Raw genomic sequence first — 211,931 nt, 5'->3', positions numbered from 1 at the left:
ATCCCTACACAATGGATATGGAAGGAAACAGAGAAGAGGATGCACAAGCAGTGCTGAAAAAAATCGCATTGGGCTGGATTTTCCATGTCACTATATACAAGCTCATGGCCCAAATGCTACTAGCTATTGTGGATTAAGTGCTGCTCCACAGTTTATAGCTATTGTTAATTTAACAACCAACTTACAAAATTCTTGAAAAATTGGTTTGTGTGAAACAGCTGCAGTGCACCACTGCCTGTATAGTAAGGAAGGTCCAAGCTGATGATGTGAGAGAAAGATAACTGAGGAGGTGAAAAGAAGTCCTGAAGAGCGCTTTTGCTACTTGGCAAGTAAAAGAAGGAATGACAACTTTAAAAACTATTGATGGTGGGGAAGTAACAAAAACAACCAGATAGTTGAATTACAGAGTGACCACTGCAAGGCTGTGCCATGTAAGTGGTAATAATGCGGTGCTGAATGTTACATTGATTGATGGGAAAACAGTGACTGAAGAATTGGAAGTGCTTAGAATGTTGCAGAACCTCAAATGTCAGTCCATGTATTATGACAATATGGAAAAGAACTGTCAGTTTTTGACCAAGCTGTTTAATTTAAGCCAGTAGGTATACCAATAAAGTGAAAACAGGACAAAACCAGCCTTCTGCATGAAGGAGAATCCAGAACAGAAGTAGCAAATTACAGGCCAGTCAGTATCTTAAGAGTGGTGGTTAAGGTAATGGAAAAATTGGTAAAAGAATTCAGTACTGGTGAATTAGAATATGCTACTTCATAAGTAGCAATTCTGTTCTGCCATAATAATTTGCTTACTTTTTATAATAAAGTGATGATAGAGTTGGATAAGGGAAACAGCTACTCAGCGACACTGCTGAATGTCGAAAAGCCATTTTGATAGGATTCCACATAGAATTGTTTCATAAAAAGGAGCAATTGGAGGTGGATGTGAATCTGGAGATTTGGGCTATAGGCTAGCTGATGGATAGATAGCAAAAAGTAGTTTATGGAGAAATTGAGCCCAGGAGAAGGAGGCAAGTTACTAGTAGTATCCCACGCAGCTCAGTAGTTGATCATCATTTGAGAAATATTCAGTTGTTTGCTGGTGATGCAAAACTGGGAAGAGTGATAATATGTGAATGTAATGTAGAGATCCTGCAGATGACTTAAATAGACTGGCAGCATTTCGACCCTGCAGCCTTTTGGCTGGGGACGAATCCCACTATGAGCATGGATGTTTGTGATTCTCTGTGAAAATACTAGTGGTGGTGGGCAGTAGATGGCATTGGTGTAGATGATGCAATTCGCTATAGTTGACAGAGAGTTGTAGAATAAGTGCCCTCCCTCAAATGAGTCTTTGGATTCCTTGGAGGTGTCACGTAATAATAATTTTTTTTTTTCTTCCCAGATTCTCATATTTTGGTCAGTTGTGACATTGTTTCTCTGTTCACTAACATATTCCCCATTTGCTTTGTCTGAATATTTTCTTCCAGATGAGGGGAAGATATTTGAATATGCAATATAAATCTCGACCATCTTAGGTCCATTATGTCACCATATCACCTCATTCAGAAAATGAATATGCCACCTTTCTATGTGAAATCAAAGTCCACATGTATTCAATTCATTATGGAAAAAGAGAGCACTTTTATTCTCTTGGACATTCTGCTTACATCACCTGATAACTTTGTTAACCAGTGTTTATCAGAAACCTACCTTCAGTGGCAGATATACATAAAGTTCTGTACATTATTCTTTCCAGAAAATCAGTTATCAAAACTTTAACAGAACATATAAAATTTGTTTTTCCCCTTCATCATCACAGCAAGAGCTTCTTACAATCAAAGCATTAATGGAATAAATCCTCATCATAATCAACAGATGAGCCTCTTACAATCCTATTGCAATTGAATGTAGAGTTCTAATCCCATACAAATGTTTGGGAAAGTATTACAGAATCTGTTGGCCAAATCTTGAAGCTTCATCTAATATCTGCCTATGTTCAAATCAGCAAAAGTGCTAAGCTTTTGCCAGCTACAAAAGATAAACATTTGCTTCTATCTTTGTCTGGTGTTTACCAGATTTTTTGTAAGTAATTGAACACACTTTGACAGATGCAAATCAGGGAGAAAAAAAAAAGAATTAGCAAATATCAATACCTTAAATCTAAAAAGTTGGGTCTCTCAATGCAGTATTGAGACAAAATATCTTCTGGAACAATGCTTGCCTTCTCCATAGAAGTAGTTTTAAATATGAATGCCTCTTCAGAGAAAGTTAAGAAAACTCTCATCCTATGTTAATCAAAAGTGATCCTTCCAGAATGTGGCATGTGCTGCTATGAGATAACCATTCCACACTGATTACCATTAATTTCAATATGAATTATTTATTGCTAATCTGATAAAAGTGTGTTTTCCATTTGATTCTTTTTATTTTTTAGGTTTAGCTTATGATTCAATTACTGGCCTTGAAAGTTGCTACATAAACAAAACACAAGTTTTGATTATATACGAAGGTGGTCTGAAATATTCTCGGCCTAACAATGAAAAAACGAATTTATAATTTCAAAATTATTTTTATTTTTCAACATAATCTCCCTTAAGACTAATACATTTATTGCAGTGATGCTCCAGCACCAGTATCCCGTCCCTGTAGTGGTTCTCAGTAAGATCTGCAAAATACCCCTCTACAGCTGTAATCACTTCTTGGTTCGAAGAAAAACCACTGACCAGCGAGGAAGTTTTAGTTCTGGGTAGAGATAGAAGTCAGAGGGAGCCAATGTTCCCACAATTCATGGTGCAGATCCCTTAATTTTCCCATTGGCAAAAACACCTTTGTGGGCAGGTACATTATCCTGATGAAAGATGATTTTTTTTCTTCTGCAAACCAGATATTTTTTGTCTAGCCTAGTTAAAAGATCAGAATAATATTCCCTGGTTATTGTTTTACTCTTTTCAAGATAATAAACAAAATGCCTTTAGCATCTCAAAACAGCGATGCCATGAACTTTCCTGCTGATGGAACAGACTTTGGCACTGAACAGGCGGCTTCTGTCCACTGTTTTGATTCTGGTGTGTAATGGTGAATATCCAAGTCTCATCCACAGTAATAAATCGACACACAAAATCAGTTTTATTTTTGTTAAAACACTCCAAGCACTGTTCGGATATTTTCATGCGAGTGCATTTTTAATCTGCTGTGAGCAAGTGCAGCACCCAGCTTATGCAAAGCCTTTTCATTTGCAATTCTTCATGCAAAATATATCCTATGCGTTCTTTTAAAATGCCTATAGTCTCAGCAATTTCACGCACTCTGACTCACCGGTCATCCAATACCATATCGTGTGCTTGATCAATGATTTCTGGTGGTGGTAAACATTTTGGATGTCCTTCAAGTGGATCATCTTGAAGGCTGGTATGGCCACATTTAAACTCGGCAGCCCATTTCCTAATTTTCGAAAACGAAGGAGAAGAGTGCCCATAAACTTTTATGAACTTCGAATGAATTTCTTTTGGTGTTAAACCTTGTTTTACAAAGAATTTTATAACTGCACGATACTCAATTTTATCCATTTGAAGGGATACAGACAATGCTTTTGTTTCAGACAGCTGTATAAAACAAACTACTTGATAGAATGACTTGCAATTTCACATAAATGCTCATAACAGAGGTACCAACATAGAAAAAAAAAAAATCTTGCCGATAGTGTTGCCATCTATGTTCGAGGTCGAGAAGTTTTCAGACCACCCTCGTATATATAAAGAAATATAATTTGTATTTTTCACAAGAGATGTGAAAACGTTTTTCCTTGATCTATCACATGGCTTTAGACTTTTCTTTTGTACCCCCCCCCCCTTGCCAACACAGCTAAAAAAAATATTAAAAGCCTAATAATGAGCTTCTTGGGAGGTTACATGAAACATTTGTAGAGCATTCTTTCTGGATTACCTTTCTTCTTGCTTTAGAAAAAAAAAAAAGAAAGAAAGAAACTCGTAAGGATATTAAGCAATTTCAAATGAGTAAGTTGTTAGTTATGACTGAACAAGGAAAGAGGTGTATAACACAGCACAGTCAAATCAGACATTGGATTTATTTTTCATTTTTATACATGAGATTTTTGCACAATTTTATTGTGGTAGTTCTAAAAAAAATATGAAGTTGATTTTTATTATTGCATAAAATTAGTTTATTTTACATCTAGAAAAATATATATTTTATACATGAAATTTGTGCACAATTTTATTGTGGGAATTTTAAAAAATATCAAGCTGATTTTTAATATTGCATAAAATTAGTTTATTTTACATCTAGAAAAATAAATATATATATATATATACACACACATCATTATTATGCAAGTTATCATAGCTACCTTTTTAGAAAGTTTTACACTCTTTGGTTTAAATAAATGCAAAGAGATCTCTCTGACTGGCCAAACCCTCACTTAACCAAGCACTGAATGGATTAGCTTGTTAACTGAATCCTGGAACAGTACTCGCTCTACACTGTTAACTAGAATTCTTATACATGATCACAGATTTTCTACTAGGACTTGATAACAGAGAGATCCCTGTATCTATTATTATAAACTTTATATGTTTGAACTTTAAAGGAATACTTTTAAATATTGTACATCAGATATTTACATATTCTGTTAATTTACTTAACTAAGCATTTACATCTATTAATCTATATCTGTGTCTGTGATATAATGCAGAAATTTCTTTGTATATTCATATGAAACAAACAAAGCTCCAGTCGATGGAAAAGTTCGAAGAACTGTTGGTCCCAATCCACTATAGAATGCTAAAATTCCTGTAAAATATTTCAAATAAATTTTATTTAACTTGAACAAATTCTCTTTATGTTTTCTCTCTCTCTCACACCCACACACAAATCTGGTTATTAAAAATAAAAACTTGCCAATTCATCCTCCCATTAGAAGCCTTATGAATCCTGCATATAAAGGAGCCCGTGTGTGCCCATTACAAGACAAAATTTGTATGAAGAGCAACCACAGGAAGATATCATTCGTACAGAAATTGGGCTTGGCAGTTACTCTTCTGGACTGCCCATCATTGAGTCAAACTGGCATTTTTTGAATTTCAGAAACAAAAAAGTAGTCTACTGTTACAAATCTCACACCTGTTTGAGCACTATGGATTTGGAAGTGAGACCGTTTCTCGTTTTCGCAATGTGCAGCAGCAAACTGTTTGTTCCGTACTGCTCTCCTCTCATGCACTGATTCAGACATTGTGTGATACAGAAATAGGAACTGACTTAACCTGGTCCTCCAGATCAAATTCCTTATGAACGTTGAAAACAATCAGCGTTGTTTTGACTCGAACCTTTTTGCCATCTTGAAGGTGTTGGTGCTCACCAGTCCATGCTGTGCCATTTTGTTTCCAAGTTGTACTGGTAGGACTATGATTCATCCATTCAGGATTCTATCTCTAAAACAATGTAACCGTGTTCAACTAAGATTGAATTTTTAACGAGGCACTAAAACCATTGGAAAGAACATGCTAGTGTTAAAATAATGATTATAGTATGTGCATTTTAAAAAAATAATTATTTATTGGGCACACTGTGCATTTATATACATGTAAATAATTCCAAATATACATTCCTGTATATTATAGTGTATAAAAAAAATAAGACTGTTTACTGAGTGAAAACTGTTATTCATTCTGTATAAGTTACACATGCAGTTAAAAAATATTTAAATTAAGATAGATTAACTACAGATATTTGAATTTACATATTGTGGATTGTTGTCATTGTAATATAGTTGGAAATCAAAAAATTAAACAGTGAAGGTATATGGAGAATGGAATCGCTTCTTATAAGCAGTTGTGAGACAGCCAGGTAATAAACCAATAGAAGAGTGCATAATTTAAATTAAAAAAAAAAAAAAAAGAAGCATAGCATATGCATGTAATATAACCTTAATTAAAAACTGTACTGTTTAATTCCATAAGTATGTGTGGATAGGCTTATGTGTTTGTCAGACATGCTGTAATAGATTTCACGGTATGATATGAACACAGATAAGAAAATAACTATTTATTAACTTAGAAGCTAATATTTCGCTGGTATTATATCCAGCATCTTCAGAGCACACAACACAAAGTTTGTTACAAAAACTAGACAACCACAACCCAGTGTAACAGTGGGGCTAGTATAAATAATTGCAGCATGTAACACACGACTAAAGTCCTAATATGGTGCCATCTAGGTGAAAAAGAAAAAAAAAAAGTTCAGAGTTTTGAAATAGTTGTCCAAATTTTTATTTTTTTAACCTAGATGGTGCCATATTAGGATTTTAGTCTTATGTTGCATGCTGCAATTACTTATACTCGCCCCACTGTTATTACACCGGATTGTGGTTGTCTTGCTTTTGTAACAAACTTTGTGTTGTGTGCTCTGAAGATGCTGGATATAATACCAGTGAAATATTAGCTTCTAAGTTAATAAATAGTTATTTTCTTATCCATCTGTGTTCATATCATACCGTGAAATCTATTACAACATAATTCTATAATTTTTTATTACATATACTTAATGTTTTTTAAAAAAAATCACATACACGCATATTTCAATTGATCCTAAATGCATCAGTTTTCTACCTGGCTATCTCATGACTGGATATAATGAGAAAGTCCATTCTCTGTATACCTTCATTGTTGTGCAATTTTTTTGGATTGCCAACCTTATTACACTGACGGCTATCTGCGATATGTGAATCGAAATATCTCTAGTTCATTAAATATTTTTTCAACTTTGTCTATGTGTTATTTATACAGAATATAAGATTATGATAAATAGTTCTGTGGATAACAGGGAGGGCAATGCCCAACATTTATATACCTGGTTGGCAATGGCAAGTACTCTGGATGAAAGAAGTTCAATCATAGACTACTGACATGCAATGTAGTTCACATAGGCATGGAAAGTGCCATACTAATTCAAAATGATATTCAATGAAAATAAAGTAACTTTTTTAAAGATTTTCCAGATATGTACTAAAATGTTAAAACTTTTTCAGTGTAATATGACTGCAAAGGATAATAAGAATGCTTTCATTAATCAAAAGTTCATACAAATACTTTGATTAATATTTGTATGAACAAATACAAATTTGTATTCATAAGAATACAAATGGCATGAGAGCGAGCTAACGACTTATTCTCCATGCAATTCCCATATAACTTGCTCAAAATTCAATTACTCTGTCATTAATCTCTCATGATGCCGAGTCCACGTCAAAAGAGGTGCTATCAAAAATGAAGTCAGAGTTTCCACTGTAACTTCATTTTTGATAGAATTTCATAAATTTACTAACAGGCTTTTAATTGTGAATTACTATTATTAGTGTAAGTAAAAAATATTAAAAATGTGTGTTGTGCTGAACATGCTGCTAATTCTACTTTTTTTTGGCATCAGTGCTTCAGTTAAAATGAAAAAGTTTTATTAATAAAAAGAATAACCCAAAACAGTTACACATTATTTGTAAATTTTCTGCAGCATGCATCCCTCCTTCCTTACTTTACACGTATTGAACAGACATGTAATGATGTGAGGGGTCCCACAAACAATTGACAATACCACTGTGTTGTCTATTCTAGTGTCTGCTGCTTACGTATTACTTGTTGATTAACCTTTTCACTGCTAAGCTCAAATTATTATGAGCATATTTTCACATTAAAAAAAATTTCTGCTAACAACTTTTAAACATGTTTGCATTTCATTAGCGTGTGCTGACATTTAATTCAGGTTGACATGATAATTAGACATGATAATTAGACATGATAATTAAACATAACACAGATTTTACTTACATATACATTTTATTGGCATAAAATTTCTGCCCCAGTAGCAAAAGCATCTTCAGCATGACTTGCAAATTAAACAACTAAAACAGAAACCAGTAGATGCAACAATGAAAATACGTAAACAGCATGTACGTGATAAGTTTCATAGTCTAAATGCATTAGGAACTTTTAAATCCTGAGGGACAATGTGGATTTTGTAAAGAGTAAATCTTGTATTAGTAATCTGCTTACTTTTTATAATAAAGTAACAATAGAAATGGCTATTTGGATTAGAGGGTGGCTGATGGAGAGATATCAAAGAGTGGTTTATGAAAGAGTTAAGTCCAGGAGAAAGCAAGTGAGCAGTTGTGTACCAGAGGGCTCAATACTTGGTCCTTTGTTATTTAATTTGTATACCAATGATATAGAAAATGATTTGACAAGAAATATTCAGTTGTTTACCTATGATGCTAAACTGGGAAAAGCAATGGTAAATGAAGATGGTGAAAGACAAATGGCTGCCAATTTAATGTGGCAAAGTGTAAGGTGAATGCACTGTGGGAAGAGATCACATGCTGTGTACTATATCGATAGAATCGAACTGCAGGAAACTGATGAAGACTTGGGGGTTGATTGTAGATAGGGAGTTGACGTTTAGAGGGCATATTGCAAAGGTAAACCAAAACAGCACATCAGATTAAATGATTGTTGAAGAACACACTAAAGGGATAGAGGTTATTGTTCCCCTATACAAACCATTAATAAGGCCACATTTGGACTACTGTGTACAGATCTGGACTCCCAGATTACATGGGGGATGAAGAAGTGGTGGACAGGATCCAGGGACAAGTGACAAATATTGTGGAAAGTTCATTAAATGCTCCCTATGAGAATAGCTTGATGGTCTGTGGGCTTCAAAAACTAGCTGATAAGTGAAAAAGAGGAGATATGATAGATGCATTTAAGTTATTAAAGGGGTTTTTATAGGATTGATATGGTAGGCTTTTTTTTAGTACACGGTAAGAAAAAAGAGTGGTCACCAGTGGAAGTTGTGTAAGAGCATAGTTAGAAAAGGTGTTAGGACTAGATTTTGTGCTGGGGGGAGAGTTAAATGGGTGAATGAGTTGCCTGAAGGTGGTTGTGAGTGCTTCATCAGTTAATAAGTATTGTGTGAATAATGGTTCTCCCTGGAGCTGTATATGTGTGTAGAGGCTTAAGTGTTGTGACAACATCATGTTGGAGGCTTAATGGATTGTATACAGCATTCAGAAAGGATTAAAATCAGAATTTAATTCTTCCTATATTGTCTCAGTCAATGAGACATCTTCAGGGATTACAAATAAACTAATGTAACATAAAAACAAATAACAAACAATACTAAGCCCAACCACATGGGAGACACTAAAGTCCTGTCTAGGTAGAGCGCCCTCTAAGGGTGGTTGTAGGTGGCCTGGAATGTAAAGTGAGGCCTCTGGTAATAAGCGTTTCCCAAATCTTAGGAAGCTTAATGCAACCATATTTGTTAAGATTTGGTTCATTCCTGAGAGCTGCTGCTGCTGAGTCTAAGAATAGTCTTTCTGTTTTGAATTTGCTATGGAGGAGCATGGTGGTTTTTTTCCATGAGATCCTGTGGGTTGTATCCAAGACATGGTCAGCCAGGCCTGACTGACCATAGTTGTGCTTGCAGATGTATGACTTATGTTCCTCCAGGCAGATAGTAGCTGATCTGCCTGTCTGTCCAAAGTACGCCAGCTTACAGGAACAGGGTACTTTATAGACTCCAGGCATTGAGAGAGGAGGGAGCTGATCTTTTGTAGAGCAGATGAGGTTAGCAAGTTTGGGGTGGGCTTAAATGCTGTGTGTTTAACAGGCAGAACAACAAATATCAGGATTTCAGAACACCAAGACTACATCCGGTTTCACCAGTACAGCCGCTCTGGGTTGGCAGACCATGCCTTAGATACCCACCATAAAATTCGTTGGAAGAAAACAAAAATAATCCATCGCAGCAAGTTTAAATACGAAAGATTGTTCAAAGAATCTTCAGCAGCTCTAAAAAACGTTCCTAACCTCAACAAATTTGGGTGCATGAAACTGCCCCAAATTTGGGAGACTTTCATTATGAGAACTTCAGCCCAACGGCCAAGACTACCAAATTAGCCCGCAAGAGGGCACCGTTAGGACTTTAGGAACAGAATTAGTTTATTACTTTCTTCCTCATTTGCTTTGTTAGTTCCTTAGTGCACATACCATATCTTTATGTTCCCGAAGATGGCAATGTGACATTGCCGAAATATAGAAGTGATTCATTAAAGTATCTTTAATTAATATACTTCATATGCGTTGTGAATTCCGTAAATTAATTACCAGTTATGTCTAACCAACGTATAAGTCTTACTACTAGAATCATGATCATCCACGGAGATGCAATCGCACGAAAGGCCCGTCAATACGGCAAATTGAGGTTGAAGATATCGAGGCAAATAAATCGTCTTACGTTCCTAAAACGCTAACGGGATAACAAAGTGATCCCCAATTGTGTGAAATTGAAGCACCGTTTCACTTCCGAGAAAGCTCTACGCATTTATAACCGCACTAGCTTCGCCCTGTTAAGAGAACAAATTACCGCGACGCGCATTCTCCTTGCCGACGAAAACAAAACCTTACGGGCATTAGAGGAAGAGCTTTCTAACACACTCAGCCTTGATCTATGGTCTATTCTTTATGACATCTCATGCACATCGGCAAGAAAGGAATTCGAAAAAGTTCGTAATCGGCACGTGAAGAAATACGAAAACCTGACAAAGACTTCTACTTCTGTACCCCAGCCACCACTTAACACAGTAGTCAACCTCTCGTCGGCAGTTTTAAAGCCTGAAGCACTCACTGCACTTTCACGTGGTCACAATTTCGCCCTAGCTCCAAAAAGGATACCTGCTGAAGAAATCATGATCCAAATAGAGCGTGGAATCCGCAACCTGCCTAACCATATCGCCAACAACGTGAGACTGGATGTAGTCGGTGTTCTCACTAAAGCCAAACCTCCAAAATCCAACTTATCCAAAAACGAATATACAGCCCTACAAGAATTAAAAAACAACAAAAAAATAGTAATCACCAAAGCTGATAAGGGAAGCGCCACTGTGGTACTCAATCAAAAAGACTACAAAGGTAAGCTAAATTCTTTAATACGAGACCGTACTACTTACCTCCCCATTGAATATAATCCGACCAACTCTCAGATTAGAACTATCCACAGACTCCTTAAGAAGGTCACTTCTTGGCCTGTGGAAGTCACCAACAAACTTAAACCTTATAACTCTAGACCCCCCCGATTATATGGACTCCCAAAAATACATAAACAAAATGTGCCATTGCGTCCCATAGTGGATGGCATTGATTCCCCCACATATAAATTAGCCAAACATTTAGCCAAAACGCTCACACACTACACTGGCAACACACCATCACACATAAAAAACTCAGCCCACTTTAAAGCCAGTATAGAAAACCTCACACTCCAACACACTGACATAATGGTCAGTTTTGACGTCTCCTCCCTATTCACTAATGTCCCACTCAAAGAAACCCTTGAGCTCATCCAAGCCAAGTTTCCTCCCGATATCTCAGCCCTATTTCAGTTCACAATGAACTCAGGCTATTTCGTTTGGCAAGGAAAATTCTACAAACAGATAGAGGGGACAGCCATGGGTTCACCACTTTCCCCACCCTTGGCCAATTTCTTTATGGAGACATTTGAAGAGAAAGCCTTAAACTCCGCCCCACAAAAACCCACTATTTGGCTTCGTTATGTGGATGATGTGTTTGCTATTTGGCCACATGGCTCAGACACACTCCACTCTTTCCGAACACACTTAAACAACCAACATCCCAGAATCCAGTTCACCTTAGAAAAAGAGGAAAACAACACCCTCCCCTTCCTAGACACTTCAATCACCCACCAGCTTGATGGATCTTTGGTTTTCTCTGTTTACAGAAAACCCACCCACACTGGCAGATACATTCACCAGCAATCCCCCCCCCCCTCACAACAATATGGGGTGATAAAAACACTATATAACAGGGCAAAATTAATCTGCTCAGATGACAAGGCCCTGACTATTGAACTAAACCAGATCCTCTCATTTCAACTTCCCAATTTTCCGTATTTGTCTCAAAAAAAAAAAAATAAAAAAATAAATATATATATTTGTTGCTTTTGTATTTGTTATATTTCAGTGACAATGAAAATCAGCCTCAAAAAGAAAGAATATACAAGCTAAAAACTTAAAATTGATGACGCCAGTAACTTTCAGTGAAGTATTTATCCCATTTCAAAATATTTACATAGGATGAGAGTTTAGTATTATTCAAGGGTCATCTCCCCTTCATTCAATTCGTCCCATTAAAAAGATTTAACATAAAAACTTTCATGTTATGTGATTATAAGACTGGATATATGGTTGATTTCATTGTATACACAAGTGCAAATAAAGACAAAGTTCCAGAAAGTGAATGTGGGGTTCACTGGCAGTAAGGCAAACAATGGTATCAAACTATTTATGAGAAAGTCAAAGCCACAGGATCACCCAGAAAAAATAAGAAATGCTCCACCACAGCAAATTCAAAAAAGAAAGACTATTTTTAAAATTTGCAGCAGCACTCAAAAATCAACTGAATCTAAATAAAGAACGTTGCATTAAACTTTCGAAAATTTGAGAAACATTAATTATCAGTAATCCCACCTTACATTCTAGGCCACCTACAATTGCCCATAGAGGGTGCACCACCTAAATAGGACTTTAGAGTCACCGGCCTGTTTGGCTTAGTATTGTGTTGTATTTGAGTGTGTGTGTGTTACATTAGTTTTTCATAATCCCTGAAGATGTCTCAGTGACTGAGGCGAAATATTGGAGGTATTAAAATCAGTTTTAATCCTTTCCGAGTGCTGTATATATTCCATTAAGTCTCCAACATGATGTCCTCACAGGACTTAAGCCTCAACACATGGATTCTTATCATTAATGGAAAAGAAATAGCATGCAAATCAAGACAATACAGTAAGTCGAAACTACGCTTATCTAGGCAAATAAATCGGCTGCCCTTTAAAAAGATGTCAGGATACAAGAGTGATACCTAACTGCGTTAAACTAAAAATCAAATTTCAGTAAAAAAAAAAAAAAAAGAGCCCTCCGCATATATAAACGCACCAGCTTTGCACTACTACAGGAACAGATTGTCGCAACACGAGCCACAATCAGAGTTCTCTGCAGTACTTAATCCTGAACTTTGGTCCATTCTCTCTAACATCTCAGAAGCTTCTGCACAGAAAGAATTCCACAAAATAAAAAAATGAGCACATCAAAAAGTTTAACAACCTGTGTAAATCGAAACCAGAACTGCAAATTCAACTGCTCCAGACAATAATTTTCAGCGAGCCCTTTTGAAGATAATCAGTCTATCTTCAAAAGGGGCTCACTGAAGATGCCATCAGTACCCTTAGCCTCAGCCACAATTTCACCATCACACCGAAGGAAGTGCCAGTGCTATATATATTGTATAACATCGAATGTGGAATCTGTCGCTTAGCACCAGAAATAACCAATAACATCAGACTTGACGTTGTCAATATCCTCGCCCAGTCGTCGGCATCACCAGAGCGGATAACAGTAATGCCACAGAATATAATCGAAAAATGGAGATTATTCTCTGAGATGCCGCTACCTACATCCCACAACAACAACACAACCTAAAAAATTAAAAAACTTACTTTAAAAAGTATCCTCCTGGCTTCCGGACATTACAAAAAAAAAACTCAAAACCTTTCTGTTCTTGTCCACTCCCACCCGAATATATGGTTTACCAAAAATCCCAAACGTAATTCCCCCTAAGACCTATAGTAGATGCCACTAACGCACCGTGCTACAAATGTCAAAGCTTACTGTTTGATCCCCCCCCAATGGACTTATCACATCCTTTATAAAAAAAACTCTACCCATTTTAAAACCCTAATAGAAAATCTAATTTTAAATAATACAGATATATTGGTAAACTTTGACATCACCTCACTATTTAATAATATTCCTTTAAATGACACCTTAACACATTTAAAGGAGTTCTTCCTTCTGACATCTTAGATCTCTTTTCCTTTGCCATTAATTCTGGTTATTATTCTTGGAAGAACAAAATTTACAAACAGACAGAGGGAACTGCCATGGCAGTTCCCCCCTGTCACCCCCTTGCCAATTTTTATATGGAAAATTTTGAAAAAAAAAAAAAAGCCAGACTCAGCCCCTCTCAACCCTTCTATCTGGTTAAGATATGTAGATGATGTGTTCTCTTTGGCGTCATAGCCCAGACACATCAGATGCCTTTCTCAGTCACCTTAACAGCCTACATCCAAGAATACAGTTTACGATAGAAAAGGAAAATAATAATAGTTTACCCTTCCTAGACATGTTAGTCACACGCCTTCCTAATGGTAACACTTTCCTTCATTATATGTAGAAAACCTACGCACAGGCAGATACATCATAAACTCTGCCCCCCCCCCCTCCCTGCCATGCTCAACTGGCATGATTAAAACTCTAACCAAGAGAGTCCATAATCTTTGTTCCAGTGGAACACCCTTTCAACCGAACTCAACCATATACACAACACCTTCCTCTCCAATGGCTACAGTGATCACAGTATTAAAAAAATAACCAGTTCCTCCCCCATTCACCGGGCATCTCTTCAGAAAGAGTTCAGAAATGCCATGACCATACCCTACATCCAAGGCACATCAGAAGGAATAGCCAAGTCCTTAAAAAACTACAACCTCCACACACCATTTAAGCCCCACCGGAAACTTGCTATCCTTATCCGTTCTACAAAAGATCAGCTTCCTCCTCTCTCAGTATCTGGAGTTTATAAAGTACCTTGTTTCTGCAAGCTGGCATACTTTGGGCAGAAAGGTAGATCAGCAACCATCCGCTTAGAACGCAAATCATACATCTCCAATCAAGACTACAGTCAGTCTGGTCTGGCAGACCATGTTTTGGATACAACCCACAAGATCACCTGGTAAAAAACCAGCATGCTCCACCACATCATCAAATTCCTACCATGTACCCTTAAGGGGTGTACAGGATATGATAGTACTACATGAAAAATTTACATCATTACTAACTTCCTATTTATAATTTTCCTCCAAATCAGTCTATTACCTTTCAAGACTCCAACATTATCAGATCTTATATTTCTATCTTCTAAGGCACTTTTTAACATATCAATCCACCTATGTCTTGGTTTTCCTCTGGGTCTTTTTCCTGCCAAACTTGCAGAGAACACTTGTTTTGCTAATCTTTCCTTTCCCATTCTGTTTAAGTGACCATACCACCTGAGAATAGCTTGTTAATGCATTCCTATATACTGACAATGTCAACTTCTTTCCTAATATCCTCATTTTTAATATGATATTGCCATTGATGACATCTGTTCATGCCCCTAATCTTTCTCAGGACTCTCATATATGCAGTCTCTAGTCTTTGGTCATGTGTTGTACTTTTAACTCAGCTATCAGATCCATAATTTAAAATTGGTTTAAACACTGTCTTGCATACAGCTAATTTTAGTGTTTTGATTTCCTACCATACTAGCTTTGTTGATTCTGTTGTCCATCAAAAAAAAAAAAAAAAATAGCTAATGTCTTTTTATTCCTGAATAGGGAGTAGGCAAGGCCATTTTAGCCCTATCTGACATTTGTAGAGTGAGGGGGGGCAGTTCAATCTCCATTGTTACCCAATCAGAGATAGCTGGCCCAAGGCTATCACTAATTAAGCGACACACAGTGAAAAGAGAGAGAGACGGCTCAGCAAGTGCTGCCATGTGTTGTCCCTAACCCTAACACAATATATATTTGAATGTCCGAAATAATGTGGGTTCTACAGTCAATTTTCTTCAATTTACAGGACGAAAAACCTGCTTGCCCATGCCAGAGATTGACTAACTCAGAAACTGGTCGAAAAAAAAAAAAAAAAGTGTACAAAAATTTCCTCTAGTTGCCGACTAGATTTGAAAGCAAGTCTTCCTTTGTGCAGTCAAGTGCTGTGGTGTGCAAACACTACATCCACCGAGCTACACAGGCTTCCATCTTCACTAAAAATCATCCATGAGTAGCTGAAATGTCTTACATGTTCTATAGGTTTTCCATTCATAATGCCGTTGATATTTTCAATGCTTCTGCCTATTTTCATTGTCTTTGTCTTGTTATTGCTGACCTTCATTACAACAGTTCTTTAATTAAGTCAGGGAATCTTGCAGACTTCTAGCAGATTTAAAAGTATAACATCATCTGCATAAAGCAAAGAGCTGACATCTCCAATTTTGATCTCTTGTTTAATAACACTTTCCTTCATAATGTGATCCATATACAAGGGTGGTCTGAAAAGTTCTTCGCCTAACAATGATAAAACGAATTTATAATTTCAAAATTATTTTTATTTTTTGGCATAATCTCCCTTAAGACTAATACATTTAGTCCAGCGATGCTCCAGTGCCATTATCCCGTCCCTGTAGTGGTTCTCAGTAAGATCTGCAAAATATCCCTCTACCGCTGCAATCACCTCATGATTCGAAGAAAAATGCTGACCAACAAGGAAGATTTTTAATTTTGGGAAGAGATAGAAGTTAGAGGGAGCCAAATCTGGGGAATAAGGTGGATGTTCCAACAATTGACAGTGCATTGACAACAATTGACTGCCGATGGAATGAACTGACTAATGTCTTCTTTGGCACTGAACAACCGGCTTCTGTCCACTGTTTTGACTGCTGTTTGAATTCTGGTGTGTAATGGTGAATCCAAGTCTCATCCATAGTAATAAATCGATGCACAATATCAGTTTTATTCTTGTTAAAACGCTCCAAGCACTGTTTGGAGATTTTCATGTGAGTGCATTTTTGATCTGATGTGAGCAAGCGCAGCAGCCACCTTATGCAAAGCTTTTTCATTTGCAATTCTTCATGCAAAATATATCCTACGCGTTCTTTTGAAATGCCTATAGTCTCAGCAATTTCACGCACTTTGACTCACTGGTCATCCAATATCATATCGTGCACTCGATCAATGATTTCGGGTGTTGTTACACGTTTTGGATGTCCTTCACATGGATCATCTTGAAGGCTAGTATGGCCACATTTAAACTTGGCAGCTCATTTCTTAGTTGTCAAAAATGAAGCAGAAGAGTGCCCATAAACTTTTATGAACTTCGAATGAATTTCTTTTGGCGTTAAACCTTCTTTTACAAAGAATTTTATAACCGCACGATACTCAATTTTATCCATTTCAAGAGATACAGACAACACTTTTGCTTCAGACAGCTGTATAAAACAAAGTAGTTGATAGAATGACTTGCAATTTTACATGGATGCTTATGACAGATGTGGATCATCTTGAAGTCTGGTACAGCCACGTTTAAACTCGGCAGCCCATTTTTTAATTGTTGAAAACGAAGGAGAAGTGTGCCCATAAATTTTGGAAAAAGGTAAAAGTCACATGGAGCTAAGTCCACAGTGAGTTGCTGAAGGTTGAGAAAACGAAGATGACGAGCGATTGGGTTGCCCTGTCATGGTAGGAACTGAACAAAACATTGCAAAAATTAATGAAATTTTCTGCAACAATCGCCGATTAAGCATTCCGTTCATTAACATTATTATCTTGAGGTTCTGGCCAAGCTGAGAGAACGAGTGAGGAAAAAGAGACCCGATCTTTTGAAGAAGAACAACAACACTTGGATTCTGCATCAGGACAATGCTACAGCCCACAGTGCACTGTCTGTAAAGCAGTATCTGGCTGATAAGAAGATCTCTGTGTTGGATCCTCCACCTTACTCTCCAGACTTAGCTCCATGCGACTTTTACCTATCAACTTATTTCTAAGGATAACTAAAGGAAAATTAAAGTGTGATTCGATACGTTCATTATCGTCTCCAGAATATGCAGGAATGACAGGTTAGGATTAACTGTTTTATAACATTCATCATTCTGAATTACAATCAAATTGTTTGCATCAACAAAAACTTCATCCTTATAATCAGAATCAGAATCTATTATGTACACTGGAAACTAGTGTACATAATAGAGACAAAGAGAAAAATCGCAATAACTTGGGGGGGGGGGGGGAAGAAAAGCTATATGAAAGTCAGGTACATGATGTAAAAAGTGACAATGAGCAAATGGCACAAATGAACCATGTCATAAAAGCAAGCATTTTGGAACAGTTTTCTATTTCGTGTCTGGAAAGAGAGAGAGAGAGAGAGAAAACACGATATTTTGTAATAGCAAAATTCTTGGATATGGCTGCAAAACATCATTTAACCAATGAATGCAAGTGATGAGCCATTGTAAGACTAGAGCTGGCAAAAATTGAGATAGAGATAGCCATATGGTTGCACACAAGTCATTCCATGATTCACAGACTGTGGAACCAATCCAAGAGTTATAAACAGCATCCAGTGAAGGAAGCTCAATGGTTACAACTGCAGCGAGTAGCCAATATCTCCAATTATCTGCTTGCTGAAACAGGAGTGCTATCCACAAAGCTACAGGAATGTTATCTGCTTCCATTGTGCACAGAAGACTTTACACCAAGGTTTTCTGTATATGCTAGGCAACTAGTAGTCTGTGCCCCTCTCACCCACACCACAGGAGAAAATATTTGAAATCTGCCATGTCAACTAGACCCAAAACCAATGGGATTGGTATTGTTTACAAATGGGACTGTATATGCTCTAAAACGGCAACAGGTGTGCTGTGATCTGGAACCAGAGACACATTATCATCTCTCTAATATCCTCTAGTATGATTTCGCTTGCATCTGCATGCAGGTGCAAGAGAAATCATTTATCCTACAAGGCTATAGTGCTTGTTTTCATTCAATGGAATTTGTAGACCAATATCTTCAAGAAGAGACTATCATATGCCAGACAGGTCTCCTGACCTTAATCTTGCTGAGCATATATCAGATGAACCAGATAGATGTGTTGCTACTCTCAAACTCCCACTCCAAAACCTTGAGAGACTTAGGAGAGCTTTGCAGGAGCAATGGTTGTTATTGCTGACTGAGCTCCTAGACACTATTATATACATTATGAAACACTTGGTGAGAAGTATATTGCTGGGAGGGGCGACCACATTCCTTATTAACAGACTTTGACAATCTCCTTTTGACCTCGTATTTGATTATTGTCTTTCCTGTATCCATTTGTTACTGAATTAAGCTATTTATTTCCAATTTTTGTAGGCGTTTCCTTTCTTTATGATATGATAGGTATTAACATATCATATCATACTGCTTTTCATCAAATTACATAATTCATCATATTGGTTTTGAGTTAGTGGGCTATTTCTTTCTCTTTGTTCCTTAATTTATGGAAACCAGTGTATATCAGAAAAGGATAAATGTAAACCTTAATACAATATATAGATATTTAAGTCAAAACCAATATCCTGATGAGTATGTCAATTATGTTAGTCCCCCTCTTGTTTGCATCCAACTTATTTTATATTAATAGTCAGTCATGAAGAGTAAGTTAACTATATAGACGTTAACTTACTTATTCTGGGGTGTCCCTGAATTCATGGCCCAAACATGAGTGGATGGTAGTACACACCGAAATCACCAATATTCATCATAGAACATGCGGCTGCATACGCAGTCCGGTGCCGGTAGGAGGCGCAGATGAGGCGGCATGGCTTAAAAGAGCTGGATCGGTCAAATCCCAGTATTCTCAGCATCGACCGGACACAAGATGGAGCAGTTTACGAATGCAGAGAAAGCCGATATGCACCTGATGTACGGTGTAGCCGAGGGCAATGGTAGAGAGGAGCAGAGACTGTACAGTGAGCGATATCCTATGTGCCGTGTGCCCGATCATAAAATGTTTGCGCGACTGCACTGTCAGCTGTGTAAAGCGTGCACTTTCCACGTCAGTCAACATGATGCCAGACAAGCACGGACGGTCGGAATGCCAGCTACGAGTGAGGACATCTTGTGCATGGTGACAGATAACCCAGGTACAAGAATGCGATCCGCGTCCGGAGCCTGGGTGTACACCGGAACAGTGTCTGGAGAATACTGCATGAAGAAGGACTACACCTCTATCACTTGCAGCGAGTGCAGGCATTGACAGCTGTTGATTATCCCCTCCGCATGGATTTCGCCCAGTGGTTCCTGCAGCAAAGTGTCGTACAGCCCGATTTCCCCGCACATGTGCTCTTTACGGATGAATCAACTTTCTCACGTGAAGGCGTAGTCAATATCCATAATGCGCATTTGTGGGCAGCCCAGAACCCCCCCCCCCCCCCGGTACACATCCACAGTCAAACCAGCAGCGGTTCGCCATCCAATGTCTGGGTGGGGATCGTGCATGACTACTTAATTGGACCCTACTTACTGCTGGACTGCCTTGATGGGCGAACGTACCGTATTTTTTTGCAACAGGTTTTGCTTCAGGATGTCCAAGTCGCCATCCACTCCCGTATGTGGTTCCAGCATGACGGGGCACCTGCCAATTTTAGCATGGACATGCGTCAGCAGCTTAATGCCACATTTGGGAACCGATGGATTGGGCGAGGTGGTCCCATCCCATGCCTCCCCCCCGATTGACCGATCTTTCTTGTCTTGATTTCTTTCTGTGGGGACATTTGAAGAGTGTCATGTATAAGATGTCCGTGCAGTCTGCGGAGGATCTAGTAGCCCGAACTGTCCATCGCAGCTGGCTATGTGCGTGACAAGCCCGGTGTTTACGAGCAGGTACACCAATCACTACTCTGCCATTGTATCGCATGTATCAACGTTGGTGGGCAGACACTTTAGCATTTGTTGTAATGATCTCCAATAAATGTCACTCTGGAAACCTGTGTCTGTCCTTCATTTCCGACTCCTCACTGTGTTTGCAGCCGCATATTCTATTACGAATATTGGTGGTTTCGGTGTGTACAACCATTCCCTCATGTTTGGGACATGAATATAGGTGTAATTTCACCCCTCCCCCCCGCCAGTGGTTAAAATGTTTTAGATTCATATCTGTAAAGGTGCACTGACTTCAAAATCAGCATGTTATGTATTCCAAAGAATGAAGCACAAGTATAAAAAAAATTATTTACTACTAATAAATATATATGTACAACAAATACAATTCTGTAGGTTGTTATTCTCTTATCTATTTAAGTGATCTGACAATCATCCTCTGCAGAATTGCAATTAGTAAAAATGAATTTCCAGTATTCTATGTCAAAAATAAAAATAAAAAAATAAAATAAAAAATAAGTCAGCTAATACCTTTTATTTCCTTATAGGGAGTAGATGATGCCATTTTAGCCCTATGCAACTTTTGGAGACTGAGGGCAGTTCAATCTTTATTGTAGCCAATCATAGATAGCTGGCCCAAGACTATCACTATTTATAATCAGCATCCAATGAAAAGACAATCAAGTACCACCATCTCATGGTCCCTAACCTTAACACAACATGTACTATCTGAAATAGTGTAGGTTCTACAGTTAATTTTCTTGAGTTTCCAGGAGAAAAAAATCTGCTCGCCCATGCCAAAGATCGACTAACTTGCAAACCAGAGAAAAGAGTCGAAAAAGTCGACTTGCAAAAGTCAAAGAAAGGCTTAGAAAAAGTTTCTCTAGTTGGCAACTAGAATTAAACTTAAGTCTTTCTTTGGGCAGTCTAGCCCAGAGAATGCAAATATCATTTCCACTGAGCTACATAAGCCTTCTATTCTATATGATGAACTTTTAAATTCTTATTAAATCCAAAAAATAACTATATGGCTATTCTAAGAATTACACAATATGAGTTCAAAGAAAATTGTCTTTTTTTTGACTTGCACAGGTAAATCTTTTCTGAAAGACAAGATCAAATCCCATACAAAGTGAATATAGCATTCATCTAAAAGTTCTATAGTTTCCTCTTGATTAAATGGGACTTAACTTCCTTTGAAGTATTTATCTTCCTTTATTTATATATTTATTATTTTTTACTTATATATATAAGTAGTATATAAAAATGGGTAGACAGACTAGCAGTGCTTTACAAGGAACAGAATAGGTTTAGAGATGGGAGATCATGTCTGAGCAGTTATCTAATATTTTATAATAATGTTGCAGCTGAGATGGATAAAGGGAATGGATACTATGATACTGTTTAACTTTCCTGATGTATTTGACAGGATACCACGTGAAAGGCTGTTGCATAAATTGGAGAATAAAGGATTAGAATATATGCTATTGATGAGGCTAGGAATCTTGGAGTTATGTTGGATAAGAGGTTCAAAGGTCACACAGCAAAAAATTGCAAGCACTGCAATTACTCAGAGTATAACTGCATTGCTGACATGTAAGGATAAAGACACCTGGACTACTGTGGGCAGATTTCATCTTCTGGTTTCAAAAGAGGATTAATAACTGTGTAGAAGATGCAAAAAAATAAATTATAGGTCAGCTTGGGAATATATGGAATGCAGATACTGGTAAACAAGAAAAAGTGGAGTGATATGATAGAGGCCCATAAATTCTGAAAAGCTGTTTTAGGACATACCAATTGATGAAAGTAGACAAGGAGGCAACCACAAAGATTAAGAAATTAAATAATTAAGTAAGTAATTAATAAAGGAGCAAGAGCTAAATTTTTCTCTTGCAGAGCAATGAGTGAATGAAACAGTTTGGCTATTGAAATGGTAAGAGAATTTAGTGTGAATGATAAAAAGAAAAAGTAACCCAGCTAGTATGGGTGGAACATGTAGATGGAATGAAACAAAAATGAAAACTGCTTCATAACTTTTAGTAAGGTTCCAAATATTGAGGACATAGTGTCCAAGTTTTTTATTATTATTATTTTTTTTTAAATTAAAACATTTGCATTTATTATCAAAAATCAGATTAACTTGTATGATATTTAATAGAATTATTGTTATTATGCATTTTATGAAATGCATGAATAACAATGGTTCACACAGAGTTTCATACTCTTTTTCTGAGTATGAACTACAGTATTATGGCTCATACTCTGGATTATACATACAGTATTTGCAGTGCTGAAAAATTTTATTCTACTATTCCTACATGAAGTAACAGAAATATTACTTACCCTCCTGTTGAAAAATTTGTTTCGCAACTGACAACATCGGCTCTTTAGATCCTGCTACTTGTATTCTGGATTTAATGACATCTGCTGGAAATATTGATACCCAAAGTGCTATTCCTCCAATTCCTCCACATATAATTGTGCGTATAGGTCCTGTAAATAGCATGTGTTCAATAAATTATCATTTAAACATGATTTGCACAGCTTCAGTTTCAAACTTAAGTAAACTGTTTTGAAATATGTTCTTAAGTAGTTCAAAATAATTACTATAATGATAATAGCAAAAAAATAAAAAAACTTGATTCATGCCCTCAAGCAATAGAGGCACAAATAAAATTTTTATACATGTGAGTGACAATAGCATATGAAAGATTTTTCTAAGGTGAAGTCTTTATTGCCTGAGGACATGGATCCAAGTTTGTCTTTTTTAATTAGTAACAAAAATTCAATACAATAAAAATGGGTAAAATAGCAGGCATAATTACCAATTTCTGTCTATTATATCAAAGAACTACTTTCAAGGAAAAGAGAGGTCCAAATTTCCTAACATAGTCACTGCATGCTACACACTAATGAATAATCTTGTTAGCAAATATCAAATAATGGATTAAGGAAATGCATCACCCCCCATATTTTTAAGATCATGCATTTTGAAAGGGTGTAATGTTGTCTCTTTCTATGCATGCAATCATGATGTAAAAAAGTCATCACTTTGTGTTCATCTTATGTAAGTAAGACCACTAAAGCTTAACATTAGAGTATAAGATCAATTAAAAGAGGCCTCAAACTGTAAGGAAAAGGACGTTATGATACTATACAAGTCTTGAGTCATGCCAATATTAGTTGACTACCAGCTTTACCTGTTGAGTTATTTTAATGGATGTGAAGAAAACTAAGGTTATTCAGAGAAGAAGAGTGTAAAGATCATATCATTTTAGTTTTAAAAATTAGTTGGTTTATTGTAATCTGATGAATTTATCAAATGGGAAGAGGTGAGGAGAGTTCATTGCAGTTTAATAGTTAGTTCAGAGTAGAGTTTCTAAATTCCCAAAATTTCTTAATCTTCAGGAATGGTTTATTGTTGGTTTTAGTCTTTCATCCAACCATATATTTGCTAGTTGTTGGTTGACCCCACATTCAAACATAAAGAAAATTTTTATTATACTGCGCCACTCTATGTTTGAAATCACACAATTATTGTGAAGGAGTCAAGCATCAAATATACAACAGCAACGTGAACTTACTACAGGCCAAAATTTACTTATACATAGGGTTTCCTGCAAGATTCGTATTTTAATGAGCGGTGCAATGAAACTGAAATTAGGCAAGCACAAGAATCAAGTTAAACAAGATATTTATTTCTCTCACAAAATTATTTTTACATAAGAAACAAGAACTCTATTAAGATCAATACAATTAGATAATAATTTATGCATTCTATAAAGTATTTAGATTCTACTCAGCTGAGTGCATCATTTACTGCTAGAACATGTATATAAGGCTTTCACAATTCATCCGTTAGGATTTCAACTTAGTTTCACCTTAAACAACAACAATATTCAGCAAAACACTTAAAAAGTAATTCTTTTTAGTCTCATAGAATAATCACAAACTTCAATTTTATCAAACACTTAGCTGGCATCATCAATATCTATCAGAGGATTAAAACAGTTCTTAAAAGGCTCAGTCTTGCATTTACATATACATTGTGAGATAACACATTCAAACACGAATTAATTCTTCAATGAAGTTTCTCACATTAGTTTCACAAGGAAAATGTTTTATAATATCACTCATTCAAGCTTGACTTGCTAGTTCCAGCAACATGAAATTTGACCAAGTTCTCCGGACACAAGCAACAGTATCACATGCTAGTTATAGAATAGATATTCTTACCGGTACGATCAGTGGCACACTCAGGATTTAATCTTGGAGGGGGCTGAGCGCTCAGGATTTAACCTTTGGGGGGGACTGAGTTGAGTAGCCGTTTTGCGAATACACACTACACATCGCATACGACCTATAACTGAGCATCTGCAGTGATCGCTAATTCATAAGTAGCACACAACATAAAAAAAATGAATTTTAATTAGGAAAAGATTTTTGGAAATTTTTCTAGTGTTTTTTCCCTTTTCTTTGGGGGGGTGCCCAGGCCTCTTCCCCCCACCCCCTCTGGGTGCGCCACTGGGTATGATCATCATAGCTTGCACATTATGGAAAACTCTTACAACACTTCTAGGCACTGAATAATCTTACTATAGACAACACAAAATTTATAGTATCCCTGAGTTCAATAACTTATTTGTTAAGACTGGAAAATGTATTTTCTTGCTCATAATAACTTATCTTACGATAAATTTCAATCATATTATTATCCTTTCACTCGGGTAAATTCCTTTACAAGGTGACAGGAAACTATAAATAAATATGAGTTTGAAGTAAGATTCATTAAAATCTTAACAAGTTTCCAAATCTTTGTTACGTCATACGATCCCAGGTTAGATCATATCTCATGACCTTCCCACACTCTCTCCAATTTCCTTCTTCCTATATCTCATAAATTCTCTCTCTCTCTTTCTCGCCCACACTTGTTTTTTTCCGCTCTTTTAGTTTACAATGAAATCCCCACATGATTGTTGTACAGTTCCCAACACTAAGGCACGTGCTATCTCAAAATAACTAAGTTTTCTGACAGCAGCCAATCAAATCACATTAGCAGAGTCCCTTAGAAATACTTTCACTTTCAGTAACAACAAATAAAATGCATATATTACAATTCGCTTAGGATACATTTACAAGTTAATATAAAGAATTTATATAAGATAAATAACTAAAAAAATTTACAATTATTATTTCAATGAACAAATAACAGTAAGTGTTTAAATTACAATTTACTTAGAAGCAAACTTAGCTCAGGAAATGCAATCCATGTTAAATCATGAATGAAGTATTAATAATCATAAAATTCTTCATTCAAAATTGAACAACATTGGGGTTAACTAGAATTCTTGAAATGTTTAATTATTAGTTTAATCTAGTCATAAAATGCTATAATAATGAAGTGCATATTTTTGAAAAATTGCTCAAAGTTTGGTGATTATAAATATATACATCTGTTAAAGATACCAAGCTATTTTAAACCTAGTTTTACTCCATTTCCCAAGTAAGCAAACAGACAAATATAAGTCAAATAACAGACAAATAAAAGTTTGCGCCTGCACGTAGTGTGAGTCTAACTGACCCACAAGGTAGTGCAAGTCTATGCAACTCGTATATTTGTCTGTTTGCTTACTTGGGAAATGGAGTAAAACCAGCTTGGTATCTTTAACGTATATTATACCCAAGGTAAAAAAACTTTCTACATCTATCTCTCATCCTGAGATTTTTATTTAATAAGGTCAGAGCACCTTTGGGTAACTTGTTTTCGTAAAATACTTATAAGCTCTGTATTACTTAACCTCTGTATTTCTAAGCCTGGCTCCCACTGATGAGACCTCAATAAAGGTCGAAACCGGTCTGTGTAGTGGCCCCTTGCCTTTAATGCATAGCATCATACATCTCAAGGAGATGGTGTTTGCATTAAGGGTAAATATCAAGACTAGTGATCAGAGCTCATTCCGTCTTTACCACGAGTTGCCTAGACATGCACTACCTTGTGGGTCAGTTAGACTTGCACTACGTGCAGGCACAAACTTGACCTATATTTGTCTGTTTGCTTACTTGGGAAATAGAGTAAAACCAGGTTTAAAATAGCTTGGTATCTTTAACATATATATTTTTTAAAGAATAAATTTTAAATGACTTTAAACCGAGATAAAATATTAAATCTTAATGATACAACTAGTTTCAGCCTTTTACAGCCTTCTTCAGGTATCTACTAAAGGTAGAACACAGTAATAAAACTGAACAGCAATTTGAGTTATAACATCCCTGATAGCCATACTGCAGTTGTTCTCGTGAGCACCAGTCAATACTGGTGCTCACGAGAACCTGCAAGCATGCATGCATGCAACAAACAATAGCACATTAGATAGAACGACTTGAAAAATACATCGTTTTTGTGTCAATCATGTATTGCATTTTTTGCCTGTAATTCTCAGTTTTTTGTGACTTCAATTTTTTATTACTGTGTTCTACTTTTAGTGGATACCTGAAGAAGGCTGAAACTAGTTGCATCATTATCATTAAAATTTAATATTTTATCTCGGTTTAAAGTCACTTAAAATTTATTCTTTAAAATGTATCATTACAACCGAGTAGAAGATCAAGAATACACACACACACACACACACATATATATATATATATTATATATTGGTAGATAGTACAAGGGGGCACCCAAAAATAACGGGAATCTGAATTTGCCACACACGTTTTCTGTGCTAGTCTGGCAAGTGGCGTCATCCTGTGTGAACTGGTTCATTGTTCTGGTTGCCTTTTTGTTAGGGATTACAAGCGCAAGTTTGGTGATTCTGTGATGGCTGACCACAAGGAACAGAGAGTGTGTGTGAAATTTTCTTTTTGAATAAAACTGCAGCTGAAATACAGGTCTATGAGTGGCTTCCCATTTCAAAAATAGGGACGTGTCAGTTGAAGACCAACCCAACCTTCAACAAGCAGAAATGATGAAAACATCGAAAAGGTATGCCAGGCAACCAATGAAGGGCATCAAAAGACTAATGAACAAGTTTCTGAAGAGACAAATTTATCATGGAGTTCGTGCCAGTGAATTTTAACAGAAGATTTACAAATGAAACGTGTGTCCACTAAATTTGTGCCTTGTTTGCTCACAGAGGATAAAAGAAAAAAAAAAACTGTGTGAATGCTTGTCGCGATTTGAGGAAGCAAGTTCTTAATAACCAGAACTTTCTTTAAAAAGTTGTGATTGGGAATAGTCTTGTTGCTACAGTTATGATCCAGAAACTAAACAACATCAAGCCAATGGAAGTATGAAAATTCACCGAGACCCAAGAAGGCACATCAAGTTTTATCAATTGCCAAGACAATGCTGATGTTTGTCTTTTATGTGAATGGAATTGTACACAAAGAATTTGTTCCTCCTGGACAGACAGTGAACCAACATTTTTATCTCAACGTTTTGAGAAAACTGCGTGATAGTGTGCGATGAAAATGGCCAGAAATTTGGAGTTGTACAGATTGGTTGCTGCACTGCGATGATGCCCCAGCCCACACAACCTTGTCTGTCTTGGTGAAAAACAACATGGCAGTTGTTTCCCCACCCTACCTAATTGCCTGATCTCTCTCCACATGACTTTTTTTTTATTCTCACGGATAAAGAAAACCATGAAAGGACAGCAATTTACTGATGTGGACAAAGTGAAAGAAAAATCACTGGAGTATTCCAGTTGAACAGTTCCAGAAATGTTTCCCAGACATGGAAAAAATGTTGGGCCAAGTGCATAGATTCACATGGAGAGTACTTTGAATGAGACTAGAATATGGTATTATAAACTTTAATAATTTTTTTAAAAAATAATTCTGGTTATTTTTGGGTATCCTCTTGTACATGAGTAATATTATATGTTTCTTGAAAAGTACTCAGTTGAGATTAACATAAGAAATTCAAAGTATGTACTAATTACCGCAAACCACAAAAATAAACTGCTAAAATAAAACTGAAAAAAAAAATACGCAAAATGGTAAATATTCAGTAGGAAAATCTCTATCCTTGTTTAGTTGCAAATAAGCCTGAAATAGAAAAAATTCTTTCATTTTGGGTTGACTTAAGAACAATTAGTTCACTTCTTAATGATAAAAACACTTTGCTTGATTCAACTGGCTTTGATTCTGCAGTCAAATACATCTCTTACTAGATCTGCTTTTAGATCCACTTGTAATTCTCCACGTTCATAATTTTAAATTTTTTTGTTCGTATTGTCTTCTACTCTTCTACTGAAGTACACTTTTCTTTGAAAATTTGTTCCATTATCAATTTCACAGATCACATAATTTCATTTTTATTTGTCATAACAAAAAATTCATCATCTAAACAATTTAGGTTATTCAGATATTTAATGAGTGATACTAATACTTTGCCTCTATGTTTAAAAACTTGCAGTTTAATGTCTTTCAAAAGCATATCACTCAAAACAGAATTTTGTTATTCAAATTAATACAGAAGAATCTAAAAATTTCCTCCCTTGCTAGTAGACGTTCATCTTCATTCAGCAGTGCTTCAATTTGATATATTTTCAATACAATTTTATATAATTTATAACATATTTTCAACAATATCTGAATAATTAAATAATTACTAATAATCATTCTAACCTCAGTTTCACACTGAACATAAACAGACATGCATGAAGGGACTGGGATCACAGTGAACTTCTCCGATTAACACAAGAATGCAGTTTGTTCGCCAAGATGGTCGCTGACCTTCGATAGAAGATAGCACCATAAGAAGAGAATTGTGAGATCAGACAAGATTTTTTTTTTTTTTAATAAACAGATAAGATTATTAAAATCTGAGTTTTGTGACGAGAGGAATCTTTATAAGGGCTTTTTCAACTGAAGGTTAGCCAATCACATAACAGGCAAAATCAGCAATGAGCACAGCCAATTCACAAACAAAATACACTTTGTTGTGTAGATGGTGGTCAGTAGATGGCATTGTCTGTAGTTGGAAAATTAAGTAGGGGATGTGCTCAAGCTGATGTACAGGAGTAGAGTGCCTTCCCATGATGAGTCCTTGGACTCCTTAGAGGTGTCATGTAATAATAATAATAATGTCTCAAATTTCTCAAGAAATAATTGTACTGTTCCTGGTCATCACGAATTTTAAAACTACAAATTTTCCCAGGAATCCTAAGGAAGAAAGCTTAGTTCAGAACAATAAAAAGACAAGAAAACCAGAAATACAACAAATATATGAAATTAATAAATGGCCTTCATTAACATGTTATAGGAATGGTAGCTAACGATAGTGTTGAACATGTCAGTACTGTTCCACAAAAGCCATAACATGTCATTTCCAACCCCTACCCTCCCATGATAAAGATTGTTTCTCTTGTCCCAGATTTTTTCCAGAATCCAAACCAGTCTTTACTTGCATTCCATTCTATTTTATTTCTAATTCTGCTTTGCATTATTTTGAGAAGTATTTTTGAAATATATGAATAGAGATGAAATGTACAATTTTTTTTTGCAATCTGTAGTATTAGCTTTCTTTGATATTGGGATTGTTACACTTTGAAAATATCGAGAGACTTTAAATACTTCTCTGAAACCTTAATAAATTCAAATAACATGATGTCCTCCCAGCACTTAAGACTTAGCACATGGATCAAACAACTTACATTTTATTATATCAACTGCTTCCTTTATCAGTTCTGCTACTATACAATGAAAAGCACCGTTCTGACTTGGTATCCTTTCAAACTCTTATCTTAGAATATCAGGTCCCTTAATATCAATTGCATCATTTTTTTTTTTAAAGAATCATATTCATTTGTGAATCATGTTCCTCCACATACTGTCTTCTCTTTTCCACATCTTTTAGATCTATCAACATATTATTTTGATCTCTTGTTGGGGTACTTCTGATTTTCCCTTATTAATCTGTAAGCAATATTTGTTTTTCCTTTTTTCAATCTCCTAACTTCTATTATCCACTTTTCCTCCAGTCTTGTACACTGAAAGCAACAAGTTCTTAATCTTACATATTCCTCTTATCATGATGTTTTCTCCTTTTATTTCACTAATCTATCACTGAGATCACTTCATTTGTTGACCAAGTTTTTCTAGGTTCACGTTCTCTTTTTGCTTTGACCACGCTTTTCTGTGTTTAGCGTTGTTTCTTTTATTTCTGGCCATATCCCCCACTTCTCACATGTTCATTTTTTTTTGTGGTTGTTTATATTTTGTTTTATTCATTACCAAACGTTTTGCTAACTATTAGTGTGATCCCATTGGCTGCATGAGTTACAGTAATCAACCCTCCTCCATTTTTGTCTATCCAATCTATTCTGTTGATAGTCAGTCATGAAGAGTAACTATATAATTATTTGTTTATTGGTTGGTTAATATTTTAGATTCATACTTATTATGGTGCACCGACTTCAAAAATCAACATGCAAATTCCAAAGAATGAAGCTGAAGTTAAAAAGAAATATTCACTGTGAACAAACATGTATGTATACAATGAATATAATTCAATATAATAAATTATTCCTTTATCCTTCTAAAAAAATTCTCTGCAATTAATGAATAATTTCTATTCTAATATATATGTAACCTTTAAATTCTTACTGAATATAAAGACAACTTATATGACCATTTTAGAAATTAAATATGAGCAAATACACACTGAGAGAGATGATATCAATCAATATACAAAAATAAGAAACATAGCATTCAGCTGAAAGTTCTATAGTTTCACTTAACTCTATGAGGAACTTATTTCCTTTGAAGTTATTATATTAATCACTATCCTCTTTATCTTCATTCACTTTCCCTCCCTCTAATTTCTACCTATTCATTTATTTAGTATGTCACACGTCTCAAATTCCTTAGCAATAAAAGAACAGAAAATCTCACTTGACTGTCAGCAAGAAAGTTGAAGTTTTTTTTTTTTTTAATTTTTTGAAGTAGCTACAAAGATAATTACCCTCGCAATAGAAATACAGGTAACTCTCATTATACACAGGGGTTACGTTCTCAAGAATCAGCACGTATATCAAAAACGCATAAAACAGGAAGCTTATAACATAGGATAGTAGAAGTTGCATTCCCAAATGAGCAAGATTGCCATCTTTCGAGATTAATTTAAATGAAAATGCACTTATTTTTTACACATATTAAGGCATATGAGTATTAAGTAAAATATTCATTACGTATAAAACAAATAACTATTAAAGTAGTTCTTGGTTTTCAAGATTAATACATCATGAAACTGTCCTGAAAAAACATTAGCTTAAAATCTGTGATGCATCCAGCTCTCCTTATTCCTCTCCAAACAAGCAGTCTTGCCTGTATCCTGTATTCTTGCCTGTATGTATCCTTTCAGTGACCACAGGTTTTCAAGAGTGGTACAAAGAACTTATTCTATATTCTTCTCTTCATTAGATAGGTACAACTGGACATACGCTTCCAAAACAGGCCAGTTTCATCTAGGTAAACCTGTTTTTCTGCTTTTTTAGTTTTGAAGAGCTCATGACAATTTTCAGCAGCAACATGAACTGCAGCTGCATCCTCACCAGTCATATTGAGATTGTAGAACACACAGCAATTCTTATAGCAGGTGAATGCACAACTTGAGACAAAAGGTTGCTTTTAATCTTTTGTTGGATCTTCATATTTACAGAAAAAGACAAGAATGAATATACCAAATAAGACACGAAGCTTATAAACCAATACCACGACCTTGGACAGCAAACAGCAGTAGTTCTTTTGTACCGAGATGAAACCGAAGATAATGAAAGTGCGTATAATGAGAGCTACCTACACGTTTAATTGAGCAGTTCCAAAGAAATGACTTTTACTGTAGATTTTGTTCTCCTTTACATAGCATATACTTTTTGCTTCCAATTACTTTGAGCATATACCATATTCACTGATATTCAAAGACCTAACACAATGTACATCCTTCAAAATTAATTGCACAATTCTTCCTTGATAAAGTAAATAAATATCCATATAAAAAATTCTTTTGAGATCACAGGATTCGACTCAGTAGTTTATTTTCTCTTTTCTGCTTCTCTATTAGCTTTCTAGACAGCTGTTCCAAGCCCACTGTGCATGCACATCACCATGATTCAAAGCAAAAACTCAAGGGAGTAGCCTTGAGTTTTGCTTTGTTGCCATGTTATCATAACATGGCTACTACTAGATGTGATATCATGTTAAAGTAACATATGATATAGGATATAATAAATTTAGTTTAATCCTTTATCCAAGTGTGTGCAAACAAAGTTTGCGCCTAAAAGTATCTTCAGGACTGGGGTAAAGTGGTACAGCACTGGGCAACTCCTTCCAAAAGGTGGATGGAGCAAGCTACCAACACTCCTATCTCAGTATCTCCCATAATGCAAAACACATCTCCTTGCAGATATGTATAATGTTATGCATTAAGGGAAGGGCCACTACCCAGACTAGTTTCAACCTTTATTGAGGTCTCTTCAGTGGGAGCCAGGCCCAAATGGAGATACAAAGGCAGAAGCATTAGCAAGGTCATCTCCTTCTATAGAAGCTGCCAAACGGTGTGCCACTTTTTTATTAAATTAATCTGGATTTAGAGAAAGATGTTGAAAGTTTATTTTTCACTTGGTCAGACTATCATAAATTTAGTTTAATCCTTTATCCAAGTGTGTGCAAACAAAGTTTGCGCCTGAAAGTATCTTCAGGACTGGGGTAAAGTGGTACAACACTATGTTGTATTGCATTATGGGAGATAGTGAGATAAGAGTGTTGGTAGCTTGCTCCACCTTTGCAAGGAGTTGCCCGGTGTTGTACCACTTTACCCCAGTCCTGAAGATACTTTCAGGTGCAAACTTTGTTTTCACACACTTGGATAAAGGATTAAACTAAATTTATTATAGTCTGACCAAGTGAAAAATAAACTTTCATATGATATAGGAAAACTACACTCCTTGGAAAGAAGTCAACAGACCCCCGTAGGCAAGGTGCGTTGTGCCATGTAACAAGTCACATGTTTGTAGCCGATATAAATTGGAGGAATATGCTATTCCCAAGTCAGTGCAACTGTTGTGTCCAGGTGAAATGGCTGAAGGGAACTGACTGAGTTTGAAAGAGACATTGTGATAGGATACAATGTTGCAGGCCTATTTGTTCGACAAATTAGGCCAACCCAGGTCAACAATCAGTGATACCATACTGAGATGGAAGTGCAGGAGTCAACTGCAAGTGCTGGTTGTCCTCAATGAACAGCCCATCACACTCACTGAACGTGATTGTAAAGTGGTATGAAGGATAATGTGTAAAAACCAACATTTGTCAGCCAACACATCAAATGCAGAGTTCCAGCCAGACTGGAACATGAATCTGCACAAAAACATTCAGAACTGAGGCTCACAACGTGGGTTTCCATGGAATGACCACAATATGCAAGGCCCCCAATACCTGAACCAACATACAGCATCATTTCAAATGGTGCAAAGAGCATATACAGTGGGATGTAGAAGCTTGGAAAGTGGTGTTATGGAACAACAAATCACACCATCCCTCTACTGAGTAGATGGAGATGGATGAGTTTGGGGATGCCTGCTGAATGTCTCTTACCAGAGTGCATCCCAACTATGAAATTCGGAGGTGACAGTGTAATGGTTAGCCTCGGACCTCTGTTCACGATACCACGAACACTGGACTCTGAGAAGTATCTGAAAATTCTGGACAATGTAATGCTTTCTATTTTATGGTTTCTATGGAAATGACCACTGTCTCTTTCAGCAAGACAATACACTGTCTCATAAAGCTGCTGTAACTGCATGGTTTGTGGACATGAACATCATCACAACTGATGCCTCCACAGAGCCATTATCTCAACCCTATTGAACATCTGTGGGATGAAGCCAAGAAACATCTTCCCCCCACCAACACACACACAACACTCCAAAACCTCATTACGTGCCAACAGGAATGGTCCAAAATTCTCATTGATCACTATTATATGCTTGTGGAAGCTATGCCCCATAGGACTGCTACAGCCATTACAGCAAAAGGAGATCCTACAATTTTTTAAGGTGGGTGCCATGGTGTCTGTTGGCTTTTTTCCAAGCAGTGCATATACACACTCAACATTTTACCAGGTGCACAGACACATGGAAATGGTATTTGCTTCCTTAATGCTAGCTACCCAAATGAAGACTTAAAATTAAATCAATTAATAATTACCAAATGGAGACTTATTGATCCATTATAGTTGCTGACTAGAGGAATGTTTTCTAGGCATTTCTTTGACTGGTTCTCAAGTTAGTTAACTTTTGGCATGAGCAAATTGTTTTTATCTCTTGAAAGCTGTCAGGTTTCTAATTCTACACCTTAAAAATTTACTATAAGACCTCTCTCTATTATAAACAACACTCTGTTTTTACAGTTTAGGGCCAAGAGTTGTTGCAAGTTTCTCTACTTGGTTATAAATTAAATTTAAGATGCCAAAAATTATATTCTTCTTTAATCCTTTATTGAAGTGTAAGCAAAAAAAAAAAAAAAAAGTTTGTGTGTGAAGTAATTTCACAACTAGGCTACTTGTATATAGAGGTTAATGACTTCACATTAATTACTTTAGTATCCCATAATACAACGTTTAGCATTTATAGGATACACATTCAGGTGTGTATAATGCAATGCAGCATGGGAAGGGCAACTACCCAGACTGCTTCTGACCTTTATTGATAGGTCTCATCAGTGGGAGCCAGATCCAGATAAGAGATATCAAAGTTCTGGGTAAAACAAGCAATTACATTCTTGTTTTAATCCTTAAACCAAGTGTAATAAGCAAAGTGCACACGAAGCATTTTCATGACTAATCTACTTGCATGAGGGTGGTTTGAAATGATCTCAGCCTGGATCATAGATGGCAACACTATCAGCAAGGTTCTTTTTTCTAAGTTGGTACATCTGTCATAAGCATCTATGTGAAATTCAAGTCATTCTATCAAGTAGTTTCTTTTATAAAGTTGTCTGAAGAAAAAGCGTTGTCTGTATCCCTTGAAATGGATAAAATTGATTATCGTGCGTTATAAAATTCTTTGTAAAAGAAGGTTTAAAGCCAAAAGAAATTCATCTGAAGTTCATAAAAGTTAATGGGCACTCTTCTCCTTCATTTTCGACAATTAAGAAATGGGCAGTTTAAACATGGCCGTACCAGCTTTCAAGATGATCCACGTGAAGGACGTCCAAAAAGTTAACACCACCAGAAAACATTAATCAAGTGTACGATCTGGTATTGGATGACCCGTGAATCAAAGTGCATGAAATTGCTGAGACCATAGGCATTTCAAAAGAACGTGTAGGATATATTTTGCATGAAGAATTGCTAATGAAAAAGCTTTGTGCAAGATAGACGGCGCACTTGCTCACAGCAGATCAAAAACGCACTCGCATGAAAATCTCTGAACAGTGCTTGGAGCGTTTTAACAAGAATAAAACTGTTTTGTGTGTCGATTTATTACTATGGATGAGACTTGGATATTCACCATTACACACCAGAATTCAAACAGCAGCCAAAACAGTGGACAGAAACCGGCTGTTCAGCACCAAAGAAGACATTAGTCAGTTCATTCCATCAGCAGGAAAGTTTATGGCATCGGTGTTTTGGGATGCTAAAGGCATTTTGTTTATTAATTATCTTGAAAAGAGTAAAGCGATAACCGGGGAATATTATTCCGATCTTTTAACCAGACTAGATGAAAAAATTCATGAGAAAAGACCCAGTTTGCAGAAGAAAAAAATCATCTTTCATCAGGACAATGCACCTGCCCACAAAGGTGTTTTGGCAATGGGAAAATTAAGGGATCTGCACTATGAATTGTTGGAACATCCACCGTATTCCCTAGATTTGGCTCCCTCTGACTTATATCTCTTCCCAAAACTAAAACTCTTCCTTACTGGTCAGCATTTTTCTTCAAATCAAGAGGTGATTGCTGTAGAGGGGTATTTTGCAGATCTCACTGAGAACCACTACAGGGCGGGATAATGGCGCTGAAGCATCGCTGAAATAAATATATTAGTCTTAAGGGAGATTATGTTTGAAAAATAAAAATAATTTGCAAATTATACATTCGTTTTTTCATTGTTAGGCAGGGAACTTTTCAGACCACCCTTGTGTATATATAGGCTGTTGAACTCGCATGAATTGCCTCAGTATCGCAATGCAAAAATATCATGAGAGGGGGGTCACTACCCTTTATCGAGTGCTCATCAATGGGAACTAAACCTAGCAATATACCAAAGTTAAACCAATACAGAAATTATATATTTTCTATATACAAGTAGTAAAATGGTGTATCACTATATTATTAAATACTCGGAATCAGAGATAGTTGCAGAGTTGTTTCCCCCCCCCCCAACTTGGTTCAGTATTAATGTAAGCAAGTTGATTACTTAAAATAGAGTTTGTTTTTATTTCCATTATTCATTCATATGGCAATTTCTGTAATATTAAGGGGTATAACTGCATTCAGAAATGAGAACAAAATATTGTTTTATCGTCTAATTAAAACTTAATTTTAAACCCGATTTACGAAATTTACACTCTGTTCATAATTCTGTAAAAAAGAAACATGAGTAAACCACTATTATGTGAGAATGTTACAGATTTATATTCATTTTTTAGTTTATTCACATCATAAACTTTTCCATTTGAACGTTTGCTGCTTGAATTTGAGAGTACACTTAGCTATGACCAGAAGTTTGCTGTTAACATTTGCTCCTAGATAAGCTTTGCAAGATTTAAACTAGGTTTTGGAATCTTTGCTTTGTTATTATATAGCCAATTTGGTATCTTCTTAAATATCCTTGCATTCTCAATGTATATTTTCTTTTGTGAACTTGACTGACTGCATTACTAATGACTAAATTTCTTTGTGTAGAAATTCTAATTTTTCACCACTTTGTTTCTTGTACCAAAATTCCATGCTACAAGCAAACCCCAATTTATGAGCATAATGAGTTCTTGGAATCTGAAATGTTCGAATTTATTTTTCATTAAATATGTATTGTAAAATTTGTTGTGTTTTTCAAATAAATTATCTTTATAGAAAGATAGTGAAAATTAATTTTTAAAAACATTTATTGTAAAAATGCATCATTTGCAAACAATTTTTTTCATTTCTTCATACACTTGTTTGTAGGACATGAACTTTCTATAAATGCATTTGTACACTAAAGAAAAGCTAAGCACTTTTTAAAAAAAAAAAAAACTATTTCAAATAGGCAAGATGTTCCATTCACAGTTCTGTGACAGAAAAATCTAGCACTCATCCCTTTAACTGCACACAAACTTAACTTCCATGGATGACCCCTCATGTCATCTCCCCACCTTCCACATAATGAAAAATTTCAACAACTGATGTTCCTCCAAGAAGTTCTTATATCATATCACCCCTCTTATTCCTGTCTGTGTGTGTGTGTGTGTGCATACTCTCAATCTATCCTTGTAATCTACAATCCTGATATCATCTTTGTAACTCTTCTTTGCAGCCTTTCCACGCAAAAGGCTGGGTCTATACATGATCATCCTTTTCTAAATCCATTTTGTACTTCTGAAATAAAGCTTTCAGAATATTTTAATTAGTTTTTTTATTTAAATTCTGCTATATTCTGCATGAGCTGTAATTGACCAGTGTTACTGTATATAAGAGAATGATTTAATATATCAGTGAACCCCCTCCAAACCCTGAACTACTGTGTGCAGACCAAATCTGCACACAGTAGTTCAGGGGCAGTTATGTCAAAGCCTTGTAAAGAGGCAAATTGACCTCCCTATTCTTATACATTAGTGTTTATTTCAACATGATTATCCTCTGAGTTGTATTTGCAATTTTTGTTATGTGCTCATAACATAAAATGCTATATGTCAACAACATCTCTGATTACCCTGCCTATCTTTACATCATCAGCAAATAATTCAACTCCTATCAGATCCTATCTTTCCCAATATCATTAATATATATAGATTAAACAACAATAGGACTTCTCGTAGAAAGGCTTAAACGTTGCTTACTAAATAACTTAAGGAAATTACAACGTACAATAGAACATACATTAAATTAAACTTTAATATATTTCCAATATTTCAGCAACGTCACATTGCCATCTTCAAAGGAACTTACAATAAAGGCATGTGCACGCAGGTACTAAACACAGTAAATGAGAAATGAAGAGAGGAAGCTATGGTTTTCCTAAAAGTCCTGATGGTATCCCCCTAGCGGGCTATGTAGGTATTCTTGGCCGTTGGGCTGAAGGTCTCCTGATGTAAATCTCCCAAATTTGGGACAGTCTCATGCAACCAAATTTGTTGAGGTATGGCATGTTTCTCAGGGTTGAGGCTGATTCCATTAAGTCTTTCAAATTTGAACTTGCTACGGTGTATTATTCTGACTTTCTTCCACCGTATTCGTGGCGTGTATCCAGAGCATGGTCTGCAAGACTAGAGTGGCTGCACTGGTGAAACTGGATGTAGTCCTTGTGTTCTGAAATTCGCTGTCCTGCCTGTTTGGCCAAAGTAGGACAACTTACAGCTGCAAGGGACCTGATATACACCAAGTAGGTCTAGGGGGAGTGGTTGGTCTTTAGTGGAGCAGATAAGGGATGACAATTTTTTATATGGTCTGTAACAAGAGGTCAAGTCATGTTTTTTTAGGATTTTGGTAATTTTTTTCAAGGTGCTTCGGATGTAGGGAATGGTGATGAATTTAGAGTAATCCTTGTTGTGAGGGGGGGGGAAGGGGGTTGTGGTTTATTGGTTTCAATATTTTTTGGATTTTTTGGAGGAGGGAGGGAGAGAGGGTAGCCATTGGCTGAGAAAGTGTTGAGGATGTGATTTAGTTCATTAGTTACGGCATTGTCATTCGAACAGATTAGTTTAGCCCTGATGTATAGTGTCTTAACAACTCCGTATTGTTGTGAGGGGAGATGGTGGGATTGTTGGTGAATGTATCTGCCTGTATGGGTGGGTTTTCTATAAACTGAGAAAACCAAGGTTCCGTTAGATGCTGTTGGCACACTGTCCCTCGATGAGTCCTTGGACTCCCTGGAGGTGTCAAATAATAATAATCAGGCTGGTGGGTGACTAGTGTGTCTAGGAAAGTGAGGCTGTTGTTTTCCTCTTTTTCCAGGTTGAATTTGATTCTGGGGTGTTGGTTGTTTAAGTCTGTTAAGAAGGAGAGGAGTGTATCAGAGCCATGCAGCAAACAGTGAACACATCATCAACGTAGCGAAGCCATATGGTAGGTTTTTGTGGGGCAGAGTTTAAGGCTTTCTCTTCGAAGGTCTCCATAAAGAAATTGGCCAAGTGTGGGGAGAGTGCCAAGAATACCTACATAGTCCACTAAGGGGCACCATCAGGACTTTTAGGAAAACCATAGTGCCTGCATGCACGTCTTTATTATAAGTTCCTTTGAAGATGGCAACGTGACGTTGCCGAAATATTGGAAATATATTAAAGTTTAATTTTATTATATTCTATTGTACATTGTAATTTCCTTAAGTTATTTAGTAAGCAAACAATAGGACTTGTTGGAGGTTTATCCCCCCCTCCCCACCCCATCTACTATTTTCTGATACTTGCCAGTCAGCTATCCACTTATCCAAGTCCATAGTTTATATTCCAATCTCACATTCTCCAGTTTATACAACAGCCTTTCATGTGGTATCCTACAATGACTTAGCAAATCCAACAGTATCATAGTGTATCAATTACCTTTATCCAACTCAGTTGTAACATTATAAAATAAAAGCAAATTGCTTAGACGTAACTCACTTAAAAAGCAAGATGGAAAAACAAGTTATACTTTGCAAGGAACAGCAAGATACAGATTGTTTTCCCACCCATTTCTGTATGTGAGTTCTTACCTTTCCTCAACTAAGAATCAAATTATACAAAAACATCCAGGGCCTAGCCGATTTGGCTGAACATTCACATTCCTTCAACATACATGCTGATATCCCATCTGTCCCTGTTGCAGAGTTCTTATTCAGGTTAACATCCTTTTCATACACCTCGCATCTCTTCATCCAATGTAGCAGTAACACTGTGTATTATGGCTGTACCTTGTTCAGCCAATTTCTTTTTATTTCTGTACAATACTTGTAACTTTCCTGGCCTGTCCCTTATATATATCATTATATAACTCCTCTTGCTCTTATTCTCATAATATTCCTTCCACACCATCATCTTCTTCTGTTACTTAATAAGATTTGCACTTATTTAAGCATTTTTTCAAAACTTATCATGCATCGCTGATATCTTTCCCCCATACCACCAAAGATAATATTCTCTGAGTTTGTCATAATTTTCAGCATTGTAGTTTGGTTTATAACCCACCCTAATTGGAACATCCACATAGTTTGCTACTACCCAAGTCACTATGACATGATCACTGCTACCAACTAGTGGCAAAACTAACATTTTTAACTGAGACACCTTCTGATGGTATGATCAAATCTAATACTTTTTGACAAGAAAGTTGTCACGCAACCTTTCAATAAATTCTTCTTTCTTATGAGTTTTCTCAGCTACCCAATCAATATTTGGACAATTTAAGTCACACATAATAATTACTTCTTTAATACCCAAACATTACCTCAAATATTCTTTCTATTTCTACTGTATCAGATGTAGACATATATACTTTTAAATATAACAGGCTTGCCAGCTATTTATGATTATTCTATGTAAACCATGATTATTCTATTACCGATATGTAAAGTATTCACCATTCAATTGTCCAACATCTTTTTCTTATCCAGAATAAATAACACAGTATTCATCACACCCTAAAAATCTCCACTTCCTTCCCATTTTACTTTAGATACACACAATATCAATGTCTAATAAGCCATTATTATGCCATTTAATATGACTTGATAGTCTTCATATTTGACATTGACATTGTGTGTATCTGCAATTTTTGTTATGTGATCTGATGGTATGTATCGATGCCAGGGTTTTGCTTCATGATGAAAGTCTTGTTAATAACTTTTTTTACTGAAGTTCCATTTTTGTATTTCCATCTTTTTTTTTTTCATGACAAACGTATCTTGGGAAACATAATGCTGTAGTTTCTTGTTGCTTTCCTTCATTGCAACAACTTGAGCCAGAGCTTTTCTTGTCAAACAATAGGTACTGGTATGCATTCTTTTCTAGCAGGAAATGTTGAAAATTAAAATGATACCACATCTGTATGTCATGAGTCACTGTCAACACAGGTGCTGGTATGCTATACTACTACATATTTTTTATATTTTTTATGACTGTAAATATATATTTTTTAAATATTTTTTATGACTGTAAATACATGTGTGTTCACAGGACCGGTTTGCTTGAGTGATGAAAAAACTAGTTTCCAGGTGGAAAACCCAGAAAACCCTCTCTCTCCGTAAGAGACCAGCTAACTCACCTTTAGTCAAAATAGGCCAGATAAAGGTTCTGCACATAATAGATGGGAATCGAACCCATGTCTTTCTGACCAAAGGGCTTCATCTATACTGAATAAGCTACTGTTAAACTTTGATAAATTGAGATTCCTAGAATTCTAATTTTATCGTATAACAGGAAAAACCTTGTAGGGAATATGCTTGCTTCTAGGTATGTGCTGTATGAAACTGGTAAAATATAGATTGCATTATTATAAAGAAAAAAGATTGTGAATATTTCAAGGAAGGAATATTTACTTGATTGTATAATGCCAGTGATGCATTATAAATTAATAATATTTTGTTAGAATTGATAATACAATGTTGTGTAGTATGACTTGCATTAAGCTGCTGTGAACAAAAGTTCAAAGTGCATGGGCACGCTGACAGAAAGAAAGGTTGCTCTCAGGCAGTCGCATGCCCACGGCATGTATAGAAGCAAGTGGTCAGAAGAAAAAAAAAAAGATACAAAACGAGACCCACATGGGAGAAATTATACACGTTGTGTGAGCTATATGAGTAACGGTGATTGCCGATAGGGAAGATTATATAAAAGGGTTAGGAAACCCCCCCCCCCCCAATACACACACGGCTTTTTTTTTTCCTCTTCTCTCTTGGCTGGTAGTCTCCTGTATTCTGGTGGGTAGACGGTTGCACGGAGGAGCGTCTCTGTCCAGGGCGGTAATAGGATATGCCGCTTACGAGCTGGCAGGATCACGCACTCCTTATCATACGATGAAAGAACACATCCCCGTTTTCGACTGACAAGCAATTAATGGAAAGGGCTCAGCATCTAGGCAACAGGCCTCATGGAAGCAGAATCGCCTTACGCCATTGTTATATCTGGAGTCGGCTAGTTATGCTGGGATCGTGTGGACTTACCTTTGACCGGAGAAATCCATGCCATAGCACCGACTAAATGAATCTGTTGGTGCTATGGCATGGTTGATCAGAGAACGGCAGTCAGAAGTTGAACGAACAAGTATGAAGAACCAGTGTGTACGGTAACGTTGAAAATTCTTTGTCTATATAATGTGTATAAGAAAATTAAGATGTTATAAACGAAATTAAGGGAAATTGAGGATTTTCATATAATTAAGACAGGACTGTAGCACCTTAATATTAGAATGCATAGTGAGGTAACTCCTATAAGGTTAAACTAATGTGTATGTTTTTTTGAAAGTATTAAGAAGGTTTAGTCTGAGTAACGTGATATGAAGATTAATGTGAATATTGCAGTCAAGTTTTGTCAGTTTGTAAATTAACATATTGATGTTGCTTCTTGATGTCCTTGCTTAATAAGGACACCTATAATTTTCTCTGATTACCATTGAAGTTTTGGATTGAGTTTCTTTGTATTGTAAATTGTATTAATGTGTCAAATAAACCTTTGCTATCTTTAATCCGAGTGTCTGAGTATTAGAATCCGATGCACCACTTGCAAAAAAAAAAGATACAAATCTAAACGGGAGAAAATAGATTATGTTATAGGTCATGATTGCAAATCAGTAGTCATTATAGTACACCTTTGAGATCATTTCTTGATTACGATATGTTTAACTTAATCTAATAGCTTAGGTGGCGCAGCAAAAAAAATTTAAATATTCCTAATGCTTTAAGAGAAGTGAGATTTCAAAGACTTTTCCATGCTAGTTTTGGCTCGACCCTGAGGCAATTCCTTTTTCCTTTGTGTTTTAGAGGTACCACGTGAATCCTTAGGAAGGAACCAGCATATAGTACATATATTAATAGAATTTAAGAAAGGGGAACACAACACCACAGAGGCTCTACTGAAGGAACGATGTGGCCTTTGACATTTTGTCTCTAGAGTAGGGTTTCCAGTTTCTATCCTTTCCTTCCTTTCTTCCTACATGTAGTGCAGGTTTCCCTGCTCATGCTCTCCACACACACTGTAACTATTTAACATGGGAGTTGGTATCTCCTCCATGGAGGATACAATAAAGCAGGTTGGCTACCAGATAGTATATAAAACCAAATCTAACCGATAATGCATTTGGAGGTTTCCTGATCAGCTGGTGAATAATGCTGCCACTGCTTACTCTGCAGGTTGTACCTGAGGAAGGCTGAATAGAGTAGTGTGCATGGGGGCACTCCCACTGTGGGAGTGGACCATTAGTCATCCATCCTCATTGCATGTACCTACTCTTTAAATTTTCCTTTTACTTCTCACTTACAACCATGATAGACCGCACAAAAAATTCCTGAGCCATTGAAATTAAAAAAATTCTATGCAATAAAAAAACTTCAACTTTACCAACATTTGATATCTTAATTCTAACAATCAATGATTCTTATCACTTCCTACATCCAAATTCAACATGTTATTAACCACTAAATAACAACTAACATCCTTTGTAACCACAATTCACCTCAACTGTCCACACTGCATCTTCCATGCTGCTTTTTATAAGAATGGTGGGACTTGCACATTTGTCAAGTCTAATATCCATGCTAAAGGTTACTGGACCTGTAACCAATTTTATATCATCTGCTTTGGCTCAAGATTTCTTGCCTCACTTTGATGCTTTTATTTGGTGTTTCCACCATTATTCAAAGTCCAATGACCTCAACTAACTTATCTGACTATACTAGGGTGGTATGTAAAGTTCTCAGCCTTACAATGAAAAAACGAATTTATAATTTCAAGATTATTTACTACTTTGTGTAATGTATTCGATATTACCTGAGTAACTATAATGTTTAAAAAACAGAGGAAAGGGATTATGCCTTATTAGTATAGTGAGTCAGCAAAAAAATAAAAGAAAGGACATTAAGCTGGCCAGATTAAAGAAGAAATAAGATAAACACATTGAAAACATTAGCCACCTAAAACAAAGACTGCCAGCAAAAGAGAACACGAGTGACATCATCATGCCGGAGGATGATCACGGACACTTCGGAGTCGAAACAAAGAACAAGAGGGACTTTTAAGGGGCTGAGGAAATGGAAAAAAAAGAAAAGATGGGGAGGGAGAAGAGGAGATGATTGGGAGTTCTTTGCTGGGAGCTTGGTAGCTTATATCTCTTGACCCTGAGATTACACTCATGGTTTATCGTTGGAGCTTTGTCAACAGTCCTTCTCCCTGAAATTCTCCAGGTAGTTCCCAAGGCATGTCCACCAATGTATCCCGCAGTACAGAAGGGAGTGCAGCCTGCTATACTACGGGATATATTGGCATGTCCACCAATGTATCCCGCAGTATAGCAAGCTGCACTCCCTTCAATCTCAAACACGACTGACCGGGATCCAATGGATAAAAATCGAAGGTAAAATCAGTCTCTCCAGTTACTGAGTTTACTACTGTAAACAACAGGCAGCCACCAGCTGAGGGAAAAAAAAAAGATATCGTTTGCTACTCAGGCCAGGACAACTGCGACGGTATATAGCAGAGGTGGCCACAGAGTGGCTGTTGAGCTGCATGCAGCTTGTGTTCACACATCAGGTGGTTCTTCATGATCTATTGGAAAAAATAAACAAAAAGAGAAAAGAGAACAAAAAAGAGGAACAAAATAAAAAGAGAACAGAGAGAAAAACAGGGTTGATAAAAATTGCTGTAATAAAAAAGTTTAATTCGAAATACATTAAATGAAGTCTATTTTGAACAATTCGAATAATTTTAAAGTCGAAACAATAATTTTAGTTACTTATTTGCTAGTAGAGGCCTTCCTTGTATCCATTTTCTTAGTAAGCTCCTTAAAATTTTATGTGTAATTAGCCAAAAGCAGTTCTTACAAGCTTGTTACATCCTTGACATGCGCACGCTTACTTATTCTTGTACCATCATATCAGTCAAAGGTTGTGGCTCTTCTAAATCTCAACGGATTTATCGTGGCTCCAAAAGGACGCATAGTTGGCCACCCTTGGTATATAGCATACAGAAATGTCCAAGTTAAGGAAAGAAGTATCCAGATCAAGGCAAAGATACGAGATGTCCCAATGGAAACTTTGTTCATGGTAAAGGACTGTTTATAAAGAAAACACTGTGGTAAGCACATCATATCAGTGTTCTTGGATTGTAGACATGTATAATTGTATATATTTGTTAAGCAAGAGTCTGGGCTAAATTTGTATAATACTCAGTAGTGTATATGATATATTTGTGCAATGTAGTTACATGTCTAGTTTGTAATTACAATTTTTTATTTATAATAAATGCTTTGTTGGCCAACAATTTATCTGATCATTGCCAATGCATTATCCCGAAAAAATTACAAACCTGTGTGTTAATTAGATATTGCCACGACTTGCTATATGGTAAATAGAAATTTGAATAGATATCGTCTTTAATCCACTTCTTTGATTCCTAACTCTCTATTATTTGGCACGACTGGCAAGGTTGTAAATCAAATAAATTTGTCAGACTGAAGAGTGAATAAAAGTTGAGCAGCTCTCAGATGTGAACTGTAGACTAAAATACACAAATATTATTCAAGAAAAAATGAGAGTTTGAGAGCAGGGACCAAACCTTGGAGATTCAGTGGCAAGCAATGAATATCAAGAAGGCGGCAAGATATTCTGGAAGTTGTCGAAGACGCTCAGAAATGGAGGAAAGAGTGCTGTAAAAGGAATTAGAGATGATAAAGGTGAAATGAAAACAGGAGAAAAAAGATATCCTTGAAGTATGGAGTAATTACTTCGAAAAATTGCTAAATGAAACAAGCAGTGATGACAGCACAGTGGTGAAAAACACTCAACAGGCATACAGTCAGGAATACACATCCATACTTGAAGTAGAAAAAGCCATCAAAAGCCTGAAATGTAGAAAGGCAGAAGGAATAGATGATATTCGACCACAAATGCTCAAGTATGGAAGTATAAAAGTCTTACAGTGGTTGCACTGTATAGTTCAGAATGCCTGGACAAAGGGACGAATTCCAGATGACTGGAGTAGAGCTCTCATAGTACTCATATATAAAAAGGGAATTAAATTGAATGTGAGAATTACAGAGATATTTCCCTACTAAGTGTGCCAGGTAAGATATATGCAAGTATACTTGAGAAACGGTTGAGAAGGATTGTGGATGAGAAGCTTGGTGAAGAACAAGCTGGATTCAGGCCACATAGAGGCTTTCAGGATCAGATTTTAATCTTACAACAGATAGTTGAGATATCATGGGAATATAACCAAGATCTGTATCTAAGTTTTGTAGTTCTGGAAACGGCATATGACAGGGTGCTGAGAGAGAGAGAGAGAGAGAGAGAGAAGCTATTCAAAACGCTACAGTTATATGCTGTTAATGGGGCATTATATCAAGCAATACTTAGTCTTTATTTGAGTTAAGTCAGCAGTTAGAATTGAAGGAAGTACAGGAAGATGGTTTAATGTTAAATCTGGAGTGAGACAAGGATGTACATTATCCCCTCTGTTATTCATTATCTATATGGATCACATTATGAAGGAAAGTAGTATTAAACCTGATATCAAAATTGGAGATGTAAATCTCAGCTCTTTTCTTTAAGCAGATGATGTCATCATCAATTTCCTGACATGTACCCTCAAGGGTGTACAGGATATGATAGTACTACATGAAAAATTTACATCATTTACTAACTTCCTATCTACAATTTGCCTCCAAATCAGTCTGTTACTTGTTAAGACTCCAACATTATCAGATCTTATATTTCTATCATCTAAGGCACACTGTATCGTATCAATCCACCAATATCTTGGTCTTCCTCTGGGTCATTTTCCTGCCAACCTGGCAGAGAACACTTGTTTTTGCTAATCTTTCCTTGCCCATTCTGTTTAAGTGACCATACCATCTCAGGTTAGCTCTACTAACACATTCCTGGATGCTGACAATGTCAAGTTCTTAACTAATATCCTCGTATTTAATATGATATTACCATTGATGCCATCTGTTCATGCCTCTAATATTTCTCAGGACTCTTATATCTGCAGTCTCTACTCTTTGGTCATGTGTTTTACTTCTGGCCCAGCTCTCAGATCCATAAGTTAAAACTGGTTTGAATACTGTCTTGTATACCGCTAATTTAGTGTTCCAACTAATTTCTCTCTTATTCCATATGAATTTATTCAATTGACTTCCTACCATACCAGCTTTGTTGATTCTGTTGTCTATTTCCATATTTAATTTACCATCTTCACTAAAAATCGTTCCTAAGTAGCTGAAATGTTTTACTTGTTCCACAGGTTCTCCGTTCACAACGCAGTTTACGTTTTTAACGATACTACCTATTTTCATTGTCTTTGTCTTTTTATTGCTGACCTTCATATCATACCTATTACAACAATTATTAAATTAGTCAGGGAATCTTGCAAACTTGTAGCGGATTTATTTAGAAGTATAACATGGTCTGCATAAAGCAAGGAGCTGACATCAACATCTCCAATTCTGATATCATATTTAATACCACTATCATTCATAATGTGATCCACATAGATAATGAATAACCGAGGGGATAATGTACATCCTTGTCTTACACCAGATTTAACGTTAAACCATCTTCCTGTACTACCTTCAATTCTAACTGCTGACTTACAACTCAAATAAAGACAAAGTATTGATTGACATAATTTTCCATTGACACCATATAACTGTAACGTATTGAATAGCTTCTCTCTCTTGGCACTTTGTCATATGCCTTTCCAAATCGACAAAACTTAAATACAGATCTTTGTTATCTTCCCATGATTTCTCAACTGTTTGTCGTAAAGTGAAGATCTGATCCTGACAACCTTTATTTGGCCTGAATCCAGCTTGTTCTTCACCAAGCTTTTCTTTCACAATTCTTCTCAACCAATTCTCAAGTATACATAAATCTTACCAGGAACACTCAGTTGGGAAATACCTCTGTAATTCCCACATTCAGTTTTATTTCCCTTTTTATATATGGATACTATGAGAGTTCTACTCCAATCATCGGGAATTTGTACCTCTGTCCAGGCCTCTTGAACTATGCAGTGCAGCCACTGTAAGACTTTTATATCAACATACTTCAGCATTTCTGGTCGAATATCATCTACTCCTGCTGCCTTTCCACATTTCAAGCATTTTGATGGCTTTTTCTACTTCAAGTATGGATATGTATTCATGACTGTATGCCTGTTGAGTGTTTTTTACCACTGTGCTATCACTGCTTGTTTCATTTAGCAATTTTTCAAAGTAATTTCTCCATACTTCAAGGATATCTTTTTTCTCCTGTTTTCATGTCACCTTTATCATCTCTAACTCCTTTTATAGCACTCTTTCCTCCATTTCTAAGCTTCTTCAACAACCTCCAGAATATTTTGCCACCTTCTTGATATTTATTTTCTATGTTCTTGCCAAAGTCCTCCCATGACTTTTGTTTAGCTAGTTTTACACAGTGCTTAGTTTTCTCACATTTGTCTCTGTATTCTCTAAAAGCACAAGCTGACTTATTTGCCAGAAACTTTTGATATGCTTTCTTCTTTTCCTTCACTGCTTCTTTAACTTCCTGTATCCACCATGGAGTTCTGATTTTTCTATCCTTGCAGACAACCTAACCAAATGCCTCTCTGGCTGAATCAATCAGTTCTTCAAAGTTTGCCACTGAATCTCCATGGTTTGATTCCTGTTCTCAAACTCTTTCATTTTTTCTTCAATAAGCTTTGTGTATTTTAGTCTGCAGTTCACACCTGTTCAACTTTTATTCGCTTTAAAACTTTCTTACATGTTATTCTTTTCAATATGAAATTCAGTTTTATCATGCTGAAGACTAAATAGTGATCACTTCCAATTTCAAATCCTCTGTACACTCTCCAGCACCAGGGAGAAAACATCACTATCAACAATAACATAGTCAATGAGACTTTTCTTATTCTTTGCCTGTTCTCTCCATGTGAATTTGTGCACATTTCTATGTTGGAACATGGCGTTAGTAATAACCAGTCCATGTCCTGAGCAGAAATCCAACAGGTATTGCCATTATTATTAGCTTTGCTCTTTTCTCCAAATTTTCCCAAAATATTTTTGTATGTCTGACAATCATTTCCTACTCTGCTATTTAGATCCCCAACAATGACCAACTTTTCCTTTTTCACTGTGTCAGTTGCTTTTTCTAAAGCATCAAAAAATTCTTCCACTTCTACCTTGGTAGAACCTCCTGTGGGACCATAGGCACAAATAAGTCTCATTGTCGAATTCATCATTCTGATATTTGCCCACATCACTCTACTTGAGACTGCATGCAATTCAAGAAGATTAGCCTCGTATTTTGTTTTGAATACTATGGCTACTCCTTCTTTTCCTTGATTGTTATTGCCTGAATATAACATTTTGTATTTATTGCTCAGAAAGATCTCACCAGTTTTTGTCTTTTTTGTTTCGGTCACCCCTATTATGTCGATCTGGTACTTATCTCATTCCTCAGCTAGCTCCATTTCTTTGCCATTCAGGTTTCTTATGTTGATAGTACCGATCTTTAACTCTGGTGATGTTGAGTTTGGGTGTGCTTTCAGATTTGTTCCAGTAGCTGACTTTTCACTGTTCACCCTAGTTCCCCTGGTGTAAACAAAGGGGGCCTTGTGTAACCTGGCAACGCTCCAGCCGCTATGAAATTTTGTCATGTTGTACCATCATTTTGTATATTGGTTTAAGTCAATAAGAATACAATTTGGTCAGCTAAATCCCAAATTGCCAGCCCATCCTCGTTCGTTCTGTATCCAGGTAGATACCCAACAGGGTGCACCACGAGAAGGTGAGGATTGGACATTAGGTTAGAAGCCTTGGTCGGTTCTCCGTGTTCCTTTAAAGACTATGTGGAGGTCTCCTCTCAGTTATACAGCTTTGACCCTTAAGCAGATGATGTTATACTTCTAAATAAATCTGCTACAAGTCTGCAAAATTCCCTGATTAAATTGAATAACTGTTGTAATAGATATGGTATGAAAGTCAGCATTAAAAAGATAAAGACAATGAAAATAGGCAGAAGCATTGAAAATATCAACTGCATGGTGAATAGAGAACCTATAGAACAAGTAAAATATTTCAGCTACTTAGGCACGATTTTTTGTGAAGATGGTAAATTAAATATGGAAATAGACAACAGAATCAACAAAGCTGGTATGGTAGGAAGTCAACTGAATAAATTTATACATATAAGAGAGAAATTAGCCAAAACACTAAATTAGCTGTATACAAAACAGTGGTCAAATCAATTTTAACTTATGGATCTGAGAGTTGGGTTAGAAGTAATACACTCTAACAAAGACTAGAGATCGCAAATATGCAACTCATGAGAAAGATTAGGGGCATGTACAGATGGCATCAATGGTAATATCATATTAACGAGGATATTCGGAAAGAACTTGACATTGTCATCATCTAGGAATGCATTAACAGAATGGGAAAGGAAAGATTAGCAAAACAAGTGTTCTCTGCAAGTTTGGCAGGAAAAAGACCCAGAGGAAAACCAAGACATAGGTGGATTGATATGGTAAAAAGTGCCTTAGAAGAAGAAATATAAGACCTGATAATATTGGAGTCTTGATAGGTAACAGACTGATTTGGAGGAAAATTGTAGATAGAAAGTTAGTAATGATGTAAATTTTTCATGTAGTACTGTCATATCCTGTACACCACTCCTCTTGAGGGTATATCAGGAATTTGATGACTGAAGAGTGCGAGAAATTGAATATACTGCAATTGTATAACCAGCGATAACTATATTTAGGGTCTACTATACGTGCGGTAGGAACAAAGGGCAAGAGCAGGAAGATAGGAGGAGCTGAAAATTAAGATAGAGGGTAGCATTGTAGTGTAGATAAGCTTTGTGAGATAGTGCAATCAATTTGGTATAGAGGACTAAACTTAAGGTAGGCAAGAATGCCTTTAAATTAGTGCAGTCAAAGGAATGAAAATAATTAAATTATAAGAACAAACATACAAAAACATAAATAAATTACAGAACAAAAGAAACAATCAAAAATTTTACAGCATATCCTGTGGCACAACAACAACAACAGCACCAATTAGGATGACCTTTGGGATTTCTATGCCTCATTTCCATGGTCTGATTGTTGCATCCGTTTTTCTGATCTAAGAACAAAAATTATTCTCGCTGGGATGAGTGCTTTAATTCCCACTCTTCTCAAAACCTGCATGTAAATGAATATGCACATCCAAAGGAAACTGAGGCATGATCACCATTACTTCCATTGGCTTACATTTAGCAAAGCAGCAGCAAACCAAATTCAAAGTATGCACTATGAAATGGAAAGTGCCCTCCCCTCCCCTCCCCAAGAGGGCATATATGAACTGTGCACAAAAGTTACTGCTGGCACATTACCATATTTATCAATTTAATTTGTGCAACTGGCAAAAGTTTCTCAAAGAAGAATAATACAGGTAGTTCCTGCCTTTATGAATTAATTGGTTCCTTGCGACTGTTCATAATTCTTAAAGCGAGAGTTTATTTGCCTTAGAAATAATGCTATAAGCAAGAGTTACGTTCGTAAGAAAGAATATATAAAATATAAAATGAATATTAAATAATAAGGAAAGACTTTACTGGCCAAAGATTTACATATTTAAAAAATAGCATAAGAAAAATTTTAAATTAAAAAAAGATTCTTTGAAAAAAAAAAAAAAAATTAGCTCATTTCTATATCACCAGGTGAAATGGCAGCCGTTGAGGTAGTAGGAGATATATTAGGAAACTCTGGTGCATCTTTTTTTTCCAAAGAAGGCCTCAAGTATCATCTGCTTCATTGACTTTCGCTTTTTTTCATTTAAAATAGGTTAGGTTAGCATTATTCCTTTCACAGGAAAGTTTACTAAATCAAAGATTTGAACTGATTCAAAGATTGCTTGAGCTTTTTCAAGAAGTTTAACTGCTTCTTCTAGGCCTTTTAAAGTGAAAAACCAAGTTGGAGCTTCATATTCGTTATCTTCTTTGTTTCTTTCTTGTTCCTCTAACTCAAGGAGATCATTGGGTGAGAGTGTCACAGTGTGAGATTGAAGCAGCTCATTATCACCACCTTTTGCAACTGGTTAGCCATACTTAACACATTCATTGCCAATCGCCCGATATCGCGCGATGCGAGCTCTCACCTGACGGCTGATCACGCGTTATCGCGTGAACGTCGCTGTCAAGTTTCTGTGCGGGATAGTATAGTGGCCACAGCGAAACGGCACGTAATATTTATATTGGCCACTAGGGAAGGGATCGACCTTCGTGGAGTGGGGATGGCCGCCAGCCATTGTCTATTGTTTATGTTAGCCAGTGCGCACAGTGGCGGCGTTCGGACAAGGCGACGATTTTGTTTAGTTATTCGTTGATTTAGTGTGCTTGAAGTTTGGTTTTTATTTATTTTGAGTACTGTTTTTTTTTTTTTTAGTAAGTTCCCTATAAATGTTGATTTTTGATAATTATTTTTTTCTATTTGTACGTTATTTTTAAAAATTCTATGTGATTATAAAAGACTGATAATTAAAGTTATAATTGTTATATTTAAATGTTTTTTATTTGTAAAATATATAACTTATTTGACCGAATTACATATCACGCGATATCGCGTAATAGATATTTAGAGTACATAAATCCTATGTACATAATAATAAAAGCATATAAATAATATATTTAACTTATTTTGAGCACAATAAAAACTAAATAAAAAAATTTGGCCACCACCACACGAAATTCCAATTTTCAGCTTGGCAATGAACATGTTAAGATCACTTGAGTTTCAGAATTTAATCTTTGTTGGATCTTCAAAGCCTTCGAAATTATCATTAAACTGAGGACAAAGTTTATGCTATACTCCTTTCATAGTTTTTTCAGAAACATTATACCAGGCACTCTGCATTACCTAAATTGTGTCTAAAATGTTGAATCTCTTGCAAAACTGTTTGATAAAAAAGTTTCCATTTTTATCAGTTGCTTCTATTAACTTTTCAAAAGTCTCTTTGAGATAATGTGCTTTGTAATAAGATAGTGTGATTGTAATCAACATCACAATCACTCTCTGATCCATTGGTTGTAAAAGAGAAGTTGTATTTGGACATGAAAAGACTACTTTTACATTAGGGCAAATGTAAGCTACTGATGAGGGATGGCTGGGTGCATTGTCAATTATCAGAAGCACTTTAAATGGAATTTGTTTTTTTTCACAACAAAGTTTCACTGCAGGAACAAAGTGATGCATAAGCTAATCTTCAAATAGGGAATCCATGAGCCAAGCCTTCTTATTTACCTTCCATATTACTGGGAGAGTATCTTTATTAATTCCTAAAAAAAAAAAAAAAAATCAGGTGTAATTGAAGAAGACTGTGAATAACACACTCATGTTGCCAAGACTCGTGAGTGACTGAGGCTCGTTCTAACTGATCATTACGTCACATACTGCATAATTCTCCGTATATGTCCCTAATTGCCTTTGCTGCGCAAAATTTAAAATAAAAATTCCAATCCAAAAATTTGTAAAGTGGGAATTCATAACGTGAGAACTACCTGCATTTCTTAACCAAATATGAACATGAGGTTGCCATATAGAGTAAGATGGCAGCAATAACTATCACACTCTTGCTTGCAGAAAAATTTCACATTTTGTAATGCAAACTTTGGTTTGCTCTTACTTCACTAAATGGAAAATGGAGGTGATGTTTCTTTCTCCCCCCCCCCTCCATCTCAGTTTCTTTTGTGTATTTGATGTTGTAAGCATTCTGTATTAATTTAAAAAGAACTAATTTCATATTACAAATAAAAATATAGTTCAGGCTTCTTTTTCTTTCAGAATAAATAATTGTTTTTTTTGTATGAAAAAGAGTATAGTAATTTATAGTCATAAATTACTATACTCTTTTTCAGGTTATTTTGGAAGTAGTGGTATAAGCTACATTTCTGGCTTTTCTTACCATTTATACTATAGGCTTACGCTGCATAAAATAGTCCCTTAAATTTTTTATGTTATCACATCATGTGGTTTATTTTACTACTTCCTTACTTGCTGATGCTAGAATTATGTTTCATACCATTAAATTGTTACAGGGAACTTATTTTTGGAAAATGCAATTATCTATCACATGGGCTCCTACAACCTTGCCACAGTAACAGTGAACTAATATCCCACTACCTCCAGAAGCGGTACACATGTAGTATATTTCTTTACTGCCAAGATAACTTGAAGTGTATAGTTTGTTAATGCATTTGTGATGTGACCAAGAGCACTTGCATTGTGACAGCACAATTCACAAATCCAAAACATGATGGCACTGCTTCACTACATGCTTCTGCATCATGGGAAAGCATCGATCTAGAGGCCTCAAAATCCATATCTGAAGACATTTTCCTAAGCTATTTAGATAATACAGGGTTCACTGTATAAATAATAACAGATAAACCAATGTGATTTACACTAGGATATCTAACTTCAAATGGTTTACATTCTACTCCCCCCCCCCCTCCTGATGTGCTAGAGCCATAAAGATACCGTACTCCTCAGAGAATTTTTTAAAATTTGTCCTTTCCCCATCCCACTATATATATATATATATATATAGTGGGATGAAATATATATATATATATATATATATATATATATCTTTTAACAGCAGGGTATTCATTATATAATTCATTTGTTCCAACTTCTTACCTATTTCATCTTTAGTTTTGCCAGATGGAGTAAGAAGCATTCGCGATGTTTCATAACCGCCAAAAAAAAAGAAATAACCTGGCATTTCTCTGGCAAAAGTTGATGTCAAACCTCGAAACAGCCCTGCTAAACCTTCATCCTTTAAGATCTGTTTGGTAAGTTTCCATGGACCTCTAAATAAAAATATTCAAAAAACAAAATTTGTGAAATATGAACTTTAGTACACACATATGGAAAATCTAAAGCAAAATTTAAGTTATTCATGTTTTTAATTTTTGATTAAATAGTATTAGCTACACCACAACATGATTTACAAAGATCATTAAATGATATCTCAAAACAATATAATATGACAATATCTAAAGAAAAAACAAAAATAATGGCATTCAAAGAAGAAAACCCAATAAAAAGTAAAATAGTGATAGATAATAAAATATTAGAACAAGGAAATACTTTCAGATACTTAGGATGTGATTTATCATACGAAGAAGAAAAGGACATAGACACCAAAATATCAAACTTTGTCAAAGTAAATGGCATAATAAATAGTATATTTAAGCCATCCCTAGTACAAAAACACACTAGAATCAGACTATATAATGTCTTGTCAAGACTAACTCTACTATATGGAAGCAAAACATAGACCATAAAAAAGGAAAGATGAAAAACGAATTCAAACAGCAGAAATGAAGTTTCTCAGAAAAACAGCTGGATATACCAAGTGGGACCATAAAACAAATGAAGAAATCTTACAATCCCTGAAAATAAAATCAATTAACTACTACATAAGAAAGTATAAACAAAAATGGCTAGAACATTTAAATCGAATGGACAACAGCAGACTACCAAAAATATTATATAAATACAAAATAAGTGGAAAAAGAAGAATCGGAAGACCAAGAGATGGAATGAGACCGAAACTGGCCACTTGGCCTAAAATCCATGTTAGGAAGAAGAAGAATTTTTGATTAAATGTACTGTTTTTTTTTCCAATGTTTCCTGTATGAAATCATACAGGAAACACCAAAAAATTCAGAGAAATATAGATATCAAAATATTTTATACTTTTGGGAACAATGTGTGTGAATGTATATATTCAAAATGAATGAATATGGAAATAATCTATACTTAATCGTAATCTTATCTGTGACACTTAGAAAATTTGGACAAGGATAAGTAAAAAGATCCTCCTCATCAAGAAATAAGAACTTTTTTTTGAGGTGTTGAAGTTAACTAGGTTATCTGTCCTGCAATAAAGAGATGCCAAACAGAAGACAGCCTCAGATATGATATTCTCTCATAAATGAAGATTCTTTTTCTTTTCAGCAGTCTATGTTAGGATATGGATTCAGTTGAATTCAACTATATTGGATATAATTTTCAGTAACTCCTTATCTTTTTCTCAAGGAACCATCACCATCTCTTTTTGGCCTTCTTCTTGGATGCTACAATCATTATCAAATCCTTTTCTAATTAGCTTTTTTCTCTCTCTCTAAGATAACTTCTCTCTCTTTTTTGTAATCTTTCTTACAACCAAGCCTTTATATATTGATTTTGGATTTTATTATTATTATTTATTATTATTATTATTACGGGTATCTCCATGGAGTCAGTAGACTCATCGCGGGAGACCCAAACTAGCAAAACAATATCTGTCATATCTCTTCTTGAATTCATTTACAGATGAAGAGCTCACAACAAAGTCAGGCAATGAATTCCACTCATTCACCACCCTCCAGGCAAAAAACCTTGTTCTGACACCTTTGTTAACCACACTCTTCTTTAATTTCCAGAGATGACCTCTTGTTCTTCCATCACTATCACACAGCTGAAACATTTCCCCTGCATCAATCCTATAAAAACCTTTTAGTAATTTGAATGTTTCTATCATATCCCCTCTTCTTCGCCTATCAGCCAATCTCTGCAATCCACAAGCTCTCAATCTATCAATGTAGGGAGCATTTTTTATATCACTCACCAACTTGGTCACTCTTCTCTGAACCCTCTCCACAGCCTCCTCATCTCCAAGGAATCCAGGTGACCAGACCTGAGCACAGTAATCCAAATGTGGAAGTATCAATGCTTTATAAAGGGGAATAATAACCTCTTTATCTCTGGATGTCAGTGTGTTCCTCAACAACCAAGTAATCCTATGTGCAATCTTGGACACCTTAGCAATGTGTCCTCTGAACTTCATCTCCTTATCTACCAATACCCCTAAGTCCCTAGCCTCATCAATCTCTTGGAGTACCTTTCCATCTATGTAGTACACAGCTGGTAATCTTTTAATCCCAAAATGCAAGACTTTACACTTTTCCACATTAAACTGACATCCATTTTCTTTTGCCCATTTTACCAGCTTATTTAAATCCTCCTGCAAACTTTCAACATCAGCTTGATTTTTTATTGCACTACACAACTTTGCATCATCAGCAAACAACTGAATATCTCCCTTTAAGCCGTTTCCTATATCATTTATATACAAATTAAACAACATTGGCCCAAGCACAGAGCCCTGAGGCACACCACTGGTCACCTGCCTCATTCTGGACTCGGCTCCTCCATACACCACCTTATGGTATCTCTCCCTGAGCCATTCTCCTATCCATATCACCAATTTAATATCCATTCCCATCTGCTCCAATTTGCGTAACAGTGTTCTATGGGGTATCCTGTCAAAAGCCTTAGCAAAATCCAGAAGTACCACTGTGTAGCCAGTTCCTTTGTCCAACTCTGATGTTATTCTATTATGGATAGTTAATAGATTGCTAAGGCAGGATCTACCTTTAACAAAACCATGTTGGCCTCTATAGAGTATCATATCCTGATCCACCCATTCTTGAATTTTGTCTTTAACCAACTTTTCCAATACTTTTACCACTACTCCTGAGATGGTGATTGGTCTGTAATTCAATACTGCAGTTTTAGAGCCACCCTTATGCAAAGGAACCACTTTGCCTAACTTCCACTCCCTAGGGACCATACCAGAGTTCAAACTTAAATTAAATATCCAGGTAAGAGGGGTTGACAATTCATTTGCACATTCACGCAACACCCGAGCTGATATTCCATCTAAGCCTACCGCAGTGTTTGCATTTAAGTTTCGCAATATATTTAATACCTCTGATTCTTTAGCTTCAATTCTCACATTAGGTATTGCTATAGGTATAGAGATATCCTCACTTGGGTGATAGACTTTTGAGAAGTGATCACTCAGTAACTCGACTATTACATCTGATTTTGTCACCTCAATACCATCAGCACCCACTAAGGTTATCCTTCCGAAGTCATTCTTCCTCTTACTTGCCACATAGCGGAAGAACTCTTTGGGATTACCCTTGATCTCTTTGGCTAAGGTCTTCTCATAATCTGATTTAGCTTTTCTTACTATGCTGGTAACCTTCCTAGCTTGAGCCTTGTACTGCTCATGGGTGTCCTGATCGCCCTTCTCCTTGTAAATTCTCCATAACATTTTCTTTTTTTGTAGTTCAAGCTTGATACTACTGCTCATCCATCTAATGCCTGCCTTGTTTGACCTCCTGACCATGGGGACACAATCTGATATTGCTTTCCTCAGATACCCACTGATTTTATCCCAAGCACTGCTAACATCTTTCCCTTGCAATATGTTCTGCCATGGGATGGCTGCAAGCTCACTCCGAAGCTTGTTATAATTGCCTAACCTGTAGTTTCGTACATACCCCTTCTTAATAGAAAAATCCACAGATTTTGCAACCTCCCAAGTCAATACCACATGATCGCTTTCACCAACTGGAGGTAACGAGGTCACCTTACTTATGCACATAACCTCTGAACCAATAACCAGGTCCAACACTCTCACACCACGTGTCCCTTCAGTTACGTGCTGTTTCAAGTAATTATCTCGTAGCAGATGTATGAACTCCATTTCCTTTTTGCTACGTGATATTTCCTCCTTCCAATTGATATCACCATAATTAAAATCCCCCATAATAATCACTAAGCCTTCACTCATTGCACTAAGTTGCTGATGCATGAATTCAATATCTCCCCCTGTACTCCCTGGCCTATAGCAGCATCCAACTGTATATTTGGTTGCGTTGGTCACTATTTCGCACCAGACTGCCTCAAATGAACTCTCATTCACATGTCTATCATCATGATATACTACTTTCTTTGGCTGCAACACATCAGCTATCATCAACAGTACTCCTCCTCCTGTTCTATCTTCTCTATCCTCCCTGAAAATACTGTACCCATCACATTCAATTCCAGTGACCACATCTTCTGCTGACAGCCAAGTTTCACTAATGCCTACAACTTTTGGTGAGATTTCACTGACTAATGCCAAAAATTCTTCTCTCTTATTTCTAATGCTTCTAGCATTGGTATACAAAAATTGCAGATTCCCTCTAGATCTTGTACCGGCTTTAGAACTGATATATAAGTCACTAACTACCGTAGTCCTATGCCGATTTTTTCCCCCTCTCTTCTGCAATTTATTCTGCCTGTAAGGATCAATAAATACACAATCAGTGCTAAAGTTTCTCTCTCTTACACTCAACCTTTTCAATATTAGTTTCCCTGCCCAATAACTTCAACCTGTTCAGAAAACAATAACTTCTTCAATCTCTTATGTCCTTCCATGTTAAGATGCAGTCCATCTCTAGCATACAACTGCCTTTTTCCTTCAAACACACTCCAAACATCAACAAACTCCAGACCTCTTTTTCTGCACATTCTTGCAATCATATCATTCATTATCATTGCTCGTCTACTTAACTCGTAATTGTCAAAACGAGGCAGCACATACACTATTCTCCCATTGACACTTTTCCTCTTCACAATATCTAATAATGTTCTTAAATCTTTTCCTACCCGATTTATACTACCTCTCAGGTCATTCGTACCCACCATAACTATCATCTTGTCTGTTTCATGCCCTCTCTTTATTGCTAAAGCCACTCTTTCTATTGTACCATCAGCCAAGCACTCCTCATGCATACCACTCTCCATACCCTTAATCATAGAATCACCATATATTTTACCACTATTAACTTCATTCAAGTTCACACTCATGGACTCATTCTCTACACTATTCAGCATGACTCTCCCAGCTTCATTACTCAACTCTCTATTACTTACCCCCCCACTCTCACTACATCTCATTTCTTCTTGGCCACTTGTGGTTTTATTATGTTGACTCCCAATCACTCCCATACTATTTATTACTGAATCATTCACCAAAGACTCACCCATATGTAATCCTGTTCTAGTTACTTCAGCTAAAGTAATCTCTATAGTCCTAATTTCTCTGTTTAACACATTAAACTCAGCTTTAACTTCCAGTATCTCCTTACCGATCACTTCCACTTCCTCATGAAGAAGATGAAGGTCATTTTTCATTTTCATAAACTCCCGCCGAAGTTCTTCCGCTACGGTACCGATGTCAGCTTCCATTCCTAAACGCTCCAGCCTATCCCGACACTTCTCACATACGTCGACATTTTCTTTCTTTTCATTTTGCCAGACCGACCACAGATCCTTCACATTTTTCGGTGCATACATGTAGCAGTTTCCGCAACGCATCCATTGCGAAAAATCTAATGCTGAGCCAGCCTTTCGTGTAATAGTAGAAGTCCTGCGCGCCGCTGACGTACATTTCTTGTTGGACGCCATCTTTACACGTTGATATAGTGAAACAAACGGCAGTGAAAACACAATATATACAACACAGTTCTAAACAATAATACCACTGAAGGACACTTGTTTCTAACCGATGCACAATTTTAGCACAATTTGTGACAAAAAGCCACACTATATTTAACTTTAAAAACACGTTTTCTAGACTAGCTTAACTCGACCGCCACATTTACCAAGGACACTAGCGCCACCGGATACACTTTCTCCTTATAACTTTCTTTATCCATCTAATCATTTTCACCTCTATCCTGTCTAAGAGTATCTGTTTCTACTCCATATTACAGATTTGGTTATATCAGTTTTATAAATGTCTACTTTTAGCTTAAGAGGGATCTTTTTGTCACATATAACTAGACATTTTGTGTCAAGGCAGAGGTAGCTTTGTCCTTATCAAGAACATATCCTTTTCCTATTTCAGTTCTCTTAAATGATACTAAATACTTAATCTTAAATTAATTAATACATTAAATTAGAGGTTCACTGTGCCCTTAGCATCTCAGTAATTTTTTTTCACTGTATCCCCTAGGCCAAAAGAAATACCTAACAGTTCAGTTTATTAAGTAGTCAGGTCCATATTACTTACTAAGTATGTGTCCTAAAAACTTAGTAGCCATTTCAAAAATATGTTCCCAAACTGTGTGTCACAGTTGCATTGAGATGCACGGTTTTGAAATCGCTGCATTAGATGCTTCAAAGTCATGTGAATTAGACAATTTAAACAATTATTAAATTGTCTAATGAGACTTTCAAGCATACCTTTTGTTTATTAATACAGCTTTTATAGTGTACTAGTGACCACAGTGCAAAAAGAAATTCATTTAATAACTAAACTGTGTCAGTATCTTACCTACATTTCTCTATCAAGTTCCCAGTTTATGTAATTTGGCCAGGAGTCCAGGACTGTCTGGTTTAAAGAAGAGAACATCAAATAGTAGAACAACATAACCATATAGCTTGTTAAAATATATACATCTCGCCTTACACAACATTAAGTGGACACTAGTCATACAATCCTTGGTATATATATTCCTTTTGTGTAATGCTACACAGAAGCTTTATTACAGTCCAAATCTCATAACTCAATGATGAACTTCTTTGTACAAAATTTGGAAAACTATTAAATTATATGAAATAATTGATAAAAATCTACATTAATCTGATAAATTAACACAACTGTATAATTACATACACATAATGTATATGCCATTTGTGTGTGACACTGATAAACAACATACATTTCCAATATAACCAAGTTGGCGTCTTCATAACTACGTGGAACATACTGGAGGCAACAATTTAAAAGAATATATATAATGAAGAACCTCACAGTGCTTTCACAACTGATAAAGCTAGCACACCAGGGTAATTTTAGACATGAATGTTCATATGATCATAATGGAATATTTATTATAGGATGTCAATACCAGGATTTTGATGTTTATAAGCTAACTTGGGCCGAACACACACACACACACACACACACACACACACACACACACACACACACACACACACACAAAATAAAATCAATCTAATAAGTATTAAGGACCTCTGTAGCTGGTCCAAAAAAAAAATTAAAATCACGTTACTATGAGACATTTAAAGTTTACAAACTGCAAGTGCTATTTATGCACACAGGCAGTCGCCAGATTAGATCGTGCCCTGAGGCAAACAATTAAATATCGCCCTTGAATAAGACAAAAAAATATATACAGGTATCCCTTGATTAATACGGTTAATTAATCCCTCGATGTTACCGCATATATCAAAATCACGTTAATCAAATCTAATAATCAATGGTAAAAATTACAATTCGTCCATGATCGATTACTGTATTAATAATTCGTTTTATATGGTACTCTTTTAGGAAAGATAAAAAAAGAATGCAAAGTAAATGTTTAATAAATACTTGTGCCTACATTCTTTACCAATTTTTTTATCAAAAGAAGTTATCAAGAGTCGTTTGAACAGTTTTAGTTTTTTTTCTTATTGGCATAAATTCTACGATAACAAGCAAAATGACTCTCCAGACCTCGCCAAACAGGCAATAAAACATAAAGAAAAACTGCTGCAAATATAATACATGATGGTACAAATTAAGTGGATATTGAAGCCAACATTATTTCATAGTCGAATATAGAAACTACAAGAGTTTTGTGCCGAATACTGTATATAGAAACTAAAAGTTTTGGCAGATGCAAGCATAAGCAACCTTGTGGGCAACTTAGTATTTTCCATAATGTAAAGCACATCTCCTAGAGGACATATATGATAAATAAGCTTTTGGCTCTCTATTTCAGTAATACCTGATGGTTTATTTATTTTCAATTACAATCTAGAAATTATTGAACAAAGAATAAAAAAAAAAAAAACTAAACCATACTATACTGACATCGGAGGTCACGGTCTCTCAGATACAATTTACTGTCAAATACCACAAATCTTTACATAACATGTTAAACCAAACTGACAGCAAAAAATAATGCGGAATATCACTTGTAACATATGAATGCACAGCTACTCATGACTTCCAAGCTATACACTGAATTGTGTAAGAATATTTAAACATTTTGATTGTTAAATTGTGAATGAATACAATTCACTAAGGAATGTTTCATTCATAATTTGACAAGTTAAAACCCTTGAAAAGGATATGCTTGTATTTTAGTATAAGTTGTATATAGCCTAAAAAATATTGGATACTGTAATTAGTGTATAACTTGCGAATATTCCCATGTAAAATACCTACTAAATTGTATGTTAGACAATGAATTTGTTATATACATATTTTCTGTTAGAATTGATATAAAAGATTTACTGTGTAAATTGCATATAACCAACTGAGATTATAAGGTCAAAGTATGCAGGCAAGACACCAGATTAGTAAGTTGCCTTGAGTGGTAACGCGCGCATATAGCACGGGTCTCTCATTAAAGTTCTAATTTGCAGTCCATCAAATACACCGGCTTTAATTTTTTCATAACTAAGTCGTGGAAATTTTTCACATATGTATTGGAAACAGTCACCCTTGTAAATCTAAAGCTTTAACATAATGCTTCATAAGACCTCGTTTGATGTGTAGAGGTGGAAAAATTATTTTTTCTCTGTCGATTAAAGATTGATTTATAACATTCTGTTCTCCAACATTTAAGGATATTCTAAGAGGCCAATGTTTCTGACTCCAGTGTTGGTTTCTAGCTCGACTATCCCAGAAGCATAGAAAACACAGAAACTTTGTATATCCTCTTTGAAAGCCAAGTAAAAAGTTCACCATTTTAAGATCCACACAGATGATCCAGTTATGGTCTGTATTAATAACTTCAGAACCTTTTCAATGACCTCATATGTTTCCTTTAAGTGGACTGAATAGCCAATAGGAATTGAGCCATATACATTCCCATCGTGTAGTAAGACACACTTGAGACTTCTGCTTAAACTGTCGATAAATAAATGCCACTCATTTGGATGATATTGTACAACACTCATTTCAGTTAGTAAACCTGACACATTGTTACAGTAAACAAACCCACACTCGTGTTTAAAATATTGTACAAGATTACTTTCCCTGCTACGATAAAAAGTTATCTTCGTATCTTGCTCCAGTAAGTTTTTTTCATTTAATCTTGAAGCTAACAATTCCGATGATTCCTTTGATAGGTAGGTCCAAATCTCTTACTAAGTCATTCAATTCCGCTTGAGTAAAACATTGCGGTCCAGAACTAGAAATTAAATTTTCATTGTCTAAATTAACATCTGGATCTTGCTCCTCAAGAACATCTGGCATATCCCGATCATGCTCGTTCTCAAGTAAAGGAAGTCCTTTATAAATTGGCACGGCTATTTCACTGGAATGAGCAACGGGCCGAATTGCTGAGTCGAGATTTGGATACACAATTATTTTCTTATTCTTCTTATTATAACCAGAAGTCTGAACTAAACAAAAATAGCAATCATCTACATGATTTTTTGGTTCACGCCAAATCATTGGAATGCCAAAAGCTAATTTTTGGCATTTTCCCTTGCTCCACTGTTGTAAATTTTCTACATATGACTTACACACTTTATTTGGAGCCCATGACTTGTCCTGATCTGCAATTTTTACGTCAAGGTATGCAAAGTACACTTTCTTAACGAAATCAGTGATATTTGTCCTTTGACTGGGAACAGTAAAGCTGCCACAAATGTAGTGCAGAAGGAATCTACACTATTGACACATTTTCAAGTGGTAGACATGATGTATTTTCTTCACTGCCGACTAACATGCAATTAACAAGACAAAAAAAAAAACCAGAGACTTTATTGAAACGTTATAAGCGCTCATCATACTTTCACGATCGATTAACGATTGACTGATTTATCGTTCTTTGTCTGCTATGACGCATATAGCATTCGTTTGTTTTAGGCAGTTGTCATTTCCTACTTTTCATCACCTAAATGTATTAGGTCGGTTAACAGCCTCTCTCGCATTCAAAGCGCCAGTACGTGCCGTTGCAAGTTCTTACGCATTTATTTGTTTACTAACAAGCGAGAGCAGTGAGCGGTCTGATTCTGATCTGCGCACCGCTTTGAATAATAGGCTATATCTTCGGTAATTTTTTGAATTTCTTGATAAAAAGTTAGGAACAGATTTTTAAAAGTACATACTTTCAGAAAATAATATTAAAAAATCGATTTTTTGATCCTCTAAATAGTACTGCCTCCTTAAAACTATCAAAAACTTACAAATTAGCAAAAAGAAAATGCCATAGAGGGAAAACCTGATGTGATAGAGAAAAATGGGTTTGATATTTGAAATCAGCACACCCAAATTAGTAAAAAAAACAAGTGTCAGATCATAATCAGCAGAAAAATTTTTTTTTTTTGTTGGCCAGTGTAATTGATAACTTAGTATAGAAACAGATTAGATTAACCACGTGCATATCTGAAGGTTCACTTCTTGACTGAGAAGATTTTCCAATCTAAGGGTTCTAGGTGGCACAGCGGAACAAATAAATTTTCCCAGAACCTTAAGAGAAGTTAACTTCAGAAGTTGGCTTAACCTCTTTGTAGATTGTCTCAAGATACTCCTCAATTCTTCAGGAGTATCTCCTCAGATACTCCTGAAGAATTGAGATCTCTTCAAAATGAAAAAAAAAAAAAAAAATATATATATATATATATATATATATATATATACAGTAGAACTCGGTTATAACGATCACGGTTACAACGAATTCACGTTTATAACGAATAATTTTGAAGGTATATTTGAATTACATTTGATTTAATGCATGTATTTCATGTTTATTATGAATTTGTTTCACGGGAATAACGAACGAATAACACATGTTAGTCGTTCCTTTACTGACATTTCATACATACGCATTTTCTGGTTGTGGTAGAGATAAAAGAAAGCTTCTTGTAATTGGAAAATCAGCAAAGCCTAGATGCTTTAAAAACATAAAGAAACATCCCACTGATTATACAGCGAATAAGAAGGCCTGGATGACATCTTCCATTTTCAAAAATGAAATTCGCAAGTGGGATAAAAATTTTCACAGTGAAAACCGGAAAATTTTGTTATTGATAGACAACTGTCCTGCCCATCCTGTAGTGGCTAATTTAACAAACATAAAACTTGTTTTTTTGCTACCGAATGTGACATATGTCTTGCAACCACTTGATCAAGGCGTAATTAGATGTTTTAAATCCTATTTTCATCGTCTGTTAGTCTTGGTACTGATAGAACGCAGAGAAAAATCCGCGGAAAATGCTTATGCTTACGACTCGAAGATCAGTGTACTTCACGCAATACGTTTAATGAGTGATGCTTGGAATTTGGTGTCATCGTCTACGATACAAAACTGTTTTAAGAAAGCCGGTCTTGCAGAATACGAGTGCGAATCTGAAGAAGATGAAGAGGATAATTTACCGTTATCAGCGTGGTTAAAAGCGTGAAACTTGAACAATTTTGAAACGTGCGCAGAGATTGATAATTTTATAGACATTGATAATGGCGTTGCAACTTTGGGTATACCGACAGACGCTGACATCGTAAAACAAATCTCTCATACACCAGAAGAAGATAATAGTAGTAGTGACTCCGAGGAAGAAAATAGCAATGATGAGAAAATCGTTACCTGGCGTGAAGCAGAAAGTGCTTTACATATTTATGGAACAAGATTTATGGAATCGCGATCTGCAAGTTCAGACGACACATTCAAGCATCTTAGTAGGTATAAGGAACAATTTCAAACGTATGAAATATGCGTCTTGTGCAAAGCATGCTTGATGATTTTTTATGTAAAAATGTGAAGTTTTAAAAATAAAGTTTTTTTCTTTATATGTATGTATGCACATATGTATTTATGTTACCCAATATACCTATGCTGAGAAAAATCTGAAAACATTTTTAATTCGCTCAAATTATGACCTTCTTGGATATAACGGTTATTACGAACAAATATGCAGTCCCGTGGAATTCGTTATAACCGAGTTCTACTGTATGTGTGTGTGTGTGTGTGTGTATATAACTAAATATAAAATCTATAAAATTCAACGAGAAATACATTCTTCCAAGGTGACCACAATTTAGTTAGAGAAATATTTATATTTAAATTAGGACTAAGACCTACAAGAAAAACAAGAAACCTTACGTAACTCAAATCACATACTATTAGAGCTGGCTGTTTAAAACAAATTATTGCTTCCCTCTTTCCAAAATTCCTACTGATTCCCTTGACCCTGATGAATCTTATCAAAATTTTTCATGGACAATCATTGAAGTAGCTGCAAATATTTTAAGAAGAGAAACCTATATCAGAAATTGAGGACAATCTTCAAAGGAATAATCATTTTGTATACAAAAGTATACAAAATAATAAAGAAATTAGAGCTTTTTGCTCATATTGGCTGAATAACTGAGGATGAGGATAGAATAAATATTATAGATCATGGAAAAGATGTTGAAAAGATGGTATAAATATTCAAGTAAACCATTTAAATAAGATGTCAATTCCTGCTTAGTCTGTCTTTTATTGCTGATGTTTATGTCAAATTTGTTACAACCATCATTCAATTTACTTCAAGAATACTGGAAATTTGCAGTGGATTTGTTGTAGTACATCATCTGTATAAAGCAAATAACTAATTTTGATACCTCTGATTCTGATATTCTGTTTAATGCCACTTTCCTTGACAGCCTGATCAGTTTCTTCTAGCATAATCCCACAATATAATACAACACTGGATATCTAATCCCTCCAAAGTGCATGACTTTACATTTACTGACATCCATTTTCCAATGCCCACAATTCCATCCTATTTAAATCATTCTGCAAGTATTGCATATCAGCTGCATTCCTGATTATCCCACCTATTTTGGAATCGTCAACAAATAGCTGTATGTTACCTGTCAAATCGTTACCAATGTCATTAATGTGCAGATTGAATAACAGTGTACCAAGAACTGATTGTTGACCTGATTGGTTGAGTGGTTAGCATATCGGCTCTCCAGCCTAGATGTTTGACTCCCACCATCAGCATGGATGTTTGTGATTGTCTTTCTTACTCTGTGTGGAAAGGGCATCTGCAACCCTACCACTTTCTTCTAGCAGAAGGCATCACCCCCCCCCCGTCCCACCAAAAAAAAACTGGTGAGGTATGGGAGTGACCATACGATGTCTATGGATGTCAAATGTGAATTTATTTTTATTTTTTAAATAGTTTGTTGCCCTTCGTCAATATGTTGGTACCTCAGATTTTAGGCATTAGTGAGACCTGACAATCAGAATCAGACAAATTAACTGGTATTGAGTGACCAGGATACAGGTATTTTTAGGATGGCTAAACAGGATAGGAGAGGAGCATGCTGCTAATGATATCAAAAGACTAGAATCCAGTTAGAGTTGGAACCTATGATTGTAATACTAGTAACAGTTTTTCAGATACAAGTAAGTTTGAAGCTAACTAGTGTGAGATAAAATCTAATAAAATCAAAAACATAGTGGGTGTTATTATATACCTTGTGAATTAGTTGCTAGTGATGAAGAAATGCATCACCAAATAAAGATGATGGGCACAAAACAAGTATTCATAATAGGGGAATTTTAATAAACCAAACATTAGTTTAATCCTTTATCCAAGTGTGAGCAAACAAAGTTTACGCCTGAAAGTATCTTCAGGACTGGGGTAAGGTGGTATAACACCAGGGCAACTCATTGCAAAGGTGGAGCAAGCTACCAACACTCCTATCTCAGTATCTCCCATAATGCAAAACACACGTCCTTGCGGATATGTCTAATGTTATGCATTAAGGGAAGGGCCACTACCCAGACTAGTTTCGACCTTTATTGAGGTCTCTTCAGTGGGAGCCAGACCCAAATGGAGATACCAGGCAGAAGCATTAGCAGGTCATCTCTGCCAAATGGTGTGCCTCCCTTTTTTTAATAAATTACTCTGGATTTAGAGAAAGATGTTGAAAGTTTATTTTTCACTTGGTTAGAGTATAATAAAATTAGTTTAATCCTTTATCCAAGTGTGAGCAAACAAAGTTTGCACCTGAAAGTATCTTCAGGACTGGGGAAGGTGGTATAACACTAATTTTATTATACTCTAACCAAGTGAAAAATAAACTTTCAACATCTTTCTCTAAATCCAGAGTAATTTATTAAAAAAGGGTGGCACACCATTTGGCAACTCCTATAGGTAGAGATGACCTGCTAATGCTTCTGCCTGGTATCTCCACTTGGGCCTGGCTCCCACTGAAGAGACCTCAATAAAGGTCAAAACTAGTCTGGGTAGTGGCCCTTCCCTTAATGCATAAGATTAGACAAATCCGCAAGGAGATATGTTTTGCATTATGGGAGATACTGAGATAGGAGTGTTGGTAGCTTGCTCCACCTTTGCAACGAGTTGCCCTGGTGTTATACCACCTTACCCCAGTCCTGAAGATACTTTCAGGTGAAAACTTTGTTTGCTCACACTTGGATAAAGGATTAAACTAATTTTATTATACTCTAACCAAGTGAAAAATAAACTTTCAAAACCAAACATTGATTGTGTAGCACTAAAATTTCATAAGAATGAAACTGAATTTATTGAGCTGTTGCAGGACAACTTTCTCAAGCAGCATGTGACAGAAGAAATTCAAGGTTAAAGAGTGTTAGATTTGATTCTGCCTCCAGATGGTGACAGTGATCATGAGGTATTTGCTTGGGAAGTGGCAAGTTTATGAATATTCCATCCAGGAAAGGTTACATGCTGAATTACAAAGCAGGAAATTTGAAGAGTATACAGGGTTCAGCACTCAGCACTGGTATCAGTTGCTGGATGGAAAGAATATTGACAATATTCTAAAAGCTATCTTGCTTGAATGACATCAGAATCTCCTGAGAGTTCAAAGAATAAATAGATGGACATGTAATCTCATCAAGCAAGAGATTCTTAAGAAAAGGATGTTGTGGAAGGAACATAAAGGACATTCATAAGGATGATGTCCTTTATGAAAATTATAAGCAGCAGGCCAGACGAGTCAACTGTTGTATGGAAATATATGTCTGAGTATGAAAACAAACTTAGTCTGCATGCTAAAAAGACAATCACAAGAATTATATCATTATGGTTCAAGTAAAAGAAAGAATGAATACAAAAGAATAACTTTTGTATGCATTCATTATTACTGAATGCAGATGGTGTGAGGGTGACACTTGCAGAAGAGGTTGTTCAACTAATGAGTGCCTGGATGAAAAAAACTCATGTGTATGAGGAGGAGGTATTAGAGCTGTTGCACAAACTGAACAAGAATTCAGCAATAGAGACTGATGGGATATCAGCACAGGTGCTAAAAGAGTGCTCAGATGAACTGGCTATTCCTTTGACAATGTTATATAATTTGAGTCTCACAATAGTGACACTTGCAGAAGGGATGATTTTTCGACAGGAGTGGAAAGAATGCATGGTAATTCTATTACACCAGAGTGTTGCAAAGCCCGATATATCCAACTATCAACTAATCAGTATCTCAGGAGTGGTGGTGGAAAAGTTGGTTGGGGCTTGCATTCAGAAATGGTTTGACAGAGAATTTCTACTTTGCAATGAACACCATAGGTTTCTAAGGAAAAGTCATGTTTAGCAAATTACTCATATTCTATAATAATTCCATGGTACTTTTAGATTTTGCGAAGACATTGGGCAAAATACAGCATGGAAGACTGTTGGATAAATTGGAGAATATGGGTTTGGATCATAAAATATTGGCTTGGATAAGAGGATGGCTGACTGACATATCAAAAAGTTGTATACAGGGGATGTGAGTCTGCAAGATTTAAGGTAACCAGTGGTGTACCACAAGAATCAGCCCTTGGTCTACTGTTATTTTATCTGTACATTAATGACACCGAGAAGCATTTGATAGCTGTATATCATCTGATAATGCAAAGATATGTATTCCAATCAGATGCAGCTGATATGCAGTATTTGCAGAATGATTTGAATAGGCTGGAATTGTAGGCATGGGAAAATGGATGTCAGTAAATGTCAAGTCATGCACTTTGGTGTAATTACATATCCAATATAGTATTATATTGGTGGGATAATGCAAGAAACTCATCAGACTAGAGATCTAGGAGTGTTATTAGATACCAAGTTAAAGTTCAGGGACCATGCAGCAAAGATTGTAAATACAACTCAAAAGATGATTGCAATGCTGAAATGAACTTTAACATTTTGCCTCTTAACAAGGCCTTACTATTGTGAAGTCTACTGTGCTCAAGTCTGGTCTCCATTGTGATTTTGATATAGTGGAGAGAGAGTGTAAAGGTGAGTGTTAAAAATGATATCAGGATTGTAGAATACTGATTATGAAGACAGATTGAGAACATGTAGACTGCAGATGCTAGCAAACATAAGAAAGCAGGGTGACATGATTAAGACTTACAAACTTCTGAAAGAGTCAGAGGATTTCAATTGATGGAATTTTTCAATTTATGGAGGATGGGGAAAGGACAAGAGGACATTCTTGGAAGCTGAGAATGAATGCCACTAAGAAGAGAGTGAGGGCTAGATTATCTCTCATAGAGTGGTGCATGATTAGAATGGATTGCCAATGGATATTCTGTGCACAAGCAGTGTGAATGAATTCAAGAACAAGTACGATAGCTGGTGTGTATAGTATGTGGCCTCCCTCAATGAGTCTCTGACTTCCTGGAGGTCTCTCTTAATAATAATAATATATACATTTTTAGTGAAATTACATGTAAAACTGCCTTTCTAATCCTTGTAGATTAGCTTGTACATTGGTTACATACAGCTCACATATGTAATAAATACTCATAATTTTTCAGGAAATGACAACATATACTCCATGGAGTATCATCCATGGAGAATCCATTGCACGCAAGGCCCTGTCAATATGGCAAGTTGAAACTGAATATATCTAGACAACTCAATCGATTAGCCTTTTTGAAACAATGGAGGGATAAAAATGTAATCCTGAATTCTGTTAAAATAAAACATTGATTTACATCACAGAAGGCTCTGTGCATTTACAGATGTACTAGCTTCGCTCTTCTACAGGAGCAGATTGCTGCCACATTCTCCTGGCCAACACAAATGATGTTATCTGTGATGGTGACCTTTGGACAATCCTTTCTGGTGTCTTGAACACTTCAGCAGACAGCAAATTGCAAAGAATACAATGTTGGCACATCAAGAAATTTGGAAATCTACAAAAAAAACTCAGCTTCCAAACCTCGTCTGCTTCCTAACATGATAATAAACCTATCCTTTACCCTGAAGCAATTAGTGTACTTGCACGTGGCCATAACTTTGCAATAGAACCTAAGAAAATTCCTGCAGAGGAAATAATGGTACAATAAGAATGAGGTATCAGCGGCCTTCTCAATCACATTGCAGATAACATCAGGCTGATCTAGTCAGTGTTTGTATCCAAGCTAAACCACCAAAAGGCAACCTATCAGAAACAGAATTTGAAGCTCTGCAAGAGATTAAAACCATCAACAGAGTAATAATTACAAAAGCAGATAAGGGAAATGCCACAGTGGTTTTAAACCAGTTGGATTACTCGGGTAAGCTCACCTCTTTATTTCTAGATTGTTCTACCTCCCTCCCTCCCCATAGACTATGATCAACCAGCACACAAATCAGAACACTCCACAGGCCACTCTTCGTCTGTGGAAGTTACAGACTAAAACCTTATAACTCTAGACCCCACCTTCACCCCAGATATATGGACTACCAAAAATCCATAAACAAAATGTGTCATTATGTTCCATTGCAGATGACACTGATTCACACACAGTATGCTGCCAACATACCTTCACACACAGAAAAAACTCAGTCCACTTTTAAGCCAGTATAGAAAATCTAGCACTCCAACAGATTGACAGAATGGTCAGTTTTGATGTCTCCTCCTCATTCACCAATGTCCAACTCAAAGATAGCTTAGATCTCGTCCAAGTCATATTTCCTCCTGATATCTCAGCCCTATTTCAGTTCACTATGAAATCAGGCTATTCTGTTTGACAAGAAAAATTCTACAAACAGATATAGAGGACTGCCATAAGTTCTCCACTCTCTCTCTCTCCACCCATGGCCAACTTCTTTATGGAGACCTTTGAAGAAACAGTCTTAAACTCTGCCTCACATAAACCCACTGCCTGGTTACATTATGTGGATGATATGTTCTCCATTTGGCCGCATGGCCTGAATATACTCCACAATGTCTTAACACACCTAAACAATCAACACCCCAGGATCCAGTGTACCTTGGAAAAGGAAAACAACAAGTCTCCCATTCCTAAATACTCTGATTATGTGTCAGCCTAATGGATCCCTGGCATTCTCTGTTTACAGAAAAACCTACATATATAGGTAGATACATTCACCAGCAATCACCCACCCCCCAATATGGGATTATAAAAATCCTATATAACAGGACAAAATTAATCAGTTCAGATAACAGTGCCCTAACTAGTGAACTTTACCATATCCTTGACACTTTCTTAGCCAATGGCTACAACTCCCAAAAAATATTAAAACCATGTTAATGCACACACCCCCCGCCTCCTTCAAAGCAGAGATTACTCAAAAATCTATCACCATTCCATATATCTGGGGCAGATCCAAAAAATTAACAAAAATCCTAAGGAAAAATGAGCTTACAACCAGTTACAGACCACATAAAAAATTGGCATCTCTTTTCCACTGTACCAAAGACCAGTCACATCCCCTAGACCTACCAGGTCCCTTGCAGTTGCAAACTGTCCTACTACAGCCAAGCAGACAGGACAGCCAACATCAGAATATCCAAACACAAGGACTAATCCAGTTCCACTAATACAGCCACTCAGGAATTGCTGACCATGCTTTTGACACCCACCATGAGATACGATGGAAGAAGGCCACTCTATTATACCACAGCAAATACAAGTATGAAAGATTATTCATCGAATCTGCCTCGGCTCTGAAAAACTTTCCAAATCTCAACAAATTTGGGTGCATGACACTGCTCCAAATTTGGAAAGCATGCATTTTAAGATTGTCAGTCTAATGGCCAAGACAACTCAATTTAGCCCACTAGGGATCACCATTTAGGAATCTAGGTGGAACTTCTGTCCTTTATTCAGCCTCATTTGCTCAGTGTTAGTGCCTGCATGCATATATTGTTTTTTGTAATCCCTGATGATGGCAATGTAACATTGCCAAAATATAGGAAGGTATTAATTAAAGTTTTTTTATAACTAATATTCTAGTATATGTTGTCATTTCCTGAAAAATTAAAAGTTATGTCATTCTAATTCCCCCCCCCCCCCCCCCAAAAAAAAAAAAACTATGTAAATGTGCAATTAAACTGAATTTTGGGTGTGCATGTATTATGGAAAGAAAAATGCAACTCTTTCTGATTAATAGAAGATTATTAAAATTTCAAATAACATCTTTGTATCAAAATTTATACAAAACTGATTTACAGGAGTGCTGATGTTAAGCTTCTATTATCCTGCTTGTTATCTACTTAAAATACACTGCTCACGCCAGAATATTCTATTCACAATTATTAATAAAAGATGTTTAAGGAAGAAAATTTACACAGATATTGAATCTAATCAACATAGCATTAAGAGCGAAAATTTCTCACTAGCTAGTGGTGCATTTCATGGTATTTAACATGCATACGTACATTATAAATAGCCCCAATACACAGGAAAATTGTTATACTCTATCTGTTATTTTGGTTTGATTGCCTAGAAAACAGATTAACAAAAAATGTGAATAAATAAAATGTATAAATGAAATACTAAGCAAAGTGAAATACAAAAATATTCACAATATCAGTTCATGAGACAAGTGGCATATGCACTGCACACCATGATGAATAATAATAATTATTATTATTATTCACCATGGTGAATAATAAATAATGTTAAATCTTTATACAAAAAGATTTAATACTTTATAACTTTAATTTATAAATTTAAAATATTTATAACTTTAAACATATTAAAGGGAAAAAAAACAGCTCAAAGAATTCTGATAAATTTTTATAATAATTTCCCTCATGAAAAATTATAGTATTAGATTGTCATTTTGTGTTGAGGCGGAGTACAGTACTCCTCAATTATAATGCTGAATTGAGATAATCATATATTGCACCCACCCACCTGCTCATCCAACACTCAGCTGTAGCCATGGCAGATTCTTCCCAAGATATCCTTGTATATGTATTGTGCATGTATACACAAACACACTTTACGTGATAGATGCATTTCATTGTCCACTGGAAGATTATCACTCTACTTACTGGAGGCCTAAATAACTTGAAATATTTCATGTTTAGTCCCCAAAGAAGAGTTTCACGATTATAGTTTCATCCTTAGAACATCATATATAAACCTAGCATACACAGTATGCTAGGTTTATAACCTTAATCACGACACAATAGTATACACTAATGAACTGATGTTGTGTCCTGAATAAGCATTAAAAAGGTTTATATTAAAATATTCAGGTCACAACATTAATTCTACTCAGGCAGAGAACATGGAACGTTGGCAATAGAAAAAATAAGTTTGTGAATACAAGTCAAGATAAAGTTTAAGGAATTGTATAAAATTGTATGAAGAGTTTAAATATAATCTGTATTAAGTGTGGGCCTGATAATAGAAATCCATGTAAGCTGGCAAAATCCATTTGAAAAACCAGCCTCTTGCACTGAGATAGTAAAGCCTGTGAGTCAGGGTTCAAGGGTCACTTTTACCGTCCTGCATTATGAAAGTATTGGAAAGGGAAACCTAAGCGTCTTCCAAGAATAGGAGGCAGACACACGTGCAGAAAAAATAATAGAGGGAGCTAATGAGATTGACGTGGACACACGTGATCGAGTTGGCGCGTATCGCAAATATCGAGATTTACTGAGAGGAGAAAATTAAACAAAAAGGCCTTGCATGAAGATTCGAGATCTTTTTTTTTCTTCCTGGATTCCTGATCTCTCGTAGTGGTCCTGCTCGCCATAGGAGGGAAGTTCCTGGCCAGTCGCGGAAGGCACTTAGTTCGTCCATCGTAGCGTTCATATTGGGCCAAGCTATGTCCATGTTCTAGGATAGCTGTGATGTTGTCGTACGACGAAGGAACTAAATTGAGCCGTCCATTCAAGGCGACGTTACTGTGCCACCTCCCAAGTTTCCCTCGGAGATTCTACTCGCACAGATCTACGGAAGATATCCTCCAAAGCGATTGTATTTGAAGGCCTTGATGATTAGACAAGGCGGGAACAAGTTTTAAGGATTCAAGGACAGAAATGGTAATGTAGACTTTTGAAATACTAATTCCAGTTGTAAGAAGAGAGTGAATTTCCTGTGTGAACGTTTATATTGGACTGAACTTAAAGAACTGTAAGAGTAGCCTACAACTAGATACATGTCCGAAACGGTGTTAAGAATTGTTTGCCCACTGGGCCGAATAGATATAAGATTATGTTAAACTAAAAGTGTAATTGTACTGATGTGTTCACTGATGGCCACGTGTATCCAAATGGCTTAATGATGACCTATGAATTTTACTTTATGATTGTATTTAAGGTTATTGAGATTTAATATGTGTGATAAGTACAAGTTAACTAGAGCTTTTGATCTGAGTTGAGTGCAACCATATTATCCTGTTTTGAAATGTATTATAGTGTATCACCTTAAAGCTCATTAAATTGTTTCATTCATGTACTTGCCTGATCTGCCTATGTTATATGAATTCAAAACTACCGCTCATAAAAATAACAACGAACCAAGCGGGATAAACCCATCAGTACTAATGCAATAAGTAAGCCGCGACTGTAAGAAAGAAAAGGACAAGCGGGGGGAGATAAATTTATGCTTGATCATTAACTCTCTGAAAGGGTCACCCTGAACAAGAATCCTTTCTACCCAGGTATTAGCTGGTGCAGTATAAATGTAAATGTGTTAATACTTATAGGGTGAACTTCTTCAGATTGTTTGTTTAGGACATAGAGAGGCCAATAGGACTGCAAAACACTGAAGGAGAGAATATTTGATTGTAGAGTTTAAATTATAAGGGATAAATATGTATAAGTAAGGTACAGTGTTAGACGAGTTTTGAATTTAAGAAAGATAGAATACTGGATTAGTTAAGAAAGGGTAGAAAAGGGTAAACAACTAATTAAGTAAAGAAATAGCAAACAAGATAAGAAAAGGGCAATAACATAAATGGTGGAGTCGAGAGGATAGTAAAGATAAAAAACAAAGAGAATAGAAAGAGAACGTCACAACACTGATCTGTATAGCCTCTACAGCCAAACGAACTAGACCTTCTCAATATGGAACTGATAAATTCCATCAGTGCTGCTGTCATAAATGTATACATTCTCTAGATCAGTGGTTCCCAACCTTTTTGGCTTGCAGCGCCCTTTTTAGAATCAATTTCTATGGCGGAACCCCATAGGACTACAATATGCTGGCTGGTGGCAATGTGTGAAGTGTGCAATATACACAGGTGCCGCAGAAGAAAAGGCACCTAAAATATGTCAAAAAATATGAGATAAGAGTTTAAACTAATAACGAATGGTACATATAATTATGAATGTACGTCGTCTTCCGTTCGGGCCCCTTCAGATTTTCCTGGAAACGAATAAATAAATTCTGAAATTGTATCCTGGACCCAATTATATCATTGTAATTTTTGATTAAAATTTACGAAAATAAAACTAAAATAGTTCTTCTTTATTTTTTGATGCATCATAAATCAACTTATTGATTGTTGAGTTCCATGTAAAAAAAAATTGTATAAACAGGACTAATCTGTAGGTAACATTATACTGTAAAGCGGTTTTCATTTCCTGTTCGTTTTATTCACACTTTAAAATACAATTTTATTTAATGCTGACCATAAAAACAAACTTATATTATAGCCTACCAGTTTCGCCAACAGACTGTCTGGCTTTTTCAAGGCGTTTATGAAAAGACATAAAAACTAGTAAATGTAAATTGAAAGGAACATAAAAAACGTTGTAAACCTACTGGTAGCTAAGGTTACACGTTCGCGTGACAGAGAGGACTTATTATTCTTATTCATTATCACGCATGCGTGTTTGTTGTAAACGTGTAATGTGATTACTGGCTAGCTCTAGTTCAGCTTGATTAAGAGAGAAGATAAGGTTTTTCCACGAACTGTTTAGAATTACACCCTGATTTCTGTTGAGGTTTCTGCTGGTTATTGACACTATTGTGGCTTCCTTGAATAAATGATGTCTGTAGTCGTCATTGACATATGGCACGAAGCTGTTTTGCCACTCTATCGTGTGGTTAGACGTACAGAAATGATGTGCTAAGCCGGAAGAGATACTTCTGTTGTGGTTTACATCACCAACATGTTCTTTTTGTCTCATTTCTAAACTCCGTGAAGTTTGTCCTATGTAGGCAAGACCACAGGAGCAGGGAATATAATATACTCCTGGATATTTGTAGAAAGGAACCTTATCTTTTGGGGATCCTAAAACTTGTCTGATGCTGGTGGTTGGTTTGAAGACCACTCTGATGTTGTAGGCTCTTAGTATTCTTGCTATTTGATAAGAAATCGACTTGAAAAGGGTAACTTGATGAAAGGGTTCTTGATCACTACATCCCATGTGCTGGGAGTGCGATTCTTCTTGTCTGGGCTGTCACTGTATAGATATTTTTTTACGATGTTTTGAGGATATCCATTTTGTGATAATGTGTTGGCTATTAGTGAGAGTTCAGTCTGAGTATGCTTCTCATCTGATATAAACTTTCTGGCCCTATATTTCAACATGTGGATAATGCTCAGTTTGTGTGTCTTGTGATGGTTTGAAGTATAATGAAGATATCTTCCAGTATCTGTGGGCTTTCTGTAAATAGATAATTTGACACTGTTTGATTGTTTCTTTATCAAAATGTCTAAAAAAATGCAGTTGGTTGTTGTTTTCTGCTTCCAGAGTGAATTTTATCTTGTTATGTATTGAGTTGATTTAAGGTTTTCTAAGCTGTCTTGCCATATAATGAAGATATCGTCAACATATGTCAAGTTTTTCCATGAAAAGGTCTGCACAAGATGGTGATAGTGAGCTTCCCATTGCTAGGCCTTCTAATTGTTGGTATATGGTGTTGTTAACCTTGAAGAAATTAGATTGAAGGCAGTGTCTAAACATCTGTGTGATGTCTAGAGAAAAAAGATCTTGGATGATGTTTATTACCTCTTCTACTGGTACACTGGTGATTAAAAGCCAGACCATCTACATGGTGGAGATATGTTGACGATATCTTCATTATATGGCAAGACGGCTTAGAAAACCTAAAATTGTTTGTGGATAAAATCAACTCAATACATAACAAGATAAAATTCACTCTGTAAGTGGAAAACAACAACCAACTGCATTTTTTAGACATTTTGATAAAGAAACAATCAAAGTGTCAAATTATCTATTTACAGAAAGCCGACAGATACTGGAAGATATCTTCATTATACTTCAAACCATCACAAGACACACAAACTGAGCATTATCCACATGTTGAAATATAGGACCAGAAAGTTTATATCAGAAGAGGAGGATACTCAGACTGAACTCTCACTAATAGCCAACACATTATCACAAAATGGATATCCTCAAAACATCATAAAAAAATATCTCTACAGTGACAACCCAGACAAGAAGAATCACACTCCCAGCACATTTCTACTGTAGTGATCAAGAACCCTTTCATCAAGTCAATTTCTTATCAAATAGCAAGAATACTAAGAGCCTACAACATCAGAGTGGTCTTCAAACCAACCACCAGCATCAGACAAGTTTTAGGAGCCCCCAAAAGATAAGGTTCCTTTCTACAAATATCCAGGAGTATATTACATTCCCTGCTCCTGTGGTCTTGCCTACATAGGACAAACTTCACGAGTTTAGAAATCAGACAAAAAGAACATGTTGTTGATGTAAACCACAACAGAAGTATCTCTTCTGGCTTAGCACACATCATTTCTGTACGTCTAACCACACAATAGAGTGGCAAAACAGCTCCATGCCATATCTCAATGACGACTACAGACATCGTTTATTCAAGGAAGCCACAATAGTGTCAATAATCGGCGGAAACCTCAACAGAAATGATGTAATTCTAAACAGTTCGTGGAAAAACCTTATCCTCTTTCTTAATCAAGCTGAACTACAGCTAGCCAGTAATCACATTACACATTTACAACAAACATGCATCCGTGATAATGAATAAGAACGATAAGTCCTCTCTGTCATGCGAACGTGTAACCTTAGCTACTAGTAGGTTTACAATGTTTTTTATGTTCCTTTCAATTTGCATTTACTAGTTTTTATGTCTTTTCATAAACGCCTTGAAAAAGCCAGACAGTCTGTTGGCAAAACTGGTAGGCTATAATATAAATTTGTTTTTATGGTCAGCATTAAATAAAATTGTATTTTAATTATAAACGACCAAATATGTTTAGTTTATTCACACTTTATTCAAAAAAAAAACATTTTTGGAAAATACACCGAACATTAATCGCACACACAAGAAAAAGACTAGGTGCCGACAGTACTTACAATATCTTTATATTGTAAAGATATACCTACCCTATGTCTTACAATAAGATTCATACAATAAACCCAGTTCCTCCAATTTAATCATTACATCCAATTCAATTCAAATACATATTCGTTCATTACTTGTTATTCGAAATTTTTATTATTTATTATAAAAGACAATTCCTATTTAATTTTACTTTATTAATTTACAACACTTTATTAATGAACACTTACCAACTACACAACTAAATACTCACAAAGAGGTCAAACGCACAGAAAACTCGTGGAAGAATCGCTAAGAAATCGCAATGTTATCGCTATGAAAATTCACTGTGAAGTGATTGATTCTACTTTTTGTTTCTTATTCTTTAATTTCATTCAATTTTTATTTATTTTATTTTCCTGGAGCAGCAGCAGAGCCCCTGGGAAGTGCACATGGAACCCTTGGGGCTCCGCAGAGCACAGGCTGGGAACCACTGCTCAAGATAGAGGGACTGCCATCTAGAATTCTAGTAGGTAAGTGGCTTCCATCACCACTGAACCACATCAAATGCTAAAGGGGTCAAAGTTGCTGATGCCCTGTTTGGAATCAAAAGGAAGATGACTGGTTTCTTCCTCCAAACATCTAATATGCAACACTCATCACCTGGTTTTTGGTGGTGGGGGGGGAGCATTTACATTGAATGTCAACAATATTGCAACCCGGTAGAGTCCCAGAATCTCATTCATTTGAGGAAAAAGCAGTAACTTTTACTTACCAGATCCTAGCTAATACATGGAATGAATCTGACAATAACAAATCAGCAGACTTCCTGAATAGTTTGCAAAATAACCTTAGAACCATATACTCTGACAGATCATGCCAAGAAAAAGAAACTACAACAGATGCAGGAAGCCCTGGCAATGGACATTCTTACTTCTTTTTTTTTTTTAAATCCACAAATATAGTAGGTGACATGCTTTGTTAATCTTTCCTCTTCACACTGCATGCCATATCTTTTATTTAGCTCTCTCCCACCAAAGAATGAAAAAACTCACAAAATCTACACAAAAATCCAACCAATAAATGCTTTTCCATGCTTGTGAGTGTATGTTGCACAACAAAAATAATGCTGTCGGTAAGTTTTTGCTGTTAGCAATGACTTTACACAAACTGTTCACAATGTTCAGAACATCAGGCAATCATTACCTTCCTAATATTCTTGAACTTTTCTTAACCAGTTTAATATATTGTAAATGACAGCTCTCTTCTTGATAACCCAGACCATTCCAAAACTCAGCCAGTTTCAATTCTACTCCTGTGTCCATTTTGCCAAAGCCAAATGGGATGATCCTCCATAACATACTTCTTTCCAGAGTCTGATTGTTTCCACTCTTCTGATCCAAACACTCCAAACTCATTGACTACTACACTACCCAAGTATTGGGTATCCAAAAAAAGTTGGCATATCACAAGTGATTACCCCTGAAAGGAAAAGGCAGTGTGCAAAATGACTGACTAGACTTACCATAATTTTTTTTTTTTTTTTAAATCAAACCAGGACATTTTTGAGAGTTTGCTCAAAACAGAAAGTAACGCCTTCTACGCTAAGTACTTATGATTCAAAGGGCTAAATAACAGAGTGGTTGACAAAAAACAACATTTCATAGTAATAATTTTTAATTACTCTTAACTGAACATAACTTATTATTAAAAAGTTATTAATATTTATCACCAGAGTGAACTTTCTTTAAAAATTCTTTGTTATTTTTAATCACATTGAAAAATTCACTACAATTTAGTTCACTATTAAGTTTGCAGCGCAATACAGCTTTTACTGTTGATTCAGCCATTCTACCTCTTTCTTCAGACCATATGTTATTCATTATTGAGAATATCCTTTCAACAGGTGAAGATGTGCCTGGCAGGCTGAAAATGTATTCTATAATTTGGACAAGATTGGGCAACGAAATGTTCTTTTCTTTGAAATGACTGAATAGTTGTATCCATTTTTCTTCGCAACTTGTATTTTTCAAAATGTCATGTTTGCCGACCAAAAAGCTTTTGCAATCACCACTTCATCAAACAGTTCATCCATGTTTACTGCATTATTTGCAAGAATTTCAATTAATTTTTTCACCTGAAGCTTCAATTTCCGACCAAGTTAATTCATTGTTGTTTATCCAAGTAAAAGATTCTGCTCCGCCAAAACTGTTTTCCCAAAGCTCAACGTAAGAAAGACATCGGTCATAAAATTTTGTAAACTCTTATAGTATTGTATTAATATTTCCATTATTTTCCAGTATTCTAAAAAGCTTTTTTTGCTTCTTGAGGTATAAATTTATTATCACCTCTTTCCTCAAGATTTGTTTTTAATTTTCTAAGACAATGAGTTCAATGACAATATCTGTTGCACTTGCTTTTGTACTTTCTATAATCAAGATAGATTTGTCAAACAATTTGAGTTGCCCATGCACAAACCACAAATAAATTTCACCACAATTATCAAAGAACTGCTTTATCACCACCAGACAGTGTTCTTGTGAAATAAAATATGATTTCAGTCCCTCATAGATTTCAAGTATTCTGTCAATAGCTGGAAGTAGTGAAAGAAAATGGGCGTTGCCATGTTGAAGAACCTTTTTATACTCTACATCTACAAATTCACAGAACGCTTTTAGTTGAGTGACTCAAACCGTATAAATGTGGAAATATTTATAAATTTTGATTACTAAAGCTTCTATTTCAATAGATAGAACATCAACTGCAGTTTGAAAACAGTTGTGAACGATGTGAGAACTGCAACCAATGCCCACAATATTTCTTCCTAGTTCCTTCTTCAATCGACTGTAAATATTGTTTTCTCCTCTCTGTTTTACACCTCCAAAATTGGTATTGCAGTTATCTTCACAAAATCCAATAATTTTTTTTTGTTATATTATGAGTTTTCATAACTGACATTAAATGGTTTGTCAGTATTTCTGCAGTTTCACTGGGAAATGATTGAAAGTCTAAAAGTTTAACTTTTGCTCCACAATCTGGTGCAAAATACCGCACAACACATGGTACAGTTTTAATTTCTTTCCTGTTGGAAGAATCAATTGATATCGTCACAAAATTTGTTTTGTTTAAATCTTCAAAAAGTTGCTGAAACAACAGTGGCTCAATCACATTAACAATGACAACTTCACATTTTGTTCTACCCAGTCTAAACTTTGTTTCAAAAAGCTTTGATATCAATTTAGATGAACAATCAGCAGACTTAAAGCTGAGATTGTGAATAGCAACATGAAATGCAAAAGTTGTTTCTTTAGCAGCTATTAAAAATTCTTTGTCACTTGGATCAGCACCTTTAAAATATGACAATAACTTTGAGGAAGTTCCTGCCACTGCTAGACTAGCCTTATGTTTCGCACATGTCAAGTGATTTTTTATGTCCGAACACCCACCATGAGACACAGAAAATTCTGAAGAGCATTGTTCACATTTCACTTTGTCAATATGACCACAAACGTTTTTCAAAAACAGATAATCCTTTTTTAATTCATCCGTAAACACACAGTTTCTTTTTGGCATTTTGGGGTTAAATTAATTTAATGAAGTAAAAAAAATCACAAACAACATGCCGAAAAGAAACACCGACTCACAATCTAAACTCAACTAAGATTGTGCATGCTCAACAATGACTTGTGATGCAGCGTACAGGATAGAGTCAAAGTGGGGTATCTGTGTTGCCTAATTGCCATTTTCCGAGGCTGCACTTTTTGTACTGCATGTATATTCTGCACTTTTAAATTTTTACCAAATAACCGGGACAAAATGACAAACTGGCCAGGACCGTACCTTCAAACCGGGACGTATGGTAAGCCTAACTATGACCCAGAATCAAGCAAGAATAACTTCCTCTTTACAAAGCCCACATAGACTTAACTGCCACAATTTCAGGTTGATTCACAGATTATTGATCTCTGAATTCCATGACAACTGCCACTGAAATAAAAGTTTGTTTTATTATCTGTCTGAAATAAATATAGGGTACAGGCAGAGTTGGAAGCTTGAGAAATGACATATGAGAGAGAGAGCCCTGGCTTTCTCACTGCTTTTCACTGTTAAGATTTTATCCCATACTTCTTTGTTCTTGGTTGCTGTTGTAATAGAAAATGTATATTGGATCAAAATTCCTCTGATGATATCTGTGTCTTGCTCGGGCTCATGCATATTTTAAAGCAATGAAATTTTTTGTTGCCAGGTATCTAGGGAAGATACTCCATGCTTTCTTCTGTTGTGCAATGTCATTCCATCAATTCCTAAATGTTTTAGGAATTGATGTTTTCGCAGCTTGTGTAATACTCGATCACACAGTTATCCAGAAAAGGAGATCCTGATAGTCCTTTTAGCCTCTGCTTTGGCAAGATGGGACAGACCTGGATGTCCCAGCCAGGTTTAAGTAGTGAAGTTGGACAAGTCAGGTTGCTCAATTTTCCACTCATGAGCTACCCCAAATACCATACCAACAACACAAAAAGCCTTGGACCATATCTCCAGGCCATGGAGAAGTAGACTTATTGTGTCACTAGCTAATTAAACCTGGCTGGGACATCCAGGTCTGCCCATCTTGCCAAAGCAGAGGCAAAAAGGACTATCAGGATCTCCTTTTCTGGATATCCATAGATTGCAATGCATAGCAAGCACATCAACAAGTGGTTCAATCCCAGTAATGGTGCTCAGGGAAAAAAGGACAGTAATAGGGACACTGGAGATGTTGAGCAAAGAATACAAGAAGAAAATCATAGAAAAAGAATAAAAATAAAATGGACCATTACCATCACTAGGAATGAATACGCAGAAGATAATCTAGTTAGCAGATGATTCCTCTCTCTCACTAACTTGCTCAAACTGCTTTCTCACAGATGTCCGTATCTATCTTAAGCATTTTAAGGTATTTTATCTGTTGGCGTTTGAATGCCCCACTAGGAGGCACAGGAAAAAAGCTGTTATATCATTTCTCTATAAAAGATAAGTTGAAATCATGAAAGGACATATGTTTAGAGCAGTGTAGAAAGATAAGTAATTTTTAGAGACACTAGATATTGTTAGTATGGTGTATAAGAGAATAATAGAAGACAAATATCTTAGTTTTGGGGGGGGGGGGGTAATAATATGCAAGATTTTGCTCAGCGTAGCACGAGTGAGAAATATCTATTAAGAAAGTTGAAAGATTTGCAAAAGGAAAATGAGAATGGTGTGAGCACAAATGCCAAGTGTTTTGAGAGTGAGCATCGGTTATGTGAAGAGAGTAAAAGATGTGATAGCAAAGTAGCGAATACTGGCAAAAGTTGATAAAATGTTAGTGTTGGCAATATTGATGAAAATGCAGAATATGGAAGGTCAAAATGAAGAGAATCTTGTGAAAGAAACTGCATCCTTACATCAAATCCTTTCACAGTACAAAGCATGAGATCGAAAAATTTCAGAAATGTTAGGCAGCTCATATATGGAAGAGAAAGGGTAAAAAATAAGAAACAAGAACATATGACTAATTAAGAGAAAACAAAGAATATGTTTATGATGATCCTAGGATAACAAGTGCACTTAATGGGAACATGACTCAACCTTGTTCCCCTGGTGCAAAAATTAATGATTAAATGACTGCACACAAAATCATGCAAAAAAAACATGGGATTTATATAAACTACTAATATTTTGTGTTGGTATCTCATTGCAGCAAGAGAATGGATCACTACATGAAACAAGAAAAAAAAAAAAAAAAACAGCGGCTACAGATGCTTCTGTTCTGCCTCTCTATAGTCAATCACGTGATACTATTAGGAACCCATGAGAATTGAGAACACAGTCATTTAGTTATACTAGTTTCATTAAAATATCCTTCCATATTCCTTTTCTGCTATACTAAAACTCAAAACATTCATTCCCCATTTTAAATGAAATTCTAATTCCAGTCTCATTTCTCTAACAAGCGTGCCAAGGTTGTTCAAGGTAAATGCACATTTACTCAACTGATTTTCTGTCAAAACACCCACACTTTCCTTTCTGCCTATACTAAAGCTCAAAAAGAGTTGTAAGCAACTAACGAACCTGTGAAGTATTTCCAGAAAAGGCTCTGAGGAAATCAGCAAGTATTCTCACTTCAAAACTTTAAATTTTTTTCAGGAAATGACAACGTATACTAAAATATTAATTAAAAAACTTTCATCAATACCTTCCAATATTTCGGCAATGCTACATTGCCATCTTCTTGGAATAAAAAACTATGATATATGCATACAGGAACTAACAACAAGCAAATGAGGCTGAAGAAGGCAACTGGTGTTGGTCCTAGAGTTCTAAAGGTGACCCCTAGTGGGCTAAAGTGGGTTGTCTTGGCTCTTGGGCTGATACCCCAAAGCCTCCCAAATTTGCGGCCGTCTCATGCATCCAAATTTGTTGAGATTTGAGAAGTTCTTTAGAGCTCAGGAAGATTCCAGGAACAATCTTTGATATTTATATTTGCTATGGTGTAGTAAAGTGGCTTTCTTCCATTCGTGTATAGAGGCTTAAGTGCTGTGAAGACATAATGTTGGAGGTTTAATGGATTTTTTACAACAATACTTCTTATATTTCGTCCTAGTCACTAGGACATCTACAGGGATTACAAAAATAACTAATGTAACATAACACAAATATCATACAATACTAAGCCCAACCATGTGGGTGACATTAAAGTCCTATCTAGGTGGAGCGCCCTCTAAGGGCGGTTGTAGGTGGCCTGGAATATAAAGTAGGATCTCTGGTGATGAGTGTTTCCCAAATTTTCGGAAGCTTAATGCAACCGTATTTATTAAGATTTGGTTGATTTCTAAGAGCTGCTGCTGCTTCTAAGAATAGTCTCTCTTTCTTGAATTTAACAGATAGAGGGAACTGCCATGGGTTTCCCCCCTCTCTCCCCCCCCCCTCCCTTGCCAATTTCTATATGGAAGATTTTGAAAAACGAGCCATAGACTCAGTCCCACTCAAACCTTCTATCTGGCTAAGATATGTAGATGATGTGTTCTCTATTTGGCCTCATGGCCCAGACACATTAGACTCCTTCCTCAGTCATCTCAATAGCCTACATCTAAGAATCCAGTTTACTATGGAAAAGGAAAAGAACAATTGTTTACCCTTCCTAGACACCTTAGTCACATGCCTGCCTAATGATACACTTGCCTTCACTGTATACAGAAAACCCACACACACAGGTAGATACATTCACAAACTCTCACACCACCACCCCTCTCAACAATATGGCATTATAAACTCTTACCAAGAGAGCCCACAATCTTTGTTCCAGTGGAACCGCCCTCACTACTGAGCTTAACTACATACACAACACTTTCCTCTCCAATGGCTACAGCGATCACAGTATCAAAAAAATAATTAGTTCCTCCCCCATTCTGGGTCCTTCTCGTCAACAAGAATTTAAAAATGCCATCACCATACCCTACATCTGTGACACATCCGAAAAAATAGCCAAGATTCTAAAAAAGTACAACCTACACACAGCATATAAACCCCACTGCAAACTTGCTACCCTTATCCGTTCTACAAAAGATTAGCTCCCTCTTCTCTCTCTGCCTGGAGTTAACAAAGTACCCTGTTCCTGTAAGCTGGCGTACTTTGGACAAACAGGCAGATCAGCATCCATCCGCTTAGAGGAACACAAGTCTTACATCTGTAAACACAACTATGGTCATTCAGGCTTGGCTGACCATGTCTTGGACACCACCCTCAGAGTATCATGGAAGAAAACCACCATGCTCCATCATAGCAAATTCAAGAAAGAGAGACTATTCCTAGAAGCAGCAGCTCTTAGAAATCAACCAAATCTTAATAAATACGGTTGCATTAAGCTTCTGAAAATTTGGGAAATACTCATCACCAGAGATCCTACTTTATATTCCAGGCCACCTACACCCGCCCTTAGAGGGCACTCCACCTAGATAGGACTTTAGTGTCACCCATGTGGTTGGGCTTAGTATTGTATGATATTTGTGTTATGTTACATTAGTTATTTTTGTAATCCCCGTAGATGTCCTAGTGACTAGGACGAAATATAGAAAGTATTAAATTCTTTTTAATCCTGAAATTTGAGTGTTGTAAAAAATCCATTAAACCTCCAACATTATGGCTTTCTTCCAGTGAATTCTGTAGCGGGTATCTAGTGTATGGTCCGCAAGTCCTGAGTGGCTGTATTGGTGAAACTGGATGTAGTCTTTGTATTCAGATATCCTGATATTAGCTGTCCTGCCTGTTTGGCAGTTATAGAACAATTGCGCCACTTGATTTCTCTTTGCCAACAGAAACGAGGCTATTTGTGCGTTAGAGGAAGAGCTTGCCACTATGCTGAACCTTTGGATGTTTTTTATTATATAATAAAAAACTAAATAAAATATTTAATATCGACCTTTGGACGATATTAAAACCAGTTACCCTCCCCCTTCTTAACAGAGATTACACTAAATCTATCACCATTCCTTATATCCAGGGAATGTCTGAAGATCTCACAAAAATCCTGAAAAAATATGACCTGACTATGTGCTACAAACCACATAAGAAATTGGCATCTCTTATCTGCCAAACAGGCAGATAAGGGATGCCAATTTCCATCTGCCAAAGACCAGTCACTTCCCCTAGACCTACCTGGAGTCCCTTGCAGCTGTAAACTGTCCTACTATAGCCAAACAGGAAGGACAGCTAATATCAGGATATCTGAACACAAAGACTACATCCAGTTTCACTAATACAGCCATTCAGGACTTGCGGACCATGCACTAGATACCCACCACAGAATATGCTGGAAGAAAACCGCTTTACTACACCATAGCAAATATAAATATGAAAGATTGTTCCTGGAATCAGCCTCAGCTCTAAAGAACTTCCCAAATCTCAAACAAATTTGGGCATGAGACTGCCCCAAATTTGGGAAGCTTGCCTCCTTAGAATATCAGCCCAACAGCCAAGAAAACCCAATTTAGCCCACTAGGGGGCACTTTTGGAACTCTAGAATCAACACCAGTTGCCTTCTTCAGTCTCATTTGATTGTTGTTAGTGCCTGCATGCACATATCATAGTTTTATGTTCCTAGAAGATGGCAATGTAACATTGCCAAAATATTGGAAGATATCGATTCAAGTTTTTTAATTAATATTTTAGTATACGTTGTCTTTTCCTGAAAAAAATTTAAAGTCATGTGTAACAAACGTATAAGTTTATCTACAAGAATCACTTCAAAATAGATAACCTGCTAGCTGGAAGAAGTGACATGCTTAGTCATGTTTGGTTCTCCAGGGTAAGAGTTCCAATTTCTACTCTCCTCCCTTTCTTATACATGTAGTGTATAAGTATCCTTCAAGGGCATGCTAAACATACTGGAGGAGATTCAGAATCTCCTATATTTGAAGATATATCAATAAAGCAGTTCCATAAGTCAAATAGTATACAGGACCGAAGCTGATGGAAACACATCAAAAGGCCTCCCAATCAGCTAGTGCATAAGCCTACTGCCACCTGCAGACCATAAGGAAGGCTGGGTAGCAAGGGGCATGGTCAGGACCATGTTATGACCTTGCATTGGCATGTTATATGCTCTGCATTGGCAACATGTTTTATTACTGATGTGTTATAAAACTAATATATGAAGAATAATATAGGAGGAAAATTCGGACATACCTTTTTTGTTGTTGGCCGTCTCCTTTTCCCAGCAGGCAATATGCATTTATCTGCTGTTAAAGAGGGGGGGGGGGATTTGGGAAAGGTGGGGTAAAGCAATGTGGGGTAATTATTTGAAAAAATCTGGGTTTTTTTATATGTATAATATTATTGTTATTAAGGGTGGGTAGAGAGCGCTTTGGAAGGGGGTGAGAGGATCTAAAAATAGAAACTATTTTTTTGGGGAAGAGGAAGGATTGATGGGATAAGGTCAGGGGCAGGAGTAATGGGGTGTGAGCCATTTCGACAGTGCATCGTCTTCAGAACTCGTGGGGGAAGTGAAGGCTATGTCATGTCGGCTTGGTGTTTCTGTCTTTGGTGTGCTTGTGTTATCCCTTGTAAAAAAAAAAGGACACGCCTAAACGAAAGTAGGCTATATAGCCATAAAAAATAATAGTTTATTTAGAGGAGTAACATGGGAATTTTCCGAAATAACATCTTCTAAGAAATATTTTAAAAATGAAAATTCATTCAACCACAGCAGCACATCTTATCCTCCAAGAAAGAGGATCGCACAAAAACTCAAAATTGGCATCAAATTCACTAATTAAGTAGACTCTGTTCAAAATTCCAAATAAACATTCACGCATTGGCTTTTCAACAAGTGTGTTAAGAAAACAGCATATCACAATATGTTGCAATATGCTGTATAAATTTATATGGAGTATAAAGACAAAAACTCCAGTTTAATTCTCAACCTACACCAAAGCTTACAACTACAGAACAATAATCAAGAAATACAAGTGCAGAAAACTGACGTTTTTTGCACAAATGGCACTCATGCCTTCTGGTCTCTTGCATAGGTCACTGAGTGAATTTTGTTCATTTCTCACTCTTTCTCTCTCTATCATCCTGGTGGCAGTTTCAAGAAAGAGTTTTGTGAACCATAACTCATGTATTTTGCTTTGAATAAAAGTATGTTTTTGTTTAATAATAATACTTGAATATCAATATACAATACTATTAACATAATAATAAGATCTGAATTTACCAGTTCTTAATGGAAACACTAAACACAATTTCACCACCCTACTCAAAACTGACCAACAGGCAGCACCTGTGAATAAGTTACTCCAAACTTGTGTTCCCACATTTCATCGTATTGTAAGTGTTTTTCATTAAAATTAATCATTAAATCGAAATCCTAAAAGCGGGTACTAAGGAGTCGATTACTTCTGCACGATCTATAAGTACTTACAGTAGGGTTCCCATTCATCCTGTTTTTTATAAAAATGTCCTGAGTTAATTCCAAAAGTCCAGCTTTTTTAAGTATTCTTCAGGAAAAAATTGATAAATGGATTTTATATCAATTTTAGTACCAATTTCTATTACAATGTTGATAATAATAAATTTTATTTATTTATTATTTATAATAATAATCATTAGTATTATAAATAATATAACTAACTAATAATAACTAATGGCAATGTTCTTTTTTCCCTGTGCATCTGTTATAACAGTATCTTACTTGATCAATACTTTGCGTGTCATAATTTTTGTTTTCTACCCCTACAATGCCGAAACGCAAGTGCAGTATTAATGATAATATTAGAAGAGAATTTCCTTTCATTAAAGGTGTAGATGAAAATGTGGAATGTACTTTATGTAACAGTAAATTTTGCATTTCACATGGTGGTCGGTCAGACAGTCAACCACGTGAAAACGAAAAAAAATAAAGCTACTGTTCAAAGTAAGGCTTCCAACTGCAGTATAAGTAATTTTTTAATTGTGAAAACCAAGAGTGACAGGGAAAAAGCGTTATCACTGGCAGCGCAGGAAGCAACCTTCACGTATCACACAGCGGTGCATAACCACAGCTTCAACTCCACGGACTGCACAATAACCATCGTGAAAAAAATTTTCAACGATAAATTCAGGTGTTCGCAAACAAAGTGCAAGGCAATAATAACCAATGTTATTGCGGCATTAGCGACAAAGCAGACTGAGGAAGAGCTAAAAGAAGTTTGTTTTATATCAGTACTAATCGATTCATTAAACCACTTTGACATGAAATTAATGCCTCTGGTCATTAGATACTATCATCCAGAAAAAGGTGTGAAGGTGAATGTGTTAGAGTTAGTTAGGTGGTGAAACTTCAGAAATTTTATTTTCTTATGTGTTGGAAGTATTACAGAAGTTAGATATCCTGAAAAAGGTTATTGCTATATTAGCAGATAATACAAATACAAACTTTGGTGGAAAGAAGAGAAAGGGAAAGGATAATCTGTACTTCAAAAAGCAAGAAAACACTGTGAACAATTTAATTGGAATTGGTTGCCCTGCACATGTGATATATATTTTCACTATATTATTTCAGGAAATTACAACGTACTAGGATATACATTAAAATAAATTTTAATATATTTCTATATTTCGGCAACGTCACGCTGCCATTTTCAAGAACTTATGTACAAGATATGTGCATGCAGGCACAGCACAAACAATAAATGAGTAAGAAGAATGAAGCTATTATATCCCCTGAAGTCCTGATGGTGTCCTCTAGCGGGCTATTGGGCTGGAGGTCTTCTGATGTAAGTTTCCCAAATTTGAGGAAGTCTCATGCAGCCAAATTTGTTGAGGTTTGGTTCGTTTCTTAGGGCTGAAGCTGATTCTACGAAAAGCCTTTCGTATCTGTATTTGCTACGGTGTATTATCCTGGCTTTTTTCCACCGTATTCTATGGCAGGTATCCGGAGCATGGTCAGCAAGACCAGAGTGGCTGTATTGGTGAAACCGGATGTAGTCCTTGTGTTCTGAAATTCTGATATTTGCTGTCCTGCCTGTTTGGCCGAAGTAGGACAGCTTACAGCTGCAAGGGACCTGGTACACCCCAGGTAGGTCTGGGGGGGGGGGGAGGAGGTTGGTCTTTTGTTGAGCGGATAAGGGATGCCAATTTTTTATATGGTTTGTAACAAGAAGTTAAGTTATGTTTTTTTTAGGATTTTTGTGATTTTTTCTGAGGTGCCTCGGATGTAAGGTATGGTGATGGATTTAGAGTAATCCTTGTTGTGAGGGGGAGGGGGGGATTGTAATTTACTGGTTTTAATATTTTTTGGATTTTTTTGGGGGGTAGCCATTGGCTGAGAATGTGTTGAGGATGTGGTTTCGTTCTGTGGTTAGGGCATTGTCATTCGAGCAGATAAGTTTAGCCCTGTTGTGTAGTGTCTTAATGACTCCATATTGTTGTGAGGGGGGGGGGGGAATTGTTGGTGAATGTATCTGCCTGTATGGGTGGATTTTCTATATACTGAGAAAACCAAGGTTCCATCAGGCTGGCAGGTGACCAGTGTGTCTAAGAATGAAATGCAGTTGTTTTTTCTCTTCCAGGGTGAATTTGATTCTGGGGTGTTGGTTGTTTAAGTGTGTTAAGAAGGAGAGGAGTGCATCGGAGCCATGTGGCCAAATAGCGAATACATCATCTACATAGCGAAGCCAAATGGTTGGTTTTTGTGGGGCAGAGTTCAAGGCTTGCTCTTCAAAAGTCTCCATATAAAAGTTGGCCAAGGGTGGGGAGAGTGGAGAACCCATGGCTGTCCCCTCTATTTGTTTGTAGAATTTTCCTTGCCAAACAAAATAGCCTGAGTTCATTGTGAACTGAAATAGGGCTGAGATATCGGGAGAAAATTTAGCTTGGATTAGCTCTAAAGTTTCCTTGAGTGGGACATTGGTGAATAAGGAGGAGACATCAAAACTGACCATTATGTCAGTGTGTTTGAGTGTAAAGTTTTCTATGCTGGTTTTGAAGTGGGCTGAGTTTTTTTTATGTATGAAGGTGTGTTGCCAGTATAGTGTGAGAGAGCTTTGGCCAAATGTTTAGATATTTTGTATGTGGGGGAATCAATGCCATCCACTATGGGACGTAATGGCACATTTTCCTTGTGAATTTTTGGGAGTCCATAAATACAGGGGGGGGGGGGGGTATGGAGTTATATGGTTTTAGTTTGTTGGTGATTTCCACAGCCCAAGAAGTGACCTTCTTAAGGAGTCTGTGGAGTTTTCTAATTTGTGAGTTGGTGGGATTGTATTCGATAGGGAGGTAAGTGGCACGATCTAACAATAGAGATTTCAGCTTACCTGTGTAATCTTTTTGGTTCAGCAATACTGTGGCATTCCCTTTGTCAGCTTTGGTGATTATTATTTTCTTGTTTTTCTTTAATTCTAATAGAGATTTAATTTCTTTACTGGGCATGTTGGTTTTAGGTGGTTTGGCTTTAGTCAGAACACAAGCTACATCCAGTCTAATATCGTTGGCGACGTGGCTTGGGAGGTGTCAGATCCCGCGTTCAATCCGTATCATGATATCCTCAGCAGGTATTCTTTTGGGCGCAATGGCGAAGTTGTGGCCACGTGCGAGGGCGTCGAGTGCTTCGGGTTTCACACTTAGTGACGACAGATTCACTACCGTATTGGTAGGAAGTTGCGGTTTAGAGATCGCGACCTTTTTTAAATTTTAGAATTTTTTGATGTGTCGATCTCGGACTAATCTAAACTCTTTCTCCGCTGCAGTGCACGAGATGTCGCGTAAAATCGACCAAATTTCGTGGCTTAAGGTGCTTGAAAGGTCAACTTCGAGTGCCTGTATAGCTGAGTTAGCTTCACTCAGGAAACGGCGAGTGGCAGCAATTTGTTCTCTGAGTAAGGCTTTGCTGGCACGGTTATAGATACGAAGTGCCTTTTGTGAAGAGAAACGGTGCTTGAATTTCACACAGTTAGGGATTACCTGGTTATCCCGGCAGCGCTTCAGGAAGGCGAGACGATTCAGTTGTCTTGCTAGCTTCAACTTCAATTTACCGTAATGGCGTGCTTTACGTGCAGTAACATCTCCGTGGATTATAGTAATTCTCGTGGAATTAGACGTTGGTTATGCATTTTCACTATATTATTTCAGGAAATTACAACGTACTAGGATATACATTAAAATAAATTTTAATATATTTCTATATTTCGGCAACGTCACGCTGCCATTTTCAAGCTCTTATGTTCAAGATATGTGCATGCAGGCACAGCACAAACAATAAATGAGTAAGAAGAATGAAGCTATTATTTCTCCTAAAGTCCTGATGGTGTCCTCTAGCGGGCGATGTTGGTATTCTTGGGCGATTGGGCTGGAGGTCTTCTGATGTAAGTTTCCCAAATTTGAGGAAGTCTCATGCTGCCAAATTTGTTGAGGTTTGGTTCATTTCTTAGGGCTGAAGCTGATTCTATGAAAAGCCTTTCATATCTGTATTTGCTACGGTGTATTATCCTGGCTTTTTCCACCGTATTCTATGGCAGGTATCCAAAGCATGGTCAGCAAGACCAGAGTGGCTGTGTTGGTGAAACCGGATGTAGTCCTTGTGTTCTGAAACCAAACCTCAACAAATTTGGCTGCATGAGACTTCCTCAAATTTGGGAAACTTACATCAGAAGACCTCCAGCCCAATCGCCCAAGAATACCAACATCGCCTGCTAGAGGACACCATCAGGACTTTAGGAGAAATAATAGCTTCATTCTTCTTACTCATTTATTGTTTGTGCTGTGCCTGCGTGCACATATCTTGTACATAAGTTCTTGAAAATGGCAGCATGACGTTGCCGAAATATATTAAAATTTATTTTAATGTATATCCTAGTACGTTGTAATTTCCTGAAATAATATAGTGAAAATGCATAACCAACGTCTAAGCCTTTCCATGAGAATTACATGTGATATATAATGCTGTGCATACTGCTTACCTATCAATCTTCAGTTAATAATTAACAAGATTTACCAACATTTCCACATATATTGTGTATGAGTTGAGGATCTTAAATCATTTTGTGAATTCACAAACACGGAGTATAAAACTGTTTTGGGTAGAAGCAAGATAAGATGGCTCTCTCTTTTGCCTGCAATACAGAGTTCCCTTCATTGAAGTCATATTTTCTTTCTATTGACAAATGTCCTATCAGTCTCAAAAATTTCTTTGAAAATCCACTTTCAATTACACTCCTGCATTTCCTTTCCAGCCAGTTAAAAACCTTTTATGATACCATTAAATGTATTGAAAAGCAAGATATCACAGTAATTGAAGTGAAGGATGAAACAAACTGGTGGAAAGGTTAAATTGTAGGAAGGCAGAAAAGTTTCTTACAACTACTATGAGAAAACAGTTGTAAGAATTAGAAAAAGGAGGACATATAACAGTTGAAAAGTTTGAAAGCTATGCAGTAGATTTCTACTGCACCTGTATTTAATATATTCAGGAATGGTGTACACCATTTCTCACACCTCTTCAGTCTATGGATTGGATTAATTTGAAGAGAAAGGATCCTGTGACTTGGAAGAACATACAAGAAAGTTACATGTTCATGCAGACAGTGCCACCAAGTTTTACTGTGAATGAAGACTTATTTGATGAGTTTGTATGTGTGAAAAAATATTGTGAAAGCAAATTTGAAGCATGGAGTGAACAGAAGGATCAAAGTGTTGTCAGTGATAAATGGTGTGAAATGTTTGCTCATTTTACAAAGCAGGGTATAAATTTTGGGAGTATTAAATGCCTAGTTAGTTAGTTTTTGTTTAGCGCTGCCAGGAACTAATGAAGCTGTTGAACATGTTTTTTTTCATTAATAAATGCGCTCTGGACAGATGAAAAAAACAGACTTCAAATTGAGACAGTAAAAGCTTTAATCATTGTAAAGACATATTTTAAGAATTTCTCTTGTGTTGAGTTCTATGATCAAATATCAAAAGAAAAAAAAACAATTCTTGAACAGGTCCATAAATCTGATAAATATTTTTCTAATTGAATATGTTTGTGATTAATGATCCTTTTTTTAAAGTGGATTTAATGTTTATTATGTTTATAGCAGTATTTACTTTAAAGCACAACATATATAATAGTTTTATTTTTGGTTTTCTTAATTTTTAACATCCTGTTTTTTAACAAAATGTCCTGGGTTTTTTTAAGTAAAAATTTCAGAATGTCCCAGATTTTAGTAAAACGTTATGGGAACCCTAACTTGCAGTGCATTAAATCAGTTATCTTTCCAGTTAAAAATCAGATATGTGTAAGTGCCCACTATGCCTACTGTATGAAGCAAAGATTGCAGCAACAAAAGCCAATGACGAACGAGCACCTCATGTCTCATGGTGCTGCGGTGCTGCATCGTCAATAGCCGACAAACCTACAAAGTGGACAGCTGTAAAATTGATGTCACTGATTATAAAAGGATATATTGTGCAAGTTCTGTTGCTATTGGCTACACGCTTCCTGCACAAAAATAGACGTATCAGCGCGCAAGCTATTGGGATGGCAAATAAGTTTGTTCGGTTATGCGTTAGTACAAGTTTACGGCATTTCGCTTGTTGCTATTGTTGTACTACCATGTTATTGGTAGTACAACAAATTGGTACTACCAATGCTATTGTGCAGTTGAATGGCAACATTTAACATAACCTTTCAGTGAATTTTCATTCAGCCTACTTCACTTGCATGTAACATATTTTTAGAAATGGAAGGAAATGATGTCACATTACCGGCATATTTTGCTTTTTTATTTCAAAAAAGCAAACAAGCTGCAGAGGCCCATAAAAAATATGCAGCGTATATGGGGATGGTGCCTTAACAGAACGCATATGCCAAAAGTGGTTTGCCAAATCCCGTTCTGGAGATTTCAACGTCAGTGATGCGCCAGTCGCCTGACTGAGGTTGATTCAAGTGTTATGAAGGATATCGTCGACAAAAATCTACCACAAACAAAATTAAAAATTTGACAATTTAATCAAATACTGTAGTACATCTTTCATCTTATTTTTCCAACATCGTGAACCTTTAGGTAGATGTGCTGTAGTAATATAGTATTGGCTTTTATTCACAAAATGAATTAGAATAATGTAATTACATACTTGAACATTTTACATAAATGCAAAGGCATTTTTAATACTGTATTTAAAAAATACAATTATCTTGTAAAGACAAGTTTTAACCAGATCATTGTGACTGACTATACCAGGGGTCGCCAAACTTCTTTGGCCGTCGACCCCCCTCAAGAGTTTCTTGACTTTTTATCGACCCCCTCTATTTTACTATTAAGCAATTATAATAGGACAAGCAAAAAAGACGCTTATGTGAGTTTTTAGATTGTTTATTTTATAGTTACAGTGTTTATTGTATGTATAATATAGTATATATTATTATATTGGCTTAATGTCAAAAGGATACATTTTTGTTTTTGACATCCTTCTTAACATTACATATTTCATAGGAGGGATAAATAATATATAAAATATAAAATTTAATTTAGATAAAAAAATAACAATAATACAATCTTCCTTATATATATGAAAATAAGGCTTTTACTAACTTAGTATGCAATTTACTAACGTTGTCAATGTGAAGGGTGTGCTTCGTGACTCTTGACAAGATTAGCAATATTGGGTTCAAATTTAATAAGTTTCAAACAGTATTTGCAGATGATCTTTCATTTTTGCTGGTTTCATTGCATCGTTACTAAAAGTTTTTTCACACACATAGGTCTCGTTTCGTTTCTTAATAAGTAACGTAATACGATAAGTAATAAGTCTAAATAATATACCTACTCACGTATTTCTATAGGATGTACAAACTACCAGCCCTGTTCAACTCTTCAACATAGAGAAGTTTAGTTTGTGAATGAATAACGATTGAATTATAATATGTATGTTGATGAATTTTAAAACATTAACGCATAATTATATGTCGATCGCCAAAAATGAGACTGATACGTGTAAGTATAAAGAAATAAGCAACCGCGCACATGTTGCAATCTCGCTCCCGCCAGGCTGGACCCACCGACATTCGTTTATTGGTAAATACGTCATTTTGGCCTACTTGATTGGTCTCCGTAACTATTTTCATGACTTTGCTCCATCTTACAGGTCCTATTCGTGTCACTGTTCCCACGATTCACTCTTAATTGCTTTGTCATGCAGGATGGAGGCAATCCAAGTTAACTGAATTAAATATTACCCATACAATGATGTCTTATATAGTTCTATCGACCCCTAACAATGTTATATTGCCCCCTGGGGGTCGATATCGACCACTTAACTATACTGTGAAAAGTGAGCATCTCCACAGAAAGTGCTATCTACTTTCTTGTTGTTTTCATGAATTTTTGGATAATTTATATAAATCTATCTTTCATTATTTAAAACACAAACTACACTTAAGTTTTGCAAAATGGTGCAAAGCTAGGCAAACTACAAGGAACAGAAAGTATTAAAAACATCACAGAAAAATACTTCTGTTGTTCAAGTCAAAACAATTAAGGAAGACATGCTTTCCAAGACAAACGGCTCAAGGAATTCAATGCCTGTGCTAGGAAGACAAAATTGCATTTGTAATGTATACAGGAAAACATCCTGGGCTTCTGACAGACACCAGATTACTATGAGGTTTTTGAAGACCTTTCAAAGTAAAGACATTTAGAGGTTTCATGAAGCATCCAGTTCTCACAAAAAATACTGTGACATGGACTTGGTCAGAAATCACACCTCTAACTACTTACCAAGGAAAGGTGAATTCTGAAATGTTTGAACATTTTAAGTGCTTAATATACAGCCTATTATATACTTAAATTCAATAAACCATTTACTGACTTTAAAACTAGACAGCACTGTTAAAAAACCATGATACAAGTCGAGGCCTAGCAGTAGAACAGTACCAAAATGACAGGAAATGTAAAGAATCTGTGTCAGTTCTGCTAAATTTGATTTGATTTGTTTAACTAAAATTAGTTAAACAAATCAAAGATTCTAGAAGAGTGAGTCTTTGGAAACTCAAAGAGGCATTTGGTTCCATAATCCCTATCCAAAACTCAACAACTCCTGAGTACTTCAATACATTAAGAGAGCAAAATGATGAAGTTATTCTTGTTGTGAAAGACCAATGATTGGTTAATAGGTGCTAGAACAGATGAAATAAATAAAATGCTGAAAAGGGGATTTAAATTAAAGCGACATGCCAAATCTTATAACACATTGTCTTCTTCTTCCTCTTAAATCTAGGGCAGATGGCTGTTTCAGTCTCAGCTCAGTGTTTCATCAGGCTGACCCTGTTTCTATGACCTTTTGGTTTGTAGTTCATCATTTTCCTGGATATTCTATGTCATTTGTTATAGATGCTCTTTCCATTTCATTCTGTATTTTTCTATGGTTTCCAATATTAGTGTTTGGTTTAGTGTTTCCAGTATGTCTTCATTTCTCTTTCTTTCTTTTTTTTTTTTTTATCTAGTCTTGTATAATCTGCTGTTCTTCTCATATATTTCTGCTGTAATGATTCTTTTCTTACCTCTTTCTCTTATTGTCCATAATTATAATAATGATAGCTCTGATAAAATATTATACATTCTTAGTGTGCTCTTTTTGATAACTATTGTTGGCATAATTTTTTGTTTATTTATTTCATTTACTTTGAAATATTTGATTACATGCTGAACTGCAAAGTAGGAAATTAGGACAACAGTACGTGGGAAGTGTTTAAAAAATACTTCAACGATGCAATATCAGAAGGTGCCCTAGAGTTCAAAGAATAAATAGAGTAGGAGTGAAATTAATGTGTAATCTAATTAAGCAAGAGATTCCTAAGAAAAAGATGATCTGGAAGGCATACCATGTGCATAAGGAAGATATCAGTTATGATAATTATAAGAAGCAGGCAGGAAGAGTCACAAGTGTTGTGCAGAAAACTGTCAGAATATGAAAAGAAACCAGCTCTGCAAATCAAAGACAAACCAAGAGGATTTTATCGTTATGCTGCAAGTAAAAGAAAGAATGACTTTGAAAGAATAAATCTACTGAATGCAGATTGTATAAGTGACTGATGCAGAAGTGATTGTTCAACTAATGAGTAGCCATTCTGCTAAAAGCTATCAACCTGGTATATGGAACATTGAACTCAACACTACTCTTCACTGTATGAAAAAATTCATGTGTATGAGGAGGAAGTACTGGAGTTGATACACAAGCATAAGAATTGAATGAACTGAACTGAATAATTTGAGTCTCGGAACAGGGAAGATGCTGAAATAATAACTGCACATAGTGATATTTAAGAAGTGCATCTCATTTATGATTTTAAAATGTTAATCTGATTAAAAAGCATCAACTAAAAATAATTTACAGGTATTCTAATTAAAGCAAATTCTAATTAATAAATTAACTCCCATATTCATGTGGAAACTAGTTACACTAACAAAAGTTTCCTGAATTTGTCTTTTATTTAGAACAGATATACCAAAATTGAAAATTTTTTATTTCACAAATAGCTGAACCTGAGCATACTATAATTGAGTGAGCCCAAAATATCTACAAAGTGGAAGTTCTAAATGCTCTGAAGAAGAAGAAGAAAGTGAATGTGGACTGGTTCAAATTTTAAGCTTCAAATCTCTATTTTCCAAAGTTTATAATAGTAATCTATTCATTGGTCCTCATCTATCTCTCCAATATCTATTGTTTTTTTTATGTTAGAACTTTTTTTTTTTTTGTTTCACAGATTTTGGGTTGTGGTTTCTATATTTCTTCTCCTAATTTACTAATATAATTATGCCAAACTTTTTCTATAGTTTTCTTGTCTCTCTTTTTTGCTATTGCTCTTTTCCTATTGTATTTTACTTCATCTTCCAGCGAACTATTTAACATATACATTTAAAAAAAAATAATAATAATAATTAGGAGTCTTGTTTTCTTTGACTTTTTTCCTGATGCTTTTGTGTGTAACCAGTGCCAGATTTTTCCATTATATTTCTTTTAGGTATTTATGTTTTCTAGGTATGTTCTTGTTTTCAGTTTGTAGCAAGATCACCCTTTTTACTATGCGAGCTACTTCTCTATACAAAGTTATTCGGCAATCTACTCTCTTATCTAGATCATGTTCCCCCCAACCTGATATCTGATTACGTACAAATAAACAACTGAAAAAAATGCACAACTAAAAACTTTGTGTATTTAAAAATTTATTTATCACTTTTAATTATTTTAATACAAAAAAAAAATATATATATATATTGGGATAAAATATTTCTCCATTTTGGAAAACCAAAGTTAGAAAAAGCAACAGATTGATTACAAACTCACAAGTTACAGGAAATGCTGGTTGATTAAAAAAAAAAAAGTTAATGTGAAATTTGGCATTGTTTGGCCCTCGCAATATTTTCATAGTCAAGTTGATATGAAGAAGCGGCCAATCGCAGACAATCATCCAAATGATCATTTGTAATTTTTTTCGTAATTGATTTTTTATGACGTTCATCTTTGAAAAAGCACATTCTGACGAGTATGTCGATCCAAAACATGACAGAATTTTTCGCGCAATATCAGTTAATATTGGGAATTTTTCATGTGCATACTTCCAAATGACTTCATTGTTTATTGATTTTAAATGTAAACTATTCTGAATGTTTATTATCTCAAGTTCTATTTCAGCTTGGTTTATATCAAACAGCCCACTAATTTTATTTGAAATTTCTGTGATGTTCAAGTTTTCTTGAAATGAATTATTGGTAAACAATACAATCATTTCAGTTTTATTAAAATCTTTAAATCTTGAATTTATTTCTTCCTCACTAATTCTATTTCACGAATAAATTCTTTTAAATCATAGCGAAGCATTTCTTGATTTTGTTCAAAAAATTTTAATAAATATGGGAGATGTCTAAATTCGCGATCATTTATATTTTTCGTACAATACTTACTTACTTTTAACAATACTTACTTTTATTAAAGAAAAATATAAATGATCGCGAATTTAGACATCTCCCATATTTATTAAAATTTTTTGAACAAAATCAAGAAATGCTTCGCTATGATTTAAAAGAATTTATTCGTGAAATAGAATTAGTGAGGAAGAAATAAATTCAAGATTTAAAGATTTTAATAAAACTGAAATGATTGTATCGTTTACCAATAATTCATTTGAAGAAAACTTGAACATCACAGAAATTTCAAATAAAATTAGTGGGCTGTTTGATATAAACCAAGCTGAAATAGAACTTGAGATAATAAACATTCAGAATAGTTTACATTTAAAATCAATAAACAATGAAGTCATTTGGAAGTATGCACAAAAAAATTTTAATAAATATGGGAGATGTCTAAATTCGTGATCATTTATATTTTTCTTTAATAAAAGTAAGTATTGTTGGAAAGTTTTTATTGAACTTAACATGTCAATTAAATTTTTATCTCTACCTTGTAACTATAAATTTAAATTGCTTAATTTCGTACAGAAATCTACTAAAAATGATAAGTGTAACAACCATCTTTTATCACTCTATTGTGGATAAATATCTCCTTTTTCATCAAGAAAGATTTTATATTGTTAATTAATACAAGAAATCTTTCTAAAAACTGACTTCTGCTGAGCCAGCGAACATTATTGTACAACAGAAGTTCCCTATCATCATCTGCCTGTAATTTAAATAATCGCTGTTGCAGGGCTTTTCCTTGAACAGAATTTACAATTTTAAATGTAACATCCAAAACATCTTTTGCGTTTAATCTTTTACTACACAGTACTTGATGGTGAATAATACAGTGGTACGTTAAAAAATCTGGATATTTGTCATCGTTTTTACATAATGAAATGAAGCCTGATTTATTAACTATCATTTCAGAGCACCATCAGTAGTAATAGACACAAGTTTACAAAGCGGAAGTTTGTGTTGTTTCACAAATATCAAAAAAATGTCTTCTCCCCTAAGTCCTTCCCAATAATGGTATAATTTTCATTTCAAAAGTTCTTCTTTACTTGAATAATCTTGAAATAGCATGTGAATAAATACCATTAACTGAGCAATATATCAGTGAAGTCATTTGATTAATCAAATTGTAATGAAAACGCAACACACTGGTGAATGTCTGACATTAACCTGGCCTGGAAACTTTAATCCAGCAATTGGAATTCTTCCTTTCAGCAATTTGAAACCTTGTCTGCAGCCTAGAAGTAGTCTCTCTCTCTCTCTCTAGTGATGTCTCAAACCGAGAAGCTCCTTTCTGGAAGCGGGAAACTCCTCTCTCAAGCACCGTGGATCCGGGCAGTCTCTCTGACGGCAACTCTGGGCCGGGCAGCCTCCTCTCTGACAGCAATTCTGGAACCGGTACCCCTTCTGTTTGCTTCAGTCCCATTTTATTAGGCCTTCTCTGAGACCTCGCATGAAGTTTGGCAACCCCCAAAGAATCGGTATGAATCTTTCATCTTAAGTTTCAAATTCGGCACGCCTTTTGTTCTCCTCCACTTTCTTTTGATTGTAAGTTGCAGGCTTTTCAGCATAAAAACATGCATCACAAACATAATTTTATTTAGAAATTTACAAAAGTAAACATATAGTTGCAGATGGTAGCGACAATACTTTTGTTTTGAAAGACCCAAATTCAAATCATATCTAAAGATATGAGAAACCTCTCTGACAGCAATTCTGGAACCGGTACCCCTTCTGTTTGCTTCAGTCCCATTTTATTAGGCCCTCTCTGAGACCTCGCATGAAGTTTGGCAACCCCCAAAGAATCGGTATGAATCTTTCATCTTAAGTTTCAAATTCGGCACGCCTTTTGTTCTCCTCCACTTTCTTTTGATTGTAAGTTGCAGGCTTTTCAGCATAAAAACATGCATCACAAACATAATTTTATTTAGAAATTTACAAAAGTAAACATATAGTTGCAGATGGTAGCGACAATACTTTTGTTTTGAAAGACCCAAATTCAAATCATATCTAAAGATATGAGAAACCTCTCTGACAGCAATTCTGGAACCGGTACCCCTTCTGTTTGCTTCAGTCCCATTTTATTAGGCCTTCTCTGAGACCTCGCATGAAGTTTGGCAACCCCCAAAGAATCGGTATGAATCTTTCATCTTAAGTTTCAAATTCGGCACGCCTTTTGTTCTCCTCCACTTTCTTTTGATTGTAAGTTGCAGGCTTTTCAGCATAAAAACATGCATCACAAACATAATTTTATTTAGAAATTTACAAAAGTAAACATATAGTTGCAGATGGTAGCGACAATACTTTTGTTTTGAAAGACCCAAATTCAAATCATATCTAAAGATATGAGAAACATGTTGAAAGTTTATTTTTCACTTGGTTAGAGTATAATAAATTTAGTTTAATCCTTTATCCAAGTGTGAGCAAACAAAGTTTGCGCCTGAAAGTATCTTCAGGACTGGGGTAAGGTGGTACAACACCGGGAAACTCGTTGCAAAGGTGGAGCAAGCTAACATCACTCCTATCTCAGTATCTCCCATAATGCAAAACATATCTCCTTGCAGATATGTCTAATGTCGTGCATTAAGGGAAGGGCCACTACCCAGACTAGTTTCGACATTTATTGAGGTCTCTTCAGCGGGAGCCAGGCCCAAGTGGAGATACTAGGCAGAGACATTAGCAAGGTTATCTCTACCTATAGGAGTTGCCAAACGGTGTGCCACCTTTTTAATAAATTACTCTAGATTTAGAGAAAGATGCTGAAAGTTTATTTTTCACTTGGTTAGGCTATAATAAATTTAGTTTAATCCTTTATCTAAGTGTGAGCAAACAAAGTTTTCACCTGAAAGTATCTTCAGGACTCGGGTAAGGTGTTGTACCACCTTACCCCAGTCCTGAAATAAATAGAGATGACCTTGCTAATGTGTCTGCCTGGTATCTCCACTTGGGCCTGGCTCCCACTGAAGAGACTTCAATAAAGGTCGAAACTAGTCTGGGTAGTGGCCTTTCCCTTAATGCATAACATTAGACATATCTGCAAGGAGATGTGTTTTGCATTATGGGAGATACTGAGATAGGAGTGATGTTATCTTGCTCCACCTTTGCAACGAGTTGCCTGGTGTTGATGTTGTATCACCTTACAGTCCTGAAGATACTTTCAGGCGCAAACTTTGTTTGCTCACGCTTGGATAAAGGATTAAACTAAATTTATTATATGAGAAACATTATTAAGGGCTTTTCAGCTGAAGGTGTCTGTACGGTTAGCCTAGTGACTTTGCACTTCGCAACTATATGACTGGGGGAAGGAGTGTCCCAGGTTCGATTCCCATTGAATCGAATTTGAGGAATTTGAGGATCTTCCTCAGCCATAGCCAAGCTAACCGGTCTTGGGCGCGGGCAGTAGTTTTTTCCGCCAATTTATCTGGCGTTTTTCATCCCGCAAGCAGGCAAACTGGCCCGGTGAACACACACAGCTACAGCCATAGAATATACCAGGAGGCATAGGACTAGTCACCTTATCCTCAGGATGGGTATGACTTAGAAGGGCTTAAGATAGCTCTGAAACAGACCAGTAGGCCCAACAGTAGATAGAAGAAGATTAAAGTTTTTTTTGTTTTTAATTTATTTATTGAGGCAATACTTACATTTTCAGTGGTTCCATTTCTGATGTTAGAAGACTTTTCTCTCTCATTGCTTGTAATTGACACTTTACAAGTTCTGTTGGACAAAGAGCGAAAGATGAGAAAAAAGCTGCCAAAAATCCAGCTGTGGCATTTTCTAAGGGATTTAAGTCTTCGACTGTTTTCTTTTGCAATACAAACTGGACCACTTTCTGACAAATTCCATAACCACAAAAAAGGACAGAATTCTCAGATATATTTGCCATAAGTGCAGGTACTGTGCCTGCATAGAAGCCTCTCAGTTTTTCTTTCATCAAAGTCTGTTTAAAACAGTAAATACTGCTTCTGTACAAATGAGGAAATGTTTGCATCTTTACCTTTATTGTATCTAAAGGCTGCCCAACTAAGACATTTGCTGTACCACCTGAGAAGAAAAACATCCTTTTATAATATATAAAACATATATAACAGAAAATCAACAGAAAATATAATTCAGTGAAATTCTGAAACATGAATGATATTCATGTTTCAGAATTCACATGAATGATTTCTATCTAAACAGACTGAATTCACTGGTTTGAGTAATTAGAATTTCATGACAGAAATGTTAACAAGATTGAAATATTTCAAACTATATATATTATAACAATAAAATGGGACTAAAAAAGTTAAAAGAGCTTATACAGAAACTTCGGTATTATGATCCTCTGGGATAACTTAATATTTTTAAATCCTGTCTTTCTTTTACAATTGACCAGGGTCACTTGAAATTCTAATATTTATCACATGTTAGAAGCTTAATGAAGTAAATCAGCACTGGGAAAAGAGTGAAGATGTTGTTTAATTGATATTTCATCTCCATCACAGTACAATATAAACTTCTAATACACAGAACACACACACAATACAAAACTAAGTGCAACTAATGGGCAAAATATTAGTTCTAACTAGTGGCGAGATACCATCTGTGGATGGCTGCTAAAAGCTTCAGTTGTAATATGGGATCTTAACTGTTCCCATATTTTGGGAAGTTTTATGCAATTTTGTATTGCTTTCAAAAACCAACATATGTAAATAAATAAAGATGCATAAAACTTCCCAAAATATGAGAAACATTAATCCTCTAAGACCACAGATTACAACTGAAGCCTCCATATAAGGCACTCACAGAAGGGGTACCCACCTAGTTAGGAATCTAGTCTTCTCTTCCCAAGTTTCACTGAGTGTTGCCTTTGTGCATCTGTGTGTGTTACAAGTTTATATTGTACTCTCTGAAAATGTCACCGACTGAAATGATATATTGGAAGAATTAAGCAATGCTTTTAATTCTTTCCCAGTGCTATCAAGCCTCCAACATGACTGTCATATATACTCAACTTGAACATGCGACAACACTCCTACTTCTACCATGCTGACCTAATCATCATACAAAATCTGCAAAAATGAAGTTCCTTCTAGACTTAATAATGATAGTAGTTCATTAATATCAGCGTATGTGAAAAGAGCTGGTTGCTGGGCTGTCACGGTGCACCGATCATCCCCCATCCCTCATCCACCACTGAAGGGGTGGATGAGGAGAATGAACGGTGGCACTACTGTGTAGGCCTCCCAGCTAGGTCCATGGGACCCACTAACCAACGATAGTTGTGGTCCTCCATTCATATTGGGGATGTTGAAAGTTTATTTTTCACTTGGTTAGAGTATAATAAATTTAGTTTAATCCTTTATCCAAGTGTGAGCAAACAAAGTTTGTGCCTGAAAGTATCTTCAGGACTGGGGTAAGGTGGTACAACACCAGGGAACTCCTTGCAAAGGTGGAGCAAGCTACCAACAGTCCTATCTCAGTATCTCCCATAATGCAAAACACATCTCCTTGCAGATATGTCTAATGTTATGCATTAAGGGAAGGGCCACAACCCAGACTAGTTTCAACCTTTATTGGGGTCTCTTCAGTGGGAGCCAGGCCCAAGTGGAGATACTAGGCAGAAGCATTAGCAGGTCATCTCTACCTATAGGAGTGTTGGTAGCTTGCTCCACCTTTGCAAGGAGTGCCCTGGTGTTGTACCACCTTACCCCAGTCCTGAAGATACTTTCAGGTGCAAACTTTGTTTGCTCACACTTGGATAAAGGATTAAACTAAATTTATTATACTCTAACCAAGTGAAAAATAAACTTTCAACATCTTTCTCTAAATCCAGAGTAATTTATTAAAAAAGTCTGGCACACCATTTGGCAACTCCTATAAGTAGAGATGACCTGCTAATACTTCTGCCTGGTATCTCCACTTGGGCCTGGCTCCCACTGAAGAGACCTCAATAAAGGTCGAAACTAGTCTGGGTTGTGGCCATTCCCTTAATGCATAACATTAGACATATCCGCAAGGAGATGTGTTTTGCATTATGGGAGATACTGAGATAGGAGTGTTGGTAGCTTGCTCCACCTTTGCAAGGAGTGCCCTGGTGTTGTACCACCTTAACCCAGTCCTGAAGATACTTTGAGATGCAAACTTTGTTTGCTCACACTTGGATAAAGGATTAAACTAGATTTATTATTATTCATATTGGGGGTTGGGTGGTTCTGGTGGCCCAGTCCATAAACTCTGCCACTATTCTATAAAAACTGCCATCATGTCTAAACAGAAAAGAAATAAAGCCCAGGTAGTTTCAATATGCCCGGAACAGTGATGTCAGGGTGATGTAGCAAACCCTGCGTCATTGTCAGTCCATATCTGCTATAAAGAAACTCAGAGTGAAAAAAGATGGGGTGGGTGGGAATCAATATGAATAACAAATACTTGAGTTTTCCTAAATTTGTCCATAATTTTTTATTAATAAAATGAGCATAATAGAGTCAAGTGTCACTACAGTAAGGTCATAAGGGGCAAAAATATTTTTTTTTATAGGTGGATAGGTTTGCTATCCACCTCCATACCTGTTTAACTTGTACAGCGAATACATTTTACGAATGGCAGGGCTGGGGGGGGGGGGTCTTCAGTTGGAATCAAAATTGGTGGAAGAAATATTAATAATTTGAGGTATGCTGATAATACCACCTCTAGCAGAATGCAAAGATTTGGAAGAACTTATTATGAAAGTTAAAGAAGAAAATGCTAAATATGGTCTTAAACTGAACCTCAAAAAGACAAAAGTAATGGCAACATGTGAATTTAATGATTTTGAAGTAGATGGGGAGAAAATAGAAGCAGTTAACATTTTTGTGCTCCTAGGATCCCGAATTGATCAAGATGGTTACTGTACTGAAGAAGTTAGAAGATTATTACTCAGAAAGAAAGCAATGATAAATTTTAGCAAGATCTTTAAAGATATTAGCCTTGCAACAAAAATCAGAATCGCGAAAGCAATGGTATTCCCTGTGGATGTCAAAGTTGGACCCTGAGAAAGAGCGAAAGAAGGAAGATAGATGCATTGGAATTATGGGTTTGGAGATGCTTACTAAGAATACCATGAATTGTAAAGCAAACCAATAAATCAGTGATAGACAGAATAAAGCCAGATTGCCTCCTCGAAGCTATGATCATCAAGCATAAATTGTCATACTTCAGACATATTATGCGAGCAAATGACAGTCTGGAGAAGATGATGATGATTGCTAAAGTTGATGGAAGCAGGAGAAGAGGAAGACCAAGAATTAGGTGGAGTGGATAGAGTTAAAGAAGAATCTGGAATACACTTGGAAATTCTGAAAGATAAGGCCAGGGACAGATCTGAATGGAGAATGTATGTTTATAGAATCACCAGGAGTTGAAAACGACTTGATGGAAAATAACAACAACAAAGATTTGCTATAACGAATTTCTTTTAGCCCAGCACTGTACCTATGAAACAATGTTGACACTGATAGTTTGTCATAGTGAGAAGGTGTGTTATAATAGTGTTTACTACAGCAAGAGTTAATTTTTTTTTTTTTTTTTTAAATACTGAACCCATACATGAGAGGCTGAAGGACCTATAAGCACCTCAGTGCCATGGCTGAGATGTGGGTGAGAACTCAGATGTTCATTTCATCGACTTTTTTTTTTAAAAGTTGCATGTTGTAGTTGTTTGAAAATACTTCTTGCAGTAGGGCTGTTGCAAAGGATGGAGGTGGACAGAATAAAAAAGGAAGAGGAGAAGTAGGTTCAGTGTGTTTGCAGTTGCATGGTAAAAGGGTTCTGGACAGCTTTTGCTCTTGTACTAACAGGTGCAACAGAAAACTGAGGAATGGTAGGTGCCAGCTCAGAAGAGCAATGGCCATTGAGGTACCTGTAAAACTGACACAGTACTGCATGTATGAGATAAAGGTCGAAGTGAATCTGTAAGAGAGGGATCATCTAATGAGTCAAATTGCTCTCCTCTGGACAGCATAAAGAAAATACGGCTCACATGTTTGGTATAGAGAAGTTTTAGGTATTCTATGCCAAACATGAGAGCAGTATTTTATGCATGGGCAGATTTTGGATTTGTATATAATTAAAAGTGGGTTAGGTGTAAAAAAAAATTTTAAATGAAAGAGAATGTCTAGTTTTTTGGATGCTGAAGAAGCTATTGATGTGATCTATTTGTGACAGGAGAGAGAGATTGGAGATGAATGTTAGTCCGAGAAGGGAGATTTGATCTTTTCTGGTGATTTGTGTATTACTGAGAGTAAGGGAATGTGAGCTGAGATCTCTTTTGGAGAAAGAAGAGGCAAGACTATGTTTTGGTGGCAGTGAATGTGACCAGGGTCTCCTTGCAGCACTGAATAATAGTACTAGTACATAGATCAATGTTTAAAACACTAGTTGTAGAAGACTTTGATGTGATACTTGCGCACTACACGGGTTGTTAAATAAATAGGATGGAGAGTGCTATCATTTGCAAAGCTGTGGATAGGATTAATAGGGGTAGTTGAGAGGACAGAAACCTTAGGTACTGCTGCATTTGTGGTGAAGCTTGCATAGATGAAGCCATCAATCATGACCAGAGAAAACCAAACCAGAGGAAACCAGAGAAAAACTACAAACCCAATTGGAGAGGATGGTACATAGACCAAAGAATGACAATTGTTTAGAAGGTCTGATGTCAGACACAATCAAAAGCTCTGGAAATCAAGAGTAACAGCACAAGTTTCTCTGAACCTTTCCACTGGACATGTTGATTGTTTCCACACACTGGGATAAGTACCAGTTATGTATAATAGATTGTAGACATAATATAGGACCAATATTAGTTGTGGAGAACAATGTTCAAGAACAAGTGGAGAAATGTCATCAGGACCAGAAGACTTTTTAGTGTCCAAGTAATTTAGTAATTTTTGAATGTCCTTTCATCGAAAAACTACAGGCGGCATTCAGTGCTCAGATTCCAGTATGGTAGGAAGAAATTTCCCTTGATAATCATTGCAGGAGTTCAAGGAAAAGAGCAATGCTGGGAAAAAAAGGGTTCATCTTTAGGTGAGGTAACAGCAGCAGCATCATCTGGATGAGGGAGAGGTAAAGGTGCAGGAGAGCAGAAGTTGAATTCAAATTCTGCTCACCTGTGAAATATGTTTTAACAGATTTAGAGAACAGCAGGAGAATTATGAATGCTAATTCTTATGAGTAGTGACATAGAAATATTTGTAGAAAATGCAAGCAGCAGAAACCAAACATTTTGTGAAACAGAGTAGAGCAAACTAGTGAAGGATGTGCCACTAATCAACCTAAAAAATAGCTCTGTTCTTTTTTTTTTTTTTTTTTTTAATGTTGAGCCCATACACGAGAGGTTGGTTGATCAACCTATAGTACATTAATACCATGATGGGTAGTGGGTTGGGAAAGGAGGTGCTTGTTCACATTTGATTTAAATGACTGTATATTGTATTCCTTTGGGAACACAACAGGGGGAAGACTGTTCCACAGTATGGCAGTCGCAGGGATGGAGGAGGGAAAGAAACTTGTTCTGTGGGTCTCAAGGTGCACTATGAAGGAATGTTGAGTTCTACAGTGAGTCAAGTATTTTTAGGGAGCAGAAAATATTTTTTTCAGACACCACCCCAAATGTGAGATAGTATTACATATATATGTGAGCCTATCTCACATATATATGTGAGATAGGCTTGATCATCATAGAGTAATAGCTGTTCAAAAGTAAAGTAATGCCTTGAGCAAAAGAAAAAGCCTAATTCTTTGGTGACAATCTTTCTTAAGCTCACTATAATAGTAAAAGCTCAAAACCGTCATGAAATTAAACTGAATTTTCTAGCAAATGATTTCACATTCAGCCAACAAGAAAATGGAAATCATAACCACAGGTTATGATTTCAGACCATTTCAGACCACAGGTTATTGGCATTAGTGAAACATGGCTGACTGAAGATGATATAGTTAGTGGGATTGAATGTGAGGGGTATAGAGTGTTCAGGAGTGACAGGGAGAATAAAATGGGGGGAGGAGTATTATTGATGATAGCTGATGAGCTGCAGCCAAAGAGAATAGAAGTTGAATTGCAGGATAGAGAAAAGAGCACATTTGAGGTGTGAGATTTAGGCTAGTAGAACAAAATATACAATTGGGTGCTGCTATAAACCAGGTGATGGAATAGAAGGTGAAGATAGTATGCATAAGCAAATAGAAGAAATGAGTGGAAGGAGGGTAATTATTATGGGAGATTTCAACTATGGTAACATTGATTGGAAGGAGGAGAGGACACATGGGAGGAAGCAATTGGATTTTATGTGGTTATTAAGGGATAACTATCTGCGACAGCATGTAATGGAAAATACTAGAGGTCAGAGAGTGCTTGACCTAGTAAATGCATCTGAGGACTTGACTGTAATGAATATGGCCACATTGCCACCAATTGGTGAGAGTGATCATAAGGTCTTGACTTGGGAGGTGGCTAAAGGTGTGGAATTTACAATTAAGACAGGGTACATGTGGAATTATTGGGCTGGTAAGTATGACAAGCTTAGGAGTTTGATTGGTTCAGTGCTATGGCATGGCATGACATGTACAACTGCAAGGGCTAGATATTGATAGTGCATGGGAGGCAGTAAAAAAGTGTTTGCAGGAGGCAATGGCTGACTATACACCTACAGTCTGAATAATAAATCAAGTAGTGATTAAATGGATGAATAACATCATTAAGCTTGAGCTGCAAAAAAAGAAACTGTGGAGGGAATTTAAGGAGAAAGGTGACCTGCAGGCACATGAACGGTATAAAGCCCAGGCCAGAAGGGTAATAAGTGTGGTAAGAAAATCAAAAATGGATTATGAAAGAACATTAACCATGCAGGCTAAAGAGAATCCCAAAGAGAAACAGTTTTTTCGATATGTTGCAAGTAAAAGAAAAAATGTATATGGCAGATTGATTTTAAAGAATACCGATGGTAGAGAGGTAACCAAATCAGTTAATATAGTAGAATTACTGAGTGAGCACTTTGCAAGAGTATATCATCCAGGTGGTGACATTGCAGAAATGGAAGAACCAACAGCTTATACAGGAATTGTGGTGAATGAAGTGGAGGTGAATAGTCTATTACAAAACCTCAATGTCAATTCATCTGCGGGATTGGATGGTATACCAGCTCGTCGTACGAGAAGGCTAAAGAATTGTCAGTGCCTTTACCCATTTTGTTTCATTTGAGTCTCGGGTCTGGGTTAGTCCCAAGGGGGTAGAAAGAGGGGAAAATAGTTCCACTGCATAAAGGAGGTTCCAAGACTGCTGTTCAAAATTACCGGCCAATCAGCATATCAGGAATTGTTGTCAAGGTTTCGGAGAAAATAGTCAAGAGGAAAATACAAGATTGGATTGATGAAAATGGAATACTGCACGGGGGACAGCATGGTTTTGTGAAGGGTAGATAGATCATGCCTCAGTAACTTGCTCACGTTCCATAACACAGTGACGGCTGAACTGGATAAGGGTAACGGGTTTACAGTGATTCTACTGGACCTTGCTAAAGCTTTTGATAGGATACCACATGGAAAATTCTAATCAGTAAACTGCAGCATATGAGAATGGATATAGGGTTGGTGAGATGGATAGGAGGGTGGATGATGGAGAGATATCAGAGAGTGGACCATACTGTTTAATTTGTTCATTAACGATATAGAAAAGGATCTGAGAGGAACTGTGCATCTGTTTGTGGATGATGCAAAGTTGGGTAGAACAATAGTGAATGCTCAGGATGTCAAAATTTTGCGGGATGATTTGGATAGTTTGGAGGACTGGGCTAAGGAGAATGGATGTCAATTTAATGTGGAAAATGTAAGGTTTTGCATTTTGGGGTGAAAAGATTAGCAGCAGTATATCACATTGGTGGAACTGTACTACTCGAGGAGATTGACGAGGCCAGGGATTTGGGACTGTTGGTGGATAGGGAGCTGAAGTTTAGGGGACACAGAGCAAAAGTTGCAAAATCAGCTCATCAAATCACTTAGTTGCTGAAAAACACTTTAACGAGCAGAGACAAAGAGGTTATTGTTCCTCTGTATCGAGCCTTGATAAGACCCCATCTAGACTACTATGCCCAGATATGGGCGCCAGGGTTTCTTCTTGATGGGAAGGGGTGGAGAGGCTCCAGAGACAAGTGACTAAGATGGTGGCAGGTCTGTGGAATGAACCTTATGAGCACACATTGTGGGTTGCAAAAATTGGTTGACAGGCAGAAAAGGGATGATATGATTGAGACATTCAAATTATTATTATTTTGTGCTACTCCAGGGAGTCCTTAGACTCATCGAGGGAGGCCCTAAACATCATGTCCACACAACTATTCGACATTCTCACAGTATCTATCATACCTTGCCTTGAACTCGCTCACTGTCATAGCACCCACAACAGACTCTGGCAGCTTATTCCACTCATTTACCACTCTAAAAGTAAAGAACCCAGCACTAACACCCCTGCTAACCACACTCTTGCCCAGCTTCCATAGGTGTCCCCCTAGTTCTCCCACCACCAGTCCTGATCTCAAAAATATCCTCTGAATTAATCCTATAGAATCCTTTCAGCAATTTGAATGTCTCAATCATATCTCCCCTTTTAAGCCTATCAACCAGTTTCTGCAACCCACAAATCTTCAACCTGTTCTCATATGGTTCATTCCATAGACCTGCTATCATCTTAGTCACTCGCCTCTGGATCCTCTCCACTTCCTCCCCATCAAGAAGGAACCGAGATGACCAAATCTGGGCACAGTAGTCGAGATGAGGTCTTATCAGGGCTCGGTACAGAGGTACAATAACTTGCTTGTCTCTGCTTGTCAAGGTATTTTTCAACAACCAAGTGAGTTGATGAGCTGATTTAGCTACTTTTGCAATGTGCCCCCCCCCCCCAAAAAAAAAACTTCATCTCCCTATCCACCAACACTCCCAAGTCCCTGGCCTCATCAATCTCTTGGAGTACAGTTCACCAATGTGGTATACTGCTGCTAATTTTTTCACCCCAAAATGCATAACCTTACATTTTGTCACATTAAATTGACATCCATTCTCTTTAACTCCAATCTAAGTCATCCTGCAAGACTTTGACATCTTCTACATTCACTATCGCCCTACCCAACTTTGCATCATCAGCGAACAAATGAACTGTTCCACTTAGATCCTTCCCTATATCGTTAACGAACAGATTAAACAGCAGTGGTCCAAGAACAGAACCCTGCGGCACACCACTAGTCACAGGCCGTCTTTTGGACTCTACTCCTGAATAAACTACTCTTTGATATCTCTCCATCAACCACCCACCTATCATTCTCACCAACCCTATATCCATTACCATATGTTGTAGTTTACAGATTAGAATTCCATGTGGTATCCTGTCAAACGCCTTTGCCAGATCCAGAAGTATCACTGTAAATACATTTCCCTTATCCAGTTCAGCAGTCACCTTGTTATAAAACTTGAGCAAGTTACTGAGGCATGATCTACCCTTCACAAAGCCATGCTGTCCCCTGTACAGTATCTCATTTTCATCAATCCATTCCTGTATTTTTCCCTTGACTACTTTCTCCAAGACCTTGACAATGACTCCTGATATGCTGATCGGTCGGTAATTTGCCACCATAGTCTTGGATCCTCCTTTATGCAGTGAAACTATTTTCCCCTCTTCCCATGCCTCCGGGACTAAACCAGACCCGAGACTCAGATTAAACAACATGGTCAAGGGCACTGATAATTTCTTAGCTGCTTCACGTAAGACCCATGCCGGTATACCATCCAATCCCACAGGTGTATTCACATTAAGGTTCTGTAATAGACTATTCACCTCCACTTCATTCATCACAATTCCTGTATAAACTAATGGTTCCTTCATTTTTTCAATGTCACCACCTGGATGATATACTTTTGCAAAGTGCGCGCGCTCAGTAACTCCACTATATCGACTGGTTCAGTTACCTCCTTACCATCGTCATTCCTTAAAATCATTTTTTCATGTACAGTTTTTTTCTTGCTTGCAGCATATTGAAAGAACTGTTTGGGATTCTCTTTTGCTTGCATAGCTAGTTTCCTTTCATAATCGGCTTTTGCTGTTTTTACCACACTCGTTCGTGTGCCTGCAGATCACCCCTTTCTTTAAATTCCCTCCACAGTTGTTTCTTTTTTTGCAGCTCAAGCTTAATGGTGTTATTCATCCATTTAACCCCTACTTGTTCTACTATTCGGACCCTAGGTATACAATCAGCCATAACCTCCTGTAAATGCTCCTTGACCACTTCCCATGATCTATCGACGTCCAGCCCTTGCAGTTGTACATGCCATGGCACTGATCCAAGCAATCTCCTAAGTTTGTCAAACTTGCCAGCACGGTAAGTCCACATATACCCTGTCTTAATCAAAAATTCCACATCTTTAGTCACCTCCCAGGTCAAGACCTTATGATCACTCTCACCAATAGGTGGCAACATGGTCATATTCATTACAGTCAAATTGTGAGATGCTATTACCAGGTCAAGCACTCTCACACCCCTAGTATTTTCAATTACATGCTGTCTCAGATAGTTATCCCTTAATAATTGAATAAAATCCATTTCCTTCCTCACATGTGTCCTCTCCTCCTTCCAATCAATGTTACCATAGTTGAAATCCCACATAATAATTACCCTCCTTTCACTCATTTCATCAATTTGTTTATGCATACTATCTCCACCATCTATTCCATCACCTGGTCTATAGCAGCACCCAACTGTATATTTTATTCTGCCAGTCTCAATCTCACACCAAATAGCCTCAAATGAGCTCCTTTCACTATCCTGCAATACAACTTCAATTCTCCTTGGCTGCAGTTCATCAGCTATCATCAATAACACCCCTCCCCCATTTTATTCTCTCTGTCCCTCCTAAACACACTATAACCTACACATTCTATCCCACTAACTATATCATCTTCCGTCAGCCATGTTTCACTAATGCCAATAACCTGCAGCCAGGAAGAGCGAATCAAGGCCAAAAATTCTTCCTTCTTGTTCCTAATACTCCTGGCATTAGTATACACGAAATGAAGTGATCCCTTTGTCCCATCCCTATCTTGATGTGCTATTCTAAATGTCCCATTCCCATTTTTTGTCCTTAGTGCTGGCTCAGGTACATTATATACATTTTTACACTCAACTGTCTCACTGATGTTTGCATATCCACTCCCCCCCCCTCCTTGGTAGTTAGAGTTTCCCTGGTTCTGCACATCCATTTTCACTTCATTCAGCAACACTTTTTCCAGTCTCCGCACACCAAGTCCATTCAAATGCAGGCCCATCTTGTATAAGTCCTTTCACCCATCAAACTCATTCTACACGTCCACGAATTCCACACCACACCGTCTGCATAACCTGCGCATAATGTCATTTGCGATTATGGCCCTCCTTCTAAACTCCTCTCTGTCATACCACAGCAACAGACTCACCATTTTAACTCTGCCACTCTTTTCTTTCGCTACTTTAACAATACTTTCAAATCCTCTCTCATAAAAAATTTATCACCTTTCAATTCATTTGTACCTGCCACAATTATTAATTCTTTCAACCTCTGTTTTTGCACTCTAATACTCTCACATCCTTAAATTTCGCACCCGGTAAGTACGATTTAGTTACACTCCCATCTATCACTCCTCTTAATAAAGTCACCATACAACACTCTTTCCTTCATTTCAGAAACTCTCCCACTCTTACGCTGTTTATTTACGTTAGCCGAATCACTCTGGAAAGAGTTTTGCAGGTGCTCTAATTGCCGCTGCACATTTTGTATCACTGTGCGCAACCTAGTGATCTCACTTCCTATAAATAATTCCTCATTTTTTTATCATTCAAACCATTTTCTCTTTCTGTATAGTTGCTCTCACTCTTTCTTAGATCACCGCTCTCATTGCCATCTTGTACATCGCAATTCCCTATCAAACTACTATTTTCACTCTCATTCTGGCTTTCTTCAACCATAACTGTCTCACAACCTGACACATACTTCAACTCCTCACATTCTCCCTCCGCTATCACTTTCAATCCAAACTCCAGCCTCATTAGGGAATGCATACATTCCACACACATCACATTGGACAAATTCTCTCACATTATAGTTTTTGAACAATGGCGTCGTATTTTTGGACGCCATTATCTTACGTCGCATTGGCGCCATACTCAAATCTACGAAACGTATCGTTAAATACTGAATTAAATAACGGAATTCACACCAAAATCACACAGACACAACAAGCTACCAAAATTAGACAATATTACGTTTTGATTTTAACCTATATTCTAATTTTCATTCAAAATTATACTTAGCTTTCGGGAGCTCCATGAAAATACGACCATCTGGCCCTCTAGCGGCCAATCCTCCTTTACCGGCCAATTACTGAAGGGTTTCTATAAGATTAATCCAGAAGATATTTTTGAGAATAGGACTGGTGGTGGGAGGACTAGGGGCCATCCATGGAAGCTTGGTAAGAGTGTGGTTAGCAAGGATGTTAGAGCTAGGTTTTTTACTTGTTGAGTGGTAAATGAGTGGAATAAGCTGCCAGAGTCTGTTGTGGGTGACATGACTGTAAATGAGTTCAAGGGAAGTATGATAGATACTCTGTGAATGTTGAATAGTTGTTCTTGACATGATGTTGGGCCTCCCTCGATGAGTCTAAGGACTCCTTGGAGTTGCTCGTAATAATAATAAAATTGTGACAGAACAAAGGAAATGTGCAAGAAATAGAGCAAAACAGATCACTGGAAACAGAACAAGGGAAATCACAGAAAAATAAAATGAAAAGAAATCACAGGAAATAAAACAAAGAAAATCATGGAAAATAAAAGAGATCACGAGACAAAAGAAAGCCACAGGAAATAAAAATAAAATTGCGAGAAATAAAACAAAAGAAAATCACAAGAAACACAGTAAAAGACACATTGTGTGTTGTGTTATTAGCACTACTGAAAGACAAATCATTTTTTCATGCTTTAGTTAATAATATTAGGTTAATTCGTTGTAATTTTATACATGTGCGTGATTGACTGAGTAACGCCACCACATGGTAGAACAATGACAGCAAAGACATCACTGTTCGGTGATTTAAATTTACATGATTTTTGTGCAGTGTGTGCGAGATACACTAGTTGTGAAAATTAAAGGATTTATGGAAGGAGAGTGAAACTGGTGAACGAGTGTGAATTAAGTGTTTTGACAGTGAGTGCAACTTAGGTGGCAAGAACGAAATGAATGTTGGTGGATAGTATGGATGGTAGAATGGAAAATGTGAATGTCAAAATTAATATTAAATGTATGACAGTAGAAATACAGGAGAAAGAAACAGACTTAAATAAGTAAATAGCATGCTTGTATGCTACCCTTCTTTGCTTATCTTTCTTTGCTTCTTTCTTCTCTCCTTGCTCCTTCCCCCTGATGCTATTAGAGTATTCGAGGGCTAGGGGTGAGTCTTTCCTATCTTGCTAAGTCATTTCGTCTTATGCAGCCACCGAAGGAGGCAAGCTAATCTCAATAGGTGCTGGTCCCAAGCCCGGATAAATGGCGAGGGTTGATGTCAGGAAGGGCATCCGGTCGTAAAACTTCAGTGCCAACTCAAACTATGATTAAGAGTCAAAGAGAAAATGATATAAGGGCTAGGGCGTACCCCTTAAGCAATGCACAGCCACACTGCCCTACAGCTGCGAGAAGTGGATGAGGGCTACCGCATCAAGGGCGGGTGCGGTTAAGGAAGCAAGCCCAGCAGGTGGAGAAGATGTTGCGAGTGGGAACACTGAATGTTGAAAGCATGACTAGAAGGGGAAGAGAGGTGGCAGACATGATGAGGAAGAGGAAGTTGGACATTTTATGTGTGCAGGAGACAAGGTGGAAAGGGGGAAAAGTAAAGGAACTGGGAGATGGATATAAATTGTTCTACTCTGGAGCGAATAAAGAGGGAAGAAATGGTGTAGGAATTGTGGTGTGTGGCATAATGGTACTGGACGTGGGTAGAAGGAACGACAGGATCATGCGAATGAAATTGGGTCTTGGAGAAGAGCGGGTGGTCGTATTATGTGTAAATGCCCCGCAAGTTGGTTGTACAGCAGAGGAAAAAGATGAGTTCTGGAACGTGTTATATGAAGAAATGAGGGAATTGGAAGAAAATGAGATGGTGATTGTCGGAGGAGACTTGAACGGGCACATAGGAAGACAGAATAGAGACTGTGAAAGGGTGCATGGTGGCCATGGAGTGGGAATGATGAACCAGGAAGGAGAAAGGGTTGTGGACTTTGCAGTAGCGTTTGATCTGGCAATTGTGAACTCGTTTTTCTACAAGAGGGAAGAACATTTGATAACATTTAGGAGTGGTAACAATAGCTCACAAATTGACTACATTTTGACTAGAAGAAAACATCTTAAGGTTGTGACAAATTGTAAAGTAATTCCAACAGATCAAGTAGCACAACAACACCGAATGCTGTGCGCAGACTTTAAAATAAGATCGAAGATAAGAACTTCTGGATGCCATGGGATGAAGACAATTAAGTGGTTTCGCTTAAAAGAGGAGAGTGTGAGGAATCGTTTTAGGGAGAGGGTGTTAGAGAGGATTTCAGATGGACTGGAAAGTGTACAAGATTGGTGGAAACATAATTCAAAAGTAATCCTGAGCTGTGCAATCGAGGTGCTTGGTGAGACATCTGGAAAGATTAGAGAGCAGAAGGAGGGTTGGTGGTGGAATAATGATGTACAAGTGGCAGTTACAGCTAAGAGGAAGGCAAAGCAGAAGTGGGATGAGTCAAGAGTGGAAGAGGACAGAGAGGTGTACAAAGAGAGAAAGCAAGAAGTCAAGAGAGTTGTGGCACAGGCGAAGGCCATGGCATATCAAGATCTGTATGATCAATTAGAAACAAAGGAAGGACAGAGAAAAATTTACCAACTAGCAAAATGCAGAAATAAAGCAGCAAAGGACATCTTATATGTGAGGCAGATCAAAGATGCTGAAGGAAGAGTATTATGGAGGGATGTGGACATAAGAAACAGATGGAAAATATACTTTGAGGGACTTTTGAACGAGAAAAATGCAAGGACTCACAGAGGAGATGGGCAGCCTTCTGAGGGGATGGTGCAGAACATCAGTAGAATGTAAGTGACGGAGGCTATGAAGAGGATGAGGAATGGAAAAATCGGTGGGCCCCGACAGAATTCCAGTGGAGGCATGGAAGGCACTGGGGGAAGAGGGAATTGACCTGCTGTGGGACCTTTCATGAAAGTTTGCCATCAGGAAAATATACCCGAGGAATGGAGGGAGAGTACTCTTGTTCCCATCTACAAGGGTAAAGGGGGATGCACAAGACTGTAAAAATTACAGAGGAATAAAGTTGATGTCCCAGACAATGAAGATCCTAGAAAGGGTTCTTGATGGCAGATTGAGGAAGGAGGTGGAGATTGCAAAGGAATAATTTGGCTTCATGCCTGGTAGATCAACAACAGATGCTATCTTTGGGTTACGACAGATGATGGAAAAATATCGAGAGAAACAAAGGGAGCTACATCTGGTATTTATTGATCTGGAGAAAGCATACGATAGAGTGCCAAGGCAAGAAGTCTGGAGGTGTCTGAGGGAGAAGAAGGTGCCGGAGAAATATGTCAGGTTGGTGCGGGAAATGTACAGAAATGTGAAGACAAGTGTTCGGACCTGTTTGGGACAGACAGAAAGTTTTCAAGTAACAGTTGGCTTGCATCAAGGGTCAGCATTAAGTCCGTTTCTGTTTAATATTGTGATGGAGGTGGTAACAGAGGAGGTGAGAGAAGATGCGCCTTGGACAATGTTGTATGCAGATGACATCTTGCTGTGTGTAGATTCAAGAGAAGAAGCGGGAACTAAACTGGAAAAATGGAGAAAAGTACTGGAAGAGAGAGGTATGAGACTGAGCAGATGTAAGACAGAGTATATGTGTTGCGCAGTGGCAGCCAGGAGACAGATCTGGAGCTGGAAGGAAATGCCATCAGGAAGGTGAGAGACTTTAGATACTTAGGTTCAACAGTGGAAGAAGATGGAGGAGCTGAGAAGGAAGTGGGATGCAGGATACAAGCAGGTTGGAGGAACTGGAGGGAGATGGCTGGAGTGTTATGCGATAAGAGGGTGCCGATCAATCTGAAAGGCAAAATTTATAGGACAGTAGTGAGGCCAGCTATGACATATGCTATAGAAACTGTGGCCCTGAGGAAAAATAACATCAGCAGGATGGAAGTAGCAGAGATGAGAATGCTTAGGTGGATGTGCGGTGTGACCAGAAAGGATCGTCTGAGAAATGACTATGTCAGGGGAACAGTGAAAGTTACAAACTTAGGAGCAAAAATACAGGAGGCAAGGTTGAGATGGTTTGGTCATGTGATGAGGAGGGAGGACGAATATGTGGGAAGAAGGGTCATGCAGATGGATGTGCAAGGAAGGTGGAAGCGTGGGCGGCCAAAGAAGAGATGGAGGGAGCTGGTAGAAGAGGACTTGAAGATGAAGAACTTGGATGTGGTGACAGCCCAAGACAGGAAGGTGTGGAGGAGACTCATTACAAAGTGACCCCACTTAAGTGGGAGAAGCTGCAGAAGAAGTATGCTACCCTTCACAGGACAAATCACGAAATCAAAAAGTTGCAGCAGCAGCAAGAGATTAATTAGCAAGGCTGATAAGAGAAAGAAGCTGGTGGTCTGTGATAAAAATCGAGATCATGTGAATAAATGAGAAAAGCGAGGTAAAAAGAAAATTACATATGAAGACTATAATCAGAGTACTTAATGAAAGTATAACAAAATCATGTTTCCCTGGCATAAAAATCAATCATATTAGTCATGCCATCCAGATACAAAAAGGTAAGGCAAAAGAACAAATTGTCTTGATCTGAGAAGGTAGAAGTATTCTATGAGGGAGGATGTGAAGCAGTTGTTGTAGCAAAAATGAAGAGCAAGAAAGTGACGATGTCTCCTCCCACGCTATGATAGAGGTGAATTGAGGAGGAGGAGGGCAATGATAGCAAATGAATCAACATGCAAGTTGTGCAGAAGGAATGATGTAGGATTGGTGAACATATGGTCTGAGTTTGATGGAAACAAAGATTTGTATAATGCATGGACTGTACCTAAATGGTTTTGGTGTTAGGTGTCGAGAGAGAAAGAAAACTTTATTCACCAAGCATGCTGAAGCACAAATTTAGGAAAATTTAGCAATTATGGCAGATGCTGGTGAACGTGTGTGAAGGCACCCATGAGGTGAGTGAGTGTAAGAATGATCAACAAGTATGGAATCTAGTCTCTCAAGCAAAAATATTGAATAGGATGGTCAATTCAAGAAGTAAAAGTGGCTGAGGAATAAAGAAATGCTGCAGTTTCTATACACTAATGCCAAAAGTATCGGGAACAAGGAGATGGAAGAGATTTTGGCATTGGTTGTTACAACTTTGCAAAAGTTATAGGCATTAGTGAGAGTTGGCTGACAGCAGATGATGTAGTTACACAGACAGAATGTGAAAGTTTTAGTATTTTCAAGAAAAATAAAGATAGGATGGATGGAGAGGTACTACTGATGGTAGCATATGAATTATGGCCAAAAAGAACAGGAGATAGGAAGGATGGGGTGGTTGTTTATTTGAGGCAGTCTGGTGTGAGAGATCAAGGCCAGCAAGACAAAATATATGGTTGGTTGCTGCTATAGGTCAGGGGGTTCTAGAGATGATTTGGAAGACTTGCATCAGGAAATTAATACAAGTATGGGTCAAGTGATTATTATGAGGGACTTTACTATGGAGATGTAGATAGAAAGGAAAAAAGGGGTATATAAGGAGAAAGGTGACCAGCAAACTCATGAACAGTACAAATGTCAGGCAAGAAATGTGATCAACATGGTAAGGAAGACAAAATCAGATTACGAGAAGAATCTAGACAAGCAGGGCAATCATATGGCAGGTAGGAAATGGAATTTGAACATAATTATTTCAGACATCATGTAATGGAGGGGACTTGAGGTGCCTGAATATTGGAACTGGTCATAGGATCAGAACAGCTTTCGTAACCAAGGCGGGCACATTGCCTCCGACTGGCAAAAGTGACCATGCATCTTAACTTACGAGATTCTAAAAAATGAGAAATATTCTGTCAAGAAGGAGTATATGTGGAACTGCAAGGCAGGTGATTATCACAAGCTTAGAAGGAAGCTTAAAGCTGCGCCATAGCTTAAAACCCTGCAAGAGAAGGATGTTAGTAGTACATGGGAGATAGTAATGGGGAATCTACAGGAAGCAATCAAACATTGTATACCTGAGGTAAAGAGGATTAATCAGGTAGGAGTTAAATGGATGAGTAATGTCATTAAGCATGATGGAAAAAGAAAATGCAGTGAAGGGTATGAACAGTACAAATGTCAGACAAGAAATGTGATCAGCATGGTAAGGAAGACAAAATCAGATTACAAGAAGAATCTAGACAAGCGGGGCAATGGAAACCCCGAAATGTTCTTTCATTATATGCAAATAAGAAGAAAAAAGACTATGGAAGATTAATATTAATGAGTGCTGATGGTGACGAGGTGACAGAAGCAGACAAAACTGTTGATTTACTGAGTGACCACACTTTGCAAGGATATATATTATCCAAGTGAGGTTACCGCTTGGACATATATGACAGCAATCGATGTGGATGAATTGTAGGGTTTTAGGACATTGCAGAATCTCAATGTAAACAGAGTTGTGGAATTAAGATATGGTATCAGCTTGCATTTCACAGGAATGTGTAAGGGAGCTGGCAATGCCTCTGACTAAGTTCTTTAATTTAAGTCTCATTCTTGAAATCTATTCTGGTAAAGTTGCAAGAAAGTGGAAAGAAGGCAAAATAATTCTCTTGAATAAGGTTTTTAAGACTGAAATAGCAAATTATAGACTAACCAGTATCTCAGGAGTAGTGGCAAAATTACTGGAAAAATTGGTCAAACAAGAATTTAAGAATGGATGAATAAGAGTATGATAATCTATGAAGGGCAACATGGCTTTGTTAGGGAGTTGGGTATGTCTGATTAATTTATGAGTACCAACTTTTTATATTAGACTGACTGAGTTGGATAAGGGAAATAGGTACATGATAATTCTGCTGGATTTTGCAAAGGCATTTGATAGAATATCAAGTAGAACTCTGTTACACAAATTAGAAATGGGAATAGATATGACACTTGTTACAGGGATAAGAGGGTAGTTGCTGGACAGATATGAAAAAGTGGTATACAGAAGAGCAGAGCAAAGTCCAGGCAAAAGCAGGCAACTAGAAATATCCTGAAAAGAATATTCTGTTATTTGCTGAAGATGCAAAATTGGTAGAGTAATAGTAAATCGAATCAATGTGGAGGGCCTGCAGGATTATTTAAATAGGCTGTTAGTATGAGCAAAATATAATGAGAGTAAGTTTTAATGGGGAGAAATATAAAATTATGCATTTTGGAATAAACAAATTACAAGATGTGTCCCACATTAATGGAACTTATTCATGAAATAGATAAAGCTGGCTTTACGGACTGTGGTAGACAGAGAATTGAATTTTAGAGGAGATACTGATAAGTATGCTAATAAGATTACTTGACTATTGAACACACTAAGAAGCAGAGACAAAGAAGTTGTTATTCCTCTTTAGAAGGCATTGAAATATCCATATTTGGTTTAATGTGCTCAGGTCTGTTCTCCTGGGTTTCTTGGAGGATGATGAAGTGGAGGAGAGAATTCAGAGCAAGCAACCAAGATGGTGAGTGGTCTGTGGAACATTCCCCATGAGAATAGATCAAGGGTGTTTGGGCTGCAGAAATTGGTAGATAGGCAAAAAATAGAGGATTTGATAGAAACATTTAAATTACTTAAACGGTTTTATAGGAATGATGCAGGGGAAATGTTTGAGCATTTGGCTACAGGGACAGAACAAGAGATCATTCTTAGAAGTTGAGTAAAGGTGTGGCTAGTAGAGATGTGAGGACTACATTTATTGCTGAAGAGTTGTCAATGAATGGAATGTATTGCCAGTCATTTGTTAATTCTTTGTCTGTTAATGGGTTCAAAGAGAGGTATGACAGATTGCATGGACAGTTTGGATCAATACAAATGCAAACAATAAATTAAACTATAAATTAAAGACGTCAAGAAATTATATTCCTGGTTTCATCCTTTAGTGTAAGCAAACAAAGTTTGCACATGAAGTAATTTCACACTGGGTTACTTGTAAAAGGTTGATGACTTCACATTAATTGCCTTAGTATCCTATATGCAATGCACATATCCTTACAGACAAGTATAATGCTGTGCATTATGGGAAGGGGCCACTACTCAGACCAGTTTCAATTTTTATTGAGGTCTCATCAGTGGGAGCCAGACACAGAAGTGATACTAAGGTTGAAGTAAGGCAGAAGTCATATTTCCATATACAAATAGTCAAAAGGTGTCATACCTTATTACTAAAATACTCTGGATTAGAAATACATGTTGAAAGTTTTTCACTTGGTTATACTATAATATTAAGGCAACTGATGTTAACTTATCAGTCGCTCTGTACAAGAAGCCGACTCATGAAATTACTTCACATACAAACTTTGTTTGCTTACACTTGGATCAAGGATGAAACCAAGAATATAATTTTTTGGCATCTTTAATTTATAGTATAACCAAGCCAAGTGAAAAAACTTTAGTATCTATCTCTAATGCAGAGTATTTTAGTAATAAGGTATGACACCTTTTCACTACTTGTATATGGAAATGTGACTTCTGAATTACTTCAGCCTTGGTATCACTTTTTGGTTTGGATCCCACTGATGGTAGTGACCCCCTCCCATAATGCATAGCAGTATACATGTCCATAAAGATATAGTCTGCCCACAGAAGGGAGAGCTATTGTTGGCAGACTGCCAAGAAGAGTAAATTCATGATGAAGGGGAGAAAGAAATAAGGCAATGAACGAATTGGTCAACAACATGCAAAATCACGTGCTTTATAGGTAAAATTTTTCAACTGTTATAGAAGCAAAATAGTTACCACTTTAAAAACTACATTGATAATAAAAGATAAGTTAATTTTCTGACATGTAATAATAATTCATCCCACAATACGGATTGATTACCCTATTATCGGAATGGATTCTCCTTCTGTTGCCATGCGCAGACGTGTCGAAGGGTCTCGTATCTGTGGGCGTACTATATGTGTGTTACATTATGGGATACTAAGACAATTGACATGAAGTCATCAGACTCTATATACAAGTAGCCCAAAAATTACTTCACATGAAACTTTGTTTGCTTGCACTTGGATAAAGTATGAAACCCAAAATATAATTTCTTGGCATCATTAATTTACAGAAATGGAGAATTTTTTACCTTATGGATAAAGAATCTTACACACACAATATGAACTGTTACCCACACAAATTTCATAAATTTTATTTAAACTTTGAATTAAAGATTTATTATATATTAAACAACATTTCTTTAACTGACAGTTCTAGAAGAACAGTATAAATTTTTGCCACTGTACATCATGTGGTTTCAGTCCCAATTAGGAAGCAGATATTCCCATCAGGTGTGTCAATCACTTTTCTTTTATTCATATCATTAATGTTCTATTAAAGTTTATGGTTTCAGTCCCAATTAGGAAGCAGATATTCCCAACAGGTGTGTCAATCAAGTTTCTTTTATTCATATCATTAATGTTCTATTAAAGTAATGAAAGAATTAATGTCCATCACTTGTATCTCTTTTTCATAAATGGAGGAGACCACAGAAAACTGATTGATTGCTGAAGTTTTCAACTTAATTTTTGACTTCCATGGTTCAGACCGCATATATTTAGTTTGTTATGAAGATTTCATATGTTATGATTAAACAAAAGAAGTGACAGGGTCTGCAGAAAGTGTGATATATTAATGGACTACAGTGATTTGAATGAAAGTCGTGAACGGGAAGTGAAGAATACTAAACAAAATGTAATGATAGGCATAAGAATAAGAACGACAAACAGAAGAATAAGCACACGAATATGGGTGGGGAGAATGCGATACTGAGTACAGAAATTATTGAAAAAAGGATAAGAGTGCAAACGTGAAAGCAGAAGCAAATGCTGATCTTGAAATTCACACTTGCTCTTGTTATCATTCAGGGAGTGAGAGGTGTGATTGAAGTCTGATTAGCGGAATAATGAATTACTGACCATTTAAAACTATATATTTAGAAATTTATGTACATTTAATCATACAAATACAACATTTATTTTACAAATTATATTCTATCTTTTTCCATTTAGCCACTTGAATACAAATTCTACCCTACGGATCTTCTTTATGAACTGGTCAATAACATCGTCAGAAAAAGTTGTTTGTAACTTGATTTTCCCAAGCAACATGCACACTTCAAAAAGCTGGCTGAAGCTCACTGGCTAGAGCTATGTTGACTGCATATGGCCTGTGTTTAAGCAACAGAGTGAGACAATGTGAAATGGCTATGCGCACGCATGAAATCACAGTGCTGCAGCAAGAACCTGGAAGCTCCTACAACTGAGCAAGCCAAGGTAGCTTTGACTAGACAAGCAAGCATCAGCCTTCGATACACAATGCAAAGCTCAATTATTGCCGAGCAAGCTTAAGACATCTTCTGTCTACAAAAATAAAAGCACCTAAATGGAAGACAGAAGATGTCTTCTGTCTACAAAAATAAAAGTGTCTAAATGGAATTCTTATAAATGCATGCATTTATTAAGAAATAAATATTACTTCTTTCTCAATTAATGAGCTTACGCAACAAGCATAGAGAATTTGCCCCCAAGCAGAAGTAACCTTGACTGATGGTACAAGAGCTGGAGCGACTGTGGGAAATGCAAGAAAGCCCGACTGACAAAGCAATCATGAGAATGATTGCCCAAATGCATGAATGAAATGATAAGAAATGAAATGAGGTGTATATAAAATGAAATTAGATGTATATAACTGAAAGAGCAAATGAATGTTGTTTTCCTGCATGTTTAGTGTTTGTAGATTTTTTAAAAGGCTTTTGATTCTCTATATCATTCAGAAATAATAAACAGCTTTAAAACATGCCATTCCAACAAAATATATCCACTCATTAAAAACTGTAGATCAAAAATCAACAGCCAATATAAAGCTTGTTTTCTCTACATTAGAAGTTTTTAAGAACATCTCATGGGTAAATTATGGAATAAGCATCAATGAAAAATATCTCAATCACTTATGTTTTGCAGATGGCATTGTTCTTTTAGCAAAAAATAAAGAAGAAACTCAGGTAATGTTAAATGACCTTGATAGAGAAAGACAGTTTAAAGATTAATCTAACTAAAACCAAACTGATGACAAATTCATATCGTACCGAACTAAAATTAATAGATAATCATATTGAAACTGTGGAGGATTATATTTATTTTTGGTTAATTAGTTAGTTTTTATGAAAAGCAAAATAAAGAAATAAGCAGAAGAATCACACAAGGAAACAAAGCATTTTGGCTGTATAAAAATTACTTGTTAGAAGATTTACCTACATGCCTAAAAAAGAAAGCAGTTCATTCCAGTGTTTACCTAGGGAAGTGAGACATGGACGATAACTGAGAAAACGCAAAGATGGGATACATGTAGCTCAAAGAGTTTTACAGAGAAGAATGCTCCACATAACAAAACATGATAAAATAAGAAATACTAGAATTAGAGAGATGAAATAGAAAATGTTGTGAATAGCATCCAGCTCATCTCCACTTACATGCAAACCATGTAAGTGGAGATGAGCTGGGCTTTATAGCATTCATTATTAAAAATTATAGAAACAACCATCGTGTTATAGTATAACTTCAATTTAACATAGACCCAAATAATCACAATGTTTCGACCTTCATATCAAAGTCATTATCCGGAGTGTGTGTGTGTGTGTACACGCGCACACACGGACGGACGCGCACACACAAAGAAACAAGCTACATTACAATCTACGTGATATGTCAAAATAACAGTAATTTGGTCAACTGTTAAAACTACTGATCCGACCTCTATTGGAAAAAAAAATTACATCAACGCTAGTCCTGTTATTATTATCTATTTGGTTACAAATCATTAACAGATATATTAAGCTAGGGAGCAACAAGCTCGCACACATATATGGAGTTCCCAAAGTACACAAAGATAATGTTCCACTTTGGCATCAACATTCAAGTAGTTGGTAGGTCATTTCCCCTCCTATATAAAGAACACATACTTTATAAACAAATTAAAAAGATAATGCTTAGCAAAGATGATTTATTAGTCAGTTTTGATGTTTCTGTCCTTTTCACAAATGTCCCAGTTAGTGACATTATTCTTTTCTTACAGAACAAATTTTTGCTTGATATCACAGCTCTCTTGGCCCACATACTATATTCCAGTTATTTTGTGTAACAAAATAATTTTAACCTACAAAAAGAAGGTACAGTCATGGGCTCACCACTATCCCCCCCCCCCCAAATTGCTAACTTTTACATGGAAGACATTGAACAAAATGTTCTAGATTCCTTTACTTTAAAGCGCACAGTTTGGCTTAGATACATGACAATGTTTTTGTTATCTGGCCACACAGCCACCAATCTATAAACACCTTCCTCATCCACCTGAACAAACAACATGAGCACATATAATTTACTATTGAAATTGAAAAATCAAAACTCACTTCCTTTCTTGGATACACTGGTTACACATATTCCATCGATGTCTACTGCAAGCCTGCATAATACCAGCCAATATATGCATGCTAACTCTTACCACCACCTTTCACAAAAACTTGGAGTCATTAACACCCTCAAAAACAGAGCTATAACAATTTGCTTTAATGAAGCTCTTAAACAAAAATTACAAATTATTAGCAATACATTTATATAAATAATGGCTATAGAAAAAATACCACTGATAAAGTTTTCTTCATAAAATTTCATCAAAAAATGCATATAATATAGATTACAGTAAAACCATAGCGATCTTACACATTAAAAGTATCATATAAAGTAAATAGAATTCCACACCATTGTTTACAATCTTAATGCAACTTTTAAACCACCTATAAAATTAAAAAACATATTCAATTCCTCTATGGATCCCCCCCCCTCACCCCATTAACCTACCCTGGAATATACTGTATCTATTGCACCTATAACTATATTGGTGAAACTGGATGCACAATTCCTAAATTGTGCATCCAGTTTAGATGAAAAGAATACAAATGACACATTACATTTAACAATTTTGGTGAAGCAGGTCTCTCAGATCACGCTCTTTACACCTACACCAAATTGACTGGAAAAATATCTATTCCTTACATCATATAAAAACTTGGTATGAACGCAAATTTAAAGAAGCCTGTGAAATTTTGATCAACAATCCCAATCTTAACAATAACGGTGACATAAAAATCCCAAAAATTTGGATGGCACCCATTCAGCCCACTTAAATTCTTCAAGTTTTCCAGCAAACCCTTACTTTAGGACTCTACACAATAATTTCAGAACAGGAGATATGAGAAATTAAGTAAACTTGGTGTTAATAAGGCAGTAGGAATTTATAATATATTGCCACACGGCTTGAAGGAATGGTCTAGGGCAGGGGATCTTCAACCTTTCAGGCAGTGCGGGCTACTAAGCTATATGTCGGTATTAAGAATTGCAAGATGCTTTCCAGATTCACAAAGAACAAATTTTATGTAAAGTATCAAATGCACAAACACTGTGCATTTGATACTTTACATAAAATCCTATAAAAATAAAAAAACTCAGCTTTAAGAGCGCAAGTAGGAGTCGGGTTCATGATAAGTAAATACAACCAATACTTGAAAAAAGATAATTTAATGAAGAAAACATTCATTTTTTACAATGTCAATGGGCAACTTGGCAATGTTTTTCCTTGAACCAGCATGTCGATGTTGGCATCAATGCTAGAAGTTGCTATGTGAAGAGTATTCTCAGATGTTGGTCCGTAATTTGATTCTTGTCTTGGACTTCGCATGCTTCATTCTGGAGAAGAACTGCTCACATAAGTATGTGTTTCCTAACAAAGCGCACATCTTCAAAAGCATGCCGGTGAAGATTTGGGAATGTGTCCCCAGAAATGTAGTCTGTAAAATGTAAGCAAGGGCACATTGATTAATTTTCTCTCAAAGAAGAGTTATTTTGGAGTTCAAGCAGCTCCATTTGTACTGGGTCTGGCATTTCAGCAGCATTGACACTGAATGGAACTGAAAATAAATCTAAAGAAGACTGTTGGTTATGAAAATCACTAAATCTCTCTTCGAACTCACTTCGCAACATGGCTAATTTTGTAGTGTATTCATCAAGAGACAAATAGTTGAACTCAGCAAGAAGCTGAAAATGAGTAAAGTCTTTTTTTGTGAGTTTTGCCTCCAAAAGCTTTGATGTGATCAAGCAGAGTGTGCACCAGTTGATCTTTGGATTGTAGCGAGTATTTAGGTCATTCATATGCAACGAGATGTCGGTCACAAAGGCAAAGTCTGTCATCCACTTCGGATCGTTAAATTCCGCAATCCGATTCCCCTTGGTTTGCATGAACTGCTGTATTTCGCTCCTTAAGTCAAAGACTCTTTTAAGAAACTTCCCTCTGCTCAACCAATACACATCACTATAATAAACCACATCGCCGTGATCTGCTTCGCACTCTTGGAATTCACAATGATTCAATCCTCTTGTCCTAATAATGCCGATGATAGTCACAATAACTTTTATGACTTCTCAAATCCAATAGTTTTTGCACACAAATTCTCCTGGTGGATTAAACAGTGGTAATGAATGAAATCTTTTCCTTCTAGTTCCAGTTCTTTCCGCAGCAGTGCAACAAACCCTTCGTTCTTTCCACCATAGCAGGGGCACCATCAGTTACCACACCCTCGAGGTTGGTTAAGCTGAGGTCAAAATACTGGAGTGGTTTCTTGGCGGCTTCAAGAATATCAGTGCCTTTCATCGTTCAGTAGGTATGCACTAGCAGTTCTTCTGTCACACTGAATTGTTGATCAATGCCATGGACAAAGATATCCAGTTGTGCTGTATCCTTCACATCTGTGCTCTCATCTAAAGCAAGTAATATGATGTATATTCAGATGACCATTTTTTTTAAAGTTCCTTCAATATCATTGGCAAGTTCTTCGACACGTGCTACAGTTACCCCAGACAAATTGTTTTTTAAATACTTCCTGATCATTTGGGCACAGAATATCCGCAGCAGTGATGAGACACTCTTTCATAAACTCGCCATCGCCGTCCAACATAACCTAACTTACTTTGATGCACGCTTCGCTGTCTTCCCTCTGCCTTTTAAACATACCCTGCTGGCATTTTAAATAAATTTGGGGACGTTCACTTTGTCCACACAAAGTTGTCCTTGAAGGTGATCAAAACTGGATGCATGCTTTGTCTGATAGTGTCGTTTTATATTGTATTCTTTTGATACTGACACTGACTCACCAAGACAAATTAAACACACTGGCTTATCATCGATCGGCACAAAAAAAGTACAAATTGGTCAACTTTTCATTAAAAACTTGACAAGAATCACTTGATTTACGCTTTTTACTTATAGACGCCATGGTGATGGAAGTTGAACCCAAAAATTGATCCAAACTGGCCATGTAATGGTTATTATCCACTGAATATGTCTCGCACTAATGAAAAAAGTCTGGGAATTTAAAACCACAATAGGCTATGGCTGACACAATGAACCTGCGTGCACTTATTCACGAATATCACACTGTTCACGACTAACTGACTGACTGTGGATGAGATCCTCTTGTATTTATATAAAATAATGAAGTATTGAGAACCTTCGAGATGTATCTGGAAGGCACTAAACAGCGAACTTGAATGAACTAATGCTTCAGCCATCTACCTTCGACGTTAGTACTAGTACTTAAGTACCGCTTGGCACTGGTAGATGGCTGAAGAAGCATGTCTATTTAATATTTATTTTTATAGGATTTTATGTAAAGTATCAAATGCACAACGTTCCTTGTGAATCTGGAAAGCATCTTACAATTCTAAATACCGCAGTATAGCTTAGTGGCCCGCGGGCTTCATTAAAATTATTTTTAATTTAATTGCGTTTTAGTGTTAAGTAGTTAACACTAAAACACAAGGCCATTTTAAAAAAATAACTACTTATTTTTTCAAAATGGCCGATGGGCCACAGCAAAGGGCTCTGCAGGCCACCTGTGGCCTGTGGGCCATGCATTGAAGACCCTCTGGTCTAGGGAATTAACTGCACCTTTCGAATACCTGCTTAACATGAGTCTTGCAACAGGGTGTGTCCTAAAGAAATAGAAGGTGGGAAAAATTGATCCACTTCACAAAGGGGGAAGCCACAAACTAAATGCCAATGTGTGTGTGTCTGGAGTTGATAACCTGTTAGGGAAGTTCGTGAGGACTAAGATTCAGAAATGGACTTGTTATGGGTAGGTGGGTCATGCTTTAGCAATCTGCTTATGTATTACAACAATGTGACAAATTCACTCAATAAAGGAGATGAATATATGGTGGTATACTTAGATTTTTCAAAGGCCTCTGATAGACTGCCACATGACAAGCTGGTAGACTAATTTGAAACAGATGGGATTAGATAACAGACTAGTGAGTTGGATAGCTGGCTGGTTGTCAGGTATCAGCAGGTTGCACATGGGTGAATTTTATCCCAAAAGAAGGTCACTAGCAAAGTGCCACAGACATCTGTTTTGGGATCATTATTGTTTAACTTGTACATTAATGATATCGAGAGTGATTTATCTGGAGATGTGCAGCTGTTTGATGAAGATGCAAAGCTGGGAAGAACTATGAGAAGTAGAACAGATGTTGTGGCCTTGCAGAACGATCTCAATAAACTATGCGAGTAGGCAGGTGAGTGGAGCTATCAGTTTAATGTTGCAAAGCACAAGGTCCTGAAATTTGGTAGGTAAGGATGGGATGCAGAGTATATAATTAATGGGAAAATTTTAAAGGAAACAGAAGAGCTGAGAGATCTGGTTGTGATGGGTGGCCAGAGACTTGAAGTTTAGGTGTGACTTTGCTAAAATTGTAAGAATATCAATGGATTATGGCAATATAATGAAGATATTAATCCACATTGATCATAAGCAAAGAGGTTATGATTCTCTTGTACAAGGCTTTTATCAGGCTATATATACAAGGGGAACCTCATATGGGCTTTTTTTTTCAGTTGAAGGTGAGTTAGCCGATCTCATACGGTGACAGGGTTTTTTCTCCTAGAAACTCTGGTTTTTCATCCTGCGTACAGACAAATTGGCCTTCAGAACACAAGCAATTTACAGACAAAAAATACTGTTGTTGGTGATGATGGGCAATAGATGGCGTTGATGGTAGTAGTGCCGTAATTGGAGAATTAATTAGTCGTGGAGAGGATGAGATGTATTAGCAAAGTAGAGTAGTGTGTCCTCCCATGATGAGTCCTTGGACACCCTGGAGGTGTCACGTAATATATGGACTACAGTGTGCAGATTTGGTAACTTGGTTGTTTTCAAAGAGTTATACTGCAGAGGGTTCAGAAGTCAATATAATGTATGTGGAATATCAGATATAAAGAGAGAGAGACTGAGGGAATCTGAGTTGCAGAGCCTTTGAGAATAGGAGAGGGAGATATGATTGAGACATACTATTTGGTGAGGGACTGTTACCAGATCCATGTGGAGGAGATTTTTTATTGCGTGGGAGACAATGGTAGTACAAGCGGCCATCCCTGGAAGCTTATAAAGCTTCCAGGAAGGTGTGTGAGCAGGGGAATGAGAAGCAGTTTCTTTGCACGGAGAGTGTGAGTGCAATGTGTTGCCTGATAGTGTGGTTCCATACTCTGTCTCATGCAAAAAGATCATTGATATTAAAAAGATTCCACAATGAATCCTTTGACTCAATGAAAGTTAGATGTTAATAAAAATTTCAAGTAGCATTAATTTAAGCTAATGTGGCATTTCAAAATTTAAATATTAACGCAGGATTTTCATTTTTATAATTTCATAATCTTTTAGTTCTTTGTGTCTCCAATTATTGTTTGCATTTGTACTTTTTCACTGTTGTGTATTTTGTCTGGTTCCCCAATTCTTTGTGTTCTGTTGTAAATTGATGATTTCCCAAAATTTTCATTTGCTGTTTTCAGCAATGTCTTTGGTTCCATTTTTTATGATTTCTTTCGTTGTTTCTAACATTTTTTCCATTATTTAACACGATTTCTTTCATTTTGTTTCTTGAAATTTGCGTCAGTTTCCATGCTTTTCTCTGTTGTTTCCTGTAATTTTTTATGCATTGCATGATTTTTCTTTCTTTCTTTTTCCACTATTTCCTTTGTTTAATGGAATGGAAGGGTGAATCAGTCTTTTTTTCTTTAAATTCACTATAGCAAACCTTGCAAGCATCTACTTGTACTTCTACACACACACAAGTCCTGAAGTAATTTTGTCTACGTGTGTGTGAAAAAGTTCTATGTTTGGTATGTAGAACAGGGTTTCTGGATTTATATAGAACATGGAACTTTTTCAAGTCACTTCAGGTTTCCAATAAGTGTAGCAGAAGTCACACTCCATGCAAAAGATATATGTTCAGCACTAAAAAGATGTTCACAAACATGTGCAGCCTAATGGCTGGCCAGATGGAAAGTGAGTACATTATGCTTGACCAACCAAGGTGACCTCAATAAAGAATTACTGTGAGTAGGCATATTTAAATAATTATAATACCGGAATTAACTCACGTAAAATATTATTTATTAGTATAATTTTCGCATGAGTATCACAGGCATCTTAGTACAAAACTGAGAGAACAATAACTGACAATTCCAAAAGGCACCACCTAAGTAGCTAATGTAAGATAACTAAAAAAAGGTTATTAAATTTCATAACTTATTAAAAAAATAAAATAATATATGCATATATATATATATATATATATATATATATATTATTTTGGACAGACTAACAAATCTATTGAACTACGTATAGAGGAGCATAAGAGAGACATCTCCTATAAAAGATCACATGCATCTGTGCTATCCAGTCATGTTCTTTTCTCAAACAATCCTCATGATGATCTACAGTCATTCGGTTTTCTGGGATAAATCCGAAAACATTTTTTGCTGCAGTGATGAGTTTGAAAGGAAAATCGTGGAGTCCAGGTAAATCCTCCTTAATCCTGAACATTTGAATAGCAATTTGAGTTACAACATCGCTGATAGCCATGCTGCAGTTGTTCAATACTGGCGTTCACAAGAACTTGCAAGCATGTATGCAACAAACAATAGCGCATTATATAGAACAACTTGAAAAATACAATGTTTTCTGTGTCAATTATGTATTGCATTTTTTGCCTGTAATTCTCAGTTTTTTGTTACTTCAATTTTTATTATTGTGTTCTACCTTTGGTGAATACCTGATGACGGCTGTAAAAGGCTGAAACTAGTTGTATCATTTTCATTAAAACTTAATATTTCATCTAGGTTTAAAATCATTAAATATTTTTTTTTAAAATATATATATGTATATATAAATACAAATAAAAAAAAAGGTGTAGGGAAGATTAGCTGATTTAAAAAGTACTATCTCCCACAAAGGGGATAGACGTCAGATCTGTTTAAGTTAGGAGAGTGAAGTAAAGTTTCACGTTTCTTTATAAAGCTGTTCCATGAGGAACTGACTTTTGTGAAGAACTCTTGTATTGTTCCAATGAACTCTATGTCTAGTGTTGATGGCATGCTCTGCAAGTATAGACTGTTCAGGTTCAAAGTATTTAATATAAGACTTGTGTTCTTCTAGCTGAATAAAAGCAGATCTTCCTGTTTGTCCAGAATAAGATAACCCACAAGAGCAAGGAATCTGGTAGACACCTGGATGATTGAGATGTGGAAGCTTGTCCTTTGGAGAAGTGAGAAAGGTGGAGATTTTTCTGATTAGGCAAAAAGCAACAAAAAAATATTGTGGTTTTAAAACTTTTGCTATGTGTTCACTAATGCCTTGCACTAGTATGAAATATGAGTTATTTCTTCTGTATTTGAAGAGGTAGAGATACCAAAAGTTCTAAAAGGTCTTTTGATGAACGAATTCTTATAACCATTAGATAAAAAAAAAGTTGAAAAAATATGTGGCAATTCTTTCTGTAATCTGAAGAACATAAGGAGTGGGCCTGATGAACCAGTGTTTTTATAGTTCCAGCCTTTTGACTGGGATGGTGATGAGATTCAGCATGGATATAATGCATCTTCTTCTTCCTAAAAACAGAGAAATGTAGACTACCATCTGGTTGGCAAACAATTAAAAGATCTAAAAAGGCTGTTTATTTACTTCTTCCTCTAGGGTGAATTTGATCCTTGGATATCAACAAATTGAAGGAAAAGCAATGCACAATCCTCTTTCTCATGCTATTGCCAACTTCTTTATGGAGCACTTTGAACAACGTGTTTTTGACATTTCACCTAGACCTAATGCATTGGCTCAAATGTGTAGATGACATTTTTGATATCTGGAATGGCTCTTCTTATGAATTATAACAGTTTCTCTCTAAATTAAATTAACTTCATCCAAGGATCAAATTTACCAATATCAGAATTTCTGAACACAAGGACTACATCCAGTTCTATTATTACAGCAACTCAGGACTGTGACCATGCTTTGGACACCCACCACAAGATACACTGGAAAAAGGCCACTCTATTACACTGCAGCAAATACATAACTGAGAGGCTGTTTCTTGAATCTGCATAAGCACTGAGAAGCTTCAAAAAACCTTAAGATTTGGGTACATGAGACTGCCCCAAATTTGGGAAGCACTCATCCTCAGATCAGCTCAACAGCCAAGACCACTGATTTATCTACATTGAATCTACAGTCAAGCTCAATCTACAGGCAGACCTACAGTTCCCCTAGGGGACTCTAGATCTGATTGTAGATTGAGCCCATTTAGGATTCTAGGGCTGACTTTGGTTGCCTTTCTTCAGTTTCATTTGTCCAGCGTTAGTGTCTCCATGCACATATTACTGTTTTAGTGATCCCTAATGATGGCAATGCAATGTTGCTGACATATAAGAAACTACTTTAAAGTATTTTATTTTATTATTATAATTAATATTTTAGTATATTTTGTTATTTCCTGAAAAATAATAGCTATGAGTAACCAAAGTATAAGTCTGTCTCCTTGTGTTTGCTTCTTTTGAAGAATAAATCATCCAAGTTTCTGAGAGGGGAGGGGATGCTTAAGGGTCAAAGCTGTATAACTGAAAGGAGACCTCCACATAGAGAACCGACCAGGGCTTCTGAGCTAATGTCCAATCCTCATCTTCTCGTGGTGCACCCTGTTCAGTATCTACCTGGATACTGAACAAATGAGGATGGGCTAGCAATTTGTGATTTATTCATGACTTATTTTTCACGGTATTAACAACACCACAAACACTTTTATCAACAAAGATGTTTTATTAACGCTTATATTTTGCTGATTTTCAACTCAGCAAAAACACTTACACACAGAGCCAGAGCCATTTGTTCTAACGATACAGCTCTGACCACTGAACTCCAATACCTGCGCCACACGTTCTTAGCCAACGGCTACAATCCCTACAAAATAGATAAAATACTACATAGGCCCATTACTCTGCCCTCCCCTAATACACAAGAATACAACATGACCATTTCTATTCCCTATATCAGAGGTACATCGGAAAAGATAGCCAAAATATTGTTGAAATATGGCCTTTGCACCACTTTCAAACCTCATGTCAAGCTGGCAACTCTGATCCGCTCGCCTAAGGATAAACTTCACCCTTTAGCACACCCAGGAGTGTATGAAGTTCCATGTGACTGTGACTTGGCCTATTATGGGCAAACAGGAAGATCAGTGAACATCCGCCTGGAAGAACATGAAAGGTACATTCGCTACTATTGCTATGGCAAGTTGGGAGTGGCAGACCACGCTTTGGACACTCCTTCACACAGGATTAGATGGAGAAAAACGAATGTGCTATTTAGGAGTCGTTATAGATCTGAAAGATTATTTTTTGAGTCAGCAATGGCTTATATAACACCATATAACTATAGCAAAAGCTACAGTTATATGGTGTCAATGGGGCAGTATATCAAGCAATACTTAATCTTTATTTGATTTGTAAGTCAGCAGTAGGAAGATGGTTTAATGTTAAATCTGGTGTGAGATAAGGATGCACATTATCCCCTTTGTTATTCATTATCTATATCAGTGCTTCCCAAACTTATGGATGCCAAGGCCCCATTTGGAAAAATTAAAATATTTCACGGCCCCTATCGAAAAAAAAATTATAATACACATATATAATATTATAATATTTATTGTATTTATATTCATTACAATTTATATTCAGGATTTTGGTTTGTAATCTTTTTTGTGTTGCTTATCAATATCTTTAAAACGAAAGTTATATGAATATGCATATATTTACTAATATTCACTAATTTGTTAACCAACACCAATGTGTGATTTTTTCCATTAAAATATAAAAAATAATAAAAATTAAATAAGTTTCTTTTAAGATTAAAAAAATCTACTGTGTCTTAAAACATTTAAAATTTGTTTTCTTTATTTCACGGCCGCCCTCAACAAAACTTAAGGCTCCCAAGGGAGCTGCAGCCCATAGTTTGGGAAGGCGCTGATCTATATGGATCACATTATGAAGGAAAGTGGTATTAAACCTGATATCAAAATTGGAGATGTTAATGTCAGCTCTTTGCTTTATGCGGAAATGTTATCCTTCTAAATAAATCCACTACAAGTCTGCAAGATTCCCTGACTAAATTGAATAACTGTTGCAATACATATGGTATGAAGGTTAGCAATAAAAAGACAAAGACCATGAAAATAGGCAGAATCGTTGAAAATGTCAACTGCATTGTGAACGCAGTTGACATTTTTAACTGTGAACATTACCTGTGGAACAAGTAAAACATTTCAGCTACTTAGGCACAATTTTTAGTGAAGATGGTAAATTAAATATGGAAATAGACAATAGAATCAAAGCTGGTATGGTAGATAGTCAATTGAATAAATTCATATGGAATAAGAGAGAATTAGTCGGAACACTAAATTAGCTGTATACAAGACACTGTTCAAACCAGTTTTAACTTATGGATCTGAGAACAGGGTCAGAAGTAAAACACTTGACCAAAGACTAGAGACTGCAGATATGAGAGTCCTGAGAAAGATTACAGGCATGAACAGATGGCATCAATGGCAATATCATATTAAAAACAAGGATACTAGGAAACAACTTGACATTGTCAGCATCCAGAAATGCATTAGCAGAGCTAATCTCAGGTGGTATGGTCACTGAAACAGAGGAACAATTAGTAAAACAAGTGTTCTCTGCCAGGTTGTCAGGAAAACGACTCAGCGGAAGACCAAGATATAGGTGGATTGATATGGTACAAAGTGCCTCAGACGATAGAAATATGAGATCTGATAATGTGGAGTCTTGATAAGTAACAGACTGATTTGGAGGAAAATTGTAGATAGGAAGTTAGTAATGATGTAAATTTTCCATGTAGTATTATCATATCCTGTGTCCGTGCAGTTAGCCTAGTGGCTATACACCTTCGCAACCATATTCCTGGGGAAGGAGTGTCCTGGGTTCAATTCCCGTCGCCGACGTGAGGAGCTTTAGGATCTTCCTCAGCCATAACCAAGTTAGCCAGTCTTGGGCATGGACAGCAGGGTTTTTTCCCCCAGTTTCTCTGGGGTTTTTCATCCCACAAGCAGGCAAACCGGCCCCGTGAACACACAGATCTATAGCCATAAATATTTAACCCCAATGAGGGGGCTCAACTCGCCTCAATAGGGACGAGGGAGAAAACTCCATATGAATAAATTAAATAAATAAATAAATCATATCCTGTACACCCCTTGAGGGCATGGCAGGAATTTGATGATGATGAGTTTCTGAGAGGGAAAACCCTAAACTACCTCCATTGGCAGGTTGGTTAGTTAGTTTCAGATTTACTGGCACAAGGACAACAGAGGTTACAACAATCGACAATATGCTTGAAGTTTTAAGATTTACAAAAAATAAGTTTATGTAATTGTATTTGATCATAAATGCTATTTATGTGTAGCTATGACAGGTAAATTTTAAATTTTCAAATGAAACACAATTCACATACAGATAAGAATGCATAAGATGACTGCAACTTATGCAAAGCCTAGCAAGTACAATTTCGTTCCTACATAGACTAGACTGTTAATGCTTCATTTCAAGCTTAATCTCATGCAATTTGTGTAAGTGCTTCCTCCCAGAATGACTGTCAAATATTAATAAATTCTGCTGTTATTAATTATCTTTACAGGAGACTAATAAACAGTACACAGGAAAATATAAGCTGACCTAGCAGCTGCATCTGGAGTCTAATTTCTTCTTTCCAATGCGGTTAGATATCTAGCACAATCAAACATCAAAATTAAGGATCTTCATTTCAATAAAACATCAAAAAGCACTGGAAAGCTCTGGAAAATTTCTGTTGCTAGAGAAATGTGGCATTAATCATTTTCTCTGCTGTAGTACAAAGACAACAATTTACAGACAAAAAATACTGTTGGTGGTGGTGATGGGCAGTAGATGGCATTGACGGTAGTTGTGTTTAGTGGGAGAGGTACATAGTATGGAAGACGGTCAGATGTGTGTAATGGCATAGAAAGGGGGGGGGGGTCCCCTCTTGCAACAAGTCTGTAGACTCCTTTGGAGGTGTCACATAATAATAATAATAGTTTGTCTTAGATTGTTTTCCTCATTTTGGAAATGCAAAATGAGGAAAATCAACTTGAATTTTATGCTTCTATTTATCATTTTTAAAAGTATTTTCCTTCAAACATTAACACCAAATCTACAGTTCGTAAGGATGTAGAGATCTCCACATAAATCCATAGGTACTTGCGAGTAATCCAAAAAAAAAAAAAACTGGCTGTGAGTAACCATGACGTACACAACATACCAAGATTGAACCAACCCATGCTTACTATACAATAGTAAAGATGGCAAGAACAAAGTCTAGTGGCATCAAGGCACTTCTGGTATTGCAAAGTAACAGAAACAAAAACGTTATGTGTGATTTCTGTTGTGCTAACTATACAAAGATTAACAAACTGGCATACAAATTAACTAACATCAACCAACCATTTTTCTGTTCCCTGCACCTCCCAGTTAAACAATTCTCATCATCAACAAATTCCTGTCATGTATCCTCAAGGGGGTGTAAAGCAGTGCTTCCCAAACTTCTGGATGTCAGGGCCCCCTTTGCAAAAATTAAAATATTTCACGGCCCCCCTCGAAAAAAAATCGTAATAGAGAGATATATTATTATAATATTAATTGTATTTATATTCAATACAAAACATACACAGCGAATATTGCAAAAATCAAATGCATGTATTACATTTTTTGCCTCTTACCGTTTGGTTCTGAAGACGATGCGGGCTGTTCTGGTAAAATATGAAATACTGTCTTTTTGTTTAGTTTGTTTCTTCTTCTTCTGATTGTTCGCGGGATTTTTTTTTTTTTATTTTTTTTATCAGCCACTTATCCATCTCAGGGTTAAAGTTTTTAACGTAGAATAGATCAAATAATATCACCACTTACCGATACTGGCACACCACAGACTGATAACATGAAATTAGCATGAAACTGCCATAACATTCATTATATATATATATATATATATATATATATATATATTACTTAGTTTTAACACTTTTACGAATTTTAACACGTTCGGTTGAATTTTATTGCTGCCTTGGGAAATCGAACTAGCACACACCTAATTAATAACAATAGTTTTTAGTTAGATACTGTGTTTGCCCATGCAACATCTGGTTTTGTTTCAGTCTATATAGCATAGTTTCTGTATGAGGGGACATGTGATGATTCATTAATTAGTGTGTTTTTATCCCGGTTGTCTCTTATTGCACTAGTTGTTGAGAAATATATTACACAGCTTCCTCATACCTTATTCACTGGCATAATAAAATTACTTGTTTTTATTGCCTCTGCAGTATAGTGGCTGTTAGGGAGGGGTGTTGTTTACCACTGCAAGCGATTTACTATCTCCCACATGAACTTGTTTAAGCTTTTCTTCATGTGTGAAGTATATGCAAAACTTTTATTGGTAACAGAAAACTAGCTCGGATGACAGTGATAATATAAAACGAGTTTTGGTATGTATATAAACTCAATATCAACAGTCCCTGATTACGAATGCTTGATGAAAGGGACAGGAAGATTTGAAGCTTCCCTGGAGAGCATTCGAAGTAAATACAATTAACCACTGCTTTGAAATGAAACATATGAATAAGCAATATTTACTAATATTCATTAAGCGCCGAAATACGCAAGAAGCAAAGTTTGTGAACCAACACCAATGTGTTAATTTTTCTATTAAAATATAAAAAATAACAAAAAAGAAATAATAAATAATAAAAGTTAAATATGTTTCTTTTAAAATAAAAAAAATCTACTTAGTCTTAAAACATTTTAAATTTGTTTTCATTATTTCACGGCCCCCTCAACAAAACCTACGGCCCCCAAGGGGGCCGGAGCCCACAGTTTGGGAAGCGCTGGTGTAAAGGATATGATAGTACTACATACTACATGAAAAATTTACATCATTACTAACTTCACATCTACAATTTTCCTCCAAATCAATCTATTACCTGTCTATCTTCTAAGGCATTTTTTACCGTATCAATCCACCCTATATCTTGGTCTTCCTCTGGGTCTTTTTCCTGCCCAACCTGGCAGAGAACTTGTTTTGCTAATCTTTCTCTCCCATTCTGTTTAAGTTAAACAATTCTTACTCTGTAAAACAGTTCTTAAACATCACCAAGCATGTTGAAAGTCTTGAACTGCATCTTATTGCTCTTGAGAAGACTTATGCTAACCAAATTCATAAAAGAGACAGAAAGCTCATCAAAGTTATTTACAACCAGTCCCAAGACAATGACATGAGTATCAATAAAAACACCAACCAAGTCCTTATCACAAAAGCAGTGCATGATTTAACAGAAGCAAAGAATAAAAACTATAATGCAGTCATCTTTAACTTCCCAGAAGCAGACACAACACTACAGGATGATATTAAAATATTATACTTGCTGAAATAACTTTCAAAAAAAAAAAAAAGGGGAGCTGCCCATGTTGGACTGCAGCCCTCCCCCCCCCCAAAAAAAAAAAAATAAAACTGTCAGGTGCCACTGCTTCTGACTCATGCAAATTTAAAGAGAGAACAAACTTCTTGCACCCAGTAAAAGTCATTTCCATTTTGACAAATGCCAAAATGGAAATGAAGTGTGGATAACAATATAAACAAGGAATGCTGGTGCAAAACACCAACAAGCAGATCTGGATTCATAAAAAGTAAATTCAAACGCACTTCAATCCCCATCATGTCTATGAGCTAGTCAGGATCTTACCTTCATGTGAGCCACCAACTACACTGTCAACTAGAGGACAAATACCAAAATGGAAATGAAGTGTGGATAACTGAATATAAACAAGGCATGCTGGTGCAAAACAAGTATTACTAACAGCCACCACATAAACCAAAACTCAAACACTGCACAGGGAATGCATTTGGCCCATGTGGTCAACAGCAAACCTCAGAGAATCTTCTAAACCACTTCACAAATATATACAGCCTCAGTCACAATCACATAAAATGTCCATTTCCACCCCCAGTGTGCAAAACCTTACCTGCTTTTTCTGACAGAAAGTCTAAATGCAGCTTCCTCAAGCACTGATTATCTCAACTTTCCTAATTACATCAACTCATTTCAACTCAAAGGTAAAACATGTTCATTGATATATCATACAAAATCGGTATCCAATTTCCTAATTCTGACCTCCTTTAACAGAAAATCTCTCTTTCTACCACATTATATCAAATTCATCTGCTGTCTCAATCTCCATGTAACCAACCATTTTAAACATTTTAATTTTCTCTCTTTAAATGTTGATTTTCTTCAGTCTAATTTTCCTAATACAAAGTCTTCTTCTTCAGGGCTTTTAATGTTCACAACAGCATCTAGCTTTCCTCTTTCAAATGCACAAATCAGGCAGGTTAGAAATGCTGAGACATTTTCTATCACTAATAACCTTATGTTAAATAGGCATAATTCATATGCCTATTTGACAGCAGATAAATAACCATAATTACTCACATCCTGGACCTCTTTCTTACTAGTGACCCTTCTAAGTACTCTTTTGAATGTTGTTTGTCCTTCATGTAATCCAGACCTAGTGCTGATCTGTTTTTCCCATGAAACAACATTTAAACAGCTGCTCCTGGCATTATAAAGATGCCAAGTGGGATGATCTTTATAACTTCTATACCATTTCCACCTTTCTGACCCAAATATATATACTGAACAAGTCAATGAAATAATTCTCATTGGTATGGAAACATTTATTCCCCATTCCACCTAACCATTAACAAGGCATTTGTTTCCAAAATATTTTACAGTTCTACAGTCTTGCCATAAATACTGTTATAATTTCCACACATCTTCACGGTTGCACACAAAAGTGCACGAGGCCGGTTCCATTAGTGGTGCTGTGGGCAGCCAACAGTCACATGTTTATCACTAGAGCAGTGGTTCCCAACCTCTTTCCACTTGTGTACCCCTTTTAAATCCATTTCTATAAATTGTATCCCTTATGTTTAAAATAGCTGTTTTTAAATACTGACATTTATTGTTCCATAACTAACATTTTGCATTTTGTTTACTTTACTTGTTTTTCAACCATTACTGATTATTTTTCATGTACCACCTGAACGGCCCAGCACGTACCTCCAGGGGTACGCATACCACTGGTTGGGAATTGATGCACTAGAAAGATCGACTTATCTAGCTATACGAGTTAGCATGCAGTGGGGAGATTATGAAAACTATGTAGCTATAATAGCACTTCACAAGGTGTGAATGCAGCCACCCGTTATTTTTAACATGCTAAAAAATTTGGGATCAGTAGGATGTTTGTGTATCAAACTATTAACCATTATAATGGTTAATAGTTCGCTTGGTGTCGCACTGATTAGATCGTCAGCTTGTCGAGAGCTCCTGAAAAGATTAGTATTTTGTGTTAACATTAGATATTTTACTAGAATTTTAAGTAGTATTATTTGCTTTTTGTTTCTTGGTGTATCTGTGCAATTTTTGCATGTTTTCTGTTATTTTAATTATTATTTTTAAGAAAAGATAACGTACACATGGCACCGATAAAGAAAAAAATGGCGGCCAGGTCGCCATGTTTGTTTAAGAGTTTTGATGTAAACGAATTTATGCAATGTGCTGTCTGTGAGATGTATGCCTTGCGAAGAGCGGTGGGAGTCTGGTTAGAAAGTGATAGTGGAGTTAATATGTGTAGAAAGTGTAAAGAGAATGAGGACTTCAAGCGTGTTTCGTGTGTCGAGAGTGATATCGTTAACGATAGTCAGAATGCAGAAAATGGCGGTGTGCTAGAGAATTGCATGGTAGTGCCAGATAGGTGTGAGAGCATCGCTGAAAGTGTAAATGAAGGTAGAAACACAGAAAGAATGGATGATTTGATCGATAATGAAAATGGTGAGATAAATGCGAGTAGCGAAATTGCCCGTTTGAATGGTGCGATACACAGAGCTAAAAGACAACTGGAGCGTATGGAAAAATGTGTGTTGAACGTACCAACAAATAACCGGCAGAAGTCTGTGACGGCAAATAATAGAATGTTCGTAAACGTCAATAAAATGAAGGAGCCGAGTACTGTATGGGGATTCGCTATTAAGAGGCGTAATAATTGAGAGTTGAACGAAGTCGTACCAGCCGGGTGCAAACATAAAGGAAGTCAGCGAATCTATTCGACTGCAAAAACAGAGGGTGAAAGAGATGATAATCGTGGCAGGAACGAATGATTTGAAAGAGGACAAAATGGAAATGATAGAGGATGTGAGGGAGTTGTTTGAGGTAGCAAAAGAGAAGAGTAAGAGAGTTAGGATGGTGAGTATCTTGCCGCGGTATGACAGCGAAGTGTTTAGAAGGAGGGCCATAATTGCCAATGACTTTATGCATGGAGAGTGGTGTGGAATTTGTGGATGTGTGGAATGAGTTCGATGGGCGAAAGGACTTATATAAGATGGATGGGTTACATTTGAATGGAGTTGGTGTACGGAGACTTGAAAGAGTGTTGACGAATGATGTGGAAGTGGATGTACAGACTCAGGGAAACTAGATTTATTAAGAGGGGGGGGAGTAGATATGCAGACTTTAGGGGGGCAGTTAAGTGTATGAATGAGTATGTTATGCCTGAGCGAGTACGACGGACAACAAATCAGAATGGGATAGTTAGTATAAGGCATCAAAGTAGGGATGGGACAAATGGGCTTCTGCGATTCATGTACACTAATGCCAGGAGTATTAGGAACAAGAAGGAAGAGTTTTTGGCCATGGTTGGCACTTCCAGGCCACAGGTTGTCGGTATTAGTGAAACATGGCTGAAAGAAGAAGATAAAGCTAGTGGGATTGAATTCGACGGGTATAGCGTGTTCAGGAGTGACAGGGTGAATAAAAAAAAGGGGGGGGAGGAGTGTTATTGATGATAGCTGATGAGCTTCAGCCAAGGAGTATAGAAGTTGAACTGCAGGATGGGGAAAAAAGCACATTTGAGGTTGTTTGGTGTGAGATAGAATCTAGCAGAACAAAATATACAATTCGGTGCTGCTATAGACCGGGTGATGGAGTGGATGGTGGGGATAGTATGCATAAGCAAATAGAAGAAATGAGTAGAAGGAGAGTAATTATTATGGGTGATTTCAATTATGGTAACATTGACTGGAAAGAGGGGAGGGCACATGGGAGGAAGGAATTGGATTTTATTAAGGGACAACTATCTACGGCAACATGTATTGGAAAATACCAGGGGGCAGAGAGTGCTGGACCTAGTAATTGCAACTGAGAATGTGGCTGTAACGAACATGACCATGTTGCCACCAATTCGTGAGAGTGACCATAAGGTCATGACTTGGGAGGTGACTAAAGGAGTCGAATTTACAATTAAGACAGGGTACATGTGGAATTACCGGGCTGGTAAGTATGACAAGCTTAGGTGTATGCTTGGCTCAATGCCATGGCATGTAAAACTGCAAGGGCTGGATGTTGATAGTGCATGGGAGGTGGTTAAGAACTGTTTGCAGGAGGCAATGGTTGACTGTATAACAAGAGTCCGAATAATAAATCAAGTAGGGGTTAAATTGATGAATAACACTATTAAGCTTGAGCTGCAAAAAAAGAAACAATTGTGGAGGGAATTTAAGGAGAAGGGTGACCATCAGGTGCAGGAACAGTAAGAAAAGCAAAAGCAGATTACGAAAGGAAATTGGCCACGCAGGCTAAAGAGAATCCCAAACAGTTTTTTCAATATGTTGCAAGTAAAAAGGAAAAATGCTCATGGTAGAATGATCTTAAAAAATGCTGCGGGGAGGGAGGTAACCGAATCAGTCGATATTGTGGAATTATTGAGCGAGCACTCTGCATCCAGGTGGTGACTTTGCAGGAATGGAAGAACCAACAGCTTATACTGGAATTGTGATGAATGAAGTAGAGGTAACTAGTCTATTACAGAACCTCAATGTCAATACATCTGTGGGATTGGATGGTATACCAGCTCGTGTCGTACGTGAAGCAGCCAAAGAATTGTCAGTGCCCTTGACCATTTTGTTTAATTTGACCCTCAGGACTGGGTCAGTCCCAAGGGGGTGGAAAGAGGGGAAAATAGTTCCACTGCACAAAGGTGGTTCCAAGGCTGCTGTTGAAAATTACCAGCCAATCAGCATAACAGGAATCATTATCAAGGTCTTAGAGAAAATAGTCAAGAGGAAAATACAAGATTGGATAGAAGAAAATGGGATACTGTATCGGGGACAGCATGGTTTTGTGAAGGGTAGGTCATGCCTCAGTAACTTGCTCACGTATTATAACACAGTGACGGCTGAACTGGATAAGGGTAATGGGTTTACAGTGATTCTACTGGACCTTGCTAAGGCCTTTGACAGGATACCACATGGAATTCTAATCAGTAAATTGCAGCATATGGGAATGGACATAGGGTTGGTGAGATGGATAGGAGGGCGGTTGACGGAGAGATATCAGAGAGTGGTTTACTCAGGAGTAGAGTTCACAAGACGGCCTGTGACTAGTGGTGTGCCACAAGGATCTGTTCTTGGACCACTGCTGTTTAATTTGTTCATAAATGATATAGGAAAGGATCTGAGAGGAACAGTTCATTTGTTTGCAGATGATGCGAAGTTGGGTAGGGCAATAGTGAATGCAGATGACGTCAAAATTTTTCAGGATGATTTGGATAGATTGGAGGTCTGAGCTAAGGAGAATGGATGTCAATTTAATGTGGCAAAATGTAAGGTTATGCATTTTGGGGTGAAAAGATTGACGGCAGTTTACTGCATTGGTGAAACCGTGCTCCAGGAAATTGATGAGGCACGAGATTTAGGATTGTTGGTGGATAAGGAATTGAAATTTAGGGGACACATTGCAAAAGTGGACAAATCAGCTCATCAAATCACTTGGTTGCTGAAGAATACGTTGACAAGCAGAGACAAGCAGGTTATTGTTCCTCTGTATCGAGCCTTGATAAGACCCCATCTCAACTTCTGTGCTCAGATTTGGTCACCTAGGTTTCTTCTTGATGGGGAGGAGGTGGAGAGGATCCAGAGGCGAGTGACCAAGATGATAGCAGGTCTGTGGAATGAAACGTATGAGAACAGGTTGAGGATTTGTGGGTTGCAAAAATTGGTTGATAGGTAGAGGAGGGGAGATATGATTGAGACATTCAAATTACTGAAGGGTTTCTATAAAATTAATTCAGAAGATATTTTTGAGAACAGGGCTGGTTGTGGGAGGACTAGGGGACATCCATGGAAACTGGGCAAAAGTGTGGTTAGTGAAGGTGTTAGAGCTGGGTTCTTTACTTTTACAGTAGTGAATGAGTGGAATGCATCTGTGGTGGATGCTGTGACAGTGAATGAGTTTAAGGCGAGGTATGATAGATACTGTATGAATGTTGAATAGTTGTGATAAATATGATTTGGGGCCCTCCCTCGATGAGTCTAATGACTCCCTGGAGTTGCCCGTAATAATAGTAATAGTAATAATAATGATAAAGAAGACGTATCTGACCGCCAAAGAACAGGTCAACCACTCCGCATTAGGATACAACAGCTTATTCCACTGTAATCCTGTGGGAATGCAAAAAACAATGTGAGATGAATGTTTTGCAGAGAACAATGTCAGGGTCAGAGCCTATCATTCTACTGGACACTTCCAACACCACAACTTATACTGCAGAAGGGGATAAAATCAAAGGCAGTACTTCTCTGGCAATACGCAAACAGACACAGAGATATCCTCTTCACAAAGGAGGAGATTTTTTACCACCGAAGAGTCATTTAACTACTAAAATGATCAGGTATATACCCTGGATGATCACACAGCACATGCCATTGTTTTGTGGGGATGACATATCAGGGGATATCCAAGTTGCATTTCTGCAAGAAAGGGGTCAAAAGCTCTACCAAACTATCAAGACACTGATCGAACCTGTGGTACAGCCCTGAACAACACCTTGTTTCACAGTAGGCAGTGGACTTTCCAACAGAACTTAGCCCATGCACAAAAGACGAGGACCACACAACAGTGGTTGGAGGCAATTATGCCCAACTACATATCACCAAGTCCGCGCGGTTAGCCTAGTGGCTATGCGCTTCGCAACCATATGCCAGGGGAAGGAGTGTCCTAGGTTCGATTCCCGTCGGTGACGTGAGGAGCTGAAGGATCTTCCTCAGCCATAGCCAAGTTAGCCAGTCTTGGGCGTGGACAGCAGGGTTTTTTCCACAGTTTATTCTGGGGTTTTTCATCCCGCAAAGCAGGCAAACTGGCCTTGAGAACTCAACACTACAGGCCGTAGGATACACCGGGGCATAAGGCTGACCACCTTATCCTGTAAACGGAGTGAGGTCCGATGATCAATGGACCCTCGACACCGCAAGGTAAAAGAGGGTATAAGGAAGATGGATGAATGAATGAACATATCACCATCTGAAAGTCCTGATCTGCACCTGTTGGAATTCAAATTGTGGTTGGAGCTTGGGAGAATAGCTTTAAGAAATGACATCCCCAGAATCACCAGCCTGAAGGTGGATTTGGAGTGAGCAGTGGCAGAGTTTCTGTTGATTGGTGTGCATGCCACCATCGATATGTGGCCTCACAGACTTTGGGTGTGCATGAAGGCAAAAGGGAGACATTTAAAACATTGAGTGCTGCTATATGCATGTTATACATGTGGTTTGTATTTGCTGAAAGCTATAAAATGCTTTACTGATAGATTAAAGGTTTACGCAATGTTCAAATTGTAACAGTATTTATGACTAGACTAAGTATAAAGTGAAGAATCAAGCTATTATAATTGCTTATCTAAACTTCCATCTTCCTTTACTGCTTATACTAAAGCATGGAATAGCTGCAATAACAAACTATCAACTCATCAAAAATGAATTTTGAAAGAGGAGCTTATTTATCCTATTTAAAGGGCAATCATGCACCAAAACTATCAGCCATAACTTCAGTCCATCCCTGCTCCCCACCACTGTTACACTTGAATAGCTCTACTGCATCATCATCACTCACAGAAAATATCAAATTACTTTGCTTCTTTCTTCTTCTTTAATTCTTGTATGGTTGACACTGGGAAATCTCTCCTCCTCATTCATTCCAAACACTAATAACACAATACCCTCTTTAACCTTTCATCAGGGTCAAAAAAATATGTGAAGAATTTTATCCAAATCAGATACAGAAAAAAACTCTATTCTGGGTTGATGGCATTTCTCTAAATGTTCTCAAAGTGTATGCTCTAGATTTTTTTCTGACCTGGTGAAAGGTCAAAGAGGGTACTGTGTTATGTGTTTGGAATGAATGGGGGGAAGGGGGAATTTACCCATTCTATCACCTTTTCAATGCTTTCATATTCTGTCCTGCACATTCCAATGGAATCTAGCCCACGTACAACCTATACTTAAGAAGAGCGATAAATCTTCACCATCAAACTACTACCTAATTTCTCTTACCTCAGTTTCTCTCTAAAGTAATGGAAAGAACCATCAACATTTACTTCGTATGTTACCTTTAGAGCTCTCAACTACTAAATGATTGCCAATATGGATTACACCACTGTCGATGAACAGGAATCTTTACCTGCCACCCATCTCTAAACAAATTCCATGGAAAAATTCAGTGAGTCACTCTTGATATCTACAAGACTCACAACAGTCTGGCACAAGGGGGTCTATTGAGAAAGCTCCCATCATTTGGTCTAACTCATATTACCAGCTTTCTGACTGGATGCACATTACATGAAATGGGTAAGGGTTCCTTATCTTCTATGTAACTAATGCTAGGATTCCACAAGGCTCTATTCTCTCACGACTCTCTTCCTTCTGTATAATCAATGACTCCAGCTGACAACCAACCCAATACACAACCTCAGTGATGACAGCACACTATACTCCTGCTCATTTGACAAACCAAATATTACATAAATTACACAACACAACAAACTTTACTACTCTAAATTGTGATCTACAAACTTGTCTTCAATGGGAGTTCAGACAACTAAGTCAGTTTCAGTGCTAGCAATACACAGTTCTGCTTATCTCCCACAAAAATACAACCATTTTCTTCCAGTCTTAGTCTTGACAACAACCATATCTCTATACAAGAGGATAACTTTCTTCTTGGGATTACTTTTTCTCTCTCTCTCTCTCTCTCTCTCTCTTGGCATAAGCACATTACAACTATTGCTTCCTTGACATCCAAAAAAGTATGCTAATAATGTCAGTTTGCGACCTTCAAGTACTTTCTAAAATCTTCATTTTAATATGACTCTGCCACTGATGCCATCTGTTCATTCCCCTAATTTTTCTGAGAATTCTCATATCTGTATGTCTCCAGTCTTTGATCGTGTGCTTTATTTCTAACCCAACTCTCAGATCCATAAGTTAAAATTGGTCTAAACATTGTTTTGTATACTGTTAGTTTAATGTTTTGGTTAAGTTCTCTGTTATTCTGTATATGAATAACAGAGAAATTTCTCTAGGCACCTAAATAACAGAAATATTTTACTTGTTCTATAGGCTCTCCATTGAGAATGCATTTGCAAATTGAGATGCACCAAGAATGTAAATTTCTTATAGCTTCATTGGAGAATCTGAAGACTTGCACTGGATTGTTTAGAAGTACATCATCTGTATAAAGAGCTAAGTTTGATATCTAGTTTAAGACTTTCATTCATAATGTGATCCATACAGATGATAAGAGTGGAGATAGTGTGTACCCTTGTCTTAGACCTGATTCCACATCAAACTATTTTCTTGTATTTCACTGAATTATAATTGCTGACTCAAATTAAATATAGAGTGTATACTGCTCCGTTCACCCCATATAACTGTAGTTCTGAAGAAATTTTTCTCTGGGCATCTTGCTATATGCTTTACCAGATCTATGAAATTTAAGTACAGATCTTGTTATATTCCTAAGATTTCTTAACTGTTTGTCATAAAGTGAAAATCTGCTCATAACCACCTTTTTTTGGCATGAACCCATTATGCTTGCATAAATCTTACCTGGAACACTATCTAGAGAAATTCTGTAATTCGCAGTTTTCTTTCCCTTTATATGGATGGGAACTACGAAAGCTCTATTTCAATTATCTAGAATTTGGCCTAAACAAAACTTCTGAATTATGCAGTATAGCCACTTATAAATCTCATCTGTGAAGGGTTGAGTCCCCCTTTGTGCAATCTGTCTCCAAATGGTTCTATTTCTAGTCTTCTCGAACATAGTAATGAAGCTAGGGAATTCGCCTCTTTCTTTTAAGGATCTGAGCAAAGTTTTCCTCGGTCTTCCGGGTGGATGATGTTTTCCTGTTCTTCCATTTAGCACGATGTTTGGAAGTCTGTGAGGAGGCATTCTCTGGACATGGCGGAACCATCAGAGTAATTGCTGAAGAATAATGTCTGTGAGGTTGTCCTGGTAACACTTCCCCTCAAATGCACTTATTTTGAGTAGTTCCTTCTTGGTGAGTCATCATTACTCACTTCCATATGGGGCTGTAGGGATGATCATGACTTTGAATAGTTTGATTTTAAGATGTTTTGAGAGTTTGTAATTGTTCTATATTTTGTTTAATTTATTCATGTTCGACCATCCAATGCTAATTCTGTTTTACTGAATTTAAGTGCTGTCTAAATTGTGTGTAGTGGTGCTTCCTAAGTAGAAAGAATCTTGTTCTAGAGTTTAGTTCAGGGTTATTGATATGTTTTCAACTTCTCTCCTTATTTTCATTATTTTTTCTTACTGCTGTTGATCCTCATTCCAAAGTTTTTAACATGCTTCATTTAAAACAGCCACTCACATACTCAAAAACACTTATACCTCCATATTCAAGTATTTGTGTTCAAATATCATCTACCAGCAGCCTTTGCAGATTTCAGAGCTTTTGATAGCTTTTTTTAACTCAACTACTGATTATGTACTCTTGTTTGTCTTCCTCTTGAATATTTTCTACTAGTGTTCTGTCATTTAATACCCCTTCCAAGTAATTACTCCAGACATCTAGACTATCATTATCTTTAGTTTTTCATATCACATTTATCATCTTGGATTTCTTTTACAGTACTTTTTCCTCCATTTCTAAGTTGTTGTTTTTTCTCTCCCCCTTCAACTTTTTCTGGAACATTTCGCAATATTCTTGATATCATCATCATCAAATTCATGACATGTATATACACTCAAGAGGTGTACAGGATATGATAGTACTACATAAAACTTAATCATTACTAACTTCTCTATAACTTCTCTTTGAATTTCAGTGCTGTCTAAATTGTGTGTAGTGGTGCTTCCTAAGTAGAAAGAATCTTGTTCTAGAGTTTAGTTCAGGGTTATTGAGATGTTTTCAACTTCTCTCCTTATTTTCATTATTTTTTCTTACTGCTGTTGATCCTCATTCCAAAGTTTTTAACATGCTTCATTTAAAACAGCCACTCACATACTCAAAAACACTTATACCTCCATATTCAAGTATTTGTGTTCAAATATCATCTACCAGCAGCCTTTGCAGATTTCAGGGCTTTTGATAGCTTTTTTTAACTCAACTACTGATTATGTACTCTTGTTTGTTTCCTTAATACCCTTTCCAAGTAATTACTCCAGACATCTAGACTATCATTATCTTTAGTTTTTCATATCACATTTATCATCTTGGATTTCTTTTACAGTACTTTTTCCTCCATTTCTAAGTTGTTGTTTTTTCTCTCCCCCTTCAACTTTTTCTGGAACATTTCACAATATTCTTGATATCATCATCATCAAATTCATGACATGTATATACACTCAAGAGGTGTACAGGATATGATAGTACTACATAAAACTTAATCATTACTAACTTCTCTATAATTTTCCTCCAAATCACTCTGTTATCTTTCAAGACTCCAACATTATCAGATCATATATTTCTATCTTCTAAGGCACTTTTTACTGTATCAATCCATCTATATCTTAGTCTTCTTCTGGGTCTTTTTTCCTGCCAGCCTGGCAGAGAACACTTGTTTTGGTAATCTTTCCTCTCCCATTCTGTTTAAGTGACCATATCACCTGAGATTAGCTCTGCTAACACCTTCCTGGATGCTGATAATGTCAAGTTCTTTCCTAATATCCTCGTTTTTAATATGACATTGCCATTGATGCCATCTGTTCATGCCCCTAATCTTCCTCAGGACTCTCATATCTGCATTCTCTAGTCTTTGGTCAAGTGTTTTATTTCTAATCCAGCTCTAAGATCCATGAGTTAAAACTGGTTTGAACACTGTCTTGTATACAGCAAATTTAATGTTTTAACTAATTTCTCTCTTATGCCATATAAATTTATTCAGTTGACATCATACCATACCAGCTTAGCTGATTCTTTGTCTATTTCCAAATTTATTTTACCATCTTCACTAAAATGGTGACTAAGTAGCTGGATTGTTTAACTTGTTATATAGGCTCTCCATTCACAATGCAGTTGGTATTTTTATTGCTTCTGCATATTTTCATAGTCTTTGCTTTGTTATTGCCAACCTTCATATCATATCTATTACAACAGTTATTCAATTTAGTCAGGGAATCTTGCAGACTTGTAGCAGATTTATTTAGAAGAATAAATAATCCACATAAAGCAAAGAGATGACATTAACATCTCTTTTGATATCAGGTTTAATACCACTTTCCTTCATAATGTGATCCATTTTGATAATGAATTACAGAAGGAATAAAGAACATCCTTGTCTGACACCAGATTTAACATTAAACAATCTTGCTGTAATTCCTTCAATCTCAACTGCTGACTTACAACTCAAATAAAGATTAAGTATTGCTTGATATAAGGCCCATTTGACACCATATAACTGTAGCATATTGAATAGCTTCTCTCTTGGCACCTTGTCATATGCCTTTTCCAGATCTACTAAATTTAAATAGAGATCTTTGTTATATTCCCATGATTTTTCAACTATCTGTCATAAAGTGAAGATCTGATCCTGACAGCCTCTATTTGGCCTGAATCCAGCTTGTTGTTCACCGAGCTTTTCTTCCACAGTTCTTCTCAACCATTTCTCAAGTATACTTCCATAAATCTTGCAAGGAACACACAATACAGAAATACCTCTGTAATTCTCACATTCAGTTTTATTTCCTTTTTTGTATCTGGGTACTATGAGAGATCTACTCCAATCATCTGGAATTTGACCCTCTGTCCAGGTCTTTGGAACTATACAATGCAGCCACTGCAAGAGTTTTATACCTCCATACTTGAGCATTTCTGGTAGAATATCATCTACTCTTGCTGCCTTTTCCACATTTCAGACTTTTGATGGCTTTGTCTACTTCAAGTATGGATATGTATTCCTAATTGCATGCCTAGTCAGTGTTTTTTACCACTGCTGTCAGTGATTGTTTCATTTAGCAATTTTTTGAAATAATTACTCCATACATCAAGGATATCATTTTCTCCAGTTTTCTTGCCACCTTCTTGATATTTATTTTCCATGTGCTGACCAAAGTCTTCCCATGACTTTTATTTAGCTAGTTTTACACAGTGTTTAGCTTTCTTACATTTGTCTCTGTATTTTTTTTAAGAGCACAAGCTGACTTATTTGCCAGGAACTTTTGATATGCTTTCTTCTTTTCCTTCACTGCCTCTTTAACTTTCTGTGTTTACCATGGAGTTCTGATTTTTTTATCCTGGAAGACAACCTCACCACATGCCTCTCTGGCAGAATCAATCAACATTTTCTTCAGAATTTGCCACTGAATCTCCAAGGTTTCGTTTCTGTTCTCAAACTCTTTCATGTTTTCTTCAATAATGTTTGTGTATTTTAGTCTACAGTTCACATCTGAGAGCTGCTCAACTTTTATTCTCTTTAAAACTTTCTTACATGTTCTTCTTTTCAATATTTTCAGAAGATTCAATTTTATCATGCTTAGACACTTTCCTTAGCCACATAAACAAACAACAGAAATGAATACAGTTCACAATTGAGATGAAAAACAGAATACACTTGTCACATGTCTTCCTTCTGGCAGTCTTTTGTTCACTGTTTACCGGAAACCGACACATACTGGCCAATATATACACATAAACTTCTACCACCACCCAACACAAAAACTAAGTGTCATTAATACTCTAATAAACAGGACTTTGAAGATCTGCTCCAATGAACAAGTGCTGAAAGACGAACTTAAAGTTATCAGCAATACTTTTCTAAAAAATGGTTACAGCCAAAACACTATTAACAAAATTCTCTACAAGACCTCAACAAAAAACAAAGATAAACCAGACTACAATAAAACTATAACAATTCCTAAAATAAACAGAATACTATAGAAATACAGCCTCAAAGCCACCTTTAAACTTCCTGAAATAAAAAGTTTACGCAACTCATCCAAAGACCCATTCCCTCAGCTGGTCAACCCTGGAGTATACTGTATTTATTGCACCTGTAATCTACCATATATAGGGGAAACAGGACGCACAATTCCTCTCAAACAAAAGGAAGATACACGACACATTAAATATAATAACTATGGTGAAGCTGGCCTTTCTGATCATGCCCTGAAGACTTCACATAGAACTGACTGGAAAAGCACCAGTAGTTTACATTACACCAAAACATGGTATGAACGTAAATTTAAGGAAGCCTGTGAGATGATGATGGTCTAAAAATTCCAAACATATGGAAGGCACATATTCTACCCACAGAACCTTTCTCCTTAAGAGTTAACTATAAATAGTTAACTCTTAGGGAGACTAAAGACTCTTAAGGACTGTAGATAATCCAGAATCTTAAATCTAATATAATAATTGTCATGTTAAAAATAGGACATCATTGTTACTGTAAGAAAACTATCTATATGAAAAAATGTTTCTCCTATGTTATCTTAAAAAAGAATTTAGCTTTGATGTAGTTTCTAAATAATTAATTTTATCTGTATTTTTTTCCCACTAGAGGTCATGCCAGTAGAATAACCAGTGATCAAATCATTGTTTCTTTAGCATACTGTGTGAAATGTAACTCAGCTTGTCCTTGTATATTTGTATATACTCCAGATGATGACCTTAATATGAAGGTCAAAACGTTGGGAAATTAAAATGGTTATTTATAACACGGTTGTAAAGTCCATAATTTCTAAAATGAATGCTGATCACCATGTAACACTAAAAGAAAGGATAGTCAATGAGACTTTTCTTATTCCTTGCATCTTCTTTCCATGTGAATTTGTGCACATTTTTATAATGGAACATTGTGTTAGTAATAATCAATCCATGTCCTAATCAGAAATCCAACAGGTATTTGCCATTATTATTAGCTTTGCTCTTGTCTCCAAATTTTCCTAAAATATTTTTGTATGTCTGACAATCATTTCCTACTCTGCTATTTAGATCTGCAACAAGGATCAACTTTTAATTTTTTATTGTGTCAGTTGCTTTCTCTAAAGTCTCAAAAATTCCTCCACTTCTACCTTAGTGGAATCTTCTGTTGGACCATAAGCACAAATAAGTCTCATTGTCCAGTTCCCCATTCTGATATTTACCCGCATCACTCTACTTGATAATAGCCTGCAATCCAAAAAGATTAGCCTTGTACTTAGTGTTGAATACTATGGATACTCCTTTTACTTGATTGTCATTGCCTGAATCTAACATTTTGTATTTATTGCTCAGAAAGATCTCACCAGTGTTTGTCTTGTTTGTTTCAGCCACCTGTATTATGTCGATCTGGTACTTATCCAATTCCTCAGCTAGCTCCATTTCTTTGCCATTCAGGCTTCTTATGTTGATAGTACCGATCTTGAACTTTGGTGATGTTGAGTTGGGGTGTGTTTTTTAGGATTTGTTCTAATAGCTGACTTTTCATTGTTCATGCTGGTTCCCCTGCAAAAATAATGAGGGCCTTGTTTAACAGGGTGACGTCCCAGCTGGCATGAAATTCTGTCATGTTGTACTATCGTTTTATATTGTGGTTTAAGCCAATAAGAATACAATTTGGTCAGCTAAATTCCAAATTGTGGAAAAAGAAGATTAGGTCGGTTCTCAGTTATACAGCTTTGACCCTTAAGCACACTGAATAAATATATAAATATTAAATATATATAAATAAATATCATCTTCCTGATATTTATTTCGATATTCTTACCAAACTTTTCCCACTTCTGTTTAGTTACTTTTGCACATAGCTTGCTGACATTTTTCTCTGTATTCTTTTAGAGCATTTATCGACTTATTTGTTATAAACTTTCAGTATGCTTTCTACTTTTCCAAGACTGTTTGTGTCCATCACAGTGTTCTTATTTTTCTATCCTTGCAAACAACTTCTCCAAATGCCTCCTTAGCTGACTCAATCAGTGTTTTATTCAGTTTGCCACTGAGACTCCAAAATTTGATTCTTGTTTTTGAAATGTTAGAGTTTTCTTGAATAATGTTTGTATAGTTGAGTCTACACTTTATGTGCAAAAAGAAGCTAAATTTAATTCTTTTAAAAACTTTATTACGTAATGTTCTTTTCAAAGTGACATTCATTTTTATCCTTCTTAAAACTAATTTATATGCTTGTATTCTGAACCAAGGTGAAGATATCGCTATGAAACAATAACAAAGTCAATGATACTTTTCTTATTTCTGTGTGTTTTCTGCATGTGAATTTGTGCATTTCTTTGTGTTACAATTTAGTGTTAGTAATGACTAGTCTATATCCTAAGCAGAAGTCCAACAGGTACTTACCATTATTATTATTAGCATTTTCAATATAGAGAGTAAAAACACAAAGAAAAGTTGAAGTCACGATTTTATTTTCATTACACTTTTTAACAAAATTCTTCCTCCCTTTCAAGTTTTTACTGTGTAAGAAGTGTCTTGGGGGAGACCACACTCCTACCAGGCGCGTCCCCCGGGTGGCGGATGGGGGAACCGTGGACCAAAGGATGTAGCAGAGGCATGGCAAGCTGGCTACATTATTATGCCAGTAACTTTCATGAGCAGGAGAAAGTCTACAAACCGAGATAGTGCTACTGCGTATGGGACAACCGACGTGCCTACTCAAAGACCACATAGAGTAGGTGAGAAATCAGCAATGTGGTCAGCCAAGGATGTGAAACATGTAGCCACCTTCAACATAAGATCACTATACCGACCTGGAAAATTACAATTAGTCCAGGAAAATTTAAAAAGACTGAAATGGAGTATTTTAGGTTTATCAGAGACACATTGGTGCGGAGATGGATTCATGGATTTACCAGAAGGAAGACTGTACTTCTCAGGAAGAAAAGATAACATACACAGAGAAGGAGTTGCATTACTAATTGAAAAGAAACTTACACACTCAGTAATTGAAATAAACCCAGTGTCTCCTAGAATAATAACAGTCAAACTTCAAGCAAAAGAAAAAGGTCAAACAATTAAAATAATCCAAATATATGCACCAGACAGTAACCATTCAGAGGAAGAAATAGAAAATTTCTATGAAGAACTACGACAGGAAATAGATAATCCAAAAATAGAGAACTCATGATAGTGATGGGAGATTTTAATGCTAAAATAGGACAGTTCACAGCAGACAAAAAAGATGTGATGGGGAAATTTGGATACGGAGAGCTTAACGACAGAGGAGAACAATGACTCCACTTCTGTAAACCAAATGATCTAATGATTACAAACACATTGTTCTAGCAACGCCCTAATAATAAATATACATGGACATCCCCAGATGGTAATATAAAGAACTGCATAGACTATATCATCATAAACAAACAATGGAAAAGATCAGTAAATAATGTACAAACATTAAGAAGTTTTGATTTTGACATTGACCACGAAATATTAACTGCCAAAGTGAAGATAAAATTCAACAGGAAAAATAATATCAGAAAAGAAGAAAACATCAACCTATCAAAACTAAAAGATAGCTAAAGCAGAAGTCGATTTTTAAAACATATGTGCTTGAAATTAAAACCCTCCATCTTACAGAACAGCGGAAAATTCTGGGAAGAAGGAAAAGAAACAGTGTTATCAATTGCAAAAGACACTCTAGGTTCCAAACCATAAAAAAAAAAAACAGTGGATAACCCAAGAAATCATAGCTACCATAGAAGAGAAAAGAGAGGCCAAGATACTTGTAAACCAGCAAAACAATGAAGAGAATAGAGAAAAATACAGAGCACTAAAAAATAAAGTTGATAACCTATGCAAAAAAGCCAAAGAAAAATGGTTAGAAGAAAAAGCTAAGAAATGCCAAGAAGCATACCAACAAAACAACCCAAAAGTCTTCCATGATACTGTAAGAGAAATTACAAAGGAATTCTCAGCAAAAGCAGTAACAATGATGAACAACAAGATGACTGAAAACGGGAATATTGAATATATAAGAAAAATCTGGTCAAACCATTTTAAGACTATCTTCCACCAACGAAACAAAACTACAATGCCAATAATAGAAGAAAATAATGATCACCCAAAAATTTTACAAGAAGAAGTTAGATACGCAATAAAACAGATGAAAAACAATAAAGCACCAGGCATTGATACTATCCCTACTGAACTGTGGTCATATGGAGGCAGCATATTAATAGAATATTTAACAACCCTATCCAATAAAATACTACAAACAGGAGAGATCTCAGATGACTGGAGAACTGGAAAGATCATCCCAATATACAAGAAAGGAGACAAAAGAGACTGCAGAAATTACAGACCAATCAATTTACTCCCTCACACCTATAAAATATTCATAAGAATTATACAAAATAGATTAAAAAACACCTACGAAGAAATGATAGGCATAGAACAAGCTGGTTTCCGAGGAAACTATTCAACAATAGACCAAATTTTCACATTGCACCAACTAGCAGAACTCAGCTGGGAAGACCATAAAGAACTATATTGTTATTTTGTAGACTTTAAACAAGCTTTCGATAACATCAACAGAGAAATCCTTCTCAAAATTCTACTAGAAAAAGCAATAGACAAATATATAATACAGTTTCTGATAAAATATTACTCTAAGACAAATGCAATAATTAAAAAGGACACACTCACAACAGAACCCATAGAGATCCAAAAAGGAGTAATGCAAGGATGCCCATTATCCCCATGCCTATTCAACATATATCTAGAAGAAGTTGTAAAGAAAGCAATAGACAATGAGCCTGGAATCAATGACAACGGTTTAAACATAAATAATATCAAATATGCAGATGATCTCGTCCTTCTTGCAAGAACCCCAAATGAACTACAAAAGTTGATCCACAAGCTAAATGAAACCTGTAAAACATATGACATGACAATAAATATACAAAAGAACAAAAGTGATGAAAATAGGGAGGAACAGAACTACCATCTCAGCCACCCTAAACGGAGAACAATTAGAACAAGCAGACAACTTCATATACCTTGGATCAAAACTAACAGAAACAATAGATGAACTCAAAACAATCAAACACAGAATAGCGATAGGATGGACCACCATGGGAAAATCTGGAAAACAAACAAGATATCTAAACAAGCCAAAATCAAATTATATGAAGCAATAATTATACCAACAGTCATCTATGGAGCAGAAGCACGGACAGTTAAAAAAAGAAAGGAGAAAAAACTGCTGGCATTTGAAATGAAATGCTTAAGAAAAATAAATAGAACAAGTTGGATAGAAAAGAAAACAAACATCACAGTCAGACAAGAACTATTGTATAAATAGACAATAATGGAAAAAATTAGAAAACAATAACTGAGATGGTTTGTACACACTGTACGCATGGATGCAGACAGACTTCCTAACGTCCTAATCAATACTTTTCCAACTGAAAAAAGAAGACCTGGAAGACCAAGAATTATCTGGCTGAAATTAATAAAGAACATCTCGGGATGCAGAACATATAAGGAACTTTTTCGAACAGCAAGGAATAGAGAAGACTGGAAGATCCTGCTCAAGAGAAGACTCAACCCGTCTTAGACGGAAGAGAAGAAGAAGTGTTTTGAGCTGTCACAGCAAAACACTTCAGGTTGATGTCAGAATCATTTTCTCACCTGTGCATTAACTGTTTGTTAATTTCAAAACCAATATTCTTGAGATGTATCATCCATTTAAGAAATGATGAAGTTCAATGGAATCAAGTCTAGGCTGTAGGAAGGATGTTCCACAGCCTCAAATTTGATCATTCTGATGGCCACTGAAGTGACAATCATGTGCAGCTGAACATTGTCATATTGCAAAGCAATGGCTATTCCTTAGCATGAACATGATTCATTTATACGTCATCACAGAACTTTGCAAATTTATTGTTATTCAATCCCCATATAGCAGTCAGCAAGCACTGAGTTTTGAAAGTTCTCGAAGTAGCATGATGATATTCCATAGATTTGGATTTTTATTGATGGAGCATTACACTTTCATCCTATCACAATTTGTGAAGAAAAACATGCTTTCCCTTCAGTAATATTGAAGCAATACAAAATGCTTCCAGTCTCTCTCTCTCTCTCACACACACCCACACACACACACACACAGAGAGAGAGCGTGTGTGTGCGCGTGCGATTTCATTAGTCAACTGACATGGCACTTAACACATGCACATCTTATTGTAGCCCAAATATGTAATGATTTAGTTGACTTATACTAGCCCAATATTCAATTTTGGTGCTAGTGATCATTTATTTATGAAAATCATCAGTTGCATTTTCAGTTTGTCACTTGTGAGCAGGCATTAATATCAACTCAACCACTGCTATGCTTGGTGCAATTGTAGGATATCTGCTATTTAGTGATATCAGATTATCTTGCAAATTTTTCTTTTTAATTTTTACTGGTGGTCAATTTTTGAATAAATAAATAAATAAGATTTGAATTTGAATAAATAAATAAAAAGGAAAGGATATCTTAATTTTATATGTAAACATTTCTTAAATGTATAGTGATAATGCATTATTTCTTGCAATAAGAATTTTCTTTAGTAACCTCCCAACCGGCCGGTATGGATGAAATATTCAACACTCCCTAGCTTTTTTCATGGATCAAAACTTCGTCGGCATTTTACCTTTTATCATGCCATTACCTTCCTCCGCCGTTAATCTCGTTATGGCTATTCTATAGCCATTAGTGGATTAACTGTTGCTGAGTGACCTTTGTGTCCCTTCCCCCTGTCTTCACGTCTATTATGTTGCTTAGAATTTCATTTACTGTCCTAAGTTATTTGACCTTTCTTGCCTCTAAAATGATTTATTGTCTCTCTTCCCAAAAATTGAAACGAATTTCACATATGCGAAAAAAATCAATCCTGAAATGACCACTGATCAGATTTTGCAATGAATCTATTTAGTGATAGTAAATTTGGTGTATTTTATTCTACAAATCAGTGCACCGAAAGAGTTGCACTGATTGTTCTTTCACTTTACTTATAATAATTGAATAATTTTTTTTCGAATTTTAGAATTTTCAAATGTTTGCTTTGAAAATATTATGTCAAATATTTATACTTTTAAATAATATTTATTGAAATAAAATGTCCTTTTTCTTTCGTTTCTAGCGAAATAGCATTATATGGATCATCACATTTCAATTTTAGAAACGATTATTTGTTATTCGTAAAGACAAAATAAAAAAAAAAATGTTAAAATGCTAAATTGCATTACTCGGTTTCCGATTGGTAGTCTTTTTGGTATCAAAAATTTACATCCAATGATATTTTAGCAGTGATTCTTCGCCTTCTTCATTTATTTATTTATTTGTATTATGCATATTACGATAATATCTAGTGCATAACCTCGTAGAAATGTTGAAAATATAATGTGAAAAATATCATATACGGAATAATTCAACATTTTTGCTCATTTTGAAGATTTTCTAATGCTCCCCCACCTTCTTATTCTCTCCTGGAACTCAATTGCATAACTATTCTAAATTTCTATACAGGTTTGAAAGCTTTTCTAGACAGCATTCAAAATCAATTACTTCATTTTACCATTTTGACAAAAGATATACGGCAATCAGATTGTATCGTGAAGCTTCTAATTCTGTTTTATTTATTTGCAATCTAAAACCAGCTGTTCTACTGTCCGCTGAAATTATGTGAAATTTTAGAAATAATATGCTATATTTTCACCATGCAAAATTGTTTATATGCATACCACACAAAAGAAAGTTCAGTAGTATTATTTGTGTTTGTTTTTCTTTAAAAAAATCTAAATATTACTTCTTCTGCTGCTGGAAGCTATTTCTGAAATAATCTACGTCTTCTAAATACTTGGTAATATCCTCTTAGCTGGAGGCAAAGCTGAAGGCTTATTACTCTCAGTGCTATTGAGAAGAAAGGGGAGAACACTAAAGTTGCACTAAAGTGCCTCAGGCTGTAGTGCAGAATATGTCAAGAATGTCTTGTTTCCTTTTCGATTGTTGATTACCCATATCCTAACAGAAATACTGATATTTCGTTTACGTGCTTATACATTATTTATGTCAAAATAATTGCTTTATTTATAATGATCAGTTTCACTTTTATTATCAAAAATTAGAAATTAAATCATACAATTATCTTGAAAAAGAGGATTTGAATTATTTTCAAAGAAAAGGTGCATATGCGTTTCATAATCTCTTTTTTTTGGGGGGGAGAGGGTATAGACCTAATCAATCTGCAGATATTTCAGATAATTTATTTCATAAATCGTTCGCAAGACAGCTGTTACAAACGTAAATCACTTGGGGAACATACCCATTCATTTTAGTGTAAAATAGTATCAAAGGTTCAGTTACTTTAGATATGTAATCTAGAAGAAAATGTTATGTCTGCTGAGTTTAGAATCTTACGTGAATAATTTTTCTGACATGATTTCTCTATTCGTTATAATGTAACCAATTTCCAGATTTTTTCCCTCATGCAGACTCCATGTTATATGCAGTGATTTCTTCTTTGTACTACAAGAAAAAAAAATCAGATAACAGGAGAAAAATATGTAGTATTTTCTTTTCCACTGGCTGAATTTACAATGTTCTTTCTTTGTGTTTTGAAGAGAAAATGCAAATAACTTTTTTCTTACTATTTTGGCCATTATAACATCTCATATAATTATAAGAGTGACATTTTCCCGTTTTTCTCCCACACGAGAAACAGAAATAAGGTAGTAATAATATTGTTGATTCTGCCAAACTTCATTGTAGCAGAAATTTTTATTACAAAACTTTGTAATATATATATATATCTCCAAAACAAATAATTTGGAAGACTTGACTCCGAAACAAGAAATTTGGAACCCATATCACATCAATGTTGAGTGTTGGCAAGGTGAAAATGTTCCCGTTATTATTTATATATTTCATTTATTAACTAGGGGGGCTATGCCCAACCCCCCGTGTTCCGGTATGGTAGACCAGTTCTCCTTCAATTGTGATAACTGGAAAGGGGGTTCCGCCCCTGAATTCTGAAGACTCGACACTCAGGGTAGCCCCTGAGTTTCAAAACGTTTCGATAAACATGACATAAAAAGGCTTATCATTTTATATATATATATATATATATATATATATATATATATATATATATATATATATATATATATATATATAGGGGTAGATTTATTTCATTATTTTTTATTGTTTTGATGAAATACTTTACCTGGAATACTCTTTCCAGTTTCTCTGTGTCATAAAAAGAACTTAAAAATTAGCCTTCAAGATGAAAAAGAAACAGTGCATTCGGGTATCCCTCTATCAATATTTGTAGTCCTGAAAAGGACTGTTTCGATGGCCTTGAAAACAAACATTTTTTATTTCATACTGTTCAGAATTTAAAATTCTTGAACAGCGTGGAACACCTTGAAGCAAGAGTAAACACACAAAGCAGTTTTACACTTAGGGCACCAGATTTTTGTTTCCTTTCTGATATTTTTTTTATTACATACATAATATTTGCGTGCAGGTTTTTTTTATTAGTCATTGGTGGTAGATTTTCGGGAAAATGGTTGGAGTTAGCAGCGTTCAACCTCAGATGTCTAGCAGGATTTCCTGTTTTTCTGCTTGCTGAAGAAGGTGCATGTGCATGCAGCAATGCTTTCGCAATTTCTATTCTGTATTCTACATATGTTATGGTAGAGAAACATTTTTTCTAGTACAGGAGGAAACTGTTCCAAATAACAAAATCAAAACACTTCAAAATTCAAATAATATGTCCAAACACTTTTTTTTTGTATGCTGTTTCCTCATTACAGAGTAGAATGATAGCTGCTGATTGCATCTGTCGACTCAACCCATAGTATCATTGTATGCACACACAGCAATGGGTTTTTCTTTTTTCAAACCATGCTTCTACACGGATTCTGTTGATGGATTGTGCAGGGAAGATAGCAGAAAAACATCTTTTTTGGCTTTCCAACATAGTGCAAAGAATTTCCCTCACTGATAAGTTCGGATTTCCCCCTTCGATAGCTTTCCTGAAGCCAGATCTGGAGGCACATGTTTTTGCACATCTTTTGGCATTTACAGTACCATAACTATCTGTACAATTCTGTAAAAGCAAATCAGTGAGTTCAGGATGCATATATAGTACTTATCCATTATAATGTAGTAACCTTTCCCCAGTAAAGGGTCTAGTAACTGCATTACTGCATGCATCGACAAGGGGAGATCCGAATATTTATTGTGCTCGATTACATTTTGCTTTTCCATATAAGGTTTGAAATCCCAAAGATATCCACTTTGCGATTCGCAAAGCATAAAAATTTTTACTCCATACTTCACTTTCTTTTTGAAAATATACTTCTTACATTTCAGTCCACCTTTGAATGGCATAAGGCTTTTAACGATACTCAAGTCTCTCTCAGGAATGTAGAGTGATCTACATTTTTGACGGATTTTCATCAGAAAATCATAAATTTTGTTGAGGACTGGGCAAGGTGTGTTGCCTAATCATATTCCTTGTTATTCTGAAAATGCAAATACTTCATGATGAGACTGAATTGTTTTTCAGTCATAACATCATGAAACATTGGCGTGTTCAGAATCCAGTATGTAGACCAATACATTTCAAGAACGGGCTTTTGAAATGTATTTCGAAACTTCGGGTTTTCCACTTTCTTTATTCTGATATTGCATTTGAAGGATGACAGTGATTGATTTTAAATATTAAATTCACCTATATCCAAATATCACATAATTTCCTGATTTATAATAATCAGGAAATATGTATATTGTCTGATTTATAATTTGCTAATTTATAATAATCACCACATAGTTTCAGTATTGAAAAATTAAAGTTATGTGGAACAATTACTAGAGAAAAATAACGAATTAAATAAAAACTGTACCTATGTTTCATAACAGTTTTCGGGTGTGTGATAGTAATGCAACGAGGGGGGGTTAAACTATCAGAGGTGATATAAAGTTCAATTCTCTTGTAAAAATATGGAAAGGAAATTTCACATTTGATATCCATATTTTGAATGATAACAATAAGCAAACCTATCACTTACTTTAAAAATTGGAGAATAAAATATCTGAATTATGCAGAAAATATAAAATTAAATCATAACTGTTAATTTCATTTTGTAATGACTAATTATACAAGGAAACCAAGAAAGTGAAAAGTACAAAGAACAGCACAAAGAACAGTAGATCACTATACAACATGAAAAAAAAATTTAGTAATATGATTAAAGAATTTCATGTTATTCTCTATAAAGCAAAGTTGCTCAAGCATGTCCTAATGGAAATCTGTGAAGTACTATTCGATTTCGAAGGTTTTGTACAAAAATAAAAATAATATAAACTGGAACTTCGGCAGCCGGATTTCTTTTCCTTTTTTAAAAGAATATTGCAAATAATTATCGTGAAATAATTTCTTCGAGAACAAAGAAAAATCTTTCGTCTGGTAAATAAAAATATAAATTTAAATCATAACTGTTAATTTCATTTTGTAATGACTAATTATACAAGGAAACCAAGAAAGTGAAAGTGAAAAGTGAAAATTAGAAAAAAATTAGCACAAAAATATAAATAATTAAATTAGTTCTCCAAGGTAAGGCAATATTTAAGTGATGAAATTATGCAAGACCAAATTGTATTGTACAATAAAAAGAGAAAACGAAAATAAATAATTTCTCTATTTTTAGTGTATTATATGTAACTAAAATCCAGTTCACCAGCATGGAACAAGAAAGTCCGTTTCTTGTTATAGGCAACTGAGAGGCAGCTATGAACAGGAGATAATCCGATTAACCATTCTCTTCAGCATGAGGGTTTATCATACCTTCTAATGGACATTAGGGTCAAATTGCACTTCTTATCCAGGTGCGTTAAACAGGTGGGCTGAATCATATCCAGATTTAGTTGGACATCTATAGATGTCCTAGTCGGTAGGGAGGTTAATGCTTTTTATAAAGAAATCTCTGTATAGTTATGACTTTTTGCAAAACTATTTAATTGCAAATTTTATTACTAAAAAAGGTCTCACATGGAATTTAGTTTTAATTATATAACTTATAAAACTTGAGAAGAAAATATTGAACTTTCTGACGTACTATTTATGCCAATAAAGAACTGTAATTTTGTTTACAACAAACGATTTTATTTTTCTTTTCACTGCAATCAATATATTCTAATTAGAATATAATCAATACAATTTTTACCACATGGAGATGGCCATGTGTATTTGCATGATGGTCTGTGGAAAATATGGCGATTGAGATGAATAGATTGTTATATTTACAAAATTCCAGGTGTCTTTTGCCTCTTTCATTTCTCTCATCCACTCCAAATTTGCCCATTAAATCTTTCATTGTCTGGTCCTAACCTTAGCAGTGAAGTCTCACTATTAGAATGTCCTTTTTGTTTGTTTTGTCAATAAACTCCTATAGTTGCTGGTAGAAAGTATCTAATTCTTCATGCAATTGATATAAATTTGGATAATATTGGGAAAAAAATATCCCTTTTCTTTTCCTTTTAATCACCACTGTTATAATTCTTGGACCATGTGTTTCTGTGGTTAAGATGGAGTTTCTGTAAATGACTAATATTGTGACTCACTCTCTGAAGATGATATCTTCTCTTCCTTCCAGAGTAAAAGTCTTTCATTCTTCAGATTTACTACACCTTCTCCTCACCAGTATGTTTCGGCAATACTTATCATATCCAACTTGATCTACTCTAGCTCTTTCTTGGGTTTAAAAAAGACTCCTTGTAATCAAGGTTAGGAGGTGGATTATTTTTTGAGCTGACCACATAGAATATTTCTCAACTATTTCCTGTGATCTAAAAACAGTCGTGTCAGCTTTTCTGAATGCAGTGACATTGTTTTGGCTCCATAATGATTCCTATCCACAGGGGATTTTTGTAATTTTAATGCAGTCAGTTTGCCACGCCTCTGCTGAATTTGCCTTCTAGCTGTAGCTGGGCATGGTGGGAGAGAAAACAGACACCTACTGCACAAGGTGAAAAAAGGAAGACAGGAAAAATATAGTAATTGTCCAAATCTAGCCCTTGAATATAGCACTGAGGGAAGGAATAATAATGAAAGAAAAAAGAAGGGACCACATTTAATAGAATAGATGTATATTACGTGAAATAAGGCATGGTCCAGTATCAGGTACCTCAGCTTCACCACTCCTTACTCACTGAAGTGAGCTCTTGAGGGTTACACTAATATTGTTTGTTTGTAAACAAAAGATATTAATTTTGAATTTTCTTCGTCTCTCATTCAATCTCTTAAGTTAACTTATTTTCATAAAAAAATCCTAAATCTGAATTTCTGTTATTAACTGAAAAGAAAAGCTAATAAGCTAATAAACCACTGGAATACCATGGACAGACACAATGCTGTTTTTCATGCTTCGGCAAACTTACGAACCACTCATTCATTAAGAAGTACAAGATACATTTCCAAGATATTATATTCCAAGCACCATGAACAAGCTGACATTATATCATTTTGAAGTAGTGTTAAGAAAATTAATTTTTTTAATAATTTGTTCAGTTTAAGAAATATAATTAACAATGTAGCAGATATTATGTCTTAGGTTAAATTTAATTGTAAAAAAACATTTTTACTTTCATACCTGCTGAACCTGCAGTAAGATCAATAATGGCAACAAATATGTGGTGATAAGGTGATCTCTGGTGGGGTTTGGTATGAACTGGATGAGCGTCCAGCATTGTCTAAAAAAAGTATATACGTATGTAAGTATAAAGAACTGATGCCAAAATCATAGTTGTAAATATAATACCACTCTTGAGACATAACAAAAACAAATTGAACTGTAAACATGGTATGGTGATAAGGTTACATTTAAGATAAGTTGGTGAACTATGAAGTAAGAAACAATATGATATTTTTAAGAAAAATCCCCGATTTTAAAAAGTTGAAAATTATAACATGCATCGAGTGGGATAAAGTTGAATAAGCTGTAAAATTAGATCCAGAGATCACAGAAGGCCTTTTTCGAGCTAGTCACTTCGGGCATCTAATAAGCTAGGTTGTAGTCTCACACTGGGCAGCAATTGCACACATATAAATATGTGTTTATATCAAATATTAAGAAAAAAACTGCAAAAGTTTATAACTCATTGGTGCAATGACCAATTCTTTTTAGAATCCAATAAATGATTGACAAGACCAAATTAAAAAAAGTTATATTTAATAAGACTAAACAAAAGGAATGTACAAAATTATATAAATCAGGTGGATATTAAATCCACTTGATTTATATAATTTTGTACATTCCTTTTGTTTAGTCTTATTAATATATTATAGTTTCTATAATAATGGAAACTATAATATATAATATTATATATTATAGTTACCAGCAATGGCCTCTTGTTCTACCCTCTCTTATTTCTATGAAAAATGTTTTCCACATCAACCCTGTAACCACCTCTCAACAGCTTAAAAGTCTCAATCATATCACCTCTCCTTCTATCTGCCAAACTCTGCAGTATACATTCCCTCAGCTGATCCTCATAACTATCCTTGTACAGTCCTGAAACCATCTTTGTCATCCGTCTTTGTATCCTTTCCACAGTTAATTTATCCCCTTCAAATCCTGGGGACCAAATCTGAGAACAATAGTCCAAGTGTGGTCTGATCAGAGACTTATACAACGGAATGATAACCCTCTTATCTCTGCAGGTCAGTGTCCCTCTCATAATTGCAGCAATCCTCTGTGTTACCTTCACCACCTTTGCAATATGTCCCCTAAACTTCAGGTTTCTATCAATCATCAATCCCCAGATCTCGTCTCCCCTACTTCCTCCAGTATAACTCCTCCCATAGAGTATGCAGCATCCCATCGATGTTTCCCAAACCTCAAGACCTTACATTTTGCTGCATTAAACTGACACCCCCATTCATTTGCCCATCGATCTAGCTTATTCAAATCCTCTTGCAGGGCTACCACGGCTGAACTATTACTAATAATCCTTCCCAGCTTCGCATCATCCGCAAACAACTGAATATCCCCTAGCAATACACTGGCAATGTCATTGATATAAAGGTTAAACAATATAAGTCCTAGTACTGAGCCCTGTGGGACCCCACTTGTAACCCCTCTGCCTCCTCAAAACTGCTCCACCATACACAACTCTCTGATACCTATCAGACAGCCAATCCTGAATCCAGTTGACCAATCTGACATCCAGACCCATGTGCTGCAACTTAAATATCAGCTTATCATGTGGCACCCTGTCAAATGCCTTCGCTAAGTCTAAGAAAATTGCAGCATATGCCTTTCCCTGATCTAATGTTCTTGTAACTTTATTATAAAAGGCTAGCATATTGCTAAAACAAGAGCACCTTTTCACAAATCCATGTTGACTCTCACAGATAACATTACCCTCATCTGCCCAATGCTGTATATGGTCACTCACTACTTTCTCCAAGATCTTAACAACTACTGATGACACACAAACTGGTCTATAATTAGACACTTCCAGTCTGCTATCGCCCTTATGCAATGGCACTATCTTACCTTCCTTCCATTCCCTGGGCACCTTTGCCGAAGCCAGACTTTCATCGAAAAGCCAGGTTAAAGGCACTGTCAGTTCCCTAACACATTCTCTCAAAACTCGTGGTGAAATACCATCCAGTCCCAAAGCTTTACTGACATCCAGAGTACTCTGTATCTGAAACACACTCTCCTGCTGTACCTCTAAACCTCAAACCAGCCCCATCCCTCTAGCATTAAAACTGACATCACTAGGATGAAATACTCCAATAAAGTGTTCATTGAACAATTCCACTATGTCCTCTGCATCAGTCACTCTATTCCCATTTTTATCCCACAATATCATTCTTCCACAGTCATTTCTCCTCCTACTGGCCACATAGCTAAAAAATTCTCTAGGATTTTCTTTGGATCTTAGGGCCAATCTCCTCTCATATTCCAGTTTCGCTTTCCTTACCACACTAGTCACTCTTCTGGCCTGTGTCTTATACTCTTCATGCATCTTCTCTTCACCTGTCTCCTTATATCTCTTCCATAACCTCTTTTTCGCATGCAATTCCTGTTTAATATTGTTTGTCATCCACTTTACTCCAAATTGTGTCCTCTTCTTCACTCGTGGTATACAACTTACCATTGCTGCTAACAAATATTCTTTCACAATTTCCCACGCACTAATGATATCCCGGCCTTCAATTCCTCCCTCCATGAAACTTCCCGAAGTTGACGTCTAAGACTATTATAATCACCTGCATCATAATTCCACACAAGTTCCCATCTCTTTGATACTCCTGCATGTCTATTCATTTTCCAAGTCAAAATCATATGGTCACTCTCTCCAACTGGTGGGAGAGATGTCAACTCAGTTATTATCAACTCTTCTTATGCTATAACCAAATCCAAAACTCTTGAACCTCTTGTTCCCTCTGTTACATGTTGCCTAGACATTTGTCCCTCAAGAATTCTAGAAATTTCATTCCCCTATTGCTACATGCAATAGGGGAATACTACTGTAGTTAAAATCTCCCATAACAATCATTCTTCTTGCACTTGCCAAACTTAGCTGTCTAAACATCTCCTGCTCCCCATCCTCTGTGCTCCTGGGTCTGTAGCAACACCCCACTAAATATCCTGTCTTGCCTACCTCTACCTCACACCATATGCTCTCAAAATCATTTGTCTCACTTCCTTCCAAAGCCTCCATTCTTAGAGGACATAGGTCACTTATCATAAGCAGTACCCCACCACCACCACGCTTTTCCTTCCTATCCTGACAAAAAATGCTATACCCAGCGACTTCTATTCCTGTTATTATATCCCCTTCTGTCAACCACGTCTCAGTGATCCCAATAATTTTTGGCCAGGCTGATTCTATCTGCACCACCAATTCCTCTCCCTCATTCTGGATACTCCTGGCATTAGTATAAAGCATATAAATGCCATTGTTTTTATACCCAGCATTATCCCTTCTAGACTTCACTGGGCTCAGTGTTACCTGACATCGTCTCCCTTCTCCCAAGTATCCATTCCCACAAAAGACCACCCCTGCTATCATCCTCCCTGGGACACACTGACTCATTCAGAACAGCAATCTCTCCAGATGCCTACGTCCGTCCTCATTCAAATGTAAGCGGTCTCTCGCACACAATTCCTCTTTTTCCTCAAACGCACTCCAGCATCCACATATACCAGTCCTCTCTTGTCACACATTCTCGCTATTATGCCATTCAATATCACCGCTCTTCTGCTCAGCTCATCATTATCATACCTCGGCAACACGCACACTATTTTTCCTCTCTCTGTCTTTCTTCCGTTCGGCCTCAAGCAAAAATCTCATATCTCTCGCTGCCCTACTTACATTACCACTCAAGTCATTTGTTCCTACCATCACAATCATCTCATCCACCTTTCACCTCTCTTAATTGCCATAGCCACCCTTTCTATTGTTCCTCCTGGCAAACACTCCTCACGCATCCTATCTTGAACACCACGGATCATTGAGTCGCCATACATTATACCTCTTACCATTCCCTCTCTCCTATTGTTTCCATTCTCTCCTCTTCTTTCATTCCCATAGGTCTCTCTCAATCCCTCTCCTCTACTGCTATTCTCTCTTCTAGCATTCCCATACCTCTCTCTCCTACTGTTTCCATTCTCTCCTCTTCTAGCACTTCCATATTCCTCCCTTATTCCGTCTCTCTTACTGTTTTCATCCTCTCGTCTTCTAGCATTCCCATACCTCTCTCTCATTCCATCTCTCTCCTACTGTTTCCATCCTCTCGTCTGCTAGCATTCCCATACCTCTCTCTCTAATTCCCTCTCTTCTACTGTTTCCATTCTCTCCTCTTCTAGCACCCCCATACCTCTCACTCATACTCCCAAAATTCTCTCTCTCCCCTACTCTGAATCGCCTTGCATTTATCTCTTCTATGTAAAGACATTTTTAACAACTGCCACAACACAAAAATCAACTTTGAAAACTTCTAAATATGTGGTGGCAGAACATGTTATGTACTGCCTAATAAAGAATTTTAAAAGATAATTATCAGGAAAGTACCAAATTATTATTTTTTCCTTCATAAATTTCCCTTATCTCAGATTAGTTTTGGTGCATGTAATTATTATTATTATTCCTGACACCTCCAAGGAGTCCGAAGCCTCATCGCGGGAGGATACCTACAACTGTCTCAACCACTACATCGAGCTTCTGCTACGAATGATCTCTATCAATGCCATCTATCGCCCACCACAACTAGTATTTTTTGTCTGTAAATTGCGTGTGTTCTGAAGGGCGGATTTGTCTGTATGACTTCACTCTTTCGACTTCTGTTCCATTTTCCAGTAATGACCGCACTCTATCCGAGTGCACAGAATCACAGTATTTCTCACATCTGTTGTTGGACAGTATTTTCTTCCACATTCTGTCACAATAGGCATGAATACTGTCTGCCCTCAAGCTCTCTCTCATATTAGGAAGTGTAATCACAATTCTTTTTTATCAGTAAAAACAATTTTTTTTTAATGTCCTACAAATAAGATGCACATCAGGAAAACAGGGCTCTTCATTATTTGGGCTATTTTACAAATTGTCTAAAATACTTCATTTGTTTCTGAATCATAATAATTCATTTATCATATTACTTGTGCTCTCGAAAAAGAAGAATCTTTCCTTTTAGAATTTTTTTTTAACAATGAAATAAAATGCCTCTTGGGTTTCTCCTTTATGGTGCTATCCATTTAATTACACTAATAATCCATTTAGCCACTGAATTCTTCTTTGATTAATCCCTAATTTTCTCCTATGCCCACCAATTTACATAGATACTGGCACTTTCCAAGTCCAGCAGTCAACCTCCCATGAGTCCGAGAATCTAAAGACATGCTCATTAGCAAAATATGAATGTCTTCATCAGCAAATTCCATGAATTAAATAAATACCATTGAAATTATAACAAATATCAGGTCTCTGCTAACTACAATTAAAGAGAAAAAAAATTGAAGTTTTTTTTTGGGGAGGGGGGTTAAACAATCAAACTGTAATTGGGATTATGGCAAGTGCTTATCACATGCAGTTATTAAACAAAACTAATAACAAACAACAACAGAAGTAAAAGAATTTACAATTGCGAATTATTATTTTTTACAATATGAAATTCATCTACTACCTAAAAATATTCACAAACATTCCACAGTGGAATCTAAACTCAGCTTATTAGTGGTCACACAGAGATACTATTCACTAAACTACCCAAGCCTATTATTATTAAAAAAAAAGTTAATGCCTTTGATTCCCTTAGAGGAAGCAGGCAAGGCCGTTTTAGCCCTAACTTTTTGGAGACTGGGGGGGGGGGGGGTTTGAATCTCCACCAGAGGCCAATTAGAGATAGCTAGCCAAAAACTGTCACTAACAATATCTGGCACCTGGTGAAGAGGGGGGGGGGGGCTGACAGGTGCTGCCATCTCGTAGTCCATAATCCTAACACTATATATTTATTCTTTCTTTTAAGGTTACACGGTGATCAGCATTCATATTTATATTTATAAATTTAGCGACACAACAAAAACACATGTGCTGAACAGATTATTTTATTAATTATTAATAAAATAAAACTCGAAGTTTCAACCCCTGTATCGAGGTCATCATCAGAAGGATACAAGCGTATAAGGAACCAAGATACATGCTCTAGCCCTATATACCGGTAAACTAAATCTACGTAGTTAATTAATCCTTTTCTCTAGCCTGACCTCTAGTGATAAAAAATAAAAAAATAAATAAAAATAAAATAAAAACAAATAATAATAATAATAATAAATAAATAAATAAATAAATAAATAAATAAAAGAAGAATAACTGCGAAAGGTATTTTCTCCTGGAAAACAAAGAAATCGATCTTAGAGTCCACAGTATTTCAAAAAATAACATACTGTTATGGTGAAGGACACATATGGCATCTCTTCACTGGATGCCAATTAATAAATGAGTCATAGTCTTACAGCTATCTCTAGGTACCAGTGGAGATTGAAACTTCCTCAATCTAGAAATGTGATCACCCTAAAGCACACTTTCTTACTCATATAATGCAATAAAAGCAATTATCTGTTTTGTATATATTTTTTATAATTCCTCTTCTTATATAAATATCTTTCACTGGTCATTACAATGTTATTATACCTCTTGCAATGATGTTTGTTATAACACTTGCTCTAACTATAAACATATTTTGCTCTCCAAGTAAGAGGGACAAAAAACTATATATTTATTGTCTGAGATAGTGTGTTCCACAGTTAATTTTCTTGTCATCTTCCCACACATCAACCCAGACAAGAAGTCCATAGGATTCCCATACCTTATGGCAAAGGCATCTCCGAGGGCCAAAAAACTCGCCAAGTTTCTGGAAGAAAAAGCCCGTTTGCCTGTGCCAGAGATCTACTAACTTGGGAACCAGTCAAAAAAAAGCTTAGAAAATGTTCCTCTAGTTGACAACTAGAATTGAAGCTAGGTCTTCCTTCGGGTGGTCAAGCACTGCAGAGTACAAATGCCACTTCCACTGAGCTGTACAGACTGTTGCCTATCACTATTATTACTTCCTAATTTCTGGCCTGGTTGGATAAATCTACTAGCTCTTCAACCAACAGGCTGTGGGTTCGAATCCGATGGTGGGCATAGATGTTTGTGATTGTCCTTTGTTGGAGGATGAATTTCATTACCCAGTGTGAGACCACTGCAGTTCTCATTGGAGGGCCTAAAGTGGCTTGAAAAAAGTTTCATGATTGCTATCTTGAGCAGGATTTCTGGATTATGTAAAATTTAAAAAAATGTTATGTAAAATTTATACATTTCTTTCTGGTGTCTATACCTTTAGCTATGAAATAAGAATGGATTTAAAATATCCCCTATTCCTATTAATTTATAATTGCTGAAATTAAGCCTTTTAGGCTCTTCTTCAATAATTGCAGTAATGCATCAAGAGTTCACTTATGAAAAACAATTCTCTGACAAGGGACTGCTGTGATATTGAATAGAGGATTTTTTCTCTTAGTCTCTGATGAGAGCCAACACTCTGAAACAGCAGGGCAGTGAAACCTAATCAATGCATACAAGCAAGTTCTTGTAAAAGGCATACAAGTAAGTTCTTGCACAGGGCTAGTCTTTCAAGGAGAGCACGCCAAGGGAATTCCAATGCTGAGGATTGTATTCTCATAAGCCCTCTAGTCTTTTTTCAAAACTAAGTTCCTAGACATTTTGCAATGACATTAAGGATAAATTTATAATATTCACTATTTCTATTAATTAAGAAATAAATAAATAAAATAAAGTAATTACACACACACACATTTTAGAAATACATCCTTTCAAGACAAAAAAAAAATTTTAGGTTGTTAGAAATAATGCTTTCAAGACCAAGTGGATGAAAAATTAATACTGTCCTAAATGACCAAATCAAACTGCAAAATGAAATCAGAGCATGGAGAGCTACATTTACTTCGGAGAAGCAATCCAAACGAACAATGATATAGCAGATGAAATAAAACTGATGCAAAAAAGACTGCTTGGAAAGCTTTTAACCAGATAAAAGACACTATCACAAATTAAACTAAAAAAGAAGATATAAAAATAAGATCAAAGCTTTTTAACAGTATTATTCTATCAGTAATAACCTACAGCATTTAAAAAAAAAAAAAAAAAAAAGGAAGACTAAAGCCTGATAACTCAAAGGGCAATAGAAACAAGTCTGCAACATAAGCAAGAACAATTATATATGACATGCTAAAATAATGAAAAAAATCTGGACTTAAAGATGAGGTAGAGACCAAAGTATTGCCAGACCACCAAGATTCCCCCTCCCCCAAACACACACACCTTTCCAGATGTTCATTGATCACAAAGCATGGAAAACATCTTTAAAAAAAAAAAAAGGTGGGCAGGACATACAGCACACATGAAAGACAATAGATGGAGTTTAAGAAAAACAATCTGATAACCCAGACATCAAAAGAAAACTTGATAGATCACATAGGAGATGGAAGGATACTATATTAAAATCAAAAGGAAAGAAATGGATAAGACTGACTCAAGATAGAGAAGGTTGGAATCTTTGCTACATACAGGCATGGAGAAATCAAGACTGAGAACACTGGTCCATCATGGAAAATGCTCTCTCTCTCTCTCTCTCCCACTTTATCATCATCTTTCTCATCCATCATATGATGGGTTTAGTCCCCTATGTGCAACTCTTTGCCATCTGATTCTATCTCTGGCCTTTGATGTTGAAAGTTTATTTTTCACTTGGTTAGAGTATAATAAAATTAGTTTAATCCTTTATCCAAGTGTGAGCAAACAAAGTTTGCGCCTGAAAGTATCTTCAGGACTGGGGTAAGGTGGTGCAACTCGTTGCAAAGGTGGAGCAAGCTACCAACACTCCTATCTCAGTATCTCCTATAATGCAAAACACATCGCCTTGCGGATATGTCTAATGTTATGCATTAAGGGAAGGGCCACTACCCAGACTAGTTTCGACCTTTATTGAGGTCTCTTCAGTGGGAGCCAGGCCCAAGTGGAGATACCAGGCAGAAGCATTAGCAGGTCATCTCCACCTATAGGAGTTGCCAAATGGTGTGCCACCCTTTTTTAATAAATTACTCTGGATTTAGAGAAAGATGTTGAAAGTTTATTTTTCACTTGGTTAGAGTATAATAAAATTAGTTTAATCCTTTATCCAAGTGTGAGCAAACAAAGTTTGCACCTGAAAGTATCTTCAGGACTGGGGTAAGGTGGTACAACACAGTGTTGGTAGCTTGCTCCACCTTTGCAACGAGTTGCACCACCTTACCCCAGTCCTGAAGATACTTTCAGGCGCAAACTTTGTTTGCTCAAACTTGGATAAAGGATTAAACTAATTTTATTATATCTATCTCTGGCCATTCTGTGATCTCTCTGAAGCTCAATAATTGTGACCTTTCCTTCAAAGACTGCCAAGTTCTTTTTGGTCTACCTCTTGATCATCTTCCTCCAATGATTCCAGTCATGACTATATTTGGTAATCTTTGAAAGGACATTCTCTGGAGGCATCCAAACCATCTTTATTGCTTTAAAAATTATAGCTGTCACATCTTCCCTATAGTTTAATTCGTGTTTGACATGCTCATTTGTTTTGCGTTCTGACTGAGTCATTTTTCTTAAGCATTCTGACTTTCTGTATTTCTTTCTGATTGAGTGTCCAAGTCTCGGCTCCATACATTGTTGTAGGCATAATAATGGTTTTATAGTTTTAGTTTGAGGCTTTTTTAAAATGCTGTTATTAGTATATGCTTCAGAAAAGTGGACTGTTAAAAAGATCAAAACAGAAGCAAAAATGTAATTTTTAAAAACAATTAAAAGGATGTGCAAAATTAGACCATATAAAAATGAAGAAAACAGTAGTGTATACTTTAAATGAAAAGAAAAATCATTACAGAGAGAAATGGAAAGAGCTTTTATATAGGATGGAAAGATATCAGCCACCAAAAGATGTGAATAAATATTGAACAATGGGAAAAAGAGAGGAAGAACACTTGCAAGATGGTAAAACTGGTTAAGCTGAAACAGTCAAATGGCTAATCCTTGATAAGAAGATTAAATGCTGTGCATTACATTAATGAGGCTAGGGATTTGGGGGGGGGGGGTGATGGACAGAGTTGAAATTTGGAGGGCATACTTAAAAGTTGGCAAAACGGCTCACAGGATTACGCGAATATTGAAGAACGTATTGACAAGTTGAGATAAGAAAGTCGTTTTCCCTCTGTTTATAAGACCATAATGCAGAGTGACCTATTTCTTGGAAATGGGGAGGTTTTGGAGAGGATCCAGAGATGAGATGCAAGGCCTATAATAAAAACTCCCTATGAGGAAAATTGAAAGGATGTGGATTGTAAAGTTTAGTTGACTGACAGAAAAGAGAAAACTAAGAGTGTGATCAGAAGGATGTGAGGACTAGATTATTTGCTTGGACAGTGGTGAATGACTAGCATGGACTGCCAGAGGCAGTTCATTATTAAAAAAAATTATGGAAACAACTACCATGTTATAGTAAAACTCAGATTAATATAACCCAAAATAATTGTCTAACTTTATATATATATATATTTTGATTCTTTAAAGATACTTGTGACATTAGGATTATAAAATATATACACGTTTACACAAGAATATTATTTAATTTGTCAAATATTTCATTCTGAATATTACAGACCACCACCTTCAGTGGCTACGTAGGAATAGTTTTAAAAAACTATTCCTACGTAGCCACCGAAGATGGTTTGTAATATTCAGAATGAAATATTTGGCAAATTAAATAATATTCTCGTGTAAATGTGTGTGTGTATGTATGTGTGTATATATATATATATATATATATGTGTGTGTGTGTGTGTGTGTGTGTGTGTGTGTGTGTGTGTGTGTGTGTGTGTACACATATATACAAAGAAATGAATGCTGATCACAGTGTAACTATGCCACAGGCAGCAAGCACTCCAACTGTAAATGAGTTTAAAGAAAGATAGGTTAAGTATTGTGTGAATAACTATTTGTTCAGGCCTCCTGCAATGAGTCTTTCAACTCCATGGATATGCCTATAATAATAATCATAATAAAATTTTTTAGTTATAACAAAATTGACTAAGTACTGTAGAGGGAGATGCTGTAACTTTAACAGCCGATTTGATCACCTAAAACGATTGATACAATTATGCCTTGATGGAGAATGAAAGCTGATGCATTATTAGAAAAATCATTCAAATAGGTGAGATATAAGGAAAAGTTCAAATACGTGGTATTATTATTTCATGACACCTGCAAGGAGTCTAAAGATTCATTGAGGGAGGGTACCCCCCTACTCAATGCTCCATCTCCACTTAATCCACCAACTACACCTCCAGCAATCAAATAACCAAGAAATACTAACATAATTGGGCCTACTAGGCCATTACTTAAAAATCCTTGCCTGGTTAGCCAAGTGGACTGTGTCTTACCTAGCGTGGTATGGATTTCTGTGAATATCTTTCAGTGCAATATGATACTTATATCTCACTGAAAGATACCCTAGATGCTGGAGGTCTCGAAAAAGGTACCACTTTCGATTAATTCAGCGGGATTATTTAATCTTTAGTACACCAAAACTATTAATGTACCGTGGGTGTACAATAATTCCTGGAATGAAGGGAGGGGGGGTATTAAAATAAGTGCATTATTCCAATAAAAAAAATATATAAAGATAAAATAAAAAGGACGCTACTTCGAATTAACAAATAATAAATATGAACCTAATTCATGAAACAGTTCCTGAAGAATGAAATATGGATTCTCAAGATCACAAGGGAGGGGGGCTAAAAATCATACTTACGCTACTGATAAAATATGATAATTATTGTCAGAGATATAATCGTTCTACACACCGAAAACCGCGTTCTTTTTTCTTTTTTTTTTAAATAAAACTACATGAAAACAGTCGTTACCAGCAACCCACAACCTCCTTTTGAAAGCTGACTTGAACCAGGTATGGAGATGGCACAAAAATCAAATCTACAGACATATTTACTGCAGCATCAATTACAAAGTGTACACATTTTTAATACTTACTTCATGAACAGAACGTTAATGGGAAAGTCCTCCAATTTATCCTACGACAATGAATACAGCAGCTACATATATTATATTATATTACAACACAGATGCTTACATACGCAAACAAAACGTAATATCGCAACACTCACAGCCGTCGTAAAACAACGTTTCACAATGCTACAGCCACGTGCGTCCACCACTACAACTGACTACGCCAACATCTGATATAAATATCAACAGCAAAATATGAAACAAATAAACAAATATAAACAATTCAAAAGAATTTAACATATTCATATTTCTCACTAAATAGGCAAAACCGAATTTTGCACTTGAACATCGAACCTCTACAGCTCATTTGATAACGACAAGGAGCTTTGGTTTAAAAGACGCACGTTCGAATCTCTAGAAATCCAATAACATTTACACAGGCTTTTCAGCTGAAAGGCTGAAATAAGGCGGTTGCATTATTTGGATGGATGACAAGTCATTCATCCAAAGAAGTAAGAAACAAATATAGCAGCATGATATCGCCACCATTATGAACTTTGTAACCAATGCAAAACACCTTTCATTAACTAAAGAAATAGATCGAACAATCCATAACGAGTGGAAGATTCTTCACTCGTTATGAATTGTTATGCCAGTAATGTCCGGCGCCTGTGTGCAAAACTTTAGTTGACGCCCCTATACCCAGTAGTGTCCGGCGCCTGTCTGCAAAACTTTAGTTGGCACCCCTATACCCAGTAGTGTCCGGCGCCTGTGTGCAAATCTTTAGTTGGCACCCCTATACCCAGTAGTGTCCGGCGCCTGTGTGCAAATCTTTAGTTGGCGCCTCTATTCCTCCTCCAATAAAAAAATCACTTTAAAAAAACGTTTTTCTTAAGTATTTCCTCCTCTTTGGCGCCTTTACTATCCTGGCGCCTGTGTACATCGCACACATTGCACCCATGGCCGGCGTGCCCCTGAATGGTTGTTAAGGTCTTAAAGAGATTGGTCAGGAATAGAATACAGGATTGAGTAGATAAGGAAAGATGCTTTATAGAGGTCAACATGGGTTTGTTAAAGGGAGTTCTTATTTTACAAATTTACTTACAGTTCTGGATAGGAGTGATTCATATATAGTAATACTTCTGGATTTTGTCAAGGCATTTGACAGGCTGCCATGTAATAATAAACTGGTGCATAAGTTACAGCAAATGGATTTGGAATATCTGTTAGTAGTTGATTGGGTAGAAAACTGGCTTTCTAATCGATATCAAACAGTGATATATAGAGGGGTGCAATGTCTCTCTGGAGGAGCGTTATCGGTGGAGTCCAATGGGATTCTATTCTAGGACCACTGCTGTTTAATTTGTTTGCTAATCATATTTTGAGTGGTTTGCAGATGATGCTAAGCTGGGAAGTGGCTAACAAGCGGGGATGTCAATTTAACATCTGTAAATATAAGGATTTACACTTCGGATTTCGAAAAAAAAAAAAAAAGTAAAGCTGTGTATCATATTGGAGGCATAATATTACAGGAGGCGGAGGAAGTGTGAGATCTTGGGATACTGGTGGATAAAGAATTGAAGTTCAAGAGACAAAAAAAAATGAGCTAATGCCTTTTATTCCCTTATAGGGAGTAGGCGAGTCTTCATACCCTATCTAGCTTTTGGAGACTGAGTGGGAAGGTCAATCTTCACAAGTAGCCAATCAGAGATAGCTGGCCCATGTCTATCACCAGTTATAGCAGCCACCGATGAAGAGGCTGGCAAACAAGTGCTGCCATCTCTTGGTACCTAACCCTAACAAGATACGTTACTGTCTGAAATAATGTGGGTACTACAGTCGATTATCTTGAGTTTACAGGATATAAAACTAGAGTTTTTCCGGGAGGAAAAACCCGCTTGCCCATGCCAGAGATCAACTAACTCAGAAATTGATCGAAGAAAGGATTAGAAAAAGTTCCTCCAGTCGGCGACTAGACTTGAACTTAAGCCTGACTTCTAGCGACCATGCAACACTTCCACGGATCTACATAGGCCTTGCAAAAATGATAAAAACAGCACAAAGAAATGTCAATATACTAAGAAAAGCACTGACAAGGGGAGTCAGTGCTTTACTGATAAGGATGTAGTCATTCTGCTGCACAAGGCTTTGATTAGGCCACATATGGTCTACTGTGCATCAATTTGGTAACCTGCATTCGTAGATCAGAAGCAAGCTCCAGGAAAAGTTCAGAGGAGAATAACAAAAGCAATATTGGGAGTGTGGAATACTGACTATGAAGACAGGTTGAGAGAATAAATTACACTCTAGTAAGAGGAGGGATATGACTGAGACATAAATTTTTAAGGGGAGCCTATCAAATAGATACCCAGGATATTTTTCAATGGATTGAAGGGAATAGAGACAAGAAGTCATTTTTCAAAATTGCATAAAGGTGTGGTGCATAAGCAGTGGTGCACCCAGTGAGGGGGACAAGGGCTCTGGCCCCCAAAAGAAAATGGAAAAACCACTAAAAAATTTTCCAAAAATCTTTTCCTAATTAAAATGATTTTTTTTATTTATATTGTGTGTGTCTTCTATTTCGATACTACTTATGAATTAGCGGTCATATAAGGTGGGAATACCCTATAGCTCTCGGGAATCACGGCCACTGTTGAACGCGAGGCGAATGAAGTATTGCACCATCGGACCGAGCGCTACTTCGTTTAACTGAGCCGGGCCAAAGGAGATCATGGGTATCATGTATTGGCGATCACTGCAGATGCTCAGTCGTACGAAATGCGTAGGGTGTATTCTCAAATCGTATACTTAACTCCCCCCCCCAAGATTAAATCTTGAGTTCTCGGCCCTCTCCAAGATTAAATCCTGGGTGTGCCACTGTGCATAAGAGTGTGTGTGTGTGTGTGTGTGTGTGTGTGTGTGTGTGTGTGTGTGTGTGTGTGTGTGTGTGTGTGTGTGTGTGTGTGTGTGTGTGTGTGTGTGTGTGTGTGTGTGTGTGTGTGTGTGTGTGTGTGTGGAATGACTCTCTCTGCATGGAGAGTGGCTCTGGTGGAAATGTATCGGCAAGTGTATTGGTGAGTATGCATACACATTGAACCAATTAAGACAAAAAAATCAGATAACACCTTTTTATTCCCTTATAGGAAGTAGGAGAGGCATTTATTCCCTATCTAGTTTCTGGAGAATGAGTGGGCAGTTCATTCTCCACTAGTAGCCATCAGAGATAGCTGGCCTAAGGCTATCACTGATTAAGCGGCAAGCAGTGAAGAGACGGATGACAAGTGCCCCATCTCGTGGTACCTAACTCTAACACGTTTTTTTTTTTAATGCCTGTAAATAGTGTGGATTCTATAGTCGATGTTCTTGAGTCCCAGGACGAAAAACCCGAGTTTCCAGGAGAAAAAAAAACCCACTTGCCAGTGCCAGAGAGCGAATAACTTGGGACCCAGTCGAAAACAGGCTTAGAAAACATTCCTCTAGTCGGCGATTAAAATCGAACTCGGGAGGCTCTTTCTTCGGGAGATGTAGAGCTGAGGAGTGCGAACACCATTTACAATTTAAGACTAGGTATGATAAACATTATCTCTGTCAGAATGCATCTTACTATTGCCTTCCTTGGTGAGCCTTCACTCCAGGAGGTGTTTGTATAATAATAATAATAATAATAATAATAATAATAATAATAATAATAATAATAATAATAATATTATTATTATTATTATTATTATTATTATTATTATTATTATTATTATTATTATTACAGACAAAGGGCGCTGTGTAGGCAGACAGATGCACTTACTATAATAATAATAATAATAATAATAATAATAATAATAATAATAATATTATTATTATTATTATTATTATTATTATTATTATTATTATTAAGAGCCTGTGTAGCTCAGTGGATGTGGCGTTTGCACACCATCGCGCTAGGCCGCACGAAGGAAGTCTTGGTTTCGAGTCTAGTCGGCGACTAGAGGAAATTTTTCTAAGCCTTTTTTCGACCGGTTCCCGAGTTAGTCGATCTCTGGCACGGGCAAGCAGGTTTTTCCTCCCGGAAACTCGGGTTTTTCGTCCTGTAAACTCAAGAAAATCGACCGTAGAACCCACATTATTTCAGACATTAAATATATTGTGTTAGGGTTAGAGACCACGAGATGGCGGCACATTTGAGCCGTCTCTCTTCACTGCGTACCGCTTAATTAGTGATAGCCTTGGGCCATCTGTCTCTGATTGGTACCAGTGGAGATTGAACTGCCCACTCAGTCTCCAAAAAAAAAGTTAGATAGGGCTAAATGGCCTCGCCTACTCCCGTATATACGGGAATAAAAAGGCGTTAGCTGATTTTTTTTTTTTTTTTTTTTTATTATTATTATTATTATTATTATTACAGACAGAGGGCGCTGTGTAGGCAGACAGATGCACTTACTCTGTATTGCTGCTCCTGGTTTTATAGGTTTCAAGTGTTAATTAACTCATGTTTCTAACTTGAAAGAGCTATTATATAATTCTACTAGTCACGCTGAAGACAGGGACGTTCAAATTACCAAAATCGGATAAGTAAGATTCAAATTTTCAGTGTTGGAAGTTCATAGAATGTACTGCAATCACCAGCCAACGAAGAACAAAGGACGTCGCCATTTTAAAAGTCGCACTATAGTCGCTAACGGGAAGAAAGGCTAAAGGACACCGAGACAGCGAAGTTCAAGCAAAATGAGCTGTAACAAATGCAATAAGCCATTAAGCGATGAAGGGAAGGGCCGCAGTGTTCCAGATGTAACAAAAAACAACACTTCCACTGTTCAGGGATCTCAGAAAGCACGTGGAAAGCAAAAGGAGCTGTGAAACGGACGGAATGGCGATGTCAACAGTGCCGTGAGAAAATGAAGAACAAAGACCAGACACCAAAGAAAAGTAACGACGCACATCAAGGTAAGCCGCTTCCGGATTCTAAAATTATAGATAACTTTGATTCATTTAAACTCATAGTGAAAGACTTATTAAATGAACACATGGAACACATTAACAAAAATTTTGAGTAGTATGAACATTACATACAGTTCAATAACGAGACCTCTGAAGAAATGTGAGGAACCGTGCGAGAAATAAAGACGAAATTAACGGTAGCGATAGAAACGCAAGAAACACTCCAACGCGAAAATCAAGAATTGCGGAAAGAAGTAAACACACTCAAGTGTCAAATGGAACACATGCTACAAAAAGAAGAAAAAAAGAACTCCAAATTGAGGGAATAACGAAAGAAAATACAGAAGACTTAACCAACATAATGCAACTGATTGGCAGCAAAATTGGAATTCAAATCGCAACGACAGATATCACCTATATCATCCGAGGCCAACAAAAAAATAAAGAGAGACTGACACCAATCATCGCCCGTTTTACCAACAGAAATCTGAGAGACTCCATTCTTAAAGCAAGCAAGAAAACAAGGCCGACAACAACGATCCTAACTGATAAGAAACTCCCAACACCAATCTACATAACAGAACACTGCACTCCATAATTCAAAAATCTTCTATACCAAGCAAGGAAGACAAAAACTGAGAAAAACTACAAGTTCCACCTGTGGACAAAGAATTCCCAGATATTTTTGAGAAAGAATGAAAACACTCGAGTATACATAATTACAAGTGAATCCAACTTACACAGCCTACCAATATAAAACACTAACTCTTTACATCCTTAAGAATAAGATTAGAACTCATTTAAAAACTATATAATGGAGATCTCAAACATAGGCGAACATATCCAGTCAGACAACATAAACTTCAAGGTCTTTGACTCTTTGAAGAAATGGTCAGACAACATTTCCACCAACACCAACTTCACAATCATACACACAAACATAAGAAGATTCAAAAAACACTAGGCTTACATTGATAACACAGCTCAATTATACCATGATAAATATAGATGCGCTAATACTGACCGAAGTTGCAATAAACGACACAAACATTTACGCATACAACATAAATAATTATCAAACCTACAACTTATGCAGACCAAACAAGAGAGGAGGTGGCATTGTGGCATTTATCAAAGATAAATACAATGTGATAGAAAAACAAACTCACTTCGAACATGTGGAAACACTAATTTTGGAACTCACAAATAGCCACAATAGTATCAAATACACAATAAACACAATATACAGACCCCCAGATAATAATCCACTCAATTTTATTCACGAGTTAGAAACATGGCTAAGCGGCATTGAACCGCGTACAACACACAGGCTCATCTTAATAGGAGACATTAACATAAATACTCTTGACCACGCTTCTTCAACTTCAACCACTAACACATATCTTGATATACTAAGTCAGTACAAAATAAACCCTTCAATTAATTCCCCAACAAGAGAAGAAATACTCAATAACTCACTAACACAATCATGCATTGAACATATCAACATACGGGCTCCCATCCATACATATACATCATCAGTAATTAACGTAAAAATTGCCGATCACTACTTTGTCTCAACTTCGTTTTATTACGTTTCGTCCCCCCCCCCCTCCCACCACCACAAAAGTCGACAAAACTCGATTATACTAAAGAGCATTGTCGATAACCAAGTAAAAAATACAGACTGGAGTTCCCTAGTCAATATAAACGATCATGTAATAAACGATACGAGAATTTTCAACTAAAGTTCACAGAAATATACAAAAAAGCAACCTACACAAACGAGGCGACAAACAGACAACAATCCATGGATAAATGACGACATACTAAATACTATTACTGAAAAAGAAAATCTGTGGAAAAAACTTAAAAAGTCACCCAGTAACACACATTTACAAACTTTCTACAAAAACACAAGAAATAAACTAACAACAGAAATTCGTAGGGCAAAAAGACGCTACTACTTCCAAAAATTCATGGAATATAACGACAACATTAAGCAAAAATGGGCTACACTCAACGAATTAGTAACCCGAAAAAAGAAAAAACTTCAGCAAGATTTTATTGCAAAAAGCTTCGGTCAGGACACAAACCAAGAGGAACTAGCAGACTCATTCAACCATGCTTTCACAAACAACATCACACATCTCAAAAAAGACAAACTACCAACGATCAACAAAAATCTACCGATTCAAAGTCAACAACAAACGATGTATTTTCCACCCATAACAAAACAGGAACTGAAAGAAGTACTCCTAAAACTAAAACCAAAGACCACTCCAGGAATAGACAAAATAAGACTCACAGACCTTATAACACACTTTGAACAAATAAATCCAATATTTTGAAACTCGTGAACATAATATTCGACACAGGCATTATTCCAGAACAACTAAAAACTGCAGTAATTACGTCAATATACAAACACGGTAAAAGAAACAGTACTCAGAACTACAGACCAATAGCTACACTATCAGTCATCTCAAAAATTCTAGAAAAAATAACACACACCAGACTACAGAACTGTTTACAGAAGTACAACATCATCTCACAAAACCAATACTGCTTTCAGAAAACAAAAAGCACCATTACTTTATTAGAAGACATCGCCGACACAATAAACAAAGCTCTCGACAAAAGCAAGTACGCCGACCTTATACTGCTGGACCTAACCAAAGCATTTGACACACTTGAACATGACATACTACTCACCAAACTACACTCAATAGGTATAACAGGAACACTGCATACATGGTTCAAGAACTACCTCTCAAACAGAACACAAGTAACAAAAATAGGTACATGTCACAGTCGGAGTATACAAGTAAAACACGGTGTACCTCGAGGTGCCATATTATCACCCACTCTATTCAACATATACATTAACGATGTTCATAACATATCCATAAGAAGTCAAATATTTCAATACGCAGATGATACTGCACTACTAGTAATCCACACAGACATTAACACAGCTCTCTGCAAAGCACAACAAGACCTAAACGAAATCACAACATATTTCCACCAAAACGCAATTCTAATCAACGTTACCAAAACACAGAAGTTGATAATTCACAACCCAAGAATCATACGCCCCGCATCACTATCGATACATTGTCACACATACCGCTGCATTAAAAACAAAAATACCTGCCAATGTTCCGAAATCAAACCTGTAACACACGCAAAATACCTCGGTCTCTATATAGTTTCCCACCTTAAATGGACAAAAACATATAGAATACCTACACACCAAACTCCAGATCATCGCATTATTCCACCCAACATAAAAAAACTCTTATATCACGGTATCTGCGAATCCCTACTCAGATACAGAATAACAGTCTATTCAAATACATCAAACAGCCACCTAACAAAATTAGAAACACTACACAGGAAAATCGTGTCAACAGTAATCTGGACACCTTACACGGAACAACCAATATCTGACAAGCACATGGCGATACACAGAATTCTGAGCATTAAAAACCTGAAACACTACATGCCATTAACAAGGAATTACTTCAACATCACCTATCGAAACAACAGAGACACATATCGTATAACACGACCTACAACAACTCTTTACATCTCCACTCCCTTCAACAGCTCATACGGTTCTTTTGTGAGATCACAGCAGCTCACGCAACTCAACAACCTACCAAGAATGTTAAAACACATAGATAACTAGAGAACATTAAAACACGAACTCTGGAAAATATACAAACAAAGTTAAGAAACCATTACCACTAATATATACATCACAAATCACTAGCATCCAATGCCTACATCCCATACATAAACAGTAACAACAACACAAATAGTGAAGGCTAACTCCCACTCTCTTCATAAAAGCTAACCCAAGCTTCGAAGTAGATGGGATTAACTTGCCTCACTCACCTACAAGTAATCCTTATAAGCAAATGCAGAAATTTGTATGTATAATCACTCTTTCTCAAACTTAAAAATCAAAAAAAAAAATCAGCTAACGCCTTTTTATTCCCGTATACGGGGAGTAGGCGAGGCCATTTAGCCCTATCTAACTTTTTGGAGACTGAGTGGGCAGTTCAATCTCCACTGGTACCAATCAGAGATAGATGGCCCAAGGTATCACTAATTAAGCGGAACTCAGTGAAGAGAGACGGCTCAAATGTGCCGCCATCTCATGGTCCCTAACCCTAACACAATATATTTAATGTCTGAAATAATGTGGGTTCTACGGTCGATTTTTTGAGTTTACAGGACGAAAAACCCGAGTTTCAGGGAGGAAAAACCTGCGTGCCCGTGCCGGAGATCGACTAACTCGGGAACCGGTCGAAAAAAGGCTTAGAAAAATTTCCTCTAGTCGTCGACTAGACTCGAAACCAAGTCTTCCTTCGTGCGGCCAAGCGCCGTGGTTGGCAAACGCGACATCCACTGAGCTACACAGGCTCTCAAACTTAAAAATAAAAAATAAAAATAAAATAAATAAATAAAAAATTATACAAAAAATTCTGTATAATCTTCATTGTTAATATTAGAAGAACATGTGTTGTAAATACATAATATAAAGGCAAAAAAGTATTAAAAATTTTAATTGAAATCCAATGTAGGAATTGCAGCACTTAGTGCTGAACTCTGTAAAATTATTAGATGCAATGTCACACAAGATGTTTATTGTGTGTATAAATATTTTAGCAATCAATAAAATATATTAATATATTAAAAAAATTATTATTATTATTATTATTATTATTATTATTATTATTATCCTGTCTAGCTCAGTGGATGTGGCAATTGCACACCATGGTGCTTGGCCGCATGAAGGAAGACTTCGAGTTAAGTCGGCGACTAGAGAAAATTTTTCTAAGCCTCTTTTCGACTGGTTCCCGGGTTAGGCAGTCTCTGGCACGGGCAAGCGGGTTTTTTCTCCAGGAAACTCGGGTTTGTTGTACCGTAAACTCACAAAAATAGACCGTAGAACACACATTACTTCAGACATTAAATATATTGTGTTAGGGTTAGGGACCAAGAGATGACGGCACTTGTTAAGCCATTCTCTTCACTGTGTTCCACTTAATTATTGATAGCCTTGGGCTAGCTATCTCTGATTGGCTACCAGTGGAGATTGAAATGCCCACTCAGTCTCCAAAAGTTAGATAGGGCTAACGGCTTCGCCTACTCCCTATAAGGGAATGAAAAAGGCATTAGCTGATTTATTTATTTATTTATAATAATAATAATAATTATTATTATAATAATAATTCTTTTTGTCTTAACTTTTGGGGATAAAAAGCACGTACCCATCTCCACCTTTGTTTTAATCGGGAGTTCCGTTCTACTGGCGACTATCTGACCTTCAGGTGGCGATAGTCAGCAAAAAAAAAAAAAAAATCAGCTAATGCCTGTGTTGTTCCCGTATAGGGAGTAGGCAGGGTCGTTTACCCTATCTAACTTTTGGAGACTGAGTGGGCAGTTCAATCTCCACTGGTAGCCAATCAGAGAGAGAGAGAGATAGCTCGCCCAGGGCTATCACTGATTCATCGGTATGCAGTGAAGAAGGCGGCAAGCTAGTGTCGCCATCTCGTGGTCTCTAACCCTAACACAATATTTTTAATGTCTGAAAATAGTGTGGGTTCGACGGTCGATTTTCTTGAGTTTACGGGATGAAAAACCCGAGTTTCCTGGAGAAAAAACCCCCTAGCTCATGCCAGAGATCGACTAACTCGGGATCCGGCTGAAAAAAGGCTTAGAAAAATTTCCTCTAGTCGGCGACTAGATTTGAACCAGCAAATCCTTTCTTCGTGCGGTCAAGCACTGTAGAGTGCAAACGCCACTTTTACTGGGCTACACAGGCTCTATGGTGGTGGCGATAGTCCTGCAGACAATAGCTACGATCTCCCATGGTTCTCTAACTGAATTGGTATTATCATGAAATAATTTGTAGATGTTTTTTTTTTTTTCAATTATGGAGTCACGGAAACATACTTCAAAAATCCAAAAAAATCAGACAACACCTTTTATCCCTTATAGGGAGTAGCCGAGACCTTATACTGGCCTTTATACTTTATACTTATTTATATCGACGTTCCACTGGCGACTATTGCCACCTGATCTTCAGGTGGAAATAGTCCTGCTGACAATAGCTACGATCTCCCATGGTTCCGTAACTGAATTAGTATTATCATGAAATAATTTGTCGATGGTTTTTTTTTTTTCAATTACGGAGTCATGGAAACATACTAAAAAAATCAAAAAATCAGATAACTCCTTTTATCCCCTTATAGGGAATAGGTGAGGCCTTTATACCCTATCTAGCTTTTGAACACTGAGTGGGCAGTTCAATCTCCAGCGGTAGCCAATCAGAGATAGCTGGCCCATGTCTATCACTAATTATAGCAGCCACCGATGAAGAGGCTGGAAAATGAGTGCTGCCATCTCTTGGTACCTAATCCTAACAAGATATGTTACTGTTTGAAATAATGTGGCTGCTACGGTCGATTTTCTTGAATGTACGAGATGAAAAACCCGAGTTTCAAGGAGGAAAAATACGCTTGTCCCTGCCAGAGATCGAGTAACTCGGGAACAGGTCGAAGAAAGGCTTAGAAAAAGTTCCTCCAGTCGGCAACTAGACTTGAACTTAAGTTTAACTTGTAGGGACCAAGGCAGAGGACGCAAGTGCCACTTCCACTGAGCTACAGAGGCCTGTCGAAACATACCTGCCTGTATTAAAGGTTAGGATATAAAGTTCATCAATTGAACTATCAAAAATTAACAGTGTGATTTAGCTGCTATAGAACAATTAAAAGAACAGTGAATGATAATAAAAAAAAGATGAGAAACGCAACTAAAATTTTATAAAGTAATGGTCACTTCCACTCTATTATATGGTTCAGAAACATGGACTGTTAAAAAGAATGATGAAAATAAAATACAAGTTGCATAAATGAGATTTTTAAGAGCAATTAAGGATTCACAAAACTGAACCATGTAAAAAATGTAAATAAATGAAAAATCAAGAAGTATAGAGTGAAATGAAAAGAGCATCTGTTTAGGATGGGAAAATATAAGCTTCAAAAAGAGTGGATGAATATAGATCAAAAAGAAAGAGAAAAAAAAAAGAGTGGGGGGGGAAGAGCAGTTGCAAGGTGGAAAAGATCAGTGAAGACAGAACAGGCAAATGCCTAATCCTTGAAGAGAACAAGAAGAAGAATTTAGGTGCTGCTGCAGAACTAGCATTATGGAGAGGGTTGGTTTCATGGACCAGATAAATATAATTTTCCTTATGTAAACTCTGATCCTTGACCTCACAACTAAAAAAAAAAAAAAGGAAAGAAAGAAATATACATTGAGCATGGAAGCTGGCATGGGGTAGACAATTAAACACAGTGTTTGTCACATTTGCTTTTTGGTTGAAAAATGTACATTATACAGTATTTTCATAAGCCTGTTAGCTATGTCTGTTTTTCAAAATCGCTGGCCTTAAGTAGAGGAACTTTTCTAAGCTTTTCTTCTACCGGTTCCGGAGTTAGTCGATCACTGGCACAGGCAAGCGGAGGTGTTTTGCTCCCTGAAACTCTAGTTTTTTGTGGCATAAACTCAAGAAAATCGACCATAGAACCCATGTTTAATTAGGATTTGGTACATAGAGATTGCAGCAATGTTTTCCCGTTCTTCATCAGTGACACTTTATAATTAGTGATAGCCATGGGCAAGCTATATCTGATTGGCTTCTAGTGAAAATTGAACTGCTTACTCAGTCTACAAAAGTTAAAAAGGATTCGCTTAATCACTAGTATTTTGATCATTTTTTTACATAAGTTACATGGCCTTTCCTCCGTTTTTATAATTATTTTAAGTAATTAACGTATATAGTAGGTTCACCATGCCTGTTAATTACGTTAGCGTTAATATAAAATTCAATAAATACACGCTTCTATCAATTCACACATACAATAAAACGTCGATTTTACAGACCTCGAATTAACGGACTTCGTATCTAACGACAAAATTACCGGTCCATATGCCACACTGAAAATTAACCTGTTAATTTTAAAATGCTTTTAACCAAGATTTGCTTATAATTAAATTAACAAGTTATATTTTGTTATTAATTTCCTGCTATTTTAAACAAATTTTGGGGAATATGCCATTTGGGGAACATGTTGGAAAAACACTGTAGTAATTTAACCCACATAAATGAGTCACCGCTCATAAAACACGTTCGGCGAATGATTAGCACGTGAGCACACCAATCGTGCTGTGATTGGTTCTTTTGTCGAATGGGGTAACTTTTGCGGCAGTTTTAACCCATGCCAGCCGATGCATTCGGAAAATCTTTATTATATAACGGACTTTCGGATTTAACGGACACCCCTCCGCCTGAATTAGTCCATTATATCACGGTTTAATTTTAGTTGAATCTTCAAAATAGTACTGGCTTTCATTTCTCACTATAAACAGTGACTATTAGATGTTTATTCACTATCCAAATGTTCAAAAATTAACAACTTGGTAGATGCATTGAATGCTAGTTGGCATCAAAAACGTTTATTAAAAACAAATTATGGAAAATTTCGAACTGAATCATTTAGTACTTTCATAGCAGCTTTTTCTACTGAAGATGAATCAGCTGGTTTAAAAAAAAATTGCCAGAAAACACGTACAGTAAATTTAATACACAGACCATATATCCTAAGCACTATATCAATCTGATTAATCTATATTGTACTTCCTAAAGATATTAACAAAACTGCTAACTAATAACCTGCTACATTCACCTTAACTTTATGCGATATAGTCTAAAAGCGATTACCAGTCTATTGGAATGGAGATGTTTTAATTTCCAAACTGACAGGATACAATTTATGCCATACGTACAAAAAAATCTAGTATCCCACACAAATATCATTCTTCCTCCTTTTTTGCAGTTTCTTTTTCCTGAAATTCTATACTCCCATATTCTGTTCGTATTACCCAATTCTATCAGTTTTCAATCTGACTAATTCATCTCTGATGCAAATTCCAGTACCTTATTTCTAATAAATATGGCATTTCCTAATAAACACAATAATTAAATCCAGATGGATATGTCAAGTAATCAGCATTTTTAACTTGCTCCATCGTTAACTTTCATAATTCTTTCAACTGACTCATCTCCTTTGCAATCCACCTTACATTTTCCACTGACATTCTGACAATTAATATTGCTAGTATTTGGAGATTTTCATTTCTCTAATTCGACAAGCTTTCTATTTTGTTTAATATCCACTCCAATCACTGACTCAGGTACAACTCTTTTCTATTATTCAGTTCCCTTCTTTCCTTTCAAGACAACCACCAATTTGAAGTCCCGTTTTTCTGCATATTCTATCCATAGTATTGTTTATTATCATCACATGCCTCCATAGCAATAGCGCACTCACGGTTTAATCTTATGGGGAGGGACGAGTTGAGTAGACGATTTGAGAATACACACTACGCATCGCATACGACCTATGATGAGCATCTGCAATATTCACTAATTCATAAGTAATGTAGAAATCAAAGACACGACACAATATAAAAAATCAAAAAAATAAAAATAAAAAATTGGCTAACGCGTTTTTATTCCCGTATTGGGATTAGGCGAGGTGTTGTAACCCTATCTAACTTTTGGAGACTGAGTGGGCAGTTCAATCTTCACTGGTACCCAATCAGAAATAGCTGGACCAAGGCTATCACTAATTAAGCAGCATGCAGTGAAGAGAGACAGCTCAACAAGTGCCGCCATCTTATGGTCCCTAACCCTAACACAATATATTTAATGTCTGAAATAATGTGGATTCTACAGTCGATTTTCACGAGTTTATGGGACGAAAAACCCGTGTTTCTGAGAGAAAAAACCCGCTTGCCCGTGCCAGAGATCGACTAACTCGGGAACTGGACGAAAAAAGGCTTAGAAAAATTTCCTCTAGTCGCCGACTGGATTCCAAAGCAAGTCTTCCTTCATGTGGTCAAGCGCTGTGGTTTGCAAATGCCACATCCACTGAGCTACAATAAAAAAAAAAACGAATTTTATTAATTAGGAAAAGATTTTTGGAAAATTTTCTAGTGTTTTATTTCGTTTTCTTTGGGGAAGCCAGGGTCCCCTTGTCCCCATTCTAGGTGCACCACTGCTCCATAGCAACTCAATATCATACCGTAGCAACAAGCTCATCGTTTTTGTCATCTTACTACTCTTAACAATACTTAAAATCTCATTCTACATCACTCATAATAAATAAAATCCGCTAACGTCTTTTATTCCATAATAGGAAGTCACCAGACCGTTTAGCCCTACCTAACTTTTGGAGACTGAGCGGAAGTTCAAACTCCCCAATCAGATTTAGCCTTGACGAATGCTATCACTAATTATACATGGTACCTGGTGAAGAGAAGAGGCTGACAAGTGCCGCGATCTGGTGGTCCCTGATCATAACACTACATTTTGCTGTCTGAGGTAGTGTGGATTCTAGGTCGATCTTCTTGAGTTTACAGAAATAATCACACAAGTTTCTGGGGTGGGGGAGGAGAGAGAAAACACTTGCATGCGCCAGATATCGAATAACTCAGGAAACAGCAGAAAAATGCTTAATAAAAGTTCCACTAGTAGGCAACTGCAATTGAACTTTGTTCACTATACATTAGGGGGTCTAGCGATGTGGAAGCACATGATAGTTTCACTGAACTGCAACATACCACAAGTTATTTCTTCCAACAAGATATCAGAAGCGAATGCTGGTCTTGAAATTCATGCTTCCTCTTGTTATCATTCAGGGAGTGAGAGGTTTGATTGAAGTCTGATTAGCAGAATGATGTATTACTCAGCATTTACAACTATATATTTATAAACTATATTTGTTGTAACTTAATTTTTCTAAGCAACATGCACACTTGTAAAGGCTGGCTGAAGCTCACTGTCTAGGCTACTTTGGCTGCATATGGCCTGTATTTAAGACGACGTGAAGGGAGCAGAAATGGCTATGCGCGTTCACGAAATCACAGTGCTGCAGTGAGGACCTGGAAGCTCCTACAACTGAGCAAGCCAAGGTAGCTTTGACTAGATGAGCAAGCATAGGCATTCGATACACAACGCAAAGGTGAATTATTGCCATGTAAGCTTAAGACGTCTTCTGTCTATAAAAATTAGAGCCTAAATGGAATGCTTATAAATGCATGCAATTATTAACAAATAAATATTACTTCTTTCTCAAGTAATGAGCTTCAGCAGCAAGCAAGGAGAATTCTCCCCTGCAAGATATCCCTCCTAGCTATTTCATTCGTCTCTATATTCTCATTCATTTCATGAAAAAGGTTCCCATATTATCTCTCATAACTTGCTTTTATCTCTCACCAACAGAATCAATCATCATTTATATATTTGGTTTAATCCTTTATCAAAGTGTAAGCAAACAAAATTTTCACCTGAAGTATTTTTAGGACTTGGGCAACTAGTGGCAAAGGTGGTATAACTACTCATCACTTGCCTTAGTATCCCATTATGTAAAAGCACATCTCCTTGTGGACATGTATAATGCTATGCATTGAGAGAAGGGCCACTACCCAGACCGGTTTTGACCTTTATTGAGGTCTCATTAGTGGGAGACAGACCCAGAGCGGGTGATACTTTATTTATTCATATGGAGTTTCCTCCCTTTTTTTACCCGTCCGTATTGGGGCGAGTTGAACCCCCTCATGGTTAAGTAGCTGTAGATCCGTATGTGTTCACGGCTGGTTTGCCTGCTTTGCAGGATGAAAAACCCCAAATAAACTGGGGAAAAATCCTGCTGGGCACACCCAAGACCGGCTAACTTGGCTATAGCAGAGGAAGATCCTTAAGCTCCTCACGTCGGCGACCGAAATCGAACCTAGGACACTCCTTCCCAGGCATATGGTTGCGAAGCGCAAAGCCACTAGGCTAACTGCGTAGGGAGTGATACTAAGGTGGAAGTAATGGAGAAGTCATGTTTCCATATACTAGTTGCCTAAAGGTGTCACCCCTTTATTAAAATTCTCTGGATTAGATATAAGTTGGAAGTTTTTTCACTTGGCTATGCTACAAATTATATATTTGGTTTAATTCTTTATCCAAGTGTGAGCAAAAAAATTTGCACGTGAAGTATTTTCAGGACTGGGACAACACGTGGCAAAATTGGTATAACTTCTCATCACTTGCCTTAGTATTCCATAATGCAAAGCACATCTCATTATGGACATTACTCCCACCTTAGTATCATCACCTCTGGGTCTGGCTCCCAGTGATAAGACCTCAATAAAGGCCGAAACCATCCTAGGTAGTGACCCTTCCCTTAATGCATAGCATTATACATGTCTGCAAAGCGATGTGCTTTGCATTATGCGATACTAAAGCAGGAGATGAGGAGTTAACCCCCATTGCCACGAAATGCCCCAGTTCTGAAAATACTTCAGGTGCAAATTTTGTTTGTATACACTTGGATAAAGGATTAAACCAAATATATAATTGGTAGCATAGCCAAGTGAAAAAATTCTATCAGAGTCAATCATCGTACAATTGAATATCGCTGATTTTACTCTTTAATCCTGTTTAGATTGCATTCATACATTTTATCAACACACAATTTGCATTCACTCATTTAGTTAAGACTGTGAGGAGAGGTTTTTTCATAAACGTTCTGTACATTTGTATTATGGGTATGCGAAGTAATTTTATTAATCTTCATTTATATTTCAATTGCAAAGTGGAAAAAAAAAGGAAACAGCTGAGGTTTGGGATGTAAAACATCACTTATATATGTGAAGACTAACTCAGGTACGAAGCTGAAAGCATGTTTAGAATAAGTTTTTTACGTCAGCTGAACTTCTGATTATCCAATCCCACAACCACCCCCAAAAAAGCACTGAATTTAAAATATTGAATATATATATACGATTTTTGGTAAGCAGTGCCAAACTCTACCGACTCTACCGACGGCATTTGCATAGGCCGGCAAAATTGACCTAAATCATTCGAAAAATAAATCATAAAAGTCATTTATTCCTTCTCTGTTGAAACCAGACTTCAGGATGTCGTTAGTTAAATTTTTATGTAATAAAGCTTCATTGTACTGTATATATTTTTAAAAATGATATGGGCTTACATCCCAAGAACTCTTTATCCTGTTAATAGAAAGGGGGATAGTAAATCCCTTTATGTTTATATAGCCGGGTACGAAAAACATAAAGGGATTTACATAAACAAAAAACATAAAGGGATTTACCATCCCCCTTTCTATTAACATATTCGGCGGTAAAATAGCCTTTCGGCTTATTAAATTAGTAATGTTCATCCTGTTCTGGTTTGGAATTATGGTTAATCTGTCTAAGAGTTCAGTGTACTATCCATTAATTGAATTCTCTGAGTCAGTTTTTTTTTTTGCTCATAAAAAAAGGAGCAAACTGACAAAATCCAATTTAGTATAGAATGGCCCCATTCATACTAAATTGAAATATTCTTGTAGCGACTTTTCGTATCCTATATATAGGAACTGAATTCATCTCTCCATCTAAAATGTAATGTTACGAACAAAGGTACAGAGGGTCCACTAGACTAGAGAACACATGCAATTAGCAGTTATAATAAAGTGGTCTAAATAGCCTTAGTTACTTCATATGTAACAAAACCAAACTAAACTACAGAATGAATTTTTTTATATATATTAATCGACAGAATTAACAGCTCAAATGTTTTTTATGAATATTTTTAAATGTATCTGAAGGCGAATATTCGATATAAATAGGTATTTTGACATGCAGATTCTGAGTATCCAATAAAAATTGAGCTACCACTCAAAAGATACTGCCATCAACTCTCTCACTAACCACAGAACTCAAGCAGTGGAATATCCAACTGCTGTGAGCAGCACTATTTTCAGACTTAAATCCAGTCGAGAATGTATTGGATACCCTTGGGCATCGCACTGCATGCAGCCGCCAGTTGACTTATTTGGTGAGATAGTCTTCTCTGGTAGAAGAATGGGATTTTTTGCCACAGAATCTTATCGAGTCTTATATTGAGGATGTTCCATCACTGTTAGGCCTGTTTGACCATTAGGGAGAATCATATTACATGATTATATTCGCAAGCACATTGTGTTAACTTCTATAATGTGATCTTTTTGATAATTCTTATACACCCCTATATAACTTCCATTGTACCTGTCTCCTCATTCATTGTTATTGTATAGTACATCATCATACTAACTCTACCCTCTTTCATCAACAAACTGCACGAGTTACATCACATTTTCTAAATATTATCATTATTACGTAACATCTCTAGTCAATCCAAAGACTCATCGAGGGCGGACACATACTCTACAACTCTCTTTGTATTGGCCACCGATGGAGATTGAACTGCCCACTCAGTCTCCAAAAGCTAGATAGGGTATAAAGGCCTCGCCTACTCCCTATTAGGGAATAAAAGGCATTAGTTGATTTATTTATTTTAAAGTTTGGCTGCTCAAGTTCATCACGCGATATATTTGAATCTTTTGCGAGAATGCTTCTGTAATTAAATTATTTATGGCAACATCATGTCTAAAGTTCTCAAAATTCAGTTGCATGGCAGTTCTGATGATCTTTTAATCTCCCGCGCAATCCAAGATCGAGTAGAAGTCAATACTCTCAATCTTACATTTTTCTTTATCGCTGCCTCCATCTCTATGAACGATTGGTGCGGTATTAACAAAAAATCGCTCGACACAATGGAAAGTCGATGACTGATAAATTGAAATGTTGATTCGCTTCAACCGAATTCCAAATTATCCAAAACTGCCATAACAACATTCACTATTTCTTTTTCTTAAAGTTTTCAATTTTTTTGTGTGTGCACGAGCTATATGTGAAAAAATGACTACTGCATTAGTTCAACCTTAATATCACCTCTGGGTCTGGCTCTCACAGAAGAGACCTTTATTGAGATTTTTATTTATAGAGACAAAAAATCGCTCGACACAATGGCAAGTCGATGACTGATGAGTTGAAATGTTGATTCGCTTCACCCGAATTCCAAATTATCCAAAACTGCCATAACAACATTCACTATTTCTTTTTCTTAAACTTTTCAACTTTTTTGTGTGCACGAGCTATATGTGAAAAAATGACTACTGCATTACTTCAACCTTAGTATCACCTCTGGGTCTGGCTCTCACGGAAGAGACTTCAATAAAGGTCGAAACCGGTTTGGTTAGTGACCCTTCCCATAATGTACAGCATTATACATGTCCACAAGGAGATGTTCTTTGCATTACAGGACACTAAGGTTAGGTGATGTGAAGTCTTAGTGTCCTTATACAAGTTTCCCCAGTCCTGAAAATACTTCAGGCACAAACGTTGTTTGCTTACACTTAGTTAAAGGATTAAACCAAGTACAGTGGTATTTCGCTAAGTCGAACCTCTTTAGTCTGAACTGCGGTTTGAAAGAAAATTTTTTTATTTATTATGTATTATTTCGTGTACTACTATTTTTATTTAATAATTATTATTTATTTTATAATAATAATAATAATAATGATAATAATATTATAGTACAGTATAACTACCCTGATACACAAAAGAGGAAATTCAAAGCTTGCATAATTTGGTTAAAAATATAAATCCAAATTTTGAAATTTCACAAACAGATGTTATGGAATGGATTACAGGTAGAACCGAAAAATGTGAATTCGTAATCAAATCAGATGCTGAAGTTATAAAATATGATATGACGCTGCAGAATGAATTAGAAGACGATGATGATGATAAAGAACTCGAAAAAAAAAGTAAAACATGAAGAGGCACCGGACAGTTTTAATATGCATATAGAATGGGCCGAGCAGAATGATACTCCATTCCACAAAATTTTATTGCTAACGCAGCTCTGAGAAGCATTCGAAAGAGTTTAGCTTCCAAGAAGCAAAAAATCAGTGACTTTTTTACAAAGAACTAAAAAACTTTTCTTTTTGTATTATTTTGTGAAACTTTTTTTGTGTTATGTACAAGAAAGTGATATTTTTTATGCAAATTAAGTTATGTACTGAACTATGCAGTTTTATTAAATTAAATCAGAATCCTCAACAATACAGTACAAACAAACTTTTTTTACTAAAATAAACTTGTGTACTGTATTATTTTTTAAGTTTTACATTACAGTAGCTTTTTTCTATCAGTTACTCCATTTATTTACAGAATTAAATTGATGTACCATTAGAATGATTATTTTTGTCTTAAAAGCTAGTTGTCTCTTAGGGTGGAGGGGGAATTTGCTAATCAGAACGAGCACGGTTTTTATTAGTTCGGATTAGCGAGATACTACTGTATATATAATTTCTTTAATTTATAACTTATGTGAAAGTTTACATTTCTTTTTTCATAGGGTGCGAGTTATATTCGATTACATATGCTATGTAGCTTCCATATAGGAGTATATGAACTTCAGAACAGAGAATTGTGACAAACATCACAGTACTCAATGACCAAAGAAGTCACTAGTGTACAGAAAAACTATGGGAGTGCTACAGGAAGCAGCACTTGGCTGCATTACTAGAGTATGAATAAATGAGACAATTAAATGGATAAGTTTACCAAAACTTTGTGGAGAAAATATGTTTAAATGTTAAACATACAGACAGTGATAAATATATAATAATAAGGAAAACAAAATCTGGTTATGAGAAGTAGTTGAGGAAAATGAAAAATCCTAAAGAATCCTACTGCTATGACAAAAGAAATAAACGAACTGCTAATAAATATCTTACTAAATCAAGATGGAAGGGAAATAACAGCTACATTAGAAATATAACTGAAATGAATATTATTATTATCCAGGCCTCCATGGAGTCACAAGGCTCATCATGAGAGGTTCTTATGAAACACAAAGTTTATCACACCACTCCTTGACCGTTGTGGCTCTAACCACTGTCTCAGGAAATGCATTCCATGGATCAACCACCTTCCACACAAAGAATCCATTCCTCAGTCTCCTTTTGTAACTTCCAGGGATGGCCCCCTTGTCATCGCTGCTTCCCACCGTTCTACCAAATGAAAGAACTCCCCAATGTCTACCCTGTAACTAACTCTCAACAGTTTAAGCCTCGATCATATCTCTCCTTTTTCTATCCACCACACTCTGCAGTCCACATTCTCTCAGTCGATTCTCATTAGACATTGTCAGTTACGATTGGACCAAATCTGAGAACAATAGTCTAAGTGTAGTCTGATCAGTCTTATACAACAGAATGATAACTCTTATCTCTGCAGGTCAGCATCCTTCTCAGTATTGCAACATGCTCCCTGAATATTTTCAAACAATCATCACCCCAAGATCTCCTGTCTTCCCAACTCCTCCAATCGATGGATCCCAAATTTCAAGACTTTACATTTTGCTGCATTAAACCGACACCTCCAATTCATTTGCCCATCTGTCTAGTTTATTTAAATCCTCTTGCAGGGCTGCCACATCTGCATTATTACTGATAACTCTTCCCAGCTTCACATCATCTGCAAACAATTGCATATCCCCTTGCAATCCATTGATATAAAGGTTGAACAATACAGGTTGCATTACTGAGCTCTGTAACTGCTTCCTTGATATTACCCCACCATACACAATTCTCTGATACCCATTAGACAGCCAATCCTGAATCCATTTGACTAACCCGAAGTTTAAACCCATGCACTGCAACTTAAATATCAGCTTATCATGTGGCACCCTGTCAAATGCAAAAAATGGCACTATATCATGTGGCACCCTGTCAAACGCCTTTGTAAAATGCAAAAAATGGCACTATATGCCTTTCCTCATCAACTGCTCTTGTCATTTTATATATATAAAAGACAATCATATTACAAAAGCAAGAGCGCCCATTAACAAATCCATGTTGATAATCACAGATAACATTACCCTCATCTGCACAATGCTGTATATAGTCCCTCACTAATTTCTCCAAGACCTTAACTACTGCAGACACACAAACTGGCCTATATAATTAGACACTTCCAGTCTGCTACCATGCTTGTGCAGCAGAACTATCTTACCTTCCTTCCATTGCTTGGTACCTTTCCCACAGCCACTTTTATTGAAGGGCCATGTCAATAGAGCGGTCAGTTCTTCAGCACATTTTCTCAAAACCCATGGTGAAATTATCAGTCCCACTTTACTGGTATCTACCCAGTATTTGGAACACACTCTTGCACCTCTAAACCCACCCTATCCCTCTAGTATTAAAACTTTCTTCTCCAAGATGAAATATGCCAATAAAATGCTCATTGAACAACTCCACTGTCCTTTACATCAGTCACTCTATTCCCATTTTTATCGCGCAATGTGATTCTTTCACAATCATTTCTCCTCCTACTGGCCACACAGCTAAAAAAATTCCCTAGGATTTTTTTTCTGTGCTTAATGCCAATCTCTTCTCATATTCCAGTTTTGCCTTCCTCACCATACTGGACACTCTCCTGGTCTGCATCTTATATATTCTTCACGTATCTGCACTCAATTCCTTATCTCTTCCATAATTTCTTTTTCAACTGCAGTTCGTTTGATAGTTTGTCATCCAGTTTACACCAAATAGTGTCCTATTCTTCGCTCGTGGAATACAGCTTACCATTGCTGCTAACAAATATATTCCTTCACAATTTCCCAAGCACTAATGATATCCTGGACTTCCAATTCCACCCTCCATGGAACATCCCCTAGTTGATACCTTAGACCAGTGTTTCTCAAACTTTTTTCGACTACGGAACACTTCACAAATCCAGAAATGTTCACGGAACACCTTGGTTCTTTTGTCATGTATAAATTAATAATTAATTGGTACTTCAGCTGATTTATTATTAACCAATAATTATTTAAACATCAATTAAACCATTATTAAATTAGTTTGTGCTGACAAATTATTTTCAAAATGACAAATTCCAAAACTTCTCACAGAACACCAGTTAAGAACCACTGCCTTAGACTATTATAATCACCTGCCTTATAATTACACATTCTTTTCTTTGATACACCTGAATGTCTATTCATCTTCCAAGTCAAAACTACACACTCTCTCCAACTGAAGGGAGAGACGCCATCTCACTTATCAGTTCTTCTGACATGACCAAATCCAACTTGTTCCCTCTATTACGTTGCCTCTTGTTCCCTCTAAGACATTTGTTCCTCAAGAATTCTAGAAATTCCACCTCCTTATTACTACATGCATTTTTCTATTCCCAGCTTATACTGCTGTAGTTAAAATCTCCCAAAACAATCATTCTTCTTGCACTTGCAAAGCTCAACTGCCTAAAAATCTGTTCCCTGGTTTGTAGCACCCCACCCCCACTAAATATCATCTTGGCTACTTCTACCGCACACCCATGCTTTCGAAACAATTAGTGTCACTACCTTCCAAAGCCACCACTCTTAAGTCATACCTTATAAGCAGTACTCCACCACCACGTTTTCCTTTCCTATTCTGCCAAAAAATGCTGTACCCTGGTACTTCAATTCCTCTCATTATATCGTCCTCCGTCAACCACGTCTCAGAGATCCCAATAATCTTTGGTCAGGATGATGCTATCAGATCAGAGGCACAAATTCATCTCCTTTATTTCGGATACTCCTGGCATTAGTATAAAGAATAAAAGTGCTATTGCTTCTATACCTATCATTGTCCCCTCTCGACTCTGTTACCTGATGTCATCCACCTTCCCCCAAGCACCCATTCCTACAAGAGGCCATCCCTGCTACCATCCACCCTGGGAATTCTATTTTCCTTGCATTGACACACTGACTCGTTCAGAAAATAGCAATCTCCCTAGTTGTCTTTGTCCTTCCTCATTCAAATGCAAGTGGTCTCTCGCATAAAATTCCATTGTCCTCAAATGGCCTCCAAGAATCCACATCATATTCTAATCCTCTCTTCTGACATTCTAGCTATTATGCTATTCAGTATTATTGCTTTTCTGCTCAGCTCGTCACTATCATACCTGGGCAACACACATTTTAACATGTGATGTTAGAATCTTTCTCTATGTTCGATTCTAACATGTGATATGTCAGAATCTTTCTCTCAATTCAAGTACCTAAATGAGATTATAAATAGTATAAATAGTATCCGAAACTGACAAATGTGCATGGAGAGAACATACTTGATAGTGGAAAATCTTTACAGAATGCAGATAGAATTTTAGCATGTTAAATGAATATATAGGCCGTCATAATGCTTTCAACTTGATTGTGCAGTTTGTCCTAAACATAAGAATCAGAGGGAAGAGCATGACAGCTCAATTATTAGTTATTTTTTTTAATGTGAAATCTATCCATGAAAGGCTATTAGTCTGTAGCTCGTTAATATTAGTGTTATGGATAGGATAAGAGTAAGATAATGCAAAAATAGTTCTAGAACTGAACATGGAACTCTTAAAAGGCCTCCAATAAACATGGTAGTGTTACCACACTAGAC

The 211,931-nt window shown here is 36.5% G+C and overlaps 1 protein-coding gene across 1 annotated transcript; it reads right to left on the bottom strand.

Moving 5' to 3' along the window:
* Positions 1–4,132: 4,132 nt before the first annotated feature.
* On the bottom strand, positions 4,133–186,520 carry LOC150104789 (mitochondrial ornithine transporter 1-like). Its single transcript, XM_090395966.1, has 6 exons — positions 186,456–186,520; positions 174,585–174,684; positions 107,456–107,855; positions 55,652–55,824; positions 22,942–23,091; positions 4,133–4,806 (listed from the first exon to the last, which is right to left on the bottom strand). Exons 2-6 carry the CDS (start codon positions 174,679–174,681, stop codon positions 4,676–4,678), a joined length of 951 nt encoding a protein of 316 aa, XP_090252092.1. The 5' UTR covers positions 174,682–174,684; positions 186,456–186,520; the 3' UTR covers positions 4,133–4,675.
* Positions 186,521–211,931: the final 25,411 nt, after the last annotated feature.

The sequence above is a fragment of the Typopeltis vanoorti genome, chromosome 7 (assembly GCF_054136105.1).
Source record: "Typopeltis vanoorti isolate ZY-2024b chromosome 7, IOZ_Tvanoo_1.0, whole genome shotgun sequence".
Classification (NCBI taxonomy): Eukaryota; Metazoa; Arthropoda; class Arachnida; order Uropygi; family Thelyphonidae; genus Typopeltis; species Typopeltis vanoorti.
This window is presented reverse-complemented; position numbering and strand designations above follow the sequence as displayed.

What these genes read in the sequence shown, in the direction of transcription:
- LOC150104789 (XM_090395966.1), bottom strand. Translation starts at nt 174,681, where the DNA reads ATGCTGGACGCTCATCCAGTTCATACCAAACCCCACCAGAGATCACCT. An exon ending in CAAAACTAAAGATGAAATAG is followed by an intron (nt 23,092 to 55,651) that starts GTAAGAAGTTGG and finishes TGCTATTTACAG; the next exon opens with GACCTATACGCACAATTATA. An exon ending in ACAAATTTTTCAACAGGAGG is followed by an intron (nt 4,807 to 22,941) that starts GTAAGTAATATT and finishes AATATTTTACAG; the next exon opens with GAATTTTAGCATTCTATAGT.